The sequence below is a fragment of the Ylistrum balloti genome, unplaced genomic scaffold (assembly GCF_031769215.1).
Source record: "Ylistrum balloti isolate Yb309-2 unplaced genomic scaffold, AGI_CSIRO_Ybal_v1 Utg370240, whole genome shotgun sequence".
Taxonomy (NCBI): Eukaryota; Metazoa; Mollusca; class Bivalvia; order Pectinida; family Pectinidae; genus Ylistrum; species Ylistrum balloti.
Window position 1 is genome coordinate 1,529,202 of NW_026782195.1, and position 288,358 is coordinate 1,817,559.

At 36.7% G+C, this 288,358-nt stretch overlaps 8 protein-coding genes, 1 long non-coding RNA gene and 1 pseudogene across 9 annotated transcripts in view; 5 read left to right on the top strand and 5 right to left on the bottom strand.

Moving 5' to 3' along the window:
* The first annotated feature begins 14,887 nt into the window (after window positions 1–14,887).
* On the top strand, window positions 14,888–146,093 carry LOC132552198 (nucleolar protein 4-like). The gene is made up of 10 exons (XM_060216347.1): window positions 14,888–15,199; window positions 67,930–68,073; window positions 88,750–89,013; window positions 122,690–122,789; window positions 142,503–142,690; window positions 143,101–143,244; window positions 143,544–143,747; window positions 143,991–144,110; window positions 144,554–144,923; window positions 145,909–146,093. The coding sequence occupies exons 1-10, from the start codon at window positions 14,888–14,890 to the stop codon at window positions 146,067–146,069; spliced, it is 2,007 nt and encodes a 668-aa protein (XP_060072330.1). The 3' UTR covers window positions 146,070–146,093.
* A 7,262-nt stretch (window positions 146,094–153,355) lies between these two features.
* LOC132552216 (uncharacterized) lies at window positions 153,356–156,606 on the top strand (annotated as a pseudogene).
* A 6,878-nt stretch (window positions 156,607–163,484) lies between these two features.
* LOC132552153 (uncharacterized) lies at window positions 163,485–175,596 on the bottom strand. Its single transcript, XM_060216294.1, has 2 exons — window positions 175,239–175,596; window positions 163,485–164,239 (listed from the first exon to the last, which is right to left on the bottom strand). The coding sequence occupies exons 1-2, from the start codon at window positions 175,594–175,596 to the stop codon at window positions 163,485–163,487; spliced, it is 1,113 nt and encodes a 370-aa protein (XP_060072277.1).
* Window positions 175,597–199,700: 24,104 nt separating this feature from the next.
* LOC132552158 (uncharacterized) lies at window positions 199,701–211,168 on the top strand. Its single transcript, XM_060216300.1, has 2 exons — window positions 199,701–200,258; window positions 206,406–211,168. Exons 1-2 carry the CDS (start codon window positions 199,937–199,939, stop codon window positions 209,543–209,545), a joined length of 3,462 nt encoding a protein of 1,153 aa, XP_060072283.1. The 5' UTR covers window positions 199,701–199,936; the 3' UTR covers window positions 209,546–211,168.
* A 4,365-nt stretch (window positions 211,169–215,533) lies between these two features.
* Window positions 215,534–220,534, bottom strand: LOC132552177 (uncharacterized). Its single transcript, XR_009554320.1, has 2 exons — window positions 219,226–220,534; window positions 215,534–219,047 (listed from the first exon to the last, which is right to left on the bottom strand). It is a non-coding gene; the product is annotated as an uncharacterized LOC132552177 (long non-coding RNA).
* A 1,020-nt stretch (window positions 220,535–221,554) lies between these two features.
* LOC132552187 (protein wntless homolog) lies at window positions 221,555–231,900 on the bottom strand. The gene is made up of 13 exons (XM_060216335.1): window positions 231,795–231,900; window positions 230,407–230,703; window positions 229,844–229,968; window positions 228,103–228,258; window positions 227,634–227,770; window positions 226,998–227,038; window positions 226,261–226,388; window positions 225,734–225,831; window positions 225,320–225,383; window positions 224,095–224,238; window positions 223,556–223,709; window positions 222,567–222,647; window positions 221,555–221,969 (listed from the first exon to the last, which is right to left on the bottom strand). The coding sequence occupies exons 1-13, from the start codon at window positions 231,898–231,900 to the stop codon at window positions 221,854–221,856; spliced, it is 1,647 nt and encodes a 548-aa protein (XP_060072318.1). The 3' UTR covers window positions 221,555–221,853.
* Window positions 231,901–232,955: 1,055 nt separating this feature from the next.
* Window positions 232,956–234,275, top strand: LOC132552188 (synaptonemal complex central element protein 2-like). Its single transcript, XM_060216336.1, has 3 exons — window positions 232,956–233,050; window positions 233,429–233,642; window positions 234,084–234,275. Exons 1-3 carry the CDS (start codon window positions 232,956–232,958, stop codon window positions 234,273–234,275), a joined length of 501 nt encoding a protein of 166 aa, XP_060072319.1.
* Window positions 234,276–237,791: 3,516 nt separating this feature from the next.
* LOC132552189 (uncharacterized) lies at window positions 237,792–255,633 on the top strand. Its single transcript, XM_060216337.1, has 29 exons — window positions 237,792–237,834; window positions 238,263–238,286; window positions 239,423–239,568; window positions 239,773–239,921; window positions 240,090–240,282; window positions 240,438–240,614; window positions 240,836–240,981; window positions 241,097–241,346; window positions 242,753–242,931; window positions 243,434–243,599; window positions 244,013–244,282; window positions 244,474–244,665; window positions 244,869–245,086; window positions 245,423–245,514; window positions 246,011–246,135; window positions 246,290–246,478; window positions 246,621–246,741; window positions 246,922–247,177; window positions 247,365–247,527; window positions 248,619–248,750; window positions 249,302–251,536; window positions 251,710–251,904; window positions 252,258–252,413; window positions 253,380–253,533; window positions 253,755–253,915; window positions 254,252–254,391; window positions 254,488–254,596; window positions 254,793–255,000; window positions 255,371–255,633. The coding sequence occupies exons 1-29, from the start codon at window positions 237,792–237,794 to the stop codon at window positions 255,631–255,633; spliced, it is 6,852 nt and encodes a 2,283-aa protein (XP_060072320.1).
* A 4,301-nt stretch (window positions 255,634–259,934) lies between these two features.
* Window positions 259,935–262,568, bottom strand: LOC132552149 (uncharacterized). The gene has a single exon (XM_060216290.1). The coding sequence runs from the start codon at window positions 262,566–262,568 to the stop codon at window positions 259,935–259,937; it is 2,634 nt and encodes an 877-aa protein (XP_060072273.1).
* Window positions 262,569–274,486: 11,918 nt separating this feature from the next.
* LOC132552129 (uncharacterized) overlaps window positions 274,487–288,358 on the bottom strand; it is an 18,491-nt gene continuing 4,619 nt past the window's right edge. Inside the window, exons 2-3 of the mRNA XM_060216269.1 lie at window positions 275,518–275,633; window positions 274,487–274,761 (exon numbers count right to left, since the gene is read on the bottom strand). Of these exons, the coding sequence (XP_060072252.1) occupies window positions 274,487–274,761; window positions 275,518–275,633 (391 nt within the window). The remainder of the gene's footprint in view (window positions 274,762–275,517; window positions 275,634–288,358) is intronic.

The window sequence follows — 288,358 nt, forward strand, 5'->3', positions numbered from 1 at the left end:
CCTTCTAGGACTCGGCATTGATGCTGCATCACACAGCTGTATCGTCCTTCTAGGACTCGTCAGTGATGCTGCATCATACTGATGTTTCGTCCTTTTAGGACTCGTCATACAAATGTTTCTTCCTTCTAGGACTCGTAAGTGATGCCATATCATACAGCCGTTTCGTCCTTCTAGGACTCATCAGTGATGCTGCATCACACAGCTGTATCGTCCTTCCAGGACTCGTCAGTGATGCTGCATCATACTGATGTTTCGTCCTTTTACGACTCGTCAGTGATGCTACATCATACAAATGTTTCTTCCTTCTAGGACTCGTAAGTGATGCCACATCATACAGCTGTTTCGTCCTTCCGGGACTCGTCAGTGATGCTGCATCATAATGCCATTTCGTCCTTCTAGGACTCGTCATTGATGCTGCATCATACAGCTGTATCGTCCTTCCAGGACTCGTCAGTGATGCTGCATCATAATGCCATTTCGTCCTTCTAGGACTCGTCAGTGATGCTACATCATACAAATGTTTCTTCCTTCTAGGACACGTAAGTGATGCCACATTATACAGCTGTTTCGTCCTTCAAGGACTCGTCAGTGATGCAAAGGCCTAAAGGTCAAAACCTATACGGCCACAAAGAAAATTCCGAAAATATTAAAAAGGCGAAATCTAGATATTCAGGTGCAATAGCCCTAATTCAATAAATTGTGAAAATTTCGCGTCTAATTATTTTAGAAGAAAGTCCAGTACATGGGTATTGTTCTGAACCGTGTCACTAATTGAATGAAATAAAACGTGACATGCAGGTTACGGCAAAGACGCATATTATATGGCATAGTGTAATACTCCTTCTTGAATATTCATCGCAGTTTAATCTCATAATTATTTTATTGCAGAAAGTTCGTACAATATGACTGGGCACAAGTTTAACCAACTTATAAAGCCCTCTCCATTACATAGTTTATACACCAATACTTAAACAACAAGAAATGTAACAAGATATATATATATAATAATGTTTGATTATAACAAAAGGGAAAGAATGAAGAGAAGGAAGGAGGGTAGGTAAGGAGGGAAGAAGGGAGTATATAGTACAAAGGAGGAAAGGTGGGGAATGCAGATAACTAGTCAAATAGCTCAACATTCCTCGCAATGATCACTTCAAAAATCAATATTTTATTGATTTCCATAAGCTGAATGTCTAGCCAAAATAATAATTTTTAGCTTTAAAATATTGGATGGCGTTGTAACCTTAACAATATAAACCCATTTCATTAGTATTGTAGAGAAAACTGATGGAAAATGTTTTTTTAGGTTTTCAAACACATTATAAACATATGGAGTGATTACTGCGATAACGACTATAACATGGTTATCATAGTGAAGTCAATTGACCGAATTCCTTAAGTTACATTGACTTATGACGTCACCTATATATAATATCGAATTCTCAATAAGTAGCCATGATTAAATAAACATTCCTATTTAAATGTATTAATGCTAATTGATGCAAAATTTCTTATTTCTAAATTAATTACAATTTTCACAAATTATAAATCTCATCATGGATATTTTGTATTACAACGTGAAATCAAACCTTGGAATAAAAAAATCACACTATTTTCACAAAAGTTAATATAGGCTTAGAACTAATATGCAGGCTTATGTGAAAAAATGATATTCCAAAATGTTCACCATATTTTAAAATCAGTCCTTAACACGCAAATTTCATCTGATGCTGTGTCAAAATAGCCGAGAAGAAATATAAAGATGATATATTTAATCTAATTTTTATTCTTCTTTTTAAAAGCATTTTAAAAAGTATCTACACATTTACGGACATTCTGCATCTGATGAAAAGTCATTTATCATTGATTAAAACGATCTTGTGATACAATGTAGATATAGGGAGATCTATAACACGATTTCTATTCGTTTTACGTGTTAGTTTGCGAAGTGAATATTTTCAGATTTTATATATTATAATGTATTACTCGTTTTTTTTTTCTTAATGTTGTGAAATATCAGTCAATGTTTGTTAAAAGTCACCCGTATCTAACCCTGTCTCAATTTGCCATGAAACGTCGTGAAAAAAACAATAAAATGCCGCTGTTTAAAACATGTTCACTCTCTTCAATTTCACATTAGGACAATAGCATTATAAAAGCCTAAGACCGCAGCCTCGATTGGATTTCTTTAGCATGTGTGTCTCCGTGCGCGCGAATTTATCGATTTCGCGAGCGGTAAATCATCAAATCATTTTCTTTATTAATAAATTACACATAATTAATCTGGCCACAATCGGCTGGCTCGTCATCGGAAAACATTATTTTTATATAAAAAAAATATCCTCCAATATGAGATCTAAGGTCATTATTTTTGTGACTAAAGAAATGTATAGAATGGCTTGATGACTAGGTGACACTGTGATTTTCACATTATCCACTTTATCCATTTTATGTCATACATGCGACTTGCATTGCCCTTAACCCCGAGGTTTGCCCTAACCCGAATGCCACGTTTTAATTCATTCAAATAAAGACACAGTTCAGAATATACATATATACTAGACTTTCTCCTAAAATTATCTGACAAATGAAAATTATTAAATTTATTAATTATAGGTATAGCGCATCTCACAATCTATATTTTAACAGTCTTTTTTTTTTATTGTTTGAATTTTTCTCAGTCGGTTCCTCAGCTTTAAAATAAAGACCCTTAGCGTCACAAACAAGTCCAGGAAAGACCAAACATCTGTATGATGTTTAATTCATTTTTGACTTCATTTTATCGAACTCTAAATTTGTAATGAAAAGTGCTATTCCTTGTATCTTTTGTACAACCATACGTGTGATTTTGTATCCATTAAATTTTTCTGATTGATGCTGACATAAAGTACAATAGAAATATTATCTTAGAAACAGAGGCAGATGTATGTTAATTGAAAAATATTTAATGATTTTGAAATAATGTGATGTTTATTATACAGTCTAGAGTATATGCCAACATAATCTCCATAACAGACATCAGAATGTTCTATTATTGTGAGTTTTTGTCATAGTTACCATAAAATGTTTTGCTTTTTGTTACCATATAAATTTCTATCATAAACAGTTGAATCAACTTGGTTTAAGATATATTCACAAACAGACAATAAACACTCATTACCAAAAAACTAAAAACAGACAAATACAAAAACAAAACAAAAAAAAAAGAAAACAGGGAAAACAACAGGCATCTATTTGCATCAATTAATTCGGATAATTAATATAGAATATTATTTACACTTCACATATTTTTTTTAAAACGTAATCTATATGCTGCTTAATTTAATTTGAAAAAATAAATCTGCTGACTATATGGAAATTTATCTAATAAAATATAAACAAGTTGAATATGATGTTTACATTGTATTTTATTGTACTACATGGTAAAAGTATTATAAAATGTTCCTACCACATACTTTATTTTGAAGAATCAGTCGATTGAGATATAATTTCCACGCCACAAAATCACATTGAAATACATCATTTAACTCATATACATATTACAGACTGTAAAGGGAATATAATCTTAACACCACATTATTAAACCTTGATGTTACCTTTCCACAAGATTATTTAATTGTAATATATAACATCCCACATCGTCAATTCGAATCGATGTGCAAACCTCATACAACAAAATTAGAATAATATGAACGCTAGATACTATAAATATTAAGTAGAATTTTATTAATACACCATACAGTTGAATTAGAATGTTTTGTACACATTGTTTATATTAAATGAAACATAATCTACACAAACATTATTTAATTGGAATATTATCTGTAACACATTATCTAATTGGAAGATTATCTATAACACATTATTTAATAGGAATATTATCTGTAACATATTATCTAATTGGAATATTATCTTTAACATATTATCTAATTGGAATATTATCTGTAACACATCTTTTCATTGGAAAATAAGTTACACAATATTGATTGGGATGAAGTCTCCTTGGGATGTGTTTCTAGAGTACGGTCTTTTCCTTCGTAAACAAAACCTCAACCCCAGGAGAGAAATGTAACCCTCTAATAGGTACGACTAAGCCGAGTGTTTACAAGAATGTTCTCTATGAAAAAAATAATTGCACTTTACCTCTATTACAGAAATTATCTCCCTTGTTCGGTGTGTTTACCATCATCCATGTTCTAATTAAATTACTGATACTTTATTCAGTATACCAGAACTTGGGAGGTCGAGTGGTGAAGAGGAAAGCAACAGATACATATAGAAGGCAGCATAACTAGTTTAGCACGTGCAAATTATATATCCGAAGTAAGAATGGTCATTTTCCACTGGCGAAAATATTGAACACCGCTGCCCAACAGGACAGCAACGGACCCCAAACACTTTATAAGGACATTTTCTTTTCCGCCAATATTTTTGAAAATATCACCAGCGATAGAGTCGCGCCTCAAAATGAGCCCGACTGTAGACGAGACGATAAAGCAAGCGAAAGTCGTGACGTCATATTTACTTAATTTATCTGTAGCTTTCGCTCAATGTCTGTGGCTTATTGGACTTAGTATAATGGCGAAATTGACCACTCAACCATTTTGTGGATTTCGTTTTGATTGTATAATGAATGGAAAATATCAATAAAACACACTGAAGATATCATCGTTTGTTTTTAACGTAGAGGCCATAGGGATTGTTACATCATGTTGTGTGTACGAAACAACGCACTCCATGATATAAATTGCTGAAAACAACCGGAAATATTAAAAAAAATACATTTCGGTCTTTAGACATCCCAACATTAGAATGAAAATTATTATAAAACAATCAGTAGAAGATCAGACTGTGACGTTTCGATGACTACACGGTCATTTTCATCAGCCAAATGACCGTTGTGATACTAGCAAAGAAAATACTGAGAGATGAAACACCAAGAAAAAGAATGAAATGAGAGAACAGGTAGTCATCCCTTACATCGAAGGCCTCTCAGAAACTGTTCAGAGGATTAAACGTGTTTATGGTATTGCAGCAGCCGAAAATCCCTAGTCCATCCTAAGGATGAAACATCCGAAGAGCACGTTGCGGAATGCATATACAAAATCGGATGCAAGAACTGCAATACATCGTATATCGGAAAAACGGGCAGGAAATTCAGGGCCCGACATTATGAACATCAGGAAGACGCGGAATCCCAAGAAAGCAAAAATTAATCAGATCAGAACAGAAACATTCTTGGTCTCAGATAAATAAATCGGCATTTACAGACCGTTCCAAATAGCATAATCATATCACTGACTGGGAAAATTCCAAAATAGTCGACAGAGAAAATAACGTTATCAGGTGACTGGTCAAGGAGGCCATACGCCGCAGTGGGCCAGAACTAAACATGGACGAGGGGGGCAAAGACTCTCATACATCTATGTTCAAGTGTTAAACAAAGCATAACTGAATCGACTACAGTATATTATTAACATCGCGAATACCTTTTTTCTATAATCTGTTTACCATTTAAACACGCCATTTCTGACCTTAGCTTATATAGGATTATAGTACATCCGAACAAATTGGCCGATTCCTTATCGTACTGGTACGCTTCACACTGGTCATTTGTCTGATGAAGATGACAGTGTAGTCATCGAAACGTCTCACTCTAATCTATAACGGTTGTGTTATAAGAACTCTACTGACATCACCAACTTAAAAATATCCCAACACGCACACGCACACGCACACACACACGCACACACGCACACGCACACACACACACACACACACACACACACACACACACACACACACACACACACACACACACACACACACACACACACACACACACACACACACACACACACACACACACACACACACACACACACACACACACACACACACACACACACACACACACACACACACATACATTATACTGAAAGGATAAAGAAGTGCGTCTTTTTTAGTTGTAAACTATTTCGTGTCGAATCTACGTTGCCGTAAGAAGTAAGAGGATTATTAGAACACCTGACCTACTGCCTCAACTTTATAGAGGACGGGCTCTCGCAATGTCATGGGAGACAGGAGATTAACGACAGCTGAAACGCCACAAAATACCATTGGCAACGAAAACCGTAAAATCCACCGAAAACTGCGAGAAATATACTACAAGAGGCAAGTTTACGTCCACATCGCCAATGCGTTGGTTTGTCACGGACACATCAACGTCGAGCACGCCGTATGGGATGGTTGACGGCACATGTGCCCAGACGTTTCCTTGTGAGACGCTGGAGGTCCATGCTCTTCACGGACAAATCTCGATTCACGTTATTTCGATCAGATGGCCGTCAACGCGCGTACCGGCGTCAAGGAGAGCAGTCTTGCAGACGCTTGTGTTTTTAAGTACAACACATTAGGAGATAGATCGGTTGTGGTTTTGGGAGGAAGTTCTCTTGGTTTAAAAACACCTTTAGTGATCATTAGCGGGATTATAACGGCGGAACGCTATCAAGATGAGATCCTGAGGCCCCGTGTTGTGTCTTTCTGTATCAGGCATCATTTGACGTTCCAGCAGTATAACGCAAGGCCACACATTGCAAGAGTTCGTAGGGACTTTCTTGCAAAACAGAACATCGCCTCTCTTGATTGACCTCCATATAGTGCCTATGCGTCCCCAACCGAACATTTGCGGGATGAAATAGAAGAGTTTGGAATAGAGCAGATTTAAACATTCCAAATAACCAATGCCAAGTGTCCAATGTACTTACCGAGGAATGGAATAACATTCCTCCACGGATATTCAATGCCCTTAACAGCTCCATGCCATGCAGAATTAGAGACGCTAAAGCTGTTCGGGGAGGGTACACACCAAATAAGGGATCGGTCTGACAACTGACGTTACTTCCGCTTTGTGTACAGAAGGGTACCCTAATTCATGGCGACATTATAAACTCCTTTGTAAAAAAGCTAAGAAAATTTGAAGAAGATTAGGTCAATATTTGAAGTTAACTATTGCATTCACATTTTGGCATGTTTCCCATAAATATTATCTTATTAAACCGCAAGGAAGAAGTTGCGTTTCTTTATCCTTCAAGTGTATCATATTTTCGTCAGCGGAATGAAAAAATATCAACTTGAAAAAAACCTCTTAATATTATGATGATAAAAAACCCCTTAATACCATGATGATAAAAAAACCCTTAATATCATGATGATGAAAATACTCTTAATATCATGATGATAAAAATAACCTTAATATCATGATGATAAAAAACCTCTTAATATCATAATGATAAAAAAACCCTTAATATCATGATGATTAAAAATATAACATTAATATCATGATGATATAAGAATCCTTATATTATCACCAGACATTTTCCAGATATATGTTTTGCGAGTGTTGAACAAAAAAGACTTCCTACTATTCATTGCTTAAAATTCGACGATTTTTCTGTTACTGAATGTTTCGTCTGTACACTTAGAATTTAAATCTTTTCATTGTTTGGCAGTGACCTTTGGCAGAGAAAGTATACGATAGTAAGATGCTGTGATAAAGTACCCAATACAAGATTTCTCACTTTTGTTGTCAAATGTAACATCATAACTATCCGACATTAAAGAATACATGTTTTATCATTCTTTTCTTACACATTTACACGTTTGTTTTACAATTGATCGACTATTTACTATTTTATCCTTCAATAATAAGAGTGATTTCGGAGCCAACCTTTGTTTAATCTTGGATTCTTCAAAAATGTAAAAATCTTACTCTCAGGAAATAGCGATAATGAGCTTCAATTGTCAAATCCAAGATGGCCGCCTGTTCGTTGCTGTGATTAGTCCAAAATTCAAAAGAGCACAAGTAACGCGAAAGGGTAATTTGGGTATGAAATTTGAGAAAGACCCATTCAGGATTGCTCACAAAATAGCGAACACAACCTTTTATTAAGGAAATTCAAGATGGCCGCAAGTCGGCAATTTTTTATGATCGGCCTCTTAATCACACGAACAAGGGGCGAAGGGAAACCAACATATGAAGTTTGAGAAATATTCATCCAGTACTTCTTGAAAAATAACGATAATAAACTTTCAGTGTAAAAATCCGATATAACCACTTGTCAGCATTTTTTTCTGATCAGTTTCAAATTTGGAAATGCAGATCTAGACACAATGAATTTTGAAAATACTCCAAAAAACCCTTCTCCAGAAATAACGATAACAACTTATGACTTGTTGACAGATATGTTGTTTTTCCGATAATCTTCAAAAATGATGCACAACTAAGGACGAAGGCAAACGTACATGTAAATTTGAGAAAGATTCATTCAGCTCTTCTCCAGAGATAGCGATAACGAAGCATAAACGTCAAAAAACCAAGATGGCTGTCTGTTGGTTATGTCGTTTTTCTGATCAGTCCCAAAATGAAGCATGCAGAGTCAGGAACCAAGAAGAACCGAAAAATGAAATTTGAAAAGGATTGTTAAAGGACGAAGCATGCAGGGGGACTTCATTATGATTACCCTATCATCATCAAGTAGACTAAAATGAAATATCATTATGAGAAATCCAATGGTTTTCAGTTGAATACCATAGAACGCATATATATTTATATTGTATATTGTACATCGAGTTCTATATCCGGGTATATTGTAAGTTGAGTTATATATCCGGGTATATTGTAAAGTTGAGTTATATATCCGGGTATATTGTAAATTGAGTTATATATCCGGGTATATTGTAAAATTGAGTTATATATCCGGGTATATTGTAAAGTTGAGTTATATATCCGGGTATATTGTAAAATTGAGTTATAGATCCAGATATAATGTAAATTAAGTATATATACCTGGACATAATATAAACTTAGATATATACTAGAGTATAATGAAGTGTAGTGTGTGTGAGACAGTCCTGGTCAACTGTGAAGTGTAGTGTGTGTAACAGTCCTTGTCAACTGTGTAGTGTAGTGTGTGTGAGACAGTCCTGGTCAACTGTGAAGTGTAGTGTGTGAGACAGTCCTGGTCAACTGTGAAGTGTAGTGTGTGTGGCAGTCCTGGTCAACTGTGTAGTGTAGTGTGTGTGACAGTCCTGGTGAACTCTGAAGTGTAGTGTGTGTGACAGTCCTGGTGAACTGTGAAGTGTAGTGTGTGACAGTCCTGGTCAACTGTGAAGTGTAGTGTGTGTGACAGTCCTGGTGAACTGTGTAGTGTAGTGTATGTGACAGTCCTGGTAAACTGTGAAGTGTAGTGTGTGTGACGGCCCTGGTGAACTGTGTAGTGTAGTGTATGTGACAGTCCTGGTGAACTGTGTAGTGTAGTGTATGTGACAGTCCTGGTAAACTGTGAAGTGTAGTGTGTGTGACGGCCCTGGTGAACTGTGAAATGTAGTGTGTGTGACAGTCCTGGTGAACTGTGAAGTGTAGTGTGTGTGACGGCCCTGGTGAACTGTGTAGTGTAGTGTATGTGACAGTCCTGGTGAACTGTGAAGTGTAGTGTGTGTGACAGTCCTGGTAAACTGTGAAGTGTAGTGTATGTGACAGTCCTGGTGAACTGTGTAGTGTAGTGTGTGTGAGACAGTCCTGGTCAACTGTGAAGTGTAGTGAATGTGACAGTCCTGGTCAGCTGTGAAGTGTAGTGTGTGTAACAGTCCTGGTGAACTGTGTAGTGTAGTGTATGTGACAGTCCTGGTAAACTGTGAAGTGTAGTGTGTGTGACGGCCCTGGTGAACTGTGAAATGTAGTGTGTGTGACAGTCCTGGTGAACTGTGTAGTGTAGTGTATGTGACAGTCCTGGTAAACTGTGAAGTGTAGTGTGTGTGACAGTCCTGGTCAACTGTGAAGTGTAGTGTGTGTGACAGTCCTGGTGAACTGTGTAGTGTAGTGTGTGTGACAGTCCTGGTGAACTGTGTAGTGTAGTGTATGTGACAGTCCTGGTCAACTGTGAAGTGTAGTGCACGTGACAGTCCTGGTCAACTGTGTAGTGTAGTGTGTGTGGCAGTCCTGGTCAACTGTGAAGTGCAGTGTGTGTGACAGTCCTGGTCAACTGTGAAGTGTAGTGTATGTGACAGTCCTGGTGAACTGTGAAGTGTAGTGTGTGTGACAGTCCTGGTGAACTGTGAAGTGTAGTGTGTGTGAGACAGTCCTGGTCAACTGTGTAGTGTAGTGTATGTGACAGTCCTGGTGAACTGTGTAGTGTAGTGTGTGTGACAGTCGTGGTCAGCTTTGAGGTTTAGAATGTGTGACCGTCCTGGTCAGCTTTGAATGAAGGGTTTACACAAATGCGGTCATATGCATGGTTAAGTGGAAGTCGGACATTTTACAACAAACGGCGATAATTTTACATTTTCGTTGTGATTGTTTTAAATTAATCGATGAAATAGGTTGACTGGTGAACTGTGAAGTGTAGTGCACGTGACAGTCCTGGTCAACTGTGTAGTGTAGTGTGTGTGACAGTCCTGGTCAACTGTGTAGTGTAGTGTGTGTGACAGTCCTGGTGAACTGTGAAGTGTAGTGTGTGTGACAGTCCTGGTGAACTGTGAAGTGTAGTGTGTGTGAGACAGTCCTGGTCAACTGTGAAGTGTAGTGTGTGTGACAGTCCTGGTCAGGTGTGAAGTGTAGTGTGTGTGACAGTCCTGGTCAACTGTGTAATGTAGTGTGTGTGACAGTCCCGGTGAACTGTGTAGTGTAGTGTGTGACAGTCCTGGTGAACTGTGTAGTGTAGTGTGTGTGACAGTCCTGGTGAACTGTGAAGTGTAGTGTATGTGACAGTCCTGGTGAACTCTTAAGTGTAGTGTGTGTGACAGTCCTGGTCAGGTGTGAAGTGTAGTGTGTGTGACAGTCCTGGTAAACTGTGTAGTGTAGTGTGTGTGACAGTCCTGGTCAACTGTGTAGTGTAGTGTGTGTGACAGCCCTGGTGAACTCTTAAGTGTAGTGTGTGACAGTCCTGGTCAACTGTGAAGTGTAGTGTATGTGACAGTCCTGGTAAACTGTGAAGTGTAGTGTGTGTGACAGTCCTAGTCAACTGTGAAGTGTAGTGTGTGTGACAGTCCTGGTCAGGTGTGAAGTGTAGTGTGTTTGACAGTCCTGGTCAGGTGTGAAGTGTAGTGTGTGAGACAGTCCTGGTCAACTGTTTAATGTAGTGTGTGAGACAGTCCTGGTCAACTTTGAGGTTTAGAATGTATGACAGTCCTGGTCAACTGTGTAGTGTATTGTGTGAGACAGTCCTGGTCAACTGTGAAGCGTATGTGACAGTCCTGGTCAATTGTGTAGTGTAGTGTGTGTGATATCTTTGGTCAACTGTGTAGTGTAGTGTGTGTGACATCTTTGGTCAACTGTGAAGTGTAGTGTGTGTGACAGTCGTGGTCAGCTTTGAGGTTTAGAATGTGTGACCGTCCTGGTCAGCTTTGAATGAAGGGTTTACACAAATGCGGTCATATGCATGGTTAAGTGGAAGTCGGACATTTTACAACAAACGGCGATAATTTTACATTTTCGTTGTGATTGTTTTAAATTAATCGATGAAATAGGTTGACTGATGTGATTTCATTTCTGTAGGACCTTAATATTACGGCTCAAATATCACGCTATACCACATCCTCGAAAGATTATGTAATTTTAGGAAACCATAGAAATACGGCTTGAATTAATGTCATTGTCATGTCAATCATCGCAATATGACTGACATATCCAAGGTGTAGGCTGCAATCAATACGTAAAGAACAGAGGGTGAATGCTGACGTAAACATATAAACCACAGAGGGTGAAGCTGACGTCAGTATGTCAACCACAGAGGGTGATAGCTGACGTCAATATATAAACCACAGAGGGTGATAGCTGACGTCAGTATATAAAACAAAAGAGGGTGATAGCTGACGTCAATATATAAACCACAGAGGGTGATAGCTGACGTCAATATATAAACCACAGAGGGTGATAGCTGGCGTCAATATATAAATCATAGAGGGTGATAGCTGACGTCAATATATAAACCACAGAGGGTGATAGCTGACGTAAGTATTTAAACCACAGAGGGTGATAGCTGACGTCAATATATGAACCACAGAGGGTGATAGCTGACGTCATTATATAAACCACAGAGGGTGATAGCCGACGTCAATATATATACCACAGAGGGTGATAGCCGACGTCAATACATAAACCACAGAGGGAAGTTTACATCAATATGTAGCAGACCTTTAATTTGAAAGATATCGGTCATTCACCGTATTCTGTATAAATAATTTCCAAGAAATGGAAATTCTCATTTATTCTTTTTCGGGTCCTTTGTCTTCTTTGAAAAATTATATTGAAATCTCTACAAAAACACGACATCCTTAAAACATAATACATGGCATTTTGTGTTATTCTGATAAAACATATTACTCGTGAAATTCCAACTTTAATGAATTAGGTTCATATTGAAAAATCCATGGGATGTTAATTTTTTGAGAGAATCACGTTGATAACGAATTCTAGTAGTGTCCGGTAATGTCTGTGGTAGTAAATGACACGTAAAGGTAACACGTGGTATGAATTTACACGTGCAAATCCCAGACCATCACGCCACCTATTGGCGACGCAAAACATTTAGGAACTAATTTCAGCTTAATTCCTACTGGTCAAACGACTGAAATGATATCGATAATGAATTCTAGTAGTGTCCGGCACAGCCTAAAACCTTCTGATGAAGCAAACTTACCGCACGCGCTTTTATATCTTGTTCTGTATTTGTATATATATATGTATATCATCGTGAAAAATTAGAATATTAAAATGGTTGTTTGAAATCAGAGATCACAACTATACGCTGGAGCAGCAGGGTTAGGGTTTGGAGGAGAAAACTAAAACACGCAGAAATTCGTACATAATTCTACACTATGATTTTGTTTTGATAAATATCATTTTCCCGAAGGCTTATAAAAATAAAGAAAAAACAAATAAATAAATCACATTAGGTTCATAGTCATTTTGTATTAGATATTTTTACTTGTAAAGTATAATTATATTCTCCATAATCATCAGTTTAAAATTCGATAATCACTGAAAGGCGTGTTATTATCATGAAATTTGTGTTGTAAATTCAATATATGATGCGAAAAACCCTGATAATGAGAGTAAATACTGTGTGTGACATGACCTTAGAGGTAAGCAACTCTCACAACGAATATACATGTCTGCCCACAATTACGGTTTGTCTGATCGCCGCTGTCTGTCCGGCTAATTATAAATACCCAATAGAATCGGATACCTGAACTAAGGCCTGGGCGGACAGATGAAACCACCTGGATGTGTTCAATTAGTAGTTTTCTTGTCGTTCACCTGGAAAATAGGGCATGCTCCCCTGTAGTGCATGTTCATTAGTCGTGTCAACACCTCGCCCAGGTATGGTCTGACGCATGCGTAGTGTGAGGTTTGTGTACTGAGCATCTCCCAGTAGTGTGTTGCATACAAGTAATACTTAGATTCATAATATACCAGATTTATTTTTACATATAGAAAATAGCGTTTTCATGACAATGTCTGACAACGCGGTAGGGTTAGAGCAAACAGCGACAATCCGCGTACTTCCCATTAAACACACTAACGCGTCAACAGTTTCCGTATAAACAATTACCAACCTGCGTGTTACAGGTTTAACAGACAAATCAAAACTGAAATACTTGCCATTTTTACAGTTAATCTATACAGTTACTTCGCGGTACAATTATTACCCCCTAAAGTGTCGATGGACCTGAAAACATACTGGAAACACCTGGAGATATGGAATCACACCTTTTATTCTCAAATCTTGTTTCAGTTAAGAACTGATAATGAGACATGATATAACTTGACTTTTAAAGACACCTGCCTCGACGAAATCATCAAAACATCGAACTACTCTGACAAGATTTTTTTGCGTCTCAGACATTTCTTTTTTGTTTATTAAAGATTAATCCGAAAAATTGCAGATCAAGACAGCATCGTAGAAAAGTAATATGAAAACCCTATATTTGTAATACTGGTTAAACGAGACAGACACAATGTCATTATTGTGTTGTGTTCGCGAGTGAACACAGTGAACCGTAGGTATTCAGGAATTTGTCGTGCTTCAGGCTTCACGTGATCATTAATGTGTTTTACGTTGGTGACAACTTGTTTGGTGTGATCTAGTGTTCCAGGAATCCTTAGTACTTCGGGCCTCGTCCCAGGCCCATTATACCAGATTTCCCGTTAAATTGCATTATGGTCTCTTTCATTCCGACGCTTGCATTTAGTAGGTATCCTGGTCCCAGAAACAACAATACTGGTTTACAGGATGCAGGGTGTGCTGAGACGGAATTAGATACGAGGATTTAATTTACCGTAAAATGCTAAAGAACCTTCTACCGAGGCATTGTTCGAAGCATTAATTGTATTTGTCTGTAGCGCTCACAAACAACATGTCTGTTTTGGAACCTTAATCATGTTAAAACAGTCCTGCCAATGTAGCAGTACAATGTCCCGCCCTCTCCCATTCGAATTATTTCTCGAATATTTACTGTGAAGAACTGGTATTATCACGACATATTAATTCCTAAACGGGACAGATGCTTTCCAGTATTGTCATTGGTCATTTGTGTCCATTACCTTTGTCCTCGTACATAAACAGTCCTAATTAGAGAAAATCTCGTGCGAGTTCGTCCTTCCTCGTGCGTGAGCCGGTTCACCGCTGTTTGTGACAATTTACGTTCGCCACAGAGCCTAGTCCAGGCCGCTGTAGACTGTATGCCAAGTGTCGCTGTACCATCGCCGCCCAGTCCTGTAGGGTGCGCTACACCGCTATCCGCCGTTATAATATATATACCTAAATTGGAATTCTTCCCGGCGCATCATTTGTTCAACGGTGACCGGCCTGTTGACGTCTTTGTAATGTCGTCTGCTTCTGTAGAGGGGGATGGCGTGTCTCCTGCTAATCATACGATCAACAGAAGTGAAATGTTTCAGACATTTCAGTCCTGGGCCCTTCAGAATTACGGAGACAGTGGTAAAACGAAAACTGTCACAGAGAAAAAGTATAATAGGATAGTAAGAATATTGACAGGCGAGGAACCATCTTCTGCAGAAAACTCCAAGTTCAGGTTTTGGGTCAAAGCTAAAGGATTCCGTTTGGGACCATTTGATGGAATCGACACAATCCATGGACTTAAAGAGACTTTCCTTTACGTACCAACGAAACAGGTGGTAAGTTTTTTTTTCTTCTTTCAATATTTTACTAATATATATTATAGATAGCGTTCCTAACTTTTGATTTAAAACTTGAGCGGCGTGTCAATCAGTGCAGCATTCGATTTTTAGGGGACAGGATATATAGTGATATCCCAGGAGTGTGCGTTCTAGCGTTAAAGTGTCTAGAGGATATGAGGTCAGACAAAAATAATTAGCCGTATTAAAGTAATGTTATCAATAGTGTAAGATGAGAGACGAGCAGGGGAACACGTTATCTGAGTAGTCTATACACACCATGCTAAAATACAGGCAAAACTTCACAGCGTCTGGCAATCGATCGGAGAGTGACACTTGACATGGTATTTTGTACACAGGCCCTGTCGGAGCCAAGTCGCGCCCGATATATCTCTTTTGCCTTATTCTTATCATGCTCCGCCATACCTCTGGCCGTTATCGGACAATCGGCCTGCTCAGGGTAATGAAGGTTCAATGATGATCCGGCGGGCCAAAGCAGTCCGTCCGGTGGAGCAAACGACCGGGGCACGGACAGAGGATAAAGACGGGATGAAATCAATTCCCAAATCCTCGCCAAGTCTCCAGCTGATTGAATACCAACCAAACTTAGTTTACCGCCTCAGCGGCCCTCGGCATATCCGAGCGGAATATTGGGTTGGCTTTCCAACCGTCCGGTCAATATGTCCTCAGGACACGACCTGAGTCCAGATTAATATTATAGAACGATCAAAGAAAACACACGGATTACCATGGAAATCCGACATTAAGGCTTTTGTGTACTTTCATTCTTTCCATGTAAGTTTGTTACTCGGGAATGCGTGTGTAATACTTTGTCTCAAAACTAAATTACTAAACCTACTTTCCTTAATTCTCTATCATTATTACATCTTTTCTCTTTCATTATTTTCAAAATTAATTTTACGGACTTTCCGTCTTTAAGGCAATTTGATGAGTCCGGCACGTAGCTGTCCTACACTATATTGGTAGTGCATAGAATTCTCGGGAGAGAAGAATCCATGAATCGAAATTAAGTTCACGCTAAGAAAGTCTAAATGCATTATCCGTCACAAGGATTTGACATCGGGATGGTAGCTCGCGTGTAACCCCTAGCCGCGGTATTGATTAGGAGGGGACCGTGGCCAGCAAGGGTTCTCCTGACTCGGGGCTTATTTGACAGCCACCGTCCTCGCTTGCCGTCGTGCTAATTACCGACTAGAGATATGCCGGTACACGGAACATCCATGGGACACCAATACCGGTCTCTGTCGGTCTTATTCAATGCACATGCAAAAATGGTTATTGGATTACTTATGTTGTCACACAATCCGACTTCTTAAGTTCGACATGGCCTTTAGAAAATACTAGTAACAAATATAGGATGGGACAATACGAGACAAAGATTGACCATTATGCTGAACTAAAATTTCCAAAATATTTTAAGTTTTTTTCTTTATTTTTTACATAGTCTAACACTTCGGTAGAAATAAATTATTGTTGTTACCTATTGATGTAAATTCAGTAAAATTTAAACACAGAACCTGAATTTTGGATAAATAAAATATTTTAATCAACTTTCCGTACACTGACATTTTGTCAAATATCTCTACAAATAAAAAATGTTTGTTTGTTTACTAACACTCATTTCAGTGTTTTGTTTGATGATAATTTTTCATTAAACCCCTCCCTCTCGTCCAAAAAAGTGACACAAGTTATTTTCGTGGGTAAGGAAGGAATCAAGCGAGTTATACGACATATAGCCGCCACATCGGAGATACAGGCGTACAGGAGTTACCCTGAAATTACTTACGGAGCTCGATATAAAGCGCGTAAAGGGCGTGTTACTGCACAGGTAGTGTAGTAACTCCGTAATACACGCGTATGTCGGGTTACTGCACAGGTAGTGACGGAGCTCAGTGTACACGTGTGTTCGGATTACTGCACAGGTAGTGATAGAGCTCAGTAATACACGTGTATGGCGGGTTACTGCACAGGTAGTGACGGAGCTCAGTAATACAGTGGCGGGTTACTGCACATTTAGTGATGGAGCTAAGTAATACACGTGTATGACGGGTTACTGCTCAGGCAGTGACGGAGCTCAGTAATACATGTGTATGTCGGGTTACTGCACATTTAGTGATAAGCTCAGTAATACACGTGTGTGTCGGGTTACTGCACAGGCAGCGACAGAGCTTAGTAATACATGTGTATGTCGGGTTACTGCACAGTTAGTGACGGAGCTCAGTAATACACGTGTATGTCGGGTTACTGCACAGGTAGTGACGGAGCTCAGTGTACACGTGTGTGTCGGGTTACTGCACAGGTAGTGACAGAGCTCAGTAATACATGTGTGTGTCGGGTTACTGCACAGGTAGTGACGAGGCTCAGTAATACACGTGTGTGTCGGGTTACTGCACAGGTAGTGACGGAGCTAAGTAATACACGTGTATGTCGGGTTACTGCACAGGTAGTGACAGGACTCAGTAATACACGTGTATTGTTGACGAGCTCGGTAATAAACGTGTAGGTTGGGTTACCACACAGGTAGTTGACGAGCTCGATAATAAACGTGTAGGTTGGGTAATCACACAGATAGTTGCCAAGCTTGGTAATACACGTGTAGGTTGGGTTACCACACAGGTAGTTGACGAGCTCGGTAATACATGTATAGGTCGGGTAATCGCACAAGCTCGGTATTGCCTGAAAATGATATACTCTCAGTATCTTAGAATTTCAGTGGTTGTTGACTGAAATACTGAAAACTCGCCTTAGTGGTGAATAGTTTAAGTTCAGTACTCATAGAATACTTCAATTCGTTTTACGGAACCAATCACAAGAACATTTCTACAAAAATGGTCTATCAAAGATTATTTTTGAAATTACATGGTATTTGAATTATCATTTTCACACCACTATTTCCATAATAGAAATTCATACAGCTTATGTGAATAGTGTCTGGTAAGACGGAAACCGTGGTGTCTTGTATCTATTCTGATATATTTTCCTGAAACTAAGACTGTGATTGTCCTGATATGGACTTCGTTATATTGGCTGTTGCTTCATATCAAATACAACGTTTAGTTCGTGTGATATTAGATGATATTTTGTGTTTATTTTGATAACGAAAAATCAGAATGTTATAGGGTCTGGACATTTTACGATATTGTGTATCATGTGTTGTGTATTTCATCTTAAGCGTAACTAGACAGAGCACCACTGGTCAAAACAAACATAACTCACAATTACAGGGGTCGTTTTTGATGACTTTATGCGAATGACTGTCGCTCATTATAACGTGTCGATGACCATCGGTCAGTTCTGTTCGGACACTTGGTCTTTGTGCCGTAACGTTTCACCACGGCAATGCCACTCGCAAGACCAGGCGCTAATTGTACGCAGGTGCAATGCTGGCGCGTGCCCCCGCTAATTTCATGTTTTGTCGCTCCGTCTCTCGGCGGCCCGCCTTTCCTACGCACCTATTAGCAACCCACTGTGTTCAGCATACGACACTAACAATAACACAGTCTGTTTCCAGCTTTCCTTTCCACATTAATAAGTACGTATTGCTACAAACTGCGATTGTTTTGTCCAAATGACAGTCAGTTTATCCACAAGGTGATTTGGAAAACAACTTGTGCAGTCATCTTCGCCTTAACTGTGAACACGATCACAGCACAGTACCCGTCTATCACGTACATCGTGTACCTAATTAAACTTTGAAATGTGTTTAACATTACCACACATGAAGGTCATAATGATAAAGGACACACATACCTACATGACACATGCCTACATCACACATACCTACATCACACATACCTACATCTCACATACCTACATCACACGTACCTAAAAACACATACCTACAACACACATACCTACATCACACATATCTACATCACACATACCTACATCACACACACCTACATCACACATACCTACATCACACATACCTACATCACACATACCTACATCACACACACCTACATCACACATACCTACATCACACATACCTACATCACACACACCTACATCACACATACCTACATCACACATACCTACAATACACATACCTACATCACACATACCTACAACACACATACCTACATCACACATACCTACATCACACATACCTACAATACACATACCTACATCACACATACCTACATCACACATACCACATACCTACATCACACATACATCACACACACTACATCACACATACCTCACACATATCACACCTACATCACACATACCTACATCACACATACCTACATCACACATACCTACAACACACATACCTACATCACACATACCTACATCACACATACCTACAATACACATACCTACATCACACATACCTACATCACACATACCTACATCACACATACCTACATCACACATACCTTCAATACACATACCTTCATCACACATGCCTACATCACACATACCTACATCACACATACCTACATCACACATGCCTACATCACACACACCTACATCACACATACCTACATCACACACACCTACATCACACGTACCTACATCACACATGCCTACATCACACACACCTACATCACACGTACCTACATCACACGTACCTACATCACACATACCTACATCACACATACCTACATCACACATACCTACATCACACATACCTACATCACACACACCTACATCACACATACCTACATCACACATACCTACATCACACATACCTACATCACACATACCTACATCACACGTACCTACATCACACATACCTACATCACACATACCTACATCACACATACCTACAATACACATACCTACATCACACATACCTACATCACACATACCTACATCACACGTACCTACATCACACATACCTACATCACACATACCTACATCACACATACCTACATCACACATACCTACATCACACATACCTACATCACACGTACCTACATCACACATACCTACAACACACATACCTACATCACACATACCTACATCACACATACCTACGTCACACATACCTACATCACACATACCTACATCACACACACACATCACACACACCTACATCACACATACCTACATCACACGTACCTACATCACACATACCTACATCACACACACCTACATCACACATACCTACAAAACACATACCTACATCACACATACCTACATCACACATACACACACACATCACACATACACATACTACATCACACATCACACATACCTCACACACACCACACACACATACCTACAACACACATACCTACATCACACATACCTACATCACACATACCTACATCACACATACCTACAATACACATACCTACATCACACATACCTACAATACACATACCTGCAATACACATACCTACATCACACATACCTACAACACATGTACCTACAAGTATGAAACCCATTGTGACCTCTAATAAGTTAGTGCATGTTCCTACATTACAAGTACCTACATTTCACGTGTACTTAATATTTTGGTATAGATACGTATGTTGAAGTACCTAAATACAGGGGATATTACATATTCACTCATATACACGTGTATTACTCTACCGGAATATCTATGTGATCCTATGCGACAAATGTAATATAATCCTGATACCGACATGAGAAAACATGGCTGGAAAACCTCCTCCTCAATAGGTATCATAAACAAGCTGTTTATCGATATTTTCGTATTTTTGAACGGATTGAATTGCCATCAAAGGAAATTACAAAAAGACACGCGTAAATTCATATACCTATAACATACAGGTCCTGTCTGATCGAAGATTAGGCGAACAAAGATCGTGTCACCGCTGTCTGCATGTCCCACGTGCACCAGTAACTGCACATGCGAAACATGAAATGGATTTTCAAATATATAAATAACATAACTATAACACACATGTCTATACATTAAACTACAAGACACATGTCTTTATACATATACCTTTAACACGTGTCTATACATATACCTATAACACGTGTCTATACATATACCTATAACACATGTCTTTATACATACACCTATAACACATGTCTATACATACACCTTTAACACGTGTCTATACATATACCTATAACACGTGTCTATACATATACCTATAACACATGTCTATGTATATACCTATAACACGTGTCTATACATACACCTATAACACGTGTCTATATATATACCTATAACACATGTCTTTATACATATACCTATAACACATGTCTGTACATACACCTATAACACATGTCTTTATACATATACCTATAACACGTGTCTATACATATACCTATAACACATGTCTTTATACATATACCTATAACACATGTCTTTATGCATATACCTATAACACATGTCTGTACATACACCTATAACACATGTCTGTACATACACCTATAACACATGTCTATACATATACCTATAACACATGTCTATGTATATACCTATAACACGTGTCTATACATATACCTATAACACATGTCTATACATATACCTATAACACGTGTCTATACATATAACACATGTCTATGTATATACCTATAACACATGTCTGTACATACACCTATAACACATGTCTATACATATACCTATAACACATGTCTATACATATACCTGTAACACGTGTCTAAACATATACCTATAACACATGTCTATGTATATACCTATAACACGTGTCTATACATATAACACATGTCTATGTATATACCTATAACACGTGTCTATACATATACCTATAACACATGTCTGTACATACACCTATAACACATGTCTATACATATACCTATAACACATGTCTGTACATACACCTATAACACATGTCTGTACGTACACCTATAACACATGTCTATACATATATTTATAACACATGTCTATGTATATACCTATAACACGTGTCTATACATATACCTATAACACATGTCTTTATACATATACCTATAACACGTGTCTAAACATATACCTATAACACATGTCTATGTATATACCTATAACACATGTCTGTACATATACCTATAACACATGTCTTTATACATATACCTATAACACGTGTCTATACATATACCTATAACACATGTCTATGTATATACCTATAACACGTGTCTATACATATACCTATAACACGTGTCTAAACATATACCTATAACACATGTCTATGTATATACCTATAACACATGTCTGTACATATACCTATAACACGTGTCTAAACATATACCTATAACACATGTCTGTACATACACCTATAACACATGTCTTTATACATATACCTATAACACGTGTCTATACATATACCTATAACACATGTCTGTACATACACCTATAACACATGTCTGTACATACACCTATAACACATGTCTATACATATACCTATAACACATGTCTATGTATATACCTATAACACGTGTCTATACATATACCTATAACACATGTCTGTACATACACCTATAACACATGTCTTTATACATATACCTATAACACGTGTCTATACATATACCTATAACACGTGTCTATACATATACCTAAAACACGTGTCTGTACATATAATTACAAGACACGTGTCTATTATATGATTATAACACATGTCTTTACATATGATTAGAACACATATGATTAGATATGATCACATATGATTAGAACATCTATACAACTATTGATGAAGATGATGTAGTATCAGTTTAAGTAATATGCCCACTAAGTTACGCAAATGAAAGTATTACTGACGAGTCTTGGTTTGATCTGTAATTTTCTCTACTGTATCTTTTTCTAAATTTATATTTAAGGTGCAAGTCACGTACTCATGTGTTTTTGTACAATCTTATATACACTTTAATAAAATAAAACATCGGATGGTGAAGATGATAAAGATGATGATGATGAATATTGTGATGGAAATATGATGAAGGTGGTGATGTAGAATTTAATGAATATAAGGTAAAACTCCGAGTGATGAGGATGGTGATGTAGAAGATAATTCTAGTGATGAGGATGATGATGTAAAGATAATTAGAGTGATGAAGATGGTGATGTAGAATTAGTGTATATTAGATAAAACATCGAGTGATGAAGATAGTGATGTAGAAGATAATTCGAGTGATGGAGATGGTGATGTAGAATTAGTGTATATTAGATAAAACATCGAGTGATGAAGATAGTGATGTACAAGATAATTCGAGTGATAAGGATGGCGATGTAGAAGATAATTTGAGTGATGGAGATGGTGATGTAGAAGATAATTCGAGTGATGGAGATGGTGATGTAGAAGATACTTCTTGTGATGGAAATGGTGATGTAGAAGATAATTCGAGTGATGAGGATGGCGATGTAGAAGATAATTCGAGTGATGAGGATGGCGATGTAGAAGATAATTCTAGTGATGAGGATGGCGATGTAGAAGATAATTCGAGTGATGAGGATGGCGATGTAGAAGATAATTTGAGTGATGGAGATGGCGATGTAGAAGATAATTCGAGTGATGGAGATGGTGATGTAGAAGATACTTCTTGTGATGGAAATGGTGATATAGAAAATAATTCGAGTGATGAGGATGGCGATGTAGAAGATAATTCGAGTGATGAGGATGGCGATGTAGAAGATAATTCGAGTGATGAGGATGGCGATGTAGAAGATAATTTGAGTGATGGAGATGGCGATGTAGAAGATAATTCGAGTGATGAGGATGGCGATGTAGAAGATAATTTGAGTGATGGAGATGGCGATGTAGAAGATAATTCGAGTGATGAGGATGGCGATGTAGAAGATAATTTGAGTGATGGAGATGGCGATGTAGAAGATAATTCGAGTGATGAAGATAGTGATGTAGAAGATAATTCGAGTGATGAGGATAGCGATGTAGAAGATAATTTGAGTGATGGAGATGGCGATGTAGAAGATAATTCGAGTGATGAAGATAGTGATGTAGAAGATAATTCGAGTGATGAGGATGGCGATGTAGAAGATAATTTGAGTGATGGAGATGGTGATGTAGAAGACACTTCCTGTGATGGAGATGGTGACGTAGGAGATAATTCGAGTGATGGAGATGGTGATGTAGAAGACACTTCTTGTGATGGAAATGGTGATGTAGAAGATAATTCGAGTGCTGAGGATGACGATGTAGAAGATAATTCGAGTGATGAGGATGGCGATGTAGAAGATAATTCGAGTGATGAGGATGGCGATGTAGAAGATAATTCGAGTGATGGAGATGGTGATGTAGAATGTTGTATAAGATAACGACGGATATCTTTTCCGAAACAGTGTAATTATCACGGTTTGTCAGTTAACCACAACCAGCTGGAATAATGACGAATGCGCTTCAGTGTAATGTTATAATATTACCCATAAATCTGCGACAGGCATTATCAGTATATTACCGTTGTCTTGGTAACTGTAGGTTTTCAATATCTACCTGTCGGGCAGGTAACTGTTGGCAGGTAACACATCCTGTCGTCATTCTACCTGTGATAGGTGGGGTTGGTCAGCGCTTTACCATAATGACGTGTTTAATTACGGACTTCTGGACAACACAAATGGGACAGCACCCTTCTCTAGCTGTGATGTGCATTATGACTTTCCAATTAGTCTTGTAATCAAAACCCGACCATAATTAAAGCATGCAAAGGTCTATACATCCCGCCATGTATGTACAACAGGATGGTCACACCCCGGTCAAGCATTGTCCAGTCTTACTGCGACCGAAAAGGCAAATTCATAGTAGCGTCGTATTCATTGATAATCCGTAATTCTGTACTTAAACATGTACAATAATACATACACAATGTGGGTATATGTTCGGCGCGCTAATTTGTAAGAACATATTGATTAGAATATAATGAGGACAGGGATCTCGGCCGATTATTTAGATCACGGTTATCTCGGTTTTAGTGTACTGCAACCGACATGGAGATTTTTCATCTTTGGGAACAGTCTCGGTCAGGACTACAATTTTGCATCTTTGCGGGAACACTGTCGTTTAGAACTACAACTGCACGTCCCTGTGGGGACAATGTCGGTTAAAACTACAACTATACGTCCTTGTGGGAACAGGCTCGGTTAGAACTACAACTGCACGTCCCTGTGGGGACAATGTCGGTTAAAACTACAACTATACGTCCCTGCGGTAACAGGCTCGGTTAGAACTACAGCTTTACGTCCTTGCGGGAACACTGTCGTTTAGAACTACAACTGCACGTCCCTGTGGGGATAATGTCGGTTAAAACTACAACTATACGTCCCTGCGGGAACAGCCTCGGTTAGAACTACAACTGCATGTCCCTGTGGGGATAATGTCGGTTAAAACTACAACTATACGTCCCTGCGGTAACAGGCTCGGTTAGAACTACAGCTTTACGTCCTTGCGGGAACACTGTCGTTTAGAACTACAACTGCACGTCCCTGTGGGGATAATGTCGGTTAAAACTACAACTATACGTCCCTGCGGGAACAGCCTCGGTTAGAACTACAACTGCACGTCCCTGTGGGGATAATGTCGGTTAAAACTACAACTATACGTCCCTGCGGTAACAGGCTCGGTTAGAACTACAGCTTTACGTCCTTGCGGGAACACTGTCGTTTAGAACTACAACTGCACGTCCCTGTGGGGACAATGTCGGTTAAAACTACAACTATACGTCCCTGCGGGAACAGCCTCGGTTAGAACTACAACTGTACTTCCCTGCGGGGACAGTGTCGGTTAGAACTACAATTGTACGTCACTGCGGGAACACTCTCGGACAGAAAAACGCCTTTGCGGTCTTCGTACGTCCCTATAGCAACATATCGGGCCTTAATTTCATCTGTAAGGGAACAATCTCGTTCAGGCTTACTTAGGTCACTAAGGGAGCAGTCTTAGTCACAACTACATACATGCAAATGGGAACAGCCTCGGTCGAAAATGTAGTCTCAGATGGAACTACATCCCTATGGGAACAGTCTTAGGTGGAACCACATACGTCCTTTGCAGAAACAGCATCAGGTGGAACTGCATACGTCCCTATGGGAACAGTCTTAGGTGGAACCACATACGTCCTTTGCAGAAACAGCATCAGGTGGAACTGCATACGTCCCTACGGAATAGTCTTAGGTATAACTACATACGTACATGCAGAAACAGTCTTAGGTGGAACTACATACGTCCCTACGGGAACAGTCTTAGGTGGAACTACATACGTCCCTACGGGAACAGTCTTAGGTGGAACTACATACGTCCCTACGGGAACAGTCTTAGGTTGAACTACATACGTCCCTACGGGAACAGTCTCAGTCGGAACCACATACGTCCTTGCAGGAACAGTACCAGATGAACTATATACACCCTTACGAGAACAGCCTCGATCAGAAATACATACGTACCTAAAGGAATTGCCTCAGTCGGAAGTACACATACATCCCTAGAGGAACATGCTCAGTCGGAATGTCCACTATTACGGCTCTCCGGATTCTCAACACACGAGTCAATTAATGTATATGTTTTATGATACAAAACCAATTAAGGTCCCCCTTCCCCCTCTCCCACCCTCATCTCTCTCCTCTGGCCACCGGTCTACTTGCTAAACAAGACTCTCACACGGGTGTCGGTAAATAGGCAAAAAGTGTCCTGGACAGGAAATATGTATTTATAAAAGATGACAGTGGTTGATACACAATGCATAGTATACATTGGTTGACACACAAAACAAATTTACCTTGAAATGTTGAACGTGATGATACATGTTAACTTAACTGTAAATATTTACATAGTCGGTAAGAAAGTGTAAATAATGTACTATCAGAATATTTTTACAAGTTTCCAGTACGATGGATAGTTCCGATATATTTTGATAAACTTTTCACGTCAATTTACATACAGAGAACAGATTGAATAATCATCACCGCCGGGGCTTCACTGTGTCACTGTCTTGTATAAGAGCGAAGCTTACGTAATGAAACATTATCAAAATTAAACACAAGGATGTGAATACTTTTAAAATCATTACGTGGCAAATTAGGCATAAAATTATGTATATAATTAATCAGTTTTTTTATAAAGACACTACATGTCAATTTATATCATATTAGTTTTATTATTAAATCAAAGATTTTAGACATATCAAAACCCAATCTCTTCATTTTGTCGATATTTTCAATGTCATATCAATGTGTTATATCAAAATTTGAATTAAATTTGGGTCAAAATAAAACAACAAAATATTCACGGTAAGTTTTAAGAGTTTTTCTCTGTGTTTTGTCGTTATGTTCAATAAAGTGACATGGATTTTCAAAAAAAGTAAAATTTGAATTGATTAGAAGTTTGAATTGATAAGAAGTTTTAATGAAATTGAATTCTTTAAATCTATGTGATATCAGCTTCGAACATAGGCTTGATGGCACAGGTAACAACAGGTAAAAAGACAGGTAAATACAGGTAAACTCACGATTTCACTATTTTTATCTCAGAAATTTAGATAACTTGTTTAACTTTAACAAATTAAAAAACGAAACGGTATTTAGTAACTGGCATTAAATTTCTCTGAGAAATCCCCCAACCGCAAAACATGTGCACGGTACCAGGAAGCTTCACCACGTCGTCAGAACACTGAGGTTTTGGTGATAATCGGTAACGGGAGGAGTCACCTGTCAACCAACCAAACCAAACAACCAACACCAACCAACAAACACCAACCAACACCAACCAACAAACACCAACCAACCATCACCAACCAACAAACACCAACCAACCATCACCAACCAACCAACACCAACCAACAAACACCAACCAACACCAACCATCACCAACCAACCAACACCAACCAACCAACACCAACCAACACCAACCATCACCAACCAACCAACACCAACCAACCAACACCAACCAACAAACACCATCCAACCAACACCAACCAACCAAACCAACACCAACCAACAATCACCAACCAACAATCACCAACCAACCATCACCAACCAACCAACACCAACCAACCAAACCAACACCAACCAACCAACACCAACCAACCAACTAACAGCAAGATCCCTTCTGTTCATCTCGCTTTATATTCTTGTGGATGTTGAAGAATGATATAGAACTGTCCCAGTTTACGACACACAAATTAAATAATAATTTTTAACGGGAAAACAATACAAAATGACATAAATAAGAAATTGCAGCACTCGTTCCCCCGTCAGAGACAAGTGGTTTGTTTTCTGCTATCAAATCATGATCACGTGACAGTACTATATTACGTATCTGTAACTAAATGAGTGATTTGTGATCACCCAGTTCATAGTGTGGTGCTTCTCTGCCGGGACGTGACACATGTCAATACTAGACGACACATGAACACGTGACTGGCCGTGACGTGCGGAGATGAAACCCACCACGGCCCGGTACGTGAGCTGGGACGATCGTCTATTCAGGAAGGACATCTCTTCCGCCTGGCCTGTCTCCATGCCGTGAGGCGGATACATCATCGGGCGGAGAGTATATGGCAGCGTCGACCCGCTCAAATCATAGACAATTTATAGTTATCGAGGCCTTAGAGCCCTCCAGTTACTTTGTAGTACTAACGATTTTCTTAGAATGCTTTCGATTATCACCACAGCTGGTGATGATATTTTCAGCTATCGGGAGGAATATTTCACGCCTATTGCACTGTACATATATAATGACAGGGCACGCTATACTTACAAAGATAATCTATGACTACATCAATAGCTTACTAATAATGACTAAACTGTACATTGCAGTGATTTTCCGATTGTTTAGTGAATATAGGTGCAGTTTGGAAATTGTTTGTAAATAAAGGCGATGTTGGCTTGAGAAATTTGTTTACTGTTGTAAAACGACTGTTTTGCTTTGTATTGTTTCGAATACCAAATGGAGATGTTTTATGCTCTGTAGTGTCTTCCGTAATCTGAGGGATACATGGGAGTTTTGTAATTTGAGGATACACGAGAGTTGTGTAATTTGAGGATACATGATAGTTTTGTAATTTGAAGATACATGGGAGTTGTGTAATTTGAGGATACATGGGAGTTGTGTAATTTGAGGATACATGGGAGTTGTGTATTTGAGGATACATGATAGTTTTGTAATTTGAAGATACATGGGAGTTGTGTAATTTGAGGATACACGAGAGTTGTGTAATTTGAGGATACATGATAGTTCTGTAATTTGAAGATACATGGGAGTTGTGTAATTTGAGGATACATGGGAGTTATGTAATTTGAGGATACACGAGAGTTGTGTAATTTGAGGATACACGAGAGTTATGTAATTTGAGGATACATGAGTGTTCTGTAATTTGGGGATACATGATAGTTTTGTAATTTGAGGATACATGGGAGTTATGTAATTTGAGGATACATGGGAGTTATGTAATTTGAAGATACATGGGAGTTGTGTAATTTGGGGATACATGATAGTTTTGTAATTTGAGGATACATGAGTGTTCTGTAATTTGAGGATCCATGAGTGTTCTGTAATTTGAGGATACATGAGTGTTCTGTAATTTCAGGATACATGATAGTTTTGTAATTTGGGGGATACATGATAGTTTTGTAATTTGAGGATACATGGGAGTTATGTAATTTGAGGATACATGGGAGTTATGTAATTTGAGGATACATGGGAGTTATGTAATTTCAGGATACATGATAGTTTTGTAATTTGAGGATACATGGGAGTTATGTAATTTGAGGATACATGAGAGTTATGCAATTTCAGGATACATGAGTGTTCTGTAATTTGAGGATACATGAGTGTTATGTAATTTGAGGATACACGAGAGTTATGTAATTTGAGGATACATGAGAGTTATGTAATTTCAGGATACACGAGAGTTATGTAATTTGAGGATACATGAGAGTTATGTAATTTGAGGATACACGAGAGTTATGTAATTTGAGGATACATGAGAGTTATGTAATTTCAGGATACACGAGAGTTATGTAATTTGAGGATACATGGGAGTTATGTAATTTGAGGATACATGAGAGTTATGTAATTTCAGGATACATGAGTGTTCTGTAATTTGAGGATACACGAGAGTTATGTAATTTGAGGATACATGGGAGTTATGTAATTTGAGGATACATGAGTGTTATGTAATTTCAGGATACATGGGAGTTATGTAATTTGAGGATACATGAGTGTTATGTAATTTCAGGATACATGATAGTTTTGTAATTTGAGGATACATGGGAGTTATGTAATTTGAGGATACATGGGAGTTATGTAATTTGAGGATACATGATAGTTTTGTAATTTGAGGATACATGGGAGTTATGTAATTTGAGGATACATGAGAGTTATGTAATTTCGGGATACATGAGAGTTATGTAATTTCGGGATACATGATAGTTTTGTAATATGGGGATACATGAGGGTTGTGTAATTTGGGGATACTTGAGAGTTCTGTAATTTGGGGATACTTGAGATTTCTGTAAATATAGGTTCGCGAGAGTTCTATACCTTGATATGAAATGAGTATATTTGGTGTAGTCACAATTCTGCTGTATTTTGTTATTCAAAATATTTTTTTATGTATCTCTGAATGAACATATCTATCTGAAACCACTGAGTATTAATTGTAACATTTCATTCAAAATGAACATTTTACCAATGCTTCTTCTGGATGGAAAATAATCCGAACCAAATGTCCGGAAGTAGAATTACACGGGTGTAAGCTACTTTGCTCGACGGACGGCCCAAGTAAAAGCTTACTCCGGTCTGTAAAACTTGGGGATCAGTATACTGGTAAGAGTATGTAATTAAGACAAATAATTGATTGATCGCCAGCTAATGACAGTCGCTCACCGTGGCAATACTAAGTAGCTTTATATAGGCACGTGATAGTCACAAGCGGTTTTTTTTGTATAGTCATTTCATTGGCTGCTGCTCGAGATCGATGGCCGTTCCATCAATCAGGCCGTGCACTGCTACGTTTAGCGCGGACTTCGCAGTAAGTCAGACAGGTCTTGCTGGGAGGATCACTGTCACGATTATTTTTATGTTAACAGTCTGGATCCTTCACCTTTTTCTTCAATACCTTCATTCAAACATATTTAATTGAAAACTACCAAACTCACAAGTTAACCTCTGACGTGGTTCTTACTAAAATTTTGAAGAAGATTTCTGTATCATACGGGTACTGAAATTCGGATAGACATTGGTTTAACTTTTTCCCAAATAATTGACTTTGATATTAAGTGAGCTGTGGTAAAATGGCAGGTATGGTAAAAGTAAATAAGAAAGAAACAAATAAATAATAAATAAGAAGAAAAACAACAAAACAAAAAAAAAAACAAATTAAAATGGCAACGCCTTTTTATTATGTAACAGTCCATATTCCGTCTGTCCGTACTGGTCCTCCCATAACAGTTTTTCATGTGCAATAGGGGTTTCGGACAGTCTGTCCACAAGACAAATGTTTCAAAACGTCTGTGTTACCGGGCACAAGATTTGTTTAAAAACTATAAGACCACACCAAGGAAACCGATTTGACGGACAATGGCAGTTTTGGTCCATTGTGAATTTATTTGTTAACCCTTGACGTAACAGTACAACACTTTGAGTGTATATTTTTAAGCTTCGCTCGATCGAGAGCCAGCCTCATCACTGTAAAGCTCCGACTAATTGTCGTTATACAAAAATCCCCAGATCATTAAGTGGCCGTAAATCTCCAGTTCTCAAGTAGACCAGGACCTGTGGTAGAGAAATGTTGCTCTCATCATGGTCTGGCTGTGGTATACTCCGTTAGTTTCATCCCAAGGACACCATGCCGTGTGTCACGAACCCCTGGCTTTCTACAGGAGAACCCCAGCGCGTGCTTGTATTAACTGACTCGTTGGTTTACCGTCAAGTCAATTTCTGCTGAAACCGTCTCATCACCATTTCACAGAAGTCAGGACGATGGATAAAGTATCCGAATCGTGTTCATGTTGGAATATTTTGTTATGTTCTGTAATATATATATATATTGTACACAGACAGATAAATTCAATTGTGTATTGAAGTTATTAAAAAAGACAGAGAGAAAAATAAAAAAAAAATTCGTTTAATTTTATTGTATTAGTGTGTTTTCAAACATCAGGTAACTTAGTAAGGGACTTGGAAAGATATATAGTAGGATTTTTTGTCGTGTTTGACAAATCCACCGGAAATGCCGCTCGAACCAAGCTGTGTCTATACAGTATATATACAGCTCACCATCCCTTCATTGATTTGTGTGTATATCAGTAAAACATGCTCTTATACTTCATCTAGTTAGTTTAACAAGTCAATATTGGAGAAATATATAATACTGATACATTAGTATTATATAGAATTTCACAGTCACTACTAGTATACCTCTAAATTCTTTGTGTACGGTTCCTACTGGTGTACCTGTACAGCCTTTGTGTACAGTCCCTACTGGTGTACCTGTACATCATATGTGTACAGTCCCTACTGGTGTACCTGTACATCCTTTGTGTACGGTTCCTACTGGTGTACCTGTACATCATATGTGTACGGTCCCTACTGGTGTACCTGTATATCCTTTGTGTACAGTCCCTACTGGTGTACTTGTACATCATATGTGTACAGTCCCTACTGGTGTACCTGTATATCCTTTGTGTACGGTTCATACTGGTGTACCTGTACATCATATGTGTACGGTCCCTACTGATGTACCTGTATATCCTTTGTGTGTCCCTACTGGTGTACCTGTACAGTCCTTGGTGTACCTGTACATCCTTTGTGTACAGTCCCTACTGGTGTACCTGTACATCCTTTGTGTACAGTCACTACTGGTGTACCTGTACATCCTTTGTGTACAGTCCCTACTGGTGTACCTGTACATCCTTTGTGTACAGTCCCTACTGGTGTACCTGTATATCCTTTGTGTACAGTCCCTACTGGTGTACCTGTACATCCTACTTGTACCTGTACATCCTTTGTGTACAGTCCCTACTGGTGTACCTGTACATCCTTTGTGTACATTCCCTACTGGTGTACCTGTACATCCTTTGTGTACAGTCCCTACTGGTGTACCTGTACATCCTTTGTGTACAGTCACTACTGGTGTACCTGTACATCCTTTGTGTACAGTCCCTACTGGTGTACCTGTACATCCTTTGTGTACAGTCACTACTGGTGTACCTGTACATCCTTTGTGTACAGTCACTACTGGTGTACCTGTACATCCTTTGTGTACAGTTCCTACTGGTATACCTGTACATCCTTTGTGTACAGTCACTACTGGTTACCTGTACATCCTTTGTGTACAGTCACTACTGGTTACCTGTACATCCTTTGTGTACAGTCACTACTGGTGTACCTGTACATCCTTTGTGTACGGTCCCTACTGGTGTACCTGTACATCCTTTGTGTACAGTCACTACTGGTTACCTGTACATCCTTTGTGTACAGTCACTACTGGTGTACCTGTACATCCTTTGTGTACAGTCACTACTGGTGTACCTGTACATCCTTTGTGTACAGTCACTACTGGTGTACCTGTACATCCTTTGTGTACAGTTCCTACTGGTATACCTGTACATCCTTTGTGTACAGTCACTACTGGTGTACCTGTACATCCTTTGTGTACAGTCACTACTGGTTACCTGTACATCCTTTGTGTACAGTCACTACTGGTGTACCTGTACATCCTTTGTGTACGGTCCCTACTGGTGTACCTGTACATCCTTTGTGTACGGTCCCTACTGGTGTACCTGTACATCCTTTGTGTACAGTCACTACTGGTGTACCTGTACATCCTTTGTGTACAGTCACTACTGATATACCTGTACATCCTTTGTGTACAGTGACTACTGGCGTACCTGTATATCCTTTGTGTACAGTCCCTACTGGTGTACCTGTATACCTGTATATCCTTTGTGTACAGTCACTACTGGTGTACCTGTACATCCTTTGTGTACAGTCCCTACTGGTGTACCTGTACAGCCTTTGTGTACAGTCACTACTGGTGTACCTGTACATCCTTTGTGTACAGTTCCTACTGGTGTACCTGTACATCCTTTGTGTACAGTCACTACTGGTGTACCTGTAAACACGTTCCTTACGATACTAATGACCTAATCTTGTTCAGTCTAAGCCATCCGTCGATTCCTTGACTTGTAAACTTGAAAGGATGTCATACTGTTAATGATGCAAAGTTTTGTGGTATGAAGCTATCATGAAATAGAAAGATAATCGTTTATTGATAACGTATCAGATTTAGAGCATTATATTGTAATAGTCTGATGTGCATGGCTTAGTGAATGATCTTCTCGCGAGACTTTGGGAATGTTTCGCCCAATATCACTAACAGTACAAGACTAACATTGTAAGTGTGATCTCACGAGAAGGTAATTGACGTCCCTCCCTTAAGGATACACATTCTCTTACATATTGTTTAGCCTTTTCTTATTTATAATTGTAGTTCTTATTAGCGGTTCAAGTGACCCATTTCACGTAACCTTAGCAGTTATGAAGACATACGCAAACAAACGCCATCGACCAGATCTCGGGGTCGGATCCCCTTTCCTTCAAACACGAGAAAGTAATAAATTGATGACGTCGTACAATGGTTATGACTTGGAAGTCCCTTACCTCAAACCTTATATGGGACAAAGCGATCTCGTGACGATTGAAATAAGGATACTTAATGAATCTTACATTGCCTTCTATTTCTACTTAACTAAAAAAAAATCTCAGACAACAGAAGGGTCAAAATATGCTAGCTGGTTACAACGTTGGCTAGTACACCGTGTCGTGACTCGACTAGTGAGTGAATGGCCCGTATCGATGTTCTGTACTTTGGATAAGCCGACCACAGGTGGATTAGACCCCGCGGCCTGTGCTTGTCATGTCTTATAATGCTGCTTATGTGGCGCGGACACCCATCATTTCGTTTCCATGGTAACCCAATATCTGTCATCCGGCTTTCTCAGATGGGACTCGGGGAATAAAGAGCTTGTAGTAGCTACAGTAAAAGTCATACTGAGATTTTCGTTTAAGGGTTGGACTTTCTCTCCTTGTGCCCGGCAGCGCTGCGTGTCTAACGGGCGTGGATATTCTAATTTCTCTCTGCAGTCGACAGTTTTGTTCCACATTTACCGGGGAACTGGCTTACACATTAACGTCCCTCCCTCCATGTTGCTGACTGTCCTTCAGTACAGCCCGGACGTCTCCACGCAACCCGCTCACAGCTCTTATTTGATGCCTTAAAAGTACTGTGAAACTTGGGCAATGGCACGGAGCGAAGCCTTAGGTATCCCCGGGAGCCGCGAGTAAGACGGAACCATGCCGACAACTCAGCAGCGTTAATAAAGCCGGCACTAATTACGCACACTCCATTTGGGATTCAAGATGGGCCAACATTTCGTGGAGGACAGCATAGCAAGACGCATCGATTTTTGTCACCGATAATTGGCTTACTTTTTGACAAAACCTATACCAATACATGTAGAGATGTGACGTACCGAAGGACTGAGCGCAGGTGCTTTTTGCGGGTCGGTCTAATAACACACACAAACGGCCAGAGCAAAAATATCTACTGTAAACTCCTTGATTTATTGATGATGCAAGCTATTAAAATTATAAATCGATGTTAAATATAAACTCTGCACAGTAACAATGGATAATTTCGCGTCTGTATTTAAAATTCACACAAATCATTATAATTATTTAAAATTTATATAGGTCAACTTACTTTGCAAAACAAGTTCTGTTTTTAGATTTTTGTGTAGTAGGACAGTTTCTATGTGTATAAAATCTAATAAGCTAATTAAGATTGGTGAGTAAACAGACTCTGATTACCCTAAATATACCATTTCCAACAGTATACAGCTTGCAAACCTGCAAAGTAGCACTGGTAGACGCTGTGCCTTGTAGGCGTTCCCCTGTTGTAGGAACGCGAGGCGGGCCTTCCGGCAGGCCGGGACGAACTCAATAACATCTCAAAAAATGAGATCACCAACCTCTATAAGTTTACCATGTTATCCCAGTGTCCTTGTAACAAATAAATGTCGACAGAATAAGGTTAAAAATGTTTGACAAATGTCCCGTTTAAAAGCTACGATATACGGGCACAGTCTTTTGTTTTGGAACAATGCTGGGTTTGGTTCACAACTACAGCATGGCTCCTCGTTGGTACTTCTTAAACCAAGACTGGACGCATTGGGGGATACAGACACAATAAAAAAAAAACTACAGGTAGAATCTATTTTATTTAAGTAGCGAGGTAAAATCAGAGATGTAGATAGCAAGTTATTTACGTCTCGGGTAAAATTAATAAAATTCTAGTTAACAGTTCATACAAGTTATTTCTCTTCCTACTAAAAGGAGACTGTTTTAATGCAGGTTTAAAACCATGATATAGCAAAATTTCAGGTAAATTGACAAAAATGTGAGCCATGCTTACAGAATTTAACGTTATGCTGATAGCCTGATGATTATGTGACAACTATTTCAGTTCTATACAGTATATATACTTTTTCCTAGTAAGACATTTATTTAAGATTTTTTTTTCTTTTTAGTTTTCAATTATTTAGTTGATGTGATTTTCCCTATAATTACGCTGAACTTTAAAATGGTTCAAACACAAGTGCATGCGTACTTATAAAGTTTAGTAGGTCTCGTTAAACCCGGTTATTGGATACTGATTGGTCACAAAGAAAATGAAATTTTGTTGATATATTAATAGAAATACCCTATTTGACATCGATATAGGTCACGAACCTACAGAAATGGACGGGTATCAGCTGACACCGATATAGGTTACAAACCTACAGAAATGGAGGGGTATCAGCTGACACCGATATAGGTCACAAACCTACAGAAATGGAGGGGTATCAGCTGACACCGATATAGGTCACGAACCTACAGAAATTGAGGGGTATCAGCTGACACTGATATAGGTGTCAAACCTAAAGTAATGAAAAATGCAATAGAATTCAACCCACCAGGCCTATCACAGTGGTAAAGATGTGCACTGTACATTAATGTACTTCTACAGCATGCTGCCACCAGACTTTTCTAATATGTGCCTATGTTTCGTTGTAGGATATGGATGTCTATAAGGCTGACCGCAGGCGTCAGTACTGATATATTTAAGCTTAAAGGCTACAATTTAAAAAAATACCCCGCACGTTGATTGGTATAATATATATATATATATATATATATATACTTCAGTGGCTTAGTTATCGATTTGAAAATGCTTTATTGTGAATATAGCGAATGTGTTGGTTGTAATAGTCCCTTAGCACAGACCTCAAACATGTTGTCCCATCCAAAACATAGTGTTACCGTTGTATTTTTATACAGAAAATTGCTAAAACTAAGGGGGAAGGGTGGGAGTGGGGGGTATGAGCTGATGTGACTTATTCTGTGTTTACCGAATCAGCGCTACCCTCATTAACACTGTCAACTCAGATTTAAAGCACAAAGAAACATGCACTTTAGAATAGGAAATCGAAAAGACAAAACATAAAAAATTTAAATACATCGAAGATAGGACGAAAACAATACACCACAAAACATACACCATTAAGTACCTTGCTTGTAAATTCTTAGAAATCATTGCATCTGTTTGTTGGGTGTTCTATTAATAGCTGATGGTTACTTCACTAGATATGTACGACAGGTCAATCCAGACAAATTATGGTTAGGTGTCGTGCCAAAGGAAAACACTGCGACAGACCAAACACTTATATATGGATTATCAAAGAAATATTCACAAAGAAAATAAACACTTCAAAAATAGCATCGTAACAATCTTATTAAAGTTCTAAAGATAATTTTGGAGGAGTATACGGTGGACGAAATCATAAAACTGATCGAGTTTTTGGGTTGATAACATCTTTGTCGGATTTGGTGGTAAGATCTTCCAACAGACTTGGGATACCTGTGGGAACCAACTGTGTCCCTCTGTTGGCCGACTAGTTTTTGCTTTCATACGAGGCTGAATCTATTGAAGAGATTATCAAAGCAGGTCACAAAGACCTTGCAAAGTTGTTTGATTTCAACTTCAGATATATTGATGACGTCTTGTCTTTAAATAACAAGTAATTTATTGACTACGTCCATCGTATATATCCACCAGAACTGGAAATCAAACAGACAACACACTTCTACATCAGCTACTTTTATCTCGTTCTTTTCTTACAACGAAACAAACATGGACAGCGCTTTCCATCAAGCTGTATGATAAAAGTGGTGATTTCAATTTCCCTATTGTGAATTTTCCATTTCTGGATAGCAAACCACTGCATCTCCAACATATGTGGCTTACATGTCACAGTTGGTTCGATTTCTAATGGCCTGTTCCCATTATCACGATTTTCGAGCAAGACGCCGTTAACTGACAAACTCGCAGCACAAGAAACAGGTTGATAAAAATAATGGGAAGTTTTATTGGTCGTCAGAGTGATCTCATTGAGATCTCTATTTCTATGTGTGACATCAAGATGGACGTATTTTTATGCTCGTTAGTTTGTCTTTTGATTCCGTTGTTGCATATCATGTCCTCATTAGAGAATATGACATTACTCACTTTGATTGACCAAGGTTTACATGGCGGATGTTGTCGATGAAGCAAGGTACGCATACTCTTCAGGAACACTTGGTCTTATTCTCCTGAAACTTTTTCAGGAGTCTCTGTGTAAATCTTTCTTTTGTTCATATTTTGCCCTAGTTTTATGGAATTTGAGTTTGAATTATGATTTTGTTACCATGTTGGTATTTTCTATAACGAATGCCGGTTTTACTATGGTAATGTGACAATCAACAGAGATCTGATGACCATATACCTAGTGTATGATGGCACTTTACTGAGATCAATGGTGTTCTTTATAATGTTTGACGACTTTTTATCATTGTTTGGTGACATTTAACAGACATCTGACATAGATCTTAATCCAGCAAAATAGAAGTTGATTACTCATTTCAGTTTCTTTTACGTTGCCTTTAAAAAAAATAACATTAATGTTCAAGATATTTAGAAAACAAAGTATATATATATCAGTATAAAGTTGTGTTGCTATGTCACATAAAGTACAGATTTAATGACATACCCATTCCCAATAGCAAATGTTTCATTTATTGTTCTCTATTTAACAAATACTGTATTGTCTGTGAGATACAAGATAAAATGAAGTCAACTTCAATTTTACTGTAACGACATTGATTAGGCGTTAATGGGCGTGAGAACGTTTCAAGCTTTGTGATTCCATCTCCCGTCCCCTGTCCTCGCAAAGGTTAGCCCCACCAGGCCCCAACCGGGCCGTCATACAGCCCTTACCTACCGCCATACTCTTTACATTTCTACGTAAAACGTTTCTATTGGGAACCGAACAAATAGGTTACTGTTTTATTCGTGCGCAAGAGCGGCAATCGTTCGGCTAACGACACTATACCACGTGTGACATAGGGAGCGTTCGGTGTGTTAAACATCCGAAGATTTAAAGTTTCAAGCTCTGAGTCGCACGTTAAAACGTAAGATATCGTTAAAAGGAAATCAAATAAAAGTAGGAATTTTAGAAGGAGAGAACATTTTAAACTCGTCAGAATCTCTGAGCACTGCAATAATTACGAGGGAAATAATAACACAGAAGACACCACACCCGGCACGACGGTACCTCAGGGGCCCATGACGCGCGTCGTGTGAGCGATGTGGACATGATCGACCGCGCACACATCGCGTCAGATGCCGGTAACGCTTTACAGCCCAGGTTTGATGTGTCCCAGGACGGGCTAGGTGGAACGGTTCTCAGGCAATCAGACCCAGCTCTTCTACAATGCATGACGATCATTATGCGTATTTCATTACATAGAACCAAGTCCTTTCTTACCAATCGGAGACAGTGACAAGAGCGATCCCAGGCCAGCTTCCGTACCAATTTAGAATTACAGCAGCAGGCTCACGGCTTGGCGCCGAATATTATCTAACATTGTCACGGTTTCGCATCATCGGGGTTTTTTGATTTTTGATTATGTTACTATCGGATGGTTTCAAAACTCGCACGAAATGCATTGAATCATTTCAAGAGATACCTACAGTGGAGAGAGACTCCGCCTACGACCATCCGTCTCTAATCAAATGTTTGATGCTAGATAGTGTAGGATATATAGAAAATGATTAACGTAGAAGTTATCAGATGACTGTAAAGAATGCACTTCATCTCATCGGCGCTGACCACAGCGGCCATCTACCACGCGCTGTGGCGACGCGCGGCACGACAAATAAAAATATTTTCTGAAAATGATACGTTTACCGTAATACAAACCAATCACTGTTGATGGTTTCCTAGTAATAAACGACAACCAGAGCGGTTTATCACATGTTACGTGTCCCATATAGCATACGAATTAGCGAAATGATAGCCTTAATGGTTTATAAAGACATATAAGGGTGTTGCAGTCCTGTGACCAGTGTCTCTATTTAGTGCCTCGATAATTTGGGTCATCTTCGTTTTTAGAAACATACATATATTGTTCATCAAATGAAAACCAGCTGACAGTCGGTAATTGATCGTGATTTAGAGAAAACCTCGCGGGATTTGTATGAAACACAGTTCCAGAACGGATTGCATGCGATTGTTTTTTTTTTTTTTTTATTTTTTTACTTTAGCCTCGTTTCGAATGTGTCAACAAACACAGTTGGATAGAGATAAATGGTACCAGGACAGGGCAGGTACTCTCTTCTGATATGATTTCCATGATAATGATATCACATGATTTAAACCAAGGTTATCATCTATGGTTGTTAAAATTGCTGCTCGCAAAATCCACATCAAAAAGAATTTTGAATACTTCCCTGCTTTGTAATGTAGAATCAGTTCAATAGCCAATAGATAGAGGAACATTATATATATACACACATCTATACATGTATACCTACAGTGTATACCTACACATTTACACATGTATACCTACAGTGTATACCTACAGTGTATACTGCACATTTATACATGTATACCTACACGTTTACACATGTATACCTACAGTGTATACCTACACATCTATACATGTATACCTACAGTGTATACCTACACATTTACACATGTATACCTACAGTGTATACCTACACATTTACACATGTATACCTACAGTGTATACCTACACATCTATACATGTATACCTACAGTGTATACCTACACATCTATACATGTATACCTACAGTGTATACCTACACATTTACACATGTATACCTACACATCTATACATGTATACCTACAGTGTATACCTACACATTTACACATGTATACCTACACATTTACACATGTATACCTACACATCTATACATGTATACCTACAGTGTATACCTACACATTTACACATGTATACCTACACATCTATACATGTATACCTACAGTGTATACCTACACATTTACACATGTATACCTACACATTTACACATGTATACCTACAGTGTATACCTACACATTTATACATGTATACCTACACATTTACGCATGTATACCTACACATTTACGCATGTATACCTACAGTGTATACCTACAGTGTATACTACACATTTACACATGTATACCTACAGTGTATACCTACACATTTACACATGTATACCTACACATTTACACATGTATACCTACACATTTACACATGTATACCTACACATTTACACATGTATACCTACACGTTTACACATGTATACCTACACATTTACGCATGTATACCTACACATTTACAAATGTTTACCTACACATTTATACATGTATACCTACAGTGTATACCTACACATTTACACATGTATACCTACACATTTACACATGTATACCTACACATTTACAAATGTTTACCTACACATTTATACATGTATACCTACAGTGTATACCTACAGTGTATACTACACATTTACACATGTATACCTACACGTTTACACATGTATATCTACACGTTTACAAATGTTTACCTACACATTTACACATGTATACCTACAGTGTATACTACACATTTATACATGTATACCTACAGTGTATACCTACAGTGTATACTAAACGTTTACACATGTATACTACACATTTACACATGTATATCTACACGTTTACAAATGTTTACCTACACATTTACACATGTATACCTACACGTTTACACATGTATACCTACAGTGTATACTGCACATTTATACATGTATACCTACACATTTACACATGTATACCTACACATTTACACATGTATACCTACACATTTATACATGTATACCTACACATTTACACATGTATATCTACTCATTTACACATGTATATCTACACATTTACAAATGTTTACCTACACATTTACACATGTATATCTACACGTTTACAAATGTTTACCTACACATTTACACATGTATACCTACACATTTACACATGTATACCTACAGTGTATACTACACATTTACACATGTATACCTACACGTTTACACATGTATACATTCACGTTTACACATGTATATCTACAGTGTATACCTAAACATTTATATATATATTTATATAAATACTGAATGTGTTATAAAGTCATTACCACAAGGTAAAAGTTGTGTATGAAATTGTCCTTTGTAGACAGCCATTTACTGATATAAGGAGATATATTCTACTCTTTGGTAGCAGTATACTTGTTGATAATTGTAAAATTCACAACTTATTTTTGTCTTTTCTAAAAAAGATGTCGTTTTGTTGTTTATTTTCCATATTTTGACACATTCATTTTCAAATGGTTTACTTTTAACCGCCATCTGACTACACTACACGAAATGTTTCTCCGCATACTTCACCTCATAAATTGTAGCATATTGTCTGGTTTCGCCGAGTAACCGTGTTGAATAAGGAGACAAATCAGTACTCATTAACACTGATATTCATTTTCTAAATTTTATTCTAAAAATAATAAATGGACCATCAGACTTGAAAAAAAAACATATTCAGCACGAGGTCTTCCAAAAAAAGATGTATTTAGATTAAAACCAATGTGTTTCCTGCAACTGCAATCCCACAATCATATCCGCTGGGTGTACGTGAATGCGCACTACCAAATATGGTTTGCAGATGCAGCCGTAGTTGTGTGATTTTTTTTAAAACTATTTTGTACAGAGAAATAAATGCCTTTCTGATTTTATGAATTGTTTATATGAGAACGCTTTCGTCAGCGTGAAGCCTGTATGTGTTTCCCGAAAGTTCGTACCTTTGATAAATAACGAAACACGTATTTTGTACTTAACCCGCGGGTTTGGTAAACCGCGGAAACAGCTGTATTATGGTATGACTTTTCTTCGTTCTGTAAATATATAATTCTCAGTTATCAGAAAAGTTTCTCACGTAAAATTTATCTTTGGTTCACGAACAGTCCACGAGAAGGAAGTTTATCGCGGTGGGTGATAATCACACTTAGACTTGTATAACATCCTGCTTTCTTTGTCTTTGAACTTGAATTGAGCTTTCCTGAACTAAGTTTTCTATTGTACAGTTTATCGCGTCATCCTTATTTATCGATCTAGTGTGAAACTGTGAAGTCACACTTTTTGGTCTCCTGTAGGATGTTCCGTTCTGGTCATCTGTTTTGATCTTCCCCACGTAGTTTGAATATCTTTTGTTAAGTTTACAACTACATATTCGTTTATTTTATAAAATTCTGGTGATACATTTCCGTAATAGATGGTGATTTTGGTGTTCTGTTCCTATATTTTTCTGTTTCCTCCGCTTTTTAAATCCAAATTCTTCAATTTTCAGCGAAATTTTTGCATTCATGGATTCTTTGAAACTTATTGTTATTATACCATGTGTGTTGGGATAGTTGTAATGCGTCTTCCCGCGATCCGCTTTACATGGCAAGAAAATAAAGAGATTTTAGTTGACAGTGTTGTTAGTTTTCGTTTTCTCTACCATGAATCTTGATATTGAGAATAAGTCCTTGGACATAGCATCAGATTCGACATGTTAACACAACTGGTTTAGGAAGCTAGCATGTAATTGCCTAGAAAAGGGAAATTCACAATGAAGGAAATCCAACCCATATTGTTTTTCGTGCATTTTCGTGGTAGGCCTATCCTTTCGGGTACATTGTGAACAAATGTTCTTGATGTACTGTCTGAGTTATTTCAATATGGAATATTATATTGATGATCTTGACAAGGTCATTGCTATCTGTTACATAATGTCATGGTTGGGATAATCGTCAGGTATATTCGTATCGGATTTAGACTTGTTTTTCGGATATTAATCTCCAATAGACTTTTTTTTAGCCTTCTTCTTGTATCGATTTTCGCATTTCTCGAGATTAAAGCCGTTCTCTTACTCCGATATCAAATATGAGGTGTACTATGTGTTAAAATTTAACCGTTCTCATAAGAGGAAAGTTTTTTTGGATCACAAACGTTTTTAATTCTTCGAAATGTTTAATAAATTCCACGCCTAATGAAAAAGTAAGTTTATGAAACAGATATGATCCCGCAATGTCCGCAGCTTTGCCTTTAAAGGGTTACATGAAATATTTGAAAACTGAGATATAGTTAGATATTTTGTAGTGTTTGGGGAAGAAGGGTGTGTAGGCAGGGTTTTGTTGTATACCTAGGTAGTCTTATCAGTCTTGTAAGCAGGAAATGATATTGTGGTTAAAGTTCCTTGTGTTAATATCTGATGCCTTATTTACATTTAGGTAATTTATATCAGAATCTAGATCTACAGACGCGTTTTGTTATTTTTGTGTTATGAACCTAATGGTTTTTATATAAACGGAAAGTGAACCCACTACAGTATGTCCTCTGTTTACATAATTAGTGACTTAATCTTCTATATAACTATTACGTGCACATATAATTGTTAAGTATGTTTAGAAGACCTAGAAATATGTCCCTTAACTGATGTACATTAGAAAGTCTATCTTTATAAAAAAAAATCAAGATTTGATTTAACACTAACATTAAAAATGCTATGTTTCACACAAACCTTAAACTACACAGTTCCTACAAAAAAGGAAACTAACATCATTTTAAACGCGTTTTTATTTATTAAACATTAAAATATTTTGTTTTAAATAAACCTTTAACAACAGAGGTCCCACAAAAAAGGGAATTAACATCATTTTAAACGCAATTCTCTTTTTCATCTGTAGGTGTTAGCACATTTCTTAGGTATCCCTGTGACTGAATATCCGATGACGTCATTGCGTACTTACAATATGAAGTAAAGGTTGACACACTCCCGGATTAGAACTGTCATCACGTGTCCCTTGGGCCCATCTGTTTCAAACTGATCAAATGACTGTGTCAGTGCTTGAAAATGTTTTTTTTTTATTCTTGAAGGATTATCTGTTGTAATTTCTAACTAGGCAACTTGTTTTTTTTTATTGTGCGCTGACACCCTGCTGGTTTACAATGTCGGCCAAAACAGTGTACAGGTGTTTTACTTGGTTATCATTGGCTTACAGGCTTAGTTATTTTACAATTTCTACAGTTAGAGTAGCTGTTGACTGAAAGAAAAATGACGAAAAAATATTAAATTCCTTTTTTTTTATATCTAAACTCGTTACAAGTTCAATGTCACTTGAAACATTGCCGATTACTCTGTGGGTTGTGCATCTGTCTAATTATTTGTTTTGAAAATATTTTTCATGCTAAGAGAATCTTATGATGTATATATAACGCACAATAATAATAAGACCAGGTGTTCCTTAATGCTAAGCGTCTTAGGTAATATCACCGACATCGCCATCAGAAGTCTTATATTCCTCCTTTTTATGATTACTATATAGTAACATGTTAAAAGGGAGGGGAAGAGGGGAGGGGCGGTGTTGTTTCTAATCTGAATCATTTGGAGTATACATGTGCTTATCTTTTAAAAGAAAACTTCCAGGTCTACGAGAGACGAAACCTGAAACACATCTCTGGGTTCGCCAATTTGAAGATTAATGTGCATGATAAGTTTTTTCATTATAAAACGGTTTACCATTAGCTGTAGAATAACGAATTTGATGTTTTACCGTAATTCACTATTGACCAAAACTACATCAGATAATTTGTCCGTTTGGAAACAGTCTCTGCTATAATTGTGACTAGTAATGAACAGAATGATATATTAGACATAATCCAGACTTACTGTGTTACCGGTGTTATCAAGATATGAACATCATAATGTTAAATTTTATATCATGCGCGAGAAGAAAAGTCTTTTGAAACCGCATCATGGCTTCAAAAAGGATGTACAAGATAAGCATCGCATGGATGAGAACAGAAATAATAAGAATGCATCTTTCACTTAAAGCTATAATTGTAAACTCTATGATGATAAGCAGTTTGTAACTATCCTCTAACTCATCCGGAGATTCACAAGAAAGGCCCACTGGGCACCATTTAGCGTTGTGTGGTACTTTACGAATACATATATTTACAATGTGTTGAAAGCTCAGTAGAAAAAATCAAATATTTTAACGGAGGTGGAAAATTTACGACACTGCTTGTGTTTCCTGTCCCTATGATAAGGGACAAACTCCAGTCTGCTGATGTTACCACCGTCTTCAGAGTGGGTAGGAGGCGACAGGTCTGTTAATTCGAGGTTTGTAGTAAGGATTTGGGAAGCAATTCAGTCAATTCATTTTAAAGGGCAGACACTGTTAAACAGCACGATTTAAGCGTTTCGAAAACCATTAGAATGTTTCAGTTAGTGAATGTCAAAAATATCTTAATGTGTTTTGACGAATCCCTCAACCATAGAGATGAGAGGTAGTTGTGCACTTTTGACTGTACTTTCGGTGTGAATGGTTGTGTTGGGTGTTTGCCTGCAGGCATCGCTTGTGACTGGATATCCTAGTTCCTAGATCTACAGTTAGACGGGTGCAGATCTGTGCAAGACAATCCCATCATCTTCACAACAAATCTAGCCGTTCTTCGTGTTTACCACTGATGAAAGCCTGTGGGAACTCTTCATCAGGGAAAGCGAACACTAACATCACCGGCATGTCGAACGCACAGAAATTAAATAATGGCACAGAAGAATTTACTTTACAATGTCCCCCCTCCCCCCTCCCCCCCCCCCCACCACTCCTTCTCTACTCCCGTTGGTTGTATCAAACCTAAAAGTGTTACATTCACAATATTTCCTTAATGAATGAAACTAATTGATAAAAGTGCTGGATTGTTTGATATCATTGTTAAATTTCAATTAGACTGAAAATCAATTAATTTGGTTTTACTCGTAATGACTATAACCGTCTTTTTTTTTTTAGATATTTTTTCTTTTTATATATATATCAATGAATTTCATTAAAATTAAATCCGTTTTTGAAGAAAAATCCTCTTTTTTGTTATTTGTTTCAAGAAATACCCCCTAAATCCCCCCTCCCCGCCCTCCAACCCCACGTTTCTCGAAAATGGTTTTAGAAATGTTTTTATCTTACCGAAATGTATCGATACCGTGACCGACTGTACATATCACTGCTTTAAACATTTTACACGATGTTTTTTTTTCTAATAAGATTTTATGTCCTTCGTCTCGAACGATAGGACTGGTAATGAATTTGTCCGCGGTTGACTGTGCGGCTGGTTCCGAGAATTGGCGATATTGCCGTAAACCGGACCACCGGCACGACAAGCGCGTGCCCACATTGTCGCTAGTAACGGACTGTCATTTAGATGGTTTTACATGTCCCGGTAGAGTAAAACATTCATGTTGAGGGACCATTAAGTAATTGACGACATAAATGCAGTCATTCCGACAATCAAACCAATTATTAATACAAGAAAAACTTATTTGTTCTGATTTTCGTCAACCTCGGTTGCCATTAGCGCGACTCGCCTTAAACAGGTGGGAGCCACGACGCTGATTACTTAAGTGGCCTAGTGTTTACGGTATCTGCTAATATTAGGGAGAAGATGTGTAAATGAAAATTTAAGTGTACGTCTCGATCAACATCACTTACAGATACTGTTAGATGTACTGACAATCTTAACTAACGGAGCTTTTCTACACAATATATCATTCTCCGAGGAAACAACAGCTTGCAGCTTGTCGATGAACATTTTTTTGTTAAACAACATCAACTTTATGTTCAATTCTCGGCTACCGTGTTTTTTTTTTATACTGACAATTCAGTCGACTTCTTCATGCGATGAACAACATAAATATAAGTAAAACATACATACATTCATTAAGAATATATCTCCTGATTAACTCCTATTGATAGTGTACGTTTTTGTACATGAAATACCCCTCTTAAAAATGTAAATAAATGGATAAATAGTGAAAAGGTAAAAAATGAATAAATTAGTAAATAAGTTTGTAGATAAATTATGCATAAGGTATATATTAGAAAAAAATTACTGATATTTATAGATATATAAATAAATATTTCATAGGCAGATAACAAAGGATATTTTTTATTAGAAGTTTGTAATAAGTAGATACATAATTCGAAAAAAGACTATAATTGATAAATACAGATAATCTATAAGACGTACACATTAAATAGATAAATCATTAATGAGTAATATAGAATAAATAAATACATTATTATAATAAAGTATATATAAGCAGTTTGTATTGGATAAAGAATGTTCAAAAAATATATATTTGATAAATATTAATGATTTATAAGATTAACACACTTTATATTTGAATCATAGATAATAAGTATAAAATAAATAGATAAATAATTTATTATAAAAATTATATATTGATAGAAAATGAGAAGTTTGAACTGGGTAGATAATTTATGAGAAGTTTGCATTTAATCGATAATTTGTGAGAAGTATGCTTTGGTAGATATATTTCATAACAAGTATCTACTGGAGGGATTTTTAAAAACATGCATTGGATAGACAAATACTACTTTGGATAAATGAATAATACACACGATAGATAAATAATATATTGAATAGATAAATAATGTATTAGATAGATAAATAATGTATTAGATAGATAAATAATACACTGGATGGATATATAATAAATTGGAAAGATAAATGATGTATTGGACAGATAAATAATATATTGGATAGATAAATAATGTATTGGATAGATAAATAATGTATTGGATAGATAAATAATGTATTGGATAGATAAATGATACATTGGACAGATAAATAATATATTGGATAGACAAATGATGTATTGGACAGATAAATAATATATTGGATAGATAAATAATGTATTTAATACATAAATAATTTATTGGATAGATAAATGATATATTGGACAGATAAATAATATATTGGACAGAAACAATATAAGAAGGTTTACATTAGACAAATAGATATGAAGTATGCATAGATAAAACTGCTAATGTATTATAAATAAGAAGTATATATTAGGTTTATGAATAATTCATACGAACTTTGTCTGGAAGGTTGTCATGGTTATCTAGGTCAACATTCACAGACATGGTCACTGAGAACGTGTTCCATGTGTAACTATCAGACCCTAGTCCGGATTCTGGGTACCTCAATACGTAACGACACAGACTAATTAGCGTTCCGTCAGAGTATCATCTAATTCACCGGAAGTGCGTCATCACGAACATTGCCGAAGATAATATATAAGAATTTATCTCTGTTGGCAATAGAGTGTAATTTGTACACTATGATTTCTACCTGTAAAATAGCATCTTATTTGGTCATTCCTTCAGCATATTTTTATTTTTTTCACAATATTTGTATTAAAAAGTAAAAAGGTGTATTGTATTGCAGGGCTCTTTTGTTTCTTCCAGGGGTCAAAGTTCAAATCATACACTCGTCTTTATTTGGGACTAAACTGGAGACATATGTTGTAATTTAAAGTTTATTTATCTTCTCTTAAAAGTAGAATTGTAACAAGGACAAGCAAGAATGCGTTCAGTTCATTATTGTGTACCAGGAGAATGTCTGAAACAACGGGAATCGGACACTGAAAGGCAGTGACGTCATTAGAGATTTATCATTAACTATTTTATTTAGTCGGGCATGTCATCGTTTTAATATTTCGTCTTTAACAACTCTTAAATTATTTTAAACTTTAAACTATTTTATTACACTTTAATTAAATTCATTTATTACTATCAGTACAGGGCATATATACGGTACATGTATTGAATACATCAACAAATACAAATAGTAAGCTCACAAGCACACACAGACCACACAGACCACACATACATATACCATACATACACAGACCACACATACAAAGACCACACAGACCACACATACACAGACCACACATACACAGACCACACAGACCACACATACACAGACCACACAGAACACACATACACAGACCACACAGACTACACATACAAAGACCACACAGACCACACATACACAGACCACACATACACAGACTACACATACACAGATCACACATACACAGACCACACAGACTACACATACACAGACTACACATACACAGACCACAGACTACACATACACAGACTACACATACACAGACCACACAGACCACACATACACAGACCACACATACACAGACCACACAGACCACACATACATAGACTACACATACACAGACCTTACTTACATAACCACAGCGTTAATGTAGAGAGCTATACTTAATATTTTAAACAATATCCATTCGTCTTTTGTTACAAAGGATGATAAATTTTCCTAAATTTGACAAATCTTTTAGTTCCTTTCCTTGATACGGTATAAGCTTTGTGTTAATAATATCAAGTTTATGGTCTCCAATACCGACGTAAGAAGGAGGGGATTTGATTTCTAGGCTGCAGGAAACTTTTAAAAATACTTTGTGAATCTTGTTGCCTTGCATAATTGTCTAGGGAGATCCAACATCAAAGTCATAAGAAAGAGGAAAGGGTTGATAGCAATCTACAATATGGGACTCTCTAATCATTTATATTTCCAAAACGATATGGAACATAAATTTTGAAAAATGGATGGAAGCAAGGAAGAAATACAGTCTGGGAATTGATTTTTATTCTCTTTCTCTTAGAAGACAACACAGTTTCTGAAACTGTCTCATATTGTAAAACGTGAATTCTTGCATACAATGAAAGGCTTGTAATTCCAGTTGCTTCATGTTTTTGTTTTAATTTTTGTTGTGTTGCTAGTACAACCATCTCATAACTCACGTGCATCTCCTTAAATTGGTAAATTAAAAGTTCGATGATTATAAATATGAATTTTCTAATAACGTTTATTATTTTTTATATGAAGTATTCATATGTAGGTCATATTTGATACCCCCTCCCCCCCCCCTATTTGACACTGGAATTAAAAGTAGCGCCAACATGCTTATGACTATATCAGTCTGAAATGCTTCCATATAATCACAGTTCTAATCATTTATATATACAACTTCTTTTGGAGGTGAAATGTATATCTGTTTTATCAGGGGTAGTATTGGAGGTGAAATGTACATCTGTTTTATCAGGGGTAATATTGGAGGTGAAATGTACATCTGTTTTATCAGGGGTAATATTGGAGGTGAAATGTACATCTGTATTATCAGAATAGTATTGGAGGTGAAATGTATATCTGTTTTATCAGGGGTAGTAATGGAGGTGAAATGTACATCTGTTTTATCAGGGGTAATATTGGAGGTGAAATGTACATCTGTTTTATCAGGGTAATATTGGAGGTGAAATGTATATCTGTTTTATCAGGGTAGTATTGGAGGTGAAATGTATATCTGTTTTATCAGGGGTAGTATTGGAGGTGAAATGTACATCTGTTTTATCAGGGGTAATATTGGAGGTGAAATGTACATCTGTTTTATCAGGGTAATATTGGAGGTGAAATGTATATCTGTTTTATCAGGGGTAGTATTGGAGGTGAAATGTACATCTGTATTATCAGAATAGTATTGGAGGTGAAATGTATATCTGTTTTATCAGGGGTAGTATTGGAGGTGAAATGTACATCTGTTTTATCAGGGTTATATTGGAGGTGAAATGTACATCTGTTTTATCAGGGTTATATTGGAGGTGAAATGTACATCTGTTTTATCAGGGTAATATTGGAGGTGAAATGTATATCTGTTTTATCAGGGGTAGTATTGGAGGTGAAATGTACATCTGTTTTATCAGGGGTAATATTGGAGGTGAAATGTATATCTGTTTTATCAGGGTTATATTGGAGGTGAAATGTACATCTGTTTTATCAGGGTAATATTGGAGGTGAAATGTATATCTGTTTTATCAGGGGTAATATTGGAGGTGAAATGTATATCTGTTTTATCAGGGTAATATTGGAGGTGAAATGTACATCTGTTTTATCAGGGTAATATTGGAGGTGAAATGTACATCTGTTTTATCAGGGTTATATTGGAGGTGAAATGTACATCTGTTTTATCAGGGGTAATATTAACTAACCAGATTTAGACCTCTATTATGGAATTCAAGATCTTCATTTAGGATCATTTAAATTCCAAGAAGAGATGAAGTATTGAAGACATGTGTCACGAGCGGAAATATCTGCTGTATCAATTGTAATGATATATATCTAAAAAATAATAGAGGACCTAGGGCCTTGAGGAACCCTATCATCAACAGAATCCCATCTTCAAACAGACTCGTTAATATGATCCTTTAAACAAACCACGAATTCTACTATCGAATTTACCTCTTTGATAATAGACATTTATGTCAGACACGGTCAGTGGCTTTTGAAGAATACATAATGGAAGGTTTTCTTACTTCTATCGATAAACAGACGTTATGGTGTATTTCTATTAGTTAACGTTCTAAAATTGATCAATAATAGACAATGGATAAACAGGATGATAATTTAACAGATAATTACTATTGCCATTTGAATAACTTTTGCACAACCTTATGCAAATAACAACTCAATACGTTTATAATTTTTTTTGCAAACATTATTACATATGTTATGACAAATTTACATGGCGGTTGTCGTCGATGAAGCAAAAGTCGCTTACTCTACCGGAACACCTGGTCTTATTTTCCTTATACTTTTTCATGAGTCTCCGTGAAAATCTTGTTTTTTGTTTACCTTTTGCCCTTGTTTTATTGAATTCGATCTTTGATTATGATTCTGTTTACATATTTGTATATCTTAGTTTTTGTTTTCATTTCATCATAGCTCGAGGCTTTGCCAAAATTTTTATATCCAATTCCAATGTAGTTTATTCTGATTAAATTAAAAATTATATTTTTTTTTTGCGCAAAGATCCGGAATTGGAACATTACTTTCCCCAATACGAGTTATACTACAAAAAAAGTTAATTTTATAAATTTGTTTTCTCTTCATCACTAGATATTATATTTTCTGTCGCTGGATCAACGGAGGTGATCAGGCACTGGGTTTATCATCTTTAAATCAGCCTCAAGTAAGCTTAGGGTATAGAAGAAAAATAGTTATCGATGATGCCAATGACATTGTCATAAAAACTGAAACGACTGTACTTTTCAATGTTATTTTCCTTATCGAGATGAATTTTGAATGTAAGCGTTCCACGAGGATATGAATGGATGTTCTAGCTTTCTTATGTAATCGATCTCGAAATCTGATATTTTTTCCTAACTCTGACGTCATCCAGCGTTTGTCATTTGGCCTAATTATATGTTCTTAATCATGTCTACACTATGATGCACGAAATAATGAAATTTTTTTTTAGTAAATGTCTCACGCGCAAATATTGCTGATTTAGTATTTAATAAGGAACTACTCCAGTTATATCGAAATATGAGATTATTTAACATTATAAAATCGTCTCTTTTATTTAATCAGTGCTCTCGTTTGTGCAAAGATCGAAAGACACGTGGTAATTTCACACTAATAAATCAACCATTCTCATCACAGAGAGTTTCTAGTATAGTTTTTTAAACAGAAGAATCAATACTGGACAAGGACACAATGAACAATATTGAATGAAGTAAACTAGATTAGTTTTGACCTATGCGCGAGGATTCAAGTATAATATTTGATAAACTCAACGAATAAATGATATATAGAAAAAAAATCGCTTTATGAAACAGTTAGCAAGCCTACAATAAAACCTCCGGCAATAAACGGTAAAAAAATGTAGAGCATTATATATAAATTCTCGCATATTTTCCTAAAATTGTAAAATTGAATTCTCGGGTCCATATATGTTGCATATAATAAAATAAGAATGTTTTAAGATGATTTGTATCTAAATTTACTTCATCACCAGGATATTCAAGTTCTACCAAGCGGTTTAACAGGCTATTTACATAAACAATAATACCACCTCCAGCAACGTTTCTGTCTTATCGAACAGAAGCGAGAAATCCTGATGTATGTAAGTCATCTGTAAGGATCTGGTCATTCAAGTAATCTTCGTCATGACACTTAATCGCAATATCCTGTGGAGTCTTCGATATAATCAAACTTATTCATACCAATTTTGAAATTGAAATTAATTTGAAATTTTGAATGACTTAAACTCGGGCCAGAATTAGTTTCTATTAAAACAATAGTAAAATTTGAAGAAAAAAAACACTTCAAATTTCGAAACCAAGACAAGAGAAAGACATTTGACAGGATAATTAAATTCTACATACTTGCATAACTGTTCTTTAAAAGGCGCATTTATCCATGTGAACTACCGGATATTCAAAGAATAAATAATTAAGTTTAGAAATTAAGACAGTGATATTAAATGACAACTACATTTATATGTACCAGTTTAGGGCAAATTAGGGGAAACCATGGAATGTGGTTCCTGGACGATTCTGGTGTGATACGGGGGCGGGGTGAGTTCATGAAAGGCTTAAAACAAAGCAGAGCAACGCAGAGCTTGCTGAAATAGGTCACCATAGATGTTTGTGAAATAGCAGCTGAGGACAGGACTTATTCACGTCTGATGCATACTTAGAGAGAGATTAAGAAGAACTGTTAATATGCAATGAGATATTTATACAGTTTCAATCACAATCGATTTTAGTATGTGTGTGATGTTTTGCCTTGTGTCTGTCACCAGACCGACTAACTAGTACAGATTCAAGACAATATTGCTACTTCTAATTTGCAACCAGGAGAAAGAAAAAAAAATTGTGTCGTAATTGGAAAATAATAAATATTAAAGAATAAGAAATTTGTCCTGCAAACATCCATCCATAACCGATCTTCGTCTATGTTGTGAATGTCATATCCAATTGAGAACTGATTATCGGCGTGATGAAGCACCTGCTGTCACAGGGGCCGGGAGCTTTTGGACGATTCTTGTGGTCCTGCAGCTAGCACGGAGCCAAGCCGGAGAGGGTCTATCCGGCCGGTTCTAAGCGCGCGCGCGCTCACCGTTAGACGTCTTACGGCAAGCCTAATAGGACGATAATGACACGGTCGTGTCTGTCGCTCTGACCTCGTTAGTCGCTAAAATGAAATGATGATACTTGGTAGGGTACTTATCGATCTAAGACCGTCACAATATCACATTTTCTACAAAAACCTGCCACAAGACGTATGGCAATGCATTGACGTTAAACCCTGGTCTGCCCACAATGTAGTCACGAACTGCCTCCTGATCATTGACGATGATTTATGAAGATCTCAAACTTTCTTCGTATATCTATTTTAATATTCACAAGAAAAATAAGTCAGTTTTGTTTAGTTTATGTAGGAATACAAAATTGTCAGGGTTATGAAGGATGTCATTGATGCAGGTTGACAAGCATCCATAAACCTGGAGCTAGCTTGTCGAACTTCCAGCTGCTGCAGCACTGACTGGTTAGAAAGCACGGCCCCGAGGTTTAAGCCTCCCAACATCCGTCCGTACATCCGCCCCTACATCCGTCCGTACATCCGCCTCAGTGTTCCCATTGATCCCCAGCTTGGACAGGAACACTATTAAACACCTTCTAAGGCATGTGATTACCAGCTTTGTATCATGTTTGTTTTTTTTTTTTTTAATTTCCATGTTTTCATTATTTCTTTCGACCCTCTTGGTCCTTTTTTTATGTGTTTATGTTTTTATTTTTTTATTTTTTTTTGTGATTTTGCACCACTTATCCTTACATAGTGTAGTTATTCTGATGTAAAAGCACCGAAAATAATGAGCAAATTTTTTTTCACCATGTCTCGATATAATGAAAATAGTTGATTATATTTCGGTAAAGTTAAACAACATAGACAGATCTCCAGTTTATATAGGGGAAATAATTTATTCAACCTACATGAAATCAAATGAGAAGCCATGTTCATTCAGACTGAGTTCGGCGACGTTACTGTGTCGCGGCAAGCGAATCGAGTCGCACCTCATGCCGTCTTCTCTTCTTTTGATAGTAATTGCAAGCAATGAAAACTATTAAACGAAAGTTAGCAAAATCACTTAGTTTGGTAGATAAGATGGGACGGTAAAATGTTTTCCCGTCAACGAAATTGCATCCCTTTAGGCTAAAACTATTAACAAGAATGTGTAACACGAAGTGGATGTTTGAATACATGCCCAGTTTATCTGTCCAGCGAGTGTTTAACAGCCTCATGATTAACTGTATTATTATCCGCCGCTACTAATCTCCCATCAGCCTATTACAGAGTACAACTCCAGCACTGGGGCGTTCATCCCTCTCCCGGCCAGTCCCGATGCAGATGAAATCTCTTACCATCGACTGACGTCACAGTAACACATAACGTTCTGTGATTCATGAGGATTTAATAGTCTTTTGTTAACCATTGCTAATTTACAAAAACATCTTGGAAAATGCTGGCGATTCAAATCAGTACAGAATAAGTCAATTTTATCATAAAGCCTGACTGAAGATGGGCAGTATACCCCCTCAATACCGGATTTCAGCCTTACTGTCGAGGCGCGAACATTTGCTGAAGGTGTCAACGACGGGTAAGATATTATCAACTGTTCATACTCGGCGCTCTTTACGTCGGTGTGAAACAGTTTACCGTGATAATGGCACCATGTCTAAGCAGTCTGACTCGGTGAACTACTGAATTTAACAACACAGAACCAGGGCCAGACAACATATAAATATTGGAGTCACTTATCCTTCAACAAGCTTCAGTCGATCAGTGGTGTCGATTTAAAAAAAAACAAACCAACAACAACAAACACACAATACTGTATGTGACTAATTGCGTGAGTTGAAGGAAGGTATACTTTCCTCAGTTAAAACGGCTTTTTAATGAAATTTCTTTTCACAGAAAGGTGTAGAAGTTAAGGATAAGATAATGGTTATATGTTGTAGCTGAATAAAGCGGTGTCTCGACATTAAACTGTACAGACAAATCTCGTCCAATGAAACCAAAATGTTAAGGATTCCATCCTATCAACTCCATCTGTCTGCTCAGTCTACTTTCACTTAATGTAGAGGATTCCGAATCAGATACCTGTACAATAATCAGGACTTTGTCACCTAGGATAAATGGTTTGTCCTGACAGTCACCTAGGATAAATTGTATGTCCTGTCAGTCACCTAGGATAAATGGTTTGTCCTGACAGTCACCTAGGATAAATGGTAAGTCCTGTTAGTCACCTAGGATAAATGGTATGTCCTGTTAGTCACCTAGGATAAATGGTAAGTCCTGTCAATAACCTAGGATAAATGGTATGTCCTGTTAGTCACCTAGGATAAATGGTAAGTCCTGTCAATAACCTAGGATAAATGGTATGTCCTGTTAGTCACCTAGGATAAATGGTATGTCCTGTTAGTCACCTAGGATAAATGGTATGTCCTGTCAGTCACCTAGGATAAATGGTTTGTCCTGTCAGTCACCTAGGATAAATGGTTTGTCCTGTTAGTCACCTAGGATAAATGGTATGTCCTGTTAGTCACCTAGGATAAATGGTATGTCCTGTTAGTAACCTAGGATAAATGGTATGTCCTGTTAGTAACCTAGGATAAATGGTATGTCCTGTTAGTCACCTAGGATAAATGGTATGTCCTGTTAGTCACCTAGGATAAATGGTATGTCCTGTTAGTAACCTAGGATAAATGGTATGTCCTAGGATAAATGGTATGTCCTGTTAGTAACCTAGGATAAATGGTATGTCCAGTAACCTAGGATAAAATGGTGTGTCCTGTCAGTCACCTAGGATAAATGGTATGTCCTGTTAGTCACCTAGGATAAATGGTATGTCCTGTTAGTAACCTAGGATAAATGGTATGTCCTGTTAGTCACCTAGGATAAATGGTATGTCCTGTTAGTCACCTAGGATAAATGGTATGTCCTGTTAGTCACCTAGGATAAATGGTATGTCCTGTCAGTAACCTAGGATAAATGGTTTGTCCTGACAGTCACCTAGGATAAATGGTGTGTCCTGTCAGTCACCTAGGATAAATGGTTTGTCCTGTTAGTCATTTAGGATAAATGGTTTGTCCTGTTAGTAACCTAGGATAAATGGTATGTCCTAGGATAAATGGTTTGTCCTGACAGTCACCTAGGATAAATGGTATGTCCTGTTAGTCACCTAGGATAAATGGTATGTCCTGTCAGTAACCTAGGATAAACGGTTTGTCCTGACAGTCACCTAGGATAAACGGTTTGTCCTGACAGTCACCTAGGATAAATGGTTTGTCCTGACAGTCACCTAGGATAAATGGTATGTCCTGTTAGTCACCTAGGATAAATGGTATGTCCTGTCAGTAACCTAGGATAAATGGTTTGTCCTGACAGTCACCTAGGATAAATGGTATGTCCTGTCAGTCACCTAGGATAAATGGTAAGTCATGTTAGTCATTTAGGATAAATGGTATGTCTTGTTAGTCACCTAGGATAAATGGTATGTCCTGTTAGTCACCTAGGATAAATGGTATGTCCTGTTAGTAACCTAGGATAAATGGTATGTCCTGTCAGTAACCTAGGATAAATGGTATGTCCTGTCAGTAACCTAGGATAAATGGTATGTCCTGTTAGTAACCTAGGATAAATGGTATGTCCTGTTAGTAACCTAGGATAAATGGTATGTCCTGTTAGTAACCTATGATAAATGGTATGTCCTGTTAGTAACCTAGGATAAATGGTATGTCCTGTCAGTAACCTAGGATAAATGGTATGTCCTGTTAGTCACCTAGGATAAATGGTATGTCCTGTTAGTAACCTAGGATAAATGGTATGTCCTGTTAGTAACCTAGGATAAATGGTATGTCCTGTTAGTAACCTAGGATAAATGGTATGTCCTGTCAGTAACCTAGGATAAATGGTATGTCCTGTTAGTAACCTAGGATAAATGGTATGTCCTGTTAGTAACCTAGGATAAATGGTATGTCCTGTTAGTAACCTAGGATAAATGGTATGTCCTGTTAGTCACCTAGGATAAATGGTATGTCCTGTTAGTAACCTAGGATAAATGGTATGTCCTGTTAGTAACCTAGGATAAATGGTATGTCCTGTCAGTAACCTAGGATAAATGGTATGTCCTGTTAGTCACCTAGGATAAATGGTATGTCCTGTTAGTAACCTAGGATAAATGGTATGTCCTGTTAGTCACCTAGGATAAATGGTATGTCCTGTCAGTAACCTAGGATAAATGGTATGTCCTGTTAGTCACCTAGGATAAATGGTATGTCCTGTTAGTTACCTAGGATAAATGGTATGTCCTGTTAGTAACCTAGGATAAATGGTATGTCCTGTTAGTCACCTAGGATAAATGGTATGTCCTGTTAGTAACCTAGGATAAATGGTATGTCCTGTTAGTAACCTAGGATAAATGGTATGTCCTGTCAGTCACCTAGGATAAATGGTATGTCCTGTTAGTCACCTAGGATAAATGGTATGTCCTGTCAGTAACCTAGGATAAATGGTATGTCCTGTTAGTCACCTAGGATAAATGGTATGTCCTGTTAGTAACCTAGGATAAATGGTATGTCCTGTTAGTCACCTAGGATAAATGGTATGTCCTGTTAGTAACCTAGGATAAATGGTGTGTCCTGTCAGTAACCTAGGATAAATGGTATGTCCTGTTAGTCACCTAGGATAAATGGTATGTCCTGTTAGTAACCTAGGATAAATGGTATGTCCTGTTAGTAACCTATGATAAATGGTATGTCCTGTTAGTCACCTAGAATAAATGGTATGTCCTGTTAGTCACCTAGGATAAATGGTATGTCCTGTTAGTAACCTAGGATAAATGGTATGTCCTGTTAGTCACCTAGGATAAATGGTATGTCCTGTTAGTAACCTAGGATAAATGGTATGTCCTGTTAGTAACCTAGGATAAATGGTATGTCCTGTTAGTAACCTAGGATAAATGGTATGTCCTGTTTTTAGATTATGATTTAATCTTTAAAAATCAGTCATATTTTATAGATTGCGAGATCGTCTCTTAGCAAGGTTAATAACAAACGACAAATCATAGAGGCAAGAATAAATCTCGCGTAGTTGAATGACAAATCATAGAGGCAAGAATTAGTCTCGCGTGGTTGAATGACAAATCATAGTGGCAAGAATTAATCTCGCGTAGTTGAATGACAAATCATAGAGGCAAGAATTAGTCTCGCGTGGTTGAATGACAAATCATAGAGGCAAGAATTAGTCTCGCGTGGTTGAATGACAAATCATAGAGGCAAGAATTAATCTCGCGTAGTTGAATGACAAATCATAGAGGCAAGATTTAGTCTCGTGTAGTTGAATGACAAATCATAGAGACAAGAATTAGTCTCGCGTGTTTGAATGACAAATAATAGAGGCAAGATTAAGTCTCGTGTGGTTGAATGACAAATCATAAAGGCAAGATTAAGTCTCGTGTGGTTGAATGACAAATCATAAAGGCAAAATTTAGTCTCGTGTGGTTTAATAACAAATGTCGTTGTGTTTGGTCACGTCCTTTTTCACATAATACAGTGCTGCTCAATGCTAAAAAACGAGGTTTTGATCAATGGAATGTACAAGTAAGTTTAAACTGCTGTACATTCGCCATAAACTGCTGAAGATGAAATTGAGAATTGCCGTAATTAATTACACACGTAGATATTTCTAATATCTCTGTGCCACGTTTCCGTAAGAACTTTCAGATTATAGGAAACGCATTCTTCCCTGCTGATGAATTGAAACCCTAAACCTTTGGAACTGTACTCCGTCTGTGGACATTCCCTCACCTGCCGTCGGTTCAGGGTACTCTGGATGTTGTACCTGTGGTTTCACGCTTTGTGTTTGCTACAGTGTTCGCGTTGCCTTAGAGAGCTCTAATCATCCTCCGGCGGAATAGTTGGATTTTTTTTCTTGAAAGAAAAGCATCATGGTCTTTGTTCTAATTTCTCGTTGACATAGAATTAATCACCTTTTAATGTAAACGACTTTCTCTGGTAAAAAGACTTGTTGTTTAAAGCTTCGGTAGTCCGGACATCTCTAAAAGAGACTTATTAGATTAGCAGTGAAATCAGATGTTTGGTTTCAAAGGTTTAAAGAGCCCGGTTTGATTGTCTTATGTTGTAATATTGTAATATTTTCATTTATAACTGCATTTTTTAATTTTTCAACTAAAATCAAATTTTACGAGAGTTTTATTAGCACTATTTGCCATATAAGGGAAAATATGGTTGACGAATGAACATCAGGGTATGTATTGCATACTTGTATTACACAATCAACTTAATTTTTTAATCGTGTTCATTTTTATAAAACATGTCGATGTTCTGTATAATATTCCTGAAATATGTCGGTATTGTTCATGAACTCGTGAAACAAGAAGATATTCTGTATTGCATCGTGAAACATTTTGATTTAACCGGAAGTCATTTGATATGGTCTATATATGATATTGCGCAAATTATTGTCGATGGCAATATTGCCATATTATGAAAATGCATTGCATAATAGCAGTTGTTGCTATGTAGATAAGTTACAGAATACATTAAGGTGTTAAGAGTGAACTAACTTCACAGTATAGTGTGAATGTTCATTCTAAATTGAATTGTTTAAGCCCCTGTTTTGATATTTATATTTCATATTAAAAAAAAACTCATCAACGTACTTTTCATGTGAAATTAATCAACTCTTTGAGATTAATAAATATTACATTTGTGTATTTGAAACAAAACTGAAACCTTTTGAAGCTATTTTTGATTAACCCTACAAAATAATAAGAAATTATTGTATTTGATGTTGTTTCGTGCCTTTTAAGATAATATATTATTTACTTTCAAAATCACATCACTTTATACACATTTTGTCAGAAAAATTAATTTAATCATTTTGTATTTTGATAATTATTTTATATATCGAGGGAGCGATCTATTCTGAATTGTGTGTAATTCCAATGGTTATTTTCTTGCCTTAACTAAGTGGAGTTGCTAGAATATACTTGATATATATAGTATGCGGGTGCTTTTGCGCGCATATCAACGCTGTTGTATTTTTCTGAAGCGAGGCAGGTTTGAAGTTATGACCATAATAATAATTATTGCCAACTGCTGTCGTCTGTCGGACAAAATCTCTAATCAAGTCAGGTAGACTGTGGGATCAGTTGATTGACATTTATACATCTCTCCACAGAATAATAGATAGAGCACATTACTTCGCGTCCATAAAAACAAAACTTTACTGTATTCTGGATATTACTTCATAATATACACGGTAGGCACACACACACTCATAGCGAAACAGTAAAAACAATGGCGGGATATTAATACCAGGCCAATCACGACTTCACCAGCCCAACGTCAACAGGCATTGTTATATAAAATATTTGCCTGTCTCTGATTTTCTCGTATTTGATTTGCAGACTTTTATGAGATATAACCGGGCTTTTGATGTGACTGCTGGCTATTTGATATCAGCCAAACCTGATATGGACTTACCGATCGCTAGATGTAATAAAATACCGTACAGACAAGAGGATTAGGTCTCGGCTCATCATTTGTCGGAACATTAACAGGCGGTAAATGGGCACATGTTGGGGTGTAAATCGGTCGTGATATCTGACGAGCCTAATCGGAGGTGTGACCCAGGTAAACGGGCCCATGTAATACGCCTCTTAATGCAGGTGTGACAACACGCCCTCCTGTTTAGAATCAGGAGTTCGACATAAATGTCTGGTACAGCACACAGACTTTCAACCTGACGGTACCAAAGTACAATTTACCTACAATACAATATATATATACCTACAGTACAATGTATATATACCTACAGTACAATGTATATATACCTACAGTACAATGTATATACCTACAGTACAATGTATATATACCTACAGTACAATATATATATACCTACAGTACAATATATATATACCTACAGTACAATGTATATATATATATACCTACAGTACAATGTATATATATATACCTACAGTACAATGTATATATATATATATACCTACAGTACAATGTATATATATATATACCTACAGTACAATGTATATATATATACCTACAGTACAATGTATATATATATACAATATATATAGTACAATGTATATATATATACCTACAGTACAATGTATATATATATACCTACAGTACAATGTATATATATATATACAGTACAATGTATATATATATACCTACAGTACAATGTATATATATATACCTACAGTACAATGTATATATATATATATATACCTACAGTACAATGTATATATATATACCTACAGTACAATGTATATATATATACCTACAGTACAATATATATATACCTACAGTACAATGTATATATATATATACCTACAGTACAATGTATATATATATACCTACAGTACAATATATATATACCTACAGTACAATATATATATATACAATGTATATATATACAGTACATGTATATATATATACCTACAGTACAATATATATGTATATATATATATACCTACAGTACAATGTATATATATATACCTACAGTACAATATATATATATACCTACAGTACAATATATATATACCTATATATATATATACCTACAGTACAATGTATATATATATATACCTACAGTACAAAGTATATATACCTACAGTACAATGTATATATACCTACAGTACAATGTATATATACCTACAGTACAATGTATATATATCTACAGTACAATGTATATATACATACAGTACAATATATATATACCTACAGTACAATATATATATATACCTACAGTACAATGTATATATACCTACAGTACAATATATACAATATATATATATACCTACAGTACAATATATATATACCTACAGTACAATGTATATATATATATATATATATATATACCTACAGTACAATGTATATATATATACAGTACAATATATATATACCTATACAATATATATATACCTACAGTACAATGTATATATATATATACCTACAGTACAATATATATATACCTACAGTACAATGTATATATATATACCTACAGTACAATGTATATATATATATAATACAATGTATATATACCTACAGTACAATATATATACCTACAGTACAATGTATATATATATACCTACAGTACAATGTATATATTTATACCGACAGTACAATGTATATATACCTACAGTACAATGTATATATAAATACCTACAGTACAATGTATATATATATACATGTATATATATATATATACCTACAGTACAATGTATATATATATACCTACAGTACAATGTATATATATATACCTACAGTACAATATATATATATACCTACAGTACAATGTACAATGTATATATACCTACAGTACAATGTATATATATATACAGTACAATGTATATATATATATACCTACAGTACAAATATATATATACCTACAGTACAATGTATATATACCTACAGTACAATGTATATATATACAGTACAATGTATATATATCTACAGTACAATATATATATACCTACAGTACAATATATATATACCTACAGTACAATATATATATACCGACAGTACAATGTATATATACCTACAGTACAATATATATATATCTAAAGTACAATATATATATACCTACAGTACAATATATATATACCTACATTACAATATATATATACCTACAGTACAATATATACAGTATATATATACCTACAGTACAATGTATATATACCTACAGTACAATATATATATATCTACAGTACAATGTATATATACCTACAGTACAATATATATATATACCTACAGTACAATGTATATATTTATACCGACAGTACAATGTATATATACCTACAGTACAATGTATATATACCTACAGTACAATGTATATATACCTACAGTACAATGTATATATACCTACAGTACAATGTATATACCTACAGTACAATGTATATATACCTACAGTACAATGTATATATACCTACAGTACAATATATATATAGTACAATATATATATACCTACAGTACAATGTATATATATAGTACAATATATATACCTACAGTACAATGTATATATATATATATATATACCTACAGTACAATATATATATACCTACAGTACAATATATATATACCTACAGTACAATATATATATATATATATATATATATATATATATATATATATATACCGACAGTACAATGTATATATACCTACAGTACAATATATATATACCTACAGTACATATATATATATATCTACAGTACAATGTATATATACAGTACAATGTATATATATACAGTACAATATATATATACCTACAGTACAATGTATATATATACAGTACAATATATATATATACCTACAGTACAATATATAAATACCTACAGTACAATGTATATATATTTATACCGACAGTACAATATATATATACCTACAGTACAATGTATATATACCTACAGTACATATATATATATATATCTACAGTACAATATATATATACCTACAGTACAATATATATACCTACAGTACAATATATATATACCTACAGTACAATATGTATATATACAGTACAATATATATATATATATCTACAGTACAATATGTATATACCTACAGTACAATATATATATATATATCTACAGTACAATATATATACTTACAGTACAATATATATACTTACAGTACGATGTACATACTTACTGTATGACGATATGATGTAAAACAAAATACAAATATTTCAATAATAATGAATTGTATAATTGATGTATTTTACACTGTAAAATAGAATATAAATGATTTATCCATGGTACCCTGTAAAAACGGAATATAAGGAATTTGTCTATGATAAACTATAAAACGTCATAAATATAGTTGATGATAAATTGTTAGATGGATGAATAATTATTTATCAATTATTAAATAAAAGATGAATGAATATTTTATTTCACAACAGAAATGATTAGATCAATTAGTCAGATTATTAAGAAAGAACAAAAATCATGTAATAGTTTAAACTGAATTCAAGGAATTTATCTATGCTTTGTCATAAAGAGGATATCTAGAATGGTGATGGTACAAAACTGATGGTAAAATAATTTATGAATTGTCATTAAACAAAACTTAAAGAAGAAATTAACTGATGACGCACAGAATCAAACAAAACAGAGTAAGTCGAATTGACTCATGGTAAATTACGAAACAGAAAATAAAATGTTAATGCATTATTAAAACTGAACATCAATAATGTGTAGGTGTATATATCCATTATATTATATTATATAGAAGGAATTATAAATGATAGCTGAGAAAACGATTAAAAAAATATTAGATACAAATGGATAACAAGAGTCGTATATATGTATTTTTCCTCCGTTCGGAACACCCTCTGATCAGACTCCATAACGAATTACTGGGTATCATGTCTGTAGTATTGGGAAAACATTACAACATAAAACTTAACCTATACATCAGGACGCAATCACTCAGACCACATGAAACAAATTTCAGCTTGGCCCAAGAAAAAGAAAAAAAATGTATATTAACACTGGATTTGAATTAATCATACTAAATCAATCTGGCATGAAACATGTCATTTATGGGCAGTCAATGAAATAGGAAAACAACATTAGAAGAGATAGGTGTAGGACCTTTATATTAAGTGTGTATCAGGCTATATACTGTGTTTTAGTTTGCTTGTAAAACTAATTCCTATGTTGAAAAAATATCTATAACATGCTTTCCTATAAACCTGAGCACCATGAACAATCGACCTGTAATAGCAAACGGCGTAATAAAATATTTATTGGTGCTAATGAAATCTGACTGAAAATCATAGTCAGCAAAAACCTTACTTTTTTGTATTCTGATATGGCATCTGTGGTCACAATTATAACATGACGCATGTATGTCGTTTTTGGTCCCTATATATGACAAGATATGGCATCTTTGGTCACTATAAATGACAGGATATGGCATCTTTGGTCACAATTAATGACATGACACATGTATGCCCTTTTAATAGCTATATATGACATGAAATGGCATCTTTGATTACTATAAATGACAAGGTATGACAGGTTTGGTAATTTTGCATGCAAAATCCTGTCATTTATACTAACCATAAATGCCATTATCATCACGATAGTGCAACTTTTACATTTACATTTCATACGCGTGCGAGTAATTTACGCCGATGATAACTAGATTTAAACTTTTCGAAGACCAGATTTAAACTTTTCGCCGACGACTGTGTAATCTGTCATTTTAACGTCAGGATAGCCACAATCATGACGGTGTATTGGTCAAGACTTGTGTGGCATTTATTGTACTGTAAATCACAATTCTTTCTAGTTAGTTTATGTAGAGGCATTGTCATGTGCGTGTAAATGTTCATTAATAACACGAAAGGATATACATATAATGTCTTAATAAATTACGTTTAGTGTGATATATGCCCATGTGAGACACATGCACCTAAGCCCTTGGTATCCATCTGGTGAAATGATCGAAGGGACTGACTTAACCCGTTCTTCCGAATCTTCAAGAACATACAGGTGTGAAAGATATGTAAATGGAAGAAAATATATAGTGAATGGTTTCGTAATGTTTCTTTCTCTTCTGTTTCAGACTGACTCAAACAGCAATGACATGGACAGAGGATATAAACGGGTCGCCATCGTCGAAGACTTCTTTGAAATCATTTATGGTGTGCACGTGGAAATGGACGGGCGAGGAGGCAAACACGCGGGTCAAAAACGCACGTACAGAGCGGTAAGAAAAACATAGAACGTCTGTTCGTACTGCATGCTCTTGGATGCATGTAGATTGTGCAATATTTCAACATTCTGGTACAGATCATAGTATTAGTATCAAATTCAAAGAACAGATACATTCAACCAAGGTCATTGGTATTCCCTCCAATAAGTATCAAGGTCATGGTCATTCCCTCCAATAAGTATCAAGGTCATGGTCATTCCCTCCAATAAGTATCAAGGTCATGGTCATTCCCTCCAATAAGTATCAAGGTCATGGTCATTCCCTCCAATAAGTATCAAGGTCAAGGTCATTCCCTCCAATAAGTATCAAGGTCATAGGTATTCCCTCCAATAAGTATCAAGGTCATGGTCATTCCCTCCATTAAGTATCAAGGTCATGGTCATTTTCTCCAATTAGTATCAAGGTCATTGGTATTCCCTCCAATAAGTATCAAGGTCATGGTCATTCCCTCCAATAAGTATCAAGGTCATAGGTATTCCCTCCAATAAGTATCAAGGTCATGGTCATTCCCTCCATTAAGTATCAAGGTCATGGTCATTTTCTCCAATTAGTATCAAGGTCATTGGTATTCCCTCCAATAAATATCAAGGTCATCGGTATTCCCTTCAATAAGTATCAAGGTCATCGGTATTCCCTTCAATAAGTATCAAGGTCATCGGTATTCCCTTCAATAAGTATCAAGGTCAAAGGTATTCCCTCCAATGAGTATCAAGGTCAAAGGTATTCCCTCCAATGAGTATCAAGGTCAAAGGTATTCCCTCCAATGAATACCCATTTTATTTAGATATTCTCTCCAGTATGTACTGTTTTAAGACGATTTCTTCCGACACATGCCAAGACTAACAGCATACAGATGTCGTTGATATCCACTTTAACACGTACGGGTGTCATGGCCAATGTCATCACGATTGCTTTTCTTCTCCTTGCCATGTAATATATCCGGTAATTGCTGACGTTGTACGATTTCAAACGTAACACCACAAATAGTGTCTGTAAGAGATCGTTGTAAATCTTGGTGATGATGAAGAATGCCTCACGACCAGGCAATCTCATACCAATCCTGTAAACTTTAGCTTAGTATTTTTGGCAACTGATCCATGGAGACGGTTACAAAGATATATCCGGGCCATATTAAATATAACAACACTGTCTTCACGTGGAAAAATTTTCAAGATTTAAGAATAGCTTGTTCTGGGTGCCGTCAAATTCGCATAGCATTGACACGTCTGGCCCGGTCCAACCATACGTGTTACGATCTGAGTTACACAATGCTCCAGCATACAGGTAGGTCATTGTCAGGTCCAGGTCAACTCCAGGGACATTATTAGTACACGACTTGTATGAATTATTCATATCAAGGTCACGTGGGTAAAGGTCATGAACATATGACGTCACTGAGGTCAGATGAACAAATGAAAATCTGTGATCGATTGATAATGGATGGCGTTTTGACCACGTCCACTGCCAAGAGATCAGCTCGGCATCTAACCGCCCTGTGATATTTTGAACTAAGGAACACATTTGATAAATTATTAATCCTTTTCTGTCTTGGGTACCTCGTTCTCAGTGGTACGATGCAACATTCCTTCAAATACTAACGTGTTTCCTTACTGACCGATAACTTCTCGGACGGGTCACACACTCCCCTTATATAAAAACTTTCTATTTTACTGACAAAGGTATGACGTATTCCACCATTATTCATCCGCTGTATATATCGATACAGGAGTCGTTGTGACCTAAATATTGACTATTTACAAATGGCGTAAACATATATGAACATGTCTAATTTTGCACAAAACCAGCTGCACACATTGACATATTTCCTGATATTATTTGTTTTGATAAAAACAACTAGCTGATGAGAAACGGATACCTGTATGCGCATGTCTGATTTAAGGCATTTGTAAAGTACAAACAACTAGTGGTGTACGGATCTTTTATTTGGGGTATATATTTGTCAATGCTGTGAATATTTAAATAGCTAATATCTAAAGTCGCTTACTTGAATTGATCCGGATTTACATCGCAAATGTTGTCGTTTTAAAAAAAAAACTCTCACCTTTCCGGAACACCCAGACTACTCCTGTCCTTTGTTTCGTTTTTTTTAATCTTTTGTCCTAACTTTGAGTTCTTTTGTCGGTTTGTCGGCCTAGTTGTCAGTCACACAATATCTATTAGTATAGGACCACAGGTGCATGTTGTTTTTTACCAATACAGAGCTCGGAAACACTATATGTGTTGTAATCTGAAGGTGATCGTTAACTTCAGTAGTATTTTACACTCTGTGATCATAAGATATTATTTCTGAGTTGCCTACTCGACACTTTAAGAGTAATGACAGACCAACATTAAAAAAAAATGATGGTACACATTTTCCATTTTCTCATATTTTATATAGAAGTTTGCATTGATTCACTACATAGTTAATCACTGTGCGACGAAAGGCAGACGAGTCGTGTCGATTTAAAAAAAAAAATGACGTCCGGATAGATTTGAGCAAATGATACTGATGTGCCGTCATACAGTGCGCCGCCGAAGCAAGTAAAACAACATGCCTCGTCAGAGGTTTAAAGGTTGTTCGAGACCAAAATCAGCAAAGATACGCGGGGATGTGATTTTGAAGGAGATCTATACTTTTATGTCGGAATGGCTCGTTTAGGTACAATATAAATTGCCTCTGAAACATCCGTTAAATATTCAAAAATAACGCTATATTATCCACAGATATTATATTTCTGCGTATTCCCCCAAAACCTAGTGTTCTTTTGTCCAGTATTCCAGGAGGTATGATGGGTTCCGGTTTTTCAGTGAATTGTGTTTTTACTGCCCAAGAATTTTCCTTCAGTGCTTTAGGCCTGATGTCAGAAATAACAGAGCTTGGCCTGACATAACCTCCTCGCCATAGATCACTCTTCCATTAATCTTAACGAGACTTTTCCAGGTAACGCAATTATTTTCGAAGTCATTTTCAAGACGAAGGTGCGGCGGTGTACTTCATGTGTCGAAATTAGGTCTTCATTCACAAATCTGAATTATTACAATATAGGCCTATCGTGGTTTTGCAATAGGGGCCTAAATTGTTTGAATGGATCAAGTATGTGCCGAGTTTTACATCAAGTGCATCGCAATGTCTGGAAAGAAAATATGTAAACTTTAATTAGTGTCAATGTCTGAGGTTTGTAAGTTCCAACTTTGGTGCATCTTCGTTAAATTTGCCTTGAATCGACACATGAAAGCTTATGGAATGCTATCGATCGTTTGGTGAATGAAAATAACACTAATGTCAGTGAGTGGAAACCATTTCGTTTCTTCATGAATAGGTGTAAGGATTATTAGAAATTTAATACTGACCATAAAAAAGTCGTGTAGTTCTGTTAAACTCCTCTGGATTAGGATCAAATGAAATCATTCACGGAACAAAAATAACCAATATTCAGCATTAATGTTATCGACACTGGAAAGGAGTAGCCCTGGGGGCGGGGCTTAATAATGATTCATAACATTGAAGAATGAAACGGAGAAAAACAATGCAGGAATGAGACTCGTGACCTTAGTATGGAGAAAAATAGAAATGAAACTTGTATGTAATATATATGATTTTAGATATATTAAAATAGAAAAAAGCAGAGGAATGAAAGCCATGACTTAAGTATGGAGAAAAATCAAAATGGAAATGAAACTTTAAATATATTTTAAAACAAAAATAAGTAAAACAATTATTTCCTGTTTTACCATTTCTATTCCACGGCCGATTAAAAAAGCTGCTACAGGTATTTGCCTGTTTCACTTTCCCAATGTGTTTGACCAGATTGCCATCTCCTGTGCGCACTAATTATTGAAAATCATTTTACAGTTATTGATCCAACACAGAAATGAAATAATAATTTTCATGTATTTGTCGACATTATAATATATTTACAACTTAAGAAATAATATTTATTTTTACTTTTTAAAAGAAAAGATAATTTTTTACAATTAGTCATTGAGACTTTCAAACATCCGTTCTGGTTATTAATATGGTGAGATAAATGGTAATACCCACGCACTTGGAATTCTCTGTCTGTGTCGTGAGAATACAGTTTCTTTGTCTTAAAAATAATATTCAATCTTGTTAGTTTCTGATAGAATTTAAAAACTGATTCTAAGTGTTGTGGGATTGTCGTCTTTACCTCTGACTAATTTTTTTTAATTCAACCTGCACGCGCCTTTCTTCTACATAATTATATCAATACAGCGTACAATCGCTCCTTTGTTCGGTAGATGTCGGCCACTAGTCGACGTATTAATTTTACAATGAGACCGTCTTTCACGACGATTTGATATATTACGCTGGAAAATCACCGTGCGATATGTAATTTCGAGGACTTCACTACCGTACGCCTAATAGCCCACCTTGTACTCAACATCCGTATTACAATGTTGTTATTCTAACAGCAATCGATAAAGTGATAACACAGTTCAAATGATATCCCGGCCTGTCGACTTCTTGGTATACCCGACACTCGACAGAGGCAGTGCCACGACCCCGAACTATTTTCTATGGTCTATTTTCCTCCCCTCGATGTTTCTACCTTGCAATTTTCGGATCGTACCTCGGCTCGGGTTCGCTAATTAGTTGGCTACCGTTACCGGGACTGCGTTTGTGTCCTGGGCGCTAATTAATCCTGGCTCGAGGCAGGTGAAGCAACATGGCGATTAGCGGCATGATTCCAACTGCTTTCCGAGGTGGTGATTGTACCTAGCTCGCTGTAGCGACATCCGTGGGCTGGCGAGTCTTTGGAAATTACATCCTGGCTTTTGATAGAGGAGGAAAATTATGTTTCCACGATATTGTGCTGTATGAAATATAGTCTGGCTTTTTCACGGCGTGTAGCTTGTCATATCCAACTATTCCACTGTCGATTTGAGCAGACATACACAAGCCCCTAGGAGGATCTAACTCTCGGTTTTTACACCGAATGAATTGCCGACCTTTTCGCAATATTAACAGATCCTGACGGCAACGGGTCTTCATATCACCCTGGCACTCAATTAAACACCACATTCACGGCGATCTTCGGAAGGATTGCGAGATTCCTCTCGTATTATATAATCATTTACTATGATTATAGCAAAAATGTTCTGTTCTTTGTCATTAAATACGGAAACATCGAAATGTCTCCCGGCAGAATAGAAACGAGCTCAGTGTTATAACAGGACACTCGGTAAAGGCCATATTTAGGAAACTGCATGTTTTTTTATTGCATTCTTGTACATTTTGAAGAAAAATGAAATTTTTGAGTTCTCAAGAGATTTTTGCGTACCAGTGACGTGTAAAAATACCATAACCTTTAGGGAACAACGTCTTACATGACGTCATAAGTCAATAGAGGACACTGATAAGGTAGCAAAGGTCAACAGAGGGCAACCAGAATGAAACAGGGGTCAACAAAGTACACTAAGAAGTTAACAGAGGTCAACAAATGTCACTTAGAAGGTAACAAGTTAACAAAGGTCACTTAGGAGGTATCAGTGGCCAAAAGTAGAAACTAGGAAAATATCGCGACGTCTGAGGTCACGTTTGGGCACTGAGAAATATCCCGACCTAATGTCCAGTCTCTAAAACCTTTATTATCTATTTTTTTATTATCCAAAACTTTCTTCAATATAGATCGACTTCAAATCGGGATCACGTTGTAAAATTTCTGTTACTACTACAATAGGTTCTAAGTCATCAGTTGGTTGATACAGCAAACCAAACATTTATACGTGTGGAACAACCTGTAAATACATTCTGACTGGCCGTCATGATGAACCTTGACAGGCAGGGCATTTCACACAATCGCGGAAATTAAAGCGCGGAAGAAGTAGTTCCAATTTTTTAAAAGATATTTTCATTCCTATTGCATGGAAGGTAATACACCTGTTAATTACTTGCAAATATTCGATTTAAACAGTATTTTAATCGTCTAAATGAAACATGTAAATTAGATCATGTACACAAATGATGATACGGAAACAGATACCGATGTTCTTAAACATAGTCTTTCTCATCACCAACATGTATATCCTATGTATTTGACAACTAGGGAATAATTGTGTAAAATAGATCAGCTGTGGAAACGTAAGGGATGTACAGTATGTACTTCAGATGAATGAAATGGGAAGATGAGCGTGAAGGAACGTGGAGAAACAGAGAAGGAAGATTTGTGATTGAGTGTGCCCGGTTAGATGGGTAGTATTATAACCGTTGTATTATTAAACATGGACTAATTATTTAGGATTTTCCCTAAGATATTATTAACTTTTTGAGTAGCTATAAATATTTTGACATTTTGATCATCAGATTAAAATACATTACCGAACGATGGCAAATCAACACCGAGTTTGTACACCAAGGGAATGAAGTATTTTTTATTGTAAGTAAAATTTACGATGGGTATTGTCATCTAAAAATATCCAAATACATACAAGATTTCTTTTGAAAAAAAAAACATTCAAGGAACTGCATTTGATACGTAATCTAGCATTTAAATCTGATCTAACCTCGATCCTATATTACTTAGCGTTCCGTTACTTCTCAAAAATAGCTAATTGAAAGAAATATCTTATACAACAAAAACTCGCGTTGTGAAATCTTTATCTTTATATAAATCATATATTGTAGGATATTAAAATTGACAATATACAACAGACAACAAGAACTCGTGGTGTAATCTTTATTGATATAAATCATATATTGTTGGATATTAAAATTGACAATATACAACAAGAACTCGTTGTGCAATCTCTATTGATATAAATCATATATTGTAGGATATTAAAATTGACAATATACAACAAGAACTCGTTGTGCAATCTTTATTGATATAAATCATATATTGTTGGATATTAAAATTGACAATTTACAACAAGAACTCGTGGTGTAATATTTATTGATATAAATCATATATTGTTGGATATTAAAATTGACAATATACAACAGACAACAAGAACTCGTGGTGTAATATTTATTGATATAAATCATATATTGTAGGAGATAAATATTGACAATATACAACAGACAACAAGAACTCGTGGTGTAATATTTATTGATATAAATCATATATTGTAGGATATCAAAATTGACAATATACAACAATCACTCGTTGTGTAATCTATTTATATAAATCATATGTTTTGAAGGAGAAGATAAATATTGACAATACGTTGCGTTTAATAACCCACTGGGAATGATATAACTGTCAATATTTAACAGCGCAATATTTCTAACTTGTTTTACGACATCATTTAATGACAATGCCGTTTCAATTTCCGATCATAATTTTCCCTCACTTTGTAGACCGTATCTTTGATAATTATCATATAGTTATGGTCAGATATCAGCATTCTAGACTCGGATACCTTACAAATTGACGGCGCTGTAGGACACATAGTGATAAATAGAATATTATTAGAATATCGTCAAATTCTTCACCCTTCACATTGTACCTCGTGTAACGTTGTCCGGTTTATTTACATTGTCACAAATGACCGACATAGTACCTTCCAGCTCACTAAAATCTAAAAATGTTTCAGATCACATACAAAGTGTCGTCCAGCTCACTGAAATACAAAGATATCTCAGTTCACTAGACAAAGTGTCGTCCAGCTCACTGAAATATAAAAATATCTCAGTTCAGGAGACAAAGCGTCTTCCAATGGACTGATATATAGCAATGTCCCAGTTCACCAGCAAATGTGTCTCCCAGCTCACTGAAATCTAACAATATCACAGATCACCGGACAATGTATGTTCCAGAGAACTGGGATATTTCAATTTCCAAGAGCACCAGTTGATGTATTGTTTAAAGTATAGGAATATCTACTCTGAGAATGGCTGGATATTACAACATCCCAGGGCACCGAAAACGATTTATTGGACCAATACATCAGCAACTAACCTGTCTACTTCACCGGCTAACATGTCACGTCGACTGACCAGAGCGTGCTCCAGCTTCCAGACCGTGAAATGCACGCGCGTGCTTGCCTGAGCGCGAGACAATCGCAATTGCTGGTATCAACAGAGGACACAGCCCATCATCGATGATGAGTTTTTTGAAGCAAATGTATTTGGAGACACATCGATCCTGCTTACGTAAATCTATAAATGATTGGAAAATTATTTTTCAAATTACAATTTGTATCTTAGCGTTTGGCTCAACAAAAATATATTTTATAACGTCACGCTGCCCAGTGATGTGTAAATGTGTCTTCTTCCCTGATCGACCCTTAAAGCTTGACACTCCGAATAATGGTGAAATAAGTGAGTCAAACCTCTGCTCCGGTGTTCAATTTGAAACCCATTACTTTATCTACCCCTGCCACGTCCGAACAAGCGATATCAGATCGACCGAAGCCCGTTAACTAGAATGATATCAGACTGAGGGTTGAAAAGAAGCCTCTCCAATGCTACACAGTTATTCCGCAACAGAAAGTTAAACGCGATTAAAGAGAAATCGATACTGTGGTAACTAGTTTTCGATCTCATTACAACTACCAACAGCATTTTCTTACAATTAGCAAATGTGGTTTATTTCTAGCAATTCTTTACGTGACCATGTGCATTAAGCTTACTATACGAGCAGCCGAAAATTGAGACACGCGTGGTCACAATTTAGAGTGTCCCGTAAGTGACCAAGGAAATTCAAACTTAAAGTCGATTAAGATTGCAAGCGTGAAGATGACCCAGACATTTGTCTGGAGATCGCAATCCTTATGGTGATTAAACGGCCATTGGATGAGACACATGGTACAGTTAAAAATAAAACGCGGTCCGGAATTCCGGAAAGTGTGAAGAAATGAACTATAAAGCGCCTATCAGAAATCAACAACCCGGAATGTTTAAACAGATCTCGGATGTTCCAACAAACAACTTGCTGAGTTTATTATTGGTATCAAGATTATTCATTTAAGACAAGAGATACGCTGCAGATAGGAAATAGTGGAATGGAAATTAATTTTCCAAACTGGTTCAATTCCCGTTTTGCCTGTAATGAGTTTACAATGTTTGGGACAATCACACGGGACTTTATCGCGGGAATCAGATCAGCTTGCTATCGGCCTGGTGACGAGTGTTTTATCAGGTGGTCGACAGGGATACAGAGGATTCCGTCAGCAATGACATAACGCATCGCAGTAAGGCTCGTTATTGGTTAATTACCATGCTATGTGACGTTATGATATATAGAACGGATTTCTGAAACACCGACAGACTAGATAAAACATTGAAAACCTATAGCAGCGTTTGATTTAGCTTGCTTGTGAATTCATTATTTCACATTTCAGCACAAGTGTCTCGGGTAGACAGTAGGGAACATATAGATTGTTAAATCATACGGGTGTCATACTGACTGGGTTTAGGTATTTCATCTTTTACGAAGCTGTTTGTACGTACGAACTACTATATAGAAGGGTATTACTTAATTTGATAGTTTACGAGATACACTCGTCTGTTAAAGACACGCTAGGGTGTATCTTCAGGTAGCGTAAATGACAGACATATTATTGAGAAGTGATAGTACATTGTGCTGCCACTAAACCAACGGAGCACACAACAGCAGGCCGCCCCGTCGTCGCGCGGAACTCAATGATCATCACTTATACAGCGCACTGATAGAATGACTCCTGAGCATGCACGAATTTAATAAAACTCTGTCATCTAAACCAAGGTCGCCTTGTACAAAGGAGACAGGCACTGAATCTGTGAATATGGTGATCGGAAGAACTACATCGGTCTAGCATGCTATGTGACGACACCAAGATGTAACAGATGATATGAGGGGTAAACATGTCTCCTTTTGTAGCCGGAGGTGTATCTGACAATCTCCTCCAATGGTCACTTAGTAGTTCTAGACAAAACAGCGAAAACGGTATCAAACTAAGGAAATCAACTGTAAGATATCTTAAAATGTTTGTGTATTGCATGAAAGAAATGATCCTGAATCTATTAACGTCTTTACTGTTTAAAGCAGTGTCTACCACAGTTGTGTATCCTATGTAAATTAAAGCACCCATTCTTGTTTACTATTTACATTATGTAAATTTATTAACTATTTACACAAAGTGCAGATTTATTTACTATTTACACACGGTGAAGATTTATTAACTATTTAAACACGGTGCAGATTTATTTAATATTTACACACGGTGTAGATTTATTTACTATCTACACACGGTGTAGATTTATTTACTATTTACACACGGTGTAGATTTATTTACTATTTACACACGGTGTAGATCTATTTAATATTTACACACGGTGTAGATTTATTTACTATTTACACACGGTGTAGATTTATTTACTATTTACACACGGTGTAGATTCATGTACTATTTACACAATGTGTAGATTTATTTACTATTTACACACGGTGTATATCTATTTACTATTTAAACAAGGTGTAGATTTATTTACTATTTACACACGGTGTAGATTTATTTACTGTTTACACACGGTGTAGATTTATTTACTATTTACACACGGTGTAGATTTATTTACTGTTTACACCCAATATAGATTTATGAACTATTTACACACGGTGTAGATTTATTTACTATTTACACACGGTGTAGATTTCTTTACTATTTACACACGGTGCAGATTTATCTAATATTTACACAAGGTGCAGATTTATTTACTATTTACACACGGTGAAGATTTATTAACTATTTAAACACGGTGCAGATTTATTTAATATTTACACACGGTGTAGATTTATTTACTATCTACACACGGTGTAGATTTATTTACTATTTACACAAGGTGTAGATTTATTTACTATTTACACACGGTGTAGATCTATTTAATATTTACACACGGTGTAGATTTATTTACTATTTACACACGGTGTAGATTTATTTACTATTTACACACGGTGTAGATTCATGTACTATTTACACACGTTGCAGATATAGTTACTTTTTTCACCCATTATAGATTTATTTACTATTTAAACACTGTGTAGATTTATCAACTATTTACACACGGTGTAGATTTATTAACTATTTACACACGGTGTAGATTTATTTAATATTTACACACGGTGTAGATTTATTTACTATTTACACACGGTGTATATTTACTATTTAAACAAGGTGTAGATTTATTTACTATTTACACACGGTGTAGATTTATTTACTGTTTACACACGGTGTAGATTTATTTACTATTTACACACGGTGTAGATTTATTTACTGTTTACACCCAATATAGATTTATGAACTATTTACACACGGTGTAGATTTATTTACTATTTACACACGGTGTAGATTTATTTACTATTTACACACGGTGCAGATTTATTTACTGTTTACACCCAATATAGATTTATTCATTATTTACACACGGTGTAGATTTATTTACTATTTACACACGGTGTAGATTTATTTACTGTTTACACCCAATATAGATTTATGAACTATTAACACACGGTGTAGATTTATTTATTATTTACACACGGTGTAGATTTATTTACTGTTTACACCCAATATAGATTTATGAACTATTAACACACGGTGTAGACTTATTTACTATTTACACACGGTGTAGATCAATTTACTATTTACACACGGTGAAGATTTTTTTACTATTTAAACACGGTGTAGATTTATCTACTATTTACACACGGTGCAGATTTATCTACTATTTACACACGGTGCAGATTTATCTACTATTTACACACAGTGTAGATTTTACTATTTACACACAGTGTAGATTTATTTACTGTTTACACCCAATATAGATTTATCAACTATTTACACACGATGTAGATTTATTTACTATTTACACACGGTGTAGATTTCTTTACTATTTACACACGGTGTAGATTTATTCATTATTTACACACGGTGTAGATTTATTAACTATTTACACACGGTGTATAATTAATTTACTGTTTACACCCAATATAGATTTATGAACTATTTACACACGGTGTAGATTTATTTACTATTTACACACGGTGTAGATTTCTTTACTGTTTACACCCAATATAGATTTATGAACTATTTACACACGGTGTAGATTTATTTACTATTTACACACGGTGTAGATGTCTTTACTATTTACACACGGTGTAGATTTATTCATTATTTACACACGGTGTAGATTTATTTACTATTTACACACGGTGTAGATTTATTTACTGTTTACACACGGTGTAGATTTCTTTACTATTTACACACGGTGTAGATTTATCTACTATTTACTCACGATGTAGATTTATTTACTATTTACACACGGTGCAGATTTATTTACTATTTACACACGGTGTAGATTAATTTACCATTTACATACGATGTAGATTTATTTACTATTTACACACGGTGTAGATTTATTTACTATTTACACACGGTGTAGATCTATTTACTATTTACATACGGTGTAGATTTATTTAATATTTACACACGGTGTAGATCTATTTACTATTTAAACAAGGTGTAGATTTAGTTACTATTTACACACGGTGTAGATCTATTCACTATTTACACACGGTGTAAATTTATTTACTATTTACACACGGTGTAGATTTATTTAATATTTACACACGTTGCAGATTTATTTACTATTTACACACGGTGTAGATCTATTTACTATTTACACACGGTGTAGATCTATTTACTATTTACACACGGTGTAGATCTATTTACTATTTACACACGGTGTAGATCTATTTACTATTTACACACGGTGTAGATCTATTTACTATTTACACACGGTGTAGATCTATTTACTATTTACACACGGTGTAGATTTATTTACTATTTACACACGGTGTAGATTTATTTACTATTTACACACGGTGTAGATCTATTTACTATTTACACACGGTGTAGATCTATTTACTATTTACACACGGTGTAGATCTATTTACTATTTACACACGGTGTAGATCTATTTACTATTTACACACGGTGTAGATCTATTTACTATTTACACACGGTGTAGATCTATTTACTATTTACACACGGTGTAGATCTATTTACTATTTACACACGTTGCAGATCTATTTACTATTTACACACGGTGTAGATCTATTTACTATTTACACACGGTGTAGATCTATTTACTATTTACACACGGTGTAGATCTATTTACTATTTACACACGGTGTAGATCTATTTACTATTTACACACGGTGCAGATCTATTTACTATTTACACACGTTGCAGATCTATTTACTATTTACACACGGTGCAGATCTATTTACTATTTACACACGGTGTAGATTTATTTACTATTTACACACGGTGTAGATCTATTTACTATTTACACACGGTGTAGATCTATTTACTATTTACACACGGTGTAGATCTATTTACTATTTACACACGGTGTAGATCTATTTACTATTTACACACGGTGTAGATCTATATACTATTTACACACGGTGTAGATCTATTTACTATTTACACACGGTGTAGATCTATTTACTATTTACACACGTTGCAGATCTATTTACTATTTACACACGGTGTAGATCTATTTACTATTTACACACGGTGTAGATCTATTTACTATTTACACACGGTGTAGATCTATTTACTATTTACACACGGTGTAGATCTATTTACTATTTACACACGGTGTAGATCTATTTACTATTTACACACGGTGTAGATCTATTTACTATTTACACACGGTGTAGATCTATTAACTATTTACACACGGTGTAGATATCTTTACTATTTACACACGGTGTAGATCTATTTACTATTTACACACGGTGTAGATCTATTTACTATTTACACACGGTGTAGATCTATTTACTATTTACACACGGTGCAGATTTATTAACTATTTACACACGGTGTAGATCTATTTACTATTTACACACGGTGTAGATCTATTTACTATTTACACACGGTGTAGATCTATTTACTATTTACACACGGTGTAGATCTATTTACTATTTACACACGGTGTAGATCTATTTACTATTTACACACGGTGTAGATCTATTTACTATTTACACACGGTGTAGATCTATTTACTATTTACACACGGTGTAGATCTATTTACTATTTACACACGGTGTAGATCTATTTACTATTTACACACGGTGTAGATCTATTTACTATTTACACACGGTGTAGATCTATTTACTATTTACACACGGTGTAGATCTATTTACTATTTACACACGGTGTAGATCTATTTACTATTTACACACGGTGTAGATCTATTTACTATTTACACACGGTGTAGATCTATTTACTATTTACACACGGTGTAGATCTATTTACTATTTACACACGGTGTAGATCTATTTACTATTTACACACGGTGTAGATCTATTTACTATTTACACACGGTGTAGATCTATTTACTATTTACACACGGTGTAGATCTATTTACTATTTACACACGGTGTAGATCTATTTACTATTTACACACGGTGTAGATCTATTTACTATTTACACACGGTGTAGATCTATTTACTATTTACACACGGTGTAGATCTATTTACTATTTACACACGGTGTAGATCTATTTACTATTTACACACGGTGTAGATCTATTTACTATTTACACACGGTGCAGATCTATTTACTATTTACACACGGTGCAGATATCTTTACTACATGTAGTCCTTTAAGGTAAGAAGTTTTTCACTATGAAATCATGGTGTTGTTTTATTTGCTCTTTACCGAAAATGTAGATTTTTCAAAAATTGATTTTGAAAACAAAATCGATTTTAACAAAATAACAAAATCCAATAATAAAAAAAAACATTTTTCATAAAAATACATTAAATGTATATTTCCTGTCTGCTTTGCTTGTCTGAACGGTTTAAAATTCGAAGGATGGCGAATTAGCTCTAGTCCAGCCGCCTAAATATGTGATTGTTGCCCATGAAATTTGACACCATTATGAGGGGTTCCCCCAACACACTTTTGGTCAAATCTTCTCCATGAATATTGGTTAGTGCTACGTTTGTCAGCTCATACATTGGGTTCAAATATTGTTTTAGATACTCCATAATTGAATGTGGGTATGGCGCTCTGAGAGCTTAATCATCGCGGACGATTCGAGGGATCAATACCCCTGTAAAACGGTCGAATTAAAATCAGGGCCCGCTCCGTCTTCAGTTCTTTAAAATTCAATTCCGACGCCGATTGTGTCCCACGAGAATAAGGTAACAACGTAGTTTATGCTCGAACACATTTTAAAAATGTTTTCCCTAATACAGAGTTTATATGGCGACTTCGTCAGCTGAAATAACGACATTTCCAGTTGTTTGTATCCCGACCTTGCCATCAATATCCGTCCCCTCACGCTAGCCCGGAGTAATGGCTGGTCCCAGGGACGAAAGACTGGGTGATCAGATTTAGTGACAGGACGAAGCGGAGTTACCACGGCGCCAAGCTCGGAGAAGTCTCTGTTTAAGTATATATAAAAAAAGCAGAGGCCAGAAGCATTACTAGCCGTGTGGATTAATGACCAACTGTTACAGAGCCTGCTAGTTAATTCAGAGAAAGGTGAAAATTGCGGATCATTTGCCCTTCGTTTACTGGCATTCATCTGACTAAAGGTATCATTTGAAAGAAAAATCGTTGTGTAGTTTTTTTTCCTCGGCAGCATTTGTAACAAGCTGTGTCTGCAAACTTGGACGCTGGTCATGGTGTTTTATGGGTGTGTGTATCATTGAACCGACCCGATAGAGTGAAACAAGAGAGAACTCTAATGTAGGGCTTATCCGATAGACGAGAACGTTTTCTTTCCTTTCCTGTTTAATTTGTCTTTAAATGCAACAGAAGTCAGTAGGGTTGTATAAACTTAATGAAATCACTGAACGATTAGGTTTTGCTTACACAATTAGCAGACTTGGGGCCTACACTTAACGGGTTACCGTGGAGCTGTTCTCGGCTACTGTAGAACTCTCGTTTGTTATAGTATAACGATGCCCTGCGCAGCACAAATCGGGACAATAAATAACTAATTCCGGTTTAATTTAAACAAACTGGTATACGATTGCAGAGAAACACACACATGCGACATTACACAATAATGTCGGTGAGGTGTTCTGATGATACTGACTGTACAGTGTTCTGATGTCAGTGATACTGACGGTACAGTGTTCTGATGTCAGTGATACTGACTGTACAGTGTTCTGATGTCAGTGATACTGACTGTACAGTGTTCTGATGTCAGTGATACTGACTTACGGTGGTCTGATGTCAGTGAGACTGACTGTACAGTGTTCTGATGTCAATGATACTGACTGTACAGTGTTCTGATGTCAGTGATACTGACTGTACGGTGTTCTGATGTCAGTGATACTGTCTGTACAGTGTTCTGATGTCAGTGATACTGTCGGTACAGTGTTCTGATGTCAGTGATACTGTCTGTACAGTGTTCTGATGTCAGTGATACTGATGGTAAAGTGTTCTGATGTCAGTGATACTGACTGTACAGTGTTCTGATGTCAGTGATACTGTCTGTACAGTGTTCTGATGTCAGTGATATTGTCGGTACAGTGTTCTGATGTCAGTGATACTGTCTGTACAGTGTTCTGGTGTCAGTGATACTGACTGTACAGTGTTCTGATGTCAGTGATACTGACGGTACGGTGTTCTGATGTCAGTGATACTGATGGTAAAGTGTTCTGATGTCAGTGATACTGACGGTAAAGTGTTCTGATGTCAGTGATACTGACTGTACAGTGTTCTGATGTCAGTGTCAGTGGACGGAAATATTCAATTATCATTTCTCTGGTTTACCAACAACAACGCTAAATTAGTATGGATGGAGGGTTTGTTTATCACAGTGTTGGTCACACTTCCAATTCGTGAATCTCTCACCCGCTAGAAACCCGAGTCTTCTGTTATAAATATAGATACTGTACATGTACACTGCTTTCTAAGACCCGTGTAATTAAATAAGTGATGATTTTATATTTTGCATGGTGGGTTTAAGCTTTTTCCAACAACTTCATGTATTTCTCCAGCTAACAAATCCTTCGTCCTTTCTCCACTTCTGTTACACAGACACGCATTGTATCTATAGTTTTCGGAGCACTACAAATCCAGTGTACACTTTTACCTGCAGTAATAACTAGCGATTACACTGATGTCTTCTACTAGGAAGTCCTAGATATTTAAACAATTTTAATCCTTCATTTTTACTTTCAGTTAATACTTGCACATATGTGTTGTTGATATATATAAATCTGCATAAATTGACATAAAATTATCACTAAAGAACAAAACGGAATTTCTCCTCTATATCATTCCATAACACGACGAAAACCTCTGTTGTCGGTCGATATTCTAATCTTTACTCTCTCCTTCAAATAATCACTGACAATATATCGTAAATATCAATACACAGGTCCATTTTAAACAAAAATCTTCACAGATATAATTTTTGTCCTTGTGTAACGCGCCAAGAGACAAAATTGTCCGAAACATTCCTGTTTGAAAATATTACTACCAGTTATAACTCTTTTGTATCAATTTGTCAAGAAACATTATCTTCCGCATGTATCCCAAAATATATCACAACAAAATACAATTTGTCTTCAATTATCATAAGTCAATGTTCTATACATTCCAACAATTATTAATATTGAAAGGGGTCGGCATAGCTAAATCGGTTAGAGCGGTGCTCTATATACAAATGTACAACCTCAGCTGAAGAGCCGAGGTGCGTGGTTCGATTCTTTTTACATGAGAAACAGACCGGTCTGTGCTGACGATCGTGTGTCCATAGACAAGACACCTTACTCTAATTGCTTTGGATTGCATGTGATGTGTCTCCCATATGGTGTTCACTGATGTAGTCACCAGCTTCTTGAGGGAGATTCCGCCTCAAGATGACCATGGCTGTTCACTGGAGATAAACCCAAACAACAAACAATAGACAATATGTTGTAACTCTATGTTTTTGTCTGTATTACGTAATTTCATCCAATACTTGATAAATATACATTCACGACTCACTTCCATTTGTAATATTCCTAATTCAAAACAAACCATGCAATTTGGTAAAGTTTTACGGACCCTGAGCAGAGTTATGTCATTATTATCTAATTATTTGATTTTTTTTTTCTTTTCAAACCAATAAATCTTCGAAGTATATAGCAACTATAACGCCGTCGTATGCCCGTAGTCATCGCCATCGACCTTACCACAATTTCAGGAAACAGTCTCTTTCGTGTTATACGTATGGTCTCCCATAGTTTCTGCCATATCATCCGCTTACATCATACAAAAAAATGAGTTTTTAATGTCAATAGGGCAATTTTATCCATAAAAATACATTTTACAATCATTTGCCCTGTACCAATCCGTAATTACATACTGAACGTGGTACACAAGACATTAGTATGGACCTATTGTGTACCATATAAGTTGAAGATCCACGAAATCTTAAGTAGGGTACTTAAATTAGGTCAACGCGTGATGTGTGTTTCCTAAAATAAACCGATAGTTAAAATATGATTAAAAACTAACGTACATGTCATATGGTAAGTAATGGAGGATGAGCCTCAATTATCACCGTCATCATTAACATGGTGCAAATCTGCTCTACAAAGATTTACAGTCTTAATGAAACTCGGGACATTCTACAGTAATTCATATCTATTGATAAACCTTTCGTTTAACATACATTCGGTTTTCGTTGATTCGTTAGAAATTAAAAGCAGTATTTTTTTTTTTTTTGCTTTTTTAAACTTTCTGATCTAAATCAATGACAGATATATCTGAACTAGTCTTACCACTTAAAAATTCAAACCCTTTTCCGCTTACACTAAGCACTTAAGCCGCCAGTTGTGGGCTGAACAATCATCTACAGTTAACTCGCATTTTGAAAGTTCTTACTTTCCCAAACATTTTATTAATTTGTTTAATCTATATTGCACCTGACAATATATATTTCTTTGATTTACCAATAAACTACGATTTTCTGCTGATCTCAAACAGATAGAAACATTTCAAGGCAGATATGTTCTGTGGTATTGCTTGTTTTTCCTGATAAATATGTATTTGTAACATTAGAGAACAAAGTGGTTGAACAATATAATTCAATTTTGTTGTCAAATTCTAATGTCTGTATCAACATATTCTGACTACAATTATCAATATCACATGTAATAACAGAATTCACGTTCTCTTTTTCCGGTTAGCCTCATTTCGAACATACGTTACCTAACCAATATAATCGTAAGATATTTTAAGAGAAATATGTAAATGATTAATGGTCAGATAAAATATTTAAAAAATCCTGATTTGGAATTCAGTAACATTAAATACTGTCCACTGTCCGGTAACGGGTGATTTATTTGATCCCGTGTTATTAACAGGTAGTTTATGTGCTATTAACAGGTAGTGTTTCAGATCATGTGCTATTAACAGGTAGTGTTTCAGATACTGTGTTATGAACAGGTAGTTTATCAGATCATGTGCTGTTAACAGGTAGACTATCAGATCTTGTGTTATTAACAAGTAGTGTTTCAGATTTTGTGTTATTAAGAGGTAGACCGTCAGATCATGTTATTAAGAGGTAGTTTTCAGATCATGTGTTATTATCCAGAGTTATCAACTATCGCCGGAACTGGTCGACAGCTTCATCTTCATTACAACGCACCTGTATATTGATATCTAGGACATAACTATTTTATAGCGATAACAGTATGATCACTAAATCTATTGTTACTTAATATCACACATATCACTGGTGTTCAAATCACCTATGTATAATTAGAATACATTCGCTGTACAGACTAATCAAACATTCTTAATCAAAACAAAACAAAATTATAAACATCTTTACCATCTACAAATAGACGCCCTGATACTGTAGTTCTTGTTATACAACACTGTGTTCAGTTCGAGTGATCAATACACACGATATCATATTATTTCCTATAAAAACAGGTAACGTTATACCTCCGCCGCTACTACTGCCCCTTGAAAATATCTTTAGGAAAATGCATTTAAAAAAGTATAATAGACAGTTATCAATCCGAGTGGTTTTAGGCAATATTTTCGTTTTAATAAAGGTAAAAAATCTCCTGAAATCCCTTTGCTTTTTATTAGAAACTGCTCAGTTTTTGGTTTTCTTTTTTTTTCATTTATTTTGTTTTGAAATTCTTTTGTTGTATTTTCCATTAGATTTTTTGTTTTGTTTTATGTGTTTTAATCTAGCATAAGAAACGCACCCGTTGTGTTTTCATCTGTTTTTTAAATAGCATTTGTATTAAAACGGAGAGCGTACGCGTTGGACCAAGAGTATCCAACGGGAGGTAACTCCAATATCATTAAACATAATATCGCGTTTGTAAGCCGCTTTTCATGGACTAAATATATGAATTAATAGGATGATATTGACAGAAATGGTCAAATGTACATAATATGTTAACTACGTGGATATTTCGTGTAAAGAAACTTAAATTTACGTTTCGTTTAAATGTGTTTATGGTTTCCACACATTAGTATAAACTCCGTGTGAACTCACAAATTGAAGGTAAAAATTAATTTTCGCAAGCAACAATATTATTTGTTTTGTAAATATGTAAATATGATTTTTAGCCCTTTATACGCCACAACTAAGATAGATTTTAGTTAATTGGTTTATTTTAATTGAAGTTTTATCAATTTATCGCAATTTTCTGTTATTTTGAATCACTGATCTATTTTTAGATTGCTGAAACTTACGCGTTCTTGCCCCGAGAAGCGGTGACACGATTCCTCATGTCATGTTCTGACTGTCAAAAGCGCATGCATCTTGGAACGGAAAACACAGCTCCTGTCGAGGAACTCCAAACAAACGGGGTCCCGAATAACAACGAAAAAGAATTTCTGAACACTTCGCCAATCATCGATTTCAACGTACCAATCACTCAAACATATCTAAATCAGATGCGAAACAGAGGCTATTTTTCCGAGTTCAACTTCAACGATGATGTAAGTAGATTTTTTTACTTAGATACCATGAGGTGAACATGTGTATTTTATGTAGTTGACGATTACTTACGTTGTTTTTTTCAATATTTGTAATATACCTGATTGCTTGGTTGTCTTATGTATTCATTTGAAGCATTATAGCTCATAAGTTTTACAGTAAAATACGTAAGGGTGCAATATACATGTACAATATAAGGCTATCATACATTATACCATAATACAAAACGTTCAGATATTTTATTAAAATAAACCTACATTGTATAAAAAAGAGACAGACTGGCGGACAGCTGAGTACACATAAGAGTACAAAAGTATAATAGAAGGACAATCATTATTTGAATAGTGCCGGACAATATCATTTTTCAGGAGATAGTTAGCAGAAGATGCGTGATAATTAAACAACACATATAAGGCTTGAAATATTGAACATAGTGATAAACTTAACTGATTTAACTTAATCATTTCGCATACAGTGAAATTTCATTTCAACAGTCTCATTGTGTAATGTAATGTAATGTAATTGTAATTGTAATACATTGTAATATAATGTAATGTAATCTAATTTAAATACAATGTAATTTAATGTAAGGTTCTTACAGCCCAAAAGTGTTAAATCTGAAAACAGTATACAACAGTACACAATATGCAGTTTTAAGAACAGTATTATAAAGTTCAGTATAATTAATAAACTATATTATACGAAATTTATATACAGATTGATTGACAAACATTTGAGCACTAGATTTACAAATGAGGATGGACAACATGTGGAATTATTATAATTTGAAATGATATTAAGCATATCCCGAAAGACACGAATATGACAATCTGTCAATTAAATACCAATAACATATCGGACGATATCATTAACAGGAGGTAACCGGCTAAAAGACAACATACAGATAAATAAAAATAATCCTGGAAATGTTGACCGTAATGACAATCTTGATTAGTACTGTCAAAAATTAACAAGGTTAAATGACAATTGTCGATTTCATTTTTTAAAAAACATTTAACATAAATTGCAACAATTCATATAAATCTGACAAATTAAATGGAACTAGCTTTCTACCAATTTCCAGTTGCAGTAAGTGTATAATCTATTTGCCCACAGTACTGTGTTACAGTATCTGATTTCTTGTATAAGTGACCAATACAAAGACAGTTGAGTAGTATAGGTTTGGAAGAAGAGTGTATATAGAATAAAAACAAATTAGCATATTGATGAATTTTAAAGCAATTCAACACTTGTTTAAATGAATCATGTAAGCGCTGCTTGGATTATTTTAAAAACAATTTCGTTTTATCAATGCGATTATCTAACCAAGCGTGACCAATATCAAAAGTCTAACCTAATTACTGTTCTGATGATATCTGTATAATTGCAACCTGTCGTTTCAAATGTAAATGTTACATATGTGCTCATGTATTTTGATATAGATAAGACATTAATTACGTGAATGACCGATTGTATGACGAACCCATAATGTGCAAGTTTTACAGCCGTGAAAGAATATGAACCTCGGCACGTCCGTGGTAATGAGTTGCTGAAGAAGCGATAATGTACTGATCAAGTTCATAACTTTTTTTTTCAAATCACGAAAAATATCGCTCGACGAGACCATCATTGTCCATACAGAAAAAAACATCCCCATAATAAAACGGCAATTGTCTAAGCATCTACATTTATATATAAAAGTCCGTGGTTTAATGTTTAATACATCATTTTTACATAATATGAAAATAAAATAAACAAAAACGTTAGCAAAATTGCTTTCGAAAACATAACACTGTGTCTCGTTACACTCTGAAACATGTTTTGATGCCTATATGATACTGTAATTTAAGATTTAGAAATACGGGCATCCTGGTGTTTATTTTGTAATGTTGAAGATGTACGAGTTGCCTCCCTTGATATGGTAACTTCACGATATTCGTCACCATTCATATCGGTTCGTCACTACTGTGCCTACAAAGGATGTACACTCTTGTATTTGAGATTGACATCTCCCAGAAGCCTCCCATAATGGCTAAAATCAGGTTAGTCCGTCAGGCGTCTTGGGCCTCACGGACACAGGTCGATGTGTCACTCCTAATCAGCTGCTGCCGATTTGTCGGGGCCTTGGAGAGGTTTAATATCACAAAATATGGAGAGATATACAGACACCTTTGACTTGGTCGTCCATCATGTCCTTCCTATTTCTTAACAAGTCTGTCTGTATGTCTTATCCAATTAGTGTGTATGATCAAGTAAGACAGTGTGTAAGTCCACTAAATATGTATGTCTTATCAAGTTGTATGTAGTATCAAGTTTGTATGTGTGTTTTATCAAGTTGTATGTAGTATCAAGTTTGTATGTTTGTCTTATCAAGTTGTATGTAGTATCAAGTTTGTATGTGTGTCTTATCAAGTTGTATGTAGTATCAAGTTTGTATGTGTGTCTTATCAAGTTGTATGTAGTATCAAGTTTGTATGTTTGTCTTATCAAGTTGTATTTAGTATCAAGTTTGTATGTTTGTCTTATCAAGCTGTATGTAGTATCAAGTTTGTATGTTTGTCATATCAAGTGAATCTTTCTTGTCCAATGAATGCGCGCGCTCTTGAATGTAATCGTATTACAGAATATCTGTCAATATTCATGTACAGCGAGAAATGTGTTTATGTTAATTTATGTTGATAACGAAAATAGTTTCCCGGCTTTAACTATGACTTTTCTAATAGTTTCTTACCTATAGCTTTGTGATATTACATATGTCTGTAACATAGATAAAGTTTCAGATTGTGTTATAAGATTGCTAAAAGTGATGAACACACCCACACAAAAAGAAAAAAACTGAAATACAGATTTGAAGTCTAGCGAATCCCTGCGGAGGTACTGGCAAAGGTACTCTGATAGGTCAATGAGGTGTTTCACTACACCATGGTAGTCTTGTTTGCCATTGGTTACGTGACATTTCAGTGTGTCATCTATTTCAATATGTGGTGTGGCATCATGGTCTGTAATTCGTTTCGTGGTATCGTGATATATTATGCGTTGCATTGCACCACGATCTGTAATGCGTTGTGTGGCACCACGATCTGTGATGCATTGCGTGACACCATAATCTGCAATGTGTTGTGTGTCACCACGATCTGTGATGCATTGCGTGACACCACGATCTGTAATGCGGTGTGTGGCACCACGATCTTCGATGTGTTTGCGGCATCACGATCTGTATTGCGTTGTATGGCACCATGATCTGTAATGCGGTGTGTGGCACCACGATCTGTAATGTGTTGTGTGGCACCACGATCTTCGATGCGTTGCGTGGTACCACGATCTGTCATTCGTCACGTTACCTTTTATTTCACAATGACACTATATCATACATGAAATAATTTATTGCTAATAAGCCATACTACACAAGATAATGCCATCTTTGGTCACATTTGTCTGTATAATTTAGATAAATGTATTTCGTTATGGTGTACGTTATCTGTGAAGCCACAATCTGTATGCGCGTGGATATATTAATAGTACGGTTATCCTTATGTTGACAGAAGGTTATGTAACTGACGTATGTTCGATATCACCTTATGCTGACAGGACAGAATAGCTAATGTAGAAGCAATGTTACCGGAAGGAGAAGGGAAGTAACTCTGTTGATTGTCTTGAACCTTGAAGTTAAAGGATAGCGAAGGCCATATATTGCACGAACCATAGATGGTATGGCGTATGTATAGATAAATGTCTCCGGAGAATTCTTGGCATTTTACCACTTCAAACAGAAAAAAGAACTTTTAATATGACTTAGATTTTGCTGACGTGTCGTGCTTAAATGTGAGAGCTCCACACTTCTGCGTTTGATCCAGAACAAGATAAATTCTCATATTAAAAGGAATTTTACTTGAATTTGTTATCAAACGTAAGTTCATAAATATTTCTAATTTGATAGACTGGATTATAAAATCAATGGACGAAATATCCCTGGTAGTTCGTAATACGGTGAAAATGGTGCGTGATACATGCGGTTGTCACGTTTTGTTTTTGTCTAGTGAGTGTCTCGATAAAGCTACAACATAACCCTGTTAAGATGTCTTTTTGAAACAGTTTAAGATTAACTTGTATTCGTCCGTCTTTTACATGTTTGTGTTATTACTTGGTGAATTACTTTGGACGACAGACACGGAACACTGGTGTTTGACGTTGGACAGACACGAACGCCTGGTGTTTCATGTTGAACAGACAGACTACTGCTGTTAGATGTTGGACAGACAGACTACTGGTGTTAGACGTTGGACAGACAGACTACATGTGATTGACGTTGGACAGACAGACTACTGGTGATTGACGTTGGACAGACAGACTACTGGTGTTTGACGTTGGACAGACAGACTACTGGTGTTAGACGTTGGACAGACAGACTACTGCTGTTAGATGTTGGCCAGACAGACTACTGGTGTTTGACGTTGGACAGATACGGACATCTGGTTTTTGATGTTGGACAACACGGACTACTTGCATTTAACGTTAACAGAAACGGACTACTAGTGTTTGAAGTTGGACAGACATGGCCACTGATGTTTGGCTTTGGACCGACACGGACGATTAGGGTTTGATACAAAAAGTTAGTAACATTTATTTACTTAATCTCGGTCCTGTATTTAACGGATACGCCGTGCCTTGCTCACAAGTCGGCTTTTCAACGCTGTGTCATGAATTTCCTGAAAGTTCCAGTCTCAGACATTGAATCTGGAGTATGTCTTTAATTAGATTCAAACGTTTTAACACTTACTCTTATGTAATTGTCACCTCTGTGAAATACGAGGAAGTGTTGAATGGGGAAAACGGAATACGACAGATATTAACATAAAATAGCGTTACCCTTTATCATACGAAACTATGATAAGGTTATGTCTTGGTCTGGTATAGGTAAGTCTGTTAACTGGCTACAGGACACACAATAATATTACAGGTGTGTTAAGCTTACAGGTGTGTTAGGGATACAGGTGTGATAAGTTTATGTCTTGGTCTTGTTTAACTTAGCTTGCAGGTTATTTAGTTTTCATTTTGTTGGAATATATAGCTATTTTTCAGCTGAAATTATTCTAAATACGTGTCTACGTGGAATGGAAATAACTATTGGTAATATTAAGTATTAGTATTATCCTGGTGACTTAGTGTACGACCCTACAGGTTGGGCATCCGTATCCTGGTGACTAAATGTACGTCCTAAAGGTAGGGCGTCCGTATCCCGGGAGACTGAATGTACGTCCTATAGGTGGGGCGTCCGTATCCCGGGAGACTAAATGTATGGTACTATAGGTAGGGCGTCCGTATCCCTGGAGACTAAGTGTACGGTCCTACAGGTAGGTCGTCCGTGTCCCGGGAGACTAATTGTACGTCCTACAGGTAGGTCGTCCGTATCCCGGGAGACTAAATGTACGTCCTACAGGTTAAGCGTCCGTATCCCGGGAGACTAAATGTATGGTTCTATAGGTAGGGCGTCCGTATCCCGGGAGACTAAGTGTACGGTTCTACAGGTAGGGTGTCCGTATCCTTGGAGGCTAAGTGTACGGTTCTACAGGTAGGGCGTTCGTATCCCGGAAGACTAAATGTACGTCCTACAGGTAGGGTGTCCGTATCCCGGAAGACTAAATGTACGTCCTACAGGTAGGGTGTCAGTATCCCGGAAGACTAAATGTACGTCCTACAGGTAGGGTGTCAGTATCCTGGGAGACTAAATGTTCGTCCTACAGGTGGCGCGTCCGTATCCCGGGAGACTAAATGTACGTCCTACAGGTAGGGTGTCAGTATCCTGGAGACTAAGTGTACGTCCTACAGGTAGGGTGTCAATATCCTGGAGACTACGTGTACGTCCTACAGGTAGGGTGTCAGTATCCTGGAGACTAAGTGTACGTCCTGCAGGTAGGGTGTCAGTATCCTGGAGACTAAGTGTACGTCCTACAGGTAGGGTGTCAGTATCCTGGAGACTAAGTGTACGTCCTACAGGTAGGGTGTCAGTATCCTGGAGACTAAGTGTACGTCCTACAGGTAGGGTGTCAGTATCCTGGAGACTAAGTGTACGGTCCTTTCTTTGCCCTATTGTCTCACTTGATTCTGTTTCATTTGATGTAGTGTGTCTTGGTACACATATCTGTTTAGGTGATTCACGGTACTTGTTCACGTGTGTATCGTGGTAGTCGTGTAAGTGTGTCAAGGTACCCGCTTGTTCTCTATAACCTCATCTTAGTCTGTCTTGGTGCATGTGAATTCTCCATTGATTATCAAGTCAAAGGGATTGATCTGGTTACCTTGTGTCACACGGTTCTGCTGCTAATGATGTGATCTCGTCACATCCAAATAAGGGAACACTCGGTACCATGCGTGATGTGGATGTTGATGGACCGTGAGTCCCGATTCCTGAGACGTTGCCTTATCGCTCCCCGGCATCGCTGTAAGTACTCAAGCGCACGGAGGCGTTATCTCCTGGAGACCTAGCGTGGTACACATCTCCGACCCATCGGAAAGGTCGGCAGGTCAATGCGAGTCGTCACCAGGGTAATGGGCCCGATGACCAGGGCCAATCAGGGTTGATGGTAGCGCGCGGGCTCCTATTGCTCGCGGTCGTCGGTGCAAAGCGTCTTGTCAGCTCGGCCAGTCTCTCGACAATACCCGTCCAAACCTTCATCGTCGCCACACGGATCGATTAAAGCCTAGTTGCGCCCCAGGTCAGGTCTGGTCTCCAGCTTCTGAAACAATCACCCCGACAAACCCTGTGTGAATTTCATGTATAAAGAGTTTGAAATCACAACCTTTGTTTGCCTCCACGAAAATCGATACCATTCTACCGTTCCTTCTTTTCATGACGGGCTTCAATTGAACACAAAACCTCTTTACCTGACCCAGCTTCCCAGTATTTCATTGATAAACGTGTTTACCATGCATGTACCTTGCGGTGTCCATTTTCCCCAGACTACTGCACAGGTAATCTTCATTTACCTCCGTGGAACTGAATCTCCCGTGTAACATCGATATCATGTTCATTACAGGAGTGCCTCTGTAGTGACCAAGGAAACCAAATACTGCCGGTGTTAAAGGGGAATCGATGGACACACTCCGTAAATAACACTCCTAGCAAACATTTGACACGTCTTCATCTATGAAACAATCTTTCAAGCAAAATACGACACGCCAGTGTACATATTATACTTTAGTAACAAAACTACAGGTACCTGTGACGATTTCGGCACAGTGTTGTATAGGAAAATGAACGGAAGTTTAAAAAAAACCATTTCTATCGGTTTGCATTAAGTCTACTTGTGGGCTTGGCACTGTTGATGTCAGCTATTTGTGTCGATATATGCATAGATGTTATAACTATCGCCTGATACGAATATTTTATCTTGAAAGTTTTTATTTTCTTAAATACATTTTGGTATCATCAGCTTAAACGTCATCCCTTAAAAAGCCCTCTTGCATCAGAATTCTAGAATTGATGAGACGGCACTTTAATGCTGATTTTCTTGTGTTGAAGAATTTTACCGTGTTTTGAATTTATTGTGTACTGTGAAAGGCGTCTAAGTCCATAATAAGTGTGCTGCTATGGCTACTGACGGGATGACCTGGCAACCATTGATAGCATTTTTCTTTCAAATTATCGGGTACTTTCACCTTCTCTAAAGCTGACTAGTCAGGTCAAAACACGGTATATAATATAACCCGATATCATATTTCGAAATTGTTGTAAAATAGAGAAAGTTTATAGTTACGGTTATACTACATGGAAGTGAGGTGTTTTCTGTTAATCTACCAGTACAGTAGATGGAGCCACTTGTAGGTATCGTTGTTTCCATGGTACTATGCATGGTCATTGTGGCGACAATAACGCTCCAAAACCACAGCAGGACCACTCACACAGAAGTTGCTGCCAGATAAACTCCAGCCGATTAGTCAACGAGGAACCCTGCTTATTAGATAACGTACATCAAGATCACACGAAAATACCACGGGTTACTCTGCCATCTACTCTTTATATATTTATACACGTGAGACAACAATTTACAAATGTCAAGTGATATCAGACTACAACGTGGAAATGTCTAATGGTAGCACACTACAATAGACACATGTCTAATGATATCACACTACATTGTACAAGTGCCTAATGATATCACACAACAATGTACAAGTGTCTAATGGTAGCACATTACAATAGACACGTGTCTAATGATATTACACTACATTGTACAAGTGTCTAATGATATCACACAACAATGTACAAGTGTCTAATGGTAGCACACTACAATAGACACGTGTCTAATGATATTACACTACATTGTACAAGTGTATAATGATATCACACAACAATGTACAAGTGTCTAATGGTAGCACATTACAATAGACACGTGTCTAATGATATTACACTACATTGTACAAGTGTCTAATGATATCACACAACAATGTACAAGTGTCTAATGGTAGCACACTACAATAGACACGTGTCTAATTATATTACACTACATTGTACAAGTGTCTAATGATATCACACAACAATGTACAAGTGTCTAATGGTAGCACACTACAGTGTACAAAATAAGCTAGCAGTGTGCACATTTCTAATAATTTCCAATGTCCCAATCTCTGAGTAGAGAGTGAGATTTCTCACATATTTTCGTTTTACTTATTGTATAATGAGAACCGCATTGTCTTACTGTATACCGAGAGCTGTGCTTTCTTACAGTATACTGAGAACTGTGTTGTCTTACGGTATACCGAGAACTGTGTTGTCTTACTGTATACCGAGAACTGTGTTGTCTTACTGTATACCGAGAACTGTGTTGTCTTACTGTATACCGAGAACTGTGCTGTCTTACTGTATAGCGAGAACTGTATTGTCTTACTGTATACCGAGAACTGTGATGTCTTACTGTATACCGAGAACTGTGTTGTCTTACTGTATACCGAGAACTGTGTTGTCTTACTGTATAGCGAGAACTGTGCTGTCTTACTGTATAGCGAGAACTGTGATGTCTTACAGTATACCGAGAACTGTGTTGTCTTACTGTATACCGAGAACTGTGTTGTCTTACTGTATACCGAGAACTGTGATGTCTTACTGTATACCGAGAACTGTGTTGTCTTACTGTATACTGAGAACTGTGCTGTCTTACTGTATAGCGAGAACTGTGTTGTCTTACTGTATAGCGAGAACTGTGATGTCTTACTGTATACCGGGAACTGTGTTGTCTTACTGTATACCGAGAACTGTGTTGTCTTACTGTATACTGAGAACTGTGCTGTCTTACTGTATAGCGAGAACTGTGATGTCTTACTGTATACCGGGAACTGTGTTGTCTTACTGTATACTGAGAACTGTGCTGTCTTACTGTATAGCGAGAACTGTGATGTCTTACTGTATACCGGGAACTGTGTTGTCTTACTGTATACCGAGAACTGTGTTGTCTTACTGTATACTGAGAACTGTGCTGTCTTACTGTATAGCGAGAACTGTGTTGTCTTACTGTATAGCGAGAACTGTGTTGTCTTACTGTATACCGAGAACTGTGATGTCTTACTTTATACCAGGAACTGTGTTGTCTTACTGTATACCGAGAACTGTGTTGTCTTACTGTATACGGAGAACTGTGCTGTCTTACTGTATAGCGAGAACTGTGTTGTCTTACTGTATACCGAGAACTGTGTTGTCTTACTGTATACCGAGAACTGTGTTGTCTTACTGTATACCGAGAACTGTGATGTCTTACTGTATACCGAGAACTGTGTTGTCTTACTGTATACCGAAATCTCTATCCTTACCGGTATTTCATGACCTTTAGATGCAAAACATTGGCACGGATTCGTCTCTTGCCAAAGAAACCGTCAAATAAAGTGCTAATAAACTCTTGGGAGGAAGCCAGACGCATTGTGTAAACCTGTAGCCCGATGTCGCCTCACAAGATGCGAGGAAATGTACTTATTTTCAATTAATGGTGTTCAAAATGGCCTAAAATGCACGAGAAAACTAGAATTTTGAAATATAAAGACGGAACTTTTTTCCGTTAAGATTAATCAAATTGATTTGTACATATTGACATTGCTTTATGCTATCATTCCCTACCGTCATCTTATTAACTAATTATAACGTTAAGGTGTTTTTAATATATTGTAACCCGACATTTCTAATATCTAAACATTCATTTCTAACATAAAAGGAATGATGTTGGACTGGTCAGTGGTGTCAAATATATACGATGAATTTTTTAACAGCATTCATTCACTGTTGTAAGAAAAAAAAATAGAAGAAAAAAATGATCTGGAGTTAAGGAATTACGACAAACATTTTGGAACGTGTAATGAGAAGTTAGTTCGGTTTCCGTGGACTACTACGAGTAATGTCTCTATGGACAAAGCACGTCATCATAATTAGTTGTTATTGTGGAGATATTTGAGTTGTAGCTCTTCATTGCTTCTAGGTTGTAGGAAAGCATCCAAGGGGGGCCATAAAGGGGATATAAACGCCCAATAAACTGGCGTGACGAAAGGAGAAAATCTCTCCATAACGCTCAATTTACCATTATTCGTCTGACGAGAAGCACGGAGATATTGTTTTTACATAAAGCAGGCATGTTGTAACCATTTCTTCACTCCTCTTGATGTCATACATGGATTTGACACAAGAGTGTTGCACCATCCATGATATTGGTCGATCCCATGTCGCGCCCAGTCGTCATGTTGAACTGTTGGACTCCGCTTAATACGTCTGTTGGGATTGCAGCCTCCTTCTCTCGAGTTAGAAACTCTTAGGAAGTGACAAAATAAAAAAAACTAGACACAGAATGTAATCTTCATTTAGGGGTTATGTTTGTGATGGAAATTTCTTTGTTAGTGTTGATTGTGTTGTCAGATAGAATGTTTTATCAGAAGTTAAATCACTTTTTTCTTTTAGTTGAGAATGTCGAGATAACGAGATTCACTTGAATGATGTCTGTAGCACGACAAGCAACTTTGTCTTTAACACAAGGAAGTTTGTATTCGATACAAAATATTGCTTCAATATGATAGAAAGTAGCTTATTAAGACTGCTGTCAGGATTTGATTCCTATTGTATTTTTGTACATGTAAATCACGTCCTTTGTTTACACGTGGTCAGTAATAAGGCGAGACGTATGTCGAAATCTATCGGTCAATGTTTTGTCTATGTACCGCTGGAATAGACAGGTAGACCTAAACGGTTATATATATAAATGTGTGTGTGTGTATTTATATAAACTTTATTTATTTTACAACAATTGCGAAACAAGCCTTCAGCTAATATTGGTCACTCTTGTTGACCTGCATGGAAGCGCGCGCGGGGTCTTAATGTGTGAGAAAACCGGAGTACCCGGGGAAAACCCACGTGGTTGGGCAGGTGACCCCAGACCTTTTCACGTTCATTCCGGAAATCGAACCCCTGACGACTAGGTGAAAGGCGGGTGCGTTACCATTGCGCAACCCGACCATCCAACCGTTTTAATGGACGTGGTTAAGTGAACCTGGAGGAATAGTTAAAGCCTGTTATTTGTGGAGAACAAGAAGATAAAAATGTCTGATACCCCACAGGTATATAGATTCCTATTTATATAAATAATATATTTTCCATTACTGTATAAATCATAGGTTTAAATAACTGTATAAATTATAGAATGACAATTCGTATATAAATCACAGCGTTAACATAGCTGTATAAATTTAGTTATAGATTCAACTTACATGTAAATGTATATATTGTAAATTCACCATTACGTATATAAATTACAGATTTACCATTATGTATAAGTTATAGGTTTACCATTAGGTTTAAATTTACTTTTATGTATAAATTTATAGGTTAACCATTAGGTATATAAACTATAGATTTACCATTGTGTAGATAAATTATAGATTTACCATTAGATAAATAAATTATAGATTTACCATTAGGTATTAATTATAGTTTAACCATTAGGTATAAATTATAGATTTACCATCAGGTATGTAAATTATAGCTTTACCATTAGGTATAAAGGATAGTTTAACCATTAGGTATATAAATTATAGATTTACCATTGTGTAGATAAATTATAGATTTACCATTAGGTATTAATTATAGTTTAACCATTAGGTATAAATCATAGTTTAACCATTAGGTATATAAATTATAGATTTACCATTAAGTTTAAATTCACTGTTCATCTTGGTTTTAGTGTTATTCTTTATTTTCACCGTGTCGATAAAGAGAGAGATACGTTGTATGTAATCCGAGAGGGCATATTAAGGCCGTAAGTCTATTAAAAAGTTAGATGTCCTGACTAATGGGAAATCTACCTGGTCCCGTCTTTATTTATAATGTATGATTAAATCTGAAACCTACTAGATATTGATCAAATTAGCTAGAAACAGTTTATTATGAATATCATTGTGCATCATAACAAAACGTTTTATATACAAAAATATTTTCAATCAAAGATACGTTTATAGATCCACGAATGACGTGCTTATATCTATTTAACAAGGATATTTTTTGTAATTGTTAGGAATATGTTTTACTTATAGCAAGAGTATGTTTCTATACTTAACAGGAATATGTTTAACCAATGACAAGGATATTTCTTTTATAATTGATAGGAATGTGTTTTACCCATAACAAGGTTTTTTTTTATAGATATCAGAAAAAAATATTTTAACAGGAATATGTTTTATCCATAGATTTTTTTTTACATATTTGATAAGGACGTGATTTTAATAAAACAGGGATGTGATATATTTCACAGGAATATGCTGTACGTAGTGAATAAGGATAAGTTTTATATTTAAAAATAATATGTTTTTACATATTAAACAATCCATTTTTACGTGACAAGGATATTTCAAATATTTTCACAAAGAAAGATTCCAAATATCCTACAAGAACTGGTTAATCGCCACGACCTGTTTGATTTGTAACCACCATTGTACTTGAGATCTTCCTGTGACATCTTGACCGTAAACCTCTTTGGAGCCTCGTGTTCAATTCCCTTATTGACACGAATCAGAAGCATTTGATAGGTTTTAATATGTTATGCGTATGTCAAAATACAGTTGAATACAGTACCAAGCATTGTTATGTTGTGGAAAGAAACGTGCCTTTGAAACTGTAACCTGCCGATAAAACCCTGATTGAAATGAGTAAGCAGTATTTTCCGGAGTCGGTTTTTTTTTCTAAAGTGGTATTTTCGCATTTAAACCAAACATCGTTTAAAACGGTTATGTTACTTCGATATTACAACACTAGCATTTTTAGTGTGCTGCTAAATTCCTAATAGGCCCACAGGGGTCTAGTAAAAAACAAATACAACTCGTCATGGCAACTTCATGTGCACCATCACCATAACGGGGGAATAGTTTTGATAGAAATCGGATTACGATGGAGGGAAACAATACCCCCTACAGCGGCCAGGCGGTCGGTACGACAACAACAAAAATATAATTGAAAAGTGATATTTAACAGAGTTAGGAAATTGGAGGCGTGGTGATATGGAATGAATATAATCGTCACAGAATTAATATTTTATTGTATCAATTACCAGAGGCTTCCGTCCTCCGGTGTTCAGATATGTGAATGAGAATTTTGTGAGCCATAACGGTTTCTATGATAATTTGTGATTATTTGAATCTGTATTGAATTTTCTATTTTATTTTTAGGAAATAAATGGAAAATAATGAAATGTACGTGAATTCCATTGATAAATAAAGCGCGCACAATGTGCAGCATTCGACAATTATTCTTAATTATCTGTAAAACGTAATAATATATTATACATTGTTGCTCTTTGTACAATGTTACGTTAGTATCAGGCTCTACAGATAAAGACCTTTACCACAATGTTACGTTAGTATCAGGCTCTACAGATAAAGACTTACCACAATGTTACGTTAGTATCAGGCTCTACAGATAAAGACTTTTACCACAATGTTACGTTAGTATCAGGCTCCACAGATAAAGACTTTTACCACAATGTTACGTTAGTATCAGGCTCTACAGATAAAGACTTTTACCACAATGTTACGTTAGTATCAGGCTCTACAGATAAAGCCTTACCACAATGTTACGTTAGTATCAGGCTCCACAGATAAAGACTTTTACCACAATGTTACGTTAGTATCAGGTTGTACAGATAAAGACTTTTACCACAATGTTATGTTAGTATCAGGCTCTACAGATAAAGACTTACCACAATGTTACGTTAGTATCAGGCTCTACAGATAAAGACTTACCACAATGTTACGTTAGTATCATGCTCTACAGATAAAGACTTTTACCACAATGTTACGTTAGTATCAGGCTCCACAGATAAAGACTTTTACCACAATGTTACGTTAGTATCAGGCTCTACAGATAAAGACTTTTACCACAATGTTACGTTAGTATCAAGCTCTACAGATAAAGACCTTTACCACAATGTTACGTTAGTATCAGGCTCTACAGATAAAGACTTACCACAATGTTACGTTAGTATCAGGCTCTACAGATAAAGACTTACCACAATGTTACGTTAGTATCAGGCTCCACAGATAAAGACTTTTACCACAATGTTACGTAAGTATCAGGCTCCACAGATAAAGACTTTTACCACAATGTTACGTTAGTATCAGGCTCTACAGATAAAGACTTACCACAATGTTACGTTAGTATCAGGCTCTACAGATAAAGACTTACCACAATGTTACGTTAGTATCAGGCTCTACAGATAAAGACTTTTACCACAATGTTACGTTAGTATCAGGCTCTACAGATAAAGACTTACCACAATGTTACGTTAGTATCAGGCTCTACAGATAAAGACTTTTACCACAATGTTACGTTAGTATCAGGCTCTACAGATAAAGACTTTTACCACAATGTTACGTTAGTATCAGGCTCTACAGATAAAGACTTACCACAATGTTACGTTAGTATCAGGCTCCACAGATAAAGACTTTTACCACAATGTTACGTTAGTATCAGGCTCTACAGATAAAGACTTTTACCACAATGTTACGTTAGTATCAGGTAGTACAGATAAAGACTTTTACCACAATGTTACGTTAGTATCAGGTTGTACAGATAAAGACTTTTACCACAATGTTACGTTAGTATCAGGCTCTACAGATAAAAACTTTTACCACAATGTTACGTTAGTATCAGGCTCTACAGATAAAGACTTTTACCACAATGTTACGTTAGTATCAGGCTCTACAGATAAAGACTTTTACCACAATGTTACGTTAGTATCAGGCTCTACAGATAAAGACTTTTACCACAATGTTACGTTAGTATCAGGCTCTACAGATAAAGACTTTTACCACAATGTTACGTTAGTATCAGGCTCTACAGATAAATACTTTTACCACAATGTTACGTTAGTATCAGGCTCTACAGATAAAGACTTTTACCACAATGTTACGTTAGTATCAGGCTCTACAGATAAAGACTTTTACCACAATGTTACGTTAGTATCAGGTTGTACAGATAAAGCCTTACCACAATGTTACGTTAGTATCAGGTTGTACAGATAAACAACCAGATTTAGACAGGTATGTCAGCACAGGTATAAGATTTAGACAGGTATATCTGTATGTTAGTACAGGTATAAGATTTAGACAGGTATGTCAGTACAGGTATAAGATTTAGACAGGTATGTCAGTACAGGTATAAGATTTAGACAGGTATGTCAGTACAGGTATAAGATTTAGACAGGTATGTTTGTACAGGTATAAGATTTAGACAGGTATGTCAGTACAGGTATAAGATTTAGACAGGTATGTTTGTACAGGTATAAGATTTAGACAGGTATATCTGTATGTCAGTACAGGTATAAGATTTAGACAGGTATGTCAGTACAGGTATAAGATTTAGACAGGTATGTCAGTACAGGTATAGGATTTAGACAGGTATGTCAGTACAGGTATAAGATTTAGACAGGTATATCTGTATGTCAGTACAGGTATAAGATTTAGACAGGTATATCTGTATGTCAGTACAGGTATAAGATTTAGACAGGTATATCTGTATGTCAGTACAGGTATAAGATTTAGACAGGTATATCTGTATGTCAGTACAGGTATAAGATTTAGACAGGTATATCTGTATGTCAGTACAGGTATAAGATTTAGACAGGTATGTCAGTACAGGTATAAGATTTAGACAGGTATATAGTACAGGTATAAGATTTAGACAGTACAGGTATAAGATTTAGACAGTATGTATACAGGTATAAGATTTAGACAGGTATGTCAGTACAGGTATAAGATTTAGACAGGTATATCTGTATAAGATTTCAGTACAGGTATAAGATTTAGACAGGTATATCTGTATGTCAGTACAGGTATAAGATTTAGACAGGTAGGTATGTTAGTACAGGTATAAGATTTAGACAGGTACAGGTATATTTAGGTATAGTACAGGTATAAGATTTAGACAGGTATGTCAGTACAGGTATAAGATTTAGACAGGTATGTCAGTACAGGTATAAGATTTAGACAGGTATGTCAGTACAGGTATAAGATTTAGACAGGTATGTCAGTACAGGTATAATATTTAGACAGGTTTATCTGTATGTCAGTACAGGTATAAGATTTAGACAGGTATGTCAGTACAGGTATAAGATAAGATTTAGACAGGTATGTTAGTACAGGTATAAGATTTAGACAGGTATGTCAGTACAGGTATAAGATTTAGACAGGTATGTCAGTACAGGTATAAGATTTAGACAGGTATGTCAGTACAGGTATAAGATTTAGACAGGTATGTTAGTACAGGTATAAGATTTAGACAGGTATATCTGTATGTCAGTACAGGTATAAGATTTAGACAGGTATGTTAGTACAGGTATAAGATTTAGACAGGTATGTCAGTACAGGTATAAGATTTAGACAGGTATATCTGTATGTTAGTACAGGTATAAGATTTAGACAGGTATGTTAGTACAGGTATAAGATTTAGACAGGTATGTCAGTACAGGTATAAGATTTAGACAGGTATGTTAGTACAGGTATAAGATTTAGACAGGTATATCTGTATGTTAGTACAGGTATAAGATTTAGACAGGTATATCTGTATGTTAGTACAGGTATAAGATTTAGACAGGTATATCTGTATGTTAGTACAGGTATAAGATTTAGACAGGTATATCTGTATGTTAGTACAGGTATAAGATTTAGACAGGTATGTCAGTACAGGTATAAGATTTAGACAGGTATGTCAGTACAGGTATAAGATTTAGACAGGTATGTCAGTACAGGTATAAGATTTAGACAGGTATGTCAGTACAGGTATAAGATTTAGACAGGTATATCTGTATGTTAGTACAGGTATAAGATTTAGACAGGTATGTTAGTACAGGTATAAGATTTAGACAGGTATGTCAGTACAGGTATAAGATTTAGACAGGTATGTTAGTACAGGTATAAGATTTAGACAGGTATATCAGTACAGGTATAAGATTTAGACAGGTATGTCAGTACAGGTATAAGATTTAGACAGGTATGTTAGTACAGGTATAAGATCTGTATGTTCAGTACAGGTATAAGATTTAGACAGGTATGTCTATATGTTAGTACAGGTATAAGATTCAGACAGGTATATCTGTATGTTAGTACAGGTATAAGATTTAGACGGGTATGTTAGTACAGGTATAAGATTTAGACAGGTATGTTAGTACAGGTATAAGATTTAGACAGGCATGTTAGTACAGGTATAAGATTTAGACAGGTATGTCAGTACAGGTATAAGATTTAGACAGGTATGTTTGTACAGGTATAAGATTTAGACAGGTATGTCAGTACAGGTATAAGATTTAGACAGGTATATCTGTATGTTAGTACAGGTATAATATTTAGACAGATATGTCAGTACAGGTATAAGATTTAGACAGGTATATATCTACAGGTATAAGATTTAGACAGGTATGTTAGTACAGGTATAAGATTTAGACAGATATGTCAGTACAGGTATAAGATTTAGACAGGTATGTCAGTACAGGTATAAGATTTAGACAGGTATGTCAGTACAGGTATAAGATTTAGACAGGTATGTTAGTACAGGTATAAGATTTAGACAGGTATATCTGTATGTTAGTACAGGTATAAGATTCAGACAGGTATATCTGTATGTCAGTACAGGTATAAGATTTAGACAGGTATATCTGTATGTTAGTACAGGTATAAGATTTAGACAGGTATATCTGTATGTCAGTACAGGTATAAGATTTAGACAGGTATGTCAGTACAGGTATAAGATTTAGACAGGTATATCTGTATGTTAGTACAGGTATAAGATTTAGACAGGTATGTTAGTACAGGTATAAGATTTAGACAGGTATAAGATTTAGACAGGTATATCAGTACAGGTATAAGATTTAGACAGGTATGTTAGTACAGGTATAAGATTTAGACAGGTATGTTAGTACAGGTATAAAATTTAGACAGGTATGTTAGTACAGGTATAAGATTTAGACAGGTATGTCAGTACTGTAAGATTTAGACATACTCTGTTGTTTTGTTTCTGTAGTACAGGTATAATATATGTTAGTACAGGTATATTTGTATGTTGTAGTACAGGTATAAGATTTAGACAGGCCATATATGTTGGATTAGTACAGGTATAATATTTATACAGGTATAGTATGTATAAGATGTTGGACTGTAGGGTAAATGTTGTACAGGTATCCATTTTGTTACCTGTAGGATGTATATTTTGTTGGACCTTTAGACATATGTTGGACCAGGTATTTGTTAGACCTGTAGGATACATGTTGTTAGTACAGGTATGATGGGACCTGTAGGAGGTACATATTGTTGGACCTGTAGGAGGTATACATTTGTTGGACCTGTAGGAGGTATATATTGTTGGACAGTGTATGTTAGTACAGGTATACATATTGTTGGACCTGTAGTCCATTTTGTACAGGTCCATATTGTTGGACCTGTATGGAGTACATATTGTTGGACCAGGAGGTACATTGTACCTGTGTATGGACCTGTTGGAGATACATTTTGTTGGACCTGTAGGAGGTACATATTGTTGGACCTGTAGGAGATACATATTGTTGGACCTGTAGGAGGTACATATTGTTGGACCTGTTGGAGATACATTTGTTGGACCTGTAGGGACCTGTATGGAGTACATTTTGTATAAGACCTGTAGGAGGTACATATTGTTACCTGTTAGGTACATATTGTTGGACCTGTAGGAGGTACATTTGTTGGACCTGTAGGAGGTACATATTGTTGGACCTGTTGTACATGTTGTTGGACCTGTAGGAGATACATGTTGTTGGACCTGTAGGAGGTACATATTGTTGGACCTGTAGGAGGTACATTTTGTTGGTAGCAGGTGGACCTGTAGGAGTACATGTTGTTGGACCTGTAGGATACATTTGTTGGACCTGTAGGAGGTACATTTTGTTGGACCTGTAGGAGATACATGTTGCTGGACCTGTAGCAGGTACATATTGTTGGACCTGTAGGAGGTACATTTTGTTGGACCTGTAGGAGATACATATTGTTGGACCTGTAGGCGGTACATATTGTTGGACCTGTAGGAGGTCCATTTTGTTGGACCTGTAGGAGGTACATATTGTTGGACCTGTAGCAGGTACATATTGTTGGACCTGTTGGAGATACATTTGTTGGACCTGTAGGCAGTACATATTGTTGGACCTGTAGGACGTACATGTTGTTGGACCTGTAGGAGATACATGTTGTTGGACCTGTAGGAGGTACATATTGTTGGACCTGTAGGAGGTACATATTGTTGGACCTGTAGGAGGTACATTTTGTTGGACCTGTAGGAGGTACATTTTGTTGGACCTGTAGGAGGTACATATTGTTGGACCTGTAGGAGGTACATATTGTTGGACCTGTAGGAGGTACATATTGTTGGACCTGTAGGAGGTACATTTTGTTGGACCTGTAGGAGGGACCTGTAGGAGGTCCATTTTGTTGGACCTGTAGGAGGTACATGTTGTTGGACCTGTAGGAGATACATGTTGTTGGACCTGTAGGAGGTACATTTGTTGGACCTGTAGGAGGTCCATTTTGTTGGACCTGTAGGAGATACATATTGTTGGACCTGTAGGAGATACATATTGTTGGACCTGTAGGAGGGACATATTGTTGGACCTGTAGGAGATACATGTTGTTGGACCTGTTGTTGGACCTGTAGGAGATACATTTTGTTGGACCTGTAGGAGATACATATTGTTGGACCTGTAGGAGATACATATTGTTGGACCTGTAGGAGGTACATGTTGTTGGACCTGTAGGAGGTACATATTGTTGGACCTGTAGGAGATACATATTGTTGGACCTGTAGGAGGTACATATTGTTGGACCTGTAGGAGATACATATTGTTGGACCTGTAGGAGGTACATATTGTTGGACCTGTAGGAGGTACATATTGTTGGACCTGTAGGAAATACATATTGTTGGACCTGTAGGAGGTACATGTTGTTGGACCTGTAGGAGGTACATATTGTTGGACCTGTAGGAGATACATATTGTTGGACCTGTAGGAGGTACATTTTGTTGGACCTGTAGGAGGTACATATTGTTGGACCTGTAGGAGATACATATTGTTGGACCTGTAGGCGGAACATTTTGTTGGACCTATAGGCTGTATTTTCAGAAGTACATGTTTTTCGTCAGAGCCGTTATTCATATAGATTAACACTTCCATGAGTTGAAAGTCATGTTTCTTTATAGGACTTTTGTTTTCGCCATCACCATCGTCGAGACGTATATATGATTTGATAAATATTTAATAGTTCACCGTGCACTTCATTGTTTATGCTTAAGTGAGATAAAATTAGGCCAAACTTCCATCTCATGTAAGAGTAATGAAAATCGTGGGAAGGAGAAATTTGTTACCAATAAACCTACGACCTGATGAACAACATAGCATGATAGAGTATCATTGTTAGTGTGATTAGATAATACGCCGTGTAATCACTAATACTCCATACCTTAATTAGTTATTGCATGGATAAATATCGATGTAATGGATTCACATTAATCCAACACTGATAGGCAGCTTTCTCTTGTGACTACGGGAATCTTGGTTGTTACTCCGGGTCATGTCTGTAATTAATAGGTATTTCTGACAAATGTAATATATACCACATTGTCAATCCACGTGTACAGATATACCAGCGTGTCAATCCACGTATACAGATATACCACCGTGTCAATCCACGTGTACAGATATACTACCGTGTGAATCCACGTGTACAGATATACTACCGTGTCAATCTATATATACCACCGTGTCAATCCACGTGTACAGATATACCGCCGTGTCAATCCACGTGTACAGATATACTACCGTGTCAATCCACGTGTACAGATATACTACAGTGTCAATCCACGTGTACAGATATACTACCGTGTCAATCCACGTGTACAGATATACCACCGTGTCAATCCACGTGTACAGATATACTACAGTGTCAATCCACGTGTACAGATATACTACCGTGTCAATCTATAAATACCACCGTGTCAATCCACGTGTACAGATATACCACCGTGTCAATCCACGTGTACAGATATACTACCGTATCAATCCACGTGTACAGATATACTACCGTGTCAATCCACGGAATCAACACATCAAGTATAGATTCAACACGTTACTTTTATCTAATAGAATATTAGTCTCCATGTTAACTATAGAGTCAAGACGTTAATTATAGTTAAAACGACAAGTCAACACGTTAATTATAGTTAAAAAGACACGTCAACAGATTAATTATAGTCAAAAAGACACGTCAACGCGTTAATTATATTCAAACAAATTTTGTCAACACATTAATTATAATCAAAGAGACAAGTCAACATGTTAATTATAGTTAAAAAGACACGTCAACACATTAATTATAGTCAAAAAGACACGTCAACACGTTAATTATATTCAAACAAATTTTGTCAACACATTAATTATAATCAAAGAGACAAGTCAACACATTAATTATAGTTAAAAAGACAAGTCAACGCGTTAATCATAGTTAAAAAGACAAGTCAACACGTTAATTATAGTTAAAAAGACAAGTCAACGCGTTAATTATAGTCAAAAAGACAAGTCAGCGCGTTAATTATAGTCAAAAAGACAAGTCAACGCGTTAATTATAGTCAATAAGACACGTCAACACGTTAATTATAGTTTAAAAGACACGTCAACACGTTAATATAATCAAAAAACAAGTCAACGCGTTAATTATAGTTAAAAAGACAAGTGGACGCGTTAATTATAGTCAAAAGACAAGTCAACACGTTAATTATAGTTAAAAAGACAAGTCAACACATTTAGTTTAAAAGACACGTTAACACGTTAATTATAGTTAAAAAGACAAGTCAACACGTTAATTATAGTTTAAAAGACACGTCAACACGTTAATTACAGTTAAAAAGACAAGTCAACACGTTAATTATAGTTAAAAAGACATGTTAACACATTAATTATAATAAAAAAGACACGTCAACACGTTAATTATAGTCAAAAAGACAAGTCAAGACGTTAATTATAGTTAAAACAAGTCACACGTTAATTATAGTTAAAAAGACAAGTCAACACATTTAGTTTAAAAGACACGTTAACACGTTAATTACAGTTAAAAAGACAAGTCAACACGTTAATTATAGTTAAAAAGACATGTTAACACATTAATTATAATAAAAAAGACACGTCAACACGTTAATTATAGTCAAAAAGATACGTCAGCACGTTAATTATAGTCAAAAAGACACGTCAACACGTTAATTATATTCAAACAAATTTAGTCAACACATTAATTATAATCAAAGAGACATGTCAACGTGTTAATTATAGTTTAAAAGACACGTCAACACGTTAAGTATATTCAAACAAAATTAGGCAACACATTAATTATAATCAAAGAGACACGTCAGCGTGTTAATTATAGTTAAAAAGACACGTCAACACATTAATTATAATCAAAGAGACACGTCAACGTGTTAACTATAGTTTGGAAGACACGTCAACACGTTAATTATAGTTAAAAAGACACGTCAACACATTAATTATAATCAAAGAGACAAGTCAACACGTTAATTATCTTTTACAGAAAATTAGTTTCTATTTTGTAGGAAGTAGGAACACGTTAGTCATAGTGTATCGGAAACCAGTCAAGACGATAATTATAGTTAATAAGAAACAAATTTGAACACGATTAGTTTAGTCTATAGGAAATCACCTATTAACGAATTACTGCAGTAAGCTGGGCATTACTGTGGTATAATATACAAAATTGATAACTAACTAAGTGTCGGGAAAATTTGTAAAACGCCAGGGGAATCGAAACAACGTATGTAATGAACATTAGTTAAAAATTTATCTGGTCGAATAAATTATTATGCAGTTAAAGCTTATATGTCATATGAAGTTTTTTTTCTGAAGTGATATAGGAAACCATTTGTTAAGTTTCCAAACGTGGACAAGTACTAACTAAGTTAAAAAAAAACCTTAAAACAAAAAAAGGATATTGTTAATTTGTGGTCACGTATCACTCCATTACCCTTACCAAACATTATTACAATTCACATCCTTTCATCTCTTTACCCTAACATACATTGAACCTCCTCTCGCCTGTACATACACCCCTCCATACACATCACCCTTACACGCCGTGCCCTGTGTGACGGTGTTGCCATGTCCTCCTGTGCTGGCGATATGCTAATTGGGTGTTAGACATTAGCGCACCTGTTGCTCTACAAAGCGTACACAACCTGTGTGTCACCGGGTTTCTGTTGATCACTAGCTGCATCCTACTAGCTAGGAAGTCTCTGAATGGTCATCATCAGCCAGCAGGGCCAGGCGTACGACTGTCTCATCAGAACCCCTGTTTGTCCTTGTTTACCGCCCCAGCAACGGTTATCAATTTGGAGACAACGTTATCAATTATTCATATGTCGTTCGGAAGCTAAGTTACGCAGGGAATACGGCGTCACAAACTTCTATGCAATAGCGTACCAGATTTAATATATATGGCCGCACATTTGACATAACATAATTGAGAAGTTTGTTAAGTTGTGTCGTGGTTGTCCTATTCCCCAATGTCTATGTAGACGAGTGCTGCCCACAGCTTATATCACTGCGGTAAGTAGCTCCTTACAATATTCAGCAGATGCGACGCAAGCAAATAGTAAACCACTCTTCCAAAAGCACTGAACTCTATAATTATTTGCCGATCGATAACTGAGAGGTGCCCAAAGGCGTAGGGGTGTAAATAAATTGGAAAACAGATACAGATCAATAATCTGAAACAAAGGCAATGGAACCCTCTCCGACCCCCTGTCGGAAAATTTTCATCCATGTATGACTCGCTAATGGGTCCTATTATTTCCGTTGTCACGCATGTATGACCAAACCGAGGAGACAGCAAGAGGAGTTTAGACTTGCATTTATGTGCCCGAGAATATTTCGGTAAAATCCGCACATCCACACCAGTAGCTTTCACAAGGGGAAACACTTAGGAAACACGGGAGTCAGTGTGTGCCTTCCCTGTTTCAAAAATTGATTTTGGTGGCACGTTTTGCCCGTATTTCGTTACTGAGTATGAGACTTGGGCTGTGGAGCTGTTAGCAGCAGTGTGTTACAGCTCAGGAGAGACGGCTACCTTGCAATGCCCCATAAATTTTGTTTCGGTGCCAGGTGTGTAGATCAATAGAGAAACAGTTGTCCTCTCGGATTTAGTGTCGGTGAAAACCGGAGGCAAAGAGCGCTCGCCAGCTCTTTGTTACAGAGTGGCCGGCGCTACTTGACATTGTTCGACTGTTTGACACCAGTGCCTACACAGGAGTAGGAGAGACTCTCGGAGGCCCAGTAGCATCACCATGTCGAAGCGGGGCACACGGACGGAGAAAGCGGATAAAACAGAGGTTAGTACTTAGCATTCAACTTATTCTGGCGACAACTAGTTCACATTGGTATTCTTAACAATATTGATTTGACGTTGAGGTAGAATTTGTGACAGTGACTTAACGTAGACCATTGATACATATGTTCACGTACAATGGCTGACGAAAATATTGTCAGTCATCGCCCAAATATCACACCTATTGATGATGTAGGTGTGTTTGATGTTTCTAGGACAAAGTATTACTGTGTATGTGTACGATTATGTACTGATAACGGCGGTTTCTTACGTGAGTACATCATGGTTGTATACAATATGGTACACAGCACGAGGGGGCATTTCAGGTAAACTGAGCATAATCGGGAGGGACTTAATGGGATTCTGATGGCATAATATTGACACGTGGGAAATCACTGTTAGGATCTGATATATATATATATACTCTTAGGGTAGTGTTCTGCTGATTTCTTGTTTGTTTTACGACGTTGGTTGGGCAGGCATAAGAGTCGCGTTGGAAGTTCTCGAGACAGGTGAGATAGCTGGTTCATACAGGTGAAAGATTCACATCGATTTTTTCGTCAGAGGAGTCATGCATCATATTCAGCGTGTATCACACAAGCTGCTCCCCTGACAAAGGGTCTCGGCTGTCGAGGGCCTCTGTAGGATCATGTACCGCACTATTCTTGATAGGTGTTCACTAATGTACAACCGAATATGAGATGTAATGTCATAAGTATGTAGGTAAGGGTGTGACAATGGTACCTACACACATGCAAGTCACACGACTGAGAAACATTCGGTACCAACCATTTTTTAGTCTTAAATCGATAACAGGGGGTAGAGGAACAGACATAACAGCGAATCGATAACTGGTACAGGTGTGACATATAACAGGGTGCTGGTCGATAACTACTAGATATTAGGTGTTGGTGTGTAATTAGTCTGTCGTGTACAGGTAACATACACACAGGTAAACAAAGGTACGACGGGGTCGTACGATAATGGACGGTAGCCCCAGAGGACTTCCGACTGTTAATGATGTCGGGGAAGATACAGATGATAGTAATGAATTATTTCGGAACAGGGATTATGGGGTTTGGTCGTAATGGAGATGAGGGGGTGACCTTTCTGCTTCGTATAACCGAGGATTGATTTTTTCCTTTGGTCAGATAAGAGTGATGTTGAAGTCATGTGAGTGTACCTGATGAGTGATAAAAGGTTACCTGTTTATTGGATGTGTCACGTGCTAACAGGTATTGTCCTGTTATTGTGGGGAGGGGTACCGAGTCCTATAAATGACAAAGCGTATTATGAACATTACTGTTTACAAGTACCACGTCGAATCGGAATGTCTTCATTGATTTAAAGACATCTGATTGGAGTTATCTGAAGCTAAATGACGGATTTACAATTTACATCCTATATAATGATTGAACAGAATTGTTATCAAAAGATAGTGTTTTTGTATAACACATTTGGAATAACAACAGTAACGTCGGAGACTGGTCACGTTGGGGACGTGAGAGGCTGGGCACGGTGGGGACATCAGAGGCTGGGCTTGGTGGGAACGTTATAAGCTAGGCACGGTGGGGACGTTATAGGTTGGGCACGGTGGGGACGTTAGAAGATGGGCACGGCTTTGATGTAAGAGGCTGGACATGGTAGTGACGTTAGAGGCTGAAAACACTGGGAATGTTAGAGGCTTGGCACGGCGGGGACGTCAGAGGCTAGGCACGGTTGTGACGTCAGAGGCAAGGTTCGGTAGTGACGTTAGAGTCTGAACACACTGAGAATGTTAGAGGCTTAGCACGGTGGGGACATTAGAGGCAGGACACGGTGGGGACGTTATTAGGCTTGGCACGGTGGGGACGTAAGAGACAGGACACGGTGGGGGACGTAAGATGCAGGGCACGGTAGTGACGTTAGAGACTTGGCCCGTGGGGGACATTAGAAGACGGATGTTGAAAACAAGAGGATCGACACAATCTCTATAACGTATATTGCACAATGTGTAGGCAGGGGTTGCAATGAATGAAATACAACGTGAAAATACATAAAAATTTGTCAAATTAATTTTTAATCAATAATAACAAAGAGAAGAAGTGATCGTAAACACTGATATTGTGTAACAGGCCTAGATAGGACGACGGGTGATGCAGAGACACTGTAAAGGTGTCATAGATGTTATGTATTATAGGTGTGATGTAGAGGTACTGTAGGTATGATGTAGATGTGCTGAAGGTATGATGTAGATGTACTGTAGGTATGATGTAGGTGTGATGTAGATGTACTGAAGGTATGATGTAGATGTACTGTAGGTATGATGTAGGTGTGATGTAGAGGTACTGTATGTGTGATGTAGGTGTACTGTAGGTGTGATGTAGAGGTACTGTATGTGTGATGTAGATGTACTGTAGGTGTAATGTAGATGTACTGTAGGTGTGATGTAGAGGTACTGTAGGTGTGATGTAGATGTACTGTATGTGTGATGTAGATGTACTGTAGGTGTGATGTAGAGGTACTGTATGTGTGATGTAGATGTACTGTAGGTGTAATGTAGATGTACTGTAGGTGTGATGTAGAGGTACTGTAGGTGTGATGTAGATATACGGTAGATATGATGTAGATGTACTGTAGGTATGATGTAGAGGTACTGTATGTGTGATGCAGATGTACTGTAGATATGATGTAGATGTACTGTAGGTGTGATGTAGAGGTACTGTATGTGTGATATAGATGTACTGTAGATATGATGTAGATGTACTGTAGGTGTGATGTAGAGGTACTGTATGTGTGATGTAGATGTACTGTATGTGTGATGTAGATATACTGTAGGTGTGATGTAGAGGTACTGTATGTGTGATGTAGATGTACTGTAGGTGTAATGTAGATGTACTGTAGGTATGATGTAGAGGTACTGTAGGTATGATGTAGAAGTACTTAAGATCTGTTGAAACAGTATTGAAGATATAGTGTAGTGTTTGAGGATAACAAGGTTACTATTGTAGTTCCTGGTAATAAATAAAAGTGTCCAGGGCGTGTATTTGGCCCGATGGAGCTCCCTAAGGGACAACAGGGAGATGTGTGTAGGTGAATTTGACTTCATTATATCGATCAACTTATGGGTCAGTGTGAGTTACATCTACAAATTGACGAAAGTCAAGTCTAAGTGACACGAGCCCCAGCTGTTACTCTCGCCTGTAGTGACGTCCCCAACAGGGCACAATTAGTCGATGTGTCCTTGTCGTATATATAGTGCCCCTTTCTTTGTTACCAGAAGAATAGGCGGTGTATAAGCTCGAGTCTGCTGATTGTTCTGTTTCCTTTCTACTCGCGTCGAGGATTTGTTCGGTCTTTGCACTAAGAACAATTCAGGGTAACATCCTGTCAGTTTTGTTGCCTCGGATGCAGCTTCCCCTCGACAGACCATTGGTAAGCGGCCACGTTGATCATACACCCTTTCGTGCCCAGTATCACCACCACATGCATATCATCACGGACTCGCACTGTTTAACACGATGTTTGTGTATAAGGGTTTTTTTTAACAATGATAATATGCCGCATCCCACGTGATATCCTGTGTGTATCAGATGTTTTCCCACCCACTGTCATCATTATATGTCTTCACTCATGCGGTATTAGTCATTTCAACAAATAAAAAACATTCATTTCAACAAATAAAACTATTTTTTAAAAAACGAAAGACAACTCATTCGATTTTTTTTTTCACTCAAAAATTCTTGACTTCTTAGAAAGAAGAAATTAAGTTTGTGCTACCTGTAAGCGGGGACAATCAACCATTATCGGGTGCTGTAGACCGTGGTATGATTGGTGTTGCACCTAAAGCAATATTTCTGGCGTACCTTGTTTTATGAGGCTAATGGTATTTCTGTAAAATATTTACAATAATGCCATCTTTTCACCTTTCTGAGGACAATACGACGATATTTGTGACGATTGCTAATGTGTTGTATGCGTTACCCGCCGAATCGTGTGCAGCACAGCTGGCACAGTAGTGGTAATGGGTCGACACCACTAATGTAGAATCGTGACCATGGCCAACGGCCATTAGGAATACGTCTCGGACACACAGGGACTTGACACGGAATTCCTAACCCATGGTCCATACTTATGTATTATAATTACAGGGGGAAATCAAATTCATTTATACATATATTGAAAATGTGGTGAATTATCCGTGCCCAGTATATATAGAAAACAGATAAAACACTTGAAAACACATGATGTGAAACAATAGCGCTTTCATTTCTCCTTTTTTACTATGTAAATATGTAAAACTTCTGAAGAAGAAATGAAAGCGCTTATGTTTACATCATGTGTTTTTTAGTGTTTTAACTTTTTTCTATATACATATATATATGTATTTGCTACGTGCCTTAAATCCGAGTCACATACGGTACATTAAAAAAATGTTTTTTCACTGAGAGCTTGATAAACGAAATTTGTCAAGTATTGATCAAGTTATAACTTGGAGAATTCGGAAATATATATGCCCGGTTTAAATGTTCATTCCTCTTTAATTGTTACCTTAATAACTTTGCAGAAATGTAAAAATCTATGCTTTAGGCGGTACCCCTATCCATGTTCACACAGCATGTCTTTCTAGATGTGATTGTTTTGATGTACCCATTAGAGACTAGCACGTGTTTCAACTGGACAGGTACATGTGTACCCAGCTATTTCTATACATATTTCCGAATTCATCAGGTCACAACTCGGTCAATACGTTGCCAATTTCGTTCTTCAAACATTCATTGCCACCCGAAAGATTAAACATTTCTCTTAAAGTAAATGTACTTGCCAGTAAGATCGAATATCTAAACAAGATCATTTTAAAGATATGTTCAGTTCCCGATCTCCTGGGTTACAACCCTGTCACTGTAATACATATATATGGACCGTGGGTTGGGTATTCGTGCCAAGTCCCCGTGTCTCGGACATGTTTGCACGCTGCAACCGCTAGAGGGCGCGTTTACCTCAAACAGAAAAAAAAATCGATAAAGATGTACTCTTTGTATCGTACCTGAGTTTCGTCATAATTCTGGCTCCAACGATGATTTAATACTTTTGGTTGTTGTCCTGCCTTGTTAATCAATTATATAAGGCCACCACGCTTGAGAAATATCCTGAAACTGCCTTATTTCTGGTTCCTGTGTATTGTGTATAATAAATGATTTCCATGTATATTCTATACACTAAGTACTTCAATATATCGGAGCATTTTTTAGCTTCCCTTCAGACCAACAGATCGTTAAGGTTTGATTAAACCACAACTTCAAACACGAGTTAATGCAAAAATTCATGTACACAAAATATGACGAAACCAGAACCGAAAAATTCACAGAACATTTTTTTTCTGATTCTCTTTAAAAACATGCATTTCTTGGCAGATATATAGCCATCAAAACATTTGTTACAATACTAACAGTCAGAGTTTGAAGAGTTGAAGGTCATTTTCGCTTGAGATAGAAAAACAAAAAACAAGATGACAAAGCATAATTCCGTACACCATTCAAAGAAAAACAAAAACAAACACGTTTTTAACAGCCACTGAAACTTTCACTTGAATATGAAATATATACGAAAGCGATTAAAAAATTTAAGATAAATTAAGGTACAATATACCTGCGTTTCATTAAGCTTCGATGTCCATATCGGATTGCAAAGTTTCTGAGGTCAGATATTCTCAAGCAGTAAGAAAATCACAACAGCTAGGTAATTTAATTCTGAAATGTGACGTATTTACTATTGAACAAGTTTACCCAGTTTACCAGTTGCTAATATTGTCATGGTAACCGTGCCAGAAAAACATGACATTGTTAACCCCTAGTGCCGAATGTAATTGACCGCAAAAACCCTTATTCATTTTTTTTATTTACCATATAATGACCTTATATCAAATGACAACATTGTCTGCCAAGTTATTTGTCGCTACATGTAAACATGTTTGTTTCACGCGTATAGGTGACTTACATCCATCCACATGTAAGACTTTACCAAACTGTTAATTAATATTAAGGCTATATAGTTACTGCACACACAGCCTTAGGGTGATCACTTTCGGTATCGGCTAGAATCGATAAGGGACGTACTCATTCTACCCGGGGTATACACAATGTTACGCACGGCTGGTAGGTTCGCTCTCCATAGTCGCATCAGACGTAGCTACTTGTTGGTAAGTTTGTCACAACATAACTTTTATTTGTTTATCGATATATTGACATTGTGTACCTCTTTAGATTTAAGTTTGTCCTTTCCCGTGAAACTGGGATCTTTGGGATTTTTTTCTTGGCCATTACTCCTTGCCGTCATATCTTTTATGATACGTACGTCACCTGAAGTAAAGGTCACGTGGACCAGTCATTGTGTCAAATTTCAAACATCATTTAGGGAAGGGAACATTTCTTTCTTTACAATGTGAGGACATGTATAACTTTGTAAATCGGTGACATGTATTACTTTGTTACGTAGGGACATGTACAACTTTGTAATGTAGGGACTTGTATTACTTTGTAATGTGTGAACATGTATTACTTTGTAATGTGTGAACATGTATTACTTTGTAATGCGGGGACCTGTATATGTAATGTGTGAACACTTTGTAATGTGTGAACTTGTATTACTTTGTAATGTGTGAACATGTATTACTTTGTAATGTGGGGACCTGTATCACTTTGTAATGTGTGAACATGTATTACTTTGTAATGTGGGGACCTGTATTACTTTGTAATGTGTGAACATGTATTACTTTGTAATGTGTGAACATGTATTACTTTGTAATGTGGGGACCTGTATTACTTTGTAATGTGTGAACATGTATTACTTTGTAATGTGGGGACCTGTATTACTTTGTAATGTGTGAACTTGTTTTACTTTATAATGGGAGGTGGGAAGGGGGCTGCGATTCTTTCTAATGAACTTTAAAGACATCTTATACTATATATTGTAGACAACATTATAATACTGTAGTATTTTTATGTATGTATGGAGACAAGTGTTTACATGTGATGTTTAAGACATCATCATGTATCATTTTATCAATAGATAAATGTTGGTGATAAAACACGCACAAACTTGTGTTATTTTAAGGATTTTATCATTTCACAGCGATTTACATGCTATGCTTCGCTCTGCTCTGACATTTGAAAGCTGATCTAACACCTGTCTTGTCAGTTTGCTCTGGCCGAAATTGACCACATCGGCCTAAAGTCAGGGTGGTGTGTACAAGACCAATTTCCCCGAATGCTCCCGTAATTTTAACCAGAGGGACATTAACAAAGGAAAATCGATAATTACTCGTCGACTACGTAACTCGTCTGTACTGGCCATCTGATGTCCGTGGCCATAACGACCGGCCAGATGACCGGTAGTCGGTACACATGTTTACATTGACCTTGTTCGGGCTTTGTTTGAGCAGCTTTGTAGAAACCTAAGGTCAGGAATATTCACATATTTTTTAAAGGGGAGACAATCGTATGAGTTACGAGTAAACACTGTAGAAGGGAGACAACTGTATCAACTAGGTGTTGTTAATTCTTTTTAATGATTTCGTTATATACAGCATGATTTCGAACAGAAATCTTTATGAGTTAAAGAACTCTTAAACTATACTTTGCTATGTTACATGAATGTCACTGTTCGAAATAATGGTGGTGTTTGGCTATTTGTAATGGCGGTGACAGACATGGCATGACAATGTTGATGCGTCTCGGTTTCTGTGAGATCGCTCCAGTATGATGACAAACACCTTTCTGTGTGTTTATCTCTGTGTATCAGAGGCACCAACGGTGACGTTTCCTTCCTCCTATCAAATAAAAGCGACAGACCTGTGTACATCGAGTTGTTGCCGAGTTTGCGTGTGACTGTGATATCTGGGATGTTAATGACGGGGACAAGTCTAGGCCGAGCGGTGTTTGTACCTCAAAGTCACAGGAGAATCAAAAGACTGTTGATGAGTCAGGTAAGAGATGTAAATCAAAGCGAACCGTGTACAAGGGAGACCGTGCGGATAATCGCCTCCATATAGTATTGATCTGCTACACGTACCTGGTGCTCACATTTGATAATTAGAACGGAGCTATGAATTGGGCTAAATGATTATAATGTATTGGAAGTGAATGGAAGTCTGATTAGAGGTGAGGTAGAGCGGTACAACACACAGGTACAGTCAGCCATCATTGGCTCCTTGCGGCGCGTGTCAGTCGTACGGTTCTGTTCTTCCGGCACGCGATCATAGGTCCACGGGAGGGGATAGTCCGGGTCCATTGTACTCCGCTTAGCAGGTTTGGCAAAGGGTGCACGCCATTGGCCAATTCGTCCATTGTGTCCTGTCCGCCATCGGCAACAGCACGGGTTATGTTATTAATATGATAAAATGGATCAATAGTGACCTCTGCCGCTCCGCTCGCCCATGGTGCTTTGTTCTGCCAGACAAGGGTACGGGGAAGAGGCAACAGCCTGAACGCACTCGGGTACTTCATATCAATATTTCACCAGTTCGTACACACATGCATTATCAAGATCCGGTTATTGCCACAAGCTTAATGTGTACTGTTGTGAATAGTCTTATGGATTGCCGTTCATAAAGTTATATCTACCAAGGCGCGAGTGAACTCTTTATTAATTGGTAAAGTCTTGGTAAGTTCTTCTTACCAAATATTGTCATTGTTTCAGCGCCTCATCGGCTCGGTACATGGACATCAGAGAATTGGTTAAACCTGTACTTTGTTCAATTATCGAGAGACGTTATTTTTTTTCTTCCAGGAGAGTATGTCGAGTGCTGATAGTGTAGCCAGTGGTGAACAAAGTCCCTCGCCCACAGCCGAGGACGCCAACGGTAACCACACCTCCGTATTAAAACAAGGTACGTCATCAGTTAATGTTTTTAACAGTTATAAAGATAGAAGATGATTAAATAATCGAAATATGGACAAAAAAACGCTGATTTAGACTGAGTCATACTGAACTCGTGCTTAGTGTTGTTTGTCAAGGGAACCAGTCCACCGTGTTGTTGAAAATTGTGAATACTCTATGACAGAGTTGGTTTATAAGACTTCATCTCCAGTAAACTTTAATTAATTTTTCGTGTTTCTGACTCCTGATACTGATGTAATGAGTTGATGATAACAGTTAAGTACGATTTTACATTAGGTTTTTACAAAAGACATTTTCAGATCTCCTGAAATATTTAATGCATGGATTTAGAATATGACAATTTTTATTTAACCATAATTAGACCGCTGGAAAATCTCTGGCGTATCCAACCACTTAAATAAACAATTATTTGGCTGTTTTAATGAATTAAACAAATATTTTTAAATGTCACCAATATGGACCACGTAACTCTGATGATGCCACGGGTTTTCTTCGGTAAACTACAGTCCCCGAGGACTAGCGCTAAATGTACGCAAGCAACATCCATTTTTGTATAGCTATGAAGTTTTATAAAGTGGATAATCTTTCAACATTGGAAATGTCAGCAAACTTTAAGTGGCGCTTAGGGAACAGGGTATGTCACATGACATGAGAAGTTACTACTGGAGTGATGTCCTAACTTTGTGCTGTGAGCCAAGTCCTGCAGCAACTGACACAAAAAAGGCACCGTGTTGGATTACTGCACACGGAGAAGGCGTGCAACACTGGCTCATAGCTTTAAAGTTTCAAACCAAAGTCATTTGAGGTATCTCAATACTTAAAACCTAAGCACCAGCGGGTATTTAACTTATATGGGAGTGATGTGACTGCTCCCGACGGAGGTGTTGTAGAACCCTCACGCTACACGGCTGAGGGGCCCGCATGTTGTTTGTGCCTGGTATTCTATTGCGTTGGTCGTGTCTCCGATTTACAACCTTAATGATAGTGCATCGTGTCCTGTTACAGGGCAGTGTGCCGACCCGCGCGGGCGAAACTGGGTAAACACTGGCACACGTTCTAAGATTTCAAATAGCCACAATTACACAATTTGAAACGGTAAATCATCTAGAATGACTATCTTGCCGGTCGTTTCTTACTAAATAGGGGTACAGGGACTGAAAATAAGAAGGATTGAAGGCACCGCCTCGTCTACATAGTCTCCAATATGACGTCGTCTGGTCATAGCAATGAATATCCATTGGTGTTCTATTGACGTTAGTGACTGAAGACCACTGCCTAAATTTCTCACGATGGAGATTTAACCGTGAGGTCATCACTTTCCTGTTACCGGCAGTACGTTATCGAACACAGCTAAGTTCGGAGACTGCATTTCTTCAGACCAATGCAAAACATGATACTGTATCTTGGTAACATAATCCAGGCAAAACTCAATTACATTTGTCAGTTTTGTTACAAGTGATATTTATCAAAGCAGTAACAGATAGGTCGGATGGTCGGAGCAGTACACATTTGTTTACCAGAAAATGTAACAGTCTCCCGTTGACAGTTATGGCCAGTTCATCGCGAGAAAATTAGTTTTAATATAAAAAAATATTTTTGAAATATATAACAGATATATAACATTGTAATTCCGGGTATATCACTTAGGTTTGTTACTCCGGGTGTATCACTAAGGTTTGTTACTCCGGGTGTATCACTAAGGTTTGTTACTCCGGGTGTATCACTTAGGTTTGTTACTCCGGGTGTATCACTTAGGTTTGTTACTCCGGCTGTATCACTAAGGTTTGTTACTCCGGGTGTATCACTTAGGTTTGTTACTCCGGGTGTATCACTTAGGTTTGTTACTCCGGGTGTATCACTTAGGTTTGTTACTCCGGGTGTATCACTTAGGTTGGTTACTCCGGGTATATCACTAAGATTTGTTACTCCGGCTGTATCACTAAGGCTTGTTACTCCGGGTGTGTCACTAAGGTTTGTTACTCAGGGTGTATCATTAAGGTTTGTTACTCCGGATGTATCACTTAGGTTTGTTACTCCGGGTGTGTCAATCAGGTTTGTTACTCCTTGTGTGTCAATCAGGTTTGTTACTCCGGATGTATATTAAGGTTTGTTACTCCGGGTATATCACTTAGGTTTGTTACTCCGGATGTATCACTAAGGCTGGTCATTTTTTTTATACATGACTAAGTTCATTACTCCGAATTATTGTGAAAGCTCGTTACTCCAGATAAATCCCGAAGGATTGTCACTCCGGATACATCACGGAAGATCGTTACTCCGGGAAAAACGGAGGTTCATATAATGTAGGCGAATTATTCCAATACTTAACATCGATTCCATGACCAGCTTCCAACAAAGGGCAGTGTTGGGGTCGTTTTGTGTTACGGTCAACAACATATGTACTGGTAAGAAATACAATTGTTTCATTATGTTGTTATGTAATCGTTTGTTAAGAGAGATACATGGATCAGCCATCATCCCCAAATCAATGATGCTTTTGTAAAAGAGCCTTTCCATGCTATCTTGAGACGTAATGGAAATTCAGATCTTCATTTCATCGACTCATGATATAACGCTTGTATAGAAGTCCATACACCAATTGGCAATTTGCTATTTTTTTTATTTCATAAACTCAATACCGATTACACATCAAGTCTTTCATTCTGTACATCCAAATCAAAGAAGAAATTTACGGAGGACGAAATCATAAAAATGGTCGAGTTTCTGGTTGACAAAATCTTCGTCGAGTTTGGTGGTAAAATCTTCCAACAGACTATTGACATACCTATGGGAACCAACTGCACCCTTCTGTTGGCTGACTTGTTTTTGTTTTCTTACAAGACTGAATTTATCGAAGAGCTTATCAAAACAGGTCACAAAGACCTTGCAAAGTTGTTTCATTTAACCTTTCAGATATATCATATATTTTTTTAAATAACTAGAAATTTATTGACTGCGTCCATCGTATATATCCACCATCACGGGGAAATCAGACATACGACAGACTCTTCTACATCAGCTACTTATCTCGATATTTTTCTACAACGAAACCAACATGGACAGCTTTCCATCAAGCTGTATGATAAATGTGATGATTCAAATTTCCGCCTTTTGAATTTTTTATTTCTGGATATCAATATCCCTGCATCTCCAACCTATGGTATTAACATGTCACAGTTGATTTGACATGCAAGGGCCTATTCCTATTATCACGATTTTCGTGCAAGAAGTCGCCAAGTGACTGACAAATTCGTAACACAAGGGTTCAAAAGATGCAGGTTGATAAAAATTATGGGGACGTTTTATGGTCGCAGTAGTGGCCGTATTGAGAAATATTCCATTTCTTTGTGTGACATGAAGCTGGACGTATTTGATTCTCGTTAGTTTGCCTGTTGGTTCCGTTGTTGTATGCATTGTTCTCATTTGAGAACGTGACATTACTTACTTGGAGTGATCAAGGTTCATATGGCGGGAATCGTCGATGAAGCAGAAAACGTTCACTCTTCCGGAACACCTGGTCTTTTTCTCCTTGTGCGTTTTGATGAGTCTCCGTGTAAATCTTTCGTTTGTTCATATTTTGCCATAGTTTTATGGATTGAAGTTATAATTATGATTATGTTGCAAAGTTGGTATTTTATTGGTGTTTTTTGTAGACTGAAAACCAATCACCTATCGAGTCCTTCATTTTGTAGTTTCAATACCAGTCGCACCAGGTGGTGAAACCAGAGGGACTTAATTGTTTGTCTCCCTCTAACTGTCCGTCCGTCTGTCCGGATGTTGGTTTGCAGACGATAACTTGAGAAAAGATGGATTGATTTGAATGAAACTCTTTTTGATTTTAGGGTATTAGGTAATACAGAGTGGGATTGAGTTTGGGGTCGAAAGGTCAACTACGAAGGTCATTGTTACTAAAAATAGACGTATCGTCATTCTTTGGCTTTTAGTTGATAACTTGTGATAGGGTTGACCAATTGTATTAAAACTTTATGCAAAAGAAAAATTAAAACAAAAATTGTGAAAGCTGTGAAGGTTACTTAATACAATCGACATTTATCACCATTTTAGGGCCGTATCAAAGATGCGGGAAGCAAAGTTTGTCAGAATAACACCATAAGTCAACTGAACAATGTTCAAGGTCACTGTGGCAAAAGGTCATGGACAAAATTTAAATCTTTTCATGTGTTTACTGGCAATGTAACTAGAATGGTTAGATTTACATTTAAAGGTTAGACACAAAGCCGGGTCCTTTCTGACATGTCAGTGTTTTAGTTTGTTTCCAGATAATCACTTAACTGAATTAGGGATGACAAACTTGATTTAAACTTAATACAGTATTTAAGCACAAGGGAGGGCATATGAAGTTTTCCCACCTTACTCACTGGCTTTGCATCCGTTCTGTCAAGACACTGGTTTTTGGAGGGAAGACGTTCAATTGTTAAAATGAGACATCTGTTCATTGCTATCAAGGTCTATGTTTCTTACAAAATTTAATCAGCGACAGGGAAGTGTGGCATGTAACACTAACTGTAAGCTTGTTTGTTTGAAAGGTTTAAGATTTTTGTACTCTGTTAAGATAAAAGAAACCCACAATTGTTGAATATCATATATTTACGGTCAAATAGACCCAATTATGTTGATTCAACACTGTAATGGTCAAATAGACCCCATTACGTTGATTCAACACTGTAACGGTCAAATAGACCCCGTTACGTTGATTCAACACTGTAACGGTCAAATAGACCCAGTTACGTTGATTCAACACTTTAACGGTCAAATAGACCCCGTTACGTTGATTCAACACTGTAACGGTCAAATAGACCCCGTTACGTTGATTCAACGCTGTCACGGTCAAATAGACCCCGTTACGTTGATTCAACGCTGTCACGGTCAAATAGACCCCGTTACGTTGATTCAACACTGTAACGGTCAAATAGACCCCGTTACGTTGATTCAATACTGTAATGGTCAAATAGACCCCATTACGTTGATTCAACACTGTAACGGTTAAATAGACCCCTTTAACGTTACCTCAATATTATACGGTCAAGTGGACTCCCTGGTTTCGTTGCTGGTTGCTTGATGTCCAGATTGTTTTAAACGTCCGTACGTAATTACTTTCTTCTGAAATGCAACGAAATCACTTCACTGTATAAATGTGGTAACGTTACAAAGCGTGTTTTCGTCATAACCTTTGGTCTTGGAACCATGGAAATGAATTTGGAAGTGATCTGTCAGACATAACTCATCAATGTTTGCCAAAAGCATTTTCTTATTGTTTGTTATGCCTGTAGTTCATCAGGAAAAAAAACCAACTGAATTCCAAGTTTGGGCACGACAGGATCAATTTGTAAATTTATCAAGAACACAAGAACACGGAGCCGCCGTTCTGTGTGCATGGTGAAGTACTCTGCCTGTGTACCCACGTGTTGATTCCTGCTGTGGCTAAAAAGCACGCACACATTACAAAAAATATCGACAAAATATTGAAGAGAAGAACTTGAAACGGCTTACTCGGAAGTGAGGAGCGGTTATGACGTGTAGACTTACGAGAACCTCCGTAGTTGGATCAGAGGGGACAACAGACACCTAATAACTTATTCATTACTGTGGAAAGGAGACGTTAGTTGGATACAGCGGTAGTTCCACAGGAAGTTCAATGGAACAGATCGCTATTATGGCCCAAAACAGAGCTGTTCTGCAATTACCAGGCCTTGGTAATCAATCACCCTTGGCACCACGCGAGCCCGCGCCCGTGCCGCTGATGACAAATTCTGATTATTGTAGCACATGAGTAATACTCACTGGTCTCGTAATCGGTAGTATCACAGCCTAATAATGCTCCCGGCTAGGAGGAGGGACACTTCGATCTACAGGCGCCAGCTGGCTACAGCCACCTGTGGAACGAAAAAAAAAACTTTTCAACTAGACAGTATTGTACTCTGGAATAATTACCTTATTTCATACTTCATACACAATTTACTGACCACTAAAGGGGGCTAACATCGTTTTCCTTTTTCAGATAAATTTATGATAGAATTAACTAATATATCAATGGCTGAATTATCAGTAACATAATTGTTCCGAAATATTTATGTAACTGTCCACTGAGTTAAGATGACGTCATCAATGCTCTTTTTTCCATGTTAACATTTTATTGAGGCACTTTATGCATTACGTTGAGAGTTAGTGACAGCGCCCTTGTACGTTGAACATTGATTTATTAGGAAAATGTCTTCAAAAAGGTTTCCCCGTTAGACCGTAGAGAAGAACCGCCAACTCTAGTAGACAGACTCTTGGCTTTTGATGAAATAAATGGCCTGTGATCTTATCGATAAAGACAGTTGCTAAGAGTGTATAAAGATCTCCCACAGACATTGGGGAGGTTCGACGGAAGCACCAAACAGCCAGTAAACTCATGATGGTCGATTTTTCGTTGGAGTGCAACAAGTAATGACATGATCCATTCACCGAAAAGGGATGTCTCTAACATTTCAGACTTTAGCCCTGGCATACGTGAGTGTTCTCTAAATCCCCTATACATTATTTATTTCCTAAACCATCTACAAATGTAGGAACACCGATGGCTGTATGGCTAACTTGGATAAAGCGGGGAAAATCAATAGGGCGGACTCCCGTCGGTGCTGGCAAATGTGTACATTCCACGGCGAGTGCTATTACATCCGCGCGTCCTACAAGTTTGACCGGATCGACCTTCGGTGTGCATACGATATGGTGGTTTTCAAATGTCTCATCCCATCAAACGTGCCATATGTTATCAAATTTGGAAGAAAAAGTTTCGTCCGCTATTGCACGACGCTGCCACCTCGACCTTCGCTCTGATAGGATGTCCAACTTCCTTCAACTCAAAGCCACACGACAATCACTGCCACCGAATCACGAGACGAGGTTCTATGCACGAGGACGCTTATCAACAAATAGGGGACATTTGCATAAGCCCCGTCTTCGGCGAACGTTGCTTTAACTTTCAATTTCGATCCGGGTTTAAGATTTCAAAGTGGTTCGTAGTGAAGGGAACGGCCTTGCCAGTACTGCTGTCAGTGATTGCTGGCTGTGATGGCTTTCATCGGTTGTAAAAAAGCCTTAGCAGTAGCAGATCTGAAACCAAAATGAGATCAAGCAATTGCGAATATTGCACAAGTTTGGGATAGATAATTTAATCATTAAACTCTTGTATTGATTTGAGCCAACTTTCCACCCTAATTTTGTTAAACTGTTATTGGGGCACATGTGAAGAGAGAGGGAAAAAAACATAAAAATTGAAATCCTAAAGCAATGCTTCTTTTTAGAGTAGACCATGTTTCTTGGTAATGTTTCATGTCTCTAGAGGCCTGTTTCTAAACACGGCGTTTGTGATGTCTTTGTCTACACTTGTATATACTCTGATGGATGTATATCTTCTACCTATGTGTTTATTTAACAAATCGTTTTACGACTGGTAACATCAGGGGCAAAAATTAAATAAACACTTTATTGAAAGCTTATTGTATAGCAAGATAGATGCGACTAAGATGTTGATCTCTCTACGCTACTAATGTGGCACCGTATCCACTTAATGGCGACATCGAGGCTATTAAGATCTCTTTGTGCTCAAATTGCCCATTACCTTCCATTTCAAACCGCAAGCTCACTGCGTACTTACTACATTTTCATTCTACTCAATTCAATATATATCTCTTCTCTGCATTCTCTGCGGATCGTTTTAGGTAAAACAGTTCTACTAGAATTTAAAGACTAGTTTATAACTTGTGTACTACAGAGAGATATCTCCCTCACATACAAGTTTGCTATAGAGAGATATCTCCCTCATATACAAGTTTACTACAGGGAGATATCTCTCTCACATACAAGTTTACTACAGGGAGATATCTCCCTCATATACAAGTTTACTACAGGGAGATATCACCCTCCTATACAAGTTTACTATAGAGAGATATCTCCATCATATACAAGTTTACTATAGGGAGATATCTCCATCATATACAAGTTTACTACAGGGAAATGTCTCTCTCATATACAGGTTTACTACAGGGAGATATCTCCCTCACATACAAGTTTACTACAGGGACATATCTCCATCATTTACAAGTTTACTACAGGGAGATATCTTTCTCATTTACAAGTTTATTACAGGGAGATATCTTTCTGACATACAAATTTACTACAGGGAGATATCTCCCTCAAATACAAGTTTACTGTAGGGAGAAATCTGTCCTATATCTTTCCTTTATATACATGTATGCCTTGTATACACGTAATAGAATGGCCATTTGTAGGAGTTGCGATTTACTGAGTTTTTAGAGGATTCATGTGTTGCCTGTCGCGTATCCAAACTAACATTGAACATTTCTGGTTGATGGTTTTGGCGTTTTTGTTTTTATTTTAATAAAATGATACTTAAACAAGGTTGTTTATTATGACAGTAGTTAAAGTGTGCTGTTTTTTCTGTGACAAGTTTGTGTTCGTGTTTTATACATGTAAGTATGATTTGCATGATTTGCATGTATACAAAAAGATTAGAAGTTCTATCTAATTCACTACATCCACCTACATTATTGACAGGACTGTAGTTCAGTGTGTTTGTTGTCACTTAAGTCCATGCACATACGTAGTATATGTGACTTATTGTCATCATAGATTTTTTTTAACTTCAACAGGCTCTGTTTCTACCCAGCTCACAACACAAGACCGGATAGGCAACCTCCGCAGTCGGAGAAAACGTGATACCTCGTTTATAAAATGTATGTTTTGGTGTATATATTTATGTAGATAAGAAAATATTTATTGGGAGAATATGATATTTGAAGTGTATGGTTGGCTGTCCTTTTAGGGTATCATAGATCAGTGTCCCAGGATCATACTTACCTGTGGATATACTCGGGAATCGCCATGGTAGGATACAGTTTCTAAATGTACCTGAGCAACTATTCCCCTTTAAATTCTAAAATTAAAGTCTATTTCATGGTCATTACTTCCCATGAATGTACATGAATACAATACATATATGTCCATACTTGGAGATAGGATTTCATTATGAATATATGAAATACATTGATGTTCGCGAAGACTTTTAGAGACAGGAGGGTACTCAATGACAACGTGTCTTTGAATGCAACTTAATGGTACCTGTCGGTGAATGCATACCACTATGGCACACCCGGAGCACATCTGTATTGATTTTTTTGTGCAGAGAAACTGGACAGGTCGATTGCACTTGATATAGGAAATGCTGGGTTGGAGTCTGGGTCTGATATTTGTGATCATCCCCCTCTCCACCCCTTTCATATTGTACTGTTTCATACAGGGGTATCCATTGGGCCAAAGGTATCTCAAGTGCCTTTCTTTCATCCCTTGTGAGGAGTTCTGTGTACCTGTTGATATAATAGGGGTCCTTTATGGAGAGGCTTTGCTCGTTGGTACCATTGACTTTCATAGCAAGGTTTATTCTTGTTGGTACCACGGGAGGCCTTAATTGCAAGGTTTATCGTGGTTGGTACCATGGGAGGCCTTAATTACAAAGTTTATCGTGGTTGGTACCATGGGAGGCCTTAATTACAAGGTTTATCGTGGTTTGTACCATGGGAGGCCTTAATTACAAGGTTTATCGTGGTGGGTACCATGGGAGGCCTTAATTACAAGGTTTTTCGTGGTTTGTACCACGGGAGGCCTTAATTACAAGGTTTATCCTGGTTTGTACCATGGGAGGCCTTAATTACAAGGTTTATCGTGGTTGGTACCATGGGAGGCCTTAATTACAAAGTTTATCGTGGTTGGTACCATGGGAGGCCTTAATTACAAGGTTTATCGTGGTTGGTACCATGGGAGGCCTTAATTACAAGGTTTTTCGTGGTTTGTACCACGGGAGGCCTTAATTACAAGGTTTATCCTGGTTTGTACCATGGGAGGCCTTAATTACAAGGTTTATCGTGGTTGGTACCACGGGAGGCCTTAATTACAAGGTTTATCGTGGTTGGTACCATGGGAGGCCTTAATTACAAGGTTTATCATGGTTGGTACTATGGGAGGCCTTAATTACAAGGTTTATCGTGGTTGGTACTAAGAGAGGCCATGATAACAAGGCTATTGGTACCGTAAAATGCCTTTATTACAAGATTAACACGTGTTGGTACAATGGAGCGCTTTCATTACAATTTTGAATTTCATTACAAGCTTTATTCCTTTTGTGCTATGGGAGACCTTAATTAAAATGATAAAATTAGTTGGTGCTATGGGAGACCTTTATTACAATGTTTATCTGCGTTGATACCACGGAAGTTTTTTCTTAGAAGATGTATCACGATTGGTACCACGTGGGACCTTTTTGTATAGATTACCCGTTATGAGCCTCATAAGTTTGTCAGGTTAAGTGCCGACAGGACTAGGATGTTCGTCGCGACACATGTTAGCCCCAACTTCAAAGTCGTATAAGGTACGTTGTTGCAACAGCTGGCTGTATACGGGCACAACACAGTCCATATGTGTACCTGTGCTTTGGCTTGGGGACACATGTAAATTTTATCGTCGCTTGATAATGCATATGTACCTACAAAGGCAGTGTTGTAGCACATCACTGTCGCTTGATCGGCGGTAACGATCCAGCGTGGAGGACTCGGGTGGGAGTTCCGGTGGGACTGCAGTCTTGTCGGCTTGGTAACAGCACCATTGGTCTTCGCTAAATTAGCTTTTAGTTAACATTGTTAAATATGTATGTCAGCATTACATTCTCATTAAAACACAGTGTTAAATCTTTGTGATAACTTCTTGCACCCATCGATTTTTCTTCCTGTATCCAAATATGATCTATGATTTAATCTTTCCACGGAATTGTTAATATTTTATTAACCATTTCATTATTCAAATACCCCTCTTCCACGCGGAGGGATATATAACAGCCATAAATATAATGACGATAAGTTGGGCCTGCGTTGGAAACACTATTACAATATGTGTTAGGTCGGAGACGGCCCGTGCGTTCGCTGTGGTGCCTCTCATGAATCGGGCAGTAAATATTAACTTATTTAGCCGAAGAAAGCCTTTAACAAAAGTGTTATAGAAGCTGAAAACCAACAAATAATTAATGATTTCCAACTTTGCACTGAGCACATGTAAAGCATCACTCAATTTGATTGCCTCAATTTATTGGCAGTATACTACCTCTTGTAACATTTCTCGTTAAACATGACGACGTAGCAATACACTATCTAGTTGAATAAATCACACGTGATGGCGTTACACTACACTCTCACACATGACGTAACGCTACACTCTCACACATGACGACGTAACACTACATACTCACACATGACGACGTAACACTACACACTCACACATGACGACGCAACACTACACACTCACACATGACGTAACGCTACACTCTCACACATGACGACGTAACACTACACTCTCACACATGACGACGTAACACTACACTCTCACACATGACGTGACGCTACACTCTCACACATGACGACGTAACACTACACTCTCACACATGACGTAACACTACACACTCACACATGACGACGTAACACTACACTCTCACACATGACGACGTAACACTACACACTCACACATGACGACGTAACACTACACTCTGACACATGACGACGCAACACTACACACTCACAAATGACGACGTAACACTACACTCTCACACATGACGACGTAACACTACACTCTGACACATGACGACGTAACACTACACTCTCACACATGACTACGTAATATTACACTCACACATGACGACGTAACACTACACTTTCACACATGACGACGTAACACTACAACGTCACACATGACGACGTAACACTACACACTCACACATGACGACGTAACACTACATACTCACACATGACGACGCAACACTACACACTCACACATAACGACGTAACACTACACTTTCACACATGACGACGTAACACTACACTCTCACACATGACGACGTAACACTACAACGTCACACATGACGACGTAACACTACACACTCGCACATGACGACGTAACACTACACTCTCACACATGACGACGTAACACTACACTCTCACACATGACGACGTAACACTACACTCTCACACATGACTACGTAATATTACATTCACACATGACGACGTAACACTACACTCTCACACATGACTACGTAATATTACACTCACACATGACGACGTAACACTACACTCTCACACATGACGACGTAACACTACAACGTCACACATGACAGCGTAGGACTACACTGCCAGACTGACGACGTAATACTGCACTCTCACACATGACAAAAGTAGCAATGCACTGTCACACATGACAAACGTAACAATGCAGTCATACTAGGTTACATAGTTACATGACAACATAACGATATGCTTTCTCGTTTTAAAAAAGTCAAACATGTCGACGAGCCAACATACGTTTCCGGGATGTCGGCATTACGTAATAGTTAAGTCGCGTAACACCGCTCATACATTCCAGTCAAATGTTGCCTATTTCCACACTGTCTCGTGATATCAGTAACACCCACCTGTCACATGATACCGGTCACATTCGGTGCCTCGTGATGCCAGTCACACGACATATTAAATGGTCTTATCTTGACCCTTTCAATCTACGTTGCTTAATTAGCTTAAAACGTTTCATGTATTAGTTGATGTTGGGTTTTCGAAGGCAAAGGAGGTTGAATAGTAATTTATACATCGTGTAGTGTGTACATACAATCATAGTGTTTCTACAACAGTCGTCTTAATGCCGCGAACCTATATCTTGTGGTTCTTCTCATTTTGTGTTGCTTCAATAGACGGAGCCAGTACCAATATTTAAAGAGGATTGCTTGATTATCGTCCCTCACAGACTTGCATTAAGATCAAAGGGCGACCTTATATGGATTCTCGTGCGCGAACGGGGAGCTGTTCTTAGAGCTCAAGTTGTCGTGCAATTACCGACTAGCTACGGACGTTCTCATAGTGTAATGGAAAATCTGAAGGCTCTTTGATTACAGCCTCCGTATTACCATCCCCTTTACACCTCCTCTGATGATGGCGGCACGCACGATGTTTTTAGATAAATGCTTTTTACCTGAGGACAAATCACCAAATGTACCTGGGGGAATTGGCTGAGTTTACCTGTTCCTATGACAGAGTTATTGATTATACACCTTAATAACCCCATATTTTACTTACTTTTGTGGAGCTAAAATCATGTTCACCTTGGCGGGACTTGTTGCTATAGCGACCAGACTATCATGTTTTGTCGCACCCTGACTTGGTTACCGTGCTTCGTCAGATTTACTGATTCCTACGTCTAACTGTGCACACGGCACCACAACTTTTTCAACAGAATCAGGAACCGCGTGACGCTAAATGTCATTTCACTCCGACCACGCTGTCAAGCTAAAGGTGTAAATGGCGCGGAAACCGAACAGGAGCACCTAACATGTACACTAAGCGCTATCAACAGAGAAACATAAGTACTCCCAAAACCGAGCCAATTCTTTTCTCTCAAAGGTTTACGTTCTCACAAACATAAGTGCGAGTCTACACCTTCACCCCACCTTAGGGACCCGTGAGGTGAGAGTTAGGCCACTGTGACAATACCAGAGGTGAAAATAAATGGCGGCGAGGTGACGGGTCCCCACGCCGACCCTGTGTACCGCGTGCGGTGTAATGGCGCGACAATAAAGACATAAAACTGAAAAATAAGGATAACACCAATAAGAGCATTGCTGACACGGCCATAAATACTCCGAGGTATTACGCCCAAAAGCGGTTGTTTGCATGCACATGTTCTGATGTATTTCGTGATCAAAGGTTGTGTGCGCATGCAAGGTTGATACTACGGTTAGTACACAATATTTATCTGATATTGTATTTACTTGTAATTCCTACCGAAATGATTAATTCTCGATATCTGTACTGTATGATGTTTTCACCTGTGAGAATTAATTAGCGAATACCAAAACACTAGAAAGTATATCAAAACCTTAAAAATCTATAGGCCTCCTCTAAAAAACGCCGTTGTATTTGAGAAGTGGTGTTCTATTACAAAACCTGTAGAATGCTCATATATCAGTTGGCATGAGTAAAAGAAATATTGTGAATTTAATATTATTGAAATTTTGGCAGCTTGTTTTGTTTGACGGCGCCTTATGTGCAGTGCATTGCTATCGATTAACAGAGCTCCCTTCTGTTTCAAGTCCCTCCGAGTTGACGTAAAGCGGATTGTCCCACCTCGCGGGTTTTGGGGATAAGGGACGTCCCCCGGTGATTTCGGCCTGCCAGACACCTGCACGGTCCCCGATAAGGTCAGGACCGAAGGGCTAATCGGCTTTCATTGCCATATTTGATTAAATATGGAATTCAGTCAATTAATCCACACACATGGAGCGAAACATTGAACTCGTTGCGCAGCTAACGATGAACCCTTTTGTCCGAGGAACTTTACATACATTAAACAGCGGAGATAATAACGAAGTGTTTTCCTTTTTGTGTTTGATAACTATGATAACCTGAAGGTATCTAACACAATAACCATATTAAATTGGGTATTACAAAGCAATTTTAATAAGTGAAAACGAAACAAACACAATTTGACGTGTTTTGTAAGTATTCCGGGTTTCGGTAGATGAGGTAATTTCTACTGTTTTATTGGGTTTTTTTTATACTGTCTAAAATTGTTTTCTCGCTAACTATTACCGCTTTTAATTAAAGACAATGTTAAGCTTTCAATAGTTGAGTTAATTAACAGGTAGCTTGAATACAGAATACGTTTAAACAGACTGAACACGTCTGGGAAATTAAAAGAATGTTCTGATAATGTAACTTCTCGTCGAGCAAACGTTTAGTCAATAAAAAGGATTTTTTATTGCTTACAAGAAATTTCAAATCAAATTTCAAAGAACAATTATTGCGAAATAAGAATCTGATGTGGGTAAGTCCAATTAAGTATGAAAACCTATATATTGTAGAATTCTGACGACAAATCCCATGAGTATTGTCTTTTGAACAATTAAGAATGTGGATGGGAATGAAGTGTGGTGTAGGAAGTAGTTTTTAAGCGAGAAAAGGACAGAACAGTTGACTGCTGGGTGTGTGTGACGCGTCACGGAATAAGAAGTAGGTCCGAGGTTTTTTAGGATTGTAAATTATTGGCTGGAACCAAGTTAGCATAAGGTAAATCCTTACCTGATACCGGATAATTAAAAGCACGAGCCATAGGTATCGTGTCGTCTGCTTCACTACCTCAGTTGACGATCGATCACATGGTTGGAGAAGAACCATTATTCACCGGTCGACACAAAGGACGCAGAGTCGGCGGAGACCTGCCATACACCGATGCTGGGAGTTTTTCCAAGATCCAATTTGTTCGTCCAATTTTTTTTGACAATTTGTCATTTAAATCGAAGTGTGTGCTGAAAGAATTCCATATTTTTGTAAGGAAAGTGACATTGTCATTGTCGATGGTCGCGTTCAAGCTGTCGTTTTAGAATGGAAGAATTTGAGAAAGGTAAGAGAGAAGACTACTTCTTTGCTGGAAAAATCGATATTTTTCGATAGGTGAGCACTGTACTGATTTTTACAGGTAACGCGTTAAGTGGCAGGTAGGAAAATGAATTGGATTGGTTACCATGGTAACGGGTATCTGTCTCGGCTGTAGTCCACGGGATTAACCTAACGGTAAGCGAGGGAAGGTGAAGAGCTTCGTCAGGAGCCGAGATCGGAAATGGGCTTGTCGGGTCTGTGAGGTGCCATTAGGTTTTAACACGATAGTCCAGGCAGCCTGTTATCCCTAACCTTCATCATGATACTGTTGATGGGAACCATAACAGCGTATCAATGTTCATGCATCCGTTTTTATGGCGTAACTTTTTTACCTTTGTGGATATTAACGTTGCTGTCGTTTTATGATTTTTGTTTTGTTTTTTTATCTTCCTGTCTTAGTATTCTCAAATAAGACAAAATATTTGCCTGTTTGTGCTTTATTTTCAATGCAAATCTTTTCCTGGTTCCAATCTATTGTTATAAGATGTTTTGACAAACAGGTAAGAAATCGTGTCGTCACCGATAAGAAAAAAATTATCATCACTGTGTTGTTATTGATAAGAAACATTTTGTCGTTTTCGTTTGGTCACCAACATGAAATATGATGTGTCGTCATCGAATTCATATAGCTCTATTATGGTGATAGCTATGTAACTGGTATTATATAAATTGTGGAGATATATCCCCATGTATTTGGAATGGTAGGTATTTTTTGTAACCCGCTTCCTTGTGGACTAGGATCCATGGAATATCTTACCTAAAGTCAGGTGTTGTTCACGTATACTGGACTGGCTTTGAGAACTTTTTAACAATTCTTGTATTACTTCATCGTTTACTTAAGAAACGTACACTTAAAACACAAATATCTTATACTAACATGGTGATAGATAATTGCAAAATACCAACAAATTCTAACATACCACAACAAACACTGACATATAACAACACACACTGACATATAACAACATATATATATATACACACCAATATATCACTATACACACCAATATATCACTACATACACCAATATATCACTACACACACCAATATATCACTACACACACCAATATATCACAACACACACCAATATATCACAACACACACCAATATATCACTATACACACCAATATATCACTATACACACCAGTATATCACAACACACACCAATATATCACAACACACACCAATATATCACTACACACACCAATATATCACTACACACACCAATATATCACTACACACACCAATATATCACATCACACACCAATATATCACTTCACACACCAATATATCACTAAACATACCAACATATCACTACACACCAATATATCACTCTACACACACCAATATATCACTACACACACCAATATATCACTACACACACCAATATATCACTACACACACCAATATATCACTATACACACACCAATATATCACAACACACACACCAATAATATATCACAATATAACACACACACCAATATATCACTACACACACCAATATATCACTACACACACCAATATATCACTACACACACCAATATATCACTACACACACCAATATATCACTACACACACCAATATATCACTACACACACCAATATATCACTACACACACCAATATATCACTACACACACCAATATATCACTACACACACCAATATATCACTACACACACCAATATATCACTATACACATCAATATATCACTATACACACACACATATATATACACACCAATATATAAGCCAATATACACACACCAATATATCATACACACACCAATATATCACTACACACCAATATATCACTATACACACCAATATATCATACACACCAATATATCACTACACACACCAATATATCACTACACACACCAATATATCACTATACACACCAATATATCACTATACACACCAATATATCACTATACACACCAATATATCACTACACACACCAATATATCACTACACACACCAATATATCACTACACACACCAATATATCACTACACACACCAATATATCACTACACACACCAATATATCACTATACACACCAATATATCACTACACACACCAATATATCACTACACACACCAATATATCACTACACACACACCAATATATCACTACACACACCAATATATCACTATACACATCAATATATCACTATACACACCAATATATCACTACACACACCAATATATCACTATACACACCAATATATCACTATACACATCAATATATCACTATACACATCAATATATCACTACACACATACACATATATAACTACACACCAATATATAAGTACACACACCAATATATCACTACACACACCAATATATCACTATACACATACCAATATATCACTATACACATATCAATATATCACTACATACACCAATATATCACTATACACATACCAATATATCACTATACACACACCAATATATCACTATACACATCAATATATCATTATACACATCAATATATCACTACACACATACACATATATAACTACACACCAATATATCACTACACACACCAATATATCACAACACACATACAATTATATCACTATACACACACACACACCAATATATCACTATACACATCAATATATCACTATACACATCAAAATATCACTATACACATCAATATATCACTATACACATCAATATATCACTACACACACCAATATATCACTTCACACACACCAATATATCACTACATACACCAATATATCACTACACACACCAATATATCACTATACACACCAATATATCACTACACACACACACCAATATATCACTACATACACCAATATATCACTACATACACCAATATATCACTACATACACCAATATATCACTACATACACCAATATATCACTATACACACCAATATATCATTATACACATCAATATATCACTACACACATACACATATATAACTACACACCAATATATCACTACACACCCCAATATATCACAACACACATACAATTATATCACTATACACACACACACACACACACCAATATATCACTATACACACCAATATATCACTACACACACACACACCAATATATCACTACATACACCAACATATCACTACACACACCAATATATCACTACACACACCAATATATCACTACATACACCTATATATCACTACACACACACCAATATATCACTACACACTTTAATATATCACTATACACACCACTTTATCACTATACACACCACTTTATCACTATACACACACCAATATATCACTTCACACACCAATATATCACTACACACACCAATATGGTAATGACATATTTCAATATATTTACAGTCCTCAATGGTTGATGATAGCCACGTGATTTTAGTGTAATTAATTCTCGTGATTACGTCACTGAAGCCATGATCTCTGTTTCAGGATTATAACTAGTAATGTGTCCATCAAATCAAGGATCCATGATTACGTTTAACAAATAATAAGTTTGTAGTTGAGAGTACTAATTGTCATGGCTCTATTTTCCCGATCATTTCTGATTCTTTAGCGTCTCTCGGAGAGGTTGACCGCTATGGTTTTCAATAACTACAAATGTACGGTTGAACTTCAGATCTCTATGACTTTTTCTCAATGTTAAGCAATTGGAAGTTTTTGTTGATTGGTCACTTCAGACGCAACACGAAGCCTTCCGGTTGATCGACACTCAAAATATTAAACACGTTGGCCGTTATTGAATCGTATCTCATGGATTGAAATAAAGAAATTTGATTTCGATCGAATTGAATATGTCGGTATATTATGACATTGAACACTATCATAAAGGAAATTTACTAAGACGAGAACAATTTTGATGGAGGTGGTATGGTTTCTATTATAGTTAGAACTTACGCTAATAAGAACTTGTGGTGACTGGATATTTTATACAAGAAAAGCTCAACCATCGGCATTATATTGTTTTGTAGGGTCTAATGAATCCAGCCTTGCTGATTGTCAAATTTTCCGGTTATCTACCGTAAGAGTTTAAGGGTAGCCGTCCATTTCAACGTTAAAAACAGCTAAACAGTCTTCAACGGCCAATGATAGAGGAGGGAGAACTGAGAAATGATAGTAATTCCTGAATTGAAGTTACAATAGAAAAGTATTTTGTATATTACAGAATCGACATGTGAAAATGGTGAGGGCCTGACCCCGGTGAACCTTTCAACGCCCCGAGGGCTACGTATGACAGACAGTCCACTGGAGGACGAGAGGGCGTTGTCCCTGGCTATAATCAGTAAATCACCTATCCCGTCTACAGTTGGCCATCCCGAGAGGAAGAGGCGTGCCAGTGATGACAGCTGTGAGGTAATGGTGACACTACACCCATCTGTTCGCGCCTCACCCCGTACACTTGTACATGCAATTATCATGTTTTGCATGCAAATTTTTCTTTTTCTTTTATGAAAAGTCAGGTCATGTTCCCAACGTTTAAAGTATTAACAATGTTAATTGTGGTTTTCTCAATGGACAAGATGTTTTTATATTGTCTTGTTTTTTGGTCGAATTATGTCGAAATGTATTGATTATGTTTATAAGTTTTGTTTAGTTTTCAACTTGTACTGTTCATGTTAATTTTTAATCCTTGTAGTATAATTCTGAGAATTGACACGGATACTAATTAGGACCAAACCTTCATAAATTGATAAAAGTTAAAATTTGCTTGAATCGATCTTTATATTCTGAGTAATTTTCATAGCTTCGTTTGTCTACTTTAGAGTTCAACGAGAGCGAGTGAGGGAGGAACTGTTGACGATCTACAAGGAGGCAAAGATGACGACGACGATGATGACATGGACGATGACGAAAAGCTCCTGTCTACAGGGAAAGAATATGATCCCGAGCGTTTAAAATCATTCAATGTAAGATTTCAATTGTGTTTTTGATTTGTCAGCCATATTAACTGAATGAAGCCTACACTTGTATGTCTGGGATATGATTCAATAATGTTTATTTCAAATATTGGAATATAGACCCTAATTTAATGTTCCAAATAGGATGCCATTTCCATTTTTAGTGGGCGTGGTGTGTTAGTAGGTCAAAACACACAGCATATGAATTTGAACATTTGTCTTGGGTGTCAGTTTTTGTAATCTTAGAAAAAAACGTTATACGGTTGTTTGATTCTTTGTGTAATACATGCTGGACTTTCGTTTTTCAGATGTTCGTGCGTTTGTTTGTTGATGAAAATTTGGATAGAATGGTTCCTATTTCGAAACAACCTAAAGACAAAGTCCAGGCCATCTTGGAAGCATGTGATCGGCAGTTTCCGGAATTTCATGAGCGATCCCGAAAGCGAATCCGTACCTACCTCAAATCGTGTCGGAGAATGAGGCGATCCAAGGAACAAAACGGATGGGAGCCGGTTTGTACTTAATATCTATGGTGTTAATTTGCATGAACATAGGATGTTAAAATTATTCAGTATTACGAAAATTTCAAAAAGATATCTGTTCGCAAGGATACAAAATATGGGTAAAATATTTATACTATTCCTGGCGACGATTTGATCGGTTTAAACGAAACAAAATAAAAAAATTCCATTTTGTCATATTACATATTCTCAATTTGAAAATGAATGTTTCAAGTCGAGGTCTATATTTCACAGCAGATCAGACCCACGCCCCCACATCTGACGTCAGCAACTGCCGAGAGTTACCTGGCACAGGCGTGTGAGAATGAGAGCCAAAACGCCAAAAGAATGAGAATGGGACTTGAGCCACTTCCGGTGAGAAATGTGTGTTGTCACGCAATCACTATAAGTTATTTAGTTTCCTTCAATGTTTTTTTAGTTCAGTGCTGTAGTACTCGTTAGTTTTAGCTTCCATTTTGTATGAGTAGTTGTTTGTGATGGTCCACAGTCTTTAGTTTATTAATTAATGCCTCAAGGCAATTTTAAAATAACAAAAGTCGACTGAAATGGACAAAATTAAATATATACCGTATTGTGGTCAATTAAATGAGAGCCTCTTGTAAGGAGCTAGATTGACGGAATAAAACAACATTGATTGGGATACTTGGACACATTTTATTATGTAAACTCCAGCTGTAAGGTTTGCTCAATGTTGCAGGCTGGTTCTATGCCTCCTGTACTTAGCACGACCATTGTTTACTGTTTCAGACTGGTTCTATGCCTTCTGTATCTAACACGACCATTGTTTACTGTTTCAGGCTGGTTCTATGCCTTCCGTACTTAGCACGACCAATCAGACTACAGCACAGCCCGCAGTTCAGCCCGCCGTGGTCCAGTCTCAGCCCCCGCAGCAGGCCACACCTTCGCCTCACTCCCAGCCCCCATCCAGAGCCTCACCCCAGGCCCCTCCTGTCTCTCAGATTGAACGTCACCCTCCATCTACTAATGATTTCATGCGTCACCAGCCACCGCCTGCCTTCAGACCACCCCCGGAGTTCCATCCGCCTTTCTTCACCAATGGAAACGGCATTTTTCGTCCCGGATTTCCGCCAGGTTACCAACATCCGGCGCATCACCATCCACCAGTGCTTCAACATAGCCCAATAGCACCAACATCTGTTCAGAACGGTATGTTTTTATTACCCACAAGTATCTATTATGACTTTGATCTGATCTGTCGCAGGACTTTGATAATTGCAATATTATCAAACCAGGTTTCAAATTGTACAAGCAACGTTGTAGTAAACAGTCAGTACAGTGTTATCATACTGTATCGCTATTTAACAACGGAGGATCAAACTAAAAACGAAATTACATTTATTTATCATTTTTTAAAATGTTTTATTGAAATTCCAAACTTCTGACGTTTTATTGGTATAGCCTAACCCACTGAGGTTATCAAAAATGTAATCCTAAGTGGACAAAGGCAACTTTTGTATTTCGTCGAGTTTTAACAGAATCCGTTTTCAGTTCAATACTTTATAGGACCAGTCATCAATAAGGAAATATCTAGTCCTGTCTAAGCGCAACAGGAAGTTACGCGTACATCACTCTTTTCTGTGATATCGTTAGAGATTGTTGACGCAGCCCATTTTATACATACTCAATGCACTTGCAATGCATTCACCATCAGATAGACAGCATTCACTTAGGTTCGTATACAATACAAAAATTTAGAAAATTATTCTTATTTTCTTATGTATTCCTGCAAGAAGCATTTTCCTAAATCGAAAGCAAAATACCTTACCATCAGAAATCGTGTCAGATGCTCTTGACGCGTCAATGTCACCTACGAATGTACAAAAGGTGTCGTCAATACGTGCAACACATTAAGGACTTGTTCAAACGCCCAGGAAACAATGTTAAAAACCTATGATTCTAGTCGTTGATTTCGTTTAGCAAATCTTTTAATCGGTTAGATCAAATCTGTGTATCTTAGATTCCAAGATAGTGTTTGTATCAGGTAATGTCTTCAGAAGGAATGATTTCCTGTGTGTTATATCTGGAATAGTGAGTGTTTTACTGTAAATCTCGACCTGTGTATGATTTACGTGTTATGCGTGGAGACAAGACAAATCAGCCAGTTATAACAGTATTGCATTGTGCTTTACAGGCCCAACGGACCTAAGCATGAAGAAACAAGCCTCGAAGAACCAACTGAGCGCCAGTGAGGTGGCGACGATCAAACAACTGATAGCCGGCTACAGGGAGTCGGCGGCCTTCCTTTATCGATCAGCTGACGAACTCGAGCAGCTGCTACTGCAACAGAACTGACGGACATCATCTCTATTTTAAACTGCAGCAGGATTCTGTTTTTAATTTTGAAAACACTTGAATGCCTTGGTAACGTCGATATTTTGAAGAGTATATATGATCTACTAAAGTGTTATTTTATAAACATATACCTCGCTTTATTTTTCTCCGGATTGTGATTATGTTATTTAGGAGTATTCCCTCATGGTAGTTTTCGGATGTTTCCGGGGAAGATCGGCAATGCCCGGTACTTTCGCGATATTCCAAGTTTTATTGAACAAGCTACAAGAATATTGTGGAATATTCCTGGCTCTATTTTTCTATCTACGGTCATGTCTTTCTTTAGTTGCTATTTGTAGAGAGATTTTGAAGATTTATATACAAGAACGAAAGGACAGAACATATTAACCTAAAATGCCCGCAAGAACTCCACATGAGTGATTTTTTTTAAAAAAAATATAGAACTATTTGTTTGAAATAACTCACAAGAAAGGGAATTTATTTATATGGAATATAGAAATTTAATATTCATATCATGCTACCCTGAAAATATATGGCGACAATCGCTACATGTAGTGACTTGTGGGGTCATTGTAATATGTTATCTTTCCTGTACTTGATGGCTCAATGTGGTATGTCTTGTGTGCCTCACGTATGTGTGGTACAGTTTGCCTAGTATATCGTAAATCATTAACACAAGGGTAGATAACTCTTGTGATTGGTTTCTCCAGTGGCCGTACGGCAGCCCAGCGGATCCTATGTATACATATTGTTTGTGCAGTATGATGACCTGTATATAAACATATAAATATATATGAGATTGAAAGTTGAATTATGTAAAGACGTATATTTAAAGAAATGTTGAAAGACAATGTTAAAATCAATGCTATATCATGTTTTTGAAGAAATGTTAATTATCAATGTGTATGCTATTGGTTTCTGAGTGGTTTTTTAATTTGTGGATAGTGCAATTTTTGTCCATGATGTTGATTTGATCTCAGGCGTTTTGTCAATTTTAACAATTTTAAAAACTGGATTACACTTTACAGATGTGTCATCACAGTCCTAGAAGTATTAGGAGTTTAAAAAAAATACAATTGTTGTCCGAAGATTATTTAACCAGAGACCATATAGAGGATAATTAAGTCCGACTTTGGTCAGATCGAGGTAGCCTTAATCAGTTTGAATTGTAAAGCCGGATTGAAATAGACTAATTAAGACTTACGACTTGGTTGCAAATGAAGAAGTAATATATTTCCTAATTCAGCCTTAAAATCGATATTGAAACCATGACAAAATCAGACTTAAGTCAGACTAAGCCTTACGGTTACTAGTTAGAATAAGACTTACAGATTACTAGTCAAAGAATTAAGATTCAGTCTGCGGTCCAATTTACTTATTAGTTAGACGAAAACAAAGTCAGACTTGAGGTTATTAGTCAAATTAAGGCACAAGTCAGACTTTCGATTACCTGTCAAACTTACGATTACTAGACAGACTGAGATAAAGTCAGGTGTAAGTTTACCAAAGATAAAGTCAGACTTAAGATTACTAGATAAACTAATATATAGTCAAACGTGAGATTTTTAGAAACTTTTAGATAAAGTTGGATTTGAGTTAACAGTTGAATTAGCCGTTCTATAGTCTTGTTTGATTATTTCTAGGTTAATGTCTTTAAAACTTTGTTTATTTAAGGTTCACGTGTTAATCTTAGTCCTTTTTTCAATTTGTCATCATTTTCATTTCAGACTTTTCAAGATTTTCAACAGTAACTTAATGTACATTTACCATAAAATGATTGCACATGGCTTCAAAAAGCTCTGTGTGTGTGTTGTGATAACGGTTTTATGACTCTTCGTCTTATGTATATATATATATTTATTTAAGAGTATCGTCTGATTAATTAACGAGTCGGTAACGTTATAGGCCTTAACAGGTACTTTGACGGGTTCCCTGTCGTTTGGGCAGTCTGCTCTATACTCTGTATAAAAGTGGAATCTCAAAGTGCTAGGGGACACCCATATGTGTCTGGCTGCAGAAACACTATTTTTGGGTATGAAAGCTTATGTAATGTTTTCATTTTAATATTTGAATCTCAATGCATACTACCTAGTCATGATTTTTTGTGTAAGAAGTACGGTATCCAGTATCGGACAAGTCAACTTTATATATAGCCGTGGCTTGTTGGATTTTGTATTTAAAATATGCCTTATATCTTTTGTGGGTTTTCAACATTCATATACTTACAACTGTTACTTCATGATTTTTTTTCGTTTATTATTATTTTTTTTTCATTTTTTTTTTGTTATGTTATTGTTTATTTATATCCCAATACTCATTCAGACAATGTGCCTGTCCATTTTCTCATCTGATTATTGGAACTTGACGCACGGTTTTAGTAGTTAAAAACGTAATTAGAGTTATCTCCCTTCTTACAAAAAAAATTAGCAGCAGAGAACTGATTTTAACGTAAATGAGGAGTACTTGAAGTTTTTTTCTCCCTTGGCGTGACGTCATTTGTCCGTACTCTTATTTCTGATAAAGTTTTTTACCTCTAGTGCATTACTTAAGATAAAGTATTTATTATCAGTGTTTCCTTCGCTAACACATTCCACTTCATTGATATTGTTGAGAACAATTGTTATTTATTAACTCGATATTTAAAGCACCAATGCGTACGATAATGAGTGTTTATATAATTGAGACGATACCTGAAATTCGAGTATAATATATGTTTTCCAGATAAGAAATGCTGGATCACCATTTACGCCAACAAGTTTTATTGCAGATAATTGATATATTAAATATCAGTATCAAATACTACCACATAATTGATTGTGTACATCATTCCATCAATGATTTCATTCCACGACACGGATTTTGAATAACTTATATTTTATTTATTGTTAATAGGTTTTACAGTACTGAAGTATTGCAATTACGTATCTTGTAAAATACTCTAATTCTAGTCGATCTTTTAAGGGCGGGTCCAGTTCATCACTTTTAATAGATTTTTGTTTTCTTTTAATTATTTATTCATTCCATGTTTTGTTCATGAATGTACATTCCATGACCGTTTTGGTCTGTTAATGTTGTTTATTCTCCATTCCATTACGTACACGGTCCCCCATTTGTTCAGCTCTGTCGTCATGAAGGGTAACTGAAATTATCAAACCCAACATTTGTTTTAAGAATCTGAAGTTTGTTACAAGAATACCCATTTAGTCTAAAAATGTTTGAATTGAACTGAATCATTGAAATCCAGACAAAGAAATATACGACATGTTTCACGTAAGAGTGTGAACATCCGGGGTCTGTGCACATCCGGGGTCTCGTGTACGACCGGACCGAGTTTTGTACTTCCGGTAGTTTATTTTTTAATTTGTTTATCAGGAACATGTACTGAATCTCTAAGTGCAATATATGTATTAATGTATGGTTAGGCATGGCAGTACAGAGGATATTTATAATATATAGTATATATTATGTATTTTGTTTTGTGAACATGAAATAAATTGAAAAAAAATAACGTCAACCAAATGTGTAGTTATTTGTCAGCCTGATTTCAGGTCCAATTTAAGCCACACAGACTTGAGACACTTGACAAACAATGCTTTCCTCGAATAATTCTTTTATGTGTAGTTTTCGTAAAGGGAATGAATTAGTACTTCAACCAGACCAATACAAATAAAAAAAAATCTAAAAAAAAAACAAAACAAAAAAAAAAAAAAAAAAAAAAAAAAAAAAAAAAAAAAAACAAAAAAAAAACAAAAAACAAAAAACAAAAAAAAAAAAAAACAAACAAAAAACAAACCTGAATAAACAAAAGAACATCTAATATTTATTTACGTATTTGACGAAAAATACCACAGGGAAAATGGCCATTCAAGGACAGGTATATGATGTACTGTATTCAAAAAATGATTCATTACATTGTGATGTTTATCAAACTGACAAAAAGCTTTACAACGCAAGTTCATAAGAATTTATTTTAGAATACACGTCTTCAGTCATATCGACAGAACATTTATTCTAAATATGGTATTCATGTCCGTGTATTCAATATAAGTTGAGGACCATATTCTTCTGCATGGGGCAAAAAGACCCGTACTCGGGGACAATATCATATCAAAGTTTGAAGGAAAGTGTACTTAACAGAAGTTCTCCAAATAATACTTTCTATTCCAACAAGTGAATTTCATCGGCTGTTCCGTATGAGAACACCACTATAGAAAGGAAGGCGAACAACCAGTTAATTATGGGCCCAGATAAAGAAATCTAATCCTTGTTTTTCCATATCGTTAAGGAGTCGGGGACCGATCAAGCCGAAAGGGATGTAAATCATAAAATAATCATACATTTGTTCGAATGAAAGAAAATCCTGTTAATAATTTTCAGATGTATGAAGGGTGGGGGGATAGAAGCAAGATAGTAAAAACATCAAACCGCGATCACTAATTGTGATGAAAGGGGAGGCGAAATAGTGGGAGGTGTACCGCAGAGCTCGGTAGGACTAAATAATGGAAGGTGTACCTCAGAGCTCGGCATGACCAAATAATGGGAGGTGTACCTCAGAGGTCGGCATGACCAAATAATGGGAGGTGTACCTCAGAGGTCGGCAGGACTAAACAATGGGAAGTGTGCCTCAGAGCTCGGCATGACTAAATAATGGGAGGTGTATCTCAGAGGTCGGCAGGACCAAATGATGGAAGGTGTTCCTCAGAGGTCGGCAGGACCAAATGATGGAAGGTGTACTTTAGAGCTCGGCAGGACCAAATAATGGGAGGTGTACTTCAGAGGTCGGCATGACCAAATGATGGAAGGTGTACCTCAGAGCTCGACAGGACCAAATGATGGAAGGTGTACTTCAGAGCTCGGCAGGACCAAATAATGGGAGGTGTACCCCAGAGGTCGGCATGACCAAATGATGGAAGGTGTACCTCAGAGCTCCACAGGACCAAATAATTGGAGGTGTACCGCAAGAGTTCTGTATGACTAATTCGTTGGAGGTCTACCTCTACAGCTCGGCAGGACATCGGTTACAAAGTAGTTAGGTTGATCAGTTCCGACACTTTTTAGAAAGGAGCATCATTTTACTGATAAAGGAATCAACCCAATTGTAATATTTTCAGTTGCACAGGGCTACATTATGATTATATCAAACTCGCTTACATTATCTGTCAATATACTTACATTGTTTTAAATGCGTTTATAAAATAGATATCTAGTGAAATGACAGTGTATCATTTATTTAAAATAAACTTAATGTCTACAGATATTACATTGTATCGAACTCATTTACAAAACAAGTGTCTGCCGATATTTTCTTGTATCGAACTTGTGTAAAATACAAGTGTCTAACGATATTACATTGTATCGAACTTGTTTATAAAAAAGCGTCTACCGATTTTATATCGTGTTTTATAAAACTAGTGAACATTAAGATATATCATATTCGTTCCAATCTACTCTTAAAGACCGGTTACCTGTTTTAGGAAAATAATCCTTATATTTACAAATGACAATTACAGACTTTGGAATAATTATATTAAGAAATTTTCCCGTCCTTAGAGCAGTAGCAGGTTCAACTGAACTGTCATATTATACCGGAACCAGTAGGTGGCGGTACAGTATCTAGGCGTCATTGACAACACAGTGTCAACAAAATAGTTCCAAGAAGATGTCTTAGATGGTTCTTTACCTTTATATCACGTTTATATAAAATAAAGTGATTTGAGAACACATAACACATTTCCAGTTAGTATAACTAATAAGCTGTATAACGCCGCGCAGTCCAATCACTTGCGTTAGTGTTAATACCGAGTGACTCTTATAACAACACTTCTCATACATACAGATCAACTTATTAATGGCCATAGAATTCACTATATAGTATCCAATGTACAGATTTTATGACAGTACATTACCCCTTCAACATGTACAATACATAAAACTTGTAATACTGACATGTACGTGGTATCAAACTCAATTACATCGCAGCTGCTGTACCAGAGAGATAAAGGGGGTGGGGGCACTTGGAAGCAGTATCGATGTACTTTTGACATATCAAGTCCTGTGTCTGCCATTTGTTTTCTTTACAAATCGCTACTTGTCATAAACGATCGTGTGGATTTTGACAAAATTTTGTCTGAAGGATCCTTGTGTAAACGACAGGTCTACACTCATGGGGCTAGAGAGGAGTGGTCTAATAGAAGAAGCAGACGGATAATTCTAAAACCTGTCTTCTGTTTGGATGGAGGTATTGTGTCCAAATTGGTCTAAAGAATCCTAGGAATAAGGAGACATTATTTTGTATAAAAGGTGGGTCTTCGCTTCCATTGGCCTGAAAGGTGAGACCACAAATGAGTAATTTAGCAAACTCTTTAAAAACCATCTTCTTCTGTGGGAATGATCGAATTTTGGCCAAATTTGCTCTGAAGCATCCTAATGCGAAGAGGAACAATTTTCCTGAGTCGCGGGCCCAAAAGGAATTGTAGAAAAATTTCTTGAAATTCCTCTTCATCTGTAGGAATGATTGGATTTTAATTTTGTATAAACGACTGATCTGACCCCCAGGGGTCAGAGTGATGGGACACAATAGGAGAAGTTAGGAGCAGTTTTATCATCCTTCTTCTTCTCTTGGGATGAGGGGCGTGCCCAATACTGCAGGTAGCTTAATATAAAATCTTTGAAATATATTTTCTGTTGCAATCAAAATTATTTGGACAAAATTTCGTTTCTTTGAGTGAAGGGAACTCAGTCATGTAAACCAAGGGTCAGCAGAATGACAAGGCCCAATATATATATATATATAGAGAGAGAGAGAGAGAGGTTAGAGATTAAGAATTGTCTTCTTTTTTTGCTTGCATAAAGGTATTTCAACAAAATTGGGTTTGAAGTTTTAAAATTTCTAATTTTGAAAAATGTTACAATATATTTGTAAATGAAAGTGTTTCGAAATTAAAGCTGAAATATCCAGGCAAGCGAATCAGGTCTCCTGTGTCACTTGTTTATTTTAACATAACGTTCAAAACAATTAAACTGGGTGTATCACTATGACTCAAATATTACGTCACCGAAATGTCCATTCTCATGTACAGGTAATTTCTTACCTGAATAGGCATGTGTGTATTCGTTCTACAAGAGTCGCTGGAGCGTGGTACCGCCACCGAAAACCGGTCTGTCTGGTTCACATGTTGACAATGTTCTATTTATACGTGGATCGATGAGATCGCCCGACATGGTTTGTTATATTGATGCCAGGTATCGAGAATTCTCCGTTATGTTCTGACGGTAAAACAGTTCCGATGTCGAATTGAATTCGCTCATGCCCTGACATGGCCGAAGCAGCCATAGAAACGGATATGGACGGCACTACAGTTGGGGACACTGTTACCCCCGATACAGACAAACAGGTCCACGAGAATTCGGAGTCGACCCACGACTCCCCCGCCCCACGGGATGAGGATCCAACCTCCATCCCTGACGACGACACACCTCCTCCTGAGATCATCTGGAGTGATAAGAAGTATGGTGTCGGGGATTTCACGGAGGAGTCAGGTCTCCTCCAGAAGGTGTGTCGATTTTCTGAAGTCCCTGGGAAGGGGAATTTGTCCCCAGGGTTGAAAATATACTCGGATCAGCCCGTGTGGCTACATAGTCGACACAAGAAACGCCACGCGAAGGCCCGGACTATTTACAAGGACAAGGACGGGGCCTATTTCGAGGTCGGACAAACTCTCCTTATACCGGACGACTTCCAAGGTAAAGTAGCCACGTGGTTTTTGGTATTGACAATGTGTATCACTTAGCACACATACACACACATAATTCATGTGTTTTGTTATGCTAGACAAATGCAAACAGCAATACGGTGTATGTTATCTGTACATAACTAGGTATTTAGACAGGGGTATTATATACCATGACGACCATGATGTTACTGGTGCAGTGTATTTCAATAAAATGTTTATTACAAAATCTAACCCCTACATACTGATATGTTATCTGTCCCCTACATACAGATATGTTATCTCCCGTGTCCCCTACATACTGATATGTTATCTTTCCCCTACATACTGATATGTTATCTGTCCCCTACATACTGATATGTTATCTGTCCCCTACATACTGATATGTTATCTGTCCCCTACATACTGATATGTTACCTCCCGTGTCCCCTACATACTGATATGTTATCTCCCGTGTCCCCTACATACTGATATGTTATCTCCCGTGTCCCCTACATACTGATATGTTATCTGTCCCCTACATACAGATATTATCTGTCCCCTACATACTGATATGTTATCTGTCCCCTACATACTGATATGTTATCTGTCCCCTACATACAGATATTATCTGTCCCCTACATACTGATATGTTATCTGTCCCCTACATACTGATATGTTATCTGTCCCCTACATACTGATATCTGTCCCCTATATACTGATATGTTATCTCCCGTGTCCCCTACATACTGACATGTTATCTGTCCCCTACATACAGATATATTATCTGTCCCCTACATACTGATATGTTATCTGTCCCCTACATACTGATATGTTATCTGTCCCCTACATACTGATATGTTATCTGTCCCCTACATACTGATATGTTATCTGTCCCCTACATACTGATATGTTATCTGTCCCCTACATACAGATGTGTTATCTCCCGTGTCCCCTACATACATATATGGTATCTGTCCCCTACATACTGATATGTTACCTGTCCCCTACATACTGATATGTTATCTGTCCCCTACATACTGATATGTTATCTGTCCCCTACATACTGATATGTTACCTGTCCCCTACATGCTGATATGTTATCTGTCCCCTACATACTGATATGTTATCTGTCCCCTACATACTGATATGTTATCTGTCCCCTACATACAGATATGTTACCTGTCCCCTACATACTGATACGTTATCTGTCCCCTACATACTGATATGTTATCTGTCCCCTACATACTGATGTGTTATCTGTCCCCTACATACTGATGTGTTATCTGTCCCCTACATACTGATATGTTATCTGTCCCCTACATACTGACATAATACCTTTCCCCTACATACTGATATGTTATCTGTCCCCTACATACTGATATGTTATCTCCCGTGTCCCCTACATACTGATATGTTATCTGTCCCCTTCATACTGATATGTTACCTGTCCCCTACATACTGATAAGGTATTTCCCGTGTCCCCTACATACTGATATGTTATCTGTCCCCTACATACTGATATGTTATCTGTCCCCTACATACTGATATGTTATCTCCCGTTTCCCACCTTAATACTTGTATGTTATTCTATGACCCCGTCCTAAAATTATTGCGGGTGTTACCCTGAATGCCCCTACTGGTGGTCGACGGAATAAGGATAAACTCTCTGTCGCTATTTACAGAGATTCCGTGGCATCTTAAGCTTGTTGTGTTACCGGGGAAAAAACGATGATTAACAATATTTATCATAATTACGTAGTGACATTTTGTGTGCCAATGTGTTACCATAGCGTGTTTGTTAATGTTCTACGAATTACCTCCCTTAGTACAAAAAATTATTTTAACACCTTTGTTTTACAGGATGGTTTGAGCTGGTGCCCCCGGACTTCACCAGGGCGCGCTACTGTAAGGACATCGCTGAAGTTGCTAGTGTGATGCCAAAGAGAATTTTCACTCGGACGAGGTTGAAAGGAATTCGAATAGTTCAGGAAGGCGAGGAACAAAGCTATCTGGAGAGAAAGGTTTCCGCGGGATCCATCTTACGTGTTGAGGGTACTTTCTCAGCAAAGTGGAGAACGTCTGCAGAAACGGGCCTGATGAAAAAGAAAAGTAAAAACTGGACTACGGTCGAGGAACAATATCTAAAATGTTTAGACAAGGACGGAAAAGAGGTCATGATTCCATATAAACAAAAAGGTAAATTCAATATTATTTATGAGAAAGGATCGAAAGACAGTAGATGTATTTTACATATGAAGGATATAATTACGAATTTTTCTTTGCCGCTTAAAGTAAGACTGCTATTCGGAAAACCTCCCGTGAATCCATGTATTTTCACTGGAATGATGGTACTGAAAAGTCATACGCTGTGTGAAAGTATTGTGGGGAGCACAGCGTCAAACCGGCGTAACGTGTTGTTCGAGGTGCCTCTAGACTCGCCATGTGTTGTGGAGGTGGCAGAGAACGAGCGTGAGAGTTGTGGCCATCGGCGAGCGTACAAGGACGGTAAAAAACTGTGTCAACTGTATGCAACGTCATATTCATCACTTATCAAACTTTCACCGGATATGGACACCGACCAGCAGCTGTACCAGCACATCCCTACCGCCAAATCAAAGCGTGGAGCAGACGACAGTCTCCAGACACTTGATCTCATCACCAACATTAGTTTGACAGAAGAACCAGTTGACACATTCATACAGGAGTTTTCTGACACAGATTCCATACAAAGTGCAGACCAGTCTAGCACCCCTGTCAAAGGCAGTCTAATGGAACTCAAGGAGATATCGGGAAATAGGTCACGTGATGATACCACGTTATGCTAGAAATGCATTTTCATGATTGAAGAATTGCACTAGTGTTCGCAGTGATACTGGTCCCTGATAAAGTAGATGTGTTTTTATAAATGTTAAAATTGAACACGACCGCTTAAAGTTTTGCACGTGTAATTTTGTATAACACTTAGGGACCTAGTCATTTCTTGTTTAACGTATTGTAGTGGAATAGCCTTTCAGCAACAAAACCTTAACTTCTGAATCATGACCTTCGGAAACGTGCTAACTTTATGACATTAATGGGTGTCGTGGAGAGGATTCCCATGAAGCTCGATTATATATACAGTCACGTGCAGATCTTTTACAACGATTTACGTCCAAAGTGTTAGTCTCATATTTTGTGATAGTCATTTCTTAACTGTGAAATTTATTGACTTAATTTAAATGTGTAAGTAAATTGATTTATTTATAAAATATGAGTTATTTTTGTGTATTTCTCTTCATCGTCCTGACTAGCTGCAGGTAAATCTCATTCGAAAATTTGCTGATCGTTAGATGATGGTATGTAGTTACAAAGAAATTATTACAGATAAATTATCTCCCGTTACGAATACATTACATTTCTTTTATGCTTTGATCTGCATTTAATACGTCACAAAGTTAAGAACAGTTATACATTTTGAGAGGGATGGAGCAGTCGTAAAATTGATATAAACATATTCAACTTAGTTACCATTATTTTCGGTTATCCAGCTCATGGTAGCCTCTCTCTTATTTAAAATGTGTACAGACACCGTAATAATTTTGGTAATTTGTGTAAAACGCGTGTTGTCTTGCACTGCACAGAATTGTATTTGTTCTACTGATAAAAAGTGTGGGTTTTAAATATTGGACCTTCAGCCAATCACGTACTTAATGAGCATAGACGTTATTGTTATTAAGGCTTTATATTGACAAGGGAAGTAACTCTATGCCAATATATATTGTCTCCTCTTCTAGAGAACTAGCATATCGACATAATGGCAGAAAAGGCTCTCCTGGAAGATGACTGTTAGCTACTGTTGTAAATGGACATATTTGACGTTTCTCATACTTATTAAAATATTTCATACGTAGAAAAAAGTACTCCATTTAGCATGCATACAAAATGTGGTCTCAGTGAATTTTTTTATTAAAAATGTGCAAATGCAACATGAAAAAATCGCTTTGTCCAGAATACATTCGAATTCTATCTCATAAATGCAATCTCGAAACAGTTGAGTGCCTTTTCCAGACCTAGTTCACATGGTCATTTCTGTTTTTACGGGAGTACTGAACCATGACTTCAGTATTCAAAAAATAAGGTAACCATGAATTAAGCTACACGTGCCATCTATTGTTATCTTAATTGAGATTACCATTTGGGGATAAAATACCTTTGTGTCTGTTACTTCGTCGTGTTTTCTTACTAAATGATGACAAATCATGTGCTGAAATTCGAAAAGGTATCTCAAATTAAGCTAAGGCTTGTCTTGAAAAAAAATACTTGAATCACTGGAAATATCTGTGTTTCAAAGCATCATGTGCGATACATTCAGTATTCGGTCTTAGTTGCCTATGATGGGGCCAAGGGGACAATAGATTTGGCAGTAAAGAGACAATTTGTTTACGTTATTTGGATTCAAACTGCTCTCGTGGCAATTGTCAATTTTACTCATCAAAATGTATTTCACTTCCTGGAATCCAAATGCTACAAGTCTCACGAGGATATCATGTTAATAAACTGAAACCTGTATAGAAAGTATCCTGCCTACATGTGGTAATATCTCAGTGAGAGTGTCCCGTATGGTAATACATCTTGTTCTGTGACAACTTCCGATAGCTACAGCGTGGGCCACGTGTCTGAAGGTATCAGTTATATATTTACTGTGTGTATGGTATATCGGAAAACTATGAGGATGTAAAACCGGCACCAATGAACCCACACCAAAGCCATATTTCTGACTGTTACACGATACATCACGCCAACCTGATTTGTGTTTTTTTGGTTTCTGTGTATCTAACAATACAACGGGTACAAGTTTGAGAAACAGCTTCAGTTTTGTTTGGAAAACGATTTACAAATCATTAACATTACCATATGTTTGGTTTATAAATAGATCACTGCATTTAAAAAACAAACAAATTGTGTAAAACTTTATTTATTACGAAATACGTTTACGGTACAACGATCAGATAAACATTTCATTTCGTTTGCAAGATTTACTCGCTGGAAACTGTCCTATTTTAAAAACTTTCGATATGTTAGTCAGCGCCGATTGGTAGTAAATATGCTGTCTTTCCAGATTCTTTGTAGAGTTTTTCTCAGTATTTTGCTGAAAAATAAGAGACGCATGACTTATCTCACTAGTCACCATATTTAATTGTATACTATTCATTTAAAGCTGACACTGCAAGTTAAAAACATAACGTGTTAAGATAGATAGAAATAAAAGTAGAACGCTTTCGAGACCTTCCCTCTATGTTACCGATAACTTCCGGTCAATGTATCTAAGGAAGTGGCAGACATTTGAGTCTAAACGTTGCTTGGAAACGTATACGGGGTATCCGAGGGCACAAAAGGCCTGCGTTTTCAATATATTTCAATATCGACATAACGCGACTGCTAGGTACATCGCTTAAGATCATTTACTCGATTCCATTTTTTTTTCTTCCAAGTGACTGAATAACCTGGAAATTAACATTGAACACGTATCTATGACAACCAGATACAATATTAGCCAAATAACAGAAATAAACATTTATATACGTTACGATTTACACACCTTGAGCCGTGCGTTCTGGAGGAAAAAATACACAACATATTAACAAACGAATAACTTAGGCCAACTCTACCTTGTTTTTCTAGATTACTGGCATAAATTCCTGTGTAATAAGCTTTACTATTTAGAATTATTTTCTTCAGAAAAAAAAGAGTTCACTAGTGGAATTTTAGACAATCTACAACAGGTCACCGCTTTGCACGGGCTTTATTAGTCAAGCATTTACACAACCAAGATTGAGAAAAAATAACAGTAGTCATATTGTATACGTTATTTTTCAAGCGCTTTAGTGACATAGTAAAATTGGTCGTACCAGACTGTGGTGCACATGCACGTGTTTCGGGATATATGCGATGGACTGCAGTGAGTTTTCTCTGTTTTCAGTTTTATTGTAACTTTTTAAATATATTTTTGGAAAGCCGAGAAGAACTGATCATCTTCACGCAACTTCAAAACCCTTAGGTAAGTTCACTATTTTTGGAGCACGCTTACATGTAATTATATAACATTTTCACTTCGGGCGGTCAATGTTGAAATGAAAACCGGTTTGACAGGTTACAAGTCTGTTATACCCTGGGATACCCATACTCATTTCCGAGCAAGGCATAGACTAAAATGTCTTCCACTTCCTGAAATACACTGACCGGAAGATATTTTTATCATAGGGGACCTCTCTGAAGCATTTAAGAAACGGAAACCTTTTTTTTTAAACTCAAAATGAAAATTTTAACTTGCATTGTCAGATTTAAATCTATTTCTGACATGGATATAATTTTGATATGATACCAGACGGCATTTCGAAGCCGAAGCAAACAGAGATGGAGGATACAGTGTAAATACCGGAAGTGTTATTTGTTTTTGCGATCATGGAGAACTTCGAGACCAGATTCTTAAAATCTCATATGAAACGAAAACAAATTTAATTTATTCTTTATCACATATCTCAGAACAGTCAAATTTAATTTAAAAGTAAAAATGCAGAGGATAACATCAAACTGGGTGGCAAATTTAATATATGACGTCACGCCATTGGCCATATAATGACATCACAATAGGTTTTCGACTTGACCACCCCAGAAAGATCGCCCCATGATACGCTGTACATTATCACAGCCACGCCATTACATATCAAACACGTCACAGCCAAATTTGGGCCCAAGTTATCAGATTTTGAGTGTCTGACAATCTTGAATCATACGTTAAATAGTTCGATTGCTGGGCTAAAGGACATCCATAACAAATTCTTTTACCTGGCACAAGTAATTTTAAGTACTGAAATATAAAATCAATAGTGTTGTCATTTCACGTGCAATTGATAAGTATTGTTGATGCACCTGTTCATTGTTTTAAATTAAAAAAAAAAAACTGGTTTCCATATCGATCTCTACTGTGCCATATATGCCCGGAGTTTTTTTCCCGTGCATGTCTCATTTGAAACGAGAGCAAATCCTTCTGACCTGCATTATGTTGACTCAACATGAGCAATCTGTTACACTCGTTCTGCAAGCCGTATGAGCAGTATTAAGCATCTTATTAGTCCTCAGCTATCATCCCGGATTATTCTTGTGATAGGGTCTTCGGTTGGTTGGAGAGTAGAAAGGAAAGCTGCTTTTGACCGCCTTTCACAGAAACAGCTGCCTTCAGAAAAGCCGGAATTCCAGACACTATTCCCAAGAACTAAATCGAAGTGAAGCGACCCTTAATAATGCCCTATTTTTATTGAATTTTATTTTTTGTTGTCATGGTGATATTTTCTTTGTTGATTTTTGAAATAAAAATATCTGAATATGCTGAGGTTATTTTTTTCAACGAGCCATGGTTATAATTAACTAAGGGAATATATGACATCCGACTTGGTATAGAAACATTAATAAGAGAACTACGCTGGTGACTTGTTTTACAGCGGTTTTAGGACTAAACTTACACTGCGAAATGACGAAGATTATGAGGAAGTGTTGTGGTCGTTAAAATGGTATCATCGAGAAACTTTCTGTTTCTTTGTGCGATGTGACGCTGGACGTGTTTGATGCTCGTTATTTTGTCTGATGGTTTTCTTGTTCCTAAATCTGTTCTCCTAAGGGAATGCGACATTACTTGGATTACAATATTTACATGGCAGGTGTCGTCGATGAAGCAGACGAGTCTTACCCTTCCGGAACACCTTAACGTACCATCCTTGTAAAACATCTCCGTGTACTTGTTGATATTTTTTCCTAGGTAGCTCGAATTTGAAATTTATTTCGGGTTCTTGTACCAGGTCAATATTGACTTTGTTTTTAAGTTTTATTATCATTTTTAGAGGATTATACGTCATTCTCTGAGTTAAAATATCGTTTTGTGGGGATATATAAGGCAGAAAATATCTGATGAATGTAATTATACATCATGTGGGGGATTGTATATGTTTTACATCATTTTAGGGATTATAAAGGGGACCGGGTAAGGTTTTACATCATTTGGGGACTCTAAAGGGGACTTGGTAAGGTTTTACATCATTTGGGGCAATAAAGGGGACCTGATAAGGCTTTACATCATTTGGGGACTATAAAGGGGACCTGATAAGGCTTTACATCATTTGGGGACTATAAAGGGGACCGGGTAAGGTTTTACATCATTTGTGGGACAATAAAGGGGACCTGATAAGGCTTTACATCATTTGGGGACTATAAAGGGGACCTGATAAGGCTTTACATCATTTGGGGACTATAAAGGGGACCGGGTAAGGCTTTACATCATTTGGGGACAATAAAGGGGACCTGATAAGGCTTTACATCATCGTCGGGACTATAATTCTCCACACATTTTTGGGTAGTGTATATGGTTCCTGTTTTGTGCTTTTAAGGGGGTTATATCTATTAAAACCAAATCTGTTAGACTCACAGAACATAACACTTAAATGTTGGAGATGAGGGAAGATACGAGAGAGTTTGGTGACGTACCACGTTCCCTCGGGGAAGGTTTGAGTAATGAGATTCTGCTGCAGTGGTCTTTTAAGATACGGGCGTACATTATCAAGTAGTGAAACCTTCTAAAAGCTTTATCTTTCTGGTACGTGCTGAACATTAATGACAAATTTAGTCTTTGTATCACGTAGTACACAACCTAAACGGTTATATAACATTAAAACACGAAGACCATGTACGGGATCTCAGAACTTCCTACGATCCATCATGATACATGTGCTAGTGGCGTTTTATTTAAAATGGACAGAAGACTGGACTATATTGAAAGTAAAACAGGAGGATAAAGATTCAAATGAAATTTGATTTCCCAGCTTTTAAATCTGGCCCCAAGATATTGAGATTTAACACTGATATTATACCACACAATGCACATTTGTAGTAATGCTTAAGGGATATCGATAAAGCAATTTGTACTTTTTGATATCGCCCTTCAGGAAATATACAGAAATCGCACTAATCCTTTCGTCCCATCACGGCCGCTGGCGGTCCTGACTAACTCAATATGTGTTGTGTTGTTGTTTTTTTTTCTAACATATCCTTGTTTTACTGTAATGCATTTGCCTTTCGTGTTTTCGGTGTTAATGGTACGGTGCCTTTAATTGTTACTTAGTGTATGGATAAGGCAACGCACTCTTAATGACTATCCGATATCTTTAGTACAATCTTAAATGGAAGTACGCGAAATTTCTATTAACTGATTTGTGGTATAGAACCCAGAAATGGTGTAATCGATGAAATGAAAGTTTCTGTTTCCTTGGAAATAGAAATTTCTTAAATGCTACATATGTTTTATACTCTCGAGATGTTTATTGAAATCAGATAAATCTTCGTATGGCCAAGCTGTGGTTAAAATGTCCATAGGAAGTAAAACATAGTGTGCACTTAATGGCATTGGTCAATTTATTTTTATTTACATACGTACCAAAAACAATATACATTGAACACAGCTAACCATGACTACATTGCGACCGAACATTCGTTGAATAAAAGTTTTATCTTCATTGGAAATCGCCAGAAAGTCGTTGAGTTTGCAGACACTTGGCAATTACTTGTGGTACAGAATGCCAGGCGAAGTTAACAAGCGGTATTCCGTCTTATCGATCACGTGTTACATAATGTGTTCACATCGGTGTAATTACGCTAAATGGATTTTATCATTACACCCTCAATCTTTCCTCTTGCCTCTCTCCGTTTCTGACGACGTTTCAACGCTATAGTGATATCTAACCTTCATTTCAGTCATGTAATTTTCTGCCGTTTTCTGGAGGTGCGACAAGGTTTCGGCGTATAAGCCATTCATGCACAAATCGGTCGTGTTCAAAGCCTTTACGAAGAGAGGTACGTTCGCAACCGGAAGTTCGAGTAAACTTTTCTTCTCGTCCATTGTACATGCTACAATTGTGTGGTCTTTTATGACGTCATGAGTCTGTAGGACAGATGTGAAACTGCATGGTTTTGTGGGCGGCCGACCGTGAAGGAGTTTGATAAACACTCCTTTAGCCAGTCCTGCCGAAAGTAGATCATTGATACTGTACACATACGCAATATCATCAACATTGATGTGTTTTGATGTTGTCTTTCTCGCTTCTATCATGTAGAATAATCCCTCAGCGTCAAACGGAAGTAAAACCTCGGTATTGTCATCAGTAAAGCAACGCAAACAACGTAGTAACTTCCGGCGTGTCAACTTCCGGTAGTTGTTGTAACGTATAAAATCCTCATGGATGTTGATGACCCGGAGAATTCCTGGTTGAACCTCTACCCGTTGGTATAGTCCTTCAGGTTCACTTTCACATGGAGGTTCCTTCAGCACAAAGCCGGGTACAAATTTGGCTGACAGCATACGGACTGGCATAACTCTAGCGACACTGGCCACAGTCTTCATGGGCATTTCAAGGTCATCAATTAAACGGAACCAACCTGTAAATATGGAGAAAACGTTTATGTTTTGAATAGTTACTTTCAACATTTTACTTAATAGAAAGTTTGTATATGTCAACAGGAACCGCAATGTACGGTCACGCTTTACTTAGATATATCAAATAGAATTTTACAATTCTTGAAACAAGGTTTTTTTCAAGTTTTATTTATCAATTTTATTGGCCTCGATGGGTGCGCGCGAGAGGTCTTACTGCGAAGAGAAACTGGAGTATCCAGAGAAAACCCACTTGGCACGCTGATGACCTCATATCTTTTGGAGAATCGAACCAAAAACGTCTAGGTGAAAGGCGAGTGTGTTACCAACCCGCCATCTAACCGCAATACTTAATGTATACAAATACATATTACAAGTGCGTGACACGTGTTAATGTAAAAAAAAACTACATCATCATGGTAATTGCACCAACACTTCGCGAATGTACATACAGTATTTGTCAACAACTAATTTTGGCATGAGTAGCTAGTAGTCTTAATCAGATACTGGTATAACTTTGTACAGCTCCAAGTCCTTAATCGACGCGCACGTAATTATCCAGTCACCCGCATATAAAGAAAATCAGTATTCTCTTGACAGAGTTCAGAATTTGTTGGTTTTAGTTGTACATTCTAAATACGTAACATATGTGGCGAACTTTGGTTCCAGTGACGTGCGTCACCCACGCTAATCTGCCAGAGTATAGAGATGTATGTAGAGTTAGCGATACAAATGACGGCAGCTTCAAAAATATCGCCCAGATCATCTGATAGCGTCATCTTACCCATTCTCCGTTGTGCTTTTACAGCTCTCCCATCATCTTCCCATGTAGAGCCTCATTCACCATCCCCTTCAGTTCTCGAGCTATCATCCCCTGTAGCTCCTCTATCACAATCTCTCTTCACTGTATCACCCCTCCCTATAGCTCCTCATTATCATCCCCTCTAGTGCCTCTGTCACATCATTCTGTAGAGCCCATATCGTAACCCTAAATAGAACCTTTGACACCGTGCCCTGTAGCGCCCCGTCCCCATCCCCTGCAGCGCCCCGTCATCGTCTTCGGAACGGCCCCTATCACCATCCCTTATAGATCCCTTATGAACATTTCTTATAGCTTCCCCATCACCATATCCTGTAACTCCCCCATCACCATCCCCTGTAGCTTCCCAATAAAAATATCCTGTATCTCCCCCATCATCATCCCCTGTAGCGCCCCGTCATCGCCTTCCGAACCGCACCTATAGTGCCCCTATCACCGTTCCCGGTAGTATATGCCGCACAATACATCTGAAGTTATGATAGAATTCATAACTGGGTTGAACCGATTATTTTTCGCGGGTCGTCTCTTGGTATTCAAACAGTGTACAGGTAGTTCGACATTCACGATTATCGTCACCAATTCCAGTGAATTCGATTCCCTTTTGTGACTTAGCGTCGACATTATGCTAATATGAAGAAAGATATTGCGCTTAGAACCCATGTAATGTTTTTAATAGAAATAAACTGAAACGAACGAGATCTTGATTTAGAGGCTTTGGCAATGAATGTCAGAATTGTTTTTTCTTATATTCCCGAAGCAGTGAAATTATTCGATAATTGAAAACAAAGATACTACACTTGATCTGTTTTCTATCGATCAAACGATGTATAAAAAAGCACCACATTACACTGATCCGTTCCGACAGAGAAGAAATAAGATAGTGGTTATATGGAGTTCTTTTAACCTTTTAATACTAAGGCGATTTTCTCTAATTATCACGATCTTCCACTTCAATCGATTTCCCACGAGCTTCGTCATAAAGGCAACAAGATCGATGCCTAGCTGTTTCTGGATGTTTGTCGTATGGGTATTACGGTTTTCTCAGACCTTGAAGGCAGACCTTTTTGCCTTGTGCAAGGTGTATTTAAAGTCATCAAACGCTCGTTCGGAATTCCGCCCTGACGTTAAAGAATAAGCCAATCGAACTTTGGTATTTCGGAAACAGACACCAAGCAGATGATTTTCTCAAAGACTCCCAGGTTAAGTTTAAGTGTCTTTAATAAACTTCGGTAACTAGTTTAAGTGGTAACTCATCATGTGGCCCTACTTTACAGACAACTAATTAACGGCATCTGTTACCGTAATTTTACCTTTCGGTGGACAACTAGAAAAATGTACTTGACGACAAAGTCTTACCATTTGGTGGACAACCTGAAAAATTTACTTATCAACCAAATATTACCTTTCAATGGACAACCAGAAAAATTACTTGTCAACAAAGTCTTACCTTTCTGTGGACAACCTGAAAAATTTACATATCAACAAAGTCTTACCTTTCTGTGGACAACCTGAAAAAATAACTTATCAACCAAATCTTACCTTTCGATGGACAACCAGAAAAAGGTACTTGTCAACAAAGTCTTACCTTTCTGTGGACAACCTGAAAAATTTACTTATCAACCAAGTCTTACCTTTCTGTGGACAACCAGAAAAAAGGTTCCTATCAACAAAGTCTTAGCTTTCTGTCGAAACCGCAAAAACGGAACAGATCAATCAAGTCTTACTTTTCTGTGGGCAAGCAACGAACTTCTTCCTTTTTTTGTGAGCAAGCAATGAACTTAAATTTCCTAAGACAACCAAAAATAGGACTTACAAATCAAGTCTCACCTTTTCGAAGACAGCTAGAAACTACAGCTTATAAATTAAATCCGGGATTTTCTATGCAAAATTAGAAAAAAGATTTACCAAGTACTTTGGAAACCCATTTGGATAGATATTTAAGGATGAAACAAAACCTGAACCAAAGGGCACTTCACATATTGGGTTCATACACATCAATGGAACTTTTTATCTTTTTTTCTCTATTTCTTAAAAAGTTTCATTAATCAAAGTGCTATTTTTACGCAAAAAGGAAACAATAACAAATAAATATTTTATATTTACAGCGGTGTTCTTCCATTGGTACATTGATTTTAACATTCACTAATCTGAGGCTGTGTTTTCAAATCTCTCGTGTGCCAGCCGCCGGTAAGAAACCCATTGCGGTATCAATGTAGAATGTTGGGCTCAGATTCATGAAAAGTACTTTGTGTAAGAAAGCTGCGCACGTTTTCTTGGCGGAGGACTGGAAGATCAAATCATGTTTTTGAAAAAACACAATAATTTGAACAACATATAAAAACAGTGACTTTTTAAAATTTTTTTTTTAAATATTCCGCTATTTATGTTATCAAGATTGGCCCTCATTTGAATCCGCAGCTTCTTATTTCAATATATTTATATATAAAGTATGAAGAGTATGATTTCATTTGACATCTTATTGGCAAGTACACTTGAGTTTGTTTTAGTCACAAAGCGTTAGGCGCGGGCCTCTTCACTATTCATACGCCATCCGCGTGTTTTTGTTTTCACACAAAGTTTCGACTTGCGCTAGGACCGAGAAAGCAGAGTAAGAGGACAATAAGTATTCACCTTCTTTAGAATGAGAGCGTGGTATCTCAACCTTCGTGTGGAGATCATTAAGTTGGCAAACACTCGGCAAGCCTCGGGTATTATTCTCAGCACCCATCGGCTGTAAAATTTATCGATATGCATGTACCATCATAAGAGTGAAAAGAAGGGCAGTAACTCTGGGATATCAGAATGTAAAAAGGGTGAAAGAATCTATTAGTCTTTATTTTTGGAGTCAACTTTCAAGCAAATGATTATGAACGGCCTAGAATGTACTATACTATTAAGGCTGTATGTACTTGTTTAAGTAAGATAGACCAGATTGTTGATGAAATTACCAGGCTCGCTGGACCCGTGTTGCATAGTAATGAATGGCTTTCCGATACTTGTTAGTACAAGATACCCACATACTAAAGTACTGTGTGAATTGTCTCCTCCTGGTACACCAAGTATACCTAGCCAGTTGTAATAAATAAATCATGGAGACAATCACGTTTACAGTTGTACTAATTTAACACTGTAAATTGAGAATGTACATCAAGTCGGAATTCAGTCAGGGAGGTGAACTCTGTCTGCGACACCTCCAGGTTTCGTTTACAAAGCTAGCGTTGTAAACATCAGGTTTTTATGGAGGCAAAATTTGTACATGTACATTCAGGATTGTGCTTATCTCTGAAATCAACTGTTTCACTTCATCACACCTTATCAACAATTTACTGCACTTAATAAGGAGTACACTTGTCACTGAAAGCAGTATATGAACTTGATAAGAGGTGCGCTTGTCACTGAAAGCAGTACATGGACATATTAAGGAGTACACTGATCACTGAAAGCAGTACATGGACTTAATAAAGAGTACACTTACCGCTGATCAAAATCATCAAGAAAATTCTTTCATGTGAATTATCGGATCTAAGTCGATCAGATGCCGTCCACGGAAACCCTTGACAAAGGTCAAGGGTCATTGTAGAGAATAAAGAGCGTCATGTAATCACTGGTTTTACTACAGATAATTACATCGCTGGTCAGTAACTTGTGATAGGAATCGACCCTCGTTGACAGTTTTCTCTCGCCCATTATCGGACTGCAATCAACTTGGTTTTATTGTACAAATGTAACAAAAAATCAATGTAGCCGACTGGTGTGGCCCACTTAACACCTGACTGGTGTCCTAATTAAGACACATTGCACGGTATTCAGCTTTCCCTACCTCCCCTCGGGCAACAACTATCTGCTTGTTCATCAATGTCGACTCGTCCCCGTAGCTGTTATTCTAGAGCAGCGGTAGTCCACGAGAAACGCATTATTGATACAACATACGCCGAAAGTGATATCTATCAACCTCGTCTTCTCAAGCGTGTCTATGGGTACATAAAGGAAATATATAACTTGTCTACCCGATCGTAGATTAGATATTTGAGTGCCAATCAACCGAAAATTGACCTAATTCCACATGGTGTATTGATCAGCTGTTACCCCAAGAAACCAATAATATACTAGCGATATAGACTGGTGTGTTCCCGGTGGTGGGACTGTTTGTCAGGAGGGCGAGGAACAATATACAGATGTAGTTACGATAACTCAATATTGATTAACTGTTTACTCACAAACACAAACGATACACAAGAGAATCGTTATTCGTCGGAAGTATCTTTGGAAGACGGTGTTGCGTATTTTATTGAAAAGTAACGGATCCAGAGACCCGAGGGATGTTAAATGTTAGATTCCAGATTTCAACAATATTAAAAGTGCGAGAAGTACATGTAGTTTCGGAAGAATAATTGAACAAACTTTTATTAAGAAAGTCATGTTACCAAGAATTAGAGTACAGCAGATGGGTATATGTTTATTTATTTCGTCCAGTTTGACGCATGGATAATGTTATTTACATCCTCTATCTAAATAATGTTGACGTTATTTGTTACTAGTCGCTTCTGACTGGCAAGTAAAGCGAGGTAGTGAGTTGTCACAGGAAAGAGTTCGTTAAAGAAAGTTGAAAACAATTTGTTTCCGACTGAATAAACTGTATTTATTTCCCGATAGTAGCGGACAGGAAAGACAGAAATGATGAACATACCATTACTGTTACCAGGAGATGCAGTAGGGCCACAGTTACCCTGACGAGAAGAATGACCAACATTACCTACGTAACCTATGAAAATGACAACAATTGTGACCCAGTGTACACCTTCTTTACCAAAGAATATTGAGCCAGTTGTAGCCATGTATTTACATCCATCAATAATAATCAAAGTTAAGTCAGCCTTTACCTACATCTTAAAACTGACAAAAGCTATGGTCAAATATATATACATTTAGAACAAAACAACAATGACAATGACAAAACGATTTGATATTTTTTTTAAAGATAACGACGGAAGTAACGGGTGTTCAATATTACTGTCCACAAGTCCGAATACGGGACGTCAGTTGTTACCATTTCAGAAGGCTTTTAAAGATAATTTTTCGGTTAAAGTTGAAGGTTTTTACATAACTAAATAATAATGACACAACAATCACTGACGTCATGTTCTTGCGTCTATAATTCAGAGAAATAAAACAAATATGTAGTAGCATTAATTTTTACCACTGACAGGTATAACAACAATCGATGTGTTTACCTTTACCACTGACAGGTATAACAACAAGTTGATGTCTTTACCTTTATCACTGACAGGTATAACAACAAGTTGATGTCCTTACCTTTATCACTGACAGGTATAACAACAATCGATGTGTTTACCTTTATCACTGACAGGTATAACAACAATCGATGTGTTTACCTTTACCACTGACAGGTATAACAAGTTTATGTCTTTACCTTTATCACTGACAGGTATAACAACAATCGATGTCCCTACCTTTATCACTGACAGGTATAACAACAATCAATGTCCCTACCTTTATCACTGACAGGTATAACAACAAGTGATGTCCTTACCTTTATCACTGACAGGTATAACAACAATCGACGTCCTTCCCTTTATCACTGACAGGTATAACAACAATCGATGTGTTTACCTTTATCAGGTATAACAACAATCGATGTGTTTACCTTTACCACTGACAGGTATAACAACAAGTTTATGTCTTTACCTTTATCACTGACAGGTATAACAACAAGTTTATGTCTTTACCTTTATCACTGACAGGTATAACAACAATCGATGTCCCTACCTTTATCACTGACAGGTATAACAACAATCAATGTCCCTACCTTTATCACTGACAGGTATAACAACAATCAATGTCCCTACCTTTATCACTGACAGGTATAACAACAATCAATGTCCCTACCTTTATCACTGACAGGTATAACAACAATCAATGTCCCTACCTTTATCACTGACAGGTATAACAACAATCAATGTCCCTACCTTTATCACTGACAGGTATAACAACAAGTTTATGTCTTTACCTTTATCACTGACAGGTATAACAACAATCGATGTCCCTACCTTTATCACTGACAGGTATAACAACAATCAATGTCCCTACCTTTATCACTGACAGGTATAACAACAATCAATGTCCCTACCTTTATCACTGACAGGTATAACAACAAGTGATGTCCTTACCTTTATCACTGACAGGTATAACAACAATCGACGTCCTTCCCTTTATCACTGACAGGTATAACAACAATCGATGTGTTTACCTTTATCAGGTATAACAACAATCGATGTGTTTACCTTTACCACTGACAGGTATAACAACAAGTTTATGTCTTTACCTTTATCATTGACAGGTATAACAACAAGTTTATGTCTTTACCTTTATCACTGACAGGTATAACAACAATCGATGTCCCTACCTTTATCACTGACAGGTATAACAACAATCGATGTGTTTACCTTTATCACTGACAGGTATAACAACAAGCGATATCCCTACCTTTATCACTGACAGGTATAACAATAATCAATGTCCCTACCTTTATCCCTATTATAACAACAATAGATATGTTTACCTTTATCACTGACAGGTATAACAACAATCGATGTATTTACCTTTATCACTGACAGGTATAACAACAAGTGATGTCTTTACCTTTATCACTGACCAACAATCGATGTGTTTACCTTTATCGCTGACAGGTATAACAACAATCGATGTGTTTACCTTTATTACTGACCAACAATTGATGTGTTTACCTTTATCACTGACAGGTATAACAACAATCGATGTCCTTACCTTTATCACTGTCAGGTATAACAACAAGCGATGTCTTTAACTTTATCACTGACAGGTTTAACAACAATCGATGTACTTACCTTTATCACTGTCAGGTATAACAACAAGCGATGTCTTTAACTTTATCACTGACAGGTTTAACAACAATCGATGTACTTACCTTTATCACTGTCAGGTATAACAACAAGTTTATGTCTTTACCTTTATCACTGACAGGTATAACAACAAGCGATGTACTTGCCTTTATCACTGACAGGTCTAACAACAATCGATGTTTCACCTTTATCACGGACAGGTATAACAACAAGCGATGTACTTACCTTTATCACGGACAGGTATAACAACAAGCGATGTCTTTACCTTTATCACTGACAGGTGTAACAACAATCGATGTCTTCACCTTTATCACTGACAGGTATAACAACAAGTTTATGTCTTTACCTTTATCACTGACAGGTATAACAACAAGCGATGTACTTACCTTTATCACTGACAGGTATAACAACAAGCGATGTCCCTACCTTTATCACTGACTGGTATAACAACAATCAATGTCCCTACCTTTATCACTGACAGGTATAACAACAAGCGATGTCCCTACCTTTATCACTGACAGGTATAACAACAATCGATGTTCTCACCTTTATCACTGACAGGTATTACAACAATCAATGTCCCTACCTTTATCATCGACAGGTATAACAACAAGTGATGTCCTTACCTTTATCACTGACTGGTATAACAACAATCGATGTCCCTACCTTTATCACTGACAGGTATAACAACAAGCGATGTCCCTACCTTTATCACTGACAGGTATAACAACAAGTGATGTCTTTACCTTTATCACTGACAGGTATAACAACAAGTAATGTCCTTACCTTTATCACTGACAGGTATAACAACAATCAATGTCCCTACCTTTATAACTGACAGGTATAACAACAATCAATGTCCCTACCTTTATCACCGACAGGTATAACAACAAGTGATGTCCTTACCTTTATCACTGACTGGTATAACAACAATCGATGTCCCTACCTTTATCACTGACAGGTATAACAACAAGCGATGTCCCTACCTTTATCACTGACAGGTATAACAACAAGTGATGTCTTTACCTTTATCACTGACAGGTATAACAACAAGTTTATGTCTTTACCTTTATCACTGACAGGTATAACAACAATCGATGTCCCTACCTTTATCACTGACAGGTATAACAACAATCAATGTCCCTACCTTTATCACTGACAGGTATAACAACAATCAATGTCCCTACCTTTATCACTGACAGGTATAACAACAATCAATGTCCCTACCTTTATCACTGACAGGTATAACAACAATCAATGTCCCTACCTTTATCACTGACAGGTATAACAACAATCAATGTCCCTACCTTTATCACTGACAGGTATAACAACAAGTTTATGTCTTTACCTTTATCACTGACAGGTATAACAACAATCGATGTCCCTACCTTTATCACTGACAGGTATAACAACAATCAATGTCCCTACCTTTATCACTGACAGGTATAACAACAATCAATGTCCCTACCTTTATCACTGACAGGTATAACAACAAGTGATGTCCTTACCTTTATCACTGACAGGTATAACAACAATCGACGTCCTTCCCTTTATCACTGACAGGTATAACAACAATCGATGTGTTTACCTTTATCAGGTATAACAACAATCGATGTGTTTACCTTTACCACTGACAGGTATAACAACAAGTTTATGTCTTTACCTTTATCATTGACAGGTATAACAACAAGTTTATGTCTTTACCTTTATCACTGACAGGTATAACAACAATCGATGTCCCTACCTTTATCACTGACAGGTATAACAACAATCGATGTGTTTACCTTTATCACTGACAGGTATAACAACAAGCGATATCCCTACCTTTATCACTGACAGGTATAACAATAATCAATGTCCCTACCTTTATCCCTATTATAACAACAATAGATATGTTTACCTTTATCACTGACAGGTATAACAACAATCGATGTATTTACCTTTATCACTGACAGGTATAACAACAAGTGATGTCTTTACCTTTATCACTGACCAACAATCGATGTGTTTACCTTTATCGCTGACAGGTATAACAACAATCGATGTGTTTACCTTTATTACTGACCAACAATTGATGTGTTTACCTTTATCACTGACAGGTATAACAACAATCGATGTCCTTACCTTTATCACTGTCAGGTATAACAACAAGCGATGTCTTTAACTTTATCACTGACAGGTTTAACAACAATCGATGTACTTACCTTTATCACTGTCAGGTATAACAACAAGCGATGTCTTTAACTTTATCACTGACAGGTTTAACAACAATCGATGTACTTACCTTTATCACTGTCAGGTATAACAACAAGTTTATGTCTTTACCTTTATCACTGACAGGTATAACAACAAGCGATGTACTTGCCTTTATCACTGACAGGTCTAACAACAATCGATGTTTCACCTTTATCACGGACAGGTATAACAACAAGCGATGTACTTACCTTTATCACGGACAGGTATAACAACAAGCGATGTCTTTACCTTTATCACTGACAGGTGTAACAACAATCGATGTCTTCACCTTTATCACTGACAGGTATAACAACAAGTTTATGTCTTTACCTTTATCACTGACAGGTATAACAACAAGCGATGTACTTACCTTTATCACTGACAGGTATAACAACAAGCGATGTCCCTACCTTTATCACTGACTGGTATAACAACAATCAATGTCCCTACCTTTATCACTGACAGGTATAACAACAAGCGATGTCCCTACCTTTATCACTGACAGGTATAACAACAATCGATGTTCTCACCTTTATCACTGACAGGTATTACAACAATCAATGTCCCTACCTTTATCACCGACAGGTATAACAACAAGTGATGTCCTTACCTTTATCACTGACTGGTATAACAACAATCGATGTCCCTACCTTTATCACTGACAGGTATAACAACAAGCGATGTCCCTACCTTTATCACTGACAGGTATAACAACAAGTGATGTCTTTACCTTTATCACTGACAGGTATAACAACAAGTAATGTCCTTACCTTTATCACTGACAGGTATAACAACAATCAATGTCCCTACCTTTATAACTGACAGGTATAACAACAATCAATGTCCCTACCTTTATCACCGACAGGTATAACAACAAGTGATGTCCTTACCTTTATCACTGACTGGTATAACAACAATCGATGTCCCTACCTTTATCACTGACAGGTATAACAACAAGCGATGTCCCTACCTTTATCACTGACAGGTATAACAACAAGTGATGTCTTTACCTTTATCACTGACAGGTATAACAACAAGTGATGTCCTTACCTTTATAACTGACAGGTATAACAACGATTGGTGTTTTGTCCTTACACGGAGCACCTGCTAATACATCGACGGAAGTGACGTTTTTGGCGTAAACTTTCCTGCCCCTCATCTCTTTATACACAACGAGGGGTTTATGTATATCGTTAGCGCCCTCCAAACTAGCCAATAACCGGTTCTCTTGCCAAACCTTGACCACTGTTGGCAGACTGTTCTCGTCTAGAATATCCTTCATGGTCTGAGGCTGGTCACTCCAGACGATCGGGAGGTTGCCGGACATGGCTCCCTGGAGCACGGACTCCGGGTCCATGGCTGTGTCCGTGGAATGTGGCGAAGAGGACTGTGGTAGGGATGTCAACATAGTGTTAGTATCAGCTGTCTATCCTCAGATACACACCAATAACGTGTCAGATCAATATCCCGGTACACTGTGAATCATACAGCCCAACCGTTCATTCATGTTACCACAACTAGTTCCTTCCCGGCCTATTTATATTTAAAGAGCAATTTTTCAATAGTCTAGTCTCATATTTGGCATGTTGTTTCCATGTATGTGTTCGTCACGATGATACCGCGCGGTGGCTGTACGTTGATTCTATAACACTCGCATGGAGTAAGTCAGAGCCAACGTAAAGGTCTTTTGAAATCCTCCGAAATTCTTCCCTTATATTGCCCTCGTTTGAATATTCAGATCCGAGACCTTTAAAACTTATAACAGCATTGATCACATGAGACGCTATGCAATGTAAATATACATGACGATCACGGGTGAGAAAGTGTTCTTAAGTTACCTCGGTCTATAGAACACACGAAAACGCTATAGCAGTTCATATAATATGATCAATAACCGCGCAGGAAGCCAGTAGGAATACGCCACTACGGGTGTATTAAGTGTGTAGTAAAACCTAATTTGATATCCGTACAACGTTCGAGGCTGGAACAGTAAGCGAGAATTCTACAAAAATTACAAAGTATTCCCCAGAGCGTGCCACGACTTCAGATTGTCTTAATGTGACGTTCAACACCAATCTCAATCCAGCTTCAATGTAGAAGGACGATGTGACACTTTTTGAAGTGAATGTAATATTCTGTAATTTGTCTCGGGTTACCCTTTCAGTGATTCGCGCCGAGTACGTTACGATTGTGTAGATATATACATAATCCCGCTTCCGTTTAACCAAGTCGTTGCCTTTTTAATATCAGTTTTTTTCTTTCTCCACAGAATAATGTACAGCTTCCATCAACTAACGATACACTAATTCCTTTTTACACTTCGGTTTACTCAGCACATCTCACTAATGGAATGTTACCATATTTAGTTATTTAACACACATTAAAAACATCGAGGCTTTTAAACATCTAGTAAAGTTACATCAGCTCAAAATTTATCATACTCCAGTATCGATTCGTCAAAGTAGGCTTTTACACAAGTTAAAACTGCGCCCGGTGTCCCGTAAACTGTTTTCAATCTACCCATTAAAACATCTGTATAAATCCAGGGTTATATATTAACCGACGTGACTATAACCTCATGAACATAATTGCAGTTCCGTCTATCCTAATCCTTAAAACGTTTCAATGTGTCAGGAGTAATTACACGCTTGGAATGATAGAAACCTACGCATGCCACGCCACCTACCGGTAATTTCTCACGACAGTTGTACCCTCGTCCCTTGGGTGTGACAGTAGGGTAGCTTCCGCTATTTGACTACATATGTTGGTCGTGTTGTGACGTCACGGACCCTGCCTAGGGGGCCTACGTCGAGTCGTTAAAATGAAGTGATAAGATGTATACTTGACCTTTTCAACTTAATTGTGATGGAATGTCCGATTCCGTATCGTCGTGGTCAATTTCATCTGTCAATCTAGATGTTGTGGCCTATTTTGCACTCGGTACAGTAAGGTACCCGATCATTGAACCCAAAATTCCGACATCGAACTTTGACGTCTAGACTTTATTTCTAAGTAGGAAGGTCATGTATAGAATAACATTTAATCCGATGTTTCGTGGCGTGTCGATGATAATAGGTATATAATTATGTAAGGACCCCCAAATTCGTTCCAGAGGACACAATGGATATCGTGAAACACACGGACAGCTTTACCAGATTTCAGCTGGATTTGATTTGATTTAATACCATCGCAGTGCAGGGAATACTAATATGTTAAAATCCTCCCACAACACAGCTCCATAAACACATTCTCCAAATTGCTTTGTTACCGCTTTGCTAGTATTGTTCACTCGGATCTAATTTATTTTAGTTTTCTTTTCCCAAACACTGGTTGAGATGAAATATAGTTTGTATTTTTTAAGAAAGCATATACTTCATTATATATAAAAATCCATGTTGTTGGCGCGGCCTGTGAATCTTTGAGTATGGAAGCTTCAGATATTTTCAGATACTATTGTCACAGCAAGTGATCGAGTGTCCAAGGTCAGTGATAATTCACTTCTACCTCGAGTGTTGAAACTGCTGTTGATGTCGTCTATTTTAACCTTTTAACCGGTTACTTTAGTAAGGGTGTGTTGTAAAGTGCTGATAAACGATAACGTTAGAGGCAGTAAAACCGTATTTGTCTAACTGATATGTAAACACCGAAACTACCCGAGCAGTTACTGTGTGTCCTGTTTGTTCTATTTGTTACAAAAGTACCGAGATAAGATTTTGCAGCCATTGTATTCAATATATGTTTACTACAACAGCGCGTCTAAATCATTTAACGTTATCCAACCATTCGTGATCTGTCCATACTTGATGTCTCCATGTTACGATTGTACTCAGATAAATCTATATTCTTTGTCGCCATCTTTCTTGGAACTATCGGTACGTGGCGTGACCACCCAGAACCTCGGTGTCTCGGTGGCACTCTGATCTGTCAATTTTTGTTGTCTCATTCTCCGCCAATGTTTGACGTTTACACGGGGGATATTTTTCGATGGCGTCTTGTAATCTTCAATGTACCATGGCGATTTCATTGATGCGAACACCATCAGGTCGGGTTTTCAAAACATTTAAGTATTTTACATATACCTTACTATTGAAAAGAATTAATACCATGTCTCTAAGCTCATTTTAAAATCCACAATATTTGGTGCAATCTGATAAGGATTTTTCCTCCTTCCGCGTGAAACAGACCCAAACCCACACGTACATATTGCTGGGTCAATACACATATAGAGTATATGGTCCAAAAGAGCGAAATTGCTGTTCCTTCGTCAGAGGTCCTGTTTTACCCACAATTGTAAAGGCAGGTCAATTATTCTTTTGTAAATCTACTATTGAAGGAAACTGTATAAAAATTGTCATCACGGTTTAAACCAAAAACCGGGATAATGAAAATATAAGTTTAAATATTTCCTTTCTCCCATATTTCTAGAAAAAAAATAACGAAAATTGCTTTAGGTGTCGCAGTCGACAGTGTCTGATGATACCGTCCGTCGGCATGTTATAGGAGAAGTGGTCCCCGTGGTAACCAAATGAATGCAATCTGACAGTCAAAAGTGACAGAGAAGCTGTAAAACCAAACTTCTTCCTGATTAGCAGGTGTTAGTGATGTCTGACTGTAAAGGAATATACGTTACCCTGTCCTGTAATGTAGAAGAGTTTGAGTTATGTCATTTTTCCCGACGTCCTTCATTTGACTACGACCTTGAAGAAGGTCTAAGTTTATGCTAAAATGCAGCGTGTCGATCACTCTCTTATTCTTGTTGTTTCGTATGATTTCTTTCTATTTTTTTCAGATTTTGAAGACTAATGGCCAAGCCTTATCAGGAAATGAAATATCTCACAATAAAACACAGATGGACAGCACAACAAAAATGACATACGAACGAAATGAAATCAGAACTGTGTGGAAAGCTTCGTCAACTAGAGCCCTGCTGAGGAACGACTGTACAACAATAGGTACTAATTTTAAAGGCAGTTTTTATTGTATTACCACAAATTGCAGTCAACAGAAATGAGTCACGGGTCACGAGAATTTTTACACGTTTCTAAAGCCTCTATCACATAATATCGTAGTGGCATCTAATGAGACTGTCTGTAAACCCAGCTCTTTTGAAATTCCGAGCTCGTTCATCAAGCGGGTACTACTAAGGTCTTGCTGATGTGGAGATGCACTGCTGTGTGATTTGTAACAGTTTTTATTACGTTAGGCCACGGTAAAACGAACTGCGGTTCATTTCAACATTATGGTGTAATGACCCCCGCCCCATCCATTGTGTAGCGAAGCCAATTTATATTTTGTTTTCAATTGCTGTTTCTTCATTAAATTTCTATCACTTTGCTTAATTATGTTTCTCAATACATAACAAAACACAAAAGATAACAAGGGTGAGGAAATTTAAGGTGGGACAGGGCGCTTCACTTCATCATTGAACCCCGCTGCCCCATCCTAAATTTCCCCACCCCAGACATACGTTTTGTTGTTCATGTGTTTAACTGGATGAATGGGGATAATCGGAGAAGAAATTGGTGAGAAAAAGTTAATTAGTGAGAAAATAGTAAAATGCTTCACTTTACCATGGCCCTGTCCCATCCTTAATTTCCCTACACTTGTTATTTATGTATTATTATGTATTGAGGAAGATAATTTAGTAAAGTGATAGGTGACTTCACTTTACCGTGGGTGGGTGGGGGCGGGGTCCATTCCACCATGCTTCACAATATAAAGCCACACTTGGATCACGCGAACCGAGCTGTACATTTGAACGTTAATTTTAGTGACGTCGTGTATTTTTTCCGATGGCTTGGTGCTGGATAAAAATTTGAAGAGTTGTTTTGGAAATATATACAAACCATTAACAAAGAATTCCTGACCATCTGTCGAGCCACATCAAATTATAATATTGAGGACACATTTTAAAATATTGTCGTCAAAGTTCTATAGTTGTAGGATTAAACTGCTCTCTACTTCCAGCATTTGTTTAAAGATTTGTAATAGATTCCATTTATCGGGAGAATGTACATGTATCAATACGTTTTGTGGATATTTTAAAGTGAAACATCTTTTATGGATGGATAAACACATCGATAATTTTTTATCAGTCCAAATCATGGAAGGTTTTCTTTTCGCGAGATGATGAATTACCGGCACGGAACTGCCGACGTCCGTTCATGTAAAGCCATGCTGTAGACATTGTTATGAAAAATAAACCATGTTAGGAGAAATGAGTATAAATGTTTAATATATATTTACACATGACAAATGTATAAAGAGCTAAAAGCATCGACACATGGTACAGCACCAGACAATTTTAATATCATATTGTTACAGAAAATATGACCGTTGGACTGATCAGTTAACAAGGTAATTTGTAACAAAGCTTCCTATTGTGATGGCGACGTTCTCCACTTCCTCTGAGATGTAACAACTAATACACGATATATGGCCGAATTATCGTCCTCCACCTCTCCACCAACAATCATTCGTGGAGGAAGTCACCAAACTCAATTAACTGCTCTCTCGTTTTAGATGTGACTGAAAACAGAAGCCTTGATGTTTCTTATGGAGATCTCGGTTATCTTAATAACGAGGTAATACAAATTCGAAACCAACCAGAATTATCGATAGTTCAGCACTGGAAAATGTATATTAATTTCTAATTGACATATCAAAACATTTCTGGAGAAAGGGGAGGTAACATTGTTAGATTAAGTTCATGGGTAGAGGGAGAAGAAGAGATTAAAACCAGTTTCTGTTGAGAATATATTGCTGAGAGAGATTCAAGCTCTTTTCATTTTCTTTGTATTCTGGGATTTGTATTTGCATCCAAAAGTGATTATGGACTTAATGATTAGATAAGTACGAGAGCTTTTCATGAAGGGTCCTAAACATCGTGAAACCCCGTCCAATAATTGGAATATGATATTCAAGATACTTGTAGATTCTATTGAAAACCATGCCATATAATGGTCGAAACGAGAACATGCCGCATTGTATTCACTTTCAGAGTGAGTTAAATCCATTCAGTCCATCAGTCTCAATGGAATTTCCAGCATCCAAAAGAAAAAACAAAACACAGGTCAGCTTTCCTCGATATTGATATTAAATCAACTCTTCAAGATTTACATGACGGATATGTTAAAGTGCCTGCAGATAAGGCATCCTATAACTTTTATGCAAACATTATTACATTCTATGTATACAAGAAGAATTGGGTTTGCTTGATAACGAAGGAAACCCCAACTATACATTATGCAATCTTTCCAAAGAAGAAATACTATCTAATCATGCTTCGGTATTACAATCGTATAGATTGTCATTTAATGATAAGGATACGGACCTGCCCCGTTTATATTTAATTCCTAAACTTCACAAAACTCCATATAAACAACATTTTATAAGTGGCCCGTCTAGCTGTTTAACCTTTGTCAAAACTACTAACCACCATTCTTAGTACTGTCAAATCTGGGGTATAGTCTTATTGTGATACTGACGTGAAATTTAAACAACTCTAAAGAGCTTGTGACCAATTTTCAAAATCATCTTCCAAACAAATCTGTTAAAAAGATTATTTGGTTCTTCCACTCTGCACTCCACCATTCCCCATTCTAAGCTGAACGAACGCCTTAATTCTCTTGTTACGAGTGTTTTCTTTTCCAAGAAAGGTGAACGGCGGTTTAAGTATTTCTTTCACTTTCCTTAGTTATTTGTAACTTTTGAAAACTAACGAACACGAATTAAAGAAATTCAATATACACCAACCGTTCTTTGTGTGATTTTACCCATTTCAGCTGAACATGAAAGATGTCCGTTCACAACGTTTGAAAAATATGTGTATTGCCTCTGTACCTAGAAATCTCAGCTTCACCATAAACACCACATGGTTTGATATTCTGTCGTCTGTGTAAAAACCTTCGTGATGATGTGATAATGGCCAAACTCTGACCCACTGGAGACATAAACACAATGAGGAAGTCTCGTGTCTAACCATCTCCTCTATTGATTCCTGTCCCGTGGAGATTATAAAGACGGAGACATCCCTGTAGAAACAAAGTTGTAACATATAACATACCACACACACGCAGGTTATGTGACCGGTGACAGAATTGGTCGGGATGAGAATTACCTGTACGTTTATCTTTAAAGAAAATTATAATAATCCATTCTACCTATTTGTGTCACGATAATTGTGATCAATTATCTCCATAAAGGCACAACATTGAAATCCTATATTCCTTTGATTTATCATTATCATTTGACAACTTTATCTAGTGTTGTCAGCATGAACTTCACACAGTGCAGTCTTTACCCAACACATTTACCTTAAGGCAGATACGATCGTGATTATTATTGTATTATTTTGCCAACAGAAATTAATATAATCTAATGCCTTCCCTGATTATCATACTTAGCTTTATGATATGCTAGTTTTACAAGGAATGAACCATTTATATTCGCTGTTACCTGTGATACATATATTCTATCTTATCGCCTATCAGGTGTTGTTTCTACCTGTCATTAAGTCCAGTAGGACACAATTTCCACAAACTCTTCTGTCCTTGTTTTTTTTTCTTTCGAGTTACTCAGGCTCCTGTTAGTGTTGTCCTAAAGTCCACGACGCCATGTGTGTCCTCCATTTCTCGTTTGTCTTAAATGCCCCCTTGTTGAGTCTACCAAGTATATACCCAACACCGTCTTAAGGTCTCAGCAATAGTAGGTGAACAGATACATGTTTGTATTCACACTGATGAGAGTGTATTTAAGAATATGTTACGGTTGTTACCTAGTCGACAGGTCAAACTGGACTGTATATTTCGGGATTATCGCAAGGTTTCTCTCCCAGTTCATTCGGACTTCAAACACTCTTCACCTGCAAGACAACTGTGTTTTTCTGAACGACCACCGTGTTGCGGTCAGTTTTTTCTGTCTGTTGCAGACACTATCCAAATTCGAGAAGGCGTCTACTCCGTGGAATGGTTAGCCAACTTTCTAGAACATACTGTTACTGTCGGGGTCTAAGGTATCATATATATATATATATGGTAGGTAAGAGAGAAGATTTCACTGGCCAGGTGCATCAGACTGAATACTTACCAGGGACAGGTAACTGTGCCAAGCTTAAGTCTATAACGATAAATGTCTGTATATGGTGCGTTAGTCCAGCATTGTGTATATTATGTATCAGCTTTAACGAGCCCATTAAAGCCGTATATAGCATTAACAGCTCTGTAGGAGACAGATTAGTACCAGTTAACATGGAACCAAAATGTGATAACCTGTACCCCATAACTTACTGAGTTTACGTAGCCTGTAACTAGTGTAATGTAACACGCCATTGGTCTGATGGTACATCAAATCAATTTCCCGAACAGGAGAGAGCGCCAGAATCCCAACACAGCAAAACAGATTGCCTGTTTACACTGACTCTCAAGGTCTCTTATTGTTTCATATGCATCTCCGAGAGAAAAGATTTAATCCTGAAATGTGTTGACGTTACAATAAACCCAATAAAACTGGCCACTTCTACTACTTAAAAATATGTCTACACACACATAGCTGTGTATAAGAGTAATTACACAAAAATGCTGATAATTTGACATATTTTCGAGTCAGACGTATCCATTGATTCCAAAACCAGGGAAAGCTATATATATATATAGGATAATTAAGCCAAAAATAACGAGATCAAAGGTAATCGTAATAACTAAACTAACCGGATATAATGTGTAATAGGTAAAAACCCAGGTATGGTCTAATATAGTGAGATGAACCTGAGCTAAGTTATATACTCTATATACATAATTTACCGCATTCCTCCTGATGAAGAATATAGCCCTCCTAAAAAGCAAGCTATAATAAGTTTTGACATTTATGATCGATTTTGTCAAGAAATCGGATTTAATCAATCCTATCTGACAATCAGATAGCGTAACATATATCGATTGTTTATACTAGAGCTACCCAAAACATTTTACTGTCGTAACCCATTTTAGTAACAAGAACGGATTTCTTAATATACATTTGGGTATAAGTTAGCGACTTCCTATAGCTTAGATTTGACTTCATTTTGCTTTCTGTATTTAAAATAAAATTCAATAACAACTCCACAGGATTTTTAGGACTTTTAGTAGGCATCTAACAAAACTATTTATAGTCGATAGGACGAGAAATTAACAGAACCCAAAGTGCTGTATCATTTTAAAATGACGTGTTCAAAAAGGGATTCCCAAAGTCTAAAAATAAGTTTGACATAATTATGATACGTCATCAAATCACCGAAACGTGTTACCTGATCGAGGACATTAACTTAATAAACGGGTTCAGTCGGGTGTGACAATGTTTATATAGGGTATATCTTCCATGATTCTGCTACAATTCTTGTGTTCTGTCGATGGTACGCCAGCTAACACGAACATGGACGTTCTTCTGTCCTTTCAGCCTGTTAGCAGTGATGAATGTCGTTCACCTTCCCTGTCTACACAGAAATATACCCTCTCTATATGTAGTCATTCGAGGTCTATCAGACCTGGGACACTCGTCAACATGGCCGGTTTGGTTCTGAAGCTGCATTCGCCCAAAAACAGCAGATTGGCTGACATTAAAATGTGTAACGTCTTGTCTGTATGTCATACCACCTTCAACCATGCCATCTTTCAGCATTTGTCAGTTTTCATCCTGCCATTTTCAAACACAGTTTGAGCGACTGTATGACGTATCAGTGATACACGTGCAAAGACTGCTTTGTTAGGGTATAGGGTACCTTAGTTTAAAATCCGGATTATCGTTGATTAGGTTGTATCGCTTGATGTGATACGGCAACAAACTTTAAAGGAGACACTGCAATGACAAGGTGCATTTGAACAAAATGAAAATAGGTTTTAATGAATTTTTTCATACTGAAATAGATGGCCCATTTCGTAAGGTCAAGAGTATATAACGAATTGATCTACCGAAAGAACCAAACGAAAAATCTTCTGGGAGAAAGACTGTTTACAATCTCCTACATGTACATGGAAGAATCGATTTTTCGTAGACCACGACAGAAGTCTCAAAACTTAAAAAAATGTGTTATCCTGCTCTAGGCTTTGTGTAGCCAAGGGTATCAAAGTTTGTAATGAAAGTCATTGTGCTTGTAAATTGTTTACACATTTCAGACACGTCGATGTTTTTGTTCGTCGACTTACAAAACCTCAATACTTAAATTCATAATACACGATTATGCGTCATTTAAAATTCATGCCAAGGTATCTTTTGTTGTAGCCGATGGCTTTCTTATAAAGCAACGTATTAGATATCATAATTTCTTTTCTACTTTGCATTACATTTTCTCATCACTAAATCAGTTTTCTGACACCATGTAACTGTTCCAAAAATACAATTCCTCATGTACAAAGGAATGTATATTTTTACGGAATGGTAGAAATTTGGCTATTATATTTTGTTAATTACTGTCTGTAAATTATACTTAACTCAAGTTGTATTTGATGTCCGTTAGTATGCCTGGTGGTTTCAACCCCACTGTCCTAAGAGTCTTTTTCAGAAGGAGGCATAAATTGGGCTTTTCAAACATTCATGACGGATATTGTGATTGAAACAGGGAGCACTTACCGTTCTGTTAATTTTCTTCCTGAATGAGTCCTTTTTGTTTAAATATTTTATGTTTCCCTGTGTCTTTCTTTCGTACATGACCTGTCTTTGTGTTTAATAGTATTACGTTTGAAATGCTGTTTGTTTTACACGTTGGTGTCATTATTTGGTGCTATTTGGTGCTATGTATACACCATGAAGCATTTAGGAGGACGGACAAACCTTATATGTTTATATTAGTTCCGAACAGAAATATTTCAGATACAGCAATTGGATTTGAGAGTGCTGAACCATGGGGAATTCCGATCATCATGATCAGAATGCATTACGTCTCTGGGCTAATCAATACGTTTTGGTGTTACAGGGGAGATGGCTTATCTCGACGGCCAAATCTTTAGCGGTAGAACATAATTAATTTCGGAATGTATGGATTTGATTTTCAAACCCAAGTCTTTAAATCGATATTTAGTTAAAAAAAAAATTCAAGAATTTACATATAGGTGGCCATTTTGTCACATCCAATCCCAGAACTACAACATTGATATATTATTGTCGTTCATTTAGTTTTAGTTGTAAAAAAAAAAACAAAAAAATATTGAAAATATTCGTTGGAAAGGAGATAATGATTTCTTAGTGATTGGTATAACAGCAAATTCTGCTAGGAGGAGAGGTCAGGTCATTAGAATAAATTCGCTCGACTGGTTTGACAACTTCTGTCGGATACATGGATAATTTGGGAAATATATATACAACAGTTATACAGGTTTTGGAAATATAATATTTATTTCAAATACATCAAAAAGATCTTATCACTGCACTGCACTTTGGAACGAGAACAAGAACAGGTTATTGTTAAAAATTGTTACAGGACGTAACTGATAGTAACATGATTGTAACAGGTAGTTACTTGTAGTAACAGGACGAAAGAATTATATACTTACAAACCCATCATTAATCATTTTCAGTTTCATATACTTTAATATCACTGAAGCACAAAAAGAATTTTTGAAATCATATCCTTATCTAATAGATTACAACTCCAGGGAATTTTCTTGTGTCTATAGTAACAGGATGGACACTCATGGACATATGTAACGTATATACTTATTAGTGTTGTGAATGAGACAGGTAGCGATATTAAAAAAGAACTGCATGAAGTGTGAAATCTTCAGCAAAGCATCCTATATATCGTCTCCTAAATACTTGTAAATATAGATCTGAATCAGGAGCTGGGCTAAGTTTAACAAAACGATAAATACATTAAAAATTATGTTACTTTTAATAGACAATGTAAGATACTTTAATAAACAATGAAACATGAATTAAAATGAAATATTTTTTATTTTTATTTTTATAAACAAGGATTTGGGTGATGTTTTTTTCAGCTTTAGTTAAAGTATATTATAGATATTTCAACAAATGCTGTTGATTTTCTGTGCTTCTCCTGTTATAACACAAATCTAAATAAACAACAACAAAAATCGACCCCAATGATAAACACAACGAAAGTCATGTTTACAAAACTGAAAGCATTTCTGTATATTGTGTTATGAGACAACTAATACTTCTGTGACGTCACCATTTTCACGCTGCTGTCGCTCTGTTGTCACCAGATCCGAGATCTCGATCTCTCTCCTGTCACACCTGTAACTTTCTATCAAAAGTTACATATAATGATTTTGTATTAAAGTATTCTGAGTATTCTTTTGTCTGTCATTCAGAACTGGAGAGACCATTTCGTGGATTGGGAGACTATCAAACAGACCTGCCTTTGATGATAGCAGGTACTTATCACCTGACGACATGTACAAATTTTCAAGTGTTTAACAACAGCCTAGATAACGACATAAGTACTGATGAGGTGACCGACAAGTTTACTATAATCAGGGTGTATTTATGTGGATGTGTAAATATGATAAATATTTCTCCTAAAGATAAGACTACATAATAGCTGCTATAACATCATTACATTGAAATTAAACTCTCAACATCTGAAATACAATTTGAATTGCGTTCTATCCCATGTCTTTACTCATACGGATCCTCAGAGTTTACACACAATTACACTTAAGATATATCGTATTACATGCGCTGTCAAGTACACCACACGAATCACATTACTATTTCAGTAGGCAAAAAAGACTCGCGTACATTTACATAAAACATCATTACATAATGGACATGAAGATATTACCTAAGTTATGTTTCCAGACATCCTGTTTGAAATCCTAGTAAAATTATCTCTATGCTTCTATGTCCTTGTCCAGAATCTGTGTTATTAATCTTAGGTCATACAGCTAAACATACATTTTAGGTTGGTTGACGGCGGCGTCCACTGATGATGGGCAATACGCGGATATTTTCATACGACAGTGGCGTCAAATAATGATAGGGCAACTGGCAGATTAAGTCAAATAAAACGACCTCGCCTTTCAGAGACTCCGTTCGAGAGCCCGAACGGACGTGAGGTCATCTGTCAGACCATTTGTTTTTCTCTCGGTGCTCGATTACTTCAAGGACAACAAGAGAATAATTGAAACCACTTTGTTCCACAATTGTTCTAAGAATTTGTTAAGTTTATATTTCATATGTTCATACGGTTACATTACGGAGGCGTCTACTGATGGTGAGACCTTAACGTCTAAAGTAGGCAACCAACCTCACTTGTATATAATTTGATACGGTTACACTTATCATTGTAAATACTTCCGTGTTGTCAATGTCAAAGGAGGGAAAACGCCTGATAGTGAATAACCTTGACCTATTTTTGTATATCATTTGTATTCATATTTATATATCATTGTCTTCGAGTGTATCTGTTTAATATTAATTTTACACATGTAACTACAGTTCATATATGTTTATCTGTATAGAATAGAAGTTCTTATACCACAACCAGTAGAACATAATAGTATTGTATTAATGGTATAGTGAGAAGAAAATATATATTTGTACTTATTAGTAGACATCCGGTGCTTTCCCCTGATCAGTTTGTCTAACTACCGTGCGCGGTTTTCCTTACAGAGGTTTTCCCCTGAAGTACAGTATGATAACAAAAAGAGATATTCATTCTTTGCTCAAAAAAATGTCTCATTCTCATTCTTACACATCTTTATTTTAAGGGCTCATGCTTTAAATAAACGGCCTCTCCATCATTTCAGAGATGTGTCAAGATATAATTCCCGATTACCTTTAGTCAAAAATTTCCTTATGTTCATTCATACATATGTTTAATCCTAAAAGCTTGTGTTTAACACAGACGTCCTCCCCATTCTATTCCTAAAACCGTGTGATAAGGATTCAATAGGTTATTATTGTTCAAATTCTCATTCATTTCGTCACGAACGATTCTCTGGAGTATTTTCCCAGTGACTAAGTTTGGAATAATAGGTCGATGATTTTCCGCTTTCTTTTTATTGCCTTTTTTTTTAAATTGACGTAACGTTTCCTTTTTCAAATCCATTGAATTTTATTTTTTGTGTCTGGGTCTACTTGTTGAGAATAATTTTTAATATCTCATCTAGCTTTTCAAAAGTGTCCGATATAAACTTTGGGTGTATCAGGGTGATTTATTGCCCTCATCATCTTTCGGTTTCGATTTTTTTCTCCTGTGAAATCTATATTGTCTATAGGCGTGATCTCGCAATGGTTCATAGAGTCTGCTGACTCAATGGGATCCTCTTTTAAAAGACGCTTGTGAATTGCTTGTCTCAAGTTTCAGCCTTCTCTGCATCTGGCGATGTGAGTTGACAACTGCCTTTTTACCGCCTGTGTTACTTTCTCCACGGTTTTCGAATTTTTCGGACATAATTCCAGAACAGTTTTGGTTACCCATGGTTTTCTCTCTCGTGTACCTCTCATGTTTGTTATTACTGTGTCTTAAGTATTGGGTTAATATGTTTTGAGCTCAATGTTATTTGACGGAGTTATCATTCGCCTTACATTAAATGTATTGTTTCCAGTGTCTTTTTCAATGACGTGTTGTTTATCAATTTTACGTCTCCCGTGCTCTTTTTTGCTTTTATTCCGTATCATGAGGTGTCCAATTACTCTTAACATTATCCCAGAAAGGAATTCTGTAGATTCAGTGTTTGTTACATTCAGTTCCAATTTGTTTTGTGTAATTCGCCTCGAATGACCTTTGAAAGAGTTAAATATCTAATTGTTCGTTTTGGTAGCTGCAGTATTTGAAAAGGAGAGAGATATGGTCAAGGACTCCATGCAGAGAGTAAGGATTGTTACACAACAACAAAAGCTATCCGAATCTGAGTCCATGCCGAGAGTAAGGCTTGTTACACAACAACAAAAGCTATCTGGCTTGGAGTCCGTGCCGAGAGTAAGGCTTGCTACACAACGACAAAAGCTATCTGGCTTGGAGTCCACGCCGAGAGTAAGGCTTGTTACACAATAACAAAAGCTATCTGACTCGGAGTCCACGCCGAGAGTAAGGCTTGTTAACAACGACAAAAGCTATCTGGATTGGAATTCCAAGTCGAGAGTAAGGATTGTTATTACACAACAACAAAAGCTATCTGGCTTGGAGTCCATGCCGAGAGTAAGGCTTGTTTCACAACAACAAAAGCTATCTGACTCGGAGTCCACGCCGAGAGTAAGGCTTGTTACACAATAACAAAAGCTATCTGGTTCGGAACTCCATGTCGAGAGTAAGGCTTGGTACAAAACAATAAAAGCTATCTGACTCGGAGTCCACGCCGAGAGTAAGGCTTGTTACACAATAACAAAAGTTATCTGGCTTGGAGTCCACGCCAAGAGTAAGGCTTGTTAACAACGACAAAAGCTATCTGACTCGGAGTCCATGCCGAGAATAAGGCTTGTTAACAACAACAAAAGCTATCTGACTCGGAGTCCATGCCGAGAGTAAGGCTTGTTAACAACGACAAAAGCTATCTGGCTTGGAGTCCACGCCGAGAGTAAGGCTTGTTACACAATAACAAAAGCTATCTGGCTCGGAACTTCATGCCCAGAGTAAGGCTTGTTACAAAACAACAAAGGCTATCTGGATCGGAGGTGATTCCGAGCACGAGCACCAAAGGGGTCACAGTCAACAAGAATTAAGCAATAGAGATAAGAGATATATATCAATTTGACATGAAATCAGATAAGGGTGATCACTGACACGGAGTCCATGTCGAGTGCATGTAACACACAATAATGGATCGTTATACATCATTATATATTAAGTTGATGTCAAATCATAAATTTGGTGTCAGTGGCCCGAAACCCATGCCGAGTGCGAGGACAGCGTACGGCCGAGTTTCTGATTATCACTTAGCAATTTCAGAAACTCAATTGATTTAAAGGGTCACAATTCGTGCCGTATTGAACGATGTTCTCCTTTCACTAATCGAAACGTATAAATATGCAGGGAGAAAACACAAATGGGATGGTCGTTTTCAAAATTTCCAATATGGCGACACTCGCCTTAAGCAATGCGAACTTTTACAGTTAAAGAGACCAACATTCAATTAGATTGGCAAAACAAACGATATGGAACTAAAAGGGAGGTTTATATAATATTTATGATAGCTAATTGATACCCAGCTAATTTAAGTCAGATTCTGACGAAATCTTTAGGGAGAATCACGATTCATATCTATCACAACAGGAAGACATATGGGTTATTCCTACAATCAACAAAAACGTATTAAACCCGTCCGTTCAACCATCGTAAGCCACTTGTCTGTATATCTGTTCTCTGGATCGGACCTTTATGCATTTTACAGATACATCACTCTGCGTTTTTAATGAACCGCCGAAGCCCCGAGGACAATTTGACAGCAGCACTACCGTCCTCTGTCATGTTTGTGGACGTGGGTTCATTTTTAAACCTGATTTATGGTATTTTAAATAATCTGTCTTAAAATGTGGTTACATCTGTACAAGTAATTTCAATTCTGTACGTGTATAAACACTTTAAATTTGGGATTGTTTTTAAAAAAGTTTTTCACCTCTTCTATTCCAACGACTATATGTCAGGGATTCAGCTTAACAATTTGCACTTTGTCGATGAGGGCAGGATGAAACCAAAAGTCTTGTACCATAAACCCCTCTCTCTGACAATGATTGTCTAGGACTGACATGCACAAACTTCCTTCTCTTTATAACGTTACTAATCTTTGAAACATCTTTCTTCCCTTAAACATTTTATTTAGATTTCTTTCCGGTATATTACACACTTAGAAATTTTTCCGATCTCAAAATTGATGTTTTTATTCAATGACTAATATCTAATATTATTTCCTTTTCAATTCTAATAGAAACTGTACTTAACAAACCGTATTTGTGAGTGATATTACCTTTCATTCTCACACGCCATGTTTATATCTGAATCTTCATACCATGTACTTTATATCGAGTGTTTGTTTAACGTCAGTTACGTTAACTTTATATCACATTCCTGATATATAGTGCTTGTTTAATATCAGGATATTACGTTCCTGATATCTAATGTTTGTTTAAAGTCAGTTAACCTGATATTAAGTTCCTGATATCTAATGTTTGTTTAATGTCAGTAAACTTGATATTACGTTCCTGATATTTAGTGTTTGATATTAGCATCATGAAACATAAAAAAAAACCCTTGAAATGAAGTTGCTAACATCCGCCCGATGTTGATTCATCAGTTCCGAAAATACGCGTGACGATGCATCCATCTTCTCCCGGGATTTCCTTTACGTAAAATCGATGTTTCTTCAAAAATCCACAGAAATTAATCATTTATGGAAAACCCTGAAAAACTCCGAAGGATTTTCACAAAAAAAAAGACAACGATGTCTGTTTGAACTGTAAACAACATAGTCGGCATGCAATTACAAACGATGTGTTTAGATATGATGGCGTCATTGTGAAGTTTTGTAGTAGTATAATGAAGAAAGACTTCCATGCCGTTCATATTTCACGTTTTGTTGATGTAGAAAAAAAAATAAGTTACCGTGCTGTCTTTTGGTCATATGTTGGTGTTCTATGACTGTCCTGTGATTTTGTGTTGTAGTTCTATGACTTTCCGGAGATCTTGTGTTGGTGTTCTATGAATGTCCTGTGATCTTGTGTTGGTGTTCTATGGCTGTCCTGTGATCTTGTGTTGGTGTTCTATGGCTGTCCTGTGATCTTGTGTTGGTGTTCTATGGCTGTCCTGTGATCTTGTGTTGGTGTTCTATGGCTGTCCGGAGATCTTGTGTTGGTGTTCTATGACTTTCCGGAGATCTTGTGTTAGTGTTCTATGGCTGTCCTGTGATCTTGTGTTGGTGATCTATGGCTGTCCTGTGATCTTGTGTTGGTGTTCTATGGCTGTCCTGTGATCTTGTGTTGGTGTTCTATGACTGTCCTGTGATCTTGTGTTGGTGTTCTATGACTGTCCTGTGATCTTGTGTTGGTGTTCTATGGCTGTCCGCAGAGATCTTGTGTTGGTGTTCTATGGCTGTCCTGTGATCTTGTGTTGGTGTTCTATGGCTGTCCTGTGATCTTGTGTTGGTGTTCTATGGCTGTCCTGTGATCTTGTGTTGGTGTTCTATGACTGTCCTGTGATCTTGTGTTGGTGTTCTATGGCTGTCCTGTGATCTTGTGTTAGTGTTCTATGACTGTCCTGTGATCTTGTGTTGGTGTTCTATGGCTGTCCTGTGATCTTGTGTTAGTGTTCTATGGCTGTCCGGAGATCTTGTGTTGGTGTTCTATGACTGTCCTGTGATCTTGTGTTGGTGTTCTATGACTGTCCTGTGATCTTGTGTTGGTGTTCTATGGCTGTCCGGAGATCTTGTGTTGGTGTTCTATGGCTGTCCGGAGATCTTGTGTTGGTGTTCTATGACTGTCCTGTGATCTTGTGTTGGTGTTCTATGGCTGTCCTGTGATCTTGTGTTGGTGTTCTATGACTGTCCGGAGATCTGGTGTTGGTGTTCTATGGCTGTCCTGTGATCTTGTGTTGGTGTTCTATGGCTGTCCTGTGATCTTGTGTTGGTGTTCTATGGCTGTCCTGTGATCTTGTGTTGGTGTTCTATGACTGTCCGGAGATCTTGTGTTGGTGTTCGGAGATCTTGTGTTATGATGGCTGTCCTGTGATCTTGTGTTGTGTTCTATGGCTGTCCTGTGTCTTGTGTTAGTGTTCTATGGCTGTCCTGTGATCTTGTGTTGGTGTTCTATGGCTGTCCTGTGATCTTGTGTTGGTGTTCTATGGCTGTCCGGAGATCTTGTGTTGGTGTTCTATGGCTGTCCTGTGATCTTGTGTTAGTGTTCTATGGCTGTCCTGTGATCTTGTGTTGGTGTTCTATGGCTGTCCGCAGAGATCTTGTGTTGGTGTTCTATGGCTGTCCTGTTGTCTTGTGTTAGTGTTCTATGGCTGTCCGGAGATCTTGTGTTGGTGTTCTATGACTGTCCTGTGATCTTGTGTTGGTGTTCTGTGGCTGTCCGGAGATTTTGTGTTGGTGTTCTATGGCTGTCCGGAGATCTTGTGTTGGTGTTCTATGGCTGTCCGGAGATCTTGTGTTGGTGTTCTGTGGCTGTCCTGTTGTCTTTTGTTGTAGTTCTATGGCTGTCCTGTTGTCTTGTGTTGGTGTTCTATAGCTGTTCGAAGATCTTGTGTTGGTGTTCTATGGCTGTCCTGTGATCTTGTGTTGGTGTTCTATGGCTGTCCTGTTGTCTTTTGTTGTAGTTCTATGGCTGTCCTGTGATCTTGTGTTGGTGTTCTATGGCTGTCCTGTGATCTTGTGTTGGTGTTCTATGGCTGTCCTGTGATCTTGTGTTAGTGTTCTATGACTGTCCGGAGATCTGGTGTTGGTGTTCTATGAATGTCCTGTTATCTTGTGTTGGTGTTCTATGACTGTCCTGTGGTCTTGTGTTGTAGTTCTATGGCTGTCCGGAGATCTGGTGTTGGTGTTCTATGAATGTCCTGTTATCTTGTGTTGGTGTTCTATGACTGTCCGGAGATCTTGTGTTGGTGTTCTATGGCTGTCCTGTGGTCTTGTGTTGTAGTTCTATGGCTGTCCGGAGATCTGGTGTTGGTGTTCTATGACTGTCCTGTGATCTTGTGTTGGTGTTCTATGACTGTCCTGTGATCTTGTGTTGGTGTTCTATGGCTGTCCTTTGATCTTGTGTTGGTGTTCTATGGCTGTCCTGTGATCTTGTGTTGGTGTTCTATGGCTGTCCTGTGATCTTGTGTTGGTGTTCTATGGCTGTCCTGTGATCTTGTGTTGGTGTTCTATGGATGTCCTGAGATCTTTTGTTAGTGTTCTATGGCTGTCCTGTTGTCTTTTGTTGTAGTTCTATGACTGTCCGGAGATCTTGTGTTGGTGTTCTATGGCTGTTCGAAGATCTTGTGTTGGTGTTCCAAGACTGTCCTGAGATCTTGTGTTGGTGTTCTGTGGCTGTCCGGAGATTTTGTGTTGGTGTTCTATGGCTGTCCGGAGATCTTGTGTTTGTGTTCTATGGCTGTCCGGAGATCTTGTGTTGGTGTTCTATGGCTGTCCGCAGAGATCTTGTGCTAGTGTTTTATGGCTGTCCTGTGGTCTTGTGTTGTAGTTCTATGGCTGTCCGGAGATTTTTTTATGGCTGTTTGTTGTTGACTATTCCGTATTTTGGGGTAAATATACTATGTTCCATACTTGTTTTTGTGATTCATGACTTCTCGTGTGTGATGTATTTATCCTGGAGAGCGATTCTTGAGATACCGAAAACTGCTAACGCTCTCTAGGATATCGTTTGTGGACGGAATGTGTTTCCAAGTCTGAGATACAAAGAAATCAATCTCTTTTAATCTTGTTATTCACTCGATTTAAAGAGAGGTTTAGTAAAGCTGAATTTAGATTATTGTGCCAGTGATTAATTTTGGAGAAAACTTTCACCTGTGTCGTGTTGTATGCACGTGTTGAGATCCTAGACTCCATAGATCTCACGCGCATTGTGATCCTAGACTCCATAGATCTCACGCGCATTGTGATCCTAGACTCCATAGATCTCACACGTGTTGTGATCCTACACTCCATAGATATCATGCGCATTGTGATCTTACACTCCATAGATCTCACACGTGTTGTGATCCTACACTCCATATATCTCACACGTGTTGTGATCCTACACTCAATAGATCTCACGTGCATTGTGATCCTACACTCCATAGATCTCACGCGCATTGTGATCCTACACTCCACATAATGAGATCCTTTTCTACATAAATATCCCCCATATCGAAATCCTTTTTTTCATAGATCACTCTCTTATCGAGATCCTTAGATTCTGCTCTCAGTAAACCCCTAAGTACTGAGTTTACATAAACCATTTCACTATCATGAATTCTGACTATTTTGGAAATAGATACTTTTGGCTAGATCTTTTGTAAAGCTAAATCAATTATCCAAAAAATGCAACTTAGATGAATGTTTTCATATAGAAAAAATGTTACAGATGTGTCTCATTACGTCCTTATTGCATCTAATCTACAGTTCCTAAGCCACTGCCCAGCCTCTCCAGCAGCACATTGCCATAGTCTCCCGACCGTTTTACCTGTAAAAACAATATGAATCTATATATTGGTGTCCCTGTCAGGATGTCAGTCTAGAAAATGTGAACTTCCTATGAAACCTTACATTGAATTATATTTAATTATCTCTTGGAATATTATCATGTTTATATGTGTATAATTTAAAGAAACAAAATCATTTAAGACGATAATCATTTCCATAAATTGTTCGTGAATTAAAGATTATGTTTTATGTTATGGAATTTAAAAAAAAAATATATATATATCAGATTTTCGCTCGAAAATTGGAATTGAAAAGGAACACCTCCATTAATAACTATATGTAATTTAACTGGAAAGTTACGTTGTCGAATATTTAAAAATATCGCTGTATTTCACGAATAATGAAATTAAAAAAACAATTACGATAAATGTCTACCGTTCACAGACGACAATGGAATCTTAAGTAATGATTACTTTGAGAAGAAATTAAAAAAATCCCATCAACTTGTAACTTTTTTTTCTAGTTTGAACGTTATATTTTCTGGTTTCTGTATGGGAATGAAGACTTTTTTCATTGAATATTGTTTCTATGTTATCAGTGACGTATGTAAATATCTGAATTTTACGTTTACACTGGTTTGACGGATCAAATGAAATATTTTATTGTCGCCATTATCATATACTGTAGAATGCGAGCTGGCCTTCCCGAGTTCGGCAACCGGATATAACCGGATACACCTACATACACATGAGTGATTTGAATTAATATTTTTTTTATTTACTAAATGACATATCTTTTGTTCTTATGCGGTTTATATTTTTCAGCAGGTGTTAGTTAAATAGTATTTCTTAAAACACTTCCTTAATAACACGCGACATATATCCTGGTTGCGTTTTAGACACCAGTTCTGAACAAAAGGGGAAATTCAGTTTTCGCCTAAAGCAATCGAGGATCTGAAAAATCGTATATACAGCTAGGTTATGTGGCATTTCTGAAACTATACGTGTTTTAGTGCCAAATTGTTCCTAATTGTCTTGGCTGAGAACGGCAGAGCTTTGTGTCTAGAAAGAATCGCCGTTTTATGACAGGAAAAGATATTTCAGCTATACATCTTACGATTTCATTCTCGTGATACCCTTCATAACCTTGGTTTAGCCCTTAAAACTACAAACATTACAAAACAATTCGTTGTCAATGGTTTTGCTATCATTACCGAAGACACATTTGTCTTGTTCCATGCATTAATGGCAGTTATTTCTCTGAAGTCTGCGGATGTAAGATACAATGTAAACTCAAAATCTCTTGATACTAAACCGTCACAGGACATCATGTACAGTCTCTATTTCTGGATACTGTCACATGATACCACGTACACTCTCTATTTCTGGATACTAAACCGTCACAGGACACCACGTACACTCTCTGTTTCTGGATACTAAACCGTCACAGGACACCACATACACTCTCTATTTCTGATACTAAACCGTCACAGGACATCACGTACACTCTCTATTTCTGATACTAAACCGTCACAGGGTACCACATACCCCATCTATTTCTGGATACTAAACCGTCACAGGACACCACGTACACTCTCTATTTCTGGATACCGTCACATGATACCACGTACACTCTCTATTTCTGGATACTAAACATGATACCACGTACACTCTCTATTTCTGGATACCGTCACATGATACCACGTACACTCTCTATTTCTGGATACTAAACCGTCACATGATACCACGTACACTCTCTATTTCTGGATACCGTCACATGATACCACGTACACTCTCTATTTCTGGATACCGTCACATGATACCACGTACACTCTCTATTTCTGGATACCGTCACGTGATACCACATACACTCTCTATTTCTGGATACTAAACCGTCACATGATACCACGTACACTCTCTATTTCTGGATACTAAACCGTCACATGATACCACGTACACTCACTATTTCTGGATACCGTCACATGATACCACGTACACTCTCTATTTCTGGATACTAAACCGTCACATGATACCACGTACACTCTCTATTTCTGGATACCGTCACATGATACCACATACACTCTCTATTTCTGGATACTAAACCGTCACGTGATACCACGTACACTCTCTATTTCTGGATACTAAACCGTCACATGATACCACGTACACTCTCTATTTCTGGATACCGTCACATGATACCACGTACACTCTCTATTTCTGGATACCGTCACATGATACCACGTACACTCTCTATTTCTGGATACCGTCACATGATACCACGTACACTCTCTATTTCTGGATACCGTCACGTGATACCACATACCCTATCTATTTCTGGATACTAAACCGTCACATGATACCACGTACACTCTCTATTTCTGGATACCGTCACGTGATACCACATACCCTATCTATTTCTGGATACTAAACCGTCACATGATACCACGTACACTCTCTATTTCTGGATACCGTCACATGATACCACGTACACTCTCTATTTCTGATACCACATACCCTACTCTCTATTTCTGGATACGTACACTCTCTAACCGTCACATGATACCACGTACACTCTCTATTTCTGGATACTATTTCTGGATACTAAACCGTCACATGATACCACGTACACTCTCTATTTCTGGATACCGTCACATGATACCACGTACACTCTCTATTTCTGGATACCGTCACATGATACACTCTCTACTGGATACCGTCACGTGTACACTCTCTATTTCTGGATACCGTCACATGATACCACGTACACTCTCTATTTCTGGATACCGTCACATGATACCACGTACACTCTCTATTTCTGGATACCGTCACATGATACCACGTACACTCTCTGTTTCTGGATACAAAACCGTCATACTTATATAACATGTCACAACGATAATACGGTGATTTTCTTTTCAAAGAATATAGTAGACGTTTTAGTTCATATCAATATTCTGGCGAGCAAAGTACACCTATAATTCCAACGTTAAATCATTTTGTAAGGGAAAAGTTTTAGAAGGTGCGGTTTTTGATGTACAGTAGGTCTGCAGTGACGTTTCACATTTTAAATGTTCGTTGCACAATGAGGAAAATTCAACCCGAAAATCCCCTGAAATTAACATATTTGTTCCGCATTACCAGCGAAGCGAGAAGGCACTGTACATAACGTTACTACAACGTCGGTAGATAGTACAGGGTGTCTGCCTTGAAGAAAAGAGAAGGTACGTGATATTGTTATTATTAGACAACAGTGATGGTGACAGTCACTACGTAGTAAAATCCGATAGATAAATAAATAGTACCGATTTCTGAATTACGGTCGTAATCTGGCTAGCTATCGTGTAGGAACTCGTGTCATCACGGCCAGCCGGAAGTAAGTTAAAGTGTTATACTACATATATAATATGTCTTGTGGGCCAGGCCACAGTTATTTCGTTGGATGACGAATGAATGAAGTACTTCAGACTACAGTGTGTTTGCTCCAACATCTGCTGTACAGCTGGGGTAAATTTATGGACTGGATGTGCCACGATTTTAATATTTACATTTTTTTCTCCGTCATCTTCCTGTTTAATAGACGTGGGAGTGGAGAAGTGTGTGTACTGGGAAAACACTGCATAAACAAAGTTACAATTCAACGATACACGTGTATTTTGTTGTAGCTGAAATGGACAGCACCCCTGACCTTTAATTTATCAAAATGCATCCGTGTAAGGACCAATCTGACCTTCCAGATCATCATAATGATGTGATTCCGAAACCTAATCTGGAGTTCGAAGATGGCACTCACTCAATTTTTATGATAATTCAGAAATTTCCTTTCCCCGTGGTTGTTCTGTGCGATACAACCAGGTGTCCGATTCCTGTGGACAGGTCGCGATTCAACTTTGATTTGTCGCAACCTCTGTTGTTCTACCGTAAGAGGAGTATTCAGAAGATTCCGGCCAGATCTGTGTACGTGGACGACACTGACCAATACCAGGAGGCTGGTGACCCCCTACTCATCCCAGAGGACTACAAAGGTACGTACCGTTAAGATATCTCCCTCAGATTAATCGAAATCATTGAAGGATTGTTTTTCTAGTCGATAAAAAATATAGTTACTTCTTAAGAAAAACAAGATCGTTAAGAAAAAAATCAAAACAAAACTTTTAAATCGTTTAATCACCTGTCAAAATTTCCAACCTTGCTTTGTTTTGTCTATTACAGGCAATCTGATTTCCTAACGCAGTATTATATAAAAGTTCTTCCGAGTCTAGACCACCTGTCGTGACTTGTAGAAATACACCGTCAGATCGGTATCCACTAGGCAGCCTTATCTAAAACATTAATAAATCAAACGAAAAAACTCGCCTACTTGTGTTACCCTGAAGAATGCCATGCTTGATCTTGTAAAAGACGTTACGAGCTTTTAAATATATATGATTTTTAAATGTGTAAATCTCTCGTCTGATTTTCTCAGGGGTGTTTATGAACGTTTGGTCATACAACAGGATATAGAAAGCATGACCGATTTAGGATAAAGGGTTCGTCGTATAATTAAGACTGGCGACTTTCGCAGTACTGTCTGTGAAATGTGTGTTTAAAATAGGTTCCAAAACATATTTCTATTGTAGGTTTTGCATGTATTAACTACAGTAGAGGTGAAGGTTACAATTATTTCCAAAAGTATATATAGAAACCAAGCGATAGGAAACTTTGTCACTGGTGTACCAACCTGTCATAGTTTTGTAATCCACATATCTAAGTGTAAATGTTCGTGTATCCATTTAGTGTGAAGGTCTGTAAGACTGATGTATTTTGTAATTTTTGATAATTGTAAAGGTCCGCGAGACCCGTGTAATTGTTAAGTGTAAAGGTCCGCGAGACCCGTGTAATTGTTAAGTGTAAAGGTCCGTGAGACCCGTGTAATTGTTAAGTGTAAAGGTCCGTGAGGCCCGTGTAATTGTTAAGTGTAAAGGTCTGTTAGACCCGTGTAATTGTTAAGTTTAAAGGTCAGTGAGACCCGTGTAATTGTTAAGTGTAAAGGTCCGTGAGGCCCGTGTAATTGTTAAGTGTAAAGGTCTGTTAGATCCGTGTAATTGTTAAGTGTAAAGGTCTGTTAGATCCGTGTAATTGTTAAGCGTAAAGGTCCGCGAGACCCGTGTAATTGTTAAGTGTAAAGGTCCGTGAGACCCGTGTAATTGTTAAGTGTAAAGGTCCGTGAGGCCCGTGTAATTGTTAAGTGTAAAGGTCTGTTAGACCCGTGTAATTGTTAAGTTTAAAGGTCTGTTAGACCCGTGTATTTGTTAAGTGTAAAGGTCCGTGAGGCCCGTGTAATTGTTAAGTGTAAAGGTCTGTTAGATCCGTGTAATTGTTAAGTGTAAAGGTCTGTTAGATCCGTGTAATTGTTAAGCGTAAAGGTCCGTGAGACCCGTATCATTGTTAAGTGTAAAGTTCATAGAGAACTTGTAATCGTTAAGTGTAAAGTATAAAGGACTGTGATATCTGTGTGTTAATTAAGTATAAAAGCCCGTGATGTCCGTGTGTAAATTAAGTATAAAGGCCCGTGATGTCCGCGTGTGAAATAAGTATAAAGGCCCGTGATGTCTGTGTGTTAATTAAGTATAAAGGCCCGTGATGTCCGTGTGTTAATTAAGTATAAAGGCCCGTGATGTCCGTGTGTTAATTAAGTATAAAGGCCCGTGATGTCCGTGTGTTAATTAAGTATAAAGGCCCGTGATGTCCGTGTGTTAATTATGTATAAAGGCCCGTGATGTCCGTGTGTTAATTAAGTATAAAGGCCCGTGATGTCCGTGTGTTAATTAAGTATAAAGGCCCGTGATGTCCGTGTGTAAATTAAGTATAAAGGCCCGTGATGTCCGCGTGTGAATTAAGTATAAAGGCCCGTGATGTCCGTGTGTTAATTAAGTATAAAGGCCCGTGATGTCCGTGTGTGAATTAAGTATAAAGGCCCGTGATGTCCGCGTGTTAATTAAGTATAAAGGCCCGTGATGTCCGCGTGTGAATTAAGTATAAAGGCCCGTGATGTCCGTGTGTTAATTAAGTATAAAGGCCCGTGATGTCCGTGTGTGAATTAAGTATAAAGGCCCGTGATGTCCGTGTGTTAATTAAGTATAAAGGACCGTGATGTCCGTGTGTTAATTGTATAAAATTAAGTATAAAGGCCCGTGATGTCCGCGTGTGAATTAAGTATAAAGGCCCGTGATGTCCGTGTGTGAATTAAGTATAAAGGACTGTGATATCTGTGTGTTAATTAAGTATAAAGGCCCGTGATGTCCGTGTGTAAATTAAGTATAAAGGCCCGTGATGTCCGCGTGTGAATTAAGTATAAAGGACTGTGATATCTGTGTGTGAATTGAGTATAAAGGCCCGTGATGTCTGTGTGTTAATTAAGTATAAAGACCCGTGATGTCCGTGTGTTAATTAAGTATAAAGGCGCGTGAAGTCTGTGTGTGAATTAAGTATAAAGGTCCGTGATGTCTGTGTGTTAATTAAGTATAAAGGCCCGTGATGTCTGTGTGTTAATTAAGTATAAAGGTCCGTGATGTCTGTGTGTTAATTAAGTATAAAGGCCCGTGATGTCTGTGTGTTAATTAAGTATAAAGGCGCGTGATGTCCGTGTGTTAATTAAGTATAAAGGCCCGTGATGTCTGTGTGTGAATTAAGTATATTGGCCCGTGATGTCCGTGTGTTGATTTAGTATAAAGGCCCGTGATGTCTGCGTGTGAATTAAGTATAAAGGCCCGTGATGTCCGTGTATTTATCAAATTAAATGGCAAGTGATGTCCGTGTATTTAGATGAAAAGTGTGTGTGTCGTGTATGTAAACTGAGCGACACAATAAGAATGTTTAACAAACATGATTTTGAAATAACATATTATATTGTTAAAATCAATTCCCTTTGAACAGTAAGTATATTGAGGATGGGAAAGTAAATAGTTTATGATAACGAATGTTCGAAAAAAAATTGATTAATAATTCTGAGGGGTCTGTAATTCCTACAGGTGATTACGTGGAATATGTTAGCTATGTCTGTAACACGATCATAACACCATTTGCTAATCATGATCAGTTCTCGTATTTATGGGACAATTAAGTCGCCATTTATTAGGCCAACATTAAAAATCCCACGGCTATTAGTGACAACAGACTAACAGAGTCTGTGTAATTGAGGTCGGAATCACAGGGACATGAGAACCGTAGCACAGTGAAGTCAACGTTCCCAGTATCATGCAATACTATATTGGAATGTGTTGTTATGTGTTTGAGACTTGGTTACGCTGTGTGACTTTTTTGACAATCAAATTACGAGTTTTCAAGATAATGAAAAGTTTCCGACATACATTTGCGGGGGATGCAGTTTTACCGTACCACAGTATTCCCAAACACGTGCAGACAAACTAACGACACTTTGACATAGAAAGTTAAAACGCATTACACGTATTACAAATCTCCGTCATTTCCAACAAACACTATTCTATGAATTCCTTTGATGACACATGCGTTGTTATTTAATGATTGGCCATGTTTTAAATAAATTTCAAATAGGTACATGACATTCTTTAGAATAATATATATATAGCTGGGTTTTTTTTTAATACGTTGAAATGACTCGACTCCATGAAAAACGTCTAGGCTTTGTTCCTTAGAAGCTTATTATGAAATTAAATATCTTATGATTTAAATGAGTGGTAACAGGTGAAATATATCTGGATCCAAACTCTTTTTCTGTGTTTACATTGTGTAAAAAAAGGAGGAATTTGAACTTAACAATACTAAAGCTATGACTTAGTACTTGAACCATGACTTCACGGCGATGTAGTTAACACTTTGTAGCAGTCATATACGTTATAGACACAAATACACAGTAGAACCTTTGAAACCCGTCCTCTGGTACACTCGTGATCTCTCTTAATCATTTAGAACTGAGTCAGTCACATTATTTACGTACGGTTTCCGGACACCAAACAAGTCCTCCATACAAAATATGGTTGACTTTAATGTTATACACGCCGTGATAAATGGCTGCTAACAAAACAACGCAAATCCCAGAAAATACCTCTGAGTTTGTAACAAAATGGCCGATAATTACTTGTAGGTAACTAATGAAGTATGAAAATGTCTGTATAGATTAGTGGGCATGAAAATTATTCGAGGTTATTACTTTGAGTCCTGTGATTGGATGGCTGGCACTAACGATTGATGGCATCATATTACAAAAACAATCGTGAATCACTTATTGCGAGTCCCAATTTCCGGTATTGCGTGAAGCGCCCTTTTGGTCAAAGTTCATCCTGTCAGCTAATCAAAACATTCTAAATTGTTAAACCACGTGCGGTATAGCATGTATGTTGGAATGATGAATTGATACTTTGGAAGTTGAATAACACTCACATATTTTGATAGAAAAAAAATTACGAACACATAGAGTCCTAGTATAGATGCCCTAACCTAATTTTAGATTGTTTCTGTGAATTTAGCAATACATGTTTTACTTTGTTTTCATAAAAGATCTTATTTGATAAAATGACCGAAGAAGTTCCATATAAAGCAACAGAAACGAACAAAGTAGACAAATATATTTAGCTGACAATGAGAATATCCTGTTCACGGCACCAACTATCCACAAATGTGTTCGTCAACAACCCATGACGAGCGGAGAGTGGATGTTATTGCATGTAGTTCAATCGTTGTGGGCACAACAGGAAATGAAATGATCTTTGCTATAGCTGACTATGTACCAGTTTATCTTTCATCTATGTCTCTCGCCAGACTATGCTATGTCCTTATTACACCTGCTGTCGCTTTTCTTTCTCACTAAATTATTCCTTAAGTGAGACACGGCCGTCTACTTTACAACAATCTGTCCACCGCTGAATTGACTTCTCCGCCCTTAGAGTACAGACCAATCTGTCCGTGAACGGATGATGTTTACCCGACTATAGTCTTGGATGAATTAGATCTTAGTACTTGCTCTTATGGGTACTTCCAGTTTCATGTGCATGTATTCAAACTACTAGTATTATTGGTATGGACTGATTATCAGCTTATCCTGTAGAATTTATTAACAAATTTATGAATTAAGAAATCATAATTACTCCTAATTTACATATTTCAATTTTTGTTTATAACACAATGTAGAATTTTCTGATACCAAATCAATCGACATGAAAATATCCATCCTCAATTTTCAATGATTTGTCGCAAGTGGCAACATTGATGTTCTCCGATAATAATTGTTCAGGTCAGTATAAAATCCGCCAATTTCTGTCTCCGAAAAGGTGCGAAGGAAGCTACGGAAACGGCCGAGTGATTTTGTTTCATCTTGCGAAATAAGTAGGTCTTTATGATGATTGTCAATCTGGAATGAAGCGACTGAATAATTTACTTTCATATCAAATCATTTGTAGGGGATACCTAGTATCTTTATGTATATGGTATCAACATTATTTTACTGAGGAGAAAAAAACCCTATTCGAATTTGTCCTAGTATTTTATAAACAGTCTAAAACCCTCGTAAATTTACATTGTCTGGCCTGATATCTCGCCAAATGTCACTCGCATACTGACACTTACCATTAAGAATTTGGTGAAATTTAAAACAAAATTACAATCCATCAAAAACACACATTTTGTCATGCAAATGTTCCAATAGTATGTTTGGCATTTGGAATCACTAGATTATAACGTAGAATTAAGTGACACAAAATGAAACAGATTTCTCCGTACTATGCGAAAACCCAAAATTCCCGTTAATAAAATGTCGACATTTTAATACAGATCGCCCTTCTTTCTTTATGGTCGTCCTTTTCAATTGATATTAATTCTGAGATTAAATTGGCCACTTTACTCTCAGTATGTATAAGTCCAAGATAATTCTTAGGCATCCTTATGCATCCTGCCATGTTAGAGACTTATAACAACATAGCATTACTGTTTTCACAGTAGGATTTTTTTTTTAATTTTGACGTCCTCGTGAAACATTATCATATTAGGACTAGGTGACTTCTGATCAAATTAATCCTTAAAACTAGATTTATATTGAAACTTTATCATACATAAACATTTAGAGAATTATAGATCGCGATCTGTTTTTTTAAAAATCAAACTGCGTTTATAAATGTCAGTGTAAAATATTCACATGAACTTTTCTTCATCCATTCCAGGTTACTTTGCTATACTGAAGAGAAGAAATCTTTCCGGAACAACTGACAACAATGCACCACACTTTACGAAGATCGAGGATATTGCCCAGTCTGACACAGAAAAGTTCCTAATTGGTGGTCAAAACCGGGTAAAAGCATACCAAGTAATCAATGGAAAGGATGATGACCAAAGTTACTATGATCAACAGCGGATGCTCTTTCCTGGGGATGTTCTACGGAAACTCAGGTTAATTACATCCGAGACGAAAAAGAAAACCAAATTCTTACGACGAAGGTCTCTGATAACAGAGAAATTTCTTCTCTGTTTGGATGAGGCAGATCGAGAAGTTATCATTCCATTCACACAGACTGGATTGTTCTATGCTCTTACAACGGCATCAGGAAAGGGCACGTGTCCTGTAATGCAAATGAGCGAAATTGTAGCCAACAAGTTCTTGCCTTGTGTTGTGAAATTAGTGTACGGTCGCGTTCCCACGACGCCTTGCTTCTTCCCTGGTCTTTTACAACTCGACCAAGGGTATTTGGAGCAGTCTATCGTGGCTGCCACTATCATGAACAAGAAAAACATCCTTGTAGAGATACCATCCACTTGTAAGATGGAGTTTCGTGTAGCACATACGAACGATGAGCTGATTTCACACCAAGGATACAAAAATGCAGTCGACGTATCTAGGGAAAAGATTCATTCTTACATGAGGAACATCAAAGTCTGCCTAAGTTGCAAATCCGATGACCAACTGCACAGCTGCGAGTCGTCCGGATCCATAACCGTCGGTGAAAGAGTATCACAGGTGTCACTGGAACCGGAAATGGAACCTCCAAAACCGTGCACGAAGGATATCAATAGAGATTCGGGTTACATAAAGATGGCACCGTCAAGCGATGATTTGTGTATGCAATCCGATGGAAAACCAGAAATCAGTCAGGATCAGTATGTAAAGATGAAACTCACTTCACATACGTCCCCACCCCCTGATTATGTTCTTAAACTCTTCTTGGAGAACAAACTTTTTGAGGTGCCTGTATATTCCAGTGATGCAAACCAGACCGTTGACACTGATGATACAGAAAACACCTATACTTTGAAGGGGGCGGAGAACAGAAGTCAACACGTCACCACGCCTCCCGACCTACCTCCACCGCCTGTTCCATGTCCAGGAACGCCACCTTCTCTCTGCGGGGGTTCGCCATCACAGGACAGTGGTATTTCAGATATTGGTTTAACAGATACTCGACGTCCGTCCACATTTATATTCGCTGAAAGTGAACAGAACCCGGATGATAACACATACGACATCCCGCAGATTCCAACACGGCGTGTTAGCGCTCCGCCAAATTTCGATACCGTGCCTATCATTCCGGATTCCAAACAAGGCGCTTCACCAAAATTATTTCAATTCACCCGATCTAGATCCGCCAATAAGCGAGTGTCGAGCACGCCGTCTGAAATGTTGAAAGAAGATGGGAGACTGACGAGTCCCACAGATACAATACATGAGCACGACTTCGCCACAGAGAACCCTTGCTACGAAAACATCGAGGGCATGAAAGAAATCCAGGCGAAACTAATAGAACATCAAAACTTAACGGAATCGATCGACCCTGATGATGATCTGACATCGTTCCGCCTTCCGTGGTACCTTGAATCGTTAGACTCTTCTGAAAGGTACCAGACACCTCCCTCATCTTCATCTCCGCAACGGCACGACGATGATATTCATGATCCTCTTTACTACATGTCTCCGAACGATATCGACCACAGCGTTTATCGCACGCCGACCAGTAAAAGCCCCGGATTATCAAGTAGTTCGGTTTCACTTTCAGATCCGTTCGACAACGTCTTTGATATATCGCCATGTAATCCTACGCCACATGATTACTTAGAACTGATTGATGCAGTTGCAGGTGAAAAGAAAGAGGAAGAAGATGACGAAGACGTGTATGATGTCATACCGGATATACCCGGTACCAAACCTCTGTCAGCACCACAGGGAACGCTGAAAATGTCTGACAATGAATATGTTGATTGTTTAAACTCTGACCTAGTTGAGAATGAACAACCTCCACTTCCCCATCACATGCAACCCGTTACTTACACGAACTCTTGTGTAAAAGCCAATGAGGCTTGCGAAGAAAGTAGTGATACTATTGGCACACACCTTGACGACGACGAGGGTGATAGTACAAAGATACAAGAAAGTGATCACGCCAAAGAACGGGAGAATGGAAACGTCGAAAACGAGGGTCATCACCAGATCAGCGAGATTTCTGATTCAAGCTTAATCTGCCACATCGAATCTGAAGTTGAATGTTTATATGGAGAGGAAACGAAAGATGTAAACAAAGATTCGGATTTTGAAATTGATGAGGTAGACCAAGCCGAAAATAACAGTAGTCTCAGAGGATTAAACCCCAACAGTGTCGAATGGTGTCAACCAGAATCACAGGAAGACAATATTTTGGTTAGAGATACTATGTTGCAAATGTTCGCCAAAGATACATCTGGCGAAAATGAATTGGATGAGGAGGCTGACTGTCAGGAGAAAGGTTGTGTGGATGAGGACGATTGTGATGATTGTAAATCTGAAAATCAAGGTAATTGTGACAAGGACATTCATTGTGGAGCTATCGAAAGCCAGCAGAATGAGTTAAATAAAAAACGGTCTGACCCGATTTGTGATAATCTGTCACCAACAAGTTCTAGTGAATCACTTGGCAACGCATGCTTGCAAATAAAACCTACCCCGCCTCCAATTTCACCCAAACCAATCCGCAATCGTGTGGAGAAACCTGAAACGGTGTCACAAGAAATTCCAGGAACCATTTCCTCAAACAGCGAAGAATCTAGTCATGTTGACGAAATAGACAATCAGCCGGTCCATCATCAACTCAAGCACCGAGAGAGAACAGAGTCTAATTCTATATCTATGTCTCTTGAACTCTTGGAAAATGAGCTGAATGACATAGGTGTGACCCTGAAAGCTAGAAACATCATTAAAGATAGAAATATAGGAATCGAAGATTTACTTAGCATGGACGTGGATAGTCTTCAGAAGGATTTGCCTGGCGTCGGTTTCTTGGATCTCAAACGGATAGCCATGTTCATCAGGAATATTATGACTAGGGCCACAGGTCATTGAGACGAGATTGAGGACGGATGGATTTTAAATGTGATGACAAAATGGGCAACTGTGCAATATGGCGCCATGTTCGCGAGTGTTCTGTAAATCAGTAGTAATGTGCAATATGTCATCTACTGGTAGTCATGTTGGCAAAGTCAGTAACCTGCAAGTGTTTTCTAAGCACCGTTTACCAGTAGTAGTGTTCTGTATAGTGTCGTATGCTGGAAGTACTGAAGTTCTGTACCATCTGGAGAACATGTTAATTATACTGCCACACGCTAGGTGGTTTAGTAGTTTAATGCAAAACATTACCTTTGGATTATTCATTTCTAACATACCGATGAAGTAACTGCTTTTTTGACAAATCCGAGACACAAAGACTAGTCAAAGCTATCATTTAATATAAAATATTTCAACAGCATGTGAAAGAGATATTGACAGCTGGTGTTTCTGTTATTAATGGTATGATATATATATATGGTTGATGTTGCTGCGATATACATATAAAATGCTACATACTTTGTACTGTGTGCTGTTCTGATGATCATTGAAGACATTTCATTGCTTGATTTAATATATATTTCAACGAGGAATGTATTAATGTATTTATGTAAGAACCAATAAAATAGGCACATCGAAGTTTAAATTATATTCTAGACTAGGAATATATGGGGTATCGGGAAAATGTCAGTAAAAATTGGCCTTGCAAATCATTTATAACTTTTGGCACAGTTATTTAAGAATTTAACCACAGACCCACGTATTGGCACATTATAATTGATATTAAATGTCACTGTAATTATTTTACACTCGTGGCCTTCTAATTTTAGCTGAGCGGACAGATCCGCCCGTTAATTGGCGCACCAGCAGGATACAAAACGTTACAATTAATGCGATATTGCGCGAATGGTGTGTTGGACTTAAAAAAACCTATAACTTTCCAATTATATCGTGGCAAATATATCGTTTTGTTTCCTTGTTTGATTTGAGATATTTTGAAACAGTTTCAGTGAGTCATTACGTAAGTGGGCACAGCCGTAATAGAAAGTTAGTGTGCCATTTTCCACGTTTCTCGTATACACTCTGTTGTAATTAAGTGTTGGCGTTCTGTATAGCATTTCCTGCGTTTTGTGATAATTTGTCGTTTTAACTTACGTTGAATTGTCAGCTTGGGTCAAGAGTTACGTCTGTGAACTGCGGCAGGAATTTCCATCCACTTAATGGCAGTTTCCAATACCGTTTAACGCGCGAGAGGACGTGTAATGGTGGTGAGGTGTCAACCAACGGTAATTATGGCATGCTGACCTGATTGTTTCAGAGAAATAAATACGACATCGGTCATTTTCCTTTTTTTACTGAATGTTACATCTTTATAACATACATTGTACCTAGAACCAGCTGAAAAGCCGCAACACTGTCCATCGAATTGAAAATAAGACATCTATGCTTTACTGATACATATTGCTCTAAATAAAATTGTTATTTATTTTTGAAATATGACACAATATTAACCGTAAGTGCCTCATTTCAATGTTTTTAGATTGAATAAATATTTTTTTTTTGAAATCCAATGCACACTGTTAAATGATCGATACCGGTTTACAGATCAAAATATCATAGTTTTATATGATTGTTGTTATTCAAGTGATATTAATAAACATTGATTGAACTATTTTGATTGGAGTACTCTTTATTTATTGTTAACTGACATATTCCTAATTAATTCGTTAATTTAAAAACGTACTAGGTAGCTGCCTTTTATCTCTACGCTAGCAATTTACCGACAAACTGTCCCATCTAAATAAACTTTTCAGTTTAAATTCATTTTTCGTGATTGACGTCACATTACGTTGTGATATGTTCTGAATGAATTATTCAAAATCAAATACTGCGTTAGGGGGAATGACAACATGATACGGGAATGATGAAACCGCGAGATAATATGAACGTGACAAAAACTTACAGCAGTCTTGAGAGCGATAAGACTTAAAAAAAGTTTTGAAAATAACATTGATTTCACTAATGCATCGTTCCGTTGTTATGAAAACAAGCTGAAATAAGGAAGTCACGGTGATATGTGGTGACAGACGTGCTCTGTAATCAAGAGGACCATTACCTGTATTTGTTAAGTATACTTCCTTGTTAGATCAAGGATATTTAATACAGCAGGGGAGTATAATGTCTATCACTGGTCACGGAAGCCCACGTTATCTTTACAATAGAACGCTGAAATACTTCCCCTCAATATTGTCTTTTCTAGGGGTTATCTATTCCCGCCTGTTGAACTGACATTCCGTCTTGACAGCTTTGTAGTATATTCTGACTTAGCATCTAAAAAACAAACATTACAAAATTGTAAAAATAAATAAATAAACAAATAAGGGAACAAACCTAATGTCAATAGGTGACCGAGTATTTCAAGCATTGCTTGTAAAAAGGGTTAGATACATAGAGGTTCTACGAGTGGTAGTCGGCAGAGCTTCGTGTCTTTTCTAAATTTGAAAATTAACTCACTCGAGTTAGATAACGATGATAATCAACTGTCATGAGTTGTATAACTTCTTTCTATCATAACCTTTTAACGTAAAAATGTATATATTGTGTACAACATTGTTTCGTCCCCATTGACACTTTTGCGTAAGAATACATCGTAGGTTGTGTGATTGGCTCATTAATATGCAAAAAGAGACAAAATCGCTATTTTTGATGCAAAAGACTTATCTATTCAGTAATATTGTTTGGAAACATCCCGTAACATTAGTTCATTGAAACACGTTACAAAATTACACAAATTGTTTATCTTTTAAAAGAAACAATTTGGAAATTGATTATATTTCGGATAAGAGTAGCGCTTCTTCGCGGGAAAATGTTAATGCAGACACGATTAAGATGGCGTGTAATTTCGAGAACTTCTGATCACTTTCATCAGAACTGTACATCACAGTATCACAGGTTGGGAAACCAAACTTACTGCATTTACCAATTACTATACCCTTTTCCCCTCCACACAGTTTTACCGCTAGAACCTTTCCGTGCAGCTGACAAAGCTGAGGCACCTGACAATACACATCTCAAGAATAAACATACTATTTGTAATATCATGTTTTGACAGCCATTTTGTTAATTATTGTCTCTCACTATGACCTGAGCTACTGAAAAACCAGGAATCCCCCTGTAATTTTCAGTTAGATGAAGAGTCTGTTTCGTGTAAATCAGGGAAGGTTTTAAAATGTTATTTATTTAGGACTTTTTAAAGTCCCATGATGCACTGCGAAGTCGGTATTTCTTTCCTTTTATTAATTTCTTCAAAGTCATTTTAGGTATATCAACCTCCTGAATGTCTTAGAGGGTGTACGATCCAATCCGTATGTTTCAATTTAACATGTCACAGTATCCTTGGGACAAATAAATTTATCATTCAATCCCTAATTAGTATTGAACGCCAACAAGGATACATTGAGCAATTTTGCGCAATAACGCTAACTCAGCTGCATTTGATATGCCAAATAGGAATCCCGCTCCAAACTTAATTGTGCTCAAGTTTTGTAGGAAATTTGTTCTTTGCTAGATGACATCATACACGCTTGATAGGTCTTTTAAGTGTATGATAAAACAGGTCATTACCGCAGAGGGTAAAATGTCATTCATAATTTTTTTAGACAATTGCATTTGGTATTAGAACTATCAGTAATATCGCGCGCGCGCATGTGTGTGTTTTTTGTTCCGATAACGTGATTAGAAGAAGAAATACTTCAGTTTAGTCAATCCCTCAACATTTGATGTATAAAACAGAGAGATGACAAACTTTGAAGGCTAAATGATACACTTCTAATATAGTACATAAACACGATGTCAGATATTAATCGTCTCTGTAGGGTATAGAAGGTTGATGACGTTCTCACGACTAAGCCAACAAGAAACGCCCACTTGAGATGCTGAGACAGATAACCATCGAGTGTTGAAGCCAGCAAGGGAAGCTGACTCACAACGTGTACCGTTGAGCCTAGGCCAATGGAAGGCTCTAGAGGTCTCGTCCTTGTGAACACTTGTATACGTCCGGTAAGTTCAAAGGATCAATTATGCAACGCAATACCAATGTCCTTTGTAATTTCGAAATCAGTGTTGTGTCCCGTTTGTAAACAAACAGTCTTGCTAGGAAGTAGTTTAAGGTGTCGCCGTTTCAAAAACATTGCTGTGTGAATACATAATGTAGGTTTACATGCCAGGTATATGAGTGGCTTTGTCTTTTTCTGTATAACCTAAATGTTATACAGCGAATATACCTACCCGGGGTTTATTATTATTATTACATTCTTAACACCCGTCAACACATAAAAGGTTATTAGGGCCATCAAGCGGTAAAAAACACAGCGATTCAAAAGGAAATAACATTAAACATACCAAAAGGTAATCCTACCCGGGGTATTCTCTGCACGCCAACGTGTTCTTATGATAAGATGCTGGGGTTTATCCGTTAAGCAACGGGAAAGTCAATGACATACGGTTAAATCTGCAAAACTGAAAGCTGTTAATTGGGCTACTCGAGATTTACCATATATGGCGGAGTTAAATATGATTCCGACACAGGACTGAAACGAAGACAAACAGAACTATTATCATTAATTAAAACTCCAGGTCTAAATCGACCCATTAGTTGTCTTTGTCAGTGTTTACAATTTTTATTTCATATCAAATTACCTTGTGGACTGAACATTTACTTTTATGATTGTGAGTCCGATGAGAGAGGTTGGCAATAACTTGTACTGGATCACATTTAACTTTATAGAACTGGCTATTCAACATAGTTGTAAATATTAACTGTGTTATTAACACCAGTATATGGACACAAGGCTAAAATGTATATTAATTTATCTCAAAGAACATTTCTTATAAAAATATAACGGGTATTGTAATTATGAATATCTGAATTACCTTCGCGAAACAACCACGATTATCATGATTTGACAACGTTTTACAATCTAGCTGTACATGAAATTTAGTGTTTAAAACAACAACAAAGATAATTCTACATGTTAACAGAATCTTAATTTAAAGTAAAATTCTTTGAAACTGGGGCGAAATTTAAGCAAAAGAAAGAATTTTTCGGAGATCCTTGAAATTCCGGAATGGTAAGCGTCTTTTGCTTCAAGAGCGTCTCCCGAAATGTAAATCATGGTCAATCAAAGTAAGTGATTCCACGTCCCCGAACGAGTACAAGGTTAACAACAATAACAACAGCAGCAGCAGCAGCAGCAACAGCAGAAATTTCAGATACACTGACGGGCATCAAACACGTCTAACTAGATTAATCTCGAAACCTCTTATTCGGAGTTAATCTGTCTACTGCCTTCATAATTCACAACAACCCCTTCAACATCACAGTAAAGGGGACACAAACACCACATGTTGTGGAAGCAGGGTTGTTCCTATCAATAAATGGGAAATACACCATTCGGAAAGGGAACTTGTCATGCTTATAATACCGCATGGTAAAACCTGTCCCTACCGATTTCTTTGGATTACACGACCGAAGTAAGCGATTGGCGTGGAAGACTCTGCCATGTCCTCAGATTTTCAATTCTGGTAAGTGCATACGATGGACATGGTCAATATACATATTTTGGTATTTACACACGTAAGCAATATATCTAATAGTGAAATTAAATTACATTGCAAGGTCTTTGCGACACGTTTTCAAAAGCTATTTCGCCTTTTGGTGGTTCCTAACATAAAATAATTGGCTCATAAAAAAATTCTAGATTTCTGACTTCAGATGAGTTCAAATCTTGAAATAGTTGCTGTAATTTATGATGGTTAGAGTTCTGTAAGGCATAGTTTTGATCAAAGGTAGCTTCTTCTCAACTGGTATAAACTACAACTACAAAGTAAAGAGATCAATGGAGGATACATCAAACCTACAGAGTGACTGAGCTTCACCTGTACAACATTATACAGGTCCTAATTCCCATGACGTCATATAGTTAAAAATAGAAAATAACAACTGGCTGGAACACATTATCACATTTATTCCAATACACTGAAGTATGGTGAGAAATTAAACTATTTTCAAAACTATATAAATATGAAACTTTTCTACACTATAATTCAGCCTATGCTAAATCTAATACATTTCAAACAGTATAGCATGCAAACACCTTTAACGTTCTGCATATAAATACATATTTTGATAAGCACTAATAGCAGTTAACATCTATATCATTCAATCACAACCTACAATAATTTTCAATCACTTATATGTATAAAAATTTACAGTGTGGTATTTGTAGCACTGCATGATGAAATAGGTAAATTGTATAGATGTTTATCCTTAGTGAGTCACTGAATGTTGAGCCAATGTACTTCCTCAATTCTATATATAGATAAGCAGTGTGCTTGACAACACCATAATAGTACAACAATTTTGCGTAGTTAAATCAGCTGTATTTTACACTTTGGACATTTAATCGTGTCAACTTAAGTACAAAACATAACCGTATATTAAACAAACAGAATAAAAAATTTAAAAAATATTTTGGTGTATGTATCTTTCTTGAAATAACCAGTTATTTTTCAAGAGACTATTACAACAGTTTTATCCCCTTTATTTAAAACTGTGCTTAAACACAACCTGAAAATACTATTCTGAATGAAAATTATGTGAAACTAAAAAAACGTACCTGGTATTCGAATTGATGGCCTTAAAAGTGTATTATTTAAACATTTCCTCAAAAACAATTATTTATGAAAGGTATACTTTCATTTACGTTAATTCTGAGAGACAAATATCAATTTATACTCGCTTAGAACTCTACATCACTATATACATGAGATTCAGTAAAAATTTGTCATTAATGGAAAATAACTCTATATATATATGGATCCTAGACAGAGAGAAGTACCTATGTGCTGCAGTTACGATGTAGACTTTTAAATAAGTTTTACTTACTTACTGCCAGTTTCATTTCAGTCGATATAAAAAAGTTTTGGTCAAAATGTAAAATTATGTCTACTTTTTTGTTGCTTAATTCACAAAAACAAATATGAATGATTACAACACAATAAATCACCACAGCATGTTCACTGTAAAGGTATATGAGACAAATAGTGCATCATGCTGAAAACAAATTTACATACAGCATAACATATACTAGGGTTTTAAATACACAGTAAAACATGATATAATGTAGATATGAAACTTAAATATACAGTAGAAGTATTTATCTTGAAAAACATGTTTAAAAGATTATATTAAATGTAACGAAAGTCACAATTCCTTTCATTGAGTCAAAATGCTTCACAAATGTTCAGGTATATAACAATATATCAGAAAGAGAGACGCCGTAGTTTCATAAGTATATATAGATCATCGTTTCTTATGTCTTTACGGTTCATTTAAAAACATATTTCATAACCGAGGTCCACTTTCTTACATTTTCTGTCTTTTGTTATGAAAAAGTCTCCACTGGTGGAGAATATGTTTTGCTGTAGAGAATTAATTAGTATCCTATTGACATTGCTAAAGAGAATTACTATCTTATATTACAAACTGTAAGATATACTATAGATCACTAATTCCTCCTGAGGCCCTCTGTGATTGCCTGTTAACTATTTCAGTTCTCTGTGTTGCTTTTCAACATGGGTGTAATGTAGAAATGAAGTTTTGGCAGTCTCTTATTGTTCACAATAGAGTATTACTGTCTAGCATGAAATAAACTCACTTTAATCTTACTCTTTAAACGGTCTCGAAACTTGACCTCCAGTGGTCCTTACCGACATATTTCAACATTAAGAATCCATTATACAAAACAAGGGATTTATTTTAATGTAGAAAATTACTCTCTTGTCTTCCAAGGTTTGCCACCAATACTTATTTCCAATATTCCATGTTGTATGATAAGAGAATTTTACCATAGATATGTTATAATCCTCCAGAGGTGAAATAAATTCCTGTTGGTCACTAGCGGTTCGTTGCAAATATTCTTTTTGTAAAATTTTATCTTGTGCCTTCTGGAGTTTGAAACAAATCTGTCGTACTGTACCAGATTTTGAATTGTGATAACATTTTATCAAATCACAGAAAAACTTTTACATCACTGAAGATTTATATTTGATTTATTGTTGTCCTATGTCCTATTAACTTCCTCAGTCACTGAATGATTGTTTGGGAGGAGGCGGAGAGTCAGATCTTCCTTGTAGAAAAACCGGTGACCTATGATCAGTACCTGCCCTATTTATTCCTCAAACCCACAACCCTGAGGTGGAGGACTAGTGATAAATGTAAAAATATGTTTTTATCACAATTATAATAACATTACAAAATGATCTATCATCAGTTATCAAGTGTAGAAAACAACCAATGTTAACTTGATTTAAAACTTTTACAGAAATACAGCAAATATGGCATCAGTTATAAAGAAATCAAACAATGTAAGTTGCCAATGTGTAAATATTGCACAAAATTTTACCTACAAGTAGGAATTAATATCTGATTAAATAAATTGTTGACATTTTTCATCTACAAAAAGATGAATTTTTCAAGGAAGTTTTAAGGTTTCAGAACGTCTGGTAATACCACATATATCATGTACGGTACATTTCTGTCCACTGTTGTGATGACACACTGCCTACGATAACGGAAAGGTTTAGAACCATTTCTATATACAGGAAGAAATTAACAACCTATGTTATTTTGTATTAAGTACGTCTATTCAAACTGTCATTCTTATAACTGCGTAAATAAAAACAGATATTTATTTAAAATTTCAATAAGCATACATTTCCTAGGGCCAATTCTTGGAAATATCACATTGACAGTTAAATGTTTTATGATGTTATTAAGAATATAAGCCAGGAAGGAGATTCTGGTTGGCTAGACAAACAACACATATTAAGTAAAAAATAAATACAATCTTTCCACATATTCACTTGATCTCTGTAATAGATTTGACAGGTGAAAAAGGCTATGAATTTAAGTACCCTGGTATGTAGTAAAATACGGAATAGGCATTAATCAAAATAGCTTCCTGGTAGGAAAATAAGGCAACAGACTACCTGTATCTACCTATATAATCAATAGAGTACTGTCTCTACCTATATAATCAATAGAGTACTGTCTCTGCCTATATAATCAATAGAGTACTGTCTCTGCCTATATAATCAACAGAGTACTGTCTCTGCCTATATAATCAAAAGAGTACTGTCTCTACCTATATAATCAAAAGAGTACCTGTCTCTACCTATATAATCAATAGAGTAACTGTCTCTACCTTTATAATCAATAGAGTACCTGTCTCTACCTATATAATCAAAAGAGTACCTGTCTCTACCTATATAATCAATAGAGTACTGTCTCTACCTATATAATCAATAGAGTACCTGTCTCTACCTATATAATCAATAGAGTACTGTCTCTACCTATATAATCAATAGAGTACTGTCTCTACCTTTATAATCAACAGAGTACTGTCTCTGCCTTTATAATCAATAGAGTACTGTCTCTACCTATATAATCAATAGAGTACTGTCTCTACCTATATAATCAACAGAGTACTGTCTCTACCTATATAATCAGAAGAGTACCTGTCTCTACCTATATAATCAATAGAGTACTGTCTCTACCTTCATAATCAAAAGAGTACCTGTCTCTGCCTTTATAATCAATAGAGTACCTGTCTCTGCCTATATAATCAATAGAGTACCTGTCTCTGCCTTTATAATCAAAAGAGTACCTGTCTCTACCTATATAATCAATAGAGTACTGTCTCATACCTTTATAATCAAAAGAGTACCTGTCTCATACCTTTATAATCAAAAGAGTACCTGTCTCTACTTATATTACTATAACCCTACAAGAGCACCTTGGCGACACATTTCACTATCTACTTTTCCGAATGAAGAGACAACAAAAAATATTGAAAATTAATGACATAATGTACCTAGACAGATAATTATAATTTCATTTGTAATATGACCTACTTCTACATAATACAGGTACCTCTACACAACAGGTACCAACAGCTGAACTATTTAAAGAAACAGATCAAACAGGACTTAATATATGATTTTGATATATCATAAAACATGGGTATAACACATCAACACTATATACACGCTTGATTATACTACGTATAAATACAGCAATGATACTTAAAGATTTTCACAGAACAGTTCTGCTGTATAATATAACATGTTGAAAGGCATGCCTATTTGACAGATCTTTTATTTGTGATTGTTAAGCTTGTATGCTCAAAATCACTTATTAACATTGCTAGCCTTTTGTATCAGTCAAGGAAAAGCAGTTTATATTACGTTTTTACGGATTTATACAACTAAAAAAAATGGAAGGAGAATGGAATATCTAAGGGAATTTCTGCCAAATTATCTTTCTGGGGGAGATGTACATTTTTAAGAATTTGAAAAACCTTGTTAAAGTATTTAGTTGACCTCCTTAATGAATGAGAGACTCAGTGGACCTATATTACTCAGCTGATCTGCCGCTTGTAAAGAAACAAAATGTTGTGTAGGGTTTATTTTTGTGACTTTCATCTTCCTCCCAAACACCATACAACTTCTTTACAATACATATGTGTAGGTGAAATGAACAAACTAGGGGCCACTCAGATTAATAATTAAATGAGTTTGGTAGAAGAATATGATCACAGTGACCTTGAAAGTCGGTCATGGTGATTTAGTTTACAAACTTCGTAGCCTTTCATCCCAACATACTACAGACTCGAGATGGCAGAGTGTGAGAGGTCTTACTTTGAGAGGAAACAGAAAACCTGTGGAAAAACCCCATACCTTTTTAAGTCAAATTAAAGAATCAAACCTTCGGTCACCTTGGTGAAAGACAAGTGGATTACCACTTTGCCATCTGACCAACCAACACATCAAGTCTCTTAACCAACCATCTAACCTTCCATTGACCTAATCCAATATTAACACAATTGTCACAGTACTTATTGTATGCAAAGAGAAACAGAATATTGCATGGCTTATAAAACAACCTGAACGCTATATTCCAAGTTTTCTGTCCAGAAAGATAATTATTTGTCATTTGCTATCATGACATGCCCCTCAATGCCCTTAGTGTAGTGTATGTGGAATGACCTGACCGGATTAATAATTAAAAGCTGAAACTAATGCTTTCCTTGAAAGTCGGTCATGGTGATTTAATAATTCCATTTTAGTTGATGATAACTGTTTTTCTGTAACAGAAAACCTGTGGAAAAAAACCCATACTTTTTTAAGTCAAATTAAAGAATCAAACCTTGGGTCACCTTGGTGAAAGACAAGTGGATTACCACTTTGCCATCTGACCAACCAACACATCAAGTCTCTTAACCAACCATCTAACCTTCCATTGACCTAATCCAATATTAACACAATTGTCACAGTACTTATTGTATGCAAAGAGAAACAGAATATTGCATGGCTTATAAAACAACCTGAACGCTCCAAGTTTTCTGTCCAGATAGATAATTATTTGTCATTTGCTATCATGACATGCCCCTCAATGCCCTTAGTGTAGTCCTATGTGGAATGACCTGACCGGCTAATTGGAAGCTGAAACTAATGCTTTCCATGACCGTAGTTTAATAATTCCATTTTAGTTGATGATAACTGTTTTTATTCAACAAATCATTATGTGATAGTAGATATTTCGTTTCAAGAAATTTTCATTAAAATAAAATAATTTTACTACAGATTTGCTGGTTGTCTTAAAATGTCCTTAAAAGGACCATAACAGAGGCATGATGTTGCTGCTTCCATTTAGATTGTGCTGGACAGAAGCGGTAAATGACAGGAATAACAGATTCCTCCAATGTCACATTAATCAGAGCTAGCAGAAAATACCTGTAGGTTATTGTCAACCAGTACTTGAGGGTTTAAGTACAAAAATTTCAGTGAATGATACCAAGATATATTGGTACAGCTTCAGTACAAGAGACACAACATATAAATAGTCATTTCTCAATAAAATTGATAATAAAGGAAGACTATTATTTATTGTAAACAATAGCATGCAGAAGAAATGTAACAGATACTTTTCAAAAGTAAATGAATTTTCACAATGTACAAACACAAAACATAAATGATTACTATAGATATTATTGCAGTTTACATGTTCATACAAACCTCAATCAACTTCCTTCATCTAGAGACAGTAACCTTGTAAAAGTAGTCAGCCAAACAAATGGTCTTCAAATTAATGCTTTCAAATCATCAAATACACATGACAAAGAACTTGCTTCTTTCGTAAGACAATTTTGGAAAAGTTTTTAGGTTTCTGAAGATGCAGCAGTTACCACTGACACATAATTTGGTTATTCCTGGGCGCTCTTGCTGACAAAAGCCTGCAGGGCAGAGGTCTCGGCGGGGAGACTGGATGAAGGAAGCTGCGTCAGCTGGACAGATTCTTCTTGGCTGTTCTCATCAGCATCTGAAGTGGTTAACGATATATTATTGTAATCTGTCAGGACATACTATACTGATAGTTTAACACCATATATCTGGTCATTTTATGGGTTAAAACTTTTCATGAATTTTTTTCAAAACAGCCGAATACTATATCAAGGAATTAAAATTTGGTGATCTGAATGTAAAAGGGCATATAATACACTCATGTCTCATTACTTCATGGAGTAGTTTTTTGTGATCACATTAATGTACTGTAAAATAGTGAAAATATCATCTCCTTGAAAATGACCAGCTATTTTTTACTCAACCTGCTAGTGTAACATTGTTATATTGCAACAATATCATACTCTGTGTGTATGCCACAAGAAATATTAACTGCTAATCTGGTCATATCAAAATTACTTACTTTGAGGTAAAAGTTTAATGTCAGCCGCAATTTTTAATGGGGATGAAAATAGAGACCTATGAACTACATAAGAATTGTAATTTTGAAAGTGGCAAAATAAATAATAATCAATTTGAAAAACAAACAAAAAAAAAATAAAAAGAAAAGAAATCTTTAAAAAATCTTCAGGACACTCCCACACAAGTTGCCTCTGTAAGTAAATTTAATGCTTACCAACTTCCACCACTGTTTTGTGAGAGGGAGCATACATGGACAGCAATCCAAAGATGTAGACGTTCCACATGCCATACACACCTAAAAGAAACAAAAAAAAAAAAAACACACATGAAAAAACAACACTATGATAAGTTGAGGTGTTTAAAAACAAAGATGTATTTCAACTAAAAGATATAATTTTTTTTGCATTTAAATTTGAATAGAAAAGCTGTTAAAAAACTTTCAGGCATGCATTAAAGACAATCAAAATTTGTAAATACCAATTAAATAAAGAATGTATTATCATATGATACTTTAAGGCATTTACAAGTTTAAGAATAAAAAGATGATAAACAACCAGCCCACCAGCTGCTGGGTTAAATGAGTACAATCACAAAGCATTAGTATTAATTTGAACAAAAAAATACATATTTATTTTTGTCTCTACATTCCGACCTTCTTTGGTTACGTGGTAGAGATGTGTAGGCTATACTGACTGGTGATGACTGTGGTAGGTTACATGGTAGAGATGTGTAGGCTATACTGACTGGTGATGACTGTGGTAGGTTACATGGTAGAGATGTGTAGGCTATACTGACCGGTGATGACAGTGGTAGGTTACATGGTAGAGATGTGTAGGCTATACTGACTGGTGATGACTGTGGTAGGTTACATGGTAGAGATGTGTAGGCTATACTGACTGGTGATGAATGTGGTAGGTTACATGGTAGAGAAGTGTAGGCTATACTGACCGGTGATGACTGTGGCAGGTTACATGGTAGAGATGTGTAGGCTATACTGACTGGTGATGACTGTGGTAGGTTACATGGTAGAGATGTGTAGGCTATACTGACTGGTGATGACTGTGGTAGGTTACATGGTAGAGAGGTGTAGGCTATACTGACTGGTGATGAATGTGGTAGGTTACATGGTAGAGATGTGTAGGCTATACTGACTGGTGATGAATGTGGTAGGTTACATGGTAGAGAGGTGTAGGCTATACTGACCGGTGAAGAATCCACTGGTGTATTGGATATTGAGATCTTCATCTCCCCACTTCCACTGACCCTCACTCAGCTGGCTGATGATGAAGAAAATGACAGTCATGGCAGAACAAAACAGAGTGACCAGCATCAGGAATTTAAACCGGTAGATGAGGCCCTACAAAAGAAACATCAAATGAATCATAACAGACCAAGTAACAGCATCAAACAATTACAGAAGACATTGTTTGGATTGTTTTTTGGAATAACATCAATTCAATAACCTGTCAAAAGATTGGAAATTCTTTGTCCATTGCAAACCAGAATCTGATCAGATGTTCATGTAGAAAATAAATTCCAAATCTGTTGTGTGAGTCCCAAATTATAGGGAATTGATTCGGAATAAGACTGATAAGAAGCTCTACTGTCCAGAATATTGGTGTTGTTCATGTACCTCACTATACATTACTACCAATAAATCTGTAGTGAGCGTTGTTTCTACTCTATCCACATAGACACAAACAGCTATACAATTTAGCTCAGCTGTAATAGTTTTAACTTACCATGTAGAAGCGCCTCCTAAGACTACTCATGCTGGGCAGAGTCATCCGTTTCGCACTGATGGTTTTGAAAACACACACAACCATATAGCACAGGAAGAGGAAATAGCAACATGCCGCAACTCCTGCCAGAATGATGAATGCCAGCTGAGAAGATTGTTAGGTTAATATAAATCTCAAACTTTCCAACAAAAATTCACACAATACAATGCTCTGGGGTTATAAATAGTATCTTTTCTATATCTCCAGCTGACAATAACAAAAGTCTTCTTGAAACATTATGAAAAAACAAGAGAAGAAAATACGGAGAATAGATTCATTGACATACAGCCTATCAACAGAACCAAAGCAGGACAAATGTATACACTCAGGGACAGATTATGTATACACACAGGGACAGATTCTGTATACACTCAGGGACAGATTCTGTATACACTCAGGGACAGATTCTGTATACACTGTATACACTCAGGGACAGATTCTGTATACACTCAGGGACAGATTCTGTATACACTCAGGGACAGATTCTGTATACACTCAGGGACAGATTCTGTATACACACAGGGACAGATTCTGTATACACTCAGGGACAGATTCTGTATACACTCAGGGACAGATTCTGTATACACTCAGGGACAGATTCTGTATACACACAGGGACAGATTCTGTATACACTCAGGGACAGATTCTGTAATAAAATTTTAATTGATATAAATGTGAATCAAAAGAAACATTGAGGTATGTACTCAAGATAGATTCTATAAAACAATTTAACTGACTATATTAAAAAAAAACCCACAGAAGTATGCACTCAGAACAGATTCTATATTAGAAATGTGATTGATATATATTATCAGAAACTGATAGATAGATTCCATGTCACAATTTAATTGATATATGTGAACAGAAACAGAGAAGAATAAACCCAAGAAAGATTCTATATTATAATGTTAACAGATATAATATGATGAGATTTTATTTTTTGTTTATTTAATAAAAAAAAAAAAAATCTTAAAGTTGATTCTTTCACACTGGACATGTGCTTGTCAGGTAAACAAGCTTGTCTTGTGTACAATATGTGACATAAAAGACACGGATATCTCTCTTTGATTTAGCACACTAAGACCAAACTCAAATGAACCTCTAATGGAATCGTCGACTTTTTAAATCCATCAATCCACATTTTGGTTATGTAAGGGAGATAATCATTTTAAAAAAGCAAGGATACAGCCAGATTGGTACCGGTAGGTGTTGTCCAAACACTGAAGAATGGATTTTTTAACTGGATACCTCTGTAAATAAAAAAAAAAAGACATGAATGTGTAGTATTTTGTATGTATAAACACGCACAAGAGATTCAGTATCATATCATTCATAAATCAAATCTTTCAAAAGTAATCTATTTGTGTGACAGTAAAATACAATGTACCAGTATTTACAAGCATCTATGACCAAAAATAAACATCTACTGAATTTCTGGAAATAGTCTTTTGTACATCTATCAATATCTATAAGCTTTTAACTATAATTTTGTCTGGTAAATTCTTTTGCAGATTCTTGGTTAAACAACAGTAAATCTTGATCTCACAGTATAGTGCTAGTCTTAGTCTGAGAAATGTTAAGATTCTTATTCAAGTTGTACCTTTCACACATTTCAAACACAAACATGCAGATGCAGCCAAACACAACAGCTGCCAAGTGTTTCCAGTAAAGAGATAGGCGGTTCCTCTCGGTCTGATCCTGTGAAAGAAACCTCAAACATTTATACCACCGAATTGTTGTACATGGTATGTTTTTACACAATACAATTGTATAAAGTTGGACAGTAATAAGAACAGCCGTCTACCATTACCATCACAGGCAAATATCTTGAAAGTTACAAACTGAACACAAATTCAATAGAAATGGATTAAAAGTTTTAATAGGTATAAATAAATTTGACCTTGTGTTAAAGTTCAGCAAAGAAACTAGACTGAAAACAAATCACATCTGAAGAATAGGGGACTTCAGATTTTCTTTATATTTCTTATGAGTGTAGTAGTAGTGACGATGATGACGACGATGACGATGAATAGGCGAGCATCACACAATCAATTTATTAATTTTGCAAAAAGCTGAAAGCAAGTTTCATGAGCGTTAAGTAACACTGATCTTATGAAAATGACCAACCATGACATGTTCTCCAGTAAAGATGATCCAGAAGGATAGAAGCATAGCGTAGAATACTCCTTGTCGTATGTCATTGAGCAGTAGCATGAATGGGATGTCAAAAGCCAAGGTAAACCATTCAATTGGACCTGTACAAGAAGAACTTGCCTTATATTTCATTTTCTCATCTTTGGGTGCTGTATGATAGAAATACTATACATCGGAACATTTAGTCAAAATGTCTAATTTTTCATAAAGTTGCTAGATATTAAACTAATAAGTATTTTACTTCATTTCTAACATTTACTAATGCAACACTTGGGTGTTTCATTTCCATTGGAATTTACGTACATCATATGAACACAGAACAATAAACAGTGGTTAATGGCTTATCACCAATGAAACATAGGACAACACCTTTATATCAGACGAATACTAATTGCAGAGGTAAATAACAGAAAAGCATGATTGCTTTTACCAGTAGTTGTAGCAAGAGAGCAGCATAGTTATTCAGCAATAACACCAAGATCATATATACGAATACTAACATATATCATTATGTAATAATTCCATCCTTTACTTGGAGGCAGAGGATTCATACATGTGTTGGCCTTCTGGACTGACTGAAGGATAAATAATTTAAAGGAAAAACGATGACTCGGACAGTAAATGATTAATAAAGTTTAAGATAAAGTATACAAGAGAGTCAACATTTACTCATGTAGGCTAACACCATTGACTTAAATAGGTATACTCACAATTCAGGATGGTCATGACAATTCCCAGGGAAAACAGTGTCCTGAAAGGTACAAGAACAAACACTGTAACCATTATAGCAGAACACAGTTTAGCATTGAGAGGTACATGTAGTGCTAATGATTGAACAGCGACAATAAAAGACAATGTTTTTTGATTGATGTAAGTCTAAGGTAATGGTGGTGTCGCAGTAACACATCTTCAAAAATCAAAAGTAACCTAACAGAAGCTTGAGACACTTGTGCAATCTCACTTCAATGTAGTTAGAAAAACAATCCTGGAGTTTTATATGAAATTAATCAGTGAGGTTACGAGAAATAAAGAAAATAAATACTCTTGAACTAACAAATATCCTGGAAAGTGAAATTTACCAGAAAAAGTTGTCATACATAAAGATGCTGAAAGTTTGAAGATATGGTAGCTTAACTTATGGAGAATACATTACTCCAAAACATTTGGAAGTGTTGAGAAGTGTACACCTCACTCTCACATACAGAAAATTTGCAGGTGTCATGACCAGAAATTCTGGAGGTGTTATTGAGGGGTTCACAACTCTCAAAAATTTGGAGGTGTAGTGAAGCATGCGCACCACTCCTCAAAGTTTAGAAGTATGGTATTTTCACATGTGGGAAACCTACCTTTCTAGAAGATTTGGGGGTCTGCACATCTGAGTTATTCTCCTCCAGAACCAGATCAAAATTCCAAGAATCATGGGAAACATCGCAGTCTTCAAACTGAACCACACAAAACTAAAGCCTCCATTTTGGTGAATTCCCTGCGGAAAATGAATAAAAATCTAGTTGAGCAGCATATAACACAAGGGAGATAACCTACCAAAAAAGAGCATCATGGGTCGCTTTCCCAGTCATTGCTATAATGCTAGCAATCCAAATTTAAATTTGTGTAATAAAATCTTGTCAGTTGATATTTACAATTAATCCGACTGTTGACTACTTGTGTGTTAAAGGAATTTTTCTTGTCTGCAGTCTAACCCATAGATATCCAACCATTGTCATCTTTATAAAATGATGTTACACATGTTGACAGCGGCTAAACGATGTTCAAGTCAACGTAAATGAACATGCATATAGATGACCTTAGACTTACATGCATGTGCATGTCAACAATCTTGCCGATATCAATGTTGACGCCCTTCAATGGAAATGTTGGTAACCGGATGTTGACTAGATAGTAATGGTAGTGGACACTGCCAAGCTCAAACAGCTGAAGTAGGTCACAGTCGTAGATGTCACCTTTATCCATCTGTAAACACAAAGAGGATTTTTACATTAATATGGTATAATTTATTCAATCTAATCAATATGTTCATGCAAATCCCAATGTTTGTCTTAAGAAATGATAAGATTAATTTAATCTAATCAACACTCATTTTGTTGCTCTTTAATGATAATAATAATAATAATAATAAATGACTTTATTTAACACTTTGAGTACAAGACTCTTCTAACAAGTGGTCGACAGTAAAATGTACAATATATACAACATTAAGATTACAGCATCACACATGATATAAAAATCACAAATATCACAGTAAACTAGCATAATTATGAAGGACTAAGATGTACATCAATAAAACAAATGAAATGATAAAGGCACATAGTGAAGAGGTATAAATAATGGTTATAGAGTGACTAATAATATAATAAAAGGACTAAATTAGCGAGGTTTTGTAAGGGATACAGGACTGATAATTAAAACAATTAATTGGCAACGTTCATAAAGGTACCATACTATCTTAGGGCTAAAATAACACTGGCATAAAAATGTGGATCTAGGTTGGTAAATTAGAGATGAATTTTTTACAATGAAACTTAAAAGTTGGTAAGGTTCCACATTGTCTGATATTTACTGGAAGCTGATTCCACAAAGTTGGTCCAGTATATAGGAAGGAATTTTTAAACTTTTCAGTTTTGTGTTTAGGTATGATATAGTTACCAGCAGTAGATGCCCTAGTTTGTATACTGTGTACACTGGACACAAGCATATTACAGTCCAAGTAGTTTGGACACAGTTTGTAAGCTACTTTATACATTAGTATACATTCATTGTAGTTCACTCTTTTGCTAAAAGGTAACCATTTGAGTTTGGTGAATAGTTCATCCCCTGATACAGAGTAGTCAGCATTCATAATTATACGTAAAACTCTTTTCTGTAATCTCTCTAGTTTAATATAAGTCTGAGAACAATGTCCCCAAATATTTGAACAATAATCTAGGTAAGGTAGATTATTGTTCAAATATTCTAGCTTATCATAGTGTAATTTAAATAAGGAAACGGACAAGTCAGTCAATGAGTGCTGTATTGTCTATCTGACTTTATACCCCAGTTGCGCGCCCTTTTTTATGTATCATTCAGAATTAAGCAAGTACTGGTATATCTCCTTTTCTATTATCAACTCTTGATTCACAAAAAAAAAACATAGGAAAAGAACACAAAATGATGTCTTGTATTTCTCTGTACTAACAACTACCCTAAATGCTTTGGTTCTGTTCTTGAGGGATGACCATTCTAGAAAATATTTTTTCATCACACAAAAACCTTTTTCCTAAGACAAAGCGATTAAAATCTTACATGAATTTTATTTTTATTGAGGTAGGCTACTGGAGTTAAATGGTGTTGTCATGTATGACTGGGAAATCAATTACTCTAGGTTATAAGATAACACAATGTTTGATACCAGTTACACAATACATATATTAATTATTCAATATGAGAGAATACAGAACTGTATTTGATCAATAACTGGCCTAGTCTAGGAGATAGAAAACACAAATGACACCTGGTATAACAAGAGAAATAATATTCAATAATAAGGAAAGACTTTCACCTTTTTGGTTAGGTCACATTCAATGTTTCTGTCCTCCATTGAACTTGCCAACAGTGTCCAATTTCCATTATCCTCCTTGTTGCCAGCTGCTAAACGAATATCCATTTGCAATTTGGCTTTATTTGCTGAAAAAAAAATTTTAAAAAAATTATGTATATTGTATATAATCAAATGAATGTGTACATGCTTTGAATTTTTTTTCCTAAAATGCTTATGAAATGTTAAACTTTAAAATAAAATGTCTCAAATTTGAATTCAATTCTTTACAGATCAAGGCAAGCTAGCTGACCATAACTGACCCTCAAAAATTGGTAGCTCTTCTGACATACTGGGTAACTTAATTTGCGATTTTATTTCAAAATAATCTAAAATCACAAAATGTATGACAAATGTAAGTACATATAAAAAAAAAACATATTTAGTTGAAACCTAGGTAATACCTATTCATGTAGTGTATAGTGTTACCAGATAAATTCAATATTTGTTATCATTATATACATCATTGTTACATAACTGATGACATTCAGACATGAGTGTATATGTATTCAACTTTGCCTCCATACCTAGAGGAATCTGTGGGTCATACTCAATGTCTAGCTGCAGAACAGCTAGGAGAAATTGGAAATAACGATGCATTTTCAACTGGTGTCCATCCCTCGGCCATGGAATCCAGAATGAGAAGACAACTTGTTCTGCTGTAATTCCTTCCTCTTGAATCTTCTTGTCACTTGGATCCAAACTAAGGAGACTTTCACAAGCGCCTTTTCCACGAGGCGTAAACCATCGGTCTTTTTCTCGATAAGAATTTCTGTCGTAGCATCTAGTGGCAGTCATCGATATGACATGAGTTGGTGCAGGTGCTATAAGATAGTAATCATAATTTATGTATTCAAGCGTAAAGTTAAAATTGCATAAAAAATGTCTTTGCATAGTAGACAAAATGCCAATTTGCAAAATAATTATAAGACATATAGCATTTACACAATGCATACACATGATTTTATCTACCTTTAAAATGAAGTAAATTATTTGCAAAATTCTTCTAGCTTCTTTCAAGCCAAACCCCCTAAACCCGTTTCCAGGCTTCCATTATTACACCCCTGATTTAATGTTGTCTGTGTACACACCAAAACCTATTGACTGCAAATGCCCGTTTTTATATAGTAATTTGTATACCAATTTTTTGAATGCACAGATATTAGCCTTGTTTGTCTATTCACTTATTATGATACAAATCATATACAGTTGACAGTCAAGGCAGACATTCTTTAAAAAATAAGTTTACTTTTCAGACTCAAATCAAACAATACTTTCATTTCTCATTCAGACCCAGAGATTGCATGTGGGCAACATGCACAGAATGACATCACTGAAGTTGTTAGAGTTCAGCACAATCAAGTATTGGTATTCTTAAGGAACACACCAGCACTTGTGAAGTTTGCACAAAAATATATGTTACATCATACTCTTCATGTCATTCTGTTTATCTCCAGCAATGCCTGTCTGTGGGCTTTGATTGTCAATTCATAACATAGTTTTTTTGTCTTTCCCTAAAGCATCTTCATCATTAAATATCTTGGACTGTATAGTAACACCGAGATATTTTAAATACTTTAATGACCATATACGTTGAAACGACGTTAAACAAAACAAAAAAATCAAACTTGTGGTCTACTGTAGTAATAATACTGAAGCTTTGTCTGAATTATTAAGTCTCAGTGCAAGAAAGTAACTTCAACGACTTGGTCTACAGTTACACAGTAGCCATGATGTCTGATATGTGAATATTGGTTATAGTATGATAGACTACGTTGCCGTTAATTTAGGAGAGCCTCTCATGTGTAACGTTTTCTGCTGTTGAAAACCACTATAACTACATAAGTATGAAGTCAGCGAGTACGATCATCAGGTGCAGTTACTGGTGACTGCGATGCGCCGAAACCATCCTTACCGATTACAGCACCGATCAGAAAGAAGACAATTTGAAGAACCAAAAGAAAAATTCCAAGCGTAATGAGTTTTTTCCAACTCAAGGTCTCCAAAACAACACCAGCCATGTCTTCTGATATGTTCTTCAAATAGAAAAGATTGCCGAACCTCTGAAGTCTGAATCACAGCTCTTCTGTGTCAGGAGAGCAATTAACTTATTTGTCTGAGTTCTCTAGGCTTTACATCGAGAATTGAGCATACATCTAGAAAAGTACCGAACGGTCAAAATTATGCGCGCCCCCTGGCAATGTTTATTGAGGCCATTCCATAATCACAAGACAAGGGTACATAAGGATATGACTAAGAACGATGACATTACAATGTAAACTTGATGAGCGCTACATTTTGATAACTGGAAAAGATTTATTATTTTTTCATTAGTTTTCGTCTCAATGGGAAGCTATAAAATTAAAGGTTGTCAGAAACCAATAAGAAAACAAACAAAACTATATTCGCCAGCCCCTTTGGTTGGGTTTAAGAGATGTCAGTCAAGCGGTAATTTCCGATTTATGCAGCGATACATTCTTCCATTAACTGTTAACAAAGGGTAAATGGCCTTTACAAACCACGTGATAGATATAAAATGTAGAACATTTGTTAATGCTATATGCCGAATAACAGCATTTAGTTGTTACATGTCAGATTTGAGAAGTCCATCACTTCATTGATCGTCTGCTCAAGACGGTATTATTGAATGACCGAGATTATCGTCCATTCCATTCATGATTATATTTTCTCAAATAACAGCTATTTGATTCAGTAAATGATTAACTTTTGTCTAATGAACAGTAAATGATTAACTTTTGTCTAATGAACACGGATTTAAGAGGTTTACAAGTTAGAATGTGTTGTTAATATACGTCCTTGATCCTCTCTGGTGTTCACTGACCTGCTACGTCTGAGTGCATTATGATCGTCGCCAAATTTCCTTTTTATTAAATATCGTTTTCTTTACTTCAAATTTATGATTAGAAACAGGTGTTCGAGAATAGGGCATACGCTGCGGCATAGCTTCAATAAGATTGCGCACCACGTTTTACGCTATATAGGCGACTTGAACAGAGCCAGTGCAGTTTTTATTCTTTTGAAGTTGATATTTTTACAGATCAGCTTTACCGACAAAATGTTTTCACATGAAGAAAATCCTATTCAAACACAAAGATTTTCTGAAAATGCTGAAAATCCAGATTGCGTAAACCATGAAATTGTGCAGCAAAGGTATTTATTATTTAATATGCTCTAGGCTTTGCATTCTTTTAAAGTTGATAATCTTTATTATCCTTTCTTTTCGTTTTTTTTTTAGTTCCGAATGGTGTCATGTGACAGTTCGGGCTGGATTTTCTTAAGCTGCTCTCAGAGTAGTTATTCAATTTAACTGTTATATAATTGTAGTCTGACAAGTGTCCACCTGTGATCATCCGATATAGTGTACCTCTGATGTACCTCAGATGCTAATTCTTCAATAAAATTAAATTGATTAAATAGAAATTAAGAATCCGATGTAAAATGGAGACAAAAGTATTCATATTTATACATTAATCATATCGTTAATTTATCATCATACAACGGCATAGTTTGTTTGTTTGCTTTTTCCAGCAAGGCTACCGAAGGAGCGCCGATGGTACTGGTAAATGAAAGTGGTGACCAAGGATGTTCAAGCAAGTATAACGACACAGCTATTGGAATATCAAATGTAATGACCAGAGAGGACATTACCTCGGCAGCGAACGCACTTATTGATGACCTCAACAACAAAAGGAAACAAGATACACAACTCTTAGACGATTTCAAAAAAGCTCTAGAGTTACAGGTGGGTGGACTCACGTAAAAGTCTGCACCACAGAAAAAACGGTGAAATGACACTTGTATTATACCCTTAAGTTGTGATGCAAACTTTTTACGATCTGAATGCGTAGTAATGACAAAAATGATGAAAAGTAAAATTTTTGAAGTTTTGTATGGTGTAACGTATCAGCTGAAAAATAACACTGTTGGTAAGCAGTAGTTTGTCATCTACATTATGAACAAAATTAAGGATAATACTTGGATACACTGTAGAGTATTTGGTTATCTAGTACATCTGTGATCCACACAACTGTGATATAAAATTGACTGGTATAATTGGAAGTTTAATAAACTAATTTATACAGGAAATCTGTTCTAGTTCAAATTAAACAATTTGCTAAAAGTTTGGAAATTATGCAGATGTTTATGTCAGGATGTTTTATGTGAAATAAAAAAAATGTTTCAGGTTCAGAGGACCTGTGCTTTAGTTGAAGAGAAGATGTTTCATGTTTATGAAGAACAAGGGAAAGTTGTCCAAGAAAAACTCCAAGAACTATTCGCTGGTTTAGAGAGGATTGCTAAAACAGAGGCAGAGCTGGCAGAATTCAGGGAGGCATTACGGCTGTTGTATACCGATATAAACGCCTTTCCAGAATGATGTAATGTGGTTTTGAAACTGTTCATAATTCTCACAGATGATTTACAGCACACAATAAATTTTACTGTGAGAATTGTAGTGAATTGATCTTTTCAAAGCATGTATTAATATTGCGAAATTAATTTACTGCTGATTGCATAAAAGACACTATCTAATGCATATAACTTTTCAGTAGATACTTTTAGACTTAACTGCGTCTTAATACGCACTTCATAATAATTTCATTATTCTACCTCGTGACAATGTTTAATGTCATACGTTTAATAATATTATGCAAACATGTCTCGTAAATGTATCGGAGGTCAGTATCATGTACACATGTACTCGCATGCTCTTCAGATTTTGACTTCTGTTCAACATTTAGTTAGTTTTGTTTGCGGTCACATTCACCTAGATAATATTCTAAAACACTCGACACATTGCGAAATATAGACAAAGTATGCAGACCCTTCTGTTGTCTAAAATTTGCCGAAGAAATGGATAAAAGGACATGTAAAGTAAATGCTAATTCACAATATATATATTAGTTAGAGACTTGGTACGATTTGACATAAGAAATCAGTTTCGTCGTTTGAAAAGAAAAACATTTTGGTCAGTGATTTTACAAAGTAAGATGAAAATGCCGGCTGTCTCTTACACCTCATACGATCGATTAGAATTCCACGTGATGATAGAGGCGTGAAGATAAAGACGACCATTTCCTAAATGTTATACATTAATCAAGATATGATACTACTTTCATCTAATTGATTTCCAGATACAACGTTACGATTCCATTCTGTATGACGACCTAGAGTTTTATGATTTGTTTAAGAAAGGAACATGTCCGATGACCATGGCAGGACTTTTTATCGTTGCACCAACATAAACTTTGTCTCGGATTTGTATTACATATATATGACTAACTTCTGCCATCTATCTAACTATATTTATTGGAACCATTATGTGTATTTTTATGTTGCTTGTGTTTCAATTAAAGTAATTGGAAATAAGGAAGAGGGAGGGAGGGAGGGGGTGGGGCCTGGAATAATGTTTCAAGCCCAACAGTGCATCATACAAAGAGAATTATATAAGAAGAGTTAACATACTGATTCCCGTTCTTTTAAAACTTGTTATATTGTTATATATACCTCGTGATTCATTCTTATCTCGCTTTGCCCCAAACGGTAATTGAGATGAGGCCACGGCTTGTCGTCCGTCATTTTCTTTAAAAGACCTTTTCCGAAGGACCATTAAGTACAGGGTCGTGATACATGATTGGTAGATTACTGGGGGTGATGTCTGATAAAGTATGCAAAAACAAATGACTTTGATCAACACTTTATGCTACCAAGGGCAAAGTTGAATGAATACTCAAAAGACTTCTCATAAAACAAGAGGCCGAATATCAAGATATTTGGCTAAAACGTTTATTGGATATTGACCAACAAAGTTTGCGATATGAGATGGCCCACATCCATCGTCACAGGAGTCTAATTTGTTTAAAACAACTTCTGAAATAGCACATTTGCCAAGAATGACGATATTTGGCTTATCAATAACTTGAATTAAGACCGACAAAATTGCGAAAGGAAATGGTTTATACCCATATTTCAGGTCGCAGTGGTTAAATTTCGATTTTAGAAACAGCTGTTTAACCATAATGTTAGCATCAATATATTTAAGTAGATGTCGATACAACAGATACAATACATATAAGAAAAAATTGTGTTGAAAAAATCATGTCAAGTTAAAGTTGCATCCAAGGCATACGACCAACAAAGAACCTGAATATTAAAGTGTATTTTACCTTTATGATATTGTCCAGTTCTACACACGTCACAGTTGATAGATATCTTATTAAGTCATAAACCCAAGACACATTTTGTAGGCAATAAGGAAGTCCCACCAATGGATCAAAAATAGAATAGATGGGCACTAGTGCAGAAGTAGAATTTGATATTTCCTGTTGTTAGTTTTGTACATACTAAATTATTCGTTTATTGTTAGAAATCCAGATTTCGAATTCAGCATTGCTAGGTAATGATGATACGAGATGCCATATCCCTGTAGTAGAAAATTCAATTTAAACATAACACTACGTATGAGTATTATTTTTCTTCCTTTTTTATTGCATAAATATGTGATGTTTGGATTTCATCGGATAGCACTTCACCAAATTCTATAAGAATCACATCACTAAACTAGTCGGGTTTAATACCGTATTGTTAAAAGGTTTTAATGAATGCCATCCAACCTTTGCAATGTGGTACTATTGCTTAACTCTCTCTCGTATTGTATAAAGATCGGATATAAATTTGGTTCGCGACAACGGCTTTGGCGAACATACAAAATGTGACCTAACCATAAAACAAGTTTATAGTGTTTTATTAAAATTATGTGGAGATAAGGCATAAGAAGAGCTTTTTAAGAACTATTACGGAACTATTCTGAAATGACTTGTCATTATTTTTTTATAGGCAGAGACATTTTCTCAAGTGACACTGATTAACATTTAACCTATTAAGAAGACTCGTGCACAGCATGATTAACATGAAATCAAAATTCATGATTCGGGAATTTTGGACTGTTCGTCATATATCCGAGATATGTTGGTGTTTGTAAATAATGCTTTGGTATAAATGCGATAAAAAAGTTTTGATGTGATGAATGTCCACCAACACGTTTTGCAGAAATCGTTCTGAATTGGTTATATTACTTTGATGATTAGGTTTGGAATAGAAACTCCAATAACAAAACACGTGTTCAATGTATTAAGGTTATATATATCCGACTTTTTGAGACTTTGGTATTGAATCAATATGCAGAGATACATTTTCGAATACAAATGACATTTTTTATAATATTCGATCAACAATGAAAAAAGAAAACAATCCCATTTTGCCGAATAGCAATATGATGTCGAGTTGAAGTCATTAGTATAACTTTCTTTTGGGGAATTTCCGAAAATTTTGTGCGTTTCGGGTTAAAATGAGAAATCATCACCATTGGGCAAATCGCAAAACAAAGGTAACGTGATTATGGTGTCGAATTGAAAGCATTGTTGGGAAGAATTTCCGAAAAATTATGTGTGTCGAGTTTGAGAAATACGGTCAATAATAAAGTTGTGTTTGATCACGTGATGGAGCTGTGATATGTATTCCTGTCAATCAAATACCATGAATGTAGGAAAGGTTGTCAAACATAACTTAATTTTGACCTTTATTTTGTGATTAACAAACACATTTTCATCGTTCTGAAGCACTTGTTTTTCGTTGAGTTATTCAAACATAGATACTAAAAATTGTAACAATAGTTTAAAAACTGTTATGACATATAGGGTCAATATGTGCATTTCACACCAATGTATTCTGATGGAAATTTACCAACCCACTATTGTTCAAGACAAAGAAATGAAATACTTTTTTACCGTGGGAAATCTAAAAGTATAGCTAAGCTATTCCTGCAGACATAGATTGTGTGATATATAAGGACTGACCACGATGAACGGCTCTACATCCCATCGGTCTGTTCATCATGTTCCGAGTTCTGATGCTGGCGGTAGCCTTAGGGCTGTCTGGTAAGAGAACACTTTTTAACTTATTTATTTAATTTTTCAAAATGATTAGTATAATTTTTACAATTTTCTATTATTGAATTGATCAAAATTACCTTTAGCAATAAATTTTCCCTTGTAGATAATGCTATTGTTATGTACAATCATTGCTAGATATTATATTCTATTGTCACATTGAAGAGTTCGTCGTTTACTTGACATAGAATGTGTTCGAATGTGATATTCTATCAAATATACGCCAACTGAAATGTTAGTTATTTGCTGGTCAGATATTCCATTAAATGTTTTTTTCAATATCTTTGCATGATTTATCCTTCAAAAGCTAATTAAATAATAAAAAATGAACGTTTTACTATGAAGATTGAGATGTATTTTATATGTTGTAAGAACTATTCGAAGTTATCTGATATAAACGCATTTCTTACTTACAGCTGGTACCCAACGCCGAAAAGCAGGTAAATATTGTTTCATAATTGTGGGGTCTTATTTTTACGTACTTGTTATTTTTTCATAAAGGATGTTATTGCGATAGAAATTATTCGAATATTCGTCTGATTCAGTATTCGAATATTCGTTTTTATGTCGATTCCATAAGGTATACATGCTCGGGTAGCGTTTGACCAATAAAAAACAGAATAATTGTCTTGCTTATGAACTCGGTCTTATCATTTAAAACTCAAAATCAACATCGTTATTAAAACGTTTTAAATAATTTGTAAATAGAATAATTGTCACATTACTTTAGTGTAAATAATACAAAACTAACGTTAAAAATGGAATCCCAATTCGGTAAATTATGTTCTGTGCTTCGAACTAAACTGGAGTAAAAATTAATTTGAATGATCAACAATACCTCGTATCGAATTCGGCAAAGAGTTTCTCTCGTGACCTGTCCACTTGACCATAACTCATCGCAAAGTACTCGTCGTCGACATAGCAAATAAAATGTCTATATATGTCTTTATAACTTTGGTACTCATATTTTCGGAGTACTCTCCGTAAACGTTTCACTGATAAGACATAATTAAAAGCTGATTGAAGTGACCGACAGCGCTGTACAAGGGAAATTTTCCAAAATATCACAGGTACGGCATTGATCCTTATTGTTTTTCGCGCAACTTACCTGGATAGGATAATTACTGTCAGAACGAACTGTACAGGTACGAAACGTTCAACGGAAAACGTACGTTGTTGTTTTATTCAAAATGGAAATCGGAGAACGGAGACAGAACAGATGATCTGTTCGAATATCATGAACATATAAAAATATCGCTCTGCTTTTGTTACCACAGTTTAATTTTTGGTTTGACATATGCTTTCCTTTCCAAGATAATTAGTTTTTCTATCTATATTAGTGTGCAGATATCTTACCCTAGAGTGACTGCAGTCACTTAGAAGAAAACGACTGTATTTTGTAGTTTATTCATTGTATTTGTATCTAATGGTGCTATTCATGTACTAAAAATATGTAGGGTTTGTACTAACTATTGAGCAGAGAACTGTTCTAACGATTTTGGTGAAATAGAATACATTTTCTGTGTAAGAGAACATTTGGTAGCTTAAACATGTATCAATATCTTTTCTTTGTCAGCTTATGTCCCAAACAAAGAATACTGGTATGACTATGAAACACAGGTGGTAACAGGTATTCCAAAAGGCAGTAAGATTTATTCCGGACTCAAGTTAAAGGCCACTGCAAAGTTACATTTTGAAACAGCTGCAAAGGTTTTGGTCAAGGTAGGTATTTATAATACTGAATGATACAACATGATATGGTAATATGTAATACAAATTACACACAACACGTGAAATAAAAGCTGCATTCAAATGAATTTAGCGGATAGTTTCGCGTTTAACAGAAAACGAACGCATCTCTTTACCATGTGTATTTGTGACACACTGACAATGTAATTCATGCAAATATCAAACTCACTTTTATAGTTTGAAGATGTTGAGATGTACAAGATCAACGATATGATTGATGGTCTTGATCCAACAAGGCAGCAAATTCCGGAAGAACTTTTCCAACAACTCTCAGGACCGGAAACAACAGATATGGCGCATAAGCTTGCGATGCCTTTGAAATTCAGGTTTGTCACTGTATACAATTTTATTTGGTTTGAAAATGGAATCCGAGTATTCGTATATTTTGTAGCTTTTGTAGCGTTTTAAATGTATAGTTGCAGTTTTTCGTATCTGACACCCCTTTTACCATTTGAATAATTTTAGACATTACCCAATCGTATTTTTCTTTTTAGCTATATTCGAGGCCACATCAGCGACCTGCAGAGTGACCAAAATGATCCATATTGGTCTATGGATATCAAACGTGGGTTTCTCAGTTTATTGGAAGTGAACATGGACGAGCGCCAAACACTTGATAAGCCATCCCCATTAAACAGCGATAATCAGATGACACCTGACCAGAGCGAGTTCTACACTGTTCTTGAGGTAAACTTCTGTATTTAAAAAAAATGTCATCATACTAACGATTATTGCAATAAGTTCAGTGATTATTTATTCTAGAAGTGAAATAATATGAATTTTACATAATCGGCATTATTTCTGTTTTTTAATAATATAAATATTTTGAACATTTTTGTTAGCCAAGTGTTGCTGGTGAGTGTGAAACTTTGTACAGACGGATGCCTGTCGTGACATCATACATGGGCCCCTATATACGACTAAACAAGATTAGAAACTACAACAAATGTGTGAATCGTCCAGTGTTCACAAACACCATGTTCAACGAATTTGTATGCGCTGAGTGCGAGAAGGATAGGGTAGGTGTATTTAAAAAACATCACAGCTTTAATAACATTGCAAGTAACCTGAAGCTAATCCTTGAGTACAAAATACATGTATAATTAAAGATCATCCTGACATTGTTGTAACGTGAATATTTTTCCTTTTTGAATTGTGACATACAAAGAAACGCTTTTAAAAGTATAAACTTGTCTAAGACAAATATGAGAGAGTTTATGTTATTGTGTTCATTGATTAGACGGAACCGTTGAGATCGACATCCGAGGTGTATTACTATCTGAGAGGTGTGGATAGGAGCTTCATCATTGAAAGTGCCATTGCAGAGAGTCAACATATCTACACACAATATTCTGAAGAGGGAGGCAGTGTCGCCACTTTCATCAAGTAATATATTTACTACTTTATATATTTATTGTACTGATATGAATATCTTTCTTGGCGTTACATGCTATTTGTTTGGAACTGAATCATGTATATAACTTTATTTCTACTCCTGCAGCCAAACGTTGATGCTGACCAAGACAAACGATATCTCCGAGCCAATTCCATCCCTTCAGAACCCAAAGAGCCACCCATACAATCTACGGTCTCAGGTAGTTGATATGAAGGACCCGAAAGAACAACAGTGGAAATTAAGACAATATGATTCTGAGACTCAAGATAACGCTGATAGATGCGAACCAACGTCGTGCACACCTGCGGGATCAGAATGTAGACCGCCTGCCGAGCAGGAACGAATAGAAGCGAAGGTAAGAACGGAATCATATGCTTGCCTGTAATACCCTCCTTACCAATACACGATACACGATTATGGCATTACTATCACTTCCTTTTTAACCATCCGATGTGTCTTTACAGAAAAAAAACAAAATGCTCAAAGTTATGACTGATAAACCTTATAGATAAAAAGCATTTATAAGCTCTTGGTTTCTTTTCAATTTTGATGTGTTTACGTTATAAATTCCGTCAACGTCAACATCTATGTTTACGTATTGGTACCACAAGGTAAGATATAACAAACCACAAAATTGAAACGACGAATTTTCTGTGAAATACGATCTTTACACACATATGGTTCCCACCTTTATACCACTAACACACTTATGATTAGAGACGACTTGCGTTTACAGTACGATACATATGTATTATGATCTGAAGGTTTTGGAATTCTTATCTTCATAACTTGAATTTGTACTGATGGGCCAATGGCTTAAAGTTTTGAAAAATCTTGAATATTGAATTTGCCATGAAGTATCAGAGTTCGAAATACTGCAACAGGCTTTGAGTTTTGTAATCAGGTGGATACTGAAACGGTGCTTTAAGAATTGTGAACTAAATGTTTGTAAAAGTAATTTTTGGCGTTTCCTATTTTACAAGGTTGTCCTGTTTATTTGTATTAAATTTTTTGTTAATAGACTTTGCATTCCCTTGGGATTTCTTCTATAATAAATACATATCTGCTTGTCTTTTTTTTGTCAAATTACAGCTAATCTGAAACAATGGAATTTCTCATGTGTATTATGTACAAATTATTTTCCAAATATTTATTTATTTATAAACTAAATATCATAGGTATTCCTAATATTCTATCGGAAATCTCAAATATTGATTCCAAGAGAATTTTTCAAATGTAAGGTCGAAAAAGGTATAAGATTATCATACTAACCGGGCCTTTTCGTTTAAAAAGAATATAAAACTGAAATTCACGTTGTACCAACAGTCTGACAACATATTTATTCTATAAGAACTACCATGATCTTCGATGTATTTCTACCGCTACATGTACAAGAAATAGTTTTTACTTAACTGTTCGTCCTATATTTCTTTTTGTACTTTTGTCTGTGCGTGTGCGTGTGTGTATGGTGTATTTTTTGTTTGTGTGTGCAGGATCGTACTTGGCCTTCAACACTTTCGTGTGTGTGTGGTGGTGCGTAGGGGGATGTTATGATTGCCCGTCAGGGATATGTTTCAATAAATTACAGAGCAATAAAATACAGAGCAAATAAGCCATGCAAATAATAATTTTCGGTAATTTTGATACTATATCTTCATTATATGTAAAACTTGTATATTCAATGGAAGGTACTTTTGATTTCTGTAATTTAAACATATCATAGCAGCTAGTAAGTGCTTTGTTCTTTTATATTCGTTTCAGATCCAAAAGTTGTTGAATTCACTATCCGCATTAACGGAGCATGAAGTTAGAGAAGAAGCTACAACACTCCTTGCCAAAATATTGGTAGAATTCCGTCAAGCTGATTATAATGTTTTAATGAAGTTTTGGACTCGCTATGGAAATCCATCAAGTACAGACCCGTCAATGATCCGCATCAGGTCAGTTTCATTTTAATTTTGTTGCAATACCTTGTGAGTAATTTATATACGGCTCTCGAACCGTGCCACCATCTTGAAAATCTTTAGCTACTCTTTCAATGTAAAGTTGTATCGAGATAGGACTTTCATTTATGAATTGTTTATGTTGTTATGATGTCCTTGTCTGGAAAAAGGACACGTGCCGCATTCAAGATGGCCACATGAAAATATTTTTTAAGCTACTTCGCTTTCAAAGAAGGAAATTTTATAAATGGCCTTCAGCAATGAGATGTGTATGGTACAGAGATAGTCCCTTATCTTGTCCATGGTGGCTGTCAAAGCCCCCTGTTTGAAATCTTGATATCGATCCTTCTCCAGAAGATATTGTTGTAAAAATAACATAAGTAGAGCGCTATTTCCGTCAAATTTTCTTCTTCATGAAAACTTCGTTGCTAACTCATAGAAATATGGTTTTGATGAATTTTGATTTAGTTTGCATTGGTATTAAAATATTTTTCTTCAGAAAAATTCTGATTGATATAATGCCGACAGCCGGTACTCCAGCTGCTGCATACGTCATGGCAACTGCAATCGAAGCCACACAAATGACAGAATATGAGACAGCCATGGTTCTTGGTAATCTAGCCATATATTCTTTGCCGGATATTTGTGTTGCGAAGTGGATTCAGGTAAATTTATGCAATTGGTGATATTTTAATGGCTTATTAAGGACTGTCATTATCGATGTTTATTTTCTAGATAATATTTTTAGTGTGAATATAAGTGATCTGTTAAGTAAGACTTAAGTAGACTTTCATGCCGTCATCAGAGACCTGTATTGTCACTTACTCGGGTAGTTAGGTCTCTGATGTCATTGTTATTTTATAGGCCATTCATCCTTATGCACAGTAAATACATGTAACTATCATAAACATCTAACATAAATTAAGAATTTGTGACCGATTCTTTTATTAGATTTATAAATGCTCAGAACAGAGTATGATGGTTTGATTAAAAGAAAAATAATATAAACCTGTGTGTTTTACACAAGTATTTTTGTGTTTGATACACTTGCTTATGGAATAACATTTATATATTGTAGAAAATCGTAAAACTCCCATGGATTGATCAACACCAAGATACTAAGATAGCTGCGTGGCTGTGTATGGGCGCTGTGGTGAACAAAATCAACACACAGCATGAGAAGAAGATGATGGAGATCAAGAAAGAAAAGGCATTGCTTAAGAAAGTAGAACGGTCTGAAAATCCAGGACCAATCAAGAGAGAGTTGAAACAGAAATTGGCGCAATACGAATCGAAGTTGGAAATGAAAGCGAATTTAATGAGTGGTTTAAAAGAAGAGTTCCTACAGGTATTATATAATTTATGCCTTATCTAAACCATTTTGCCAGTCATTGAAACGGCACAAGATTTATCTTGAAATGCGTCAGGCTACATCATGTTGAAACTTTCAATGTTATCATTTTTTTGTGTTAGTGTCTGTTCTTTTTTTATGTCCCCTGTATTCATGCTCTTACCAACATAATATTTTCATGTTTATAGATGACTCAAACACTCCTTCGATCTAATGTGGAAGAAGACAATATTATGGCTCTGAAAGCTATTGGAAACGCCGGTATTACTGAATTCCTTCCAGACCTCAAAAACATCATCTATGACAAATCGAAGCCATATATTCTTAGGTCACAAGCAATGTTTGCTTTAAGAAAAATGACTTCCATCGAACCAGAAGTTGTAAGTTATAACATATTATTATGAATAGTTTTCTTTTAATATAATTATTTAATTTACTCTTGCCTTGTTTGGTTTGTCTATTTGTTTGTTTTTTTATTGTCCTTTGGTATCCACTTCATGTTTCTTTGGAGAAGACATATACAGTATCATTTTATTTTCAAGAATACATATACATATTCCTATATTTACTCTTATAACTACAGATAAGAAAAATGCTGCTTCCGCGATACTTCGACAAAACTGAACCAGAACCTATCAGAATAGTGGCATTTTATGTGTTTTTCACCGCTCACCCGCCGAGGCCAATGCTGGAAATGGCTGTACAGTATCTTAACCACGAAACAAACCCAAACATTGGAACATTCGTATACAGTCTCCTTGAACAATACTCTAATAGCTCTGACCCCTGCATGATGTCAATGTAAGTAAAACGCAATTGTTACATGTAATAATATGTTTTTCTTACACTTTAATCATCACTTAAATTATCACTGAATATAAAGTGTAACCATCTTACTACAAAACATTTCAACAACCAATATTTTGTTGTATTTAATGCTACTTGAAAGTGTAATTTGCTATGTACAACGAGTTATATGATTTTTTCATGAAGGACGATGATATCGTGTGAATCAATCGCACACAGAAATCCACAAAACTGTAAATAGTTGCTAGTACAATTACCTATTGTCAGTATATTATTTAACAACACTGGTGTTGTATTTATTATCTGTATTGTTTTCTTTATTATCAACAGGGTGAAGAATTCAACGTGGGCCATGCGTTTTGCCAATAAATATGATCCTAAGTATCATTATTCAAGATATATGCACGCTTCTGTGAATGACGGTTAGTAATTTTCTTTATTTGTAGAATATAACTAGAAAAATCCACAAAAATATCAGTATTTACAGTCCAAAACGTCTCATTGGTCCTGAGGTCTGGAGACATTTTAATTAGAGACGTTTACCGAGTATTTCTTATCAAGTTTATTTAGTTTATAACTATTGCAACTAGTTATAATGATTAAGTTCTGATGACCACATCAGTTCTCGAGGTACACAGAGAATCGAACCGCTGACGCCTCTGTGAAAGACTCAGACTAAGATACTAAACCACCGAACTACCCGATCTCCCGTGATCAGTGCATCAGATTATTACAGCCAGTTAGCTACTGCATTTTTATCAAACATATCAATCTTGTTCGGAAATCTCTAAACAAAACGAAAAAGGGAAAGAAATCATCACTGAGCACTTATGACGTTCGGATCAGTTGTCACCATTAGTCATCACGGATATGAACGTTAAAATAGATCTATATATTTCGACATCATTCGTCTTTCAGACAAATTGAAAACCAGTGTAATGATGGACTTAGGCTTCCTTTCCTCATCAAAGGAGTTCATACCCACTTCTGCTGCTGCAAATTTCCGTGCAAACATTCTGGGTCGCCATATTGATGTCATGGAGGTATTCTTTTTTTTTTTGATATTATCTGTTATGTTATGTAAGCTTTTCACTTACTTGGTTCGCTTGTACTTTATTGAACATTTTAATATATTAATGTGACAAAGACCAATCATCACAAAATTGTAATGAAAACACTTACTGTAAATTTGATCAGGCCGGATACAACTCTGAAGGTATTCAGAAGTTACTTAGTAAAATGATGGGGCCATACAGTGTTTGGATGAAGGGTCAATCTCCATTTGATATGCTTGAACCGCTGCCACAGTCAGGATCTAATGATGACTGGTCAAGCTTAGATGACAACAGAGAAGACCAGAATAACATACGTGATATTCACCAGCAGGTAAAAGAGTGCCTCCATTCAAACTTTAAAATGAAATATCAACATTGCAATTTCGATATTTTAAATATGTCGTTGATAAAGTGGAACAATTATGATGTATTGTTAACATATTTGAACGTCTAACCCTTTCTTAATTTTACAGTTGAATGTTTCTCCCCGCCAGTCACCAGATACAGAAGGGCATATTTACTTCAAATTCTTTGGAAATGAAGTTAGTTACATTCCATTTACTTACAAGTTCATCGAAAGGTTGCTACGACAAGGTATGTAGCTTCACATATTTTTTCACGTCATGCATATCAATAATTTTGATTTATGATAACGGTATCCTATGAAATTTGAGTTGTCTGTTATATATAAGTTTAATATTATCTTAGGTGTCGCGTGTCTCTAATAAAAGTAAAACATCAAATAGATCTATGAGTGCTTATTTGAATTTGTAGGCAAAATCCAGTTGCCGGTACATGAAGAGGAACTTAGAGTGGGGACCAATCTAAATCTTTACAAGTCATATGTCTTGTATGATGCTACACATATGTTTGCATCTGAAGCTGGTTTCCCAATATGGATGAATATGCATGGTTCTACCTTCATGAAAGCCGAAGGGACATTTTCAGTCATGGCTACTCCTTCTTTATTCAAGAATAGCAATGGCAATTTCCAAAGAAAAGTTGAGGCATCTTTCCACATTCACCCAAGGTAATCATTCAACCACTGCGACGCAATTTTAATAATTTGTTTGTATAACATATTATCTTTTTTCTCTATGTTCATAAAAATGTTGTTTAGTTATTACAACACGTCTACATATATCCGTAGGTTAGCAAAGCACGTAATGAACTGCACGTTTTAAAATCTCAAAGCGGATCCATATGAATACTTTCAGTGCTGCCATGGAAATGGAAGGAACGATGATGGTAGACGCGTTTTACTTCAAGAGTGGGGCTGCAGTACGAGGTGCAATGCAGGCAGGATCACCACTGCACTTTCACTACGGATATGACGCCAAGGAAAACAAATTTTACACAAACTTTGACGTTTCAAACTTGGTAAGATTTCTTTATTTAGAATGTCATTAAATGTTTATTGCCAGTCTACCTTATAGTATTGGCCTAACGATGTTACGGTTTTAAGATTAGAAAATATTTTTAGAGGGCATCGGTAAAGGACATAAAAATGTCACTAACTTGCATACATTTCGTCAGATTACGTTGATGTTAAGTTGTTTTAATATTTAGTCATTACGCTCCAGCAATGTTTCTGTTTTAAATCACAAGATGTCTCGGCTAATTCGATATTCAAGGAATTGTTCCTGTATCACGATTTTCGTGGAAGATGTCGACAAACAAAAATTACATCACAAAGTCTCGAGATATGCAGATTGAGGAAGATTACGGGAACGTTTCACGGTCGTCATAATAATTTCTACGAGATATTCAATTTTACATGAAGCTGGGCGTGTTTGATGGTTCGGTTGTTGTTTACCTTGATCTCATTTTGAAATGCTACACAACAGGCGAGTGTTGTCGATGAAGCAGAAGACGCTCACCCTACATGAATACCTTGTGTTATTCTTCTTTCAAGAGTTTCCATAAAAAACTCATTGTTCATTTTTGCCCTTGTTTCATCGAAGTTGTGTTTGAAATATATTTCCGTTGATATTTTGATATTTTCTTTATTTCTTTGCCCTCCAACCTGCAACAAAGTTGCGAAGCGTTCTGGAATCAGGAAGTCTGTCCTTCTGTGAAAAAGTACTTTTCGGAGCAACTCCTACAACTTCTTGTGAAATTATCTTTCTTATGTATTCAGCACAAACTGAAATTGCGATCATATTCGCATTTATTTTCATCCATAAAACCATACAGCAATTGCGAAATATGTAATTACATCTTAAATTAATTACATTTGAAGCACTGGCGGGGTCTTTCATGTGAAAGGATACCAGAATACCCGAAGGAAACCAATATGATAGTTCGAAGAACTGAACCCCGGGCGTCTAGCCAACCACCAAATGAAAAATTGAACTTATGGGTGATTGTTTAGAATAAGTACCTTATAGTTATCCTCATGGCGATAGTTACAGTAATATCGTTGACATCGTAAAAAGTAATTTACACCACGCTTTTTATATCCCTTGCAGAAAGAAAAGTTTATGAAGCTAGAGCTGAAGCCGTTTACTTTTGTACGGAAAGAACCGTTTGATATACATCATTGGCCGACCTTACCCGAAACCAAAGACATTGATGTTGCAGAGAATGCGGTTTTAGAAACGGTAAGCATTACAAATGTTTTTTTGCTTTATTACACATTCATCAGATGGTGAGGGTTTCAAATCTTCTTCCGTGGTCCATGGTCTGTCGTCCGTCGTCCGTCCGTGAACCATTCTTCCTCTCGCTATTTCTTGGGACGTACTCAAATTTTATGTTGCCTCTTGGTTACTTGTTGAGTTCGTTTGGTTTGAGAACTAACCAAGAAAACACCATGGTCAATAGACAGGTCTTGGATCATTACAATGAAAGATTCTTATGACCGTGGTTTTAGAAACACTGGATGGATCTTTTTCAAATTTCATATGTAGCTTCTTTATGGTCCCTGTTTTGTGAATCTTTAATTATGAATTATCAAATTCAAGAGAAAATATCACAAATTTTGAAAGAAGAAATAGGGACCAAACAAAGATGGGCGTCATGCAAGATGCCTCTAAAATATCTTGTCTTAATGTATTTGATAATTTGAAATGATGAAATAGCTTTCTTAATTTTAATTTAATCTTAATTTTATCTATAATTGAACTTATTTATTTCATGTGTTTACAATCCTAAGGTATCAGAAGAATACGGGAATCATGAGTGGGGACTTAAGTTTGCTATGAATGGGCAAAGGGTAACAAGAAATTTTCTTCCTACCATTCCTTACTGTCCATTTTCTGGGAAACAAATGCTGTACTTCACAGTCGCGCCAGGATTGAGCCCACCTAATAAATACCAGTTGGAGTTCATGGTCCATAAAAATCATGTTACAGACTGGTCCTCTTCCGAACAATCTAGCGAACAAGATGAGGGATATCTCAGTTTTTTTAATGTCTTGAATGTTTTTGGATCCGATGATAGCTCTGCACCTCAAAGAGAAGGTAATTCACCTAATAATCGCCTGCAACACATAATAGAAAAAATGAGAAGCAAAGTACCAATATTGCAGGGAGGAGAGAAATACGCATATTCGCTAAAGTTGACTGGGATAGGAAGTAGTCCGATACGACAATATAATCTGGAAGCGCTTTTCCAGAAAAGTAGCGATGAACATGAATCACATCATATCAGCTTTTTATTCAAGAGATCGCCGTATCCACAATGGGAAACTGCACCATTCCAATGGGATATGGATGTTAAGGTGACATTCCCAAGAGTTCACATTGACCCATCGAAACTGATTGATCCCACATATTTGGAAGAACTTGAGAAACAGATTATGTTGTATGTTAAGGAGGACGGCAAACATCATATGACCCACAGAATTAATGACGTGCTTCCTGTGTATCAAGACATGGTCATGACGAAAATGCAAAGCCTGACCTATTCGAAAACCTTAGTTGATAGTCTGGTACAGGACATTATTAAGAAAACGGAGGAGTCAGCCGATCCAGTTTTGAAGAAATTGATAAAGTTAGTTGAAGAACAGAAAAAAATACTTCATTTGTTTAAACAGTTGAAACACGAGATGTACGATAAAAAGTATCTCAAAGAGAAGGAAAACAAATATTTGTCATTGATTCATGGAGCGAAGTTTGCTGCTGATATCCTAAATCAAGAATTAGACAAGGTTCAAGGAAATAACAATGATATAAGAAAGCCCGTGCTTGTTAAATATTCGGTATATAAACAGCAACAGATATTGAGGAAATTGTTGAAAATGTTCACTTTCTTGAAAGACATGCTTCCAGTACCAACACAGGCTGATGTGAAAGATAAACTGAAAGCTGCTGAAATTCTAATGCACCAAATGGTACAAAAAGAGGCCCAGGTGATGCTTCCAGATTCACGTTATCCAGAGTTGAAGGAGCAACAAGATCGTCTCTTGCTTGATTTGCTGTCGCCAACTACATCTCCAAGACTTCAAGATGTGAGCATGTCTGATGTTATAGGGGTAATAAAGAAAGTAGGCACAGTAGAAAGAAAGATAAAAGTCGCCGTCATTGGAGGAACAGTTATTCCGAAAGCAGCAGCATATCATATTCTCGAAGCTGTTATTCTTCAAAAACAGGTTATAGAAAGCATGAACATAAAGATGGAACTTGTTAAACAGCATTTTAAGGACGGCCACATTCCAGCACCACAGCCTGATTTAAAACAGAATTTCATCTCTCAAAAAGAAGTAATGAAATCACAAGTCTGCTGCTTTTCAAAGATGTTGGCTCATCTCATCTCAAAAGATGAAGAGAGTAATATGCTTTTGCAAGTTATTCCAAGCACTGAGCATCCGCAACTCCAGAAACTTATTCAGGTGACACTCGTTCAACCAATGGTCTCTGTTAAACTTGAAAAGGTTAGGATGTCGACCTTTCGTTCAGGACAAAGGAATGACGACGAGAAATTTCATCTTCTCCACGAAAGCATGCAACACCTTAAAGAAATAAAAACGAAATTAGAAGAACTTATGGATATGCCAAACACCTTATCACCGCAGTTGTTACAAATGTCTGCAAAGATAATGCAAAACCAGATGAAATTACTCGAACAACTTAGAGAAAATATTCGCAGACTATCAGTTTATCGATCGGTGATGTCAGGAGAAGTACATCAACCACTGAAGACTCTAAAAGACAGTGTAGAAGATATGTATCTCGAACAACTGAAGTATTTGAAAAAGGCATTGTCTACTTTTCACAAGAGATATCTGCCGGACACTGATTCAGACTCCGTGGTGCGTAGTCAGCCAGATTCGAGAATGCTCAAGAGCAAGACACTTTCAAGAGATATGGAATACCCACAAAGACTTTATTTGGAGATGAATGCACATGTAGGACCTGATAATGGACGTACCAAAGTGTTGACGATCGAGGCGAGTATCTTATACTCAATATATACATTATTTTATGGGATACGAAACATCGCGAATTATATATAGATATATATATATTCACGTACCGAAATGAATATACGGAAAGTCGATTTACATAATACTTATTTCCTTGACCATATTCCATTGTATTATTTCAATTTATGCTTGTGTAGATGATTGGAAAGAAATCACTGGCGCAGATATTTTGGGAAAAAGATCAGTCGTCACCTCTAGTTAGAGACGAAGTCGTAAAGAAGTACCTCAGTGCAAAAGAAAGTGGCACCGAAGAAATCACGAAGCCATACAAAATATTGGACGAAGAGCTTAACACTTTCCGCCACTTCCACTTTAGCATTGACTACAATAAGGTATCAGTTTCTGTAAACATACGGTTATAGGGATAAAGACATGCGATCTCTTTCTAATTAATACATTTTATATCATTACGTTTAAAAAGAATGTATTTTAAATCCGAATAATGCATCACTAATATTTTTATAATCTTATTAATTTCATTCTATCAAGCGTTCAAAATGTATCAGTATCAAAATAAACATTTTGTATGATATACATGTTAAAAATCATTTGCTCTGAGTATCGAAAGCATATAACCAATATCAACAAAACATTGAACTTTGTACAATTCTGGTAAAACTCCAATCCTCCAATCATTGTCAGCTATTCATTTAAATTACGATATTGTATCAACTTTGCTTTTCAGGATGAATTCCCCGATTACCTACAACTGTACTTCTGGCGCTACCGAGAATTCTTGAAATACAAGATGTTCCATCACATGAGGCAATATTTCCCGGAAAAGACATACAAACCTAATTATATGGAGCTTATTTTGGATATCGAAAGGAACAACTATCAGGTTGGTTACACTAAACTTACAAAACAAATGCTCCCATATGAACTATGCCTTGTTAAACATCAAATGTGTCGTTTTAATTTCAAGTAAAGATGGTATGATTTGAGATGTCAAGTCAAATTAGCGCGTAGCTAAGTTGTTCAGTGTCATGGATTTATGTTCATATTTTACAGGAATAAATATTGTGTTCTATTGTAAAGACTGCCCAAAAGATACGCAGGTGAATAGCACCTTTCATTAAAATTTCAACAGAATCAGAAACATTTGAGCCAAATAAGGAATTAAAATGTATCATACGGTGGCTTCGTTCTTGGAAGACTCGTTAGCGATGCAAAGGACCTGAATTGTAAGAAATTAAGAGGCGATAAAGGAAAGTCAATAATTCAATACATTAGCATATTTTTACTTTGTCTGATGATTTGAAAAGAACATATGTATATTCTGAACCGTTCCACTATTTGAATAATAAAAACGTATCATGAAAACCTCGGGGCCAAGAAAACATCATAATTTTTCATTGAAATAATTTAAAAGGAGGCTAAAAGCCGATATCATGTTTTTTCTATAAATTTCAAACTTTGAGTTATGTATCAAGATACAATCTACCTGGTGAAATTCAATATGCCTCATTGACAGAAGACGCATTCCATACAAACTCGGGCAATATGACTTACATAATCCCAGTAAAATGGTTTTAAATTAACAAGTTTCTTTTATATTTACTTGTAGAGTAGCCGATGACAATGTTTTCCACAGATCGACTTGTGGATCTACCGTTTTAACGTAAATGTATTAAAACACCATGCGATACGGAAATGTAAATGCGTAAATACACAGAAATTTAACATGATTAGCAGAAGTCATTTTGTTGTTTGAAAATATCGGTCTTAAGGGATGTTCAAGACATGTGGACAAACTATAAGAGCAACTGTTATACTTTATTCTTTACATCCGATTCTTTACTTTAAGATGAACATGGATATGTTGACTCGTGGTGAAATTGACAGATTTCGGGGAATCCTGATGCCTTTCTCTTGGAAATCATTACTTTCATCTCTGCAACCAAAACCTCTCCAAAATAGCATTGTTCCGTCACCACTGCACATCAACACCAAACTATCGGGTATGAGAAATGATATTTGTATTGATACCAAAATGTTATCTTATACAGCAAACTTCATTTTACAATGATTTCTGAGTGATGGTATTCGTTGAGGCAATGCATTAATGGAGTTAGATTATTATATGACAATTAAAAAAGATAAGTGAATTTGCAATGCTGGCTGATTAAGATAACTGTAAGAATTAATCCTCCGGGTTCCTTCTTGAATTTCATGCTTTCAGGTGTATGTGAGATTAAAAGGAATATGTTGACGACTTTGGATGCGATTGAATACAGTATCCCTGACTCTAAAGGATGCGATGTCGTTCTGGCTATGGATTGTTCCTCTTCAACCGAATTCGCTGTCAAAGCAAGGAATATTAATTCAGATCCTGCGAAGAAGGTGAATTTATTCTTAATGTCGATGAATGTTGAAAAGTTCAAAGACTAAAAATCAAAGAAGCAGCACGCATTCGATTTATATTTACCCTAAGCAATAACAACACATTTCCATAGTCAAACATATAGAATGGACCTTATTGAATAACATTTTTGTTTATTTGAAATTTACCTCGATAGCATAACGAAGCAAGTCACACATTATACAGCTTTTACACACTAAACAGTCATCTCCCTATATATTAATGAACATTTTTCAACATCCTATATGTATACACTACCTTTTTTCAGATTATCATATTAAACATCATTTTCACTTTATATTCATTCCTTTCGGAAGGCGGTGGTAGTAATGGTTGAAAATAGGAAGATTGAAGTGATCCCAAGAAACAATGTTTTGGTGATGAAAATTGATGATGTCGAACAGACCCTTTCAGACGATAGTCCATATGTGATTGAAAAAGAGGACAGAGAAGGAAGGTAGTTGCCCTTTTCAGTTTCACAAATACATGAATAATGGAAATCATATTGACAATAAAATTTAGCAGAAAACATAGTAACTTATTTTCATTGCAGACACCAACCGACTCTTATTGAAATATTGAAGAGAGGACCCCGGATATATGTGAATGTACCTATTCAAGGAGCCCAGATTGTCACCGATGGAGATCATGTATCAATAAAAGTATGCAGATTTCCGTTTATTTCAAATACAAAAAATTCGAATATATATATTCTTTAAAAGTACTTTAAAAGTTTTCTTATTCAAATGAATAGTATATTTTAACTGTTTTACATTTGATTGATAACTATATGACCTTACATAATTCTACGCATGTAATGACTTTGTAATGAAAATGTACATTTTCTCATCCTTTAAGGTATCGTCATTCTATTACTCTAAAGTATGTGGTCTTTGTGGCGACTACAATGGTAACCCAGGCAATGATAACAAGGACCCCCAGAAACAGTCTCAAGCAAACTCTGCATGTCTGTTAGCTAGTTACGTTATCTCAAATGGCCAGTGTGAGGCTGCGGACGTCAAACGCGAATGCAATCAAGCCATTCCTAGCCTGTTTTCAAAACCAGGTAAAGCCCGAATTGAAAACGATTTTATTTTTTTTTATCATTTGGATTCATAGATTCTAGCTTCAATTGTTTCAATGTTTTATTGCAATTTTTTTCTGTGCAGTAAGGCTTCAATAAAGGCATAGGCAAACCATCGACATAGGAAATATCTTTGTATTCAGATATACAAATTAGATGTTTTGAACAAGAGCTTAGGACATTTTTATCAGTATCATTCGTAATGCGTGTGGCATAACAATGGTTCAGTAAGTACAAATTCACTTTTCTTGCTGATGTTTATTTTTTGTATGTAAACTTCATGATAAGCTATTTTCACATAGTCGATACTATTCATTGATTTTATTGATGAATATTTTTTTCTACATTTTAGCATCATGCCGTTTGGAAAAGAGGACAGAAGTCAGAACAAATTTGGACAAGATATGCTTCTCAAAACGGCCAGTGGATAAATGTGTTTCTGGTTGTCGACCACAGAACCAAAAGCCAATACGTATGCAAATGATCTGTAAGAACAGGCAAGATCCAAGGGCGGAGGAGCTCAGACAAACGAGTCACCAACGGGTGCTCACAGAGTTACGCGACCAATCACATACTGACATAATGCGACTACTGCAGGACGAGAGTTGCCTGTAAATGATCTTCCCCAGACAAACTTGCTCGAAATAATGGACTCTTTGTTACACACTTATTGCTTTTCGCTTTCACGTTTTGTTGCTTTTAACGTGCTTCTTTTATTATCCAAGTTAGCACTAGAATCTTAACTTCGCAGTATATATAGCATTCTTATTTTCTTACTATCGTATGTTTATTAAGTACCAGACATGTTTCGCTTAATCGATAATGGTTTTTCAACTTGAGTTTTAATTATGAAGTTATATGTCAAGGATATTTTTGGCGACTAAATAGGGCGTAGTCAACTGTAACAACACAAATTTAATCTTAAATATTTTTTCACACTATGTAATATAACTCCAGTCAATAACACTATCATACTAAATTGCTCTCATTCCGTCTTACGTGATCAATTTCTTTATTTACAAATGCCTATTAAAGTATTATCCTCATTTAACTTCATAGAATATGAAAAAACGTTGCCATATGATTCTAATTACCTTTAACGATACATAATATAAGAAATTTTGGACCAATTAATCAATATACATATCAAGGATTTGCGTTAGACAGAGTTTTTCTATTAGCTTTGAGCTCGCAATGTACATGTAAATATATTTGCTTTTATATGCATGTATCGTTTAAAACCAAGTTAATCTCAGGTTATGTAAGTTGATATCAACTTTTTCTTATCTTCCTTAAATAGTACTCAAATAAAGCTTGCATGCAGCATTAAAAAGATATTGTTGTTTTCTGTACAAGTGGATGTTGATGTTCACCAGAAACACACCCTGATGTCACTATGACATCTTTTATTCCGTATTGACGTAAACAAACGATAATATATCTGATTCTCATGTTATCTATTTGCTGCTGTTAATGTGCAACAAACCGCAACTGGATTATAAAAACCTTTGCAACAGAACATAAACAGATAAGGAACACCAACGACAGAGCTTAGGAGGTTTGGGGGTATTCATGGAATGGTAGTTCTTTTCACCGATTTTTCAGATACCATCCCCCCTTTTTTTAACCCCAGACAGGTCAGACTCGTCGATTTACGCAATGACCAGATTTCTATCTATATTTAAGACATTAAAATAAACACTCCAAATTTCGAAAACAGAACAATTTTTTGTATTACCTAAAACATTTAGCGGAGAAAATGAGATTTTTCCTAAATCATTTAATTGGATATTTTACAAATACAATGTATTATCGCGGTGTTAACTCTGTTATGTGTCTTCTACAGTTACATGCAAAATTCCTAATGGCTACCGATTCAAATCAGTCTTCACTTGTAACGCCCATTTGCTGGTGTCGGATAGATTTTTCTAAACATGAATATCGTTTAGTGCCCTTTCCAGAAAGGCGAGCATCATGCATTTCTTTACGTACTTATCTTTCTAGTCCTAGCTAAGATTTGATTCAATACAGTCCGATATTATTTACGGTTATATTTTTTTTTCATTCCTTTGGTTATTTTTTCGGATATTGATGAAAAAGACTTTTCGTTAATAAGTATCTAACATGTTACAGCAATATATCTACACTATGCTGTGTTTTGCTATTACTCGTATTATGAGCTGAAAGTAGTTCAGATTTCAAAGCTTACAGTCAGCACAATATTTGAATGGTGACTGTGTATGATTATAGGGTATTAGGAAATTCTTCTCGGTTTAATTATATATGTAATCCAAAACCATAATGCGGTAACGCGGTATATATTTATAGGGTGTAACAGTCTTTGCTAAAATTGCAAGCACACTCACGGCGTTTGTAGAGAAACGTGTGTATTTTTCTTTTATTTTTTTTTAAAAATTAAATTTGTTTTAAAGATACTTTTATTTTGCCAATTGCAGTTTGTTTTCGAATGAATACAATGCAAAGCCATAATCTCATGATAATATCAAAACACATCTTGATACTTACAAATATGTCAATGACTTTACATCTTCCAGACCACATGGTCTTTTACATCTCCCATGTTCGATTGGAGGTAATTCATGGGTGAAACAAAACAGTGAAATATACATCCAATACCTTTTAAGATTCCTTCAGACGATTTCGAGCAATATGTGATTTCCATCCTCCACAACCGATTTTAGTTTTAGTGTGAAACAATTGACTATCATGACTGTCTAGACTGACCCAGAATTGAACGAATGAAGAAAGGAATACCACATGGAGTTTAAGAGATAAAGGATATGACGTAATATCAAGTACCATCAAATTCTAACTCTGGATAGACGTAAACCATAATGATCTCCACACTGCATAAATATTCATAGAATTCTACACGAGTTACGATGTCATTTCAGATTGAAAAGAACTTCAATGAACAAATTGTGAAGAGTTTCATATATATTATGAAATAAGAAGGAATTTATCAAATCATTGAACTGCCTTTTAATGACTTGCGTTAGTTGTTATAAAGAGGATAATACCTTACAGCATTTAGCATGTTGTTGGGCGCAATATGCATTTTTTCTGCAAAGCTTGGTCATTTACAACGACCATAAAGCGTCGTAATAAGACGATTAAATGTTTACTTACATTATATGTGTCCTGCGGGTTATACGTACAACACTATTTAAACAATCATAACTTATTAACTACCGACAACACCATCCGTCAAAGGCAGTAACCATTTGGCCTTTTCTAGGACAACAATAACGGCTTTATATGTTCATTTCAATGCCACGGTACCTAAATTACACTTCTTTTCTATTGTCTTATACCGTGACATTGTTGTGTAAATGTAAAATTTCTTATATACACCCGATGACCAGGCTTTTCCATGCGAGTTTTTTTTAATTATCTTGCTGAAATTTGGGTCAAATGTGATGTTTTTGCATTATGCTTTAGTGACCACTTAATTTCTCGTAGAATTGTTTCATACTAAGAAACAGGTGACCACGGAATAAAACATAGTTGCAGAGTATTGAAGGAAGAAAAGGAGCTTGACCGGACAGACTATCAAAAGCGTCATGCCTAATTCGACAACCCGAACTAATACAACATTATACACCAGACACAGAAATGATAATCTACAACCAGCGACTTTAATGAAAAGTTTTATTTCCAAATATTATTCTGAAATGTATTTATCAATTTCAAGAATAATGCAAACACTGTCAGGTCCCAATGCCTGTTTGACGAAAATGTATCATACCCACACGCACATTAAATTCAGGATTTAAATACCCAAAAAATACCACATTTAACGATGCTCCCGAAATTAAAGCTGTGGACTCAAGAGGATTCCATTATAGTTTAAATTTGTGCTAAAACTAATGTTTTTGAGTGCTAATTTGTGTAAGTGAGAAGGGAGTATAAGCACAATTCACATCTATTTCAATGTTGATTACCTTTGCATTTTATTGAATAATTGAGTCTACCCTGAAAAATAATTTCCCCTCTGGGAAAAATATTGCTTCAAATCCATGAACATGTAAACATCGTATGGTCTGTCATTCCGGCTACAAACAATAACGTTTCTTTCATACCACACATACAAAATTATACTATGAATAGAAATATTTAAATGTTAACATAGATATTATATCCGGATATCAGCCGCTTCGGCGTTTAGATTACCAGTGGTGTGTAACATCTGCCGTGTGGCTAAAGGCATATTTTTACTGATAAGTTTATTGCTTTACACGGAATATTTTGAAGATGATGAACTTTCATGTTGATGGAAAATGTATTGATAATTATGGACTAAATAGAATAATTGATTCCATAACTGTCCATCGAAACATACCGTTATTAGTGTGAATAGATGGTCGTAGCTATCAGCAAGATTCAAATCACAATGTTTATAATAATTTCAAATGTGTTTTTGATATGTATATAATGATATCACAGGCAAACATTTAACAACATTTACTGAATCATGTGATGTAGTTTATTTATTATTGTGGTTAAAGTGAAATTGAAATAAATCATCTCAAAACAGATGATCAAAAATGAAATGCGGAATTTGCATCCAACCTTGATCTGTGGATTTAAAAAAAGCAGTATAAATCAAAATTTAAAAATGCCACATGAAAGATTACGTCTGTGTTTATCTGAATTCTAATTCATAGGTTGTGTAAATATTATTTTTAACCATATATCATCTTTTTAACTGCAATTTTTGTCTAATGACGGAAAATCAACTATAAAGATTTATCTGATTCGATATCCCGTCCCCTGCCATCCTCAGAAGCAAGTTAAAACGTGTGAAACTGATTGCTATATAGACAATGGCAGTTTTCTTATGTTAGCAATGTTTACATAAGAAAAAGTTTCGAAAGAAACGAATGACGAATTAACTAGAAGTTAGCAATGCCAAGACATCCGAGAATTACTTTGCAATAAGATGCAATTTCATTGGTGTTCTGTTTAAGGGACAATAAGACATCATCAGAGTTGTCTTCAAAGCCTTCAATATTTACTATTTGATATCTGAAAATATCAACTTTCGGAAGGAAATGACAGGGCAGTGATTGCTCAGTAGCAGCTCTCATCAAGCATCTGTATATCTCTGCTGTGTTATGTATAATACATCTTCTGGTCAGTTTATTTTTATTTGACTGAGAAAAAGAAGCAGAACTGGTATTGGTTATAACATGGAATAAACAGTTCTTCAACATATAAGAACTGATCACATCGGATGCCGATGAAGCAATCGACGGCGATCCATCCTCATCGTCTCCAAAATCAATTCCTGGACAAAGATCATCCTTCAGAATTTTAGCAAGTTTATAGCTGTTTTTGATATCTTGCGAGAGCTGTACCATCATACGGCTCTCCATGAGAGAACAGGATATGCGAAAGTGTTGTCCTATCCATCTCATATGCCCCGGCACCTGAACAAGAAGAAGACAACCGAAAGGTGTTACCTCATCTGTCATCTGGGCGATCGTTTCTGTGCTGACACCGTGTGGCCACCATCCTGCCTTGTGGATTCCAAAAGCAACGTCAATGCTGATACCAAGGTTTTTATGCAACTCATCGATCCATGATATCGTGAAGTTGCTTACTGGTTTCTCTGTGTCATTGGTCTTAAAAGACGTGGCTAAAGAGCCCATCTTGACGTTATCTCGTTTCCAAATGTCTCTGTTTAGTATTACTCTTCTTATTAATGAATCGCACGTTTTCCTAAGCTCATGTGATAACAGGAAGCCTTCGTCGTCGAATAAGTGACTCACAACCCTTGGAGGTAACAGGTCCTTGCACCTTAAGCGTGCAAGTCCAGTGAAAGCATCCGATCTTTCTTCAACAATCTCACAAAGATCTGCAAAGAAAGGTAAACAGAATACGAAATCAAATTCATTGTATAAACCGGCTTTAGTTCCTTCAGATGAACTTCCGCTTGTGTAAATTTGTATGGAGAAATGTTCATCCTGTTCACCCATCTTCTTGGCGATGTCGTCCATTAAGTCATTTACTCCAATTCTTATATTCTCGTTTGCGGTGTGGAAGTCGTTGAAAATCCCTCCCTCTTGTAGTAAGTTGTCGCATGCTTTCTCAACAGCTTTGACGAGTTCCAAATTTTGCAAACACTTCTGCAAATTTTCTCCTGTTATGTCTTCGGGGTATGTCAACAGTTTTTCATCCGATGGGGAGATTGATTTGTTCGCCCGAAGAATATTCTCTACTTCCCAGTTGCCAAGAAGACAAGCAACATCCAATGGTGTTCGTCCACTTTTGTCTTTGATGCGTTTATCAGCACCCATTTTCAAAAGCATTGAAGTTAGATCAGAACTACTGCACGCTGCATGATGCAATGCTGTTGCACCATATATATCTTTGTGGTTAATATCAGAACCCTGTATTGTGAGTGTTGTCTGTACATCTGTTTCTGCGAGCAAATCCTGATCACAGGGAAAGCTTTGTTGCAATGGAGAGCAGCCCCATTTATCACAAAGATTGATGCTGGATCCAGCGTCAATAAGTAATAACACGATCTCAGAATTCATGGCCAGATGAAGAGCAGTTCCTCCCGCAATATCCTGTGCATTTGGATTAGCGTCATATTCGATTAATGTTTCCACCACATCCAAACTGAAAGTGGAAGATTTCATCAATGGCGTAACATCTACTCCATCAGGTCCATTCACATCTGCGCCTAATTCAATCATTTTTCGAACAATATTTTCATTGCAAATAAATGCTCCAAAAAACGAAGAAAAAGGCGATAATCCGTAGATATTTCTGCTGTTGAGGAGAGCTTTCCAAACAGGTTCAGGAATAAGTGGTGATTCTAACAAATTGATAAGATACGACTGCATAAGTGATGGATTGGCAATAAGGTTGTGCATAAAGTTTTCGCCTTCTGAATCCGGCAACAGATAGTTGATATCTTTAGTCTTTGATATAAACAGTTCTATTTTGGGTTCATTATGAGTCGACACATGATGTAACGAACTTTTACCTCTCTTATCCTGTATGTTAGGATCGGCTCCAGCCGTTAGCAACTTTTCCATCACTAAAAGACCGCCAGTTTCATGTCTTTGATCTGGTGTCGTGCATAGATGTAGCGCAGTGTTTCCGAAGTAATCCACAGCATTAAGCAACTCACTGCTTGGTGTATGTAGAAAATGAGTAATTTTTTCTTCTTGTGGATAGAATGATAAATAATGCAGGGGTGTTCGTTCATACATGTCTTTTATATTGATTACTCCCCCAGCCTCAATCAAAGTCTTTGAAATCTCGATGTCTACGTCAGGTGATGTGCTTTGAAGTAAAGCCGTCTGATACATGCTATCTTGTTTATTTACTTCCGCTCCGTGATCAAGTAGAAGCTTGGTCATCCTTAAATCGTTATTCCCTACGGCTTTGTGAAGTAATGGTTCGTATCCGTCCGTCCGTCCGTCTGGGGACTGGCCTTCACTCAGCAATTTAGCTGCGGTAGAATGATCCTGAATATGCACAGCAAGCGTTAATATATCCTTCCACGGCATTTTTATTCTTTTTTTTTAATGAAATGCTATGTTTAAATTGATGCGCCTGAAATAGAATAAAATATATTCTTTACAGTCGTTGTACATAATATATGACTGTTGGCGCTTTTCTCAGAAGTGATTGGGAAAGTTATTGCTAACTTATACAAATGTATTCCAGATGGGATTCTGTAATATATTGGAAAAAATATATTGGAAACATGGACGATAAAACTTACGAACCTACTTTAAGATTTACATGTAAACACGTGAAAATCTTTCTAATTTGAAATATATTTAGAGTATTATCGGGATCACAAATTAATACTTGTCATTATCAAATTATAAGATTCGATAATGTAAATTGTGTCTTTGTTTCCTTTAAAAGTCTCTAACTCCCATAATTTGCCCAGTTACATAATGACTGATACAAAAATTAGCAAAATATTTCATCCTACATATGCAGTTTCTTTATCAAATTTCATCAAATCGTGTAAAATCCTTATCTAAGATGTCAATGCGCATGTCTGACAGAGATCGCTTTTATGTCGTATTTATGATCTCTGTGTATGTGTTTAAGTAATGAAAGATACACCTACGTCCCGTATCATATGAGTATATAGTTTATCTTGGATTACATTTTATACACGATAACTGGTTGCATTGGGTAACGATAACCGAAGTGATAATGGATTTTACGCAAGCAACCATCAACAATATCAACAAGCCTATAAACATATAATCAATTTTGTTATTTCTTGAATATAATTTGTGCTAGACGTCTATAACATTTTCTCGGTAAAGTTTAGCAGATAAATAAAGGTCTTGAAGCTTGACATTTTCCGGTAAGACAAAAGTATGTGTGCCTTCTCGTTGATATGCTAAGATGTTGATATTTCAGTGAAGGTCTAAAGATTTCGTGTCCTGGTGTGGTAGATCGAAGGAATGTAAAGGGTTAAGAAGGATGAAATGTTGATAAATATCCAGAACAACAGTATAGATTCCACTTCCGGTATACCCATTAACCAAATTCCACTGCTTCATAAAAGCACAAATTTGTCGAAGTTGACCCCGAGTTCAAATCATACAATCGCTGAGATCTACATACACCTAGGAATACTTAACCTGTCTTGTGTGTTAAGCAATTGTGTACTTACCGATTAGCACTGTGTCCGTGTCAGGTCATTCTGCCTAGCTAGTGACTTGTTATTCAACCACTGAAGCGTAGCGATAAGCGCCAGGAACAAGGGAGATTACTCTGTTGTGCTTATCGCTTTTAACGGTGCTCTACCTCGTGACAGTACAGGCCTCCCATTCGTGAACATTTCGGCGAAACAACAGACGTAAGTTAACAATATTTTAACGCATTTCACGCATGTAAGATATGGCTTACAATCATATAGAGATATACATTTAAAATGTATGATAAAACTCCCGTCGTAATTGTAATGTCTTTAATACAAATAAGTTGTTGCTTACACAATACATTTTGATCTTATTGAGACATTGTCACTGAAAGATTCCATGCTGTTTTCCACGTTAATCGGTGACAAAATCAGTCTGGTATTGGTTCTGTGATACAGACTAGACTGTAAGCTATCAGCTTATATGTCCTTGTTAATAAACAGAGAATACTGCATAGGAAAGCTGAATACCAAGGACGTCTAGGTATGAATTCAGCGATAAGAAATTCTATTGTCTTTTTAATCAACACAACCCAGACATCCTAGAATTGCTTTACAGTAGGTGTGTATCCTTTGGGTATGGTTATCTAAATAGTCATCAAAATCATCCGTGTCTTGTTCTTCGAGAACGACACGTTGATATGTAAAAAGGTTCGCGTTGGGTAGAAAGTGAAATGGAAGTGATTTTCTTCTTGCAGCATCAGACAAAAAACGATATAACTTCACGGCTATATCTTTAGCTTTATCTGTAGAAGTTTTCATGTCTCTTGTATATATGATTTCTTCCTCAGAAGAAACGATATGAAACAGACAAGTTTTCAAAAGATAGGAACTAATGTAGTCCTTTGCTGATGAGAAGAGCATTTGTTCTACTATGTTTGTATTGGCTTCCTCTTCGAAATCGATGTCTGGACAAATTCTGTTCTTAAGTATTTTAGCTAGTATATAGCCATTCTTCATCGCCTGTGGTAGACGTCTCATTAAGTGACTTTCGCAAAGTGAACACGATATCCGGAAGTCTGCTACCCTTTCTGGTGCCCTTTCTATCGTATGGCTACCTGTCTGTAGTTCGTCCTCATCAGTTATCGTATTCATGATAAGTTCGTTAAATTCACTATAATAAGCACGGACGTCTTCCGTCCCAACTGTAAAATCGTTCTCTTCAACAGAAACTGATTTTGGGAGACCATCAGATGCGTGTCCGTCTTCTCCCAAAGAAACAACTCTAAGCAGTCTGTCACGAACTGATTTGTCTCCAGGCACCTGTGCTATGACAAGACATCCCATCTTCTTTATTGTATCATCCACTAAAGGAATACTGTCTATGTTGATACAGGATGGCCACCACCCAGCTTTCTGAATACCCAATGCTACATCGATACTTATCTCAAGGTTACTGTATTCCATATCGACAAAGGCTATTTTGAAATTTATGACAGGTTTTTCTACAAGGTCATCTGTTGCAAACGACAACGCCAATCCACCCATTTTGATATTGTCAATGTTCCATGTGGTTCTACGTCTGATAACCCTTTGCATTAAACTTTCAAGCTCTTTTCTTACTCTATAGGCGGAAAGCCCACCATGATCATCAAATAAATAGGCAATCTGTTTTGGGGGTGGATTTGACTTTGATTTTAAGCTTACTAAACCAAAAGACTTGTGTGAGTTGTACTCTACAATCTCGCATGATTCAGAGAAGTAAGGAAGGCAAAACACAAAATCATATTCGTCAGGCTTGTCAGCTTTGGTTCCTTCAGCTGAGCTTCCACTGGGGAAAACCTGTATCTCGAACGAACTATCCATTTCCCCTACTTTTAATGCAATAGACTTCATCAATTCTGTAACGGCACTATCCACCTTTTGGTGATATTCCCTGGTTTCAATATTTTCATCTTTAGTAAGTTCATCACATGCTTGTTCAACATCCTTAAAAACATACAGCAGTCGATCATTTTCACATGATGCTTCATGGGAAGCGTGGTTTAGAGTCAACGTTTTTTCTTCACTGTGACTACCATTTTTCAATTCTACTTGGGCATCTCTGTTTCTATGACGGCGAGCAACGTCTAATGGCACACGCCCATTTGCATCTGTAATATGTTGATCTGCACCCATTTCTAAAAGAAATGTGATTAATTCACTGTTTCCATCCGCTGCGAGATGTAGAGCAGTTGATCCAAACATGTCTTGTTGGTTTATATTAGAACCTTTAACCAGAAAACATCTCTGCACATCCTGTGTGGTGTTGAGTTGTATTGCCGACAGTATGCTTTGTTGGAAGGGTGACCGATTCCATTTGTCACATATGTTAATGTCTGCACCAGATTCGACCATAAACGACACAAGTTCGTTATCTTTAGCGAGATGTAGAGCAGTTTGTCCGTAGATATTACATGAATTGAGGTCGGCACCACTTTCTACAAGTCTCCTTGTTGTTTCAAAGCTATGTGTGCATGCCCTCATTAACGGTGTCACTCCTAGATCGTCAGCCAAATTAGCGTCAGCTCCTAGTTCTAACATTTTAGATACAACGGATTCATGATAGAAATGTAGATCCAAATATATGAAAAATGGTGTTTGTCCATTTAAGTTTTTCGAATTTAGTAGAAATTTCCAATCTTTTGTTGGAATTGCACAACACTCAAACAACTTAAACCAGTACACCTCCGATAAAGTAAGATTACATACAAGTTTGTGGAGAAAAGTGTCTCCATCTTTGTCAACCGACTGATAGTTAACATCGGGTGTTTGAGCGAACAGGATATCAGTAAGTGGCTGAATTAAGTCCGAAACAAGATGAAGTACGCTTCTCCCTCGACTGTCCTGTATGTTCGGGTCAGCCCCCGCCTTGAGTAAGTATTGAAATATTGATGCACAGTAATTGTGATTGGGGTTTTCGTCACATACACACATATGAAGAGCTGTATTCCCAACAAAATCGACATCATTAACAACATCAACTTCCGTGTCCTTCAGCAAAAGCTGGAGTTTTTCCTCCTGGAGAAAGAATGACATGCTATGTAAGGGTGTCCGACCCAATACGTCTTTTGTGTTAATGTTACTTCCAGTGTCCAAGAGAATCTTTGTAATTTCAATATCGATTCGCGGGTCTGAGCTGATAAATAATGGTGTTTGGCTAGAATTATCGAGTGCATTTACATCAGCACCGTGTTCAATCAAAGTTCTGGTTATCCTATTATCATTTTCACGTACAGCCATGTGTAGAAGTGACGTTTGTCCGTTCAGACGTCTGTTCGGGGACTGTCCCTCGTCCAACAAACGTTTAACATTTGTATGATCTTTGATATGGACAGCAAGCGTCAGATGGTCCTTCCACGGCATACTGGATCTTCAGACTCTAGTGTTAATCGAAATCTGTAGTCATTAGTTCTATATTACTCCTGTAACACAACATAAACCCGGTAAGGTCAACGTACATTTAAATGTGTATAGTTCACAAAACGATGATTGTGATATATGCTATGTTGTAAGAAGGCATTTACACACACATACACACACACATTATTTTAACGTGGTAACGAACAGTTATGGTATAAACATACATAAGTTTTTCAGACTGTGTTTATTAAAAGCTTCAGATTTCCAAACAGACCCTTACAACCGCAATTCTACTTCCGGAATCGTCGGAAATACCTTCATTACATCTTGCACTGTACATTGTTTATCAAGATATAAAATTGATCTAGTGAAAGTTTTAAGGTAAATGCCTTAGGAAAGATTTAAAAACCGTACATACCGACTAAATTTTCACTCCATTTTTAAGACATGGATCCATTCCTTGCCCGGGTAAGAAATCGATATGGTTGAATGAACACGGGCAGATAACTCTACCATTAAATGTACTCGTAGTACTACAATTGTAATTTATTCGATGCTATTGGTAAACATTAATGTATCTTGAAGTAAGCAGACGATCGTTGTACAAATCAGGCGTCTAAATCTGCTGTAAATAATTCGCATTGGCGGTATTTCATTATTTCATTATCTTTTACACTTCATCAACTGGACCTGTATATATTTTCATTTTAACTTCTATTAAGAATATTAACTTGAATCATCTTTAAGTTATTTGAGCGGAAGGGAAACCCAAGCTGTTTGAAACAGCTAAGTGTCAATACTTAATAAAGTATTAAAATGTACATGTAACTCACCACTTGAATAACTATAATGATTGAAGCATGTGTCACATCAACACACAATGTAAGCTGTCCCACAAGTTCATCATATGGACAAATTATCAAACGATATCAAATTTAGAAAATTTACGATATCGTCAATGTAAAAAATCAAGTTTATCGCAGTCGTACCGTCCGTATTTACAAAAACAAAATAACGAGCCATCAGGTAAAATATAAATATATCATCGCTTTAGCTGAAGTTAATTCACTAATCTTAAACTGCAAGATGTAATACTAAGGTTATAGGGACGAAATATACCACAAAGGAATTCGACATAATAAGGACTAGTTCAAAAGATACTGATGTGAAAACAACAAAGGAACCATGAAAACAAGATAAAATAAAAAGTGAACCTGTTTTCTTAAAAATATCAATATGAATAACGGAGGAACAAAGCAGAAAAAATGTGTGAAATTAGAGCGCATTAAAGCAAACAGGAAGTGGGAAAGCGAAATCATCAGAAAGAAGGGAACTATAAACAAACAGGAACTAAGGAGACACCAACATCAACAGAAAGAAAGGATAAAAAACAAACAGGAACTAAGGAGACACCAACATCAACAGAAAGAAAGGATAAAAAACAAACAGGAACTAAGGAGACACCAACATCAACAGAAAGAAAGGATAAAAAACAAACAGGAACTAAGGAGACACCAACATCAACAGAAAGAAAGGATAAAAAACAAACAGGAACTAAGGAGACACCAACATCAACAGAAAGAAAGGATAAAAAACAAACAGGAACTAAGGAGACACCAACATCAACAGAAAGAAAGGATAAAAACAAACAGGAACTAAGGAGACACCAACATCAACAGAAAGAAAGGATAAAAACAAACAGGAACTAAGGAGACACCAACATCAACAGAAAGAAAGGATAAAAACAAACAGGAACTAAGGAGACACCAACATCAACAGAAAGAAAGGATAAAAAACAAACAGGAACTAAGGAGACACCAACATCAACAGAAAGAAAGGATAAAAAACAAACAGTAACTAAGGAGACACCAACATCAACAGAAAGAAAGGATAAAAAACAAACAGGAACTAAGGAGACACCAACATCAACAGAAAGAAAGGATAAAAAACAAACAGGAACTAAGGAGACACCAACATCAACAGAAAGAAAGGATAAAAAACAAACAGGAACTAAGGAGACACCAACATCAACAGAAAGAAAGGATAAAAAACAAACAGGAACTAAGGAGACACCAACATCAACAGAAAGAAAGGATAAAAAACAAACAGGAACTAAGGAGACACCAACATCAACAGAAAGAAAGGATAAAAAACAAACAGGAACTAAGGAGACACCAACATCAACAGAAAGAAAGGATAAAAAACAAACAGGAACTAAGGAGACACCAACATCAACAGAAAGAAAGGATAAAAAACAAACAGGAACTAAGGAGACACCAACATCAACAGAAAGAAAGGATAAAAAACAAACAGGAACTAAGGAGACACCAACATCAACAGAAAGAAAGGATAAAAAACAAACAGGAACTAAGGAGACACCAACATCAACAGAAAGAAAGGATAAAAAACAAACAGGAACTAAGGAGACACCAACATCAACAGAAAGAAAGGATAAAAAACAAACAGGAACTAAGGAGACACCATCATCAACAGAAAGAAAGGATAAAAAACAAACAGGAACTAAGGAGACACCAACATCAACAGAAAGAAAGGATAAAAAACAAACAGGAACTAAGGAGACACCAACATCAACAGAAAGAAAGGATAAAAAACAAACAGGAACAACATCAACAGAAAGAAAGGATAAAAAACAAACAGGAACTAAGGAGACACCAACATCAACAGAAAGAAAGGATAAAAAACAAACAGGAACTAAGGAGACACCAACATCAACAGAAAGAAAGGATAAAAAACAAACAGGAACTAAGGAGACACCAACATCAACAGAAAGAGACACCAACATCAACAGAAAGAAAGGATAAAAAACAAACAGGAACTAAGGAGACACCAACATCAACAGAAAGAAAGGATAAAAAACAAACAGGAACTAAGGAGACACCAACATCAACAGAAAGAAAGGATAAAAAACAAACAGGAACTAAGGAGACACCAGCATCAACAGAAAGAAAGGATAAAAAACAAACAGGAACTAAGGAGACACCAACATCAACAGAAAGAAAGGATAAAAAACAAACAGGAACTAAGGAGACACCAACATCAACAGAAAGAAAGGATAAAAAACAAACAGGAACTAAGGAGACACCAACATCAACAGAAAGAAAGAAAGGATAAAAAACAAACAGGAACTAAGGAGACACCAACATCAACAGAAAGAAAGGATAAAAAACAAACAGGAACTAAGGAGACATCAAAATCAATAGAATTGAAATATAAAACAGGACTCGGAAAGACACCAAAATTACAAGGAAGGCGTGGCATAAAGCATACTGGAACCATGGAGACATCAAAAAGCACCAGAATTACAGGACCTTAAATCCAACGGGGACCGAGGAGACACTAAAATCAACAGAATTACATTACACAAAACATACTGGGACCAGGGAGACATTAAAAAGCACCAGAATTGCAGGACCTTAAACCAAGCGGGAACTGATGGGACACCAAAATCAAGAGAATTACATTACACAAAACATACTGGGACCAGGGAGACATTAAAAAGCACCAGAATTGCAGGACCTTACACCAAACGGGGACTGAGGAGACACTAAAATTTACAGAATTACAGGACCTTAAACCAAATGGGGACTGAGGAGACACCAAAATCAAGAGAATTACATTACACAAAACATACTGGGACCAGGGAGACATCAAAACCACTAGAATTACAGGACCTTAAACCCAACGGGGACCGAGGAGACACTAAAATCACAAGGAAGGCGTGGCATAAAGCATACTGGAACCACGGAGACATCAAAACCACTAGAATTACATGACCTTAAACCCAACGGGGACCGAGGAGACACTAAAATCACAAGGAAGGCGTGGCATAAAGCATACTGGAACCATGGAGACATCAAAAAGCACCAGAATTGCAGGACCTTAACCCAAACGGGGACTGAAGCGACACCAAAATCAACAGAAAGACATCAAAGTAGAAAAGGGGCCAAGAGATTAGAATAAAAACTACATCATGTGATGTATCTTTTCAAAGATGTACTGTTATAGATAAGAAAAGAACCCCACCCAACCCCCTCCTAAATCATATAGTTTTTCCATGATGACATTCTAATTGCAAAAATATATGTGCTTTTCAATCGCTTGCAGTTTTGATTACAGAGAATCATCACATCCTCACAGTTTCATATTTCTGATTTTACAAAAATGTATAGAACACACAATGTTCCAATTGAATAACATTTATGATGAAACATTCAATAATAATGATTAAAGGTCTTGATTTAGTTTCAGATTCCTGTTGGGTATAAAACATAACGATCACAACATCAAGAGTTTATTTGATTTTATTATTCAATATTTGCATATAAATAATAGTTAATTTCTGGAAATATATCTATTTAATTAATTCTGTATCACATTGAAATAGATTTACGTCATCACATGCTATAATTACGTCACTGTGTCATATTGTTGTTTAGGACATCACAGAATACGATATCAATAAAACCGCAAAACCTTTTGATATCCTGTCATATTTCTTCATATTAAAAAAAAAAACAGCCCCACAAACTACAATATGTTTTTTATTACCTACTAAACTGTTATTAATACTTTACCAAATAAGTCATTGCTAATTGTTTCAAAAACACTATACAAAATGGATAACGTTTTGATTTCTCAATTATACAATATATAATTATAAATGATAATTTTCCAGCTGATTTCCCGAAGGTCTAATGCATTATGTACATTTCCATTTCACATGATGTCATAACTGACCTCTTTCTGATAAAGTACACTATACATTTTAACTATCGATAAAATCAAAATATCTGGATCAACATCAACTGTAATATCCAATATGTTACAAAAAAATGTAGACATGACATATATAACTTGTCATTCAACCATAGAATTACTTAATCGTTTTCTGTGTATTTTGCTAAATGATCTTTATAGAAAGACGTTTGGCCTTTGACAAAGGATTACATCTAATTATTGAGAAGACACAGCGACTGAGTAAGGCATTATTTTGAGCTACTGTCAGAAATATTACAGTTTAACAACAGATTAACATCATTCCACAGAATAGTAAATCTGATTTAACTGAACCTACGACACTTAGTGTCAACAGGTACACTGTGTGTAGCTATAATAGAAATTGTTAAAAACATTAACTACATATTATTTATGTCTATCTGGATATTGTAAACATGTAATATTTCTGTATACATATTGCATAGTTATACGTCATACATATACTTTTAGTATTGAAATCTATTACATGGCATGGTAGCTTAGTAACACAAAATACCACATACACTTTTTTTTATTATAACGCAGTTAGTTTCCTATTTTACACACGTACACAACCTACATTTGTCTGATATATCTCACACGGATGCCTACACATAACGCTTACATTGTGCACTCCGTCCGCACTGTACCAACCAATCACGCTAGAGAATACATTAGTCACATACTACCTAAAACATGACATCCTACAGGCTCAATTGTAGAATATCAATTTACTTACACAACTGTTTGTATTTGTATACAACTCCCCCCCCACCCACCCCCGAGTCTTACAATTCTATTCAGAGTCTCACAATCTTGTTCAAAGTCTTACAATTCTATTCAAGTCACTCTATTCTTGCTACTTTGAAATGGAGGCTTTGTAATCAATATTATTGATGTCATCAACCAATAGAACAATTTACCGGTTGTGCAACAGAACAAACCATTTCGAATAAATGTGTGTTGTTAAAATCTAAAAAGAAGTCAAGAGTTGTAGTGCTTTTTCCTGTGTTACATTGGGGAAGGCTGTCGTAGTCCAGTCCTGTGTTATACTTTTCAAGTTCAAAGTACAAAAAGAAATATAAACCTGCAATGATCATAAGGCAATTTGACAAAACATTACCATTCAATAGAGAGAACGTTCAACCAAACAACACGATATAGTAACAACTGAAAAGAATACAGCCTTGCTTAATAATTTTGTACAAATCGAACATACTGGTACACGGGTTCACATTGAACATACTGGTTTACTGGTTCACATCGAACATACTGTTTTACTGGTTCACATCGAACATACTGGTTCACATTGAACATACTGGTTCACATTGAACATACTGGTACACGGGTTCACATTGAACATACTGTTTTACTGGTTCACATCGAACATACTGGTTCACATTGAACATACTGGTACACGGGTTCACATTGAACATACTGTTTTACTGGTTCACATTGAACATACTGGTACACGGGTTCGCATTGAACATACTGTTTTACTGGTTCACATTGAACATACTGTTTTACTAGTTGAAATTGCACATACTAGTACACGGGTTCCCAGTGAACATACTGGTTTACTGGTTCACATCGAACATACTGGTTTACTGGTTCACATCGAACATACTGGTTTACTGGTTCACATCGAACATACTGGTTTACTGGTTCACATCGAACATATTGGTTCATGGGGTCAAATCGATCATTCTGGTATTATTACAGTTGTCTTTATGGGCATGGTTTATCTTTTTGTATTGAATACTCTGGGCTATATCATAAACATGACATACAAACATATAGTATTTGTTTAGCTTGGGAAATATAATCATCTTTACAACATCAATGGATGGTTATTTTAGTTTGTTAATTGTGTCATTGTAATTTCGAAGTGAAATCTACACGAATAAGTATGATGTTTACATCTGAGACATTTCATTGCCATGGTCAAACGACAAAAAATTTAAAGAAAATATGGTTTTCTCTCAAATCACAATAGCATTGATTCCCAATGCCTTGTGTCGCAGTAAAAGGTACACGGTGACAATCACATTCCATCATTGAAACAGTGACATGAAACAATGACAGGCTTTCTGCGTCAGTCTTCACCCGATATTATCAAACTTTCATATATTTGTCTTGACACATGGACTTCAAGCCGTCATTTTCCTTCCGATATACCAATATTAAATCAAAGTTGAGTAAATACATATACAATGCAGCTGTACATCACAACATATTCACATAATTGTTCAGTTTATAAATTTAGACATGTAAATTATCATGACATGGAGCAATGGTATACTACGTCATCGACTTTTGTCAATTACGAACACGTAAACATTATGAGTGTTTGTACAATATGACACAGAGTAAATATCTGTTTTGCTTAATGAGCGAGGCGATATAAAAACTGGCATTTTGTAGAACATTGCAAATTCTTAACCATTCTGATCGTTAAAGAATCATCATTATCAAAACAGTAACTGGCTTTTTTTCACATAAGGCACTTTGGGCTGATTTTTCAGGAAAAACGTCACAATTTTGTAGGTTTTTTTTTCACGACAAAAATGGCGCTTTCAGACACAACAGCAACACTTCCTCATGGATCCATGCATGTATGTATGATTACGAACAGTTTCACAACATGAACGGCAGTCTTTTCTTTGAACTAGAGACGACACTTTTGTCTCGGAAATGTCTCAATATCGGGTTGTTGATGCCGATCGTTTCGAGATCCGAATCTGAGAACTTTGAAAATCTTTTTCCGCTCACAGACTTTTTATTAAGGTGATTCACTACCCTGTCTGATAGTCCCATGTGTTTGAAAAATGTCGTCATATCCTCAACGGAAAATCCGGATATGTTTCCATCTCCTGGAATGGTGATTTCGTTTTCTGGGATAAATTTGGTTCCTGAAAGAAAACAAAACATTCAGAATAAGGTTATCGGTGAAGTTACATACATATATATATTGTAATGTTCGGGTCAGGACTTTTATTAATAAAACTGTATATTGTATAGTCAGGGCCGGGAATGTTACTGATAAAGCTGTATGATAAAGCTGTATATTGTATAGTCAGGGTCGGGAATGTTACTGATAAAGCTGTATATCCTATAGTCAGGGTCGGGAAAGTTTCTGATAAAGCTGTATATCCTATAGTCAGGGTCGGGAATGTTACTGATAAAGCTGTATATTGTAGTCAGGGTCGGGAATGTTACTGATAAAGCTGTACATTGTATAGTCAGGGTCGGGAATGTTACTGATAAAGCTGTACATTGTATAGTCAGGGTCGGGAATGTTACTGATAAAGCTGTATATTGTAGTCAGGGTCGGGAATGTTACTGATAAAGCTGTATATCCTATAGTCAGGGTTGGAAATGATACTGATAAAGCTGTATATCCTATAGTCAGGGTCGGGAATGTTACTGATAAAGCTGTATATTGTAGTCAGGGTTGGAAATGATACTGATAAAGCTGTATATCCTATAGTCAGGGTCGGGAATGTTACTGATAAAGCTGTATATCCTATAGTCAGGGTCGGGAAAGTTTCTGATAAAGCTGTATATCCTATAGTCAGGGTCGGGAAAGTTTCTGATAAAGCTGTGTATTGTAAAGTCCATCCTTTAATTTGCTTTTTGGCCTAGATATCGGTATAATGTAGACTTACCATTTTGTATGTTTCTTGGCCTCATTCTGGGTGGCAGTTTCTCTATATTCCTGGGGGGTTGGGTCGGCAGTGGTGGTGGATCCGAATCTTTTGGCAATGCCGGCAATCCTCTTAGGCTACAAGTACAAACAAAAGACAATTATTTATTTAAATCCTCTCTTGAAATAACAATTATATATTGTTAAGAGCGATAACACATGATCTACACACTGAAAATGGGTGACCCTTTAACACCGCGTAAACGTTACAGAATACACAAATCTTGTCGTTCCATACAAAAGAAAACAGCTCAGTGTTTTGAAAGGTGTCGCTCTATTTCTTAACAAAATACTTATAGACATTCCCTAATATCCGGTCCATCGAACCGTAGGTATTGCTCTGTTTACTCCGCAGTGGACCGGAAAAGAAGGATCAATATACAATAATGTCGGTATTATTATAGAAATAAAGCCGAGTGGTATCGCCATGACACGCTGGGATGGTCCAATTTTTGTAACCCCCACGACAAAGCCTAACCTCTACACTAAATAACCTTTTAATTAATGAATTTACGTGCATAAAATAAATTCTGTCGATAAAAGGTGAAAGAATGTCGTCTTTATGAGAAAAAAAAACCTAACGTGATTATTTTGATGGGAGAAGATGGATTGTAAGATATCTTTGAAGTGCCTGATCATTTTTGATTATTATAAGCTAGCAGTCCATAATATTGGTGTTTAACATTGTGACGTCACAAACGCAAAGGTCACTCCTTTCATGTTCAGTCTAGGAACGTGGTTTATCATCATAAATATGACAACTATACATATTTGTAATACAACACCATGTGACTAGTGAATACATCTAACCCTAACCCACTGTACAACATTTACATACACAAAATATGTTCAAGGTTTTATAGGAATCCGGAGGTCTTTTCACAGCTGTATCATCACCAAATACTGTACATTTTATCAATGAAACCACAAGCACGTGGTAAAGTTTATGTAAAATATGTTTTAAGTGATGCTGTGACGGAAATTGGCGTCACGTTCCTGTGGTGAAGTGTTGAGATATATGAATAGCATGACTTACAGGAGATTTCACTTCTTAGGGACTTATGAAAGTCCTCTTTTCTTTGATGAAAAATTGGAAACCCTGTGTCCACTTTCAATCAATAGGTCTATTTCTTCTCATCCGATTTCCATACTGTCACTTTCTCTATTGTCTTCATTTTTGCACCATTAGACAGTTAAATAAGTGTAAGAGTTTAACGTTATATAATTTTTTTTATCTAAAATTACTTTTACTCAAGTGCTCACTAAATAGCATGGCAATTATGTAACATAATATCACATGATGTGGGAATGTATCAGTGTGATACCGTCTTACGTGTATTCCTGTTTCACACACGTGTCGTGCTGTCTCACACACGTGTGATACTGTCTCACAACGTATTATACTGTCTCACACACGTGTGATTCTGTCTCACACACGTGTGATTCTGTCTCACACATGCATTAAACTGTCTCATACATGTTTTATACTGTCTCACAGATGTATAATACTGTTTCATACACACACGTGTGCTTCTGTCTCAAACACGTGTGATTCTGTCTCACAAAAGTGTTATACTTTCTCACACACATGTGATACTGTCTCGCACACGTGTTATACTGTCTCACACACTTATTATATCTTGTTTTAAAAATATTCACAAGTAAAATTTTCTTTATGATGTTGTTTTAGAAATCTGAACAATCAAATCCGCCCGGGGCTGTTCTAACACACTCTTCCGTAACTGAAACCTCTATCCTGGTATATTGCTACTTGAAATGCATAAAATGAGTAATACTTTATGTGCACACTATACATCTTATAGCTTTCATTATGGCTCTAACCTGGTTTTCCTTGTCCGTCATCCGTCTCCAATGTAAGACCTACACGGAGATTACATAGTGACAATGTAATGGCTAATGACAGGTGTATCACCACGTACAGGTGTTGTATGAATTCCTTACATAACACATAGGCACGTTTAATGGAAACTCATTCATGCAATATGAATAAAACTCTTCAACACGCCCCTACACACAGTTTACCCTGGTGCAAACAAATACCATGCACTTAATTTTAAACTAAAAAAAAAAGATTTATGCAATAAATCAAAAACGCTAATGTAAATACACATTCATTGAGCAACAATCAAATGTAAATTATATTGTCCTTCATTGTATTCACATTGTATACCAATGTCCTCAACGTCAACTTCATATTCAGGTCATTTTTTTATTTTAATCAATATAAGGCATCGAACCTTTCCCAGAGATATATATTTGAAGAATATTAAATTTGGTAGTCACTGGAGCATCTTTATAACTTAAGACTTCGTCACAGCATCTCGGATAAAGTACTGGTCCTTATAGTGACTTACAACACTCTGCTGTTAGTTGTTGGGTTAAAAAGTGTCTTTTAATACTTCGGGTACAGTATGTTTACTTGTTAATAAAGTGTCTTTAAAATACTTCCGGTATGGTACATTTACTGCCTAGCATAGTGATTTACAATACTTCCGGGTGGTACATTTACTGCCTGGTGTAGTGATGTACAATACTTTGGGTGGTACATTTACTGCCTGGTGTAGTGATGTACAATACTTCCGGTATTGTGCATTTACTGTCTGACGTACTGATGTACAATACTTCTGGTTTTGTACATTTACTGTCTGGTGTAGTGATGTACAATACTTCCGGTATAGTACATACGTACAATACGCCATGACGAAATGTATTTGTACTAAAACGTACCATGTTTCACAACGACAAACCAAATGTAAAATGTACCACAATGTCATAACATCTCATTTTAAAATGCTACAGCTCCAAAACAGGGACATAATGAACAGTATGTACCACAGTGCCAATTTCTCGGGGTAAAATGTGACTTCAGCGTCAACGGCCAATGGTAAAACATTTGTAATATACCGCACATCAGCGTCAACCAACGGCAAAGCATCAATGGCAAAATATATGGCAATATCACAGTGTCAAAACCAGAGAGAGAGGGGAGGGGGGGGAGAGAGAGAGACAGAGAGACAGAGACAGACAGACAGACAGACAGACAGAGTAATCGCAGGGTGTATCTCTTTTTCATTCCGAATACATTTGCGATACAATTAGTCATTTTAAAATGAACTGTAAATAGAGAGCAATAATTTTCAAATTAAATATATTAACTTTTGATGTATTTAAACGAAACGCATGATTAAGTTATTTTATTTTTATTGACAACTTAAATATATTTCAGTCCGAAATATAGAGAAACTCGTTTCTAAATCAATACCATTAAAAAGCCGGGTAATTTTTCATTTTGGGGCAGTTTTTTCATAAGTAGCAATTTCCATTCAATTCGAATTAAATGGTCCCATATAGATTTACATCTGTGTCCTAAAGCCAACTATGTCACACTGGTAAGAACTGTTCCTACATGAACCAGGAACACGTCATATTGTTAAATCAACTAATGTGGGAACCGAAATCAGGGGGCTTATCACGGGCCGAAATGGAGGGCGAATCACCTCGCCATAAAACAAAGGTAAAATTGTGTTAGGTAACCGATATCAACATGATCAGATATCATTAAATCTGGTTAGGTGTTTCACTACAGTTCCAGCACAGTATATTGTCAGTCTGTAACCATCCTTTATATCGTACACACCTGTTAGGTTTGAAGTCAGTGACCTGTTAAGTTAATGACCTACACTAGTGTACTTACTAACTCGGAATAAAATACATGTAGATATATTGCAAATATTGTAAAATACTAAATTCTGGTTTGTTACGACATAAGGTTGAAAATATACATGTTATCACAAGTTAGTGATACCCTTCCTTCACACCAATAGAGGGAGCCACATCTGTTTAGGTTTTGATGAAAATGCCCTCAAATAACACATTATCGCGACTGACGATAGTACAGCAGAAAAAAATTATACTAAAAAAGACTATATAGCTCAGAGATGTTTTAAAGCTGTTCATGTGTCGTCATGTCATAAACAGTAAGCTGTAGGTAAACACGTGTTTGTCAATATGTTCTACACAAGGCAATTTTTACACTTAAACGCGATTTACGATAGTACAATAGAAATAAAAATTTACTTAAAAATAGCATATAGCTTAGAGATGATGAACAGCTGTTTCTGTGTCATCACATCAGGTGAACATGTGTTTGTCAATATTTTCTACACATGATATTTTTTTCTAAACATAACACGAAATATTTACCATACCTGAACTGATCCTCGTCCTCGTTCCGTTTTCGGTAGTGAATGGCAGGCATGTTGTGTCTACTTGCCGATCTGTGACATGCTAGTTCCTGCTAGTACAAATAAACGGACACATATGGTGGGTGTTTCGACTTCCACGGTAGACCGATTGTCAGGTATATGTGTCACTGCCTATACAGCTTACTGTATATAAATATGTTTTTTAAATACGATGACCGAACGCAACGTACCGTGACGAGTGTGGGTAGTTTCGTTGTCTGGTCATTATCCCTATTGTGTGTACGACTTCTATACATGAATTGTCATAATTAGACGCTGTCATTTATTGACTTAATAACAAGTCGCAATCACTTTTATTAAGTACTGTAAGTACTGCTGAGGTGACCGAAACCATGTGCGTTTTTTTAATTACATGATCCCGTTGAGAAGATTGCCGATATTATCCATTAATCTCGTCATGTTATTGCAATTGCTTCAAAAACATGTCAGAAAGGTATTTACCGATTTATTTAAATGAAAAAAACTGTTCTTGGTGAGTCAACTCAATTTGTAGGCGGAGGCGTGAAATCACCGAATAAACAGCAGGGATTATACGCTCTGGTACACCATTCACACCCAATGTTTGTTTATTTTCATTCGTTTTAGATCGTTTATTATTTAATGACGTCATAAATAATAGAGAGTGAATAACAAGTAATGTTTATATGATACAGAAATAAATTCGATAACCACAATTCTGATTTCGTGTTCTCTGTTCACTTTAACTTATCGTTGAAGACGCGCTAAACTTCCTTGTTTTTTTTTTTTTTTGTCATGAAAGCATTTTCTGTGACTACAATATTTGAACATTTAAAAATTTAAACACAAACAAGGCATGCATGGAATCTAGACGAAACAGGAAATTGAAATCGATACAACATAAACTTAGCGTTGGACTGGAAACAGTAAAGTGAAAAAGAGTAAACAGCCAATAGAAGGACAGGGCATTCATTGTCGATATCACCTTCGGTTATTCGGTTACCACATAAAGAAATTCGAGAAGACTTCGACTTTGTTTGAAACAGTTGTTAAGAAGGTTTTTACCTTTAATTGTGACTCGATTTATCATAGATCCCAGATATCAATAACAAAATAGGACTAAACATTGCGCAGTCGAGAGAGATAACTTGCTTATCTTTACGTTTGCTTGTATTTCTTCATTTTCGCCATATTTCGCAATAGCGGTCCAACTTTTTTCCAATAGCGGTCCATCACCTGTTTAGCAATAGCGGTCCATCAACTGTTTAGCAATAGCGGCCCATCAACTGTTTAGCAATAGCGGTCCATCACCTGTTTAGCAATAGCGGCCAATTAGCTGTTACGCAATAGTGGTCCTTCACCTGTATCGTGATAGTGACCCATCACCTGTATCGTGACAGTCGTCCATCAACCGTTTCGTGATAATGATAATTCAACTTTTAGAACTTTAAGTGGGATCGCTATAGGTGATATGATTTATATAAAATGTTAACCAATCGAAAAGGTAGATTGTAAATGACCGATACATCATATACGTGTAGGAATAGTGGTCCAACTGTTGGATCATTAAACAATAATGCTACACTTACAAACAGGTCGCGCTCTATAGTGATCCGTCATTGTTTCGTTATATTACACTCACGAGCAGGTCTCGACAGACGAGCAAGTCCTAGAAGTGTGATATTCTTGCGGGACGATGATTAATGAATCACAAAATACAAATATTTGTTCCTGACGACAGTTAAAATTAAACTAGTTACATATCACATTATCTAAAATGTACACGTACCAAGTATACATTTAATGAAACTGAATATTATCAAGGGCTGAGGACCAGGTTGTGACAGTTCTGTTTATACTAATCGACAGCGTAAGTAACGGTGCTACGGTACCATCACCGAGATAAATTCATTCTTTTGTTCATACTTTAAGTGTTTTTTTTAAAAATGAGATGTACTAGAAAAACACATCAGATAAGTGGTGTAGTTTGTCCAATTCTGATGTTCAAAATTAGGAGATATGAAGTTAAATGATCAAGTAGGGACGTCCCTGACAAACAATATTAGATACATGTACAATCTCCGTAGGGACGTACCTCACAAACAATATCAGGTAGATGTATAAGCTCCGGACTTAATGTATCGTTACAACTGAACGTGTACGATCACAGTCAAAAACTAAACACAAATTTACTTATCTATATGGTGGCTGAATGGAGCTCGTCACAACAAATATCGTGGAATTCCTTAGTATCGATTTAACGTGTTGTAGATGTTGTAAATAATTAATGTTTAAGTTACAATAAATTAAATCTTACCTGGTGGCGACTGGATAAAGTTATATTTATATCAGGACTAAACTGTATATGACGTGTGGCTATCCGAACAACAGGAAGGAGATCTAGAGAATTTACATACCCGTAGTCCCTTGTGTAGTCTCTGAAATACTGACCATAACTCACGCAATCCTGTAGTGCGAACAGTGCACGAGAAACACGTGCCTGCGTCTGATTACCGCTGTAGTCTAGCGATACGTACCCGTAATTGTACAGGTACTCTGTACCAGGTACGCAGATATGTGGACGAGGAAATACTCCATATAGTTAACGGACTACGTTATTTTAAAAGGGCTAATCAGAAAGGATCTTCCTCCTGAAAATTATGTCAATTCATTGTCATGACAACTCACCTATAACCGAGGAAGCAATTGATTAACAATAGATATAGATTATGACCCGGACGTTAAAGCTTTTTATCGATAGTGACCGGGACGTTAAAGCTTTTTATCGATAGGGACACGAACTTCCATTTTTTATCACATGTAAAAAAATAATTTAAGTAAAATAACCATGCTTAATATCCGCTTTGGTGAAAACTTAGTCCATTTGAACATCATGTTTCACCCATTACAATACTATTACTGTCGTTTTTATTACTAAGTACAGCTTGTCGGGTTTACATGCAGGATAACCTGACCGACATTTAAGTGTCTAATAAAGTATGCTATTTATTTTCACGTCCATTTACCTGTTACACAAGAATAAATGGTTTGCTTTCAGCAAGGTTCTGAACCCCAGGATTATTCGGTGTGGTCTGTTTCTGTATAAGCATAAACTACAGGTCATATACAAACCAACATTTTGAAATTGGAAGCTTGGTTTCAAATAGACTATTGTGGCACAATCCGTCCCGAACACCAATTAAAAGGAAATATTGATCTAAGAAAAATACCGGTAAAACGAGTTGTAACAATTTACTGATCGTCTGTTTGTACGTAAGTTCGCCTACGAGAAAATGTGAACAAATCGTTAAGCGGACGCGCGGACGGACAGTTGCAAAGTGCCTGCTCAACGTTCCCTCTATTTCCCCCATGGCCAGTATTTCTCCGATAACAAACAATTGGTTGATTACACCAGAACAAATTAAAGGTAACACGAGTTCATTCATTCAAGTTCGATCTTGTGTTGTCATGGACACTATTATTATAGCGCGTGGACTGGACGAGTGAAAAAAATATCAAAGATATTATCATTGCGGTAATAAGCTACCCTAATTATCTCAGAGGAAATTGGAAATAACTTAAATGTGCTTCAAACTATTCTCATTTTACATAGAAGTCGACATTTGTTTGAAATGCAATTTATCTAGACAATCGCCTTGTTCTGTAGTACGGTGTAGTACAGATCGTTCTGGTATAGACAATACCTATGTTCTGTAGTACAGATTGTCCTGGTATAGACAATCCCTATGTTCTGGTATAGACAATCCCTATGTTCTGTAATACAGATTGTTCTGGTATAGACAATCCCCATGTTCTGTAGTACATATTGTCCTGGTATAGACAATACCTATGTTCTGGTATAGACAATACCTATGTTCTGTAGTACAGATTGTCCTGGTATAGACAATCCCTATGTTCTGTAGTACATATTGTTCTGGTATAGACAATCCCTATGTTCTGGTATAGACAATCCCTATGTTCTGTAGTACAGATTGTCCTGGTACAGACAATCCCTATGGTCTGGTATAGACAATCCCTATGTTCTGGTATAGACAATCCCTATGTTCTGGTATAGACAATCCCTATGTCCTGGTATAGACAATCCCTATGTTCTGTAGTACAGATTGTCCTGGTACCGACAATCCCTATGGTCTGGTATAGACAATCCCTATGTTCTGGTATAGACAATCCCTCTGTTCTGTAGTACAGATTGTTCTGATATAGACAATCCCCATGTTTTGGTATAGACAATCCCTGTGTTCTGTAGTACATATTGTTCTGGTATAGACAATCCCTATGTTATGTAGTACAGATTGTCTTGGTATAGACAATCCCTATGTTCTGTAGTACAGATTGTCCTGGTACAGAACAGGTACAATCCCTATGGTCTGGTATAGACAATCCCTGTGTTCTGTAGTACAGATTGTTCTGGTATAGACAATCCCTATGTTCTGGTATAGACAACCCCTATGTTCTGTAGTACAGATTGTCCTGGTACAGACAATCCCTATGGTCTGGTATAGACAATCCCTATGTCCTGGTATAGACAAGCCTGATGTTCTGTAGTACAGATTGTTCTGGTATAGACAATCCTTATGTTCTGGTATAGACAATCCCTGTGTTCTGTGGTATATGTTGTCCTGGTATAGACAATCCTGATGTTCTGGTATAGACAATCCCTATGTTCTGTAGTACAGATTGTCCTGGTACAGACAATCCCTATGTTCTGGTATAGACAATCCCTGTGTTCTGTGGTATATGTTGTCCTGGTATAGACAATCCTGATGTTCTGGTATAGACAATCCCTGTGTTCTGTGGTATATGTTGTCCTGGTATAGACAATCCTGATGTTCTGGTATAGACAATCCCTATGTTCTGTAGTACAGATTGTCCTGGTATAGACAATCCCTATGTTCTGGTATAGACAATCCCCGTGTTCTGTGGTATATGGTGTCCTGTTTTAGACAATTCCTGTGTTCTGTGGTAGTATAATCTCCTAACATGGTATAGGGCAGTCCGACTGAACTGACTAATGTCTGGCGGACAAGTTTTATATTGATGTACCGAAAATTATGTAAATCACAAGCTACCCTAGTAAAGAGCGCGTATCTTCACGGCATTTGGTTTACCGGAGTTTCTTGTAACCATTCTGGCTGCGAAATATATGCTGTACACGACTGTCATTGCATAAAATACTAAAGGCACACGCCAGTTTCGTCTACAGATTCAAAATCCTTCCAATATTTCATATCCAATATCTTTCTATGATTCCACCTCAGATGTTCCAATGTTCGCTATAGTAGAACTGGCAGCCAGCTCATAGCACTAGAACACAATACCTTTGTATGTCACTATCACACAATCTATCACGCTTTAGAAACTTTACAAACAGTTTGCCGAGGGCGTGTAAACCGAGCGACCTTTGTATATAGTTTACGTCCACACAAAAACATGCAAACGATCGATTGAGATGTCCCATGGATAACCCTAATTCTATCTGTTATCGTGTAAGCTGATGGGGTGTGAATGTTACGTATTCAGCGTTTTGTTTTCCTTTGAGTAAGTCCGATGACCCCGAGTAGAGACCACTCTCGAAAGAATGTCCCCGATAGCATCGAGCCGTCCGTGACTTTGACGGGACGTCAAAGGAAGCTAGAGGACGACAATGTTCCAGTATCAGAAATATGACAGCTATATATAACTCCGGATTAAACAAACTTTCAGAAGAAATTGAGTTAGTTTCTGTAACCCTGGTAAATACTAGCAGCCATATATCGCCCGGCATACGACTAGTACGCCAGAGGCCCCGGGTTCGAGTCCCAGCGGATGTTCTAGAATAAGTAATGACCTCTACTACATTGACACCCATACAAGAATTCGGGAATAGCACTCTCCATTATCATCGCGTGAACCCCCGGAAACCCGAGGACCGAGTTATTTCATTTAGGGGCGGATGTTAACCAGTAAACCAGAGGTCATGGATTCGAATCCTGGTGGGAGCATTGAAATAAATCCAGTAATGACATCTGTTATATTTACATATCCATAGGCTGGTCTTAGGAAAGACTACAACAGAAAATATCTTTAATATCTCGGTATGCCCGAGTGAAATAAATCCCGAGTCTTTCGGGGTCGTGTTTATTATGCGGTATGCCTAAGTGAAATATCGGGGTCAATTTTATTTGACATGTAATCAATAAATACACTTTTCATATTCTGTTGTGACAGTCCAGTATCTAGTATCTTTCAGTTAACGTTTGGTAAAGCAATGAAAAAAACCTTGGTTGACAAAAAACATTGCAAAACAAAACAAATGTGCAGGATGTCTCGGTTCTCTACTCGGAATTACTAAAGTAACAAAGTACAAAATCCTTAACATTTAAATGCAAAATCTCGCTGAAAAAAAGTGGTCGGTTTTAGTACTTTACAAGCCAGTCAAACTTCCTTGTTTTCGCTCTCATATAAATGGCGGTTGATGTGTAACGTCAGGCCAAGTCAGATCAAATTGACGAAGGACACCTTTCGTATTTCAAATATTTTTGATAGGAAAATATTTTTGTCTCAGGAAGTAAAATTATGTTCTAAAAATTTGCATAATTTGATACTTAAAGTTTTCAGTGTATAATTCGAACGCCATCTTTTCTTATTTCTTCGCACGGTACATGAACAAATATTCATCGACATTCAACTCACTTTCTTCTCTGACAAGCACTTGAGATAACTACTTTGTAACCATTGATTCAGAACCATTATAGAGCCCGATACATCGTCCTGTTTATCATATTCCTATGGCCGGTAAAAAATCTCACACATTATCTAAAGATATATATGGGTTACAGGACAATGCATTTTAGCGAGTGTCTCTGTAATATTGGAATGGGTTATTGATGTTACAGCAATGTCTCTACAATACCGGGATGGGTTATTAACATAACAGTGATGAATCTACAAAACCGGGATGGGATATTAACATAACAGTGATGTCTCTACAATACCGGGATGGGTTATTAACATAACAGTGAGTGATGTCTCTACAAAACCGGGATGGGATATTAACATAACAGTGATGTCTCTACAATACCGGGATGGGTTATTAACATAACAGTGAGTGATGTCTCTACAAAACCGGGATGGGTTATTGACATTACAGTGAATGCCTATAATACTGGGAAGGGTTATTGACGACGATCTTCTGGAATATCTTAAACATAGCACCCTCCGTCTGTTTGCTGAGGATGGCATCACCTACAAATTCATTAATTCAACTGTGGATCAACTGAATTTTCAGTCATATCCAAACGCAACAGCTAAATGAAAATTTGACTGGTTGAAGACCTTTCATCAAAATAAATGTTCTTTCCTCACGGTCTCTGGCAAGTCAAAAATTATTCTTTACAGCCATACAGAGACATAATCTGGAGAAAACGGATTTCGCAAAATATCTTGACAAGACAGTACAGACAAATCTTAAATGAGATCAACACATCAACTCAGTTGCTTCGAAAACAACTCGGAAGCAGCGCAATCTTCGGGCATTTAACGTCGCAACCTACAGACAAATTCAGAAAAATGAAGAGCCGTGCCTACAAATCTCTATTACGCCTGAAATTCATTGTTCGGTGTCTTCACAAAAAGATCCAATCATCAATAAAAGAAAGTCCAGAGAAAAAACAGCTGATCGACATGTCGATATCACATATAATGGAATCCCTTCAGTGGCGAACCCTTCAGGCCCACAGAACAGATGTAAGATTGCTCTTTTACTGTGGTCGTTTTATCAAACAGTCTGGCCAAAATCTCTGCTCTTACAGACAGATACATCTAAAGACATTTCTTTCTTTTAAATACACCATGTACAAGTAAACCAATGGAATTTTATGACGATCCAAATTGTGTCGACTACCACCGTGGACGAGTTTAAATCTGCCATCCAAGAGCATTCCTTTCAAACAAGACATTCTCTTAAATCGAAGTATGCATTCTTATGAAAACAAAAATGAATGGAATTGGTTAATGATTTTCAAGCGAGTGTCTCCATAATTTTTGGATGCTTATTCAAAAAGTGGAATCAATGATGTGCGGATTTTTAAATTTATATACCACCACTAAATGAAGGAATGCCTTCGCTCTATTGTTAAGAGAGCTTTCATTTCTAGGAAAGACAAATGACGATATAGATATATTGTTATGAACTACATATATACTGAAGCTTTCAGAAAATCTATTTCGTTGAAAATTCGCCCAAATTGAAAGAAATATATGGGGTATGAAGTCATAAAAATGATTGAATTCTTGATAGAAAATATCTTCGTCAGGTTTGGTGACAAGATCTTCCAACAATCAGATTACCTAAGGGAACAAACTGTTCCTCTCTTGGTTGACTTGTGTATGTTTTCATGCAACGCTGAATTTATCATAAAGACATTATAAAATCCTTCCATTTTATTTATATATACATCTATTGCGTCTTGTCTTTAAATAAAAAGATATTTATTTATCATGCCCATTGTATATACCCATCAGAATCGGAAATCAAGGACATGACACACTCTTCTACAT

Bases quoted from the DNA above. Each gene is read 5' to 3' on its own strand.
- LOC132552198 (XM_060216347.1), top strand. From the start codon at position 14,888: ATGTCGTCTGCTTCTGTAGAGGGGGATGGCGTGTCTCCTGCTAATCAT. The intron at 15,200-67,929 runs GTAAGTTTTTTT...CTTCTGTTTCAG, and splicing joins ACGTACCAACGAAACAGGTG to ACTGACTCAAACAGCAATGA. The intron at 144,924-145,908 runs GTATGTTTTTAT...TGTGCTTTACAG, and splicing joins ACCAACATCTGTTCAGAACG to GCCCAACGGACCTAAGCATG.
- LOC132552153 (XM_060216294.1), bottom strand. From the start codon at position 175,596: ATGTTGACATCCCTACCACAGTCCTCTTCGCCACATTCCACGGACACA. The intron at 164,240-175,238 runs GTAAGGACATCA...CCATATTTACAG, and splicing joins TATACCTGTCAGTTATAAAG to GTTGGTTCCGTTTAATTGAT.
- LOC132552158 (XM_060216300.1), top strand. From the start codon at position 199,937: ATGCATCCGTGTAAGGACCAATCTGACCTTCCAGATCATCATAATGAT. The intron at 200,259-206,405 runs GTACGTACCGTT...CATCCATTCCAG, and splicing joins CATCCCAGAGGACTACAAAG to GTTACTTTGCTATACTGAAG.
- LOC132552187 (XM_060216335.1), bottom strand. From the start codon at position 231,900: ATGGCTGGTGTTGTTTTGGAGACCTTGAGTTGGAAAAAACTCATTACG. The intron at 230,704-231,794 runs GTAAGGATGGTT...ACTATCTTATAG, and splicing joins TCTGATCGGTGCTGTAATCG to CACCTGCACCAACTCATGTC. The intron at 227,039-227,633 runs GTAGGTTTCCCA...TGTACCTTTCAG, and splicing joins CCCCCAAATCTTCTAGAAAG to GACACTGTTTTCCCTGGGAA.
- LOC132552188 (XM_060216336.1), top strand. From the start codon at position 232,956: ATGTTTTCACATGAAGAAAATCCTATTCAAACACAAAGATTTTCTGAA. The intron at 233,051-233,428 runs GTATTTATTATT...TGCTTTTTCCAG, and splicing joins CATGAAATTGTGCAGCAAAG to CAAGGCTACCGAAGGAGCGC. The intron at 233,643-234,083 runs GTGGGTGGACTC...AAAATGTTTCAG, and splicing joins AAAAAGCTCTAGAGTTACAG to GTTCAGAGGACCTGTGCTTT.
- LOC132552189 (XM_060216337.1), top strand. From the start codon at position 237,792: ATGTTCCGAGTTCTGATGCTGGCGGTAGCCTTAGGGCTGTCTG. The intron at 246,742-246,921 runs GTATGTAGCTTC...TTGAATTTGTAG, and splicing joins CGAAAGGTTGCTACGACAAG to GCAAAATCCAGTTGCCGGTA. The intron at 247,178-247,364 runs GTAATCATTCAA...GAATACTTTCAG, and splicing joins TCTTTCCACATTCACCCAAG to TGCTGCCATGGAAATGGAAG.
- LOC132552149 (XM_060216290.1), bottom strand. From the start codon at position 262,568: ATGCCGTGGAAGGATATATTAACGCTTGCTGTGCATATTCAGGATCAT.